General features: G+C 52.4%; 12 protein-coding genes and 2 pseudogenes across 66 annotated transcripts in view; 8 read left to right on the top strand and 6 right to left on the bottom strand.

Annotated features, from left to right (window-relative positions):
• The first annotated feature begins 19,746 nt into the window (after positions 1-19,746).
• Positions 19,747-86,653, top strand: Zbtb46 (zinc finger and BTB domain containing 46). 4 transcript variants are annotated; one of them, XM_087197636.1, is made up of 5 exons: positions 19,749-19,938; positions 43,340-44,309; positions 57,608-57,892; positions 74,186-74,361; positions 83,590-86,653. In XM_087197636.1, the coding sequence occupies exons 2-5, from the start codon at positions 43,373-43,375 to the stop codon at positions 83,986-83,988; spliced, it is 1,797 nt and encodes a 598-aa protein (XP_087053762.1). In that variant the 5' UTR covers positions 19,749-19,938; positions 43,340-43,372; the 3' UTR covers positions 83,989-86,653. The 4 variants fall into 4 exon arrangements, with proteins under 4 accessions (XP_087053763.1, XP_087053762.1, XP_012926286.1 ...); XM_013070832.3 differs by lacking the exon at positions 19,749-19,938 and adding an exon at positions 35,829-40,996; XM_004841096.4 differs by lacking the exon at positions 19,749-19,938 and adding an exon at positions 41,054-42,079.
• Positions 86,654-86,827: 174 nt separating this feature from the next.
• Slc2a4rg (SLC2A4 regulator) lies at positions 86,828-91,005 on the bottom strand. Of its 3 annotated transcripts, none has more exons than XM_087197641.1 (7): positions 90,813-91,005; positions 90,231-90,391; positions 89,775-89,923; positions 88,879-88,988; positions 88,023-88,386; positions 87,512-87,943; positions 86,828-87,425 (listed from the first exon to the last, which is right to left on the bottom strand). In XM_087197641.1, exons 2-7 carry the CDS (start codon positions 90,366-90,368, stop codon positions 87,314-87,316), a joined length of 1,305 nt encoding a protein of 434 aa, XP_087053767.1. In that variant the 5' UTR covers positions 90,369-90,391; positions 90,813-91,005; the 3' UTR covers positions 86,828-87,313. The 3 variants fall into 3 exon arrangements, with proteins under 3 accessions (XP_087053767.1, XP_087053768.1, XP_021110937.1); XM_087197642.1 differs by lacking the exon at positions 90,813-91,005 and having other exon boundaries at positions 88,023-88,123; positions 88,199-88,386; positions 90,231-90,503; XM_021255278.2 differs by lacking the exon at positions 90,813-91,005 and having other exon boundaries at positions 87,512-87,946; positions 88,023-88,123; positions 88,199-88,386; positions 90,231-90,498.
• An 81-nt stretch (positions 91,006-91,086) lies between these two features.
• Lime1 (Lck interacting transmembrane adaptor 1) lies at positions 91,087-93,811 on the bottom strand. 3 transcript variants are annotated; one of them, XM_087197644.1, is made up of 5 exons: positions 92,529-93,811; positions 92,293-92,350; positions 92,135-92,222; positions 91,656-92,032; positions 91,087-91,557 (listed from the first exon to the last, which is right to left on the bottom strand). In XM_087197644.1, the coding sequence occupies exons 1-5, from the start codon at positions 92,624-92,626 to the stop codon at positions 91,303-91,305; spliced, it is 876 nt and encodes a 291-aa protein (XP_087053770.1). In that variant the 5' UTR covers positions 92,627-93,811; the 3' UTR covers positions 91,087-91,302. The 3 variants fall into 3 exon arrangements, with proteins under 3 accessions (XP_087053770.1, XP_004841143.1, XP_087053771.1); XM_004841086.4 differs by having other exon boundaries at positions 91,656-92,222; XM_087197645.1 differs by having other exon boundaries at positions 91,656-92,222; positions 92,293-92,449.
• A 192-nt stretch (positions 93,812-94,003) lies between these two features.
• On the bottom strand, positions 94,004-128,630 carry Zgpat (zinc finger CCCH-type and G-patch domain containing). The gene is made up of 6 exons (XM_004841089.4): positions 127,729-128,630; positions 96,204-96,337; positions 95,800-95,955; positions 95,036-95,155; positions 94,542-94,950; positions 94,004-94,390 (listed from the first exon to the last, which is right to left on the bottom strand). Exons 1-6 carry the CDS (start codon positions 128,298-128,300, stop codon positions 94,252-94,254), a joined length of 1,530 nt encoding a protein of 509 aa, XP_004841146.2. The 5' UTR covers positions 128,301-128,630; the 3' UTR covers positions 94,004-94,251.
• On the top strand, positions 101,749-101,926 carry LOC147822147 (U2 spliceosomal RNA; annotated as a pseudogene).
• A 51-nt stretch (positions 128,631-128,681) lies between the features above and the next one.
• Positions 128,682-138,654, top strand: Arfrp1 (ARF related protein 1). 10 transcript variants are annotated; one of them, XM_004841093.4, is made up of 8 exons: positions 128,682-128,761; positions 129,362-129,455; positions 130,016-130,103; positions 130,318-130,400; positions 135,145-135,226; positions 135,519-135,589; positions 136,588-136,688; positions 136,762-138,654. In XM_004841093.4, the coding sequence occupies exons 2-8, from the start codon at positions 129,363-129,365 to the stop codon at positions 136,847-136,849; spliced, it is 606 nt and encodes a 201-aa protein (XP_004841150.1). In that variant the 5' UTR covers positions 128,682-128,761; position 129,362; the 3' UTR covers positions 136,850-138,654. The 10 variants fall into 10 exon arrangements, with proteins under 10 accessions (XP_004841150.1, XP_021110942.1, XP_021110946.1 ...); XM_021255283.2 differs by having other exon boundaries at positions 128,683-128,761; positions 129,357-129,455; XM_021255286.2 differs by having other exon boundaries at positions 128,707-128,804; positions 129,357-129,455; positions 136,568-136,688.
• Tnfrsf6b (TNF receptor superfamily member 6b) lies at positions 138,613-140,289 on the bottom strand. Of its 3 annotated transcripts, none has more exons than XM_013070835.3 (3): positions 139,666-140,289; positions 139,365-139,568; positions 138,613-139,025 (listed from the first exon to the last, which is right to left on the bottom strand). In XM_013070835.3, exons 1-3 carry the CDS (start codon positions 140,030-140,032, stop codon positions 138,739-138,741), a joined length of 858 nt encoding a protein of 285 aa, XP_012926289.1. In that variant the 5' UTR covers positions 140,033-140,289; the 3' UTR covers positions 138,613-138,738. The 3 variants fall into 3 exon arrangements, with proteins under 3 accessions (XP_012926289.1, XP_012926288.1, XP_087053769.1); XM_013070834.3 differs by having other exon boundaries at positions 139,653-140,289; XM_087197643.1 differs by having other exon boundaries at positions 139,365-140,289.
• A 147-nt stretch (positions 140,290-140,436) lies between these two features.
• On the bottom strand, positions 140,437-180,740 carry Rtel1 (regulator of telomere elongation helicase 1). 29 transcript variants are annotated; one of them, XM_087197622.1, is made up of 36 exons: positions 180,557-180,740; positions 179,846-180,148; positions 178,815-179,013; positions 178,386-178,479; positions 177,703-177,784; positions 177,435-177,495; positions 173,430-173,505; positions 172,256-172,340; positions 169,675-169,740; positions 168,398-168,551; positions 157,153-157,191; positions 157,006-157,084; positions 155,956-156,053; positions 155,007-155,062; positions 150,070-150,126; positions 149,897-149,978; positions 148,019-148,151; positions 147,797-147,910; positions 147,661-147,701; positions 147,421-147,506; positions 147,204-147,281; positions 146,732-146,809; positions 146,188-146,334; positions 145,990-146,105; positions 145,634-145,757; positions 145,376-145,526; positions 145,100-145,257; positions 144,306-144,401; positions 143,197-143,395; positions 142,846-142,986; positions 142,192-142,272; positions 141,569-141,790; positions 141,310-141,459; positions 141,150-141,224; positions 140,922-141,022; positions 140,437-140,798 (listed from the first exon to the last, which is right to left on the bottom strand). In XM_087197622.1, the coding sequence occupies exons 2-36, from the start codon at positions 179,945-179,947 to the stop codon at positions 140,718-140,720; spliced, it is 3,702 nt and encodes a 1,233-aa protein (XP_087053748.1). In that variant the 5' UTR covers positions 179,948-180,148; positions 180,557-180,740; the 3' UTR covers positions 140,437-140,717. The 29 variants fall into 29 exon arrangements, 24 of the variants coding, with proteins under 24 accessions (XP_087053748.1, XP_087053744.1, XP_087053743.1 ...); XM_087197618.1 differs by having other exon boundaries at positions 141,111-141,224; XM_087197617.1 differs by having other exon boundaries at positions 140,922-141,025; positions 141,111-141,224.
• A 4,181-nt stretch (positions 180,741-184,921) lies between these two features.
• On the top strand, positions 184,922-192,252 carry Stmn3 (stathmin 3). 2 transcript variants are annotated; one of them, XM_004841085.4, is made up of 5 exons: positions 184,922-185,076; positions 189,684-189,779; positions 190,022-190,197; positions 191,330-191,521; positions 191,898-192,252. In XM_004841085.4, exons 1-5 carry the CDS (start codon positions 185,058-185,060, stop codon positions 191,955-191,957), a joined length of 543 nt encoding a protein of 180 aa, XP_004841142.1. In that variant the 5' UTR covers positions 184,922-185,057; the 3' UTR covers positions 191,958-192,252. The 2 variants fall into 2 exon arrangements, with proteins under 2 accessions (XP_004841142.1, XP_021110914.1); XM_021255255.2 differs by having other exon boundaries at positions 184,928-185,076; positions 190,022-190,228.
• A 10,749-nt stretch (positions 192,253-203,001) lies between these two features.
• Gmeb2 (glucocorticoid modulatory element binding protein 2) lies at positions 203,002-237,114 on the top strand. Of its 4 annotated transcripts, none has more exons than XM_004841082.3 (10): positions 203,002-203,158; positions 214,639-214,827; positions 223,908-224,005; positions 224,637-224,764; positions 229,567-229,670; positions 231,184-231,341; positions 232,810-232,881; positions 233,128-233,265; positions 233,514-233,636; positions 234,245-237,114. In XM_004841082.3, exons 2-10 carry the CDS (start codon positions 214,697-214,699, stop codon positions 234,883-234,885), a joined length of 1,593 nt encoding a protein of 530 aa, XP_004841139.1. In that variant the 5' UTR covers positions 203,002-203,158; positions 214,639-214,696; the 3' UTR covers positions 234,886-237,114. The 4 variants fall into 4 exon arrangements, with proteins under 4 accessions (XP_004841139.1, XP_021110912.1, XP_004841141.1 ...); XM_021255253.2 differs by lacking the exon at positions 203,002-203,158 and adding an exon at positions 203,368-203,487; XM_004841084.3 differs by lacking the exon at positions 203,002-203,158 and having other exon boundaries at positions 214,752-214,827; positions 224,642-224,764.
• LOC147822148 (U2 spliceosomal RNA) lies at positions 226,392-226,546 on the top strand (annotated as a pseudogene).
• Positions 237,115-250,357: 13,243 nt separating the features above from the next.
• Helz2 (helicase with zinc finger 2) lies at positions 250,358-266,144 on the top strand. Of its 4 annotated transcripts, none has more exons than XM_004841081.3 (19): positions 250,358-250,656; positions 251,283-252,400; positions 252,765-252,948; positions 253,018-253,125; positions 253,807-254,324; positions 254,417-255,058; positions 256,147-256,930; positions 257,114-257,189; positions 257,309-261,059; positions 261,164-261,282; positions 261,368-261,499; positions 261,601-261,762; positions 261,837-261,984; positions 262,068-262,184; positions 262,254-262,446; positions 262,611-262,964; positions 263,100-263,256; positions 263,337-263,504; positions 263,588-266,144. In XM_004841081.3, exons 2-19 carry the CDS (start codon positions 251,370-251,372, stop codon positions 263,710-263,712), a joined length of 8,769 nt encoding a protein of 2,922 aa, XP_004841138.1. In that variant the 5' UTR covers positions 250,358-250,656; positions 251,283-251,369; the 3' UTR covers positions 263,713-266,144. The 4 variants fall into 4 exon arrangements, with proteins under 4 accessions (XP_004841138.1, XP_021110909.1, XP_012926273.1 ...); XM_021255250.2 differs by having other exon boundaries at positions 263,591-266,144; XM_013070819.3 differs by having other exon boundaries at positions 262,260-262,446.
• Positions 266,145-268,279: 2,135 nt separating this feature from the next.
• Fndc11 (fibronectin type III domain containing 11) lies at positions 268,280-270,587 on the bottom strand. 2 transcript variants are annotated; one of them, XM_087197646.1, is made up of 2 exons: positions 270,476-270,587; positions 268,280-269,347 (listed from the first exon to the last, which is right to left on the bottom strand). In XM_087197646.1, exon 2 carries the CDS (start codon positions 269,310-269,312, stop codon positions 268,356-268,358), a length of 957 nt encoding a protein of 318 aa, XP_087053772.1. In that variant the 5' UTR covers positions 269,313-269,347; positions 270,476-270,587; the 3' UTR covers positions 268,280-268,355. The 2 variants fall into 2 exon arrangements, with proteins under 2 accessions (XP_087053772.1, XP_021110541.2); XM_021254882.2 differs by having other exon boundaries at positions 270,453-270,579.
• Positions 270,588-275,222: 4,635 nt separating this feature from the next.
• Positions 275,223-275,935, top strand: part of Srms (src-related kinase lacking C-terminal regulatory tyrosine and N-terminal myristylation sites) — a 9,482-nt gene continuing 8,769 nt past the window's right edge. Inside the window, 1 exon segment of the mRNA XM_021255249.2 lies at positions 275,223-275,935. This exon segment is cut by the window's right edge and continues 673 nt beyond it. The gene's annotated coding sequence lies outside the window, so the exon portion shown is untranslated.

Genomic DNA, 275,935 nt, shown 5'->3' on the forward strand with positions numbered 1-275,935 from the left:
TCCTTTGTCTCTCTCTTGCCCAGGATGAAGGACCTGCTGGTCAACCCCTCCCCAGAGTACCCAGACATCCCTCCCAGGAATGAAGAAGCCATAAGTTGTTCTTTCTGAGTCTTCAACCCCACCAGAAGCCTGTGGCTGCACAGTTCACACCATGGATGACCATGCCCTGTGTGTAGGAAGGAGGAGGCGGAGGGCCAGGGTGGCTCCACCTTGCCCCCAGCCCCGCTGCTTCAGCCTCCGCCACACACCCGACCTGCTGCCCTCCTGTGGGAACAGGCCGGTGTCGCTCCAGAGTCTTGATGGCCCTGTGCACTACTGGGTGGGCAGGGCTGGCCGAAGTGTTCCCCGTACCAGGGTAGGGTCTGGGAGGGATTGAAAGTCCTACAGTCTATCTGATGGGAGCCAGATATGCTGGGCTCAGCCCTCTCCGGACAGGAAGGGCCCACAACTTTTCTGCGACTCCAGTGGGTGGACAGACCCCCACCAGGGCTCTGCAGGCCAATATCCACTCCAGGCATGGTCTCTAGGGCTCCAGACACACTGTGCAGGGTCACTGTGTGTTCAGGGGCCAATCTCAGCCCTGGTTTGGGAGTCTCTCAAGAGTGGGAAACTTATCTTTTCTGTCACTGCAACACCCAGGGTGCACGTGTGTGTGTGTGAGTGTGTGTGTGTGCGAGTTTGTTTTGTTTTAGTTTTTTTTTTCTGCTACTAGGGATTGAACCCAGGTAGTTCACAGTGAACTACATCGCCAGCCCCATTTTTAATTTTTTATTTTGAGATATGGTTTCCCTAAGCTTCCCAGGGTGGGCTTGAACATGTGATTCTTCTGCCTCAGCCTCCCACAAGTGCTGGGATTACAGGAGTATGGCACCATACACAGCTAACACCCGGGTTTTGATGTGATGTAAGTATTTGATATTATGATTTTTTTTTGAGATAAGATCTTGCTATGTAGTTCAGGGCAGACTTAAACTCACTATATAGCCCAGGCTGGCTTCGAACTCACAGTGATCCTGCTGCCTCAGCCTCCCAAGTGCTGAGATCACAGGCATTCACCACCACACCTGGCTGATAATATTTTTATTCTCACCCCAAGCAGAGAGATGGATGTCCTTTCCGTGCCCCTCCCAGTTATCCTGATTTACTCCCCTGGTCCATTCCTCTCACGCTCTCTGTAAGCATGTATACACAGATAGTCTCATCAAGGGGGTTATTTGGTCATTTGCTTTTAAGAATGATCTAGTTTTCTTTTTTCACAATGTATCTTGAGCTTTGCTACTGGTGGGGTAGGTGGCTGCACACTCTCCTGTGTTCATGCACTGATGCCCCAGGAATCCTCCCTAAGTGCTAGAACTTTCCCATCTCCGAAACCACTGCCCTGCACGTCACATCCTGTCCAAGACCCTTGCCTCTAGGTCCTTTTCCTATACACAGATTCCTGAAAGTGTGTTGCGTCATCAAAGGTGTATTATCACCACCAAGAGACTTGGCAGACTGCTTCTCCAGAAGTCTGCTGACCTGTGAGTCTGGCACCCTGGAAGGGAACTTGGCTGTGTGCCTCTGTAGCAACATGCAGCAACCTCAAGCTTTAACATTTATCCATCTCTGTGTATAAGTTTGTTAAGGGCTGGGGGTGGTGCAGCATGCCTGTAGTTCTAGTACTCAGGAGGCTGAGGCAAGAGGATTGCCATGAGTTCAAGGCCAGCCTGAACCACTGAACCACAGTGAGACCCTGACTCAAAAAATAAAACCAAAAAAACCAAAAAGCCCAAATTTGTTGAATACTGACTGATCTTGACTGCTGATCTAGCCAACACTGAAGCCATTTGGCCCCTTGGGAGCCCTGCCTCACCTGTGTGGGACCTACACGTTCTCCTGGTAACCAGATAGAAATTATGGCCTGGATTTCAGTCAACTCTGGCGTTGGGAGAAAGGGAGCCGCAAAGCTGGCCTGGTGGTTGGCTGAGCGGATAGGAAGAGGGTCCCTAGACTCGGCCTAAGGGCCACTTGGCCAGCATGGGACCCACAGAATCAGCGAAGAAAGCTGGAACAGGGCCCAAGCTCCCAGACAGGAGCCTTGCATTTGGACTTTTGCTACACAAGGAAGGCCAGGATCCCTGGAGTACACAAAAGTTGCCTGCCCACCTTTCCTGGTTCCTCCAACTCCTTGGGGCGGTGGGGTGTCACATAAGGCAGTACCCCCACAGCCACTAGAGAGATGAGCTGTGACCGGGCCCTTGCCCAACACCCTCTCATTCCCTCTTACCCTGCAGTCCTGCCCGGGCTCTGCTCCCCAGGGGCTGCAGACTGTAGGCTGCTGCCTCCCTCCTTGGCTCCATCACTGAAGAGCAGGAGAGCAGAGTGTCAGCAGTTCAGTTGAGCATGGAGCCTTTCAGGAGCTGACCCTCCCTGTACACAGGTGGTCACTGGCCTGCACCCACGCCCCTCACCTGCCTTCCTGGCCTGGCAGCTCCCACCTGCTAGGAGGTGTGGGCTGAGAGATATCCTCTACTGAGGACCAGACAGCGAGGGTTGTGAGCTCAGGGCTAGGCCTCCGGCTCCTTCACAACTCCAGACTGGGAGCCCCCAGCCCTGAAGCAACCCTATTATCCTTGAATATCTCAGTACCCAAAGTGGGTAGAGAAAGCCTGTCCAGAGAGGCACGGGCCTCTGCAAGTGGCTGCAGACCCAGGCCAGGCAGGGGGACCATGGACCCAAGTCTGTGGCCCACACGATAGGACAAAGACTGTGACGGAGGTCCCACCCTGCCCTGCACACGGCTGGGGGAGGGGGTGCACCTCCTGAGCTGGCTCTGAGTGGATCTAGGTTATGGCCCTGGCGACTCCTTCTAAGTCACTTGCACAGATTAAAAACGGCAACTGTCCCAGAGCTGACCCCAGGGGACACTGAAGCTTCCTCCCCCACCCCAGGCACTCTCTGCTCTCAGTGTCTGCCTGCTGGACTCTGGGGTGGCTGGGATGGCTGTTCCAGACTCCTGCTCCCTCAGCGCCCCCAACCACCTGGTCTGGGGGAGCTGGCTCCAAGTCAAGCCCACCACAGTGTGGGCATGTAGGGCAGGGTCCGGGCAGGCCTGGACTGGCAGGCCCTTCTCCTTCAGTGCTCTCCCCTCCTGCTGCAGGCTTCCAACAGGAGAGTGGGAAACGAAGGGAACAGAGAAGGTAGGATGCCCTAGGGGGTCCTGGAAGGTGTCCCTCACCTTGGTTCCTGTGACTTCCAGGGCCACCCAGATCTACATGCACCAGCACATGGACACATAGGAACCAGGGTGATCCTATCTCAAGGACAGCCTCTTGGGGCCAGGAAAATGCTTGAGTCTTTGCCTTCAGCCCACCCAGGAAGGCAGTGGGGTGGGGAGGAGGCAGGAGCAGTGGAGGGGCTCTGCTCTCCCCACCCCAGCCCTGGGGACAGGCATTCATGCAGGGCTGTCCATCCCCACCACTTTGAAGCTGCCCTGAGCTGGACCAGCTGCTGGGGTGCATGTGCCTTCCCAGCCCTGTTAGTTGTGTGGGAGCCCAGGGTGATCACAGGGCCGCCTGCAGCCTTTGAAGTGCTGGGGCAAGGCCACAGGAAGTGGGCAGCAGCCCACCCAGGTCCAGGACTCACCTCCTGGAGTGAACACCCCTTCCTGCTGGGCCACAAGCCCAGCCCTGGAGCTGGCCCTCTCTGCTGGACCACTCTGGCCACCCAGGTGTGTCTGCATGGGGCTGGGGATGTAGGGGCTGGCTCTCACTCCTGGCTGAACCCCACCCGTGATATCTTTCACCTGGGATCCTACAGAGCAGCAATGGGGCACACTGGTCCCTCTCCCTCAGCTAAAAATAGCAGGCCGTAGGCTTTGTGGAAAACCCCCAGGGCGGGGAAGGAAGAAGCAGGGCAGGGATCTGGGGCTGAAGGAAGGGAGGCTTCACAGGAAATGCCTGGGTGCCCTGGCCGCCCTAGCAAAGGCTCCTAGTCAGAGGCTCAGCCACTTGGAAAGTCCCAGGCAGTGCCTGCAGACTCGGGGGTGGGGGGACAGAGGACAGGAAGGTGGCTGGAGTCTTCCAGGTCCCTTAGGCTGGATGTCAGATTCCAGGGAGAGCTTCCTCTTCTGCCTGGGGTGCTCTCCTGCCATGGACCCCAGAAGGCAAGATGAAGGTAGTCCCTTCTGCCTTGGTCACTCCCTGCACCTGCTGGTGACCCAGCCACCCACTTTCCACCTCCTCCAGTTCCCCCTTCTCATCCACAACAAGAAGAGCTATTTGGGGCTGGGGACGTGGCTCAGTGGCACCGTGCCTGCCTTGAAAGTGCAAGGTCCTGAGTTCGATCCCTGGTACCAAAAAAAAAAAAAAAGAATAGTTATTCAACAGATGTTTACTGAAAGCCCAATAAGGGTTTGGCTCAAAGGAAGATTGTGCAGGGATCAGGAGCTAAGAGCAATGAAGTGGGCTAAGGAATGTAGCTGAAGGGAGTGGGGGTTCTGGAGGAATGACAACAAGGCTGATTGGGATGGGTGTCAGCAGAGGCAGGGCTTTGCTGATTGTGGTTAGGAGGTTCCAAGTAGGCCACATCTAGAAAGCCACTGAAGGAGGCTCAGCCAGAAAGTTCCAGACAATGTTGCACTTCCAAGAGGGGCAGTGGGCCTTCCCCCTTCATATGCACACTGTGATTCGACCAGCTTCAGATCCAAAATATTTGGGCAAAAATAGCATCTGTGCTGAACACATACAGACCTTTTTCTTTTTCCCTAAAAGACACAGCTTTGACATTGTGTTAGCTATTATAAGTCATCCAGAGATAATTTAAATATATGAAAGAGGTGGGTGTGGCTCAGTAGTAGAGCACTTGCCTAGCAAGGCCCTGAGACCACGATAGTAATAAAGTATATGAGAGGATGTGTGTAAGTTCTGTGCAAATCCTGCAACATTTTATAAGGGTCTCGGACACCCTCGGATTTGGGTGTCCAGGGTGTCCTGGAACCAGTGCCCTCCTGACTCCACAGGACACTGCTGTGGTGTGGAGGCCCGGAGGGGCCAGCTGCTGGGGCTGGGAGGACAGAGAAGGCAGGGAAAGGTTTCATGCACAGGCACCTGAGAGACAACTCTAAGTGCAAGAAAGGTGCAGAGTGCAGTGGAGGCCAAAGGGAAAGAAGCCTGCTGTTTCCTGGATGTGGAGGAGGCTGAGCACAGCAACTCTCAGGGGCCTGGGGCTACAGGGAGGGTTTTCAGGCATGGCTTCCTGGTGGCACAGGGTTCCTGGGGAGATTTTTCCACAGTGAGTAGCTTAGGTGCTGGTTGGGATTCTTAGGTGGATGCATGAAAGGACAGATAATTCAGGTAGTTCAGTTATTCCAAGAGAAGTGACTATAACAATGGCCCACAAAATGTACACCAGTAGAGGAAGAAGGCAAAGAAAGGGGAGCAAGAGGGGTGGGTCACACCTGTAATCCCGGGACTCTGAGAGGCTGAGGCAAGAGGATTGCAAATTCAAGCCCAGCCTGGGCAACTTAGTAATTTAGAGAAACTCTATCTCAAAATAAAAAGAATATAAAGACCTGGAGATGTAATTCAGTTGAAAGGCCCTGCGTTCAATCCCATGTGTGATAAATAATAATGATAGTAATAAAATGAAAATGGGTTGGGGATGTAGGTCAATATGAAGGCTGTGGGTTCAGTCCACAGTATCACAAAAAGGTGGAGGGGGAGGGAGTTGTCTGGAGGGAGAAGGGCTGTCCCTGGACCTGGATAAAGGGCAGCGTGACACATGATAGCTTGGGGGTGACTGCTGTGGCGGAGGGGAATCAGAAATGCTCACCTTGAAGGGTGTGTTTTGGTACCAGTAGCCACCAAGATGTAAGTCCAGAGTGGGCGGAAGAGGTGACAAGGTGGAGGACCCCAGGTGATGTCTCCCAGGCGAGTGTGGGATTTAGCACCTGGCATCTCCAGAGGGGCAAAGGTGGCATCGCCAGGCACTATCTTTTTTTTGAGACAGGGTTTCACTATGTAGTTCAGGCTGGCCTTGAACTTGCTATGTAGTACAAACTGGCTTAAACTCACAGTGATCCTCCTGCCTCAGCCTCCTGAGTGCTGGGATTGCAGGCATGCACCACCTCGCCCAGCAGCAGTCACTGTCTTCAGTCTACCTCCGTCATCCGTTTCAGCCACTGTCACTGGCACCCACCCCAACTCAGCAGCAGCACCATCACCTCCTGAGCCTCCATGTTCACTTTCCCATGAGCACCCCAGCACTGGTTCACTAACTCAGTCAAAACTGTCAAGAATACTCTCCTGTGGGCCAAGGATATAGCTCAGTGGCAAGGGGCCTGCCTGGCAAGGGTCAGTTCCTGAGTTCAATCCCTGATACCTCACGAGTGCCTGTGCGCATGTGCACACACACACACACACACCACACACAAAACTCTCTTGGGCAGGTGTGATGAGACACGCCTGTAATCCCAGCACTCAGGAGGCTGAGGCAGGAGGACCACTGGGGGAGTTCCAGGCCAGCCTGGGCTACATAGCAAGTTCAAGGTCAGCCTGAACTACAAAGGGAGACCCTGTCTCAAACAAAAACAAACAAACAAACAAAATGGCAGGAACTGCATGGACTCTGTGAGCAGCAGAGATGAGGTCTGTCACACTTAGGGTGCAGTCGGTGAGGTGGACACAAAACAAACACAAAAAGAAGATCATAAAAAGCAAGGTGTAGAACAATTCAGCAGTCATCCTTCCAGGCATTTGGGGATTTTGTTGTTATGTTTTGTCTTTTCAGGCCTGGGGATTGAACTCAGGGCTTCATGCATAGTAGGTCAGTATTCTACCACTGAGCCACACCACAGTCCCACTCCAGGCTTTGCTCAAATTAAATGAATCACATTCACACAGAGACTCGTCCTCAGCTGTTCATAATACACGGCTTGGACCTGGGAAAACCCAAGACAAGCAGGGCTGGGCTGGATATAGAGATATAGCTCCGTGGTAGAGCACTTGCTTAGCATGCACAAGGCCCCTAGCACTGTTGGAAAAGAGAAAGAGAGAAAGAGAGACAGAAAGAAAGAAGAGCGAGAGCGAGAGAGAGAATGCACGAGAGGTAGGTGACACAGGCCTATAACCCAACACTGTGGGAAGCTGAGGCAGGCTGATTGCAAGCTTGATCCTGGCCGGGGCAATTTAGGGCCTTGGCAAGATCTTGTCTCAAAAATAAAAAGGGTTGTGGATGCAGCCTAGTGTGAAAACCTGGGGCTTAACCCCCAACACACAACCCATAGATAAACAAGCCTCGGTATTTCCACCCCATGGAAACAACTTGAGTGCCCAGTGGTGCTTGTGTAAGGCCTCTCTAAAGCACTGTGTTAAAAGGAAGAAGCCTCCCCGAAGCCACATGCTACATGGCTTTGTCTGCACACAATCCCAGAAGACAAAACTGTAGTGACAGAAAGTGGAGCGAGGGCTGGCAGGGCCAAGAGGGCCTTCTGGGGTAGTGGGACGTGGCATGCCACAACAGCGGGCGGGTCTTGGTTTGTCAGAACTACAAAATGTTACACTTAAGGTGAAGGAGCATCATATTGCATGCATGTAAATCATATGTCAATAAATTTAATTTTTAGAAAGATGTAAAGACTGAGTAGAACCATGAAAAAGATAAAAAGGGGAGGCGATAGAAGGAGGTGCACACGAAGGTTGGGAACTGTTCCCTGCAGATGCCATTTCTCCTGGTTAGGTGCTGGGGAACAGAAATCTTAGGTCACATGGCGACTGCACTCCACATGCCCTCTGTAAGGGAAACAGGCAAACCCTGACGAGAGCTCTGTACAGAGGTAACTCATGTCTGTCTATCAGTGCTTTTAGGTGAGAACATTTCCCACTTAGCTTCTTCCGCCAGCAGGGCAGAGACGTCCATGGATGGCCAGGAGACGGTGGCCAGTACAAGGCTGCAGGTGGGAGGCTGGCATGGGAAAAGGAGAATCACAGTCCTGGCGGGCCCAGTGCAGTGAGCTGGGCAGGCCCCCTACCTCCAGGGACCCTCACCCTCCAGGCTCTGGAGTAGTTGTCAGCCTACTCCGCCCCCAGGGAAAGTGCCAGATTTCCTCTCCTCCGGTGTAGTAGATTTCCCTGGAAGAGAGGGGTTCTCAAGTACAAGCTGAAGGCAACCCCAGTGAAGCGGAAAGGACCACCCAGACCCTGGTCTCTCTGGCACACCATGGGGCTCCCTAAGAATGGTGCCATGCTGGGCAGTTTCACAATCCAACAAGCCATAGTAGGACCCAGGGGCAGGTCAGCATCTGCCATCCCCTTCACTCACTGCTGGAGGGGCCTGGACTAGCTGTTGGGGTACTACTGGTGAGCCCCAGGCCCCAGTGACCTTTTCCTGCTGTGGCCTTGACAAGGGCTAGGAACCTCTGGCCCGGCGTCCTGTGTCCTGCCCAGAGGACGTCCTGTCCACCCTGACTCCCGCCCTCCTCATCTCTCCCATAGCCTCCTGAGCCTCCCGAGGCGGAGGTAGGGGTGTGGGGTGGAGGGAATGGGAACTATGGCATCCTGAGCCCCATCTCTCCTAGCACCCTCCTCCTCCGGATGCAGTGGAGAAGGCCCAAAGCCCAGCACTTAGGCATCTCACATCAGCTTTCAATTCTCCCCTGGGCCAAGGGGCAGCTGCTCCGCAGAACACAGGCCCAGGGAGCCAGGCGAAATGGGGCACAGGGACCAGGAAGAGGCCAGGCTGGCTACACTGTCAGCTGATCCTCTCCAGCCAGCCTGACCTGTCTCTTGGGGTTTCCTGTCCTGGGTGTGTGGGAGTGGAGCCTGGGTGGAGAGGAATGCCAATCAGCTCAGCTCAGGTTTCTGCGGCAAACACTGCACCTCGTGGAGAGAACGAGGCAGAGGCTCTGGGGTGGGAAGGGTGCTCAGACCCCGAGTTTGGTCCCTCCAGGGGGCTGGAGGAAAGCTGGCAGGCTGAGCACCCTCACTGTCAGAGCCATCCAGCACATCAGCCCCTGGTCCTCCCCCCCGCGCCCCAACACCAAGTGGTCTCTGGACAATTGTGCTTGTGGATGTGCTGCGTGGAGGGGGGTGAGGACTCCGGAATCGGGTGTGGGGTCTGTGTCTGGGTAGGCTGAGGGTATCTGTGTGTCCAGGTGGCCTGGGCTCATCCATACTCATCTCTTGGGTCTCTTTGAGGCTCATGTGTTCCAGGCTGGTGTGTGGGGATGTGCCAGCAGTGCATGTGTTTGATGTGTCTGACTCTCAGACACGCATGGCCTCCCTGGATGACTGTGTTGGCAAGTGGAGAGCTGCTCCCCCTTTAAGGCCTAGAGAATGACCATTGCCCCCTAGAACACCTGGACCCCAGGACGGCATGGGTAGGACAGCAGCTGCTGGGCCTCTTTCCTCAACCCTCCTCCCAGAACTTGGTCCACCTTCAGCTCTGGCAGCTTAGCCAAGTTAAAAATAGCCTGGGGGCCTCTGGAAGCGGAAGGGGTAGAGGCTCTGAGGCCAGGCTGGGAGAGAGGGGAGGCGGAGGCAATCCCTAAGCAGGCAGCGGACGGGTCCCCAGTCCCACGCCAGTGCTCCCTGGCCAGCTGCCTGCTCTAGCTGAGCAGACTCCATATCCTTAGGCTCCACCTGTGCAGCTGTGGGACCCACCCAGGAGACTCATGTGGCCTCCCAGAGAGGGTCCGGCTGAGAAAGGCAGAGCCGGCGCTAGGCTGGTCAGGCTGGCCAGCTGCACCCTGCTCAGGGCTCTGATTCCCTTAGGGTGGCTCCTCCCCCTTCCCTGCCTTCTCTATGGTCTGCTCCCTTTATGTGGGGTGTTGAGTCTGGAACAGGACCTAGCCTTTTCCCTGGCTTCCAGCCCAGGGCTGCCCTGCAGCTTCCCTGGGGGGAGAGAGGTCGAGATGGGGGCTGGGCCTAGGCAGGATGCAGGATGAGCCAGCCTCAGGGAACATTTTTCCTTCTCAAAGGGACCAGTAGGGGGTTGGGGTTTTTTTTTTGGGGGGGGTAGATAACTTGTGTATCACGTACATACAGAACAGTACATATGTCACAAGTATATGACTTCATGAATTTTCATAAACTAAATGCATTTTGTTACCAGCACGTGGACAAGAAAATGTACTTATATGTTTAAGTCTTGCTTTTCTTAAATTTTTCTTCTTCTTTTTCAGTGAGTCCAAGCATGAATTTACAGAGGGCATGTCCCAGAGCAGAGCCGCGGGGCACTGGTCTCAGCGGCCTGAGCGTCTGGGCAGGGTGCTGTGGACTCCCTCATGCTGGCATTCGCCGTGATTTCAGGGAGCTTGTAACCCCCCCCCCCCAGCCTGCTGCATCTGTCATCTGTGGTGAAGCAGTGGCTGGGGCTGAGCTCTCCCAGGGAGAGGCTGTGTCCTCCAAGAGGATGGGTGGGAATGTGCACCCCTCCTCTGGGCTTGGCATGCCCAGAGGAGGCGCCCTGCTCTGGAGGCCCACACCCTCCCTTCCTTCCTCAGGAAAACCTGTGGTCTGATAAGGCCTCCAGCCTCTGGTTTTCAAAACCACCCCGGCACCAGGACCCCCGAGGGAGGAGGAAATCCAGCCCTGAAGGCCGGGAACTGAGGTCAGGAGCCCAGGTCTTGGTGCTCCGTACCTGCCTGCATGGCAAGAGAGAGCTCCGAGAAAGGCCCCAGGAGAAGAGAGTGCCATGCACCTAGGCCAGGGCAGGCTCTGGGCCGGAAGGCAGGGGTGGCCACATCAGGAGGAATGGTCACTGTTTATTAGCTCTGCCCTGGGCAGGGTGCACCCTCCCCCAGGGTAGCTTGGTGAAGGCCAGATCTTCTCCTGCCCTCCATTGGGGTTTCCCACTGACAGTGAGCATGCCCTGGGGGGAACCCAGAGGAGGGAACACTCCATTCCACGCGTCACCCAGTTCCCAGGACCAAGCAGGCCCTTTTCAGCAACACAGCCTTGTCTTGGCATCTCGAATCCCCTGCACTTCCACAAGCAGCCAAGGGTGACTGTGAGCCCAAATCCCAATGGGAAGATGCCATCTGCCCAAGACTCAGAATCACACCCCACGCCCAGCCAGCTCTCCCGCCCCACACTCACCTGCACCTGCCTTCAGCATCCTTATGCCAGCAATGCCAACAAGATGAAATCTGTGGCGGCTCTTCAGGTGCAGACTGACTGCTCAGCTCTGCACTGGGCTGACTCAGTTTCTGGCCAGGATAGCTCCAGAGCCTCAGGTCTCAGGGACACACATGAGCCCAGGAAGCAGGAGGGCACAGCATAGCAGGAAAGTTCAGGCATTAATCTACAAACCAGGCTTGGGGTGCCTGCTGGGATGGCTGAGAAATGCTATGGGGCAGGAGCAAGGGAGGTCCTGTTGGCAGAAGGGTGTGAAGTGGAGGAGCAGATGGCTGTCTGGGACTGGCAGAGGCTCGAGCGTGCTGCTAAGCTCATCGGCAGAGGCTGAGCTGGCCGTCTCTTCAAGGCAGGCCTTGTGGGCCCAGAATTCCTTGGTTTAACATCTGCATCAGTGGGGCTCAGAGGACTGGTGGGAAGGAGGTGGGCCAAGGGCATGTGAGCAGGCCGGTGGGCGAGGAGGAGGGACTCTGGGCCAGGAGTGGTGGGGTAGGAGGTGGCACGCTGCCATCTCAGAGCTTCCCTTCTGCCTTCGGACTGTGCTGACCTGGAGCCTGAGCTGCAGGATCCTCCAGGAAGGAGCACCCCGGCCTGGAGCTTCGTGGGGGAGGTGGGATGGGGTGCAGGACCTCTTGGTGTATTTTGATGGGGACTCACAGCCCTAGGGAGCAGACTGGCACCCCACTTTTCAGCCAAGTGGAGAGTGTCCTGGGTCACACTGCAATCTGGGCCAGGCACTGCAGCTCTGTCCTCTGGGAGCAGCTTGTGGAAGCTCACTCAGAGCTGTGAGGGCACAAATGCCCTCTGAACAAATGGCCACTGAAACCCCCAGTGGAGGAGAAAGGCCCTGATGTTACCCTTTCCCCGACCGCACCCCTCTACTCCCCAGGGATCACAGTGACTCATGGCTGTTCCACCCTCCCTAGTTTCCTCTCATGGTGTCCCCTGGCCTCCCCTCCCCCATGATGAACCTGCATCCCTGGCCTCTGTCCTTTAAACTGGGCCAGCAGCACCTGCCTGGGTCCCATATCCGCACCCCTGTGACTTCCGGTGCCCAAACAGACAGCCATCACCCAGCTGCCAAGTGGAGAGGCAGACACGTCCTGTGGCTTTCCCCTCATCTCCCACTTCCGCTTTGTTCTGGTGTTCCCAGGGTTGTAGGGCAAAAGCTTCAGCTCCAGGAGTCCCAAAATGCCAATCAGGAAGACGAGCTGTGGTGAAGGGCAGAAAAGAAATCAGCATGGCCACACCAGGAAGCCAGACAGGGGTTCAAGATCTGCCTTCCAGCCAAGTGTGGTGGGGCACACCTGCAATCTCAGGGCTCGAGAGGTAGAGGCAGGAGGATCACCACGAGTTTGAGGCCAGCCTGAAATGTGTAGCAAAACAAAACAAACAAACAAAAAAATCTGCCTTCCAGGGGCTGAGAGAAACTTTGGGTTGGGATTTGCCTGGCTAGCAGGGTAGGTGATCCTGGTCAGTCTCTGGCCTGGTTAATCAGTATCTCGGGATTGGTTCTGGGAGATCCTGGGAGACCTGCTATCACCTGAGGGAAATTCCCTTCCCATCATGAGATGACGGCTGCTGCTTGCGGGGGCAGCCTCAGTTCCATCATGGGGTGACTGCACCCACTTGAGGAGTGACCTCCTCATGGGATGGTCCTTGAGGCTCTGCTTTTCAGGAATCCAGGCCTGCAGGTCTAGGACAATGGAGTCTGGAACTGGATGTTGTAAAAGCTGGCAACTGAATGTCCCTGAAAATCACTTGACCTCAGTCCTGAGGGAGACGAGATAGGCTGGGTAAACTTAGGGCCAATAAGTCTTGTGATACAGACATTCTCTGAGTTAGCAGCATGCCTACGTGCACTGAACAGGTGATGGGGAGATACACAAAATGAAGGCAGATGCCAGGCTTCATCTTGTTTTTAGCGATCCATTTGGATTCTGCAGGGCCAGCCACTAAGTCTCTGTTATACTGAGACATCAACCACACATCTTAAAAATTTCTCCAACTGATCATTATTAGATCATTCCTATCTTTTGTTCAAAGTTTTCAGTGGCATTGCACAGCTCGGAGAGAAGCCCAAAAGCCCCACCCTGGCCTTCACTGGAACCTAACTCATCCCACATGGTCTGAGGGAAGCCTTTCAACTTCATTTCCACCCGCCATGCGCAAGCACAGGTCCCAGTGCACTGAAGAATCAGCCTGCCTGGCTCAGGCTGCGTGCGCCCAGTGCTGTCCATCTGGGTGGGTGTGTCCCCAGGAAGCCACTGGGAGCCCAGCCCCTCATGCTTCTTGCCTTTAATCCCGAGACTTGGGGCCTCGAGGGCAGGTCTACTTCCTGCCCAATGTTGAGACCTGGGCTTGGGCCTGGGCATGTGAGAGAGAGGAAAACACACCAGAATGTGCACATTACACTCCTTTCTTCCTTCCTTCCATCCTTCCGTCCTTCCTTTTTTTTGAGACAGGGTCTTGCTATATAGCCCAGGCTGGCCTTGAGCTCGCGGCAGTCCTCCTACCTCAACTTCCCAAGTGTGGTGGGATTACAGGCATGTGGTACCACAACTAGCAGCACATATATTCTTGAACAAACTTGAATGGTCACCTGCAAACAGGCAAATGTACACAAACACATGGGAGACGGATGTGTTGCAAAGACACAGGCAAAGGCTCATCGTGGGAACTGTTAAAGAAACTGCACCTGAGGTTTGCTGAGAGTGTGAAATAGATTTACTCAGACCACTGCACTAGGCAGACACCAGGATGGATTGATTCAATGTCACCCAGACATGGGGGCTAGAGTGGTGTTTTTGTTTTTGTTTTTTGACTTTTGATTAAAAATTTTAAGGTGCTGGGGATGAAATGCAGGGCTTGAAACGCAGGGCCTGGTACATGCTAAGCAAGCACTCTACCATTTCACGAGGTCCCCCAACCTTTTTAATATTATTTTGAGACAGTCTCACTAAGTTGCTCAGGCTGACTTCAAACTTTCTTGTTTTTTTGGTACTGGGGATCGAACTCGGGTCCTTGTGGTTGCACAGCAGGCGGTGAAACCACTGAGCTAAATCCCCGCCCCCCCAGTCCTATTCTTTAGAAGGCTCTCTAAGTGCAGGCCACACTTGAGCTGTGTGGGGTTCATCTCAGGAGGGACAGAGTCTGCACATGTCATTTGGAGTTCTGCTGGGAAGGGCTGTCCTTTCTTGCACTCAGCTCCTCACCGTGTTTCTACCTGCACGCACTCAGGCTTGGGTATGACCTAGTACTAGGCAACTCTGGCGTCAATCCTGTGGGGACTCGTAGGCCTGGCCTTAATGCCCCTTGTCCTTCCTGTGACCATAGGTCTCACATTGTCTTTTCCCATCCTGCCCCCAAGACTAGCCTTTCCCAGGGAGCCCCATTTGCAGTCCTTTTCAATCACTGCAAATGCTCTGGTTTACTTCTCTGCTAAACTGACTCCTGCCAGGGCACAAGGGTTTTGTCTGGCTCTCCAGCCTCAGCTCACACTGGCAGGCACATTGGGGATTGTGTGTCTTGCCCCGTGAGCAGGTGAGTGATGAATGGATAAGACTAAGGCATCAAGTTGGCCCTGCCCAGCACTGGGTGTCTCTGTACTCACAAAGGGGACCCCTGAACACCTCTTCTGGTACACAGGGAGGCCGATGTCCCATGGGGCAGGACAGAGCCCCCATTCAACTGTGGGGGATGTAGTAGGGGATAGGCTCTCTCTTTGTGCTCCTTCCCAGACACTAGCAGAGGAGGGAAGGCCAGGTGATCCTGGCCAAGTGCTTCTCCTCCCTGCTCCCCACATGAGGAGATGCTGGCACATAGTAGGTGCTTAGTAAACATACTCTGCCTCTCCCCTTCCTCCCAGGGCCAGCCTGACCTAACAGGCTGACATACACCCCATACCTCCTCTTCCCAGCATGTCCCAGCCTGGAGGGCTGGTTCTTTGGCCTGTCAGCTCCCAAATGGGACACCAGGGAAAGCCAGGTGTCCCCTTGGCCTGCAGTGCTATCTGCCTGTGACTGTGGCCCCCAGGGAGCAGTGGCCTCTCTCCAGCTAGGACTGAGCCCAGCCCCTGTCCTGGCCCGTGCTGAGATGGAGTTGCAGGCCTGTATCTGTGGGGGCACAGTGCCTCCCTGGGCCTGGCAAGGACCACTCAAAGGCACCGGCTGTATGCCCAGGGCTATGCTGGGGCTAGGGACAGAGTCTAGCAGGCTGGGGAGAGACTACAGGACTCCCATGTGGGGTGGGGTGGGGATAGGCAAGTGTCCATTTGTGGAAGTGATGCCACACAGCCCCACTGGGATGAATGGGGAAAGGAGGGGATAAGCAGGAAGAAGGGCAGCAAGACCAGGGCTGGGATCCTGGGGTAGCCCGAGGGCTATGGAGAATCCACTCAGAAGAGCGTCCCACCCAGACTAGCTAGGGACTCTTCCGACCCGGGGACTGGGCCTAGCTATAGGTGTGAAGGCCGTGGACACTGGTGAGGGACCGGTGGGGAGGGGACCAGGGGCCCTCCTGACCACCAAGGCCTTCCAGGGCCCCAGTCAGAGGAAAGGGGCCTCAGGCAGGCCCCAGCTCCAGCCCAGAGCATGGGAAGACCTGATGCAGTCCTGTTAGGCAGGGCCCTGGCTGCTTCCTGCTCCTGTACTGGGCCTGCTCTGGAAGCAGACGCTGAGGTCAGGCTCCTCTGCCCTCTGCTCCTGCCCCACTCTCTGCCCATTCCCCTCTGCCTGCTGGGCCCCAGCCCCTTCTGCTCTCGGCCTCCGCCTTCTGACACTGTCCTTCCCTGGTCTTAGGCCCTCGGCACCTCCCCCACTGCAGCCTACCCCGCCAGCCCCACAGCAGGTCTGGGCCCTCTGTCCTGGCCGGAGTGGGAGACTCTGGAATGCAGATCCCTGGTGCTGTGGTGGGAGGTGGGAGTGGGGCTCGGGAAGGAAGGGGCTAGCAGTGGGCAGTGGCACTTAGGAGGACGTTGGGGGTGAGAGAGTGCTTGGAATGGAGATGGGTGACAGTTGGCTGTGGCAGCTGGAGTGGCACAGGCCTGGAGGACAGTTGGGGTGGGGCAGCTGTGGGGTTGGCAGGTAGCCTCTGGCCCCAGAGCATCTCTGAAGGGTGGTCTTTGGGAAGCCTGGGCAGGAGGACAGGGGTAGCTGACACTGGACCTGGCTGAACTCTGCCTAGGAGGAGACTAACCTAGGTTCAGCCGGGACCAGGCACCTCCTCCAGCCCAGGGGTGGGGCTGTGCTGCAGCCGGAGGCCAGCCTAGGTCCACCGCAGGACCAGGATGACAGGCGGTGGGCGGCTCTCTGGGCAGCCCAGCATCCCCGGGGCTGCAGAGGGTGTCTCCCTCCCATCCTGCCCTCTGCTCCTGTCTGGTCTCCCAGCAGAGAGGCCTCGGAGAGGACAGGGACAGGTTTTGGGCAGTTCCCCTGGAGGGGGCAGGACTCCTGGGGCTGTTGCCATGGGGATGACTGAGCAACACCACTGGCTGGAGAATAAACAGGCAGGTTCCCTGACCAGTGAAGGAGACAAAGAGAGACAGAAAACCCAGCTGGGGGTGGCCGAGGAAATGCTGCCTTGGGAGAAGATGGAGGTGGTGGTGAAGGCCCTGGTGAAGGCGAGGTTCCCCCCTCCCCGCCCCCCGGACCCTAGAAAGGAAGATATGAAGGGTTATTTGCCGTTTCTCTGCAATTTTATTTCTCAAAGCTCTTCCCAGGCTGTTCCTCACAAAAGCAGACCCTGAGAATGAGAGGTGGTCCCTGCTCAGAGCCTGCCGTGGGGCTGGCCCCCTTGTTGCTCCTCTGCTGCCTTGAAGCCACACGGTGGGGCCTGAAGGCAGGTGGCCAGCTGCCAGAGCAGTGGGCATGATGTTTGTGAACACGGGTTTGCAGAGGCTGCATATGAGGCTCTGCCAGCCATGTGGCCTTTTCTCAGTGGCTCTTATCGTCTTTCGAGCTCCCTGGGGCCAGTGGGGAAGGGGAGGTCCTACTGAGTGGTTCAGCAAGCTCATTCAGCTTCCAGTGTGGCCCTGTGCCTCCAGCCCTGGTTCCTCAGAATGCCGGGCCTGCTGTTCACTCCCTCCCAGGCTTTGGGGTGTTCCTTGGCAGGCTCCAGACATGCTCACAGGTGGCTGGGACCGCACCACACAGCCTGGAGAAATGTGCCCGCAGGGCCCTGGCACCCATCATCTGCCTGTCTTGTTCACCGCTGGTTGAGGGCGAGGACCAGGTGCAAGCACCGTGTCCCCCCCACGCCCAAATGCCCCGAGGCCGACTGCACACACCTCCCTCTTGCCTGCCCCAGTGCTGTCTCCAGGAAGAAGCTGCTGTTTGTGAGGGGCTGGCAGGTTCCCAGGCAATCTCAGGGGGTGAGGTGCAGGCTTTGACAGCTGGAGCAAGTGGAACCCCAGCAAGACAGGCACATCACTGCCTATCTCGGCATCGACCCACCTCAAGTCTAACCCCAGAACAGCTTCATGGATGCAGGCCCGGAGTAAGCAGACCCATCCAGCAGACAGAGGCCTCGGGCCAGTGGAGCCTCAACACCCCCACCTCCTCCTGCTGCTGAGAGCCAAGGCAGTTAGGGTTTGTTTGTTTTTTTAATGATAAAGAGGTTTATTACTTCACAGGACAATGATGGTGTGGAGGAAAGGTGGCATTAGGCACGGCTTAATCAGGGCTCTCTCTGGGGACTTCTCCATTCTGTCTTTTCAATGTGTTGGCTGCTTGCCCTGCTCTTGGTTCTTAGAGCAGAACATAGGAGCCTTGGTCCCCTGTGGAGGGCAGAGAGCAGGAGTGGGGAACCCTCTGCCCTGGATCATTCTAGAATTCACCCAGAGCCTCTCCTAAGATGGGAAGCCCTAGCCTGGCAGGCATGGTGGGGCTTCTGCTTACTGGCAGCCCCTTGAGCAATGACTGAACACCAACCGTGCACTCTGGTGGGGCAGCCTCCACTGCACGGAGACAGGGCTCTGACCACCAGCACGTCTTCCTGCAAGGGTGTCTGGGGCCAGCCATCTTGGAGGCACTGGGTCCCTCTCCAAGGGAGAAGGCAACACAGAGATCTCTCCAGGCTGTGCTCCTTCCAGAGTTCCTGCCACGCTATTCCGGGTACCCTGGGGTGGGGAGTATGTTTGGCTATCTGCACACACAGGGCACTCTGTCCCCTCAAAGGGGTGACCGACCAGATCGTCCCAGAGGCCTAGAGCCAGCCACTTTAGGGCGATTGTGTTCAGACCCCCCAGCCCGCCAGGGCCGGGTAACTGGCTCTGTGCTTCAGGCCCGGGATGTGCCTCGGAGGGTCCTGCAGGGGAAAGGCCAGCAGTGCCAGCGCGGGCAGCTGGAGAGGGGGTGGGGCGGGGGCGTCTGCCCAACGATTTCCAGGCGCCAGTGAGCAGTGGGAGTGTCGCAGGCTTTCATCGCCGGCTGCCAGACCTCGGCTCGCCCTTGCTCACTCAAGGAGAATTCCCCCAGCCTGTCCTCCCACTGCTGCCCTGTGAATGCTTCCTTACACATCCTGAGAAAGCTCCATCGCGGCCAGCCGCCTCCCACCTCCCGAGGAATTCCGCGGCGCTGGCCCGTCGGGATGCAGGGCGCGGACGCCGGGGCGCCTCGCGATTGGCTGGCCTGGGGTGCTCGAGTCCTCTGCGCGGCTGGCCGGCCGCGGGCTCACCTCCCTTCCCGCCGCCGCCGCCGCCGCGCCCGGGGCGGGAGGCAGCGCTGCCCCCCCCCCCCCCGCAAGCCAGCCGTGAACGCGGTCCGCGCTCGCCACGCCGCCGCTAGCCGGCCCGGGGGCTGAGGCAACAGGGTCGCGGAGAGAGGCGCGGGCCTCACAGCGCCGCCGTGGGCGGGGCGGGAGGGAACTGGCCCGGGCAGCGCGGACCGAGACCGCCAGCTGTGGGTTCGCGGCGAGGCCCGGGTGCGGGCCTCCCGCTCCTTCCCAGAGCCCGCGCCACTCCAGGGCTGAACGCACCGCGAGAGGACGCGCGAGGGGCTGCGCTCCTAGCGGGCACCCGAGCCTGGCGGCAGTCGCCGCCACATGGCCCGCGTGCGTCTCGCCGCGTGCGCCCCAGCCCCCGAGGCTTCGGGCTCCCCGCGTCCGCGCGCCGCGCCGTGTGCGCCCGCTGGGGCCGAGGGGAGTCGCGAAGTTTGCAAGACGCGCGCTCCGCGACGGCGCGGCGGGGCTGAGACCACCGGAGCCCGGGGATCCCGCATCCCAGGAGCGGGCGAGGGGCGTCGTTCGGGCGCTGTCTCGAGTCCCGGGCCGCGCCTCGTCGCCGCTCTCACCCGGGGGTCGCCGACCGCCCGCCACCCCTGGGAAAGGGTGCCCGCGAGGGAACCGCGCCGCGTCGCCCCCGCAGGCGCCAGCCCAGGGGAGGGGGCTTCCCACAATGCCCAGCGAGCCGCAGACCGCACTTCCGCTGTCCGGCCGCCGCGGGGGGGCCGCGAAGCACCGGCCGCCGTGAGCCCCCGGAGCCCGCAGCGCCGAGCCGGCCGGGCGATGGGCGGGGCCGGCGGCCGATGGTGGGGGCGGGCCCGGGGCCGGGGTGCGGCACGGGCCAATCAGCGGCGGCCGGGCGCGCGCCGGGGGCGGGGTCAGGGTCCGCGGGCGGGGCGCGCGCAGGCGGCGGGGGCCGCGGGGCTGGAGCGGCGCGGGGGCGCGCGCCGGCCTGACGGACAGACGGACGGACGGACGGGCGGGAGGACCGAACAGCCCCGGCGAGCGCGCAGCTCGGACCCGCCCGGACGCAGCACTCGCCCGCCGCGGCGGCGATCACCGGTGCCGGTTGGGCGTCCGCCCGCGCCCGCGCCCCATGGGGTCACAGGTAAGCGGCGCTGGCTCATTGTCCGCGCGGCCGGGCTGGCGCACCGCGGCGGGAGGCACCGGGCCGGCCTGGCCGGGCGGATACCGCCGAGCCGCTCCGAGCTGGGCGCGCACCCGCCCGCCACGCCCCGCCCCGCGGGGGCGCCCTCCGGGGGCGATCGGTGAGGGCAGCGGCGGGGGGGCAGCGTGGAGACCCCGGCCCGCGGTCCCCGGCCGGGTGGCGTGGGCGCGGCGGCAGAGGCGGCGCGGTCCCCGCGGGGCTGAGCGGGCGGGCGGTGGCGGGGCCGCCCGGCCCCTGGGCCCCCGGCACCTCCTGCCGCGGCCGGCCCCGCTGTCCCTCCCCCGTCACCTCCGAAAGGGGAATTTTCCAGCTGGTAATTTCTGCTGCGTCAACGCCCGGCCCCCGGAGGCAGCCCGGGGGCGTCCCGCGCCCCCCGCCCGCGCGCCCCTGAGTCCCCCCCGCCCGCGCGCCAGCCGCACCCGGACCCGCCCGCGCCGAGTTTGCCAAGAGTCGGAACTGCGGGAGGTGGGCGCGCGGGCGGTCGCCGCACCCTGCCGGCCTCGGGGATCATTGTCCTCCCAGCAGCCGGACGCCCGCCTCATCTCCGTTTTAATTACCGGCGGAGCCGGGGCGCAGGGCCCTCGGCGCCGGCCGGCGAGGGGCAGAGGATGCGGCGCGCGGAGCGCTCGGGGCGCGCGGAGCGAGCGGGGTCGGCCCGGAGCCGCGTCTTTGTTTCCCTGTAAATAGACATGTCAGTTTCACAGGGTACCGCGAGCCAGCGCCTGACAGCTCAATCCCGGGGCAAATAGGGAATTTTCTGCTCCAGGGGGAGGGCTCCAGCTAGTTGGGGTTTCCTGTCCCGCCAACAATTATTTCCCTATTTGTAGGGTTAGAGAACCGCACACAGTAGGGCAGGACGGAGGAGCCTGCTTGGAAGCTAAACGGGGCGAAACCCGATAATTTCTTACACTGACGAAATACAAACAAAAGAAAAGTTTGACTGAGATTCTCGGCGATTTTCCTCCAGGGTAGTCTCAGCGGTGCCTTTGGCGAGGGGTGTGTGGAGATTGTTATCAGCATTGTTTAAAGAAACGCTCATTAGCAAATGTGTGCAGCCGGCGGCAGACACCTGTGCCCCGCGAGTACCTGCGAGGGAGCGGTCGTGGACCCTCGTTCTGGATGGATCACAGACACCAACTTCCGTTTGGTAGCAAACTGTGGATTCGACTCTAACGCTGACCCTCACGTTCCCTGTGCAAGGCAGTATTTCCACTCAGCAAGAGTGGAAAACAAGTTTGTTCTTCAAAAGGAAAATTGTGGAAGGGCTTATAGCAGAATTTGCCGGAAAATGAAGAAAACAATATGTCATCATAGTAGGGCTCATCCATTAGGTCTGCGTTGCGGTAGTACTGGCTGTTTTGAACTGCAGACTTTTGGGCACATCAGTCTTAATGCCAGGGAGAGTGAGCAAATGGTGGGCGTGTTTGGGCAGGAGTTATTGCAGGGATAGGTAAGAATTTAACATTGTGTCCCCTGAAAAGCTTGTAATTGTTTTCATATGCTTCACTGAAGGGGAGAGGGACCCAGAGTTGCTGTGAGAAGGCTCTCGCTCTGCGGTGTCTAGAAATCCAGAATTCAGTCTTTGCCTCAGGCCTGCCTGAGACAACATTTAACCAAGCCTCTCATTGACATTATGTGGATGTAAGACTCCCGCCTTGGTTAATTTCTGTTCTGCTTTATCTGCTTTCGTGTGAACTGAGTTATCCCTGTGCTCGGACTCGCTTCGCCTCTGCGCCTGAGTCCCGATGCGAGGCGCTGGGGCCAGGCTGACCACTGCCCCCGTGACTTCCTGTGCCCCGGTGAGTCCAGAGGCAGCTCCGGAGATGGAGAGAAAATGTCCCCGAAGTCTGGACACTCATTGTCAGATGTGTTGTTTACAAACACTGTAACCGGAGTTGTTGTTTTTTTTTTTTTGGTACCCGGAATCGAACTCTGGTCCTTGCGCTTGCGCAGCAGGCGGTGAAACCACTGAGCTAAATCCCCGGACCCCGGTGTTGGTGTTAAGTTTTTTTTTTTTTTTGTACCAGGGATCGAACTCTGGTCCTTGTGCTTGCGCAGCAGGTGGTGAAACCACTGAGCTAAATCTGAGGCCCCAGAGTTAAGTTTTAACAGTGAACTTTCCAGCGTTGCTCTTATGTGGGATTTTCCAGACTAAGGGAAATTGGGCCACTTTGTCCCTGTGGGCTGTGGGCGTTTCTGGGGCGCTGCGCAGCTGTGGTGCTCTGTCCTCCATCAGGCCTTGGTCCAGCCTCCAGGAACTGAGGAGACCCACTTAGTGCACAGGGTTTGCAGAGTCCCACGGCCTGTGAACTTGAGCTCCCACCTCACGTTGCTGCCACTTTCTTGTAACCAGCATTCTGGCACCTGCAGAAGGCAGTTCCATTTTGGGGGGCTGCATGTTCTTGCCCAACTCTTGTTCTTGTAAAAATGTAGGTTTTTTTCTTCAGCTTTGTTTGGATCTTTTGAGAAAGGTCTCGCTATGTAGTTCAGGCTGGCCTTGAACTCACTGTGTAGTCCAGGCTGGCCTCCAACTCATGATCCTCCTGCCTCAGCCTCCCAAACGCTGGGATCACAGGTGTGTACTAGCACACCTGGCTCTTCAGCTTTTACTTAATGTATTTTCCCTTAAAGTATTGATTAAGAATTGCCTTGTGAATCTGTCTCCTCCCTTGGGAGAAAAAGAAAAGATTTAGGTTGCTGGAGTTTGATGAATGGCCTGACCTCTAAGAGTAATGCATGATCTCTATTGAAGCCTCAGACTGAGTGCTGTCTTGTCCCGGGGAACTCTCTCCTGTCCTCGGGTTGCCTTTCTGGCTGTGAACTTGTGCAGAGTACTGTGCCCTAAGCCATGACATCAATGAGATTTTTCCTCTTTTTCTGCTTGAGCACCTTGTGAGCCTCATCCCTGGACACTCGAACGTGGTGTTCTAGTTTTCCAGTGATGACTGAATGTGCCCGACAGTGTTGTTCGCACAGTAGATGAAAAAGAGAAAGAACCTTTTCTAACAGTCTCACCAGTTGTTCTACTAAGGACTAAAGACAAGCAAGATTAGTCAGATCTGATCAAAGTGACTTATGCAAGTTCTTCTGTTCAATAGTCGAGTTTCAGTGGTGTCATTTAACTCTAATTTACATTTTAAAATTAATGAGCTTTTTGTTATTATTTTTTGTTTTGTGGTCTGGGATCAAGCCCAGAGCCTCGTGCATGCTAGGGAAGAACACTACCACTGAGCTATACCCTCATCCGTGAAAATTACAAAGTATTTTAAAATGTCGTTCTTTGGATTAACAAATTACGAACCTAGCTGGGTATGTGAGGCCTGCCTGTAATTCCAGCACTCGGGCGGCTGAGGCAGGATAACTGCAGTGATTGAGGACCTGTTGTGGAGCAGCCTTTGGAGCAGGCTGGGGACGGGGCCAGTGGCTTGTTGGGCTGGGTCGGGTGGCACACAGTGGGATGGCTCTGTGGTGGTGGAAGAGGTGAGGAACATTGCAGAGAGCTTGGAGGAGGACTGTGGAGACTGTTGGCTGGAGAGGGGGCTTCTGGGTCTCGACAGATGACAGGGGGAAAGACCCCAGCACTGGATTTGTCCTGGCCTCTGCCTGGTGGAGAGTGGGGTGCTGGTGAGGCCCAGCAGCTGTGGGGCCGATCAGCTGTGGTGGTGGTGTGAAGCCTGGCCAAGCTCCACACCACGCCTTCCAAAGCTGCTGCTCGAGTTCCCACTGGAGGAAGACCATGGGTCCTTTGGGAACATTTCCTGCCCGTCCCTGTTCCCTGCTCCGGTGTGCTGCCCTGTCCTCTGCTTCCTTCCTGCCACTGGCTCTCTGACTTGCCAGTGTGTCTGTCATTCCAGTTGCCCACAGAACGGAAAGGACCCACGAAGTGCACGGATGATGGATTTTTAAAGAATGTCTTAATTTATGCAAAAGTTGGACAGAATTGCTACTTGTGTGGCATAGATACTTTTTTTTTTGTAAGACATTTTTGTTTCCCTCATTGCTGCATCTGTCCCCTCCCAAGCACTCTGAAGAAAAGGAGGCCTCTTGTGTTTAACAGAAAACCCTCCCTCCACTGACCCCAAGAGCAGTGCACAGGAGGCCCAGCAGGCTCTCCTTGGTAGGGGTTTGTGGCAGGGCGCCTCTGCATCTTGTGCTGCCTGCGAAGGGCTTGAGACTTCTATGCATGGTGCTGGGGTTAAGCCCAGATCCTCACACATAGTAGGCAAGTGCTCTACCCAGAGCTTCGTCCCCAGGAAGACACCTGCATTTCAAGAGCTGCCTCTAGAAAGGTGGCCGTTCCTGGGCGGCGTGGCCCATGTGACTTGGGCAGATAACCTCCACAGTGTGGGTCACCAGGATAGTGGGGGGTTTGGCTGCAGTCTTCTAGCTCTTTCACTGTCCCCCACCCTGGGAATAAAACTGGAAGGTGGTTCACCACTGAGCTAGATCCCAGCCCTTTTTATTTTTTATTTATTTTATTTTATTATTATTTTTTTTGATACCAGGGATTGAACTTGGGTCCTTGGGCTTGCACAGAGGTTATTTTTTTTTTTTTGAGACAGGTTTTCATTAAGTTACCCAGGCTGGCCTCAAAGTTGAATTCTCCTGCTTTAGCCTTTCTAGAAGCTAGGATTATAGGCTCGAACCACTATGCATGGCTTGTGTTCTGTTTGTTTGGTTTTTTTTTTTGATACCGGTAATCGAACTCGGGACCTTGCACTTGTGAGGCAGGTGGTGGAACCACGGAGCTAAATCCCTGGACTGTGTTTTGTTTTTTTTAAGACAGGCTCTCACTGAGTCACTACTTTATAGGCTGGGTTTCAGCTCCTGATCCTCCAGCCTCAGCCTTCCTGAGTGCTGGGATTACAGGAGTGTGCCACCATGCTCAGTTCAGGTTCTCAGATTTTTAATTAGCATCATAAAGGTGCTGTTTCCTGTGATTTGAAATAATTACTGACCATGTGTCTTTATAATTTTTGATTTCTGAAGAGGAACTAAGGAGATAGATATTTATTTTCAATTTTTTATTAGTCCATGTTTGCAGTACATGATGATTAAGTCCTCATGGGGGCTTGGTACGTGTACACAACATACCTTAATATTTCATCCCCTCCTGCTCCTCTCCCTCCCCACTTCCTCCATCTCTTCGTCCTCCTTCCACTTGTGAAATATCTCTCTCCCTATTTCCTGCTATCTTTTATTTTGCTCTTTGTATTTTTGGTTTCTCATATAGGAGATATCACGTAATATTTAAGCTTGTGTGTCTGTTTTATTTCACTTAACCTTATGGTTTTAAGGTGCACCCATTTCCTACAGATGTCTCAAGTATATCCTTCTTCGTGACAGAGTAGTACTTCATTGTGTGCACATGTCACACTTTTCTTATCCCTTCATCTGTTGATGGACATATAGTACTGGCCACTTCCAAGATTTAGCTATTATGAACTGCACTGCTATAGACACAGGTAAGTATGTGTCACTGTCATATGATGTCCTTAACTCTTTAGGGAAGATACCTAGAAGGGGAATAGCTAGGTTAAATGAAATTTCTATTTTTAGTGTTTTGAGGAATTAAAATTGGACAGGCACTTATTAAACAATGCTAATGCTCTTGTCCAGAAACAAATGAAACATTTTAGGTTCATGTTACTCTTTGCACTTTAGTGTTTCTGTTTAGCTTTATGTTATTAAAAGTGTTTCTGGGGCCAGGGATTTAGCTCAGTGGTTCCACCGTGTGCCTCGCAAGCGCAAGGACCCGAGTTTGATCCCCGGTACCAAAAAAAAAAAAAAAAAAAGTGTTTCAGGGTATTAGATATTATCATTCTTACTTTGTTGGTTATTCTTAATCATCTAGGTAACAAATAGGAAATTTGCATGTTTTTCCAAGTGATTTTTATTTCTTGTTGTTTATGTTGATGTAAAAAAATATAGTAATTCTTTGCATTGTATAAAGACTTTTGCTCTTTAAGTTCAGGGTGTTTTGAAGAACTTCTGATAAATTATTAGCAGACACAGCTGTCTATGAGTGGTGAAACGCGTAAAACTTGTATCCCATGACTGGCCCACCGGGTAGCTGAAGGAAGAAGTTTTTAATGTTGAGTTCATTTTGACTTTTCCTGTTTGTTTTTATTTTTTATGTTGTTGGTGGTAGAAGGTGACGCTGCTTTTGCTGTTCTTCTCGGTCAGTCATTTTCACAGTTGCTCTGACTCTGGATGATGCGAACATTGCGAGAGACAGGAAAGTAGTCTTGTCAGTACCTTTACTTTTCCTCTTCTGGTCTGGCCTCTTGAGCACCATTGCTATTTTTCATTTATTTGGTGTGGTAGAAATTGCCAGCCAGGTTTAGTGGTGCACGCCTGTAATCCCAGCTCTCGGGAGACTGAGGCAGGAGGGTCTCCGTGAGTTCAAGCAACTGCATAACGAAACCCTGTCTCGCAGCAAAACAAAAAGGAAAGAAAAAGAAAAAACCAAGTGCCGGAGACCCTGGAGGCTCCAGCGGTATGGCTGTGAGCACCTGTGCCCAGTGAGAGAGGCGGCCCTGCCATGGAGCGGTGCCCAGAGTTTCCAGAGGGATGCTCCGCCTGCCTGTGCCGGAGTGGTAGGGCCGAGATGCATGGCTGCCCTGCGGGTAAGCACAGCCAGCCAGATGCCACAGGTGCCCAGCGTCCTGTCTCCTCTGAGGTCAGCGAACCACCGGTCCCTGGGGAAGCACAGCAGGGTACAGTGTCCTGTCAGCTCACCTGGGCACGTCGCGCTTCCCTAAAGGGTTCACGGCGGTCTCACAGGTATGGCCAGTGCCAGCCATGGTGCCTCCCCTGAGCACCACCGCCCTCACCTGCCTGCTGCTGTGTCCTGCATGGCGCTCTTTGCAGCAGAGGGGCAGGTAACCAACACGTGAACCAACACACAGAGGGGACACAGAGCCTCGCCCTGGAGGACAAGCACACTGCAGAGCCAGGGACTCCCTGGGTGATGAGGCCTGCTCTGGACAGAGATGCAGCAGGCATGAGGCAGGAGGGGCGGGGGGCAGGCACTCTGGGTAGGGTGAGCGGAGCTGGGGGGATGGCATTTGGGTGGGCACAGCTGACTTCTCAAGGCTGTCTGTGCTTCCCAATCTCAAGCAGAATGTGGGACCCCTCTTCAAGGTACCTGTTCACATCTATCCCCCAGGTCAGACCTGGGATCTTGACTGTTTCTCTTTTCTGGGCAGCAGGTGAGACCTGTGGCCCCTTTTAGAATAGCTTTTTTTGGGGGGGGGGCTTATGCTTCATGTGCTTTAATGCTGGGCTATGTTGCAGCCTCCCCCTTTTGAGACAGTCTTGCTACATTGCCCAGGCTGGGCACAAAGATGCGATTCTCATGGCCCAGCCTCCCAAGTAGCTAGGATTACAGGCTTGTGCTGCCACACCTGGTGATAGCATTATTTTTAAAAATTTATTTTGGAAGTTTTGAAATATACACAAAGTTAGAGAAAATGACCCCTTTACCAGCTGCAGTAATTCCCACACTCTGCTCTTTATCTCCTTCATTTTTTTGTTGGATATTTAATTCTTTTTGGTACCAGGAATTGAACTCAGGGCCTTGCACTTGCCAGGCAGATGCTGTACCACTGAGCTACATCCCTGGCCCTGTTGGATATTTTAAAACAAATTTCAGATATTTACTTCTACCTTCAAGTACTTAGCCATGTACAGTAATACGTAGTTATACGCGTAGCACATGCTTCCCATATGTGTGATACCTGGCATGGGTCCCAAGCACCCGGACTGTCATGCATGTTTCTATTCTTGCATTATTATCATCGCTGTTGTTCTTTTTTGGCGCTGAGAACCGAACCCAGGGTCTTTGCGCTGAACTACACTCTCAGCCCTTTAAAATTTTATTTATTTATTTGTGTGTATATTTTTGAGTACTGGGGATTGAATCCAGGGCTGTGGCACTGAGCTACATCACAGTCTTTTTCTTTTTTAATTTTTAATTTTGAGACAGGGTCTCACTCAGCTGCCCAGGCTGGGCTCGAACTATGATCCTCCTGCCTCAGCCTCCCAGAGCGCTGGGATTATAGGTGTGTGCCATCACAACCAGCTTTCTTTTTTTCCCCCAGATAAATCATCTTTATCTATAGCAAACACTCTGGAAAAAAAGAAAAGAAAAGAAAGTACTGGTCCCTTCAGAAAGGTAGAGTTGGTGAGCCAGGCATGCACTTCGGGGTGTGGAGCTGGACCTGCAGTGCTGGCCTCCTGCAGCAGGCGCTGGCATTTGGCAGAGCCAGGAGGAGAATGGCTTTGCTTACACTCATGGCTCTCCCACTGTCCTCTGATCCTCAGGTGTGCCCAGAAGGTAAAGGCATAGTCGCCTAGATCCTGGCCTGGGGCCACCCAGGTCCTTGTCCCTGACCAGCCGGTGGGTTCAGGTCTGCAGATGAGGAGGACAGGTGCCCTCCCTGGGCATCACTGGGGTGCAGCCTGCACAGCGGCCCCTTTCTGCATAGCCTAAGTTTCCTGGCTGGCTTATGTGTCTGCTGTGGCCTTGGGCACAGGGGCTCCGGAAATACTTCACTAGACATGAAGTGACCATTGTATCCTGCCAGAGCTGCCCACGGCCCTCTGAGGAATTTCCTCTCCCTCTCTGAAGTCAGAGCCCTGAGCTTGGCAGGTTCCCTGGGAGGGGCCAGGGGAGGAAGCTTTGTCTTTCTTCTGCGGCCCTTCCAAGGTTCCGGGGTCTCCGCAGGCCCCCACCTGCCTGCAGGGGTGTGGGCTGTGGCCTTTGCAGCTGGGAAGTTTGTGAAACATCCCTCTGAGCAGGTGGACACCACCAGGTGCTTCTGGGCCTGCTGCTGGCAGGAGAGGAGGGAGCCGGGCGTCACATCCCCACCTGGGTGGGTATACCTGAGGAGTGAGTATCCTGGGTATTGTTGCTAGGCCTGTCCCACTGTTTTTGTTTCTTTTCTCTTTTCTACTCATTCATTTCTTATAAACTGCTGAGCATTCATCCATGTAGAAATTTTTTTGATACTGGGAGTTGAACCCAGGGCCTTTGCACTGAGCTATATCCCCAGTTCTTTTAAAAAGATTTTTAAATTTTAAAACAGATTCCTCTGAGTTGCCCTGACTGGGCTCATACTTGATGATCCTCCTGCCTCAGCCTCATAGAGTGCTTAGATTACAAGCATACACCTTCATACTATGTGTATGACATTTTCAGTGTTTCTCTGGTTAGGTTTTTTTTTTTTTTTTGCCATTTAAAAATTGCTGGACACTAGGGGTTTTCTTACTTTTTGCTGTTATACCAAGTGCTGCCTGGAACAAATTAGCTCTGGGCTCTTTCCTTGGGGATGGAGCCCCAAAGTAGACCTCGTGGGTCAGAGCTGGGAACACATCTGTGAGTCTTGCTCTCATCACAGGTGCTGTTCCAGGACACAAGGGTGAGCTGTGACCTTGCTAGCCATAAGCTTTGGTTATTTATGGCTTTTTGATTGGTTGATTGATTGATTGATTGAGACTTATACCCAGGGCCTTGAGCATGCTAGGTGAGCACTCTACCACTGAGATCTGTATGCAGCCCTTTAAACAAATTTATTTTAATTTTTTTTGTTTGTTTGTTTGGTACCGGGGATCGAACTCGGGTCCTTGTGCAGGCGACGGAACCACTGGGCTAAATCCTTGGCCCTAAACAAATTTATTTTGAGACAAGGTCTTATAAGGACCCAGGCTGACCTTGAACTTGTGATGCTTCTGCCTCAGCCTTCTGAGTAGCTGGGATTACAGGTGTGGCCTACTGTGCCTGGTTTACATGATTTTTTGTCAGCTTCGTACATTCAGACTTTTTTTTCCGGTACCCAGGATGGAGCTCAGGACCTTGAGCTTGCCAGGCAGGCACGGCGCCACTGAGATACATCCCCAGCCCCTATTCATACTTTTTTTGAAATCTCTTCTCAGAATCTGGCACGTTGCCCTTTCTTTCTTCAGGCCCCATTCAGAGACCTTTAAAGTTTTAATATGAAGTTAAGCTAAGCTGTCCAAACAGGAATACTGCAGATTTCGTGGCTTGCTGATCACTCCCTGGCTAAGGCTACTAAAAGGCCCTCAGCCGCAGGCATCCCTGGGTGTCCTCGGTGTCCCAGTGTCACCAGGTGTCCTTCCTATCCTGTCTGGGCCGTTGGTTGGAGTTGCTGTGGAAGGCAGGAAGCTGGGGCTCCTGCTGCTCGTGCTGGGAGGCTCAGACCTGAGGATTCAGCGCCCTTTGCTTGTGTAAGGGGGTGCAGGGAGGTTTGTGCACTGAACCTCACCGCCCTGGTTCCTGAAGGGAGGCTGCTGAGTCCCTTGGGGCTGCCCTGGCAATGCCGAGACAGTTACACTCTGGACCTGGATGGCACTCTGAACCCTGGCACCCCCTGGAGTGTCCCACACCTCCCCTGTCTCGTGAGTCCTGTAGGCTGATCCAGGGCTTCCCTCCTCAATCTCAAAGCTTTATTTCTTTTCTTTCTTTCTTTCTTTTTTTTTTTTTTTCCGGTACTGGGGATCGAACTCGGTCCTTGCGCTTGCACAGAAGGCGGCAAAACCACTGAGCTAAATCCCCGGCCCCAGAGCTTTATTTCTCAAAGTGGGTGCAGAGCTGTCCTGCCAGCCCTTGGCAGGGAGGCCTCCCTGGGAGAGGGGCCTGCTTGCTGTGTGGGTGGCCCTGGAGCAGGAGCTGCTCTGGGTGTCTGAGTTGCCCTGGCTGACCGCGGGTGCACTGACCTGGTCAGGGGCTCCCTGGTACTGCTCCCAGCTCAAGCAGGGCCGAGGAAAGGTGGCTGGGCTGCTGCTATGGGGTGCAGGGGGCCCCCTGAGGCCTCCACGACCCCCATCAGCCTTCATCCTTTGGGACCTGTGTGGCTTGGGAAATCAGAAAGCTCCTAAACTGGAGGCAGCTGAGGGTGTGAAGAGGGTTTGTCCCTATCTGTCCTTGGCCAGGCTGTGCATGTGGCTCCTGCCCAGCAGCTGTTACAGCAGCGCCTGTCCCTGTGAGATGAGAGAAGCCTGCGCCCTGTGCTGCAGGACCGGTCGTGGGGACTCCTGCACATGGGTGTCAGCGCTGTGAGGCCCGGGAAGACCTGTCCCGAGCGGGCCAGGCACCCACTCCTGGACCAGAGCAGCTCCGGCTGTGGTGGCTTCTCGAATCTCCACGCTGTGAGTGTGGATTCGCGACCCCAGCACACCACTGCAACCAGGCAAAGGCAGCAGCATGTTAAAAATGTGTGTCCAGGTGAGAAGCATGCAGAAGTTCTCTGAGTTCTCCTTACAGCTATCTACAACTTGGAAAGCATTTCAAAATAAAAAGTTAGAAAAGAAAAAGACAGATTCCATGTGTTTGAGAGCACAATGTGACTTCTCAGTGAGGCTCCGTGTGTGTCTTGCTGGAGGGGCGCTCAGGTGTTCAAAGTTAGCATCTCAGGTCACAGTGTTTGTTTGTTTTTGAGATAGGGTCCCGGTATGTGGTTCAGGCTGGCCTTGAATTCACAGTGTAGTCCAGGCTGGCCTCAAACTCGTGGCGATCCTCCTGCCTCAGCCTCCCAAGTGCTGGGGTTACAGGTGTGCGCCTCCACACCTGGCTCTGAGTAGTTTTGTTAGCCCCAGTTGCACGCTGAGCCTGAGCAGTGCGAGATGTGGTCTGGGGGCAGAGAGGTTCCTGCTCAGAGAAAGGCAGAGTGCAGAGCCCGTGTGTGCTGTCAGTGTCAGACAGAGGGGCGGGGCACCCTGGAGGAGGGAGGGGCAGTGGCTGGCGGCTGAGAGGCTTCCCACGCCGCCTGCTGTTCTGAGGTGTTGCCATGCTTCAGCCACAGCTATGCAACCGGATGGGCTTGAGCTACCCTTTAAACCCAAGAGTGGTCTAAAGATGAAAGAAGAGTTAGAGCCAGATTTCAGGCTGAGCAGGGGACCCTGGGAGCCCACAGTGTGAGGAACTGGCCTCTTTCCTTCACTTTCCCCACCTGGCAAAGCAAAGAAATCCTCCAGGCCAACTTCCCAGCAGTCAAAGGACCGAAGCTGGAAGTTCTGGAGCTTGGGTCCCAGTGGACAGGCCAGGCACGGGGCTTGATTCTAGCCCGCTGACTGTCCTGGGGGGTTCTGGGTCTGGGTCTCGCCTCTTGCACCTGAGCCTGTTCCAGGGCCATTGGCCACCCTCCCATGTGTCAGAGCCCAAGTCAGGACAGCAGGAGCCTCGCCAGTGGCTGCCAGGTGGTGAGTGCTCCCTCCCGTGGTGTCTCCTTCCAGGTGCCCATCCTTGCTCTGGGGCCCAGCAGCACCTTCTGTGGCACAGCCCTGGTCACCGGGTCTGTGACGCCAGCCTGCTCCATGCATGTGCTGCTTTGCTGTGGCTCCTCCTTGGGATGTTTTTGCCAGCCCGGTTGTCACCATGTCCTGCCACCTCTCTTGCCGGACTTGCGGAGAGCTGTGGTCCTGGCCACCACCTGTTTCTAAACCACAGCAGGCCATGGGCCTGAAGCAGCCTCTTGAGTTCGGAGTGGCTGGGGCCTTCGGTTGTCTTTTCCAGGAGTGGAGAGAGCTGTTCTGGCAGCACGCAGGGAGGGCCAGTTCTGCCACTGTCCTTGGAAGTCCAGTCCATACCAGGCCAGTGGAGGCCCGTGGCAAGGCGGGGAGCTGCTTCTGTTTCATTCTCTTCGTCTGTGGGGAGTTTCAGGTTGCTGAACACCTCGAATGCTGGGCTGGTTCTTGGGGGTTTTTTGGGCCCGCCCTGCACCCCAGCACAGGCACCGACCCCTGCCTCACCCATGTGCTGTCCAGCCCCTCCCTGCTGCCTCTGCTGGAGCCTGTAGCAGGTAGGATGGCACCTTCAGACTCGATGCCGTACCCAGCACTGCTCTGGCCTCTGCCGCCCATGTGCAGGCTGTGGGCACCTGGTTGGAACTAGTGGGGTGCACGTGAGCCCCCAGAAGGTGTTCTGAGCTGAAGGGTCTTCTGTCTTTGGGGAACCTAAGCACAGGACTGAGACAGGGCCGGGAGAGTTAAGGTTGGGCCTGAGGATTTGGAAAGGGGAAGGAGCCGGTGCGGTTTGGGTGGGGTGCGCCAGAGGATGTGACAGGGGACAGGTTTGGGAGGAGGTGTGAGAAGCCTGGGGTGGAGGTGAAGGAACTCAGAGGCGGGTGGCCAAGGGGAAGCGGCAGCTGGAGACCCAGGGCTGGGCTGTGCGGGTTAGGTCTTGCTGGCTGCAGTGTGGAAGCCAAGAGCGCTGCAGCAGGCACCGCCCTGACTTGTGCTCACTGGATAGAGGGTGGGTGATGCCTCCCTGGCTCGTCCTGCACGGATGCGGTAGAGGCTCATCTTTCTGGAGTGGGTGTTCTTTCCAGGCGGGAGCATCTTTAATTTTTGTTTGTTTGGTTGGTTTTTTGAGACAGGGTCTTGCTGTATACTCCAGACTGGCCTGGAGCTCATGGACCTCCTCCTGCTTCAACCTCCTGAGGGTACATCTCCGCACCCAGCTTAGTTTAATCGAAAAAAATTTTTAGACATTTATAGCTAAATGGATGCACCTTGAGGCCATACTCTTAAGTGAAATAAATAGGAGACATGTATAAATACTGAGTTGTTTCTCTGGTGAGAGAAACTGAAAGTGTAAATGAGGACTAAAATGTATAATAGATAATTGTGAAATAGGAAGAAAAGGTTCAATGGGGAAGGGGAAGTGGGGAAGGGGGGTGGGGGAAAGGAAAGAAGGGAAAGGAAAAGATGAGAAAAGAAGGAAAAATGGAAACAAAGCTTTTGAATAGGAAGGGGTGGAGGAGTGGAAGGGAGGGAAGGGAAATGGGAAAAAAACCAAGAACTGAGATGCGTCATGCACAGGTACAAATTCCCAATGATGAATGTGATCACAATGTGTACCTAAAATGCACCAATAAACTTAATGAATAAAAATTCTTGGGCGGGGGATGTAGCTCAGTGGTTATGCTGCCTGCCTCGCAAGCGCGAGGTCCCGAGTTCGATCCCCAGTACCAAAAAAAAGAATAAAAATTCTTTATTAGTGCACATTTGCAGTACAGAATGATCACCTTCCTCGTGGGGAGTTGCTGCATGGATACAACACATTTTTTTTTTTTTTTGAGACAAGGTCTTGCTGGCTTTGAACTCACTGTGTAGCCCAGGCTGGCCTCAAATTCCTAGCAATCCTCCTGCTCAGCCTCCCGAGGGCTGGGATTATAGGTGTGTACCACCATGCCTGGCTTATAACACATTTTAAATCTTTTTTTTTCTAACTCTCTCCTTGTTTAATTTTTTGTTGTTGTTTGCAGTACTGGGGATTGAGTCCGGGGTTACTCTACCACTGAGATACATTTCTAGCCTTTTTTCTTTTTTGAGTCAGCACGTTGCTAAGTTGCCCAGGGTGGACCTGAACTTGATATCCTCCTGCATCAGCCTCCTGAGTAGGTAGGATTACAAGTGTGTGCCACTGCGTCTAATGGCACATTTAAAAAATTTAGGACCAGGGATTTAGCTCAGTGGTTATGCTGCCTGTCTTGAAAGCTCAAGGACCGGAGTTCGATCCCTGGTACCAAAAAAACAAAACAAACAAACAAACAAAATATAAAAAATTTTAAATAGTTCATGTCTGTAATATCAACACTCTGGGAGGTTGAGGAAACAGGTCACTTAGTGACTTAGTGGGACTCTGTTTCAAAATAAAAATTATGTTCCTCGGTCTGGGGATCTAGCTCAGTGGTTTCGCCACCTGCTGCGCAAGCACAAGGACCCAAGTTCAATCCCCGGTACCAACAACAACAACAAAAAATTATATTCCCCCATCTTCCCAAAAGAATTAAAAGCATCACACCACAACAATATATGCACACCTATGTTTATAGCACCACAGTTTTTAACAGCTAAATCTTGGAAACAGCCCAAATGCCCATTAACCGATGAATGGATAAAAAAGTGTGGGTTTTTTATACAATGGAGTAGTACTCAGTCGTAAAGAAGGATAAACTTGAGACATTTCTAGGTGTATGGAGGCACCTTGAGACTTTACTCTTTTTTTTTTTTTTTTTTTTTTTGGTACTGAGGATCAAACTTGGGTCCTTGCGCTTGCGCAGCAGGCGGCGAAACTGCTGAGCTAAATCCTCAGCCTTTGAAACTTTATTCTTAAGTGAAATAAATTGGATACATATGTAAATAGTGCATTATCTTTCTAGAGTGAGAAACTGAATGTGTAAGTAAGGAACAAAATGTATAATAGATAATGTGGAATAGGAAGAAAGAAATTATTCAAAAGGAAAGGGGCTAGGGAGGGAGGAGGGAGAACAGAAGGAAAGGAAAAAGGGCCAGGATGTAGCTCAGTGGCACCACACCTGCCTTGCAAGTGTGAAGTCCTGAGTTTGATACCTGCTGCTGAAAAAAAAAAAAAGAAGGAAAGGGAAAGAAAAATAATGAGAAAAGAAGGAAAAAATGGAAACAAGGGTTTTATAAATAAGGGGGAAGAGGGGTTGTAGGGAGAAAAGAGGAATCAAGATACATCATGCACAGGTACAAATTCCCTATGATGAAGGGGATCATTATGTATAGCCACATTGTACCATGAAATTTAATTTTTACAAACCAAAAGGTTTTTGGAGAAAAAATGCGGAGCAGTAAGTGCCAGCACTGTGGCTTCTCCAGGCTGTAGATGAGTTGAGAGATAGATCAGCAATTGAAATATATATATTTTTAAGATTATGATACACGGTGTATTTACCATTATTACTCTCTTTTATGAAATTTGATTTTTTTGCGTATTTTTTATATTTTATTTATCTATTTGTATTACTTTAAAGTAAAAAATAAAAATAATTTAAAATTTAAAAGGTCTAGGGATATAGGTCAATGTGAAGGCCCTGGGTTCAGTGGCCAGTAGTGCAAAAATCAGTGGATAAATAAAATTTAAAATGCAACTGTGGATAATAATATGATCTGTATACAGTTCGGTTTATTTAATAATGTCCCCTTGTTCATGTGTTCACTTTGAGCTTTTCAGGAGCTTTAAACATCTGAACGCCTCAGTATGTGGTGAGGACTGGGCCAGCCCGGGCTGCCCGGCTGCTGCTGTGGGACTCACCGGGCTAGGTGGAGGCCAGGCGGGCTGAGGCGTGTCCGGGCGTGGAGGAGCGGAGCAGCCCTGTGTGGTCCTTGTGCCCATGGGTGGCAGCTGCCGTGCCCTGCGCGTGTGCTGGACAGGAGTGGAGCGTCGGTGCCCTGGGGCTGCCACAGAAAGCGCCGCTCGTGGTCTGACAGGCGGGGTCCCTCCAGAGGGGCTCTGGGGCTCTGGTGGCCTCATGGCCCCCACCTGCCCTGTGTGTCCCCTTTTGTAAGGGGGCTGAGTATTGGGTCTGGGGCCCGGTCTAGCACCCTATCTTGACTAATTTATGGCCCCAGTGACCTATTTTCAAAGGTTCTGAGTTCTTGGAGGTCAGGACTTCAACATATGAGATTTGGAGGTACAATTCAACCCCTAACAGTGGCGATAGATTCCTGGGTAGATAAACAGAGGATTATAGGAAGGGTGAGTAAGGGTGTTTTTATAAAAACATAAACTTAGTGTCTTGGTTGAAGCTTGACTTACATGTAGCAAGCTGCACTGCATAGAGCATCATGAGCTGAGTTTGTCTCCTGTCATGCAGATGCTTCCTCTGGTGTCTGCACCCTCCTTCCCTCCTTCCACCCAGCCACCCCAGGGCACTGCCAGCCACCTGTCTCCATGCATGAGTCTGCTTTCTCGGTTTCTGTGAGGAGGGAGCCTGTCTCTCCTGAGGTCTGGCTGGCATGTTTGTGTGGCAGTCAGATTGGGCTCCGAGAAGGTGGTCCGAGTGCAGAGGCCAGGCTGGGTCCCCAGGACCCCCTTTCCTACTCTGGTAGGTGCGCAGTAGCCCCTCATTGTGGCTTCTGTTTGTTTTATTTTGAGACAGAGTTTCTCTATATAGTTTGGGCTGGCTTTGAACTCAGTGTAGCCCATGCTGGCCTTGAACTTGAAGCAATCCTCCTGCCTCAGCCTCCTGAGCACTAGAATTACAGGTGTGTGCCCGCACGCCTGGCTGGGCTTTCATTTGTGTCTTGCTGATGGCCAATGGCTGAGCTGTCTGTGTTGAGCCAGTGGTGATGTGTCTCCCACGTGCCGTGTCTGTTCGAAATGTTGTCCATTAGAAATTTCACCACAGTTATGAAGAGAGGTTTTAGACTCACAGAGTTAAAATCGGCCTCCTTCAAGTCCTGGTGGGCGCCTGGCCACTAACACTAGAATCAGAGCTGTTGGGTCTTAGAGCTGAGGGTGCCTTGCTTCCACTTTGAGTTAATTATTCACTTACTATATTACTTTTTTTTTTTGAGTCAGGGTCTCACTGTGTAGTTCAGACTGGCTCTGAACTCACTGTGTAGCCCAGATTGGCCTCGAACTCTCAGAGATCCCCTGCCTCAGCCTCCTGAGTGCTGGGATTACAGGTATGCACCACCATGCCCGGCTCACTTACTATATTACACTTTAAGCAAGATTTAAAATGTTTAACCCTAACCGAAATGCAGAAGTTAAGTTAGAGGTTAAAGTGCAATGAAGTGTGAACGTGGTGAAATAGTTTGAACTGATGTTTGAGAGGGACATGTGTGTCTCAGAGTCATTCAGAGTGAAAGCAGGGCTCTTCCTGAGTGTAACCTGCTGACTGGGACGAGGGCCAGGTGCAGGGACCCTGCAGCTGTCTGATTCCCAGCCCGTAGGGATTGTCATGCTCCACGTGCCCAGGTCCTGGTGCTGAACTGAAGACTGGATGGAACTGGTGTCTGTTGGGCATGACTGAGGCAGGAGGCCTAAATTATATCCATTATTTTACATTTTCATTAGAACACCAAGTCTTCCTGGTGGAACTCTTTAAGGGCTCAAAGGGGAAAACGAGCCCACCCTGCTCTCTACATTGATATTTTGAACTCACAGTACAGCAAATGAAATTTATGCTTAGCCTTTAGATTTCATGGTTCTTTTGCCTTTTTTTTTTGAGACAGGTCTTGCTATGCAATTCAGGCTGGCCTTGAACTCACTATGTAGCTCAGGCTGGCCTCAATTACTGGGCGATCCTCCTGCCTCAGCCTCCTGAATGCTGGGATTATAGGTGTGTGCCATCAGGCCCCAAGATTCTTTTGTATTTTAAGATGTGCTACCTGGTGTGATGGCACATGGCTGTGATCCCAGCACTTTGGGAGGCTAAGGCGGGAAGATCAAAAGTTCAAACCCAGGGCTGGGGATTCAGCTTAGTGGTTCTGCCCCCTGCCTTGCAAGCACAAGGACCTGAGTTTGATCCCTGGTACTAAAAAAAAAGTTCAAACCCAGCTTGGGCCTGTGATGCTGCCTCAAAATAATAAAAAAGGGCTGGGGGTGTAGCTTCATGGGAAGACTCTGTATTTGATCCCCAGCACTAAAGAAGAAAGAAGAGGAGGAGGAGGAGGGCAGAGAGAAAAAATTACACCAAGTTATTCAGCCTTTACTCGTGAAGCCTTAAGGGCTGTGTGAAAGAGTTGGAATTGATAAGTGCGCATCTTAAGTAGTACAGCTTCTGCGTATAATTCTAAAAATTGTAGATTTTTATTATTATTATTTTTTTGTACTGAGGATCGAACTCGGGACCTTGCGCTTGTGAGGCAGGCGGTGGAACCACTGAGCTGAATCCCCGGCCCCTTTATTGTGTATTTTTACATAATGTTTGCAGTGCGTAATGATCACATTGTCATGGGAGTTTGCACACGTATGTAATACATCTTAATTCTTTATTTTTTTGTCCCCTTCCTCTCTTGTCTCTCCCTGCTCCCTCCAACTCTTTTTTTTTTTTTTTGGTCCAGGGATCAAACTCGGGACCTTGCACTTGTGAGGCAGGCGGCGGAACCCCTGAGCTGAACCCCAGCCCCCCCTCCAACTCTTGATCCCTTCCCATTTGATGATCCCTGTTTCCATTTTCTTCTTTGATTCTTACTTTTCTTCTGGTATCAGAATCGAACTCAGAGCCTTGCGCTTGCCAGGCAGGTGGGGCACTGCTGAGCTTCATTCCCCGCCCTCTCTTTGATTCTTTTTTAACCCTTTTCCTGCCTTCCCAACCCCTCCATGTCTTGTTCCCCTTCCCCTTCCTTTGAAAAAGATCTCCCTACTCCCTAGTATTTATCCTTTATTTTGCTCTTTATTTATATTTTAGGTTTCTCAACCATGTGATATTTAAACTTGCGTGTCTGACGTATTTCACTTAACATTATGGTCTCGAGGTACATCCATTTGCCTACAAATGCCTCAAGTTTATCCTTGTTTATTTTGCCTGTAATTTTAAAAAGCAGCTTTGTGGTTGATTTCCCTTTACCTTTTGGGATTGTTTGGAGAAAGATTTGGAATGTCTTTGTCTCTTTGGTAAGTGACTGGTGTAGAAGGGATTCATCCTCTTCCTGTCAGTGTCACCTGATGGGAACAGGTTTTGGCAGTTAAGGTTTGCTCGCAGTTTCTTCTGTGGGAGATGTGGGTACTGTGACCTCACTGCTTCAGTCCTCAGGGCTGAGCGGAGCTGGCAGCCCTGGTGTGGTCCTGGTCACTAGGCCAGCACAGGGTGCCAGACGCAGGAGTGCAGGGGCACTGGTGCTAGGAGTACTCGCTGGGCGTAGGCCCCTGGGCTCCAGGGGCCCGATGTGAGCTGGCGCAGCTCCCTGTGTGTGCAGTGTGGAGCTGAACCCCTCCTTTCCCTCCTTCGTGGGATTGGAAGTGTCAGGAACCGCTGGCCCAGAAAGGCCAGGTCCCCAGCTGCCACCTTTCGTCACTGGGCCTCTGGATCATGTGCACCGTCCTTGTGCTTCCAGCATTGGTGGGGAGACTTGACTTTCAGAGTTTGGTCCTGGAACATGATTCAAGTTGTTTGGGTAGCCAGAGTGGTTTTCTGTTTGAAACTGAAGTGTCTTGAGACGAGTGAGCTATAAATGAAGCAGGTACTGGAGAGTCTACAGGGCAAGACACAGAAATGGTAGAAACAGTGGCAGGTTGCCAGGTGTGATGGCGCATGCCTGTGATCCCAGTGCTAAGGAGGCAGAGGCAGGAGGATTGCTGAGAGTTCAGATCCAGCCCCGGCTACAAAGTGAGTTCAAGGGGAGCCTGAATTACACAATGAGACCCTGTCTCAAAAAAAAAAAAAGAAAAAAAAAGTAAGTATAATTTTTCTATAGCAGTCAGTGCAGCTTTTGTGCAGTCTGACTGCCTGCAGCCCCACCCACTCTGCCCATCGTCCCACCCAGCCCTTAGGCCACACTGAGGAACAGCTGTGTCTTGTCACGGACTGCAACGAGCCCTCTGCACAGGCCTGTGAGCTGTCAGGTGCGCAGGTGTTTTGAGATGAAGAGGTTATCTGTCTGCAGGAGTGTGACCTGGGAGCGGGCATGTGTCTTGTGCGTGGGTGTGTGTGTCCCGGGAGTGAGTGTGTGTTCCACTTTGGACGGGATTCTCCCCAGGGCAGGTGCTCTACCACCCTGCACCACAGAGGAAACTTGCGGTGCGCATGCCTTAGTCTCGGTGTGCTTCTCCCTGTCCGGCTCCTGGGGGCCCTGACCTGGTGGCTGGCCAGAAGTGGGGCCTCCATCTTCAGGGCCGGAGCTGCTGGGAAGCAACTGGGAAGCAGCAGGGGCAGCCAGGCTTCTGTTGGAGGGAGGTTGCTCTCACACTGCATGTCCTTCATACACTGGAGGATGATTAACTTTGAGACCAAAGCTCATGTCTAAAATTTCCCTGGACTTGGAGGATTCATGTATATTCTTACCATTTCACACTAATCTCCTTAAATTTTGTCACCTTTTACCTTTTAGTGTATAACTGACTTTTTTCCCCAAATGAAAATTTTATGCTTTTTCTCTTTTTTTGAGACAGGGTGTTGCTCTGTAGTTCAAGCTGGTTTTGGATTCACTATGTGGCCCAGGCTGGGCTCGAACTCATAGCAATCCTCCTGCCTCAGCCTCCTGAGTGTTGGGACTACAGGTGTGTGCCAGCATGCCCAGCTTGTTGTGCCTATTTCTTAAAGGATATTTTCTAGTTGATTAAAGAGACTTCTTATTCAAACAGAAAATCACAGAAGGAAACGTGTGGCTTCTGGTTTGAATGCAAGCTACTGTCCTCATCTCGTGCGGTCTCCAGGGGTCTGTCACCTATGGCGGATTCCAGGCATTAGATTGGTGCTCTGAGCTTAGGTGACTGTTTTCCTCTTTATGAAGTGAGCTGTGTCCCCAGTATCAGCAGAGCCACGTGTGAAGAGTGCAGTAGCCCAGCATGCCGGCCTGTTCCTCCCCTCGCCCAGTGCGATGCTGGTGTTCAGGGCAGCAGCTGTGCCATGAGCTGCCCCAGGGTGCAGTCCGTGAACACCCCGCCCTCCCCAGGCCTTTCTTCTTGTTGGTGGCCGCTGTGGGGCAGGTCAGTGCTCACCTCGCACAGTGGGCTGATGAGTGCGCAATAGGAGCAGCATGTCCACCCCAGGCTCCATCTAGGGCTGCGTCTGCTCTCAGCTCCAGCCCCAGTGCCTAGACCAGTGGTGGTGAATCTGTGGCCATTTGTATCATTGAAAGCCCTAAAACATTCGCTGTCACCAGTCTAGACGGCGCTGGCTGTAGGAGCCGACTCGCTCGATGAGCTGAGCGACGATCTGGCAGGGTGTCTGCAGGTCCCGGGCCCAGCGTGCTACGGCTCTGCTGAGGAGAAGGAGTAGGAGGTGCAGGCTAGGTGGGGCTGGCGCACTCACACCCGGAGCCACTTTGAGGAAGGCCACAGAAGGAGGAGGATGGCCGAGGACCCTAGCAGTCCGAGGAGAGGGAGAAAACCCTCTTTGTTGCTTCATTTCCCCACCTTGTGATGTAGCAGCCAGTCATGAATTCTGCAGGTCATTTCTCTGGTGACAGAGGGAAAGGGTGTGTGCTGTTGGGCTTTGAGAAAGTCAGGAAGAGCAGGAAGTGAACTTCTACCCATTCTGGCCCAGAGGCTGTGGGGGGCAGGTGGGATGGACCCTGGAAGGCCTCCATCTGCGCCCGGGTGCAGCCCCTTGCTGTCCTGTTACACACAGGGATACTTCAGGTGAGTGTGACCAGTTGACCTATCAGCTAGGACAATGGAGTATTTAAGGGGCAAAGGTAGCTCTAATGGCTGTACCCTTCTCTGGTGGACCTCGGAGTTGGATATTTCCCCCAAGAATTCAAGCATTGGAGTTTGAACCCCCAGGACCTCAGTGTGTGGCCTTGTTTGGAAATAGGGTTGTTGCAGATGTAGTTAGTGAAAATGAGGCTGTTCAGGTGGGCCCTGAATGCCAGTGTGACTGGTGTCCTTGTAAAGGAGGACACAGATCCACAGGGAGAACATTGAGGAGGACAGAGGCAGAGACAGGGCGAGGCCTCCACAAGTCACAGAATCCAGAGGCTGCTGGCTGCCACTGAGGCCAGGAGAGGGCTGGAATGGACACCTCGATCGTGGACTTTGGCCTCTGAGCTTCGGAGGACAAATTTCTCTTGTAAGCCGTGTGCCTGGGACACTTGTCAGGACAGCCTCGGTCTCTGAAGTAGGACTATCTTTGGCAAGGGAGTAACCAGGAGAATCTCTCCTTCAGATGTGTTCCCTGCTCCTGAAAACTCTCAGGAACTGAGCTGTGCCCCAGGCTCCACCCTGGTGGTGGGCAGCACCACGAGCAGGCTCGAAGCTCCATCCTGTGTACTTGGTGAGAGCTCAGAGTTTTGGAAATCTTTAGGACTAAGACGAATGTCTGTTTTAAATTCTTTTTTTTTTTTTTCCGGTACTGGGGGTCGAACTCAGGACCTTGTGCTTGCAAGGCAGGCGCTATTTTAAATTCTTACTGTTCTCTATTTTGTGCGTGTGTGTGTGTGAGCATGTGTAGGAAGTTTTATTTATTTATATATTTTTAAGAATATTTCTTCAGGCTTGAGGGATGAAGGCCACATTTGGATTATTTAACCTAGATTTCCAGTTTGGGTGAGGAAGTTGCTTCAGTCTATGAGGGGCAGTTTTACTGTTTCTGGCATATGTCAGCTGCTGTTGTGTGATTCTGTTCAGAAGCCCATGTCCATTACAAGCTGGAAACGGGCTGGGCACAGGGCTGGTGTCTGCCCTGTGCAGAGAAGTCGCCTGCTCCCTCCACACCCTGCGCCCCGGTCTGTGTGGCTGGCCCCTGCCATCAGCACTGGCCCAGCCGCAACTGCTGGGCCCAGCTCCATGTGGTCCCTGTGAACCCAGCCTCACGGCGGTACATGCTGGGAGGCCCCTCCCCTTTCCCGGCACTGGTCTGTGCACCATGTGTGAGTGACTCTTTCCTTCTTGTCCCCACAGAGTCTGTAGAGGAGGCAGCGCCGAGACTTCCAGATGAACAACCGAAAGGAAGATATGGAAATCACGTCCCATTACCGACACCTGCTTCGTGAGCTCAACGAGCAGAGGCAGCACGGGGTGCTCTGTGATGTCTGTGTGGTCGTGGAGGGCAAAGTGTTCAAGGCGCACAAGAACGTCCTGCTCGGGAGCAGTCGCTACTTCAAGACGCTCTACTGCCAGGTGCAGAAGGCGTCCGGCCAGGCCACGGTCACCCACCTGGACATCGTCACAGCCCAGGGCTTCAAAGCCATCATCGACTTCATGTACTCTGCCCACCTGGCCCTCACCAGCAGGAACGTCATTGAGGTGATGTCCGCCGCCAGCTTTCTGCAGATGACAGACATCGTGCAGGCCTGCCACGACTTCATCAAGGCCGCGCTGGACATCAGCATCAAGTCAGACACCTCGGATGAGCTCTCAGAGTTTGAGATTGGCGCCCCATCCAGCAGCAGCACTGAGGCTCTGATCTCAGCCGTGATGGCAGGGAGGAGCATCTCCCCGTGGCTGGCTCGGCGGACTAGTCCGGCCAATTCCTCCGGAGACTCGGCCATCGCCAGCTGTCATGAAGGCGGGAGCAGTTATGGGAAGGAGGATCCCGAGCCCAAGGCTGATGGCCCCGATGACATTTCCTCACAGTCTCTGTGGCCTGGAGATGTGGGCTACGGGCCCCTGCACATCAAAGAGGAGCAGATCTCGCCTCCTCATTACGGAGCGGGCGAGCTTCCCTCTGCCAAAGATGGTGTGGCGCAGAACTCGTTCCCAGAGCAGGGTGCCGGGGATAGCTGGCAGCCCTCAGGCCGGAGGAAGAACCGAAAGAACAAAGAGACTGTGCGGCACATCACACAGCAGGTGGAGGGCGACAGCCGGGCTGGCTCTCCAGTGCCCTCGTTCCTTCCCACGCCAGGATGGCCGTTCAGCAGCCGAGACTCAAGTAAGCCTCCCTTCATGACGAGTGGGCTTCAGACCCGGGCTCCGAGGTGGCCTGCAGGCTGTGGCCCGAGCAGTGCCTTTCAGCTCACACTGTGGCTCCCCGTGGTCACTCCCTTTGCCTGCAGGGAAGGCGGGTGACACACCTCAAAGGCCAGGGCCACATGAGGCCTTGGGGTCCGAGCCCGTCAGTGCAGCGCGGGTGCCCCAGACCCAGAGGCTGCCTCTGGCGGGGCTCCTGTGAAGCCAGGAGTGGATGGAGCAGTGGTGAGACAGTGTAGGGTGTGGATCTGGTGCCCTCTCTCCTATGGGAACTGACTGGGCGGTCAGTGGTCAGCAGAGGTCAGCAGCTGGAGATGCCCCCCCGAGTGCTGTCCGTGGTCTTGGTGCATGGTCTTTGGCACCTCAGCGGCGTCTGCTGAGGTGTGGCTGTGAAGGGCCTTTCTCCTAGGATGCATGTGGCACATTTGCTGTAAGTGTGGTTCCCGCAGCCCAGCTGGTACCTGTTCCACAGTGCAGGGACCTCCCTGGGATCCTTCAGAGGGTTCACTGTGCTGATTTTGAGGCCCTGACACCCAGCCTGTTGGAGGTGGCCCCCACAGCGTGTGTGACGGTTGATGAAATGTTCACTGAATAGGAGGTGCTGACCCTGGTGTTGAGCGCCTAATCACATAATCACGGCTCGCACTGAGCCCTTTCAGAGGAGCAGGTGGGGGACCAGCTCCCCTGTCCTTGCTGGGGCCAGGACTACAGGCCAGGTCGGGGGAGGAGTGGGCCCCCCCTGGCCATGCCTGCCAGGGGAGCCCCTCCAGAAGGAGCATTAGGAATCTCCCTGTGAGCCGTGAGCAGGTAGAGGCAGCCAAAAGCAGCAAACCTGAAAGATGCCCCCCGTGCGCTGGCCTGGGAGGCTGCCCTCCCCTCCTGGAAGGCTTCCTGGGCAGGATGGGCAGCAGGTGGGGCCCGGGGCCCTGCGGCTTCTCCTTTCCGTGGCTGAGGTGTCTCAGGAGCTGGGGTGAGGTGGGAAGGTCCCTGGGAGCCCCGAGCCTGGGAACCAAGCCAGACCTGATTCACGGTGGCTTTTCTCATCATGGCGAAGTGTGCAGAACAGAAAGTGAACTGTTATAAACTTTCTTTCAGTTCTGCAGTTTGAACCCAGGGGTGCTCCACCATTGCACTATATCCCAAGTCTTTTCTATTTTGAGACAGGGTCTCAATAAATTGCCCAGGCTGACCTTGAAGTTTCAGTCCTCTTGTCTCAGCCTCCCACAGAGCCAAAATTTTAGACATGTGCCACCATGCCCAGCTCCTTCTGATCATTTTTAAGTGTACAGTTCATTCTGTTCACGGCACTAAATGCCTTCCTGTTGGTGGGAACTCCTGTTTCTCCCAGAGGGAAACTGTGTATCCCTTAAACAGCGCCTTTCTCCCCTCATAGAAACTCTGTCCATCAGACAGCTCCTCTGCTCCAGTGGTGTGCCTACTCTAGTCCTCCTCAGCCCTGAGCTGCCTGTGCTCCTGCACTGAGCCCAGGGCCGGCCCCAGGGCACGTGGTACCTTGAGGTTCTTGCCCTTAGCAGCGTTGTGCTCTGGGTGGGTGTCCTGGACACGCTGGGATGTTGGGCAGCAGCCCTGCCCTCTACCCACTAGGTACCCATCACAGATCTCTCCTGGGTGCATGGCTGCCTCCAGGGCAGGCCTCCCCCACAGCCTATGGCACAGAATGAACCAAATCAGAAGGGTGGATAGAAAAATTGATCATTTTCCTGCTGGGTGTCCCTGTGGAGAGGCACCCAGGGCAGTAGGCAGGGACCATGACGTTCATAATCTTTCACCAGCTCCAGTCAAAACCTGAGAAGCAGCAGCCTCCATTCGTGTGCACAGACCTTCAGGGGCTGGCCGTGGGCTCGCATCTCCCACCTCCCAGGGCCCTTGTGCGTGCCCACGAGTCACCCACAGGTGATGACCTTGGGCCATTATGATCAGCTGCTAGACAGCAGGGTGCTCCTCGAGCCCATGGGCTAGATGTTGTAAATGCAACTGGAAGCAGAAGGTGTTTTCAGAATCCAACAAGTGATTTCGCCTGTGTACTTTCCTCAGACTCTGAAATCCTTGGTTACCAAGGCAACCGAGAACCGCTTCTGCTAGAGGATTCTGAGTACGAAGACAGGGACATGAGGTGTGGGCTCAAGCGTGGGACGATCCTGTGGGGCGTACTGGGCAGTCATTCCCTGAGTCCCCCACCCTCGCCCTTGGGCTGGGATTTGAACCGTAAATGATGATTCTTGGAGGAGGTCAGTTTGTTTTCATTAAAGATTCATCACATCGTAGAGAAGAGTATTTTTTATCCTCATTCCATTTATAGGCGAAAAGGCCCTTTTCTGCTTTTTCTTTTATTTGAGACAGGGTCTTGCTACGTAGCTCAGGCTGGCCTCAAACTGGAGGTCCTCCTGCCTCAGCCTCCCGAGTGCTGGGATTGTAGGTGTGCACCACAACTGGGGAAAAGGCCACTTTCTAAAGGAATGTGTCAGGCAGTTACTGCACATCACTTGGGGCACGTGATGCGTGCCAGCCAGGGCTGCCCACCGTATTTGCTCTGTGTGTCCCTGCCTTGGCTCCTAGGGCCCTGGGATCTGTTAACTGTTCAGGGCGGTTTCCCAAGCAGAAGTTCAAATTCATTCTGACCTAGCAGCTGCAAAGAAACAGTGTCTCTTGTGGTTTCCTTTCGAACTGCAGCAGTTCATTCATGGGTGAGCTGGTTGGAATAGTGTTAGAATGGGTAGCTCTCTCGATGCCTGTCTGCAGGGTGAAGGCTGTAGGTCCCCAGGGAGACTGCTAAGGCTTTGCTGAGTTGGGTTGGGAGTGGTGGAGGGTTAGTCCGGGGCTCTGACCAAATGCCCCATGCTCATTCCTGAAAGTTCTGCAAGAAGAAAGCTTTATAGCTAGAATAAAGCCATAGGTTTTATAAAATAAATGTGCTAAATTTTGGTTCGGTTAGAACTTGATGTGTTGGGATTTTTGAGAACACATCGGGACCACAGAACAGCTCCAGTTGGCAGCCGGGTCCCTGAAGGCTTCTGTCCGCCCACAGCCTGGCAGCCTCTGTGCTTGGGGAAGGCTGAGTGGCCCTGTGCTGCTCCCTGGACCAGGCCAAGCCCCTCTTCTGGAGCTCAGTGCTGGAGGTCTGGTGGGGCTGCAGCGATGTCCCGGGGTGGGGAAGGAGGAGCCTCACACAGGTGGGGTGGGGGGTGGACTGGGCTGAGGAGCCACTGGCTGTGGAGCCTTGGGCTGCAAGTCCGCCCTGAGCTCCCTTGCGTGCCGGGACCTGTCTGCCCCTGGATGAGGACACACCTGAGCCCGCTGCCCTCCGGGTGCCAGGGGCCCTACCATCCCTCACCACTGATGTGTCACCTTTGGTGGCTGCCATGTGGAAAGTGTAGCACATCTGATTGTCTGGAAAGACAGTCATCTGTGCAACCGTGGCCTTGATATGGGGGTGGAAGGGCCGAGTGACAAGGTGACACCGTGTGTTCCGGTGCATTTCCAGGCGGGGCTGGACTGGTCTCCACACTCGCACCCCCAGCCCCGGAGCTGGGACCCTCCCTACTGCGAGGTTTCCTCCACTTCTGAGCACAAGTGGCCAAACTAGCTTCCGACTGGTCTGAGTTACCTGTGTGGGTGGCCGCAGGTGACCCAGGCCTCATTCTGTGAGGGCCGTTTCTGTTGCTGGGAATCGGGAGAGCTCAGCCTCCTCCTGTGGACCCAGAAGAGGAAGTGCTGGTAAAGCGGAGCAGGGGGACAGGAGAGGCTGAGCCCAGCAGTGCTGTGTCCTTCCGCGAGGGACTGCTGGCCGGAAGAGGCCTGTGCTCAGCGCTTCTGATGGCCAAGGCTGCCCTTGCGAATTGCTGCCCCGTGTCCCTGCATGCAGAGCACTCTTACCACTCACTGGGTTTGCTGAGAAGCTGAATTCACAGAGGGTGCAGACGCTGCCAGCCCAAGCATCTGGCAGGGTGAGGACCCGGGACCCAAGCTTGTCTGGTCGCACAGGGCTCCGTCCCCCATCCTGAAGGGCCTAGCCACCGCCTGCCCCGCTCTGCCCTGCCAGGTGTTGTGAGCGGGCCTGAGCTGGGAGGGCAGGTGGGCCACTCTGGGAGGCTGTGCTGGGTGTGGTAGAGGCCCTGAGGAGGAGGCAGGGGAGTGACTGTTGGATGCCGAGCCAGCTGCGCAGCTGCTGTCTCCCGCAGCACCTGTTTGGGGTGCAGTTTCTGCCACTCCAGTTTGTGGGACTTGGCCCTGCTCTGGGTGCAGCCCGGGTTGGGGCTCTGCAGCAGGGAGCTCTCCCACCCCGGGCTGCCCAGCTGTTCTCTCTTCAGTGTACCGGTCTCCACGCTTCCTTGCTTGCTTTGTAGATGTGCAGCCGGCTAGAAGGCTCCTGTCTTAGTGTGGGAACTGAACCCAGGGCTCTGCACTGAGCTGTGTCTCTGGCTTTACTTTTTTTTTTTTTCAATTTTGAGACAGAGGCTTGCTAAGTTGATAAATTGGCCAGGCTGTGATCTCCCTGCCTCAGCCTCCCACAGTACTGGGTTACAGGTGTGTGCCATGCGCCCTGTTTTTGTTCTCTTTCATTCTTTTCTGGCATTGGAGCCCTGCCCAGCCCCCACTCTGAGATGAGGGTCTCACTGATCTGCTCTGCTGGGCTTGAGCCCGTGACTCCCCTGCCTCAGCCTACCAAGTAGGTAGGATGGCAGGTGTGTGGTACTCTGCGGGTGCAGGAGCATAATTTTAAGTGTTCTTTTGGAAATTTTTATGTCACTGCTTCCTTCAGACCTTTTTAGGCCAGGGAACATAGCTCAGTGCTTAGCATGCACGAGGTCCTGGTTCCATCCCCAGCACTGCAAAATAGGAAAAAAGGGAGGGGAGGAAGTTTTAAAAACTCAGGTGTGACTCATGCACAGAACAGCACAGAAGCCCAGCGTCTGCCTCCCAGTTGCCCAGTGCCCCTCATACTCGTCTTTGGGGGCAGCTCGCACCTGGTACCTCGGCTGAGGCCCTGTCCTGGCTGCCCGAAGAGGCCAGGGGGCTGGCTGCGCCCACCCACCCCACTCTGTGCTCTCCTGGGGCACTGCTCTTTCCCTTGAGGGCAGAGTGGGCCCAGGGGACCCCAGGCCATCAGTGCAGTGGCACTGCTGGGCCATGTCGCCCTGAGTGGCTTAGAGCAGATACCTTGGTACTGTGGGGCCCGGGCTCCACGGGGTTGGCAGCCCTGGGGCCCTCATGCCAGAGGCCACTGTAGCCGCGGCTCATGGCCCACGATGCCCCACTGTGCCGACTCTCACTGAGCCTGGCCTGGTGCTCTGATCCTTTCTGGGACCTCTTGACTCCACTTGGCCTGCATGGGTGCCATGGTATTGTCAGCTCAACACACGGCTAGGCTTCTGAGAAGATCAGTATTCCTTTCCCTTTTCTTGCAGTGCTGGGGATGCAGCCCAGGGCCTTGGAGAAACAATCCATGGTGAGCAGAAGGCGGAAGGCAGTGGAGTAGCAAAGAAGCAGCAAGCAACAGCAGCAGCCCTCTTTCTGTCCCTCATGTTCTATCCAGGCTCCCCACCCTTAGCACTCAGGCCAGATGGGGCATCCTTTATCCCAGCACCACACACTCTAGATCCAACCACCTCTGAGAAGCCCCACCGGAGACCGAAGGAGGCTGTGTGAGGGGGACATCTAGACACGAGGTAACAAGGCTGGACAGCAGAATGCTTTATCTCAGGCCCTTGAGCACATTTCTCCTTGAAGTTCAGGGTATTTACATTTTTAGGTGAATTTCACAGCCTGTGCATGTGCAGATCTCAAATGCATGTGTTGGCAATTGTGGACACCCAGACCCTACAGAGATGTGAACGCTGTCTCAGGAGTCCCCTTGGGCCTCCTCAAGTCAGCCCCCTAACCCCAACCACTGCCTCGTCCCTTGTGGATGGCTGTTGCCTGGGTGGCACCTCATCTATCACATGCAGGTTCTTGTCTTTTTTTGTTTTGTTTTTATTTGGTACCAGGGATTGAACTCAGGACCTTGCACTTGTGAGGCAGGTGCGGTGCCACAGAGCTGAATCCCTGGCCCCACAGGTTCCTGTCTACAGTGGTGTGTTTGTGGCTGTCCCAGTGCCTGGATGCTTTATCTTTTTTTTTATTATTTTATTCTTTTGGTACCGGGGATCGAACTCTTGGGACCTTGCGCTTGCGAGGCAGGCGGTGGAACCACTGAGCTAAATCCCTAGCCCTGCTGTACCTTTTTAATCAGTGATGTTGGAGTCCGTTGTCCGAATATCTCACTCTTTGGTCAGTTTCTCCTCAAGTGACATCAGGGCTGTTCCGGTTTTGCAATTTTTGAGTAAACCTCTGAACGCTATTTTATGGATATGTATTTTTTAATTTCTCTTGAGAAAACACTTCACAGTAGAGTAGCTGATCATAGGGAAAGGTGTGTTTAGACTTTTAAGAAATTTTCAGATGTCTTTCCTAAGTAATTGCACCAACTGCCTCTCACCCGCGAAGAGTGAGAATTTGGTTGCTTCTCCTTATCCATAGCTTTGTGAGGTGGCACCTTTTAAATTTTACCACTCCAGAGGTGAATCGATGAGTTTTGGCAAACGCATGCATAGACCATAGTGTTCCCTCCGTCCCCAGGCCCCTGGGCTCTTTCCAGTGTGTTCTCACCTCTGGAGACAGCGCATGGTCACCTTGGAGCTGCAGAAAGGAGTCGTGAGGGGATCTGAGTCTGGCTCTCTGCTCTCCTTATTGTTCTTTTCTCTTCTTTTCTTTCTGAGTGTGTGGTACTGAGAGTAAACCCAGGGCATTTGCACTGAGATGCATCTCCAGTCCCTTGTTATTTTAAAGACAGGATCTTGCTGAGTTGCGCAGGCGGGGCTTAAACTTGGGATCCTCCCACCAGGGTGCAGGGAACGCGGTGTTAGCCGCCATGCCCCCGTTTGCGAGATGCAGATTCACATGTGTCTGTGAGAAAAGTACAGAGAAGCCCTGTGTGTCCGAAATGCAGTTGCCCTGGTCACATCTCAGAAGTTACAGTCGTGTCACAGCCAACGCATCTCCTGGGTGCAGTCCACTGACCTCACTCTGATTTCCATCTGCTGTTTTCATTCGTGTTTCTTCACCTTTATGGGTCCAGTGTGCAGCTGTGGTTTCAGTGCTGTACCCTGTGTGAGTCTCTCCCCAAACTAGGCCCTGGGAGCCACCAACCTGACCTCCCTGGCCGTTCCTTCACGTTCTGTGCACCAGTAAAGGAATCACCATATGGTCGAGTCCCAGTCTGTGGTCTGGGCTGCAACACGGTTTGTGTACTCACTCAACTGTTGCCGGACTTTGGGATCATCCAGTTTGTAGCTCTTATGAATAAAGCTGTTGTGAACTTTGTTGCACAAGCCTTTGTGTGAACATGGGGTTTGACGCCTTTGCAGTAAATACCGCCAGTGAAGTTGCTGGGCCCAGGCTCGTGTACGTTCAACTGTGTGAGAGGCAGCTGTGCAGTTTTGCTGTTTTTCATTCCACTCACACCGGCAGAATGTGAAGCGCCCTAGCACCACATCCGAGCCACAGTGGGAGTCGTTCCTTGTTCAGATTTGCCCACTTTGGGAGAGGTATAGTGAGTTTCGTTACAGTTTTCATTGACAGTGCTTTGATGTGCGTCGGTCAGCTTTCCATCGCTGTGACAAAACACCCGAGATAAACACCTTTAAAAGCAGAGATGTTTGTTTTGGCTCACAGTTCCGAAGATTGCAGTCCCCGTCACTCCACCCTGTTGCTCTGGACCTCTGGTGTACAGTGGATCACGCCGTAGCGAGTGGTGGACCTGCCCGCCATGTGGCAGTGGGACCCCGTCCCTGGCCCTGCACTGTGACCCAACCTCTTTCCTCTCTGCAGGGTGCACAGCTCCAGGTGCCGCAGTCTGGGTCCCAGACCTCTAACATTCCAGCTCTGGGAACCCTTCAGACCCCAGCGACGGCACTGAGGACGCGGGCTTCTCAGCCATTCACATAGCTGTTTATGCAGCATCTTCTCTGCTCTTCCTGCCTGCTTTCAATGGGGCCGTTTGTGTGTGGTGGTTTAGTTTGCAGCTAGGAACATTTTCCCTGCACTTCTCTCCTTTGTGGAAGTGCCTGTTCACATCTTTGACTTCCTCACTTTTTGGTGATACTGGGGGTTGAACCTAGGACCATCACACGAGCTACATCCCCAGCCCTGTGTGTGTGTGTGTGTGTGTGTGTGTTTGTGTGTGTGTGTGTGTGTGTTATTTTAAGACAAGGTCTTTCTGAGTTGCCCAGGCTGGCCTCAAACTTGCAATCCTCCTGCCTCAGCCTTTTGAGTAGCTGAGAGCACAAACATTTGCCATTGTGCCCAGCTGAGTTGTGATGATTTTTGTGCATTGCAGTCCGAGTGCTTCGTCAAGTGTGTTTGGAAGTTTTCTCTCTCGGTCTCTGGTTCTGTTTTTCATCCAACAGGTACCGAGGAGCACACAGTTCTTACTACATGAAGGTCTTGTGGCAGCTCTTGGCTTCTTTGACTCATTGTCTTTTGGTCCTTGCTATGAAATCTTGGGCCAAAGTCATGAAGACTCTGTCCCGTGTCCTTTTCCTGATGTTTTAGAGATTTGATTGCAACACACACCTGTGATCTAAGTTGGTTTTCATGTGAGGGAAAGGTGTAAGGTGTTGTGCAAGGTTGGTGTAAGGTGTACTTTCAGCATGTGGTTGTCCAGTTTTTCATTTGCCAACATAAGTCATGTCTTTTATGCATTGAATCACTGGCCACGCAGCAAACTGTGCACCTGTTTGTGTCTGTGTTCCACATCTGCACATTCAACCGTGGGTTGGAAATATTCAGAAAAGAAAAATCCATTTATACTGCGCACATACAGACTTTCTCTTGGAATCGTTCCCCAAACAGTTATGCATAATGTCTGTTTATACAGCGTTTCCATCGTGTTAGGTGTCGAAAGTCATCTGGAAATCAAGAACCCAAGCAGCTATGCCATTCACCTACCCTGCCAGTTGGGTAAAGGCCTGGGGTGTCAGTGAGTTTCCCATCTGCGGGTTGCTGAGAGCCAGTTCCCTGGATCTGAGGGACATCTGCATCCATAAAATCAAAGGGGATTTCTTAGATGGTGTAAAAAAATTTCCGTAACTGCAAATGAGGAAACTTGATTTTAAGTTGGACAACAAAGCATGGTACTTAAGTCTTAACCCTTTACAAAGTAAGAAGCTGCAATTTGAGATGAAGCACGCCTATGAGCACTGTTCTTGAGCTTTCCATCATCTGGGCTGACGGGTAGAGGCCTGGCTGGGCTGCACCCCAGAGGGTGAGCTCTGCCTGTGAAGGCCACGTCCAGAGCCCCCCCGCCCAGATGGAGGCCTCCTGGACGCTCACCCTTGCCCGGAGGTCTGGCTCCCCCTGGAGGTGCCTGTGCACAGTGGTCAGGGAGGCCAGGAGCCCACAGACCACAGATCGCCTGCCTCAGTCCTGCGTGGCCCCCAGGCTCCCACATGTGTCCTTGTCCCCTCCCTGCAAGACAGTCAAGGGGCTCCCCTCCCAGGCCCAGGAGTCTCCCCGTGACTTTGCATGTCCTTCCTGGGCCATGATCGCTTTCCACCCCATGTCACCACTCGCTTTGCGCCGTCTGGTTATCGTTGGAAAGGGTTACTTACTTCAGTGCTTCTTGCAAGTGCCACTGTGCCTCACTTGAGTGAAGAGACCTTCACTCCAGGCCACCGCTTGTAGTGCTTAGCCCGAGATGCTGGCCGTCCACACCTTCCGTCCATTGGCTTAGCGCATGAAGTGTCCTGTGCATGGCCGTGGACAGTGGAGTGTGGTCCTGTCTTGCTGGCCCACGCATGTTAGGAGGCGGCCCTGGGGGAGCTGCTCCCATGTCACCCCTTCCCCGTGGGGGTGGGGCCCTGCCGTCACCTCTGCTTCGGTCCAGAGGGTGCCGTCCTCGCCCGCCCTGGACATGGTGGGTATGGCACTTCCTTTCGGGACCCTGTGTTTGCACCGCACAGCTCTGCCAAGCCCTGCTGTGGGCACAGCCCTGGGAGTGTGGGGAAGCTGGGGCGTGCCCTCCCCAGGGGAAGATGAGCCTCCTGAGAGCAGGCAGGGCTGCAGGGACAGAGGAGGCCTCAGCAGGCCCGGCTGTGCAGGTCAGGGCTGGACAGGTGGGGTGCCATGGTGGGGTGCCAGGAGAGACCAGGGTGTCCTAGGGCTCACGGGCCCCACGGAGACCAGGGTGTCGAGGCCGGCCTCACCCGTGCTCATGATCCCCAGACTGCTCGGGTGGGCTGCGTGCTGCATACTCTCGGATGGAGGATGACACTGAGGCTCGGGGCTATCCTCGGTGTGGGGGAAGAGCCCCGGACCTTGACTTCAGCGTGGCCGTCCAAACTCAGAGCAGCTGGCTGTGGGTGCTGGCCCTGCCCTGGGAACAGTGTGCAGCCAGGGACGTGCTTTGCCTTTCCCTGACCCCTCCCTTCTGTTCTTTCATTTATTCATTAACCATGCACTGGGGCCACGGTGGTCTCCTAATGCCCTCCCGCCCTGTATCCCTGGGGTGTACTCATTCCTCTTTCCCTTGGCCCAATCTCACTCCACAGGGCCAGTTTCTCCCTCACTCTTCACTTTTACTTTTCAAATAAACTCTGTCACTGTTTTAAAAAATGAACCAAGGGCGTGATCCAGGCACTTGGAGTCACAGTGACCCCTGCCCTGCCCTGGAGAAACATGATGCAATACTGGCAGCTGCTCTGGGGAGAGACAGGCATCGGAGGGGAGCTGGTGTGGCGTGACCCACGGTGAGAGCAGGGTGGGTCAGGCAGTGCTGCGGGCTCCCTGCGCACGCGTGTGTGCACGTGTGTGTGCATGCGTGTGCAAGAGTTTGAACCCTGCATGGCCTTGTGTGAATGTGTACTTGTGCACGCTTGTGTGAACATAAACATGATTGTGTGTGTATGCCTGTGTGTGTATGCATGCGCAGTGTGTTATGCACTCAAGTGTATGTGTGTGATGGTTCCAGACAGAGGGAACCTGTTTTACAGGCATGCCAGTGCATTTTTGGAGCCCAGCCTGTTTCTCGGGAGGGACAAGCATCTGGTGTAGGAGCAGCTGTGAGGACGGTGAGTCAGGGCCGACCGAAGTCAGCTGACTGCCTCAGTGTGCTCTTTATTCCAGAGCCTTCTTTCCGGAGAGGGCTGAGCTGGGAACATGGTCGCTGAGGCTGCCCTGGTCCTTGCCCAGGACTCACCTGGGGCGGTCAGTGGGGACTCAGCACTCTCGACGCTGCAGAAGGTGTTTGTGTGCAGGAAGTGGCCCTGTGGTGTGCATGGTGGATGGGGCTGCTAGTAGAATCGATCCATTAGGGCTTAGAACAGGCCTCAGGGAATACAAAAAACTCCTTGTGCTCATCACTCAGTTTATTTGTGTTTTGGTTTTTTCTTTTTTGTACTGGGAATCGAACTCAGAACCTTGCCCTTGCGAGGCAGGCGGTGGAACCACTGAGCTATATCTCTGGCCCCATGTTTTGGTTTTTTGAGACAGGGTCTCCCTAATAGTTCAGGTTGGTCTTGAATTCCCTACATAGCCCAGGCTGGCCTCAAACTTGCAGCAATCCTTCCTCCTCCCTAGTGCTGGGATTACAGGCGTTCACTACCACACCCTGTGCTGTATTAGTTTTTGCATGACAATGATAAAAGTGCATCCCGTGGTGGTCCTACGTAATAATGAACTCTGTCTGTACATGGATTGATTGCCTTCAACTTCTGGTTCTTCTTTTGGAATTTTCTTCCTGAAATCACTGCTCGTAAACTCCTCCTTCTAAACGCCAGCTGTGCCTGGTAGGCCCTGAGCAGACAGAAGGATTGGCATTTATGCCTGCACCTGAGGGAAGTCCTCAGAGCCTGCCTGTGAGGGATGCTTCCCTCCAAGCCTGGGTGCGTCTGTCTCCTCCCCAAGAACCTTGGGAGCAAGCCTGAGCTCAAGCAGATGCCCATGGGGGACTTTCTCCTTGATCCTCATCTAAAGGACAAGGGATTCCCCAGAGCCCAGCTGTGCTAGTCCACTCAGTTGCTGAGTGCCCTACCAGATTACTCTAGGACCTGCCAGACACCACAGCAGCTGTGCAGTTCACAGCTACCACAGGGCACGAGGCTCTGGTCTCTCTGCAGCTTGCCAGCACTGTTGATTTGTTGGTTTCTTGGTGGTAGCCATCCTTATGGATGTGAAATCAGATCTCATTGTGGTTTTGATTTGCATTTCCCTGGTAACTAGTGATGTTGGGCATCTTTTCGTGTGCTTCTTGGCCGTTTGCATATCTTTGGATAAACGTCTGTAACCAGATCTATTGCCTATTTGTATCTTGTCTTTTTTGGGGGGTACCAGAGATCGAACTCAGGACCTTGCACTTTCGAGGCAGGCAGTCTAATCACTGAGCTAAATCCTCGGCCTCTTATCTTGTCTTTTTATTATTAAGCTGTATGAGGATAAGGTCTGGACAGGATCTCTTATCAGATATATGACTTGCAAATATTTTCTCGCATTCTATAGGTTGTCTTCTCACTTTCTCGAGAGTGTTTTTAACAGCACTGAAGGTTTTAATTATGGTTAAATCCAGTTTTTCTGTTTTGTTTTTTGTGCTCTGGTATTGTATCTAAGCATCTACTGCCAAATTTAAGGTCATATATATGTCTTCCTGAAGGTTTTATAGTTTTAGCTCTGATGTTCAGATAAGTCACTGATACACATTAGGTATTTCTTCCTTGAAAGGTAGAAGTCCAGCCAGATGTGGTGGTGCGTGCCTGCAATCCCAGCACTCTGAGGCAGGAGGATTTCAAGTTCAAGCCAAGCCTGAGAATTCAGTGATTTAGTGAGATCCTGTAAAAAAAACCAAAAACAAACAAACAAACAAAAAATCCCACAGAAACAAAAACAATACAGAAGGAAAAAGAAAAAGGTGGAAATCCTGCAGTCTCAGGAGCCTCAGCCTGGAGTGGCACCTGGGACTTTGTCATCAGCCCCTCCACCTTGTTCTGAGGCCTGGGACTGTTCTGCCTGTGGCGGGTTGGGGCAGGACAAGACGCTGTGCTGCTCTGGACAGTACCCTGGCCTGCCAGGCTAGACTGGTGCCAGGCTGCTGCTCTACAGACAGCTGCAGGGCTGCTAGGAAGCTGTTGCCTTCCCGCTGAATCGCTGCACTTCCCTTGTGGAGTCCTGAATGACCTTAGTGTTCTCTCCTGTGTGTCTCCCGCACCCCAGATGCAGACCTGAGCGTCATGGAGGCCAGCAGCTCGGACAGCCGAGGCGAGAGGGCCGAGCTCTATGCACACATCGATGAGGGTCTGCTGGGAGGAGAAGCCAGCTTCTTGGGCCCGCCGCTCACCCCAGAGAAGGATGAGGCCCTGCACCAGGCCACCGCGGTGGCCAGCCTGCGGGCAGCTCTCATGAGTAAGAACAGCCTGCTGTCTCTCAAGGCCGACATGCTCGGAGACGACGGCTCCCTGCTGTTCGAGTACCTGCCCAAAGGCACCCACTCGTTGTCCTGTAAGTGCAGTCCCTGTGTGGCCCTGTGCCCTGATTTCCATCATCGGGTCTCCAGCCTCAGACCCAGATAGGCATGAGGAGGAGGGTGTCGCCCATCTGCCAGGTGCAGGCTGTGGGGAGCAGCTGCCTTCCGGGCCCCTCAAGGGCCTCTGGGAAGTTAGCAGGGTGCACTCAGCCAGGGTTTCACCTGGCTCACCTTGAAGGTAGGGAGCCGGCGCAGGAGAGTGTAGTCAGGCGTGGGAGGGAGCAGTGGGTGGTTGTGGGACTGTTTCATACTCAAATTCAAGGCATCTGAACCTAAAACCCACTGAGCTGAGAAGTGCACACAAGTAATAAATAGACCTGAAACCTCGAGCCAGTCTGAGGCAGTGACTGGCTGTGCAGGAGACAGGATCTTTGTGTGGAGGGGTGGTCTCGGCTCCCCCTGCTGGCCACTCGGTCTGGGCTTTGTGCTGAGACACTGAGGGGGGAAGTGCTCATATACTCAACGTCGGAATGCCCAGGGTTGCTTTGTTCTGCTGGTCACACATGAGCTTTTAAAAGGCAGTTGGGTGCTGCCTTCAGAGCCTGCATGTCCCCAGCCCAGATCCAGATGACAGAGCCACTGGGTCTCTAAACAGGCATTGGCTCTTGGCTACCAGGGACAGTTGCTTCCCTGGCGACAGGGCCACTGGGACACCGGCCCGGGCCTGTGCAGTGCAGGGAGTGGCCTGACCTGAGGCCGGACCTGACCCTGGCGTTGGCATTCACCCTTCAGCTGGGGCTCAGTGTGGGCTTGTGGGTGAGCCCCATGTTTCCCTCTGGGGAGCCCCCACACTGGGCGCTGAGTTGAGGTGAGAGGTGCCCAGGGGGCTGGGACCCCTGATGTGGCCACTGGTGTCCACTCGTCCTTCACCGCCAGTCATCTGAAGTTGGGGCTTTGGGACATGTGTCTTTGTTTTAGTTTTCATTCTGTTTTAAAAGACAATACTTTTACAATTTTGTTTTTATGAGCTCTAAATATTCTTTTGAGATTTTCTAGTGGTGTGAGGAGTTATGCAAATTGCTTATGGGTAATAAAGACTAAAAGTGAAAACCAGTGTTTACATTCTCTTTATTTCCCTGTGTTTGGTTAAGGGCCACTGCCCGTGGACAGGACACAGCCGGCAGACCTGGGCGGGCAGAGTGTTTCACAGGCTGTGGGCACCGATGCTGGGCATGATTGAAGAACATCTTCAGGCCTCATTTCCCGCATCTGAGAAACGGGGAGAGTGCCACATGCACAGCTGTTACGAATTTAAAACAAAACAGCATTTGTGGAATGTTGTTCAGTTCAGGCAAAGTACATGTGACAGACGCTTCGGAATGTCGCCCCCATGCTGAGCTGTACTTGCAGGTAGTGATCCAAGCTCCCGGGGTCCTGGGCAGTTTGTGGAAGTGGTTCCAGGGTATTTGGGGTGCTTGGAATTCACAGAGCAGGGAGTTCTGGGAGTGGCTGAGCTCCATGGGTCCTGTGGAAGGTGGCAGGGGTTCCCCAGCACTCAGGCCTGTGCCCCCTGCCGCCAGCTGCAGGCCTGGGCTGTTTTCAGCCTCGACATGTGTGGCTCCTGACTCCTTCAGGGTGGGGACCATTAGCAACTCATTCTTGACTTAGTTCTTATCGGGAATGGTTTAGGAATGAGGGAAATTATTTCTTTGTGCTTTTCCTGTAGTTTCTGGACCTGGCAGCCCTCACCTTGGACACAGGTGCTGTCCACAGCCCTTTGATGCATCTGTGTTGGGCACAGCGTGGTAGATGGGTCAGAGCTACAGATGCTGGCTCCTCCCTGTGCGGCCAGGTGGGGACCTGCAGTGCAGTGTGGGCTGCACATCGCTGCCCTATGCGTCTGGGTGCTGGTCTCCCCGGTGCCAGACCCTGCCTCCTAGGGCTCCTTGCTGCAGGCAGTGCTCAGGCCGGGTTGTAATCTGGATCTGACTCCTCTGACGGGGCCTTGCTTGGCGCCTTCTTTTCAGCCTCTGCCTGTGCCAGTGTGCTGCTGTGTGTGATTTACCATGGCTTGAGGTCGTGCTGGGCAGCAAACCCAGCTGTCCTGGTGTGTGCAGGGCCTGGGCACACGTCACAGGCCTCTGCATTCCTGAGAGGGAGCCATGGGCTGGGAAATAAAGGCCATCTGTGAGTAATTCCAGGTGAAATCAGCTAGTGGGTTTTGGTAACTTGTTATTTCTATAATTTTTTTTTTTTTTTTTGTGGTGCCAGGGATTGAACTCAGGACCTTGCACTTGCAAGGCAGGCGAGGTGCCACTGAGCTAAATCCCTGGCCCCCATTTCTGTAGTGTTTTAACCTCTCGATTTTTTTTGGTACCAGGGATCAAACTCGGATCCTTGCACTTTCGAGGCAGGGGGTGGAACCACTGAGCTAAATCCCGGCCCAAGAATTTGCCCTTTTCATAAGTAGGGTTAGCACTTGGCAGAGTCCTCCCCTGGCCAGGCTTGGACAGGGTGACTTTGGCCATGTGTGGACAGCAAACCTGCCTGGTGGGCAGAGAGGCTGTGGAACTCCCCAGGGAGTGGGTTACTTTAAAACATGATTTTCTTTTCTTTTTTCTTTTTTCTTTTTTTTTTTTGAGACAGGGTCTAACTATGTAGGTCAGGCTGACCTTGAACTCATTGTGTAGCCCAGATTGGCCTTGAGCTGGTGGTGATCCTCCTGCCTCAGCTTCCCAAGTGCTGGGATTACAGGCCTGTGCCACCACGCCCAGCCAAAAACATGATTTTCTGACATCCTGAGTGACATCGGCCTGTTTCTGAAATGAAGACAGGAAAAATCCGGAAAGAAGCCCCTGCCTTCCAGGATTCTGTGGGCCACCTCCATGCTGCAAGTGTCCTCCCTACGGGTTGGTGGTGCCCATGCTGGATGGCAGCACTGGGTGGCAGAGGAGCTGCAGCCAGGGTGAGGGGTCATCCTGATGAGTGGGTGGTGGAGGTGCCCGGGCGTCACAGACCACAGCAGCAGGCGGCCCTGGAGCAGGAGTCTGTCGAGTCTGCATGAGAAGCAGCGTCAGGCCCGCCAGAGCATGGCCCGGTCCATCTCCTGCTCCTCCTCCTGGAAGCGCCCGTTGGCAGGAGGGTGTGTTTGCTCCTTAGCTGCCCAGAGGCTCGGACTGGGCTGTGGTGTGTGGGGGGCAGCTCAGCAGGGTGGCGCTCAGGGTTTGCAGACCCTCCTGTGCACCCCACACTGGCTCAGCCCCTCGCCACATGAGTTCTGGAAGTGCACTGCAGCCACAGGTGCCTGGGCAGGGCGTCGGGTGCTGCCTCCTCCTCCGGAGCAGCTGGGCTGTGCAGCTGGGGGCTAAGTGGGTTTGGAGAAAGGAAGACTCTGCGCGCCTGGTGGGCAGCATGGCCAGTTTCCTTGTGCCCTTCAGCTCGGGTGAAGATGAGATCCCTGCGTCCTGGCTGCTGGGCCCAGGCTTGGATTTTCGTTGGGACTTGTGACTCCTCGTGCGGGCTGCTCCTGAGGAGCTGGGTCTGAGGCAGAGACTTTGGTTGGCGCAGGAGAGCACACAGCCCAGCAGGTGACGTCACTGGAGAAGGGGCCCCTTGCCACAGGGCTCACAGCTGCTCTGTGGTGCAGGACCCTCAGCCCAGGGACCCAGCTGAGGCCTGATTCTCCTTGGCCACTCGTGTACCGTGTTGGTATGTGTGGTCTGGGGCTGGCAGGCAGTGTGCAAACAGTGTAGCGTAGCTGGTCCTGGTCCTCAGATGTCCTTTCCGGATGGCTCTGGAGCAGTCTAGAAAAGTGGAATTAATTTCTTTGTTTTCATAGGACTAATATTGGCTTGGCTATGAGTTCAGCAAATGGTGGTTTCATCACTGGCTCATCAGTCTTCTGATTGCTCCATCAGAAGGCTTTTTTCCTTCTTTTGACTCAGTTTAACTTGGTTCTCTTTTACTTTGGTTAATTTGTTTGTAGTCATTGTTCACTGAATAGAAACCATGAAGAGTCATTCACAACTTGGAACATGGCTCTGACACACGGGTGTGTCCGTCCTGGATGTGGACACCTGATGGCCCACCTGTGGGCCCAGAAACGGGAACAGAGCAGATGGAAGACAGCCCAACCGACGCAGGTACAGGAGGCCATGTTACCTTGAGACTGAGGCACATCACACCGTGTGCGGTGACCCGAAGTGCCCCATGTCACCCTAGCACGCGCTTTCTTGGCCGGAAACCCCCTCCCCCACCTGCTGCAGGGCAGCCCCACCCATCGGACGCACTGGAGCCTCCGGCTGCCTGCTTGGATGCTTCCTCCTCCTCACTGGCCATAAGTGAGGCCTGAACATCCTGGAGCATTTGGTGGAGAATGTCTGTAGCTTTTTTCTCTTTTGGCTTACAGAATATTTGCTTATTGTTTGGTTTTTTTGGTACTGGAGATGGAACTCAGGACCTTGCACTTTCGAGGCAGGTGGCAGAACCACTTGAGCTAAATCCCAGGCCTGCTTATTGTTTTCATACGAGGAATCGAGGGCCTTTACTTGCTCCTAGGTTGCTTCTGGAATTCCTACCAAGGGCATTTGGTGCAGTATTACTGGACTCAGGCTGATGGATCTTAAAGAACTTGTCAGAAGATTGGCTCTCAAGGACACAGGTCGCCAGCCTCTGCAGAAATCACTGTGCTCCCACAGAAAGAGCCCACCACAGACCAGGCTGGTGCGAAGGCCCCTGCTGGCTGGCATCAGCCAGCCAGAGTCCAGAGTGCAACTTCCAACAAGATCTTGCATTCTCCCCACCAACTGTCACCTTCTGGGACTCTCTGAAGCCCCGAGGCTTCATTCTTCTCTGTGGTGAGCCCCGCTTCCTGCATGCCCAGGGCCGGAGCCACTCAAGGGGGCCCTGGCCGCAGAGTGAAGGCCTTCCACCCTTCTCCCACTCAGCCACAGGATGGCTCTGGGGCCTCCAGACTGAGCCCGAGGAGACACTGCCTCCAGCCCAGGTAAGACGAGGTGGCCCAGAGCACACTGCAGGTGGCACTGCGTGTCCAGCGAGCTGGTCCTGTGGGCATAGTGCCTGTGACTCCTGTGCCCAGCTGTGTCCTGATGCCAGAAGCAGTCACAGCACTAGGTTCTTAGTCCTCTCCAGCTCACCTCAGTGCTCAGCCACAGGTATGAAGCTAACTTGTTTTATATGTAAGATACTTCTTGGAGTTATTGGGAGGCTGAGGCAGTAGGATCATTTAAGCTCTTGAGTTTAAACCCAGCCTGGGCAACATAGCAAGGTGGTCATATATATTTTTGTAAATTCTCTAACCTTGTTTTTGTCTTTTTTTTGGTACTGGGGATCAAACTCAGGACCTTGCACTTGCGGGGCAGGTGGCGGAACCACTGAGCTAAATCCCCAGCCCTCTAACCTTGTTTTGAGAGACTTTTTTTCTCCCCCTAACATAATGACATTTGATTTGTACAGGATGAGTTAAAAACCCCAGTTCCTAGACGGGCATGGTGTCACACGCCTGTAATCCCAACACTCGGAAGGCTGAGGCAGGAGGATTACCATGAGTTTGAGACCAGCCTGGACTATATAGTGAGTTCAAGACCAGCTTGAACTACACAGTGAAATCTTGTCTCAAAAAAACAAAGCCATAAGAAAACCACCAGTCCCTAAAATTTAGAATGGTAGGTGTACTGAGCAGATTTTGCCTGTGCAGGCCCTGCGTGTTCCTGATCTCCTTGCCCTAGGGAGTTCTGGTGGGGGTGAGCCCTCCTGCCTGGCCCGCTGCTGTGAAGGGTTAGCTGGCCTCCTTTAAAAAGCAGATCCTCAGGAAGAGCCTACCCACGTGTCGGGCTTTGAAGTTAAAGAGTGACTCTTGCTTCGAGGGCCTTTCTAACGAGGCAGCTTTGGGTGGTGGGCTTGTGTTCACGGCTTTTCTTCCGTGACATCTGATTTGATGGGGACATGGGAAGTGAGGCCCACCACAAGCAAGAATGCTGTTGGCTGGAGTTAATGACGCGTTCCTTTCCAGGTGGCTGGTGCCAGGTTGTCTTTGTAGCTGTCAGGTAGGGAGCGGGTAGGTGAGAGGGCTGTCCGCCGGCTGCAGGTCGTCCTGATTCTCGGGTCCAGTGTTCTGCACCTCACGTGCTGCTGGTTTCAGGTCCATGGCTCTCATGACCTGAGCGGCAGTCTTCTCTGGACTCGGCCCCGGCCAGCCCTGCCCTGGACACCAGGAGCCCTCTCCAGCACCTTGTGCCACTGCCCCTGCCACAGGCCTGGGCGGCCCTGGTGACACCTCCACCCATGCCACGCAGAGCCACGGAGCTCTGGCTGGGGCTCTTCTGGGGAGAACTGAGCCATGGCACTGTGAACACGTGTGTCCCTCCGCACGCGCACACACGCACTGGGGATTGAAACCAGGACCCTCAATCTGAGCTACATCCCCAGACCTTTTTTATGTTTCATTTCCAAACAGGGTCTTGCTAAGTCATTAAGTTGTCAGGGCTGATCCTCCTGCCTCAGCCTCCCAGAGTGTGGGGACTACAGGTGTGCCCACTATGCCTAGCTGGAAGGGGCGCTTGTGTGTGGTGTGGCCCATCATTGCGGGCAGGTTGAGGTGGCTGTGGGTTCAGTCTCCAGGTGTTCAGGGCGGAGGCTCAGCCTTCGCTGCGCACTGGTGAGCTCAGGAAGGTCACAGAGTGGCCCGTGTGCTCTGCCAGCGAGCAGGGAGGCGTCTGTGGGGAAAGGCTTCCAGCCAGCAAGACCCTGCTCCGTGGGGGAGGCCACACCCCTGTTCCCACTGTCCCCACCCATCCTCGCTCCCTGCACTTGCCTCTACTGCTCAGGCCTGGGAAACAAGCTTGAAGATGGAGGAGCCAGGGTTTCATTCTGGCATTCTGTGCAGCTGGGGAAAGGCCCAGGCCCTTTCATGTGCTTGCCAGGTGCTCTGCTGCTGAGTTACAGCCTCACCACCCTTTTTTACTTCGAGACAAGTCTTGCCCAGTTTCTCAGCTCACATCTAACTCGATGAGGCATCAAACGGGACTCTCCTGCCTCAGCCTCAGGTTTCTGTGGCAGAGGTGCTGTGCCTGCAGCCGGGTTGCGGCGTCTCGTCTGCGTGCCTTTCTGCTCTCCTCTTGTCAGCCACATGGGGTCTGTTGGCATCGCCTCTGCAGGACCACGTTGCTACCCTGGTGTGCTAGCTCGAGAGGCACAGTGGGGCCTCTGGAGCCGGGTGTCTCAGGGACCCATGCCCAGAGCTGCACTGTGGCAGCGCTCGGGCTCTTGGTTTGGCTGATTTTCGAAGACATCTTCAAGTTTTAGATGGGTTCCAGAGAAGCTGAGGGAAGTGGGTGCACAGTGGGTGGAGTATTCTGAGATTTCATTTTCACACCTGACGCTATCCCCACACCAGCCTGGGACCTCTGGGCTCCTCAGACACTGCACTTCTCAACTTTGTTACCAGCTTACTGAAATACTTCACTAAAATATTGTGGCTCAGGGATTGGCTTCAAGGAGTTTTAAAAATTATCAGTGAAGGGCTGGGGATTTGGCTCAGTGGTTCTGCTGCCTGCCTCGAAAGCACAAGGACCCAAGTTCGATACCTGGTACCAAAAAAAAAAATTATCGACGTGTAACATTAATCTCTCTTGAAAACAGAATTTCAGTAGTGAAGGGATTGTTCTCTCTTAGGTCTGTTAACTCCACAGAACTTGCTCCTTGTCTGCAAGTTCCTTCTGGGCTCTCAGCGTTTGTGCCTTCCTCATAAAGCATAGCCGTGGCCTCCCAGGCAGTGTGGATCGAGTGACAGCAGCAGAGTGCATTGATGGAGATAAAGATTACTCACTGGGGGATGTCAGTTTATTAATTTAGACTGCATTTTAAATGTATGGTGCAATTTTGATCATTGTCACTTTGCCAGGTGCTAATAAGGAAAAAGCATTTATTTATTGTAAAAAAATGTATCTGAAGAAAACTCTCTGAATTTCTAGTTTCAGTCATGGCTAGCTAGTATTGGACTGACCCTCTGCGGAAAAACTATTTGAAAAGCTGCCATCCCCCCTAAAAAAAAACCATAAAAAACTCAACCCACACAAACACATAAACAAGCACATAAACAAAACCAAGCCAGCTGTGTTGTGACACACTTGTAATCCTAGCACTCTGGGAGGCTGAGGCAGGAGGATCACCAAGTTCAAGCTCAGCCTGGGCAACTTAGCAAGACCCTGTCTGAAAAGAAAGAAGAAAAGGGCTAGGGATGTAGCTCAGTGTGAAGTCCCTCGGTTCAATCCCCAGTACTTCAGAAACAACACACACACACACACACACACACACACACTGAGGCAGGCGTGTCCTGCGTGGCTGGTGCAGGAGGCAGTGAGTGGGCTTGGCAGGTTTTCCAGTCAGCGGAGCAGGACACAGCTTAGTGGGGCTCGACTATGGTTTGTGCTGTTGACCCCGGGTCTTCAGGGTAATCACAGGGGGTCACAAACCCCCAATGCAGGACTCGCCGGGAAGAGCCCACGCGTGCGCGCCCTCAGCGCCTGGGCTATGCACAATGGAGGGAGCCACGTTCTCCAGGGGCAGCAGCAGGCACCGGGGGTTCCGGAGGGCAGAGCTGGGCAGACTGGCTGCCTGGGAGTGAGGCGAGGCGAAGGCTCCACGCTCCTGGGGACGCCCCAGGGTCAGTCTGCTCGCTGGGGAAGAACAGCACCGTGGAAGCCGCGCCGTGGCTGTCTTTGGAGAAAGACGACGCTGTCAGAGCGCCGTGTGCAGCGCCTCTGGGATGGGCCCTGGGCGGAATACCAGGGCGAGCCGTGGCAGACCGCGGACTGTCAGCAAGGTGAGCGGGGAGGGCAGCAAGGGCGAAGGAATCTCAAGACTTCACGAGAATTGTGACCTGAGAAAGAGAATCAAGTGGACATTTGAAACTGAAACCTCGGCCTCTGAGCTGAAGACTTCATAGGGCGGGCTGGGTGTGGCGGCGCACGCCTGTCCCTCCAGCACTTGGGAGGCTGGGGCAGGAGGATTTCAGTTCCAGCCCAGCCTGGGCAGCAAGATCAGTCTCAGCGTGGACAGCAGCCTGGAGCGCGGGAAGTATCGGTGCGACCGGGGCGCGGGAGCGGGAGGCGCGGAGCACGTGACCGCCCAGGCGCGGCAGCTCCCTGAAACCCCAAACCACGCGAAGCTGCGCCAGAACCGCCTGCGGAGAGGCCGCCGTGGGGCGCCGCCGCCTGGCCGATCCCGCGCACGCGCACACACGCACACGCGCGCGCTCGCAGGGGGGGCCCCGGGCCGCTGACTCGAGCGAGAGCCAGGGCCCAGGGCGGCCCGGTCCGCCTGCGCAGCGCCAGGGCTCCGTGAGGCCTCAGCACTACGTCAGGCGCAGGGAGCAGGACGGTGGCCCGTCCGTCCGGAGACTCCCTGAGGAGCGAGTGGAAAGACAGATAACTAAGGGGGAAAGGGTAAGGCGCGCAAAAGGACAGATGGAAGCTGGGGCGCTTGAACAGCTGTCGCAGCAACTACGTTACTGTAAGAGGATCTGTCATTGTAGATCACGGTATGGTGAGATGACCTCTCAGTCTGGTGACAATTATCATTGGTGGGGATTGAGCCCAAGGACGCGCTACCACTGAGCATCAGCCCTCTTCTTCTTCTCCTTCGCCTTTCCCCTCTTCTTTTTTTCCAGTACTGGGGATTGAACTCAGGACCTTGCACTTGCCAGGAAGGTGCAGGGCCAGAGTTACATCCCTGGCCCCCCTTACTAAGTTGCCCAGGCTGACTTCAAACTGGTGGTCTTCCTGCCTCAGCCTCCCAAGTAGCTGGGGTTCCGGGCCTGTGCAACCACACCCTGCCATTTTTGTTCATTTATTTATTTAATTTAAATGTTGCCCAGGCCAGCGTGGAACAGTTAGGCTCAGATGATCCACCTGCCTCAGCCTCCCAAGTAACTAGGACTGTAGGCACTCCTGCTACACCCACAGCTTTTTTTTTTGTATTATCTTGTTTTTGTTTTTTTTACTCTTTGCTATTTGTAGGTATGTATGTATGTATGTATGTATGTATTATTTTTATTTTTTCCAGTACTGGGGATTGAACTCAGGACCTTGCACTTGCCAGGCAGACGTGGCATCACTGAGCTACGACATCCCTGGCCTATTCTTTGCTGATTTTAGACCAAATACTTTATGGATGAAGACACAGAAAAGTTTAAGGGAAAAAGACAGATAAAGATAAACCAAGCAAACACTAACTTAAAGAAAGCTAGTTATAATTAATTATTAATACTATTATGATAACTAGTATCACAGTGAACTCTTTTGGGAGGTGCTTTGAGACAGGGTCTTGCTGTACAGTTCTGAATTTGCTGTATAGTTGAAACCACTCTGTAGACCAGCCTGGCTTCCAACTTGTGATCCTCCTGCCTCAACCTCTCAAATGCTGAGATTACAGGCAGGCTCCTGGGCAATCAAAGTAAGCTTTTTAAAGAAGTCTCACCCAGGAGGGACTTGCACTCTGATAAAAGGGTCAGCTCAGTAATGAGTGAAGAGTCCTGATGTGTGTGCTTCTAATAATAGCTCGCTGGTAACCATGTGAAACCAAAGCTGCTGGCCCTAACAGGAGAAATGGCGAAGTCTGTGATTAGCAGTACAGCAAGTGGCTCAGGGACAGAGGAAATTGAACACAGTTCTCAGCGTTAAGCTAATCTTGGATTTCTGGAATAAATATGTCGTGGTAAGGTGTTGCTCCTGTTCTGCATCTTTGAATTGAACTTGGTGATGTTTTGCATCTGTGTTCAGACCTAGTGGCCTGGACAACACAGCATGCAGCTTCACACCCAGCTTGGAACATCCCAGCACATCACCAAGCAGACCTCAAAGGCCGTCAGCAACACCTCAGAGGGCTGAAGCCGTCTGCTCTTCGACCTTAGCAAACCTCAGCGAGCTGAAGTTAGAATCAGCAACAGAAACTAGAATATCGCTGTGTGCTTCTACATGAAGTAGCACTCTCATCCATAATGATGTGTGTTCCAGAGTAAGTCACATGGAAATTCTAAAAAGTTTTGACCTGAATGATCATGAAAATATGCCATCTCAAAACTGGAGACCACTTCTAAAGCAGTGTTTATAGCTCTTATTGTCCATATTAGGAAAGAAGGCAGATTCTAAATTTCTGTGTGAAGAAGTAAGAGTATGTTATGTACATGCACCAACTCCCTAGAAGTGTAGTCTTGATGTACTAAAAGTTATGGAAAAACAAGGGAGAAAAAGAAGAGCAAACTAAATGCAGAGAATAAGAAGGAAGTGAAGAGCATGTGTCAATGGAGAAAAAAGATCCCCATCCTTTCCCCGTACGTGCCTATAATCCCAGCACTCTGGGAGGCCGAGGGAGGAAGGCTGAGGGTTCTATCCCAGTCTCGGTGATTTAGCAAGACCCTGTCTGTCTCAAAATTTAAAAAGGGTTGGGATGTAACACAGTGCAAAAGATTTGGGTTCAATCCCCAGTACTGATGGGAGAGAGAGCGAGCGAGCAGGCAGACTCCTTATCTAAAGTGGTCAGTAAAACGAAAACACTTACCAATAAAAGTTATAGAAAGCTCATTACTGCAGATCTCATAGGTATTGGAAAGATAATAAGAGAATACTTTAAACAACCTATCCAAGCCTCTTAAAGTGTTGCTGGGAACAGGAAAATTCCTTGAAAATGCAGTTTATCAAAACAGAAGCAGAAAGGGAGAGGAGTTGAGAGTTCTATAATTTGCTGAGGAAACTGAATTATGATTGTAAAACCTCTCCATAAGGAAGTGCCAGGACGCACCAGCTTCCCTAGTGAGCCTTGTGATGGCGATAAAAGGGGATGCGTCTCACCTGCCAGCTCCGCTCGGTCCCCAGACCCGACCACTGTGGGGATCAAGGGGGTTGGACAGGACGGAGCCTCGATCAGGAGGTGCTGCAGGTGTGTGCTGTCCGGGTTTTCGTGATGGGATGTGGCACAGTCATGAGGCTTTATGTTCGGATTCGTTTCTGAGATGCACTGGGAGTCTGGTCTCCAGAAAATTGTGATTTGACAGAATTAAAACGGCTGCCTGGTGGAAGACTGGAGACACACCACTGGCCCTCTGAGGAGGGCTCTTTGCCCTTGGCAGCAAACCTTTCGGCCCTGGGTGGTTCACTGGCAGCTTCTCCCAGTCTCAACACTGTCATGAAAGAGGTATTTTGTTTGTTTGTTTGTTTTGCTGTATTGAGGACTGAACCCACGGATACGGATGCTCTACCACTGAGCTACATCTCTAGCCCTCTTTTTAATTTTATCTATTTATTTTCATTTTTTGAGACAGGGTCTTGCTATGCAGTCCAGGCTGGCCTTCAACTCACTATGTAGTTTAGGCTGACCTTGAACTCCTGGCAATCTTCCTGCCTCAGCCTCTCGAGTACTGGGATTATAGGCATGCACCTCCCCCCACACACCAGCTTTTTAATTTTATTTTGAGACAGCGTTTCCCTAAGTTGCCCAGGCTGGCCTCAAATTTGTGATCCTCCTGCCCCAGCCTCCTGAATAGCTGGGATTATAGGCATGGTGTCCCATGCCCTGTGAAGAGGTTCCTGGATGTTCACTTGTGCACAGTGAGGCCTGATGAACTTGGTACTGCAGTCCCAGTGTGGCTGGGAGGGGACAGAGGAAGAGCCATGGTTATAGCCTGGGCTGCTGCCCCAGGTCTGGGGTTGGGAGGAGGCCGGAGCCTTCTCAGGTTTGGGACTGGCCCCCGCCGGTGTGAATCACAGCAAATGTCACCTAGCTTCATGTTTTGGTTTACTGCGAGCCAGCTTCTGCAGGCCTGCTCCTCGATGGGTGATCCACTTGGGAGGCCTTGTTCATCCTGAGGACACTAGGTCCCCAGTGAACAGCTTCCAGGTGTGGGCCTTGGGGCGGGGCCAGCACTCAATTTAATGATCATCGATTGCACTCTCCCCAGGTTTATTTTCAAGGCTATTAGTGTTCCCGGGATGAAACTGTTCGTCTGTAACAGCATCACAGCATCACTGGTAATTTATCAAAAAAAAAAAAAAAAAAGAAGAAGAGGGGCCGGGGATTTAGCTCAGTGGTTCTGGTGCCTGCCTCACAAGCACAAGAACCTGAGTTCAATCCCCGGTACCAAAAGAAAAAAAAGAAGAATTTCTTTCTTTGCACTGTGAGGGCCTCCCCCACTCCACCCTGTCTTGCTGTGTGGCTCAGGCTGGTCTTGAAGCCCCGGCCAGGGATCTTCCTGCGCGCCTGGCATGGCTCCCAGTCCCACCATGGAGGAGCAATGGCACGGCAGCCAGGGAGCTGGTGGGGCAGGAGCCGCATCTCTGCCCGGGCCCTGGGCCCCAGCAGTGGCACTCGCCCCACCCGAGGGTCCCGCTCCTGGACCTTGAACTTTGAGTTCATTGGTTTCCAGGTGCGTTGGTCAGACCCAGGGCCTCCTGCCTGGTCGTCAGGGGCTCTGGTTGGCCTGACACCCCTCCACTGTGTCACTGGGGCTGAGAACCAGGAAGCGACTGTGGGACACTCCGAACAAGGCACCAAAACACAGACTGGCACAGCTGAACTGTGGGGGCGTTAGTTGTTTCCGGTGAGAAACTGCTTCCATGCTAGCAGGCGGCCTGCGGTGCTGCCACACCCCTATCCCTTTTTACATTTTTTTTTTTTTGTACCAGGGATGGAACTCAGGAACTTGTGCTTGCAAGGCAGGCAGTAGAACCACTGAGCTAAATTCCCGCCCCTTCCCTTTTTAAATTTTAAGTCTGGGTCTCACTAACTTGCCCAGGTTGGCCTTGAACTTTCGATCCTCCTGCCTCAGCCTCCCAAGTAGCTGGGGTTACAGGCACCCACAACCACAGCTAGCTCCTGGGCCATCTCCAGCTGTGTCTCTACCTTGAGCAAGCCCTCCTTACACAGGTGGGCTACTACACATGTCTGTTCTAAATTATTTTTCTAGAACAAAATGTGTTTCTGGCAGATGCCACTGTGCCTCACTGCGGTCATTCCCTGCCAACCTCGGTCAGGCCCACCGTGTTCTTCCACCGTGCCCTTGGGCCACATCTCCTTCGAGCTGTTTTGAGACAAAGCTCCCAACGACAGCAGAAAACTTTTGTGCTCTGAGCACTGGAGAGAAAGGATTTGGTTATAAGGGTCCCGGCTTTCACAGAATTATTCCAGGATTTATGTGCCAGGGTGGTGACTTCACACGCCATGGCGATGAGAACTTCCTCCTGATGCATGCAGGTCCTGGTCTTCTGTCCATGGCAGATGCTGGACCAAACACAAACGGCTCCCAGTTTTTCATCTGCACAGCCAGACCGAGTGGTTGGATGGCAAGTATGCAGTCTTGGGGAAGGTGAAGAAGGGTGTGAACAATGTGCAGGCCATGGAGCGCTTCGGGTCCATGGCAAGACCAGAAAGGAGGTCACCATCATGACTGTGGGCAACCCTAATGTGCGTGGCTCATGTGTATCGAGATCGCCAGCCCATTCCTCTGCAGCTCAGGAAACCACCTCCGCCCCCTGAGAGAGGTGCTCTCCTGAGTTAAGTATTTATTTGACATGCAGGTCTGAATCATTAGAGGAGGCAAAAAATATGGTAATTCAAAATTTTAACTTTCATAGTTATAGAAGCAGTATATAAACCAAGGCTATATTCCCCAAAAGTTGTTTTTAAAAAATCATGTAGAAACCCATTCCCTTTGTAGAGCATGTGCCTTTGCCCGGGAGGGTGTGGCTGCAGGAGGAGTGGTCTGTGGCCTGGCTCCCTGGCAGTCAGCAAGGTCTCCCGGCTGGGAGCTCCCAGTGTGCTGCGGGTTGTGGCTGGATACCTGTGCCCTGCTGGTCAGGTGCATGTGCTGTGACCTGCCGGGCTGTTCCTTCTGAGTGTGCACCTGCACGCTTCCTCCCACCCTGAAGGCACATTCTCGGCGGCTGAACAGCATGAGGGGACCTGCAGAGCCCGTGCGCCAGGAGAGCCTCCCTGCACCAGGCCTGGAGAGGCCTGGCATAGCATGGGAACAGCGGTCTCGGGCAGGCAGCTGGTCTACGCTCAGGACCTGCTCAGGAAGTGGCCAAGTGTTACTCTCAAGGGGAGAAGTGGAAGGAGGTGTCCAACAGTAGGCTCTGTAATGAGTCTTTGAGACATTTAAATGACTGTTTGGTTAAAAACATGGGATTACAGCCAGGGCCACACCCGTAATCCCAGGACTCTGGGAAATTGAGCCAAGAGGATCCCAACTTTGAGCCCAGCCTGGGCAACTTAGTGACTTAACAAGAATCTGTCTCAAAAATTAAAAAATAAGAAAAGGACTGTGATGTAGTTCAGTGGGTAAGCTCTGGGTTCAATCCCGAGAGTCATATCACAAAAACAAACAGAAAGCAATGCAAACCAACCAACAAACAGAAAATGGTGTTACAAAGAGGCTGCACTGTGTTGGGTCTGATGTTCCACGCAGTGCACACATTTCATTCCAGTGCTGTAAGGACATAACGTGTGCGTTTGCACACACAATTTAAAGGAGACACGACTGTGAGTGATGGTTTCACCCTTCAGGCTGTGTGGAACACCCCTGCACACCTGCGGAGAGCCCCTAAGTGTGAGGAAGGGGTTCACATCTGACAAAAGGGCCTTGAGGACCAAGTTCTCAGCCCTGCGGAGGGAATGGGGCTCTGGCGAGGGCCCGGGCTGGGAGCTGTGGTGTCCGCATGCTTGGCATGGGGGAGCCTGGCGTCAGCTCAGAGCCCATCTAGAGCCTCTGGTCCTTCAGCCCAGAGTCCGTCCCTGTCTGGAGTCTCTGTCCGTGGAGTGCTGGCTCAGGAGTGTGAGTGGAGGCTCACGGCAGACCTTCCCGTGGTCTCCTGGTGCTGCCAGGACCTGCAGGAGTGCAGGCCCATCTCCAAGTCCCATGTTGGTGGGCACCTCAGGGTCCGCTGCGTTGCTGAGGCTGGGTGCAGGGCGCACTTACTGCTGGAGGTGGTGACGAGGGGCCCTGCTGCATTGCGTGTGGGGCAGGCAGGACAGCACCGGGTAACCTGTCAGGCAGCTGCCCTGGCAGACGGAGTCCGCTGCCCCCTCTGCAGCCTTCTGGTGTCGCTGCTGAGCACACATGGGGCCAGAGGGCCCAGGGAGGTCTGGGCAGGTCGCCAGCGCCAGGCTCTCCTCGGCTGGAATGTGGCCCCCACCCCGCGTAAGTGCCTCCCAGGGCTCGGGCTGCAGGCTCCCTGTGTCCGTGGGTGGACGGTTGTGTGGAAGCGGAGGTGGCCGAGCCCTGCCGTCACCCTGACACCCCAACCACTGTTTTTCAGTGAATGAATTCACGGTGATCAGGAAGAAGTTCAAGTGCCCCTACTGCAGCTTCTCAGCCATGCACCAGTGCATCCTCAAGCGGCATATGCGCTCGCACACGGGGGAGCGGCCCTACCCGTGCGAGATCTGCGGGAAGAAGTTCACGCGGCGCGAGCACATGAAGCGGCACACGCTGGTGAGTGTGGGCCGAGCAGTCCCTGGACTCCCCAGAAGCAAGGTCCGCTGTGTGTGCGGGGAGACGGAGCAGGCAGGAAGAGCTGCACCCTACTGGAATCCCTGTGATCAGGTTCCAGGCCCCCAGCCCCCTGCCCAGTGTGAGACGCAGGCCTGAGAAATAAATACACTGAGAGACAGAACCAGGAGAAAAAGCGGGGCCAGGACGACCAATGCCGCTGCAACCGACAAAGGCGAGGGACAGTCCCAGGCACTGAGTTTTAGTGGCAGTCAATTGGGGTAAAGGTGAGCTATGAGTGATTGCTATGGAAAGTAATGTAAACAAGGCTCACAAAGGACAAGACAAAGCATTCTCGAATTAGGAACAGAATAGATAAAATATATCATTGTAATTAGAACATCGTCCTTCTAGTCAGAAGGTTTTAGTTGTGGGAACGGAATTTGGGTGCGAGTTCCTCTGACCTCGGCTCGTAGGCTTCGGCCGGACTCACTTCTCAAAGCTGTGGGGTTAGCTCTTCACAGCCGGCTTTGGGCGTAATCAGCGTTATGGTCCCCTGCGTCTCCCCCTTCTCTGTTTGGAAATGGCAGCTGCATCAGTGTGGGCTGTGATTGTCCTTGGGGCTGTTTGCTCCTGGGTCTCATCGACAGGCGGTGCATCAGGTCTGGAGATCTTCCCAGGTCCAAGGGCTGCTGTAGATGAGAGGAGTCACTCAGATGTAGTATTTGCATGGCTCTCAGCAGGGTTGTCACATGGTGCTGCTTGCAGCGAATTCATCATCTTGGTCCATGGGGTGCATTCTGGGATGATGGCCACAGCATCTTTTTATTTTCTGTTGAAAGATAAGCATCCCCTGGCCCCTATGTTATTAAGTGTATTGAGCCATTTACCTTTTAGTTAGGACATCCTTGACAACACTAGTGTCTAGGACATGTCTGTAGATCTATCTTTGCACATATTTACTTTTCATAAGTGGATCTAAAAAATTTGAAAGATCTAATTGAACTTGTGGAGGTAGCTGTACCCTCTTCTTTTTGTTTATGTAATTGTGTTTGTTTTGTTTTTGTACTGGGGATGGAACTCAGGACTTTGTGCTTTCGAGGCAGGCTGCAGCACCACTGAGCTAAATCCCCAGCCTAATGTAATTGTGTTTTTAGGGAAAGGTGAGAACACCAACAATAGCTTGTCCCCATGAGTTATCCAATGGACCTGTGTCACAAGGACTTATAATATGTCTAACTGACTTAGCTGTCTATAATAAGTTCCTCTATAAAGAGCATCTCCAACTGCGGTTAGGGGAGAAAGGGCATAGTTTCAATCCAACTGATTTGAGCTGAGAAGGGTCGATGTAGGGAAGGCAGCAGTTAGGAGCTCTTTTCAGGGATATAATTTAATAGGCCTTAAATAAAAATCATGTGGTAATTTAGCAATTTATTTTTGGTACCAGAGATTGAACTCAGGACCTTGCCACTTTCGAGGCAGGTGGTACCACTGAGCTAAATCCCCAGCCCACACTGTAATTTAGCAATTATAAACTCTTTATAAAGTCAATCTGGTGGGTTTTGGTAAAAAATCTAGCACATTTTTTGTTGATTTTATCTATATGATCTCTTGGAGTTTGACAGCCTATAACAAAAGTAAACAAAATTTTTTAAAGACATTAGAGCATGTATAATCAAAGTATGAGTACTAAAATTAAAAAAAGCAGATTGGGGAAGAATCCATATTTAAAAACTGTTTCTAAAGTACTAAAATAGTGATTGTAATCTGCTGGCTCTTAGACCCTTTCACTAATGGAGGTTATCTATAAATCTGATATTTTGTCACAATTTTTCTTTCAATTTAAAAAGATTAAAATTTTAATAATTTTAACCCTGAATATATATTTGGTATTGGGGATCGAACTCAGGACCTTGCGCTTTCAAGGCAGGTGGCAGAATCCAGCTAAATCCCTGGCCCCTAAAATTTTAATAATTTTGAAAAACAATTTTAGCTAAAAAATTTAATAACTCTTGCTGAGGTCTATAAATTTTACCATAGTTCTTTCTTTTTTTTGGTACCAGGGATCGAACTCTGGACCTTGTGTTTGCGAGGTCACTAAGCTAAATCCCTGGCCCTTACCATAGTTTTTTCTAATGACCCATAACAGTGGTGAGCCATCAGTGTAGTTGGAAACTGCCACAAGGGGTCAGCAATTGAAGCCCCTTCTTATATCCAGCTTTATTACTATGGTCTTGACTTTATATATCTTTTGGTTATACTTTTCTACTGGGTGTTCAAGACCAAGTTAAGGTGTCGAGACCTCTTGCTAGCTATCAAGGCCAATTAAGTCTCCACAGGCATGACTTTGAACCATGTATAGAGCTGCTCAGCTCCTGTCAGTGTTAGCCATCAGCATGTGTCATGGCCTTGCTTGACCATGTTGCTTTCTGTGAAAGTGTCGGAGATTTTTCCCATCAAGTGACACTCCTTTCGTAAACTTTACATTTGTATATTCTTTTTTTTTGGTACTGGGGATCGAACTCAGGTCCTTGCGCTTGCGAGGCAGGCGGCAGAACCACTGAGCTAAATCCCCAGCCCTACATTTGTATATTCTTATCTTTTTTTGGTGTCCAACAGTCTCCCTGCTCAGGAGGTTGGGTGACTTACCAAAGTTGTAGGATCTTGTAGCAAAGGTTCTCTCATGTGCTGGGTAGTTTGTAGACCTTGAAGGGCCAGGGCCAAAATATTGGCTGTCTTAGCTCAGTTACCTTTGTAGTTCTGGTCCCTAAACTTTAGTTGTTGAACACCCAGAAGAGAAGATCAATAACATTAGCATTTCAATGGGAATAGTGAACTTAATTATTATAATTTTGCCTAGATATGAAGTACTTTGAAATATAAAATATAGTTAGAGGACTGTTATTATTATCAATCATGGTTGTTCTAATAGTTGAATTCCTGTAAAATGTTAACAGAATAAAAGCTTCAAATCAAGAGCCACACATATTTTAGCATGACAATCATGATGACATTATCTTTGTAACATACTTTCTTTCTTTCTTTCTTTTTTTTTTTTGGTACCGGGGATCAAACTCAGGACCTTGCACTTTCGAGGCAGGCAGCGGAACCACTGAGCTAAATCCCCAGCCCAAATTTCTTTCTTTCTTTCTTTCTTTCTTTCTTTCTTTCTTTCTTTCTTTCTTTCTTTCTTTCTTTCTTTCTTTCTTTTCTTTTCTTTCTTTCTTTCTTCCTTCCTTTCTTTCTCTTTCTTTCTTTTTTTGATCTTTGTAACTTTTAAATGTCTATCTTAGTATAAAATAGCTATTGTTAAATGTACTCAACCTTCCACTAAAAAACAAAAATTCTTACCCAGATTATCCTTTGATAGGGTGCCACCTAAAGAAAGTACATCAGCCTGTATATGTACCTGTTGTCAGAAGTAGCTGGAGTGTAACAGAACAGCAAACACCTGAATGAAAAGGGGGTTATTGCCATAAACACCATATTAGAAAACACGTGCAATTAGAAAGAAGCATGAGTACATTTAGTACACTAGAAAATTAATAATAATAATCACAGGGCCAGGGATTTAGCTCAGTGGTTCCGCCACCTGCCTTGCAAGCAGGAAGTCCCAAGTTCGATTCCCGGTACCAAAAAAATAATAATAATAATAATAATCACAATTATAGGAAACTTTATGTCTTTTAATCCTTTTTTTTGGTACCAGGGATCGAACTCGGGTCCTTGTGCTTGCGAGGCAGGTGGCAGAACCACTGAGCTAAATCCCTGGCCCGAAAATTTAATCTTTTGAAAATGATCGATGTAAGCATATCACAAAAATATATTTAGAGGGCCGGGGATTTAGCTCAGTGGTTTCGCTGCCTGCTGCGCAAGCTCAAGGACCTGAGTTCGATCCCCAGTTCCAAAAAAAAAAAAATATATATATATATATATATATATATATATATATATATATATATACACTTAACCCTTTGACGGCAACCAATGTAAACATATTACAATAACATATTTAATATTCACTGATGTAAGTCTCTTATAAGGCTATGAAAACTATTGGGGTCATTCTGTTGTAACATTTTAGAAACTGCTGAGGTCCCCCTAGTGAGCAAAGACTGGAAAATGTTTCCATGCAGCTGCTCCTCTGTCACCAAAGGGAGTCTCATTTAGCAGCTTTTCTTTTTTCTTTCTTTTCTTTTTTTTTTGCGGTACCAGGGATCGAACTCAGGACCTTGTGAGGCAGGCATGATGCCACTGAGCTAAATCCCCTGCCCAAGCAGCTTTTCTGAATGTAAGGGTCTCCATTTATTACCTTGACAAAGCTTATTTAATAACCTATAAAAACCAGATGGTAATAATTTTTTTGGAACTTTTTTTTTTGGTACTGGGGATCAAACTTGGGCCCTTGCGCTTGCACAGCAGGCGGTGAAACCACTGAGCTAAATCCCCAGCTCCAGATGGTAATAATTAATAGATTATTTGTAACCAGTTAAACTTTTGGAATTATTATATTTAGACAACAATATGTATTACATCATTCTGATCTGTTAGCAACTTGGGAAAAAAAAGAAATACATGCTTTTTACTTTAATAACCTTTATTTATAAACCAATTTTATTTATTTATTTATTATTTTTGGTATCGAACTCAGGACCTTGCACTTGCAAGGCCGGTGGTGGCAACACTGAGCTAAATCCCTGGCCCTATAAATGAATTTAAATTATAGGCAAATATCTTAAAAAAAAAATTTTAAGGGAAAAATATTGTTGAGCTCAAAACAGATATATGATTGGACAGACAAGTGGACAAACATGTAAAACAATTTATAAAACTAGAATCCACTCAAATATATTTAACCTAATTGAATTACAATATACTTCTGTAATTTTCAGGTTTATAATTGTAAATAAGACTAGTCAAAACTTTTTGTAAGTCAGTTAACAGAGATCTCTTGTAGAATTAGAATCAGAAGAAATGAGGGGCCTGGGGTTTAGCTCAGCAGCACTGTGCCTGCCTTGCAAGTGCAAGGTCCGGAGCTCAATCCCTGATACCAAAAAAAAAAAAAACCAGAAGGAATGAAACTTCTTTGTGCCTGTAAATTTTTTTTTTTTTTGGTACTGGGGATCAAACTCAGGACCTTGCACTTACAAGGCAGGCACGGTACTGCTGAGCTAAATTCTCGGCCCTATGCCTATAAATGTAAACCTTTTATAATAAACTTGAAACCAACAAGTAAACATACACATTTCCTTGATAAATCACTTCTGCACACCTTCTCGAAGTACATAGGCCTTTTAATCTTGCATCTACATATCTCTGTAAGACAAACATACAAAATCCTTTCATATCAAAAGTATATCTTGGGCCGGGGATTTAGCTCAGTGCTTTTACCGCCTGGTGCCCAAGCACAAGGACCTGAGTTCGATCCCCAGTACCAAAAAAAAATAAAAAAATAAAAAAGTATATCTCTTCTACTTTGTAGCCTTAATATTTTTCCTCCATCTCACTTACTATAAACCTTCTATAACTTGCTTCAGCTGTTTAAATTTTAAAGTGTTCCTTTTTTTCTGTTCTCAGCATTTTAAAATTTGACTAGCTGGCAACAGAACGGTAGTAACCTTGAGTTCTTCAAAAGTCTGTGAGAGAGTAGATCAAGATAACCCTATAATTACAATTTAAGAATTTGCAATGCACAAGAAATGTTTTAAGCACACCAATTAAACATCAACTCAAATTGAAACAATTACGTATTTATCAATTAGCTAAAATTTGTAATTTGATTTCTCTAGTAAAATCTCTTTGTCTGTGAGAGAGCTCTAAAACCGAAACTAAACAGTTCTCACCAGCAGCTGACTGCCGTGGAGCTCAGTTATTTCTGCCTCAAAACAGCGCACAAGGCTCCAAGTTTGCAAGGGCTCAGTTAAAGTCTCAAGGGAGATAACTTTTTTTTCTTTGTTGAGCTGTCTGGATGTTATTTTTGACATGCTTCCTAAGTTCCATATCTAAAGTTCTTGTTTGTGAAAAGTGACGATTATATTTAACTATCATTTGCAGCATTTATTTCAACACTGCAGGACAGCTTAGGCCAAAAGTGATTTTGTATATTTAATTATTTCTTGCAGCATTTATTTCAACTCTGTGGGCCAGTTTGGGCCGAGAGTGATTACTCCGTGTTTTAGTCCCAGCTAACTACCTTTACTACCTTCTTGCATCTGAAGCACCTACCTCTTTTTCTGGGTTTTGCTACCTGTTTGGACCTCCTTAGCTTTTTTTTGGTACTGGGGAGCAAACTCCGGACCTTGCACTTGCGAGGCGGGCGGCGGAACCACTGAGCTAAATCCCTGGCCCTGGACATCCTTATCTTGATACAAGGTGCACTGTGTAGTCGATTCTTTTTTTCTTTTTCTTTTTTCCTTTTTATTCTGAGGAGCCTCATTGAGCAGGTGATTGCTTGTGATTCAAGCCCCCACGATGGGTGCCAATTACTGGAGAGCCTTGCAGTTAGGTTCCAGTCCCCTGCCCAGTATATGACAGAGGCCTGAGAAATAAATACACTAAGAGACAGAACTAGGAGAAAATCAGGAGCCAGGACGACCAATGCTGGTGCAACTGACAAAGGACAGTCCTTGGTGCTACACAGTCCCAGGCACTGTCTTTTATTGGCAATCAATTGGGGTAAAGGCGAGCCACATGCAGTTTCTATGGAAAGTAATGTAAACAAGGCTCACAAAGGACAAGACAAACCGTTCTCGAATTAGGAACAGAATATGGTTGTAATTAGAACATCGTCCTTCTAGTCAGAAGGTTTTAGTTGTGGGAACGGAATTTGGGTGGGAGTTCCTCTGACCTCGGCTCGTAGGCTTTGGCCGGACTCACTTCTCAAAGCTGTGGGGTTAGCTCTTCACAGCCGGCTTTGGGCGTAATCAGCATTACGGTCCCTAGCAGGGCTCCCACAGCTGCACTCAGGCCTGTGTGCAGAAGCAGGTCACCTGTCCCCACTGCCCACCTGTCGGCCTCAGCCCTCTTGTGCCCTGCACTTCCGTACCCTGTGCAAGCTCAGCACCTGGCAGGCGGTTGTCAGGTGACAATGGGCTGAAGGGTAAATCTATGGAAATGGAGCCAGGTTTGCCCCCAGAGGCAGCAGGAGGGCACCCAGAGGGATAAACTAGCAAGGCCAGGTAGGCAAGGCACTGCCTGGAGCTGTATGCCTGGGTCCCCACATGTGTGTCTTCCTGTGAGGTGAAGACATGGAGAGCAGGAAGGGGCCTGGACAAAGGACAGGCCATGGTCACTCACAGCCACCAAGGGGTAGGGAGCAGGCTTTAGAACTTTTTCTCTAGTTGTATTTGCTTTTGTTTAATTCAATTAATAAGCTAGAGATGCTCTCACAGGTGAGCTTACAAAACCTTGGCAGGACACATGCACCTATCTCTACACTTTTCCTATCCGGGGAGAATCAAATCTTGCATTTTACACTGGTAGGGGCTGAACAGGCTTACCAATGGCAGTTGATAGGATTTTCTTAAGCAAAACTACCTTAATGTTGGAATACACTTTTTTTTTTTTGCTTTTTGAGACAGTGTCTCACTATAGTCCATGCTGGCCTCAAACTCATGGTGATCCTCCTGCCTCAGCCTCCTGAGTGCTGGGATCACAGGTGTGTGCCATCATGCCCAGCCTGCAGTAAACATCTTGACCCATGTGAGAGCCCTACTGCCTGTCCTCCGCCTTGAGCAGCACCTGGATGTTTACCTTGGAGTTCAGGGCTGGGCTTCCGAATCTTAACTCTGAAAAAAGACACTTAAACATTTGGGGTTTGCCTTTTTCTAAGAAGGGGATCTGTATGTAGCTTCCCCCTGAGAAGCGGGAGCCCTCTGACAGGGCAGCTCTGCAACCCTTGGTCCAGCCAAGCCTCCATGGTATGTGATCTCTTCCCTGACACGTGGAAACCCCTCAGTGTCACTAGGGCTAGGGACCTGGCGGTTGGGAGCTTGCCAGATCTCATAGGGTAGTCTGGCCCTGGGTCTATAACCACCTTCCACCAGTGCTTGGTGATGGTTGCCACAGCCCCTGGCATCCGTCCCTCTCGTTCCTTCCTAAGACGTATCTGCCAGGACAAGTGGTGCCTGACCATCTGGTCCCGTGGGAGGCTCCCGAGGCACCGGTCACTTCCTGAGCATCCTCCACAGTGCCCAGGCCACAACCCTGAGACTGCCCTAGAAGTTTTATTTTTTGGGGGGAGGGAAATAGAGGGAAGACAGGTTTAAAACAGAGCAAAACAAGGCAATGAAAGAATTCAAAAGACCCTGCCGAGAATCCTCCTGTGGGTGGCACCCAGCTCTGAGGCCTCTACTGTCCCAAGGGTCTCAGGTGATTGCCTGCTCTGTGTCATACTCTGGGCCACCCAGGTTGTTCTGAAGTGAGCTGGGCAGCAGTCATTTGAGTTTTAATGGCTTGGGGTCTTGTGGGTGTTTGTGGTAGCCCTGCCTTGAAGAAGGGCAGGTTCCAGAGGAGAGGCTGTCCTGGGCAGGCCAAGGACAGTGAGAGGTTGCACCCTCCACCCCCAGGGAAGCAGGGTCAGTAGGCTGAGGGAGGGTGGGGTCACCGCTCTGGCTGTCCGGCCCACACGCCCCCCATCATGTCTTCTGCTGTCCTTCACTCTCCTGTCCCCCAGCACCCAGACACAGGCCTGGACCCAGCTTCTGATTGCAGCTGGGGTCTCCCCACCTTTGCCCTGAGCATCTGGGCCTAAGCCAGCCAGATCTTTCTGTTTCGCCCTGACCTGGCAGCCAGGCCAGCTCCCTCTGCCCCAGACAGTAGGGCAAGACTGGTGCAGAAGCTGGTCTGCAAGCTCCTGCCTGGAGAGCCTGCCCTGGCAGGGGTATGGAGGGAGTGAAGCTTAGGCAGAGGGAGCAGTGCGGCTGGGGTCCTTGCAGGGGTGTGGGACGGCCTGGACACAACATGTGGGCCCCACTTGGAGCCGGCTCAGCTAGAAGGGGGCTCCGCGCTCTGGGGAGAGGACGCTGCTCCCCTTGGTGCACAGCATTTCCTTCGATCGCCTTTGTTTGGTGCCACCTGTAATTCTGCCGCTTGAGTTCTGGGCAGAGGCCCGGGGCCAGGGCTGTGGGGTCTGAGCGGCTGTCACCCCTTGGCCCTTACACGGACTCCTTCCCCTCTGTCCCTCGGCCCCATGCTGCCCTGCTCCGCCCACTGACTGCCCTGTCCCCCCAGGTGCACAGCAAGGACAAGAAGTACGTGTGCAAGGTGTGCAGCCGCGTGTTCGTGTCGGCCGCCAGCGTGGGCATCAAGCATGGCTCGCGGCGCCACGGCGTGTGTGCTGACTGCGCGGGCCGCGGCGCGGCCGCAGCCCTGGACCAGGGCGGTGGCGATGGCTCCCCTGAGGCGCTGTTTGCGGGCGACGCGCCCTACCTGGAGGACCCCGACGACCCGCGCGCAGAGGGCGAGGAGGAGCTGGGGGAGGACGAGGACGACGACGTGGCCAGGTGGAAGGACGACGTGGGGCTGACGCATGAGGACGCGCTGCTGGCGGACAAGGACGACGAGGACTCGCCGCGGGCGCCCCGCAGCCCCGCAGCGGAGCGCGACCAGGACTTCGCCTGGGTCTCCTAGGTCCCGCCCGAGCCGCCCCGAGCCGCGCACGCGCACGCCGGCCTGAGGGCCTGGAGCAGCCCTCGGCGGGGCGAGCTCAGGCTTGAGCGGCCGAGGCCCCCCTCCCGGGTCTCCACCGCTCTGGTCGGCCACAGAATCCAGGTCCGCACGGAAGAGCCCTGCGACCCTCTCACCTCCGCCTTTGGTGCTTAACACAAACGGCTGGGGCCGGGTGCCAGGTGCTACCCCCGGGGCCCCGCCCGGCGAGCCTCGGAGCCCTGTCCACCCGGCTCTGCCCGGCTGCCGCTGACCTCCCCGGACGGGCCGGGCCGGGCTCCCGCCTTGGTTGCTGCTAACGCCGCAGTGGGTGTCCAGCCGCTCGCACCTCCCCACCTGGGCAACCAAATTTTAAAGCAGTCAGAGAGACACACTGAGGTAGTTACAGACAATTATTTTGATTGGCATTATTTTTCTCACTTGACAAAACTATATAGGGTTTTCTTTTAGCTTGTTGTTAAGTCCTCTTGCTTTTTTTTTTTTTTTTTTGGTACCGGGGTCGAACTCGGGAACTTGGGCAGCAGGCGCCAGAACCACTGAGCTACATCCCCGGCCCCTCGCCTCTTGCTTTTTTGATGGACCTCACCCCACGTTCTGTTTCCAGAATGAAAAGTGAAGGCTCCCATTTTGGCATCCTGTGTGCCACCAGCTTCGAGGGTCCTGGAGGTCAGCCCGACTCGGCCCGCAGGCCACACGGGAGACTTCTCCCCGCCCTGGGCCGGGCTCGCAGGTGCCGAGGCTGGCCCAGTTGGAGAGTTCTAGTTTCTTTTTCCAGTCCACAAGCCGAATGGCTTTGACCAACTTCCTTACCGTGTCACATCTATTCTTTCTAGGTGGAAAAGGAAAGCCCACAAAGCCGTAACTTGGGTCCCGGTGGTCCCCTGCTCACATTCCCTGAGTGCCAGCTGCCTTACCTGCTGCTGCTGCTGCTGAGGGGACAGGGCTGGCCCATGTGGCCCAGGTGCTATCCTAGAGGGCCTGTGCCACGCGAGAGGAGTCAATGCTTTTGTTTTTTAGATGGAGTTAGCCGCTGTTTCTCCCAGTTACAGGAGGCCTGGTGTGGAGTTTGCTGTCCCTGGGGAGGCTGTGACCTCCTCAGAACTCCCCAAAGTCCTCAGGGGGAAGAGGGCCAGGAGCCCCACTCCCCTACTGCGGTGGGCAGCACCGGGCGCAGTCCCAGTGGGGCAGCCTAGCTCGACCCCTACCAAGGGAGCTCCAGGCTGAGGCCCTCCAGCCTTGCCAGTACCCCTCCAGGGCTCTGAACTTTGTACCTTTCCTCCTGCTTTTTAAACACCTTTTCTAAACAGACTTAGTTTCTTATAAGATGCATTTGGGGACAGCCCTCCGCTACCAGTGTCTCTGGACTTTGTACCAGTCCCAGCGTCTCAGGTGCCGGGCCCCGGCCCACCTGCTCAAGGCACCTTGCCCCGACTCAGGACGTCTCGATCCCCACTGCTCCCTGTGCACCGCCTCTGTTGGCCTTTCCGGGCTTCCCACGGAGGCACTTCCTCCAAGCCCGTCCTGTACTGGAAACCGAGGGCCCAGTCCTGACCCCACCTCACCTAAGTATCTGCTGTGTGGCAGGTTTGTCGTTCCCATCAGTTTGCTAATTGGAAAGTGTGGAATTTCAAAGACCCAGATGAACACATCCATCTCTCAGGAGGCATGGAGGAAAGACATGATGAAGGATTTTTTGTTTTGTTTTTTTTTACGTGACTGATTTTTTTTAAATCAATGTTCAAACTAATAAATATTTTTTTATGAAGAGGAAAAATGTGTAGATTACATTTCACATTTTGTATTTTTTTGTTTGTGTCTGTATTTTGGTGTTTGCAACACCAAAGTGGAAAACAGTGATGGGGGTGTTACTGAGGGGCAGGGAAGCTGTCTGGTTTTTGTACTGTGCTCTGGATCCTGACCAGGCTGTATATTTGGACTCTATGGGTTTTGGGAAACAGGACATTGCCAGGACTCAACAGGGACCTGACTCAAAAAAGACACAGCTATGCTTCCAACTTTGCACATCTTCTTTTTTAAAAAAGAAAACAGAAAATGCAAAAACTGGGAACTTTTTGCATTAGGAAAGATAATCTTACTTTGGCTCATTCTGTGACATGTGCAGCTCTTAAGAAAGCCATACTTAATGGTGGTTGTCTTTTATTTTTTAGACCCTATGTTGTGTTTTGTATGCAGCCCTTTTAGAACCACTTGTCGTGAGGGTGCCTGTGTGTGGGCTTTTCTTAAATATTTATTTTTTCAACATGCTTTCAACCTGTCAACAAGAACAGAATTGACAAAGGGCAGTGTTTGAAGACTGTTGATCTTTTCTGAGGATAATCTATATTACACTGACTTTATATTATTATAAACCTGTGTGTGTATTGAAGATGTGTCCACATTTGGGGAGGAGGTTTTTTGTAATCAGTCAGTGGAAATCACAGCTGTTGCCCTGCTCTGCTGTAGCCCAGGACAGGCCAAGATTACCTTCTCTTCTCTCGTGGGTTTCGCAGTTTCTTGTCTGCCTAGGTGTGCTCGCGGCCTGCCTGTGGGTTTCCTTTCTGTGACGGGATTAGCATAGACATTCTTGCAAAGCAATCACTTTCAATAAACTGGGAAGTTGCTGCTCCAAGCAGGTGCCTCCTGTGTGTTTCAGACAGCACTCTCCCCTGGCCTCACCGTGGGTAAGAGGGTAAGTGGCCAGAGGGTTACCCTAAGGCGCTGTCCCTTGTTCCTGGCCTCCCACCACCCCTGCCCAAATGTAGGGATCAAAACCCATTCCTTCCCCCTAAGAGGCAGACTCAGCTTCTGGAAAAACCCCAAATGTTTAATTCTTCTCACCTGGTAGGGCCCAGACGTGAGACACCTGAGCTTCACAAACATGGTAAAATGTCAGCCCCAGGGCTCTTGAATCATCACATTAAATGTGTGGGTGGAAGTTTCCCTCCCTGACACCCTTCAAAGTGCATCTCCAACTGGCCCTTGGAGCTGGGCCCATGGGCTTCCTTGACAAATCTGTGGGCTATCAGGGAGGGCGGGCGGTGCCCTGGGGGCTGAGGGGGCAGCGGTGTGGTTTGGCTTTAGTGCAAAAAGCTGGTTTCTTCAGAGGCACTTTGAGTGTCAGGACCCCTCCCACGTCTCTGGGAGTCCAGGATCAACAACTCCCTAGTCCCTGCCACATTAGAAAGTAGACCCTACAGCCAGAAAGGGCCTGGACCTGGGGCACTCCCAGAGTTGGCCAGCCTCGGGCTGGGGTTGTCTGGGAGCTGGGCAGCAGCACCAGAGGGTGGGCTCAGTCCAGGAACCGCTGGCAGGCTTTCTTCCAGCGGCAAGCTGTGCACCACAGGTCCCGGTGGTCCATGCCATACACCTTCCGGCACTTCTTGGCATCACCACGGGGCTTCCTGGGGGGACACACAAGGGGCATCGTGCTGTTGGCAGGACCTTTCCTGCTGGGACCTACCCACCTGGCCCCTCCACTCGCACGCACCTTAGACTGGTGCCGAGCTTGGAGGGCAAGGCTGGAGCACAGGCCTGGACCTCAGTGGCCCGCAGCTCCAGGTGGACGGAGCTGCAGCCTGAACCTCGCTCATCTCTGCAGTGCCCTGAGACCTGCTCCCAGACACCTGTGGCCTCACCCACCTGGTAGGCATGGTCACGGTGGCACACCTGTGGGGGAGCTACAGAGCTGAGCACAGGGGGCGGGGCCAGGGCCAGGGCCAGGGGCTGTAGCAGACGGGGCAGGGCTGGGGGGTTGAGCAGCTCTGGCAGCTCCAGATGGGGGAAGGCTGGTGGCACCGAGGCTGTGGGGGACACAGGAGTCAGGTTGGACAGCCCGTCAGTCAGCACGTCCACGCCAACATCCAGCTCTGTGTAGTAGAAGTCCTCCTCGCCATCACTCTGCTCCGGCTCCGCCTGTCTCCTGCTAGGGACACAGTGACTGGGGCCGTGGCAGGAGCCTGGCCTGACCCCACCCAGGCCCAGCCCCCAGCCCCTCGCACCCCAGGTGCACCAGGCGGATGTGTCTCTGCATCCCGGATGCTGTGCTCAGCACCTTTCCGCAGCTCTTCCACAGGCACTGGAACATGACCCGGACGGAGCTCTGGGGTGACAGGGGCCTGCGGTCAGCAGCGGCTGCCCGCCTCCTTCCCACCCTGGGGGCTTCCCCCAGGCTCACCTTCCTCTTCCTCAGGGTGGGGTCCCCGAACAGAAAGTGGGCTGTCTCGAGGGGCAGTGGAGGTGATGGGGTGGATGGGGAGGACTGGTCACTGGCCAGGTCCCAGCCCCAGTCTCCACTGTTAGTGCTGCTGCTGTAGCTGCCTGGTGGCCGCGCCAGACCCTCCTTCCAGGGCTCCAGGCCAGGCTCTGCAGGAACATGCCACCCTCAGGACCTTGGGTGCACTCTCCCTGCTCTGTGGAAACTGCTGCCTGCTGGCCACTGCCATGCCCTAACTCTGAGCTGCTGCCTGTTCTGTGAGCTTGGTGGGCAGGAAGCTTCTGGGAGGAGGACCTGGCTAAGGAGGAACTGGCCATGGGGTCTCCAGGAGAAGCCTGCCAACACAGGACAGGGGAGGGAGGTGCCTGGCACAGCCAGGAAGCAGCATGGCTGGGACAGTGTGTCCAGCAAAGTGGAGGTGGACAGCTCAAGAAGGCCTGGGGGCACTGCAGGTTTGGCCTCAGTGAGAGGCCCTGAGAGGGTGGACACTCACTCCATAAGGTCTCAAGAGGCATGTCTGGAAGGTGGCCTGTTGGTCTAGGGGCTCTACTTGCCCAGCAGAGCTGCTGGGTGACTGCAGGGCCTGGGGAACAGCAGTCCTGGGCCTGCCCCCTACCTGAGCACAGACTTCTGAGTCTCACCTGGGCTGAAGGCTGCAGCTGGGGCCCCCAGACAGAGGGGACTGGTGGACAGGCTTGTAAGGGCTGCGGCAGCCATGACCTCGTCCAACCGGGCTTTTCCTGGGGGGGCTCTGGAGGAGATGGGGGCAGGGTGGGGTGGGGCCCAGCGGTTGCTCCAAGCCCCTCCCTTGGCCCAGTGTACTTGTGCAGGCCTGGGCACCAGGCAAGCACTAAGCTGCCTCACTCCTGGCTGGGCAGGAGGCCTGGCTCCACCCCCAGCTCGGGTTGCAGGGCCGAAAATCGCCAGGAACAGGGCCTAGTCTGCCGGAGCTCTGAGCCCTCAAAAGCTTGGGCTTTGCTCCACCGTGGTTCCTTCGGACCCTTGTGCTGGGAAGGGGTCTGAGGCCTCACTGGTGGGCCCAGACTAGCCCTCCCCACAAAATACACGGTACTAACCAAGGTTGTGCAACAGCAACTGTGGCCTAACGCCAGGCCTAGGAGGATGGGAGCGGCCAGCCTTCCGCAGCAGCCAGGGGAAGCCCGCTCCAAGCATGGGCGGGTCCTCAGGCCCCAGCGGGCCAGGACTGAGCCCGCCCCTGCTGCGCCGCTAGCCAGAGGTGGGAGAGGGGCGGCAGGAGCCCCAGGGGTTCCTGGACAGTCAGCCCCAGGCGGACCGTAAAGCCTTCTGCAGAGAAACTTGACAGCCGCCCGCTTCCAGTTCTGCTCTGCCCCAGGTCGCACTGATCACTTCCGCTCAGCTCCATCAGGGCTGGAGCAACGGCGCAGAAACCTCGTCCCGGACCCTGCCCTGCCCTTGGAAGGCTTGGGGAGGCAGAAATCTGCGCCCCACCCACCGCCCTTGCACACACCGGCGCACGTGCGCACGCTCTAGTCCCGGCACCAGCAACCTGGCTCACCTCTGCGCTGGCACGGGGATCTGTGCCGAAGGCGGCCGCCGCCCCGCCGCCGCCCCCGCGCATGTCCCGGGAGTCACTAGGTTCGCGGCCTGCGGCTCCTGCGGCACCGCGAACTCCAAACCCGCGAAGCCGCTGCCCGCCAGCTGGCCCTGCGGAGGCGGAGACTCAGTGGCGACGGCGGCCCCAGCCCCCGGCTCCCACCCCGGTTCCGCCCGAGCCCGCCCCCCACACCCTCGGCAGCTCCGCCGGACGCAAGGCCCCGCCCCCGGCCCCGCCCCCGGCCCTGCGGCGGGAAGAGTCCCCCGGCCGCCGGGGCCGGGCAGGCCAGACCCACGGACACGCACGGGTAGACGCGGCCGCCCCCCACCGCCACGCCCTCGGGGCCCAAAGTTTGCGCAGCCCCGACGCCATCTTTGCTGCGAGAGAAACTTTGTCGGCACTCCCGCCCACCCATACCTGCGGCGGCGCGGGGACCCGGCCCTCCGCGTGCTGCCACCGCGCCTCGGCCCTCGGCGCAATGGGGTCCCGGGCGGCGGCGCGGGGCGGGGGGTGCTCGCAGGCCCGACCCTGTGCCGGGGGGCGCTCGGTCTCCATGGCTGGCCGGCCGGGCGCCGAGGCTGCAGCGGCGAGGGAGTGCGCTCGGGTCGTGGCCCCGGCAGGGCCGGGCTGGCCGGGCCGCCGACCCCCACCCTAGCTCCCGCCGCCGCCCGCGCCGTGCTGCCCGCAGGCTGCCCGCCGGCCACGCCTCCTGCCCCGGCCCGCCCGGCGCGCGCGCCCATTGGCCGGCGCGTGGCATCAACACTCGGAGCGGCCCGCTGCGCTCCGCAGGCCGGCGCCCCGGCCCCGCCCCCGGCCGTCCCGCTCGGCGCTCCGGCGCTGGCGGGCCGCTCGCCCGCACGCCCTGCGCCGGGGAGGGCCGGCTTCCGGACGGCCGTGCTAGCGGAGCTGCCAGCGCCAGGAAGGGGTCGAGGCTGCCTGGCGGGGCTCCCAGGAGCAGGTTATCCTTTAACGCACGACCGCCCACCTCTTCCCACTTACGTAACGGTAGGGGCTGGTGGCAGAGCCGTCCCGTGGAGCTCAGGGTCCAAGTCCCACTCCAGGCGGCCCTCCTGTCAGCCCGCTGCTCTGGCTCAGGACCCCCAGGCCTGGAAACCACCACCGCGAAGGGCTGGTCGTTCTTCCCCACCACTGACCTCAGACGGACAGCGCAATGGCATACGGTGCCAGGGGTATCAGAGGGAGAGCCTCATCTAGAAAATCCCTACCCAGGACCCCCCCCCCCCCGGTTTTCAAGGGCAGGCAGGCTTCGAGGTGTGCATGTCCGTCCTCCAGTGGTTGGATTTATTAGGACTCAAGTTGGGAGAGGAGAGACCACGTGGACACAGCAACGCAGTGGAAGTACACAGGCCTCAATCACCGGGGGGCTCAAGCTGGAGGAAGGAGCACAGGTACTGGGTGCTCAGGACACAGGGGGGCCACACTCCAAACCTTCCCTAGGCAGAGGAAGGCAGAGGCAGGGTCTTCTGCTCTACATATGTCCGCTTATGCTAATAGGCAGAATGGAGGGCTCTGGACTTTCAGGGGTCCCCACATCCTGGATGCTTTCATACACATTTTCCAGGGGATTGCTGTCCATGTCCAGGCCCCTAGGAGGGAGCGGTTCATAGGTTAAGCCAGTCTCCAGGGTCAGAACTGCTCCTGTGCCCTCACGGCCCGGTGGGTCTGTGGCGGGCCCTGCGTCCCTGTTTCTAGGCTTGCAGACCCTGGAGTACAGGATGTCCACCTGGAGAGAGGGAACAGACCCAGTGTGGGGTCCTCAACGTCCACTCTGCCCAGGACCTGCCCATTCCCGCCTGACACACCCACCTAGCCCCACTTTACCTGAGCAGCTGGGGTCACCTCAGTCTTCCCTTGCTGCAGTTCTTGGGGGCCCGGATCTGACCCTCTGAGCTTCTGGATGGAGGCATACTCAGCCAGTACAGGTCTGGCCCAGTGCCCTGGCCTGTCACAGCCAGTGGTCAGCCGTGTCCCTGCCCATACCACAGGGCTGGCAGCCAGGCTAGCTCTAGGGATGGCAGCCAGCCCCACATTAGAATAGGTGGCCTCAGGACCAGTGGACAGTGTGAAGGCAGTCGCAGATGGGGGCCCCGGCAGCTGCTGACGTGGGAAGGCAGAGGGGGCTGCCAGTGGTCTGGCGCTACCCCTGGAAACTTCTAGCCAGTGTGGGTGCAGGAGATCCATGCTGGCAGGCCTCAGGGCTATGGGTAAGGTCAGGCCAGAGGCCATTAGGGGTGGACAGCAGGTGTGGTCCCAAGCTGCAGCCAGCCACTCCCCATGTGTCCTTCTGGTAGTCACCTCACCTTTGCTGCCATGGGTACCGCGGTGCAGCTCATGCAGCCTGGTGTCAGACTTGCTGAGGGGGCAGAGATGAGTCTGTCTCAGCAGGGACTAGGGGCAAGGAAGGCTGGTCAGTTCCCTGTTGGGCCCACCTTTGCCCCGGGGACAACCTGGCACTCACCGTTTCTGCCAGCATCACAGTGTCCTGCAGTCTTGCCTGCTGGCTCTGCACCTGCTTCCTAGGGGCAAGGGCATCATCAGGCCAGGTGGGAAGAGGTAGAGGTAGGGCAGCCAGCTGCTAATCCGAGCCCAGCACGAAGGTGCATGTGGAGATGATTCTGAAACGGACCTGCCTCTTGACTTCCAGCTTGGCCAGAGGGTGAGGGCCCACACAGAATGCAGGCAAGATGGACATACCTGTGGCAGGCTGTGCACAACGCCCACAGCCAGAGGAGCAGAGAGAAACACCCTAGCACCCAGATGGCTGGCAGGGCCACAGGCACTGGCGGCCCCATCCTGTGAAGCAGGGCCCTGGGGACAGAAGAGAGGGGTACTAGGGGATGGCTGAGGGGTCTGGCACACCCCTCTTGCTCCACTTGTGCAGCTCACTCCCTTGGTGGGCTTCTCTCCTTGGCTCTGACTCAGCACACACAAAGCCCCAGGCCTTGCAGCTCTGCCATTGTGGAGGGGCGCCTACCTTCCTGCCTCTGGCTGAGCCCCTTCACAGTGAGAGGCAGCAGCTATGGTGATAGGGGAGTATGGCCAGGGCAGCTGTGACCTGACCAAGGCTGTGGTCACTGTAGCCTAAACCCAAGATCTGGGGAAGCCCCAGAGTCATACCCCCGGACTGTCACAGCCCACAGACCTCATCTGTAGCCACTCTACCCAGGTGTGGCCCCTTGTCCGAGGTGGTGCCCCTAAGCCACTCACTATGGAGCCTGGCTCCCTGAGAAGCTGGAATGGGCGGCGGGGGCGGGTGGGAGGATCAGCAGGCAGGACTCGGCTGCTTTCAGGCACTGAGTGCCCCCTCAAGACCTACACCCTTCCTAGGATCGGTCTTAGCAAGGCTGGGGGCTGGGCACCCACCTGAAATCTGCAGGAGTCAGAAAGTGAGGGGGTGGTCTCTGGGGGTCAGGGTGAGTCTATCCAGCCTATAGGAGTTGGTTTCTTGCATGAGGGTGGGGGAAGACCACTAACCTGGACACAGCCTAGTGCCCTCCCTGATCCCAGGAGTGCCAAGAGGCTTGGGGATCTGCCCGTGCTGGAGGATGGAGCAGCTTACCAAGGCTACGTACGGCACAGCTCCTCCTTAGCCCTGTCTGGGGCAGCCAGGAAGGTCTTTGTGGGTCCTCAGTGAGCCCCTCACCTCACTTCCTGCCCGACTCAGTGCCTCCCAGCAGCCACTCAACCCTCAGATGCAGCTGCTCCTGCTGCAGCCACCACTCAGCCTCATCCACTTGTAGCCCCACCCAAGATCTCATTGTGACTCACTGTGCCGCAAGCCACTGTTCTGAAAGCCTGACTCACGTCCTCTCCAGACTGGAGGGGACAGGGCTGACGAGGCGGGCAGGAGGTCCACTTGGTCATCAGCAGCCACCGAGCGCTGCTCTGAACCCCCAAACCTGCCTCACCACCTCTGCTGCCCAGGGCCATCGCCACGCCTCCAGCAGCACCCGAGTGTTGGGCACCACGGGGTACTGAGCTCTTCCCCGCCTGGGTCAGAGATCGGAAGGAAGGGGATGCTGCTTTCCTGGACCCTGTGACCCTGGGCAGGAGCAGTTGCCTCCCTTGGGGCCCTCCAGCCCAGCCTGTCTGTGGCAACAACCCTGTGTGGACCCCTCTCTCCCCAGAGACCCCACAGCCAGCTGAGTCTCCACTGAGCAACACTATGATAAAATCACTGTAAGAAAATCAATTGTTATTAATTGACAGGAAGATGCCCCAAGACACTGGCAGGTGGGCGTGTCCAGAAGTGATCCTGCAGCCCATCTCCACACGTCAGTGTCCACATGCTCCAGGGAGGCCACACTGAATGGAGGACAGTCCGAGAGTGGGCTGGTCCTTCTTCAGGGGTGTCAGGGTGATGGCTGGTCTTCCTGCTGAGGCAGCCAGGGCTCTGTCCGTGGGGTCTGCAAGGCCTCTAGAATTCTGTCATCTTCCTGTGGGTGTCTGCCTTCCGCTGCTCCCGCTGCAAGCCTGCCTCCTGGGCCCGGAGCTGCCCCAGCTGCCGCTGGGCTCCCGCCAGCTTCTCCTCCAGCTGGGCTGCTGCCACACTGTGCCTAGGGAGGGGCTGCCAGTCAGCGTGGCCTCCTGGTCCACTGCCCATCCTCCAGATCCAGACCTCCTGACTTAGCTACCACTCTCGGGTCAGGTAACCTCCCACAAGTGTCCTGTGGAAAGGCTACCCTGGGCCTTGGGCCCCACACGTACCGGCCAGCATTCCGAGTGAGGGCCTCCTGGATGCCCCGGATGTCTCGCTGGGTCCGCTCAATCTTTTCCTCAGTCTGGAAGAGCTGCAGGTTCAGGGCCTGCTTGGCACTCTTGCTGGCGTGGTACATGTCCTTGGTTTTCTTTCCTCTGGGGAGATCCACCCCAGCCTCCAGGTCCCTAGGAGCCTGGCTTTGCAGCTTTTCATTCAGGAAGTCAAATACATTCCTCGGGGGCAGGTGGCCCGCAGGCCTACCCTTCCTCCTCCGGCACCTTGGGGGCCTATTGGCACCATCCTGCCCTTCCTTGGTCCTCTTTTGCAGAGTCTCTGCGCATTGGTCTAGAGACTTTCCTCGAGGCAACACCACAGCATGGATGGGCTCCACCCGGCCTTCTGCATGTCGGCCCAGACCTGAGGAAGATGCAGGACAGATGCTGCTGCTGCAGGACCCCGGACTGCCCTGTAGCACCGCCCCCTCAAAGCAGCACATACACACCTTTGCCAAACTCATAGCCCATTCTGGCGAGGAGCCTAGATCCAATGCCACGTGTGTGCACCTCCCAGCCAGCGAAGGCGGAACTACTGGTCCCAGTATCCACAGGGCCTGATTCCACTACTGCAAGAGACAAAGGGCAGTGGCTCTACTAAGCCAGAGGACTCAGAGTGGCTCCCTGGGCTCTGGCCAGCTCTAAGAACTCAGCTCTGGGGAAGGGGCCCAATCCTCTACACCGCTGCCAGATCTCCCAGGTCAGCTATGGGTGCTCCCAGCAGCTCCAGGTGGCGAGCTGGCTGCACATGGCTTAGCAGCTGTCACCATGGGTACAAGGTTCAGAACCCACCAATTCACATCCAGACCTAGGGCCACCTCCCTGCCTGTATCCCAACCAACCCCTCACAGGAGCTGGACACTGCCCACCAGTTTCCCTCCTGATATCTCCAGCCCAGCTATCTGAACACTTTCGATTTGCCAGGATCCTTTCTGTCCCCACTCACCTGGCACTGAGGCTCTAAGTCTGGGAAGCCATTTGAAGGAGCCACCCTAACCTACACAACCCCCTCGTCTGGCTCCTTCCTGTGGCACCTTGGCAGCTTTGTCACCAGCCAGCCCCATCCCCACAGTGTGCAGCTGACCCACTCCAGGGAGCTTGTGATTGCTGCAGGTACTCCTCCAGAGCAAAGCCTGGATCTCTTGCCCTGGCCTGTCACGCACTCCCTGGTTCCCCATCCTTCTGCTTTCTGGGCACTGAGCTGCTGCTGTACCTCTGGCATAGCTGGAGTCACCCAGATCGCCACTGTCTGAGTCAGAGGACTCTTCAGCCTCTGTCCGAAGTGGGGGCAGGATGCTGTCCCCCTCCACCACGGCCTCTTTCAGCAGCAGGGAGTCAAATTTGACTGTGTAGTAGCCATTGTCCACATCTGCAGAGGACAGAAAAGGACTGCAGGTCAGCAGTCTCGACGAGTGGGCTTGGCAGTCAGGAGCCATGTGGGAAGTGAGGAGTGAGAAGAAGCCTGGAGTGAGGTTAGATTCACTCCTCTTGGGCCCAGACAGGGTCCCGAAGCCCACCCCAGAGGAGCCGGGAGTAACCATGTAAAGCAGAGGGGGCTTTCCAGGAAAAACCTGCTTCAGTAGAGCCCCTCAGGGAAGTCCCCGTGGACAGCCTCACCAGTGATTCGCGCCGGGTGCCAGAGGCCATCGTGGTGCTTGGCCAGACATGGAGAGCCGGCCTGCAGCAAGCTCAGGTCTGGGTCCTGGAAAGGGCGCAGCTCATCGACAGAGACCACCTGCCCATGGGAGAATCTGCAGAGGGGCCACAGGAGGCAAGGGCTCAGACACGGGCACAAGGGTAAGCAAAGCCGGGAGTGGGGCCTCTGCCAGGCTCCTTCACACAGGGGAGTGACACACAGGAAGGCAGATGTGCAAATAGACATCCATTTTCTGCCTCACACAGGTACACACGTACATGTGCTTTCAAAAACAGAACACATCCACTTTCAATACCTATGCATGTGCATTTCTCTCACATGTACATGGATATATGCACTTTCACACAGGCAAATACACATATAAATCCACACACATTTGCATATACCTATACACATATGTATATATTCTGGCATCTACGTACACATGAATGTACAAATATATGAACACATGCATACACACATGTATTCTTACACTCAAATTCTCTCCAGATGTTCCTCACATTGCCACTCAGCTACAGGTGGCTGGGGTGACAATGTGGCAGAGCCTTGTGATTATGGCTCCCCCTTGCCTCAACCGAAATGAAGCTTCAGACCAACAGGTATTTAAGGTGGATGTATTCAGGGATGGATATGTGTGCATGTGTGCACTGAGTCTTCCCCAAAGCAACTAGAAGAACACAGCAGCAGTGTCCTGACTAGATATAAGTGCACCAGTAAAATTAAAACCAAAACTGAGAGAGAGAATGAAGAGGAAATGTGGGGCCAGACACAGGACTGCAACCATGAACTCTACCAAATAAAGACATGAGAAAACTAACCACTAACTACTATTATATGCCACCATTTCAGACAGGAAACTATTTAAGCACAGAAGGCGTTACGCAGTGGCACTCACTTCATGACAGAGCCAGGGACATCTTCTAGGCAGGAATCAGTGGGTGGAAAGGAGAAAGGGCAGAGAGACAGCTTCAGTAAAAGCTTCCACAGTGAGGCCTCACACCTCCCTCCATTCTCATCTCTGACTGTCCTCAGGACACTGCCAGTGTCCTGGTGAAACCAGGAGCCTTAAGACTGCTCCAAAAGAACTCATTTTAGACTATGTCTGAAAAGTCCCACACAACTGAGGACCAAAAGAACATGTTCAAAATGGAGGCCTAAAACAGGCTTGATGGTGCACACCTAAAACCCCAAACTTTGTAAGGCTGAGGCAGGAGCACTGCAAATGTGAGCCCAGCCTGGGCAATTTAGTGACTCAATGAGACCTTGTCTCAAATAATATAGGTGGATTGATAGACAGACAGACAATAAATAAAAGGAGGCCTGGGCCAGGGATTTAGCTCAGTGGTTTTGCTGCCTGCTGCAAGCGCAAGGACCCGAGTTTGATCCCTGGTACCAAAAAAAAAAAAAAAGGGAGGCCTGATGCAGAGCTGAATTTGATTAGATTTCCCCTACACACACACACACACACACACACACACACACACACACACACACACTTTTGTCAATTAATCAAATCTTTCTGGGTGAACCTGCAGCAACATTAGAAGCCTTAACATCTGACACAGGTCCACTGTCCCTTATGTGAAATTTCTCTTATCTGATTAGAGTTTTTTTTAATGTGTGTTCTGCTAGTGATTAAACTTGGGGTGGGGGGCTGGGGATTTTGCTCAGTGGTGCTGCCTGCCTCACAAGAGCAAGGTCCCAAGTTTGATCCCTGGTACATTAAAAAAAAAAACAACCCACAAAACTTAGGGAGCACTGAGCCATAGCCTCAGCCCTTTTTATTTATTTTGAGATAGGGTCACATTAAGTTGCCCAGGCTGGCCTGGAAGTACTTTTATACAATATTTTTAGTGTGGTTGTGTTCTGACTGCACCCTCTCACACGGGGTTGTGTATAGAAATTGCCATATGTGGTGCCATGTTGGCGCTTACAATTTTTGGATTTTGGAGCAGCACAAAGCAGATATGGGGAGGGTTGGGGGGGCTGAACCTAGGGCCTGGTAGCTAAAAGTGGCAAACTTGGTAAAAAATACTGGGGAAAACTGACAGCTCTGATCACTGGGTTTGTGATTCCAGTTGGGGCGAGCACTGAACCAGGTGTTTAGCAGGGAGATCCTCAGATGCCAGAGCCATAGCAGGACTCTTCTCTCAGCACCCCGGGTCTCCAGGGAACAGCCACAGGAGCTGAGAACCTGGAGATGCCACCCTGGGGAAAGTGAAAGCAGAGTGGGAGGAGGGAGGTGGCCAGTGTGCTCCCTAACCTACAAGGCTGGCTGGCTGAGGACAGGAGCCTTTTGGGCTAGAAGTGTTTGAGCATAACTTCTGCCTAAATCACTGTCCATTAAACTTCAAGACAGTTAACTCCTGACTATTAAACTGTAAGGCAGAAGCAACCTTCTGGAAGGCAGGATAAAATATAAAACAAAATCTGAAATATGAGGAGAGGTAGCAGAGGCTGCACACTATGGAGGAGGCAAGTTTTGTAGTTTAAGTCCAGAAAACTTCCCCAAACAAATACCTCAAGAAAACAATTCAGAATCCAGATCAACAATACATCATCTGCCTTCTGTGCTCCACTGTTCTAATGAGAAGTTACCTAGATTTTCAGCACAAAAATTCTGAGGAAAACAGGAAGATATGATCTGTATTTGCAGAAAAAAAACAGTGACAGAATCTGAGAAGGCCCAGATGCTGAGTTTAGCACAGACTTCAAGGCAAATACTCTGAGTCCAAAAAACTAAGTGAAAACATGAGAATGATCCAAGAAATGGAGACTTTAAAAAAAGAAATGGAAACTGTATAAGAGGAATCAAATAGAACTTCTAGAGTCGAAAAATACAATCACCAAGAGGACAAATTTACGAGATGTAGGGAGAGGGGATGAACGAGCGAAAGAGCTCAACCCTCCTGTGTGACACGGTAACGGTGGGTCCCGCCACTGTTCTCTTGTCTGACACAGCCAGCACTAGGAGGGAGCCTCATCCCTCTGACCTCTAGGGAAGAACAACTTCAGAAATGGTAAAAATGTGGGTGATGCAAAAGGCATGCACAAACCAGTCACAGAGGGGTGCCCCGTTAATCCCAGGACTCGGGAGGCTGGGGCAGGACACTGCAAATTCAAGGCTACCCTGGATTACACACTGAGCTCAAGGCCAGGTTCAACTGCAAACTCAGACCCTGCCTCAGACACCAAACCAAACTGAACCAAATCAAACCATAAAAAATATTTTTTTTCTCTTTTCTTCTTTTAATTATTTTTTCTTTTGGTGGTGCTGGAGACAGAACCCAGGTTCTTCACACTGAAATACATTACTGGCCCTTTAAAAATTTCTTATTTTAACACAGTCACTAAGTTGCCCAGGCTAGCCTCAAACTTGCAATCCTCTTCCTCAGCCTCCCAGAGTGCTGGGATTATGGTCATGCACCATCATACCTGGCTTGTTCTGAGTTCTTAAAAAAAAGTGTCTTAAGTACAGAAAGCTGGGTCATGCGTGTAGTCCCAGTTACTAGGGAAGCTGAGGCAGCATGATCATTGGAGCCCAGGATTTTCGGGCCAGCCTGGGAAACACAGCAAGTCTGTCTCTTTTTTTAACTCTGTGCTGGGATTAAAACCCAGATCCTCACACATGCTAGGTAACCACTCCATTGCTGAGCTATATCTTCAGCCTTCTTTTTATTTTGTGAGATAGGATCTTTCCAAATCAGCTTCTAATCTGTGTTCCTCCTGCCTCAGCCTCCCAAGTAGCTGAGATTACAGACACATGCCACCAGATCGGGTGAGACCTTGGTCTCTTACAAAAAAAAGATTTAAAGCAATAATTACAATACTCAATAGTCTAATTTATAGTATCTATAGATCTAATACACATGACAAAAGCACAAAGAGGGAGAATAGAAAATTTGCTGTGCATTGCACGATCACATCAAAACTAACTTGAAGTACACTGTGAGATGTTAAAGATGCTTATTCCAATCCCTAGAGTGCTCACTAAGAAACAAATATAAAAATGTATACCTAAAAAATCAACAGCAGAGATGGATGTTATTATAATGGCAGACAGGCAGCTCCTAGGATCCTTTCTCCAATGTAGCAACAATCAAGCTATCAAAAACTGTCAGAAGCTACCTTTTCAGAACAGCTCTGAGCACAGGAGGCTTTGGGGGAGGCATCTAGATATAAATCATAACAAACAGTACTTTAAAAAAACCCTGCTGGCTGAGGAGGATTGCTGTGAGTTTGAGGCCAGCCTGAGCTACACACTGAGTTCAAAGCCAGCCTGTACTACATATTGAGACCTTGTCTCAAACAAAACAAAGCAAAAATAAATCAGTGTTCATCAGTGATGAACTGAAGGAAAACAGAACAATGTATCTTGTTTCAAATGTAACTGAACAGAGCATATCAATACGGAGATGTACACTGCCGCCCCTGTGGTGACACACATCTGTAACTCTAGCTACTTGGGAGTCTGAAGCAGTTGTCAAGTTCAGGGCCAGTCTAATCACTCAGCAAGACACTGTCTCAAAATAAAATAAATAAACGAATAAAAAGGGCTGAGAATGTAGCTCAGTGGTAGAGTGCTTGCCTTAGCATGTGTAAGGACTCACATTTAATCTCCAGTAGTGCAAAAAAATTTTTAATACCTAATTTTTCAAGAGAAATTACTGCGACCAGGATGCAGTGAGAATAGAGACAAACAAAACAAAGCCATGCTAACCAAGAATTCCATCTCTGAAAACTTTTTAAAAAATGACAGAGAAGGCCACTGTTTTCTTGCACAGTGGCCCACCCTCATGCTGTACTTCTTTTTCTACTTTTACTTGGCCCAACCTCACTCATCAGAGCCTGTTTCTTTTCTTACCTTTAACAAAGCTCCGCTATTGGTTTTGCACCAATTCTTTGCTCAGGACAGAAATGACCTAGAAACCACCTCGAGAAGGAGACTCCAGCACCTCAAAACCCAGGGCCAGCTAGGTGGGGCAGGTCAGCAGAGGACAGCCAAAGACCTGTTGTTACTAACCCATCTGAGAACAGATGTTCAGGGGCCACATGTGAACTAGAGTTTAGTGCCTTTCTGACCGTGCATTTCTGTTCTCTGTGACACTTCTGGGGAAATCTCCATGGCACCTTGGTTTCCTGCTGAGCAGTCGCCTACTTGAGCTTACTCCTTTTGTGTTCTGTGCTTTTCCTCTAGATGGACCTTTCTTTTTGAGGGTTTCACTGCACCCTCGGTCACATGAATCGGGCCCCATGTCTGATTTCAGGTGACTTCATGGTCACCAGAAAACCTCACCCTGCAGAGTACAAGGAGCATGTGGGTGGCCTCCCTCTTCTTTTTTGGTACCGGGGATTGAACTCGGGTCCTTGTGCTTGCGAGGCAGAGGGCGGAACCACTGAGCTACATCTCCGGGCCCCCTCCAGCCCTCTTTTCTTTTGAATTAGGCTAGATCCCTTCCTTGATTCTTCTAACAAAATGCAGGCAATTTAGAAACACACCTGATGATCGCTTCTCGGCCTTTTGGCTAAGATCAAGTGTAGAAACACACCTGATGGCCTGAGCAGAACAAAAGAACAGCCAGTAAAGCTTAACTCAAGTGATTATGAGTCATTCTTGGGATTTTTAAAGGTTTTTTTCTTTCTTAAAAGAGGTTTCTGTCTCTACTGTCTTAAGGTACCATTAGGGTAAATGCAAGAGATACTATTTCTCAAGTGGTTCCACTTTACTTAAGCAGAGACATGAAGTGGCTCAGCAGTGGCTAAAGGAATCCTGGTGGTGGTGGTGGTGGTGGTGGTGGTGGTGGTGCTGGTGGGGTTTTCCACCCTGATCTTACGGAGTTTCAAAGGACTAGGTGGAGCCATCAAGTGGCCCAACCCCCTCTCCCTAAGGAGTCAGTGGGACCCAATATGGACACAAAAACTCCTCAGAATGGCTTTCTTCTATGCTTCTATGAAAGACACCGGCATCATCCTAGCTTTGGACAGAGACGTTTGTCTGTCCAGGGAATACTTGGGGACAGTTTGTGGGCTCACCAGGTCTCTTCCTTCAGCATGGGACACCATCTGAAGGACCCAAGACCTAGCTGTCTCTATAGGCCCCAAGACGAGCCATGGGAAACCGCATGAACCATGCCCTGCAGACCTGCAGATCCTCCTAGGCTGAACCCTCCTTGACCAGTGGGAAAGGTTTGATGCTGCCAGTTTAAAAAACGAGCAGCTTGGGCCGGAGATGTAGCTCAGTGGTGCCGCCGCCTGCCTTGCAAGCACAAGGTCCTGAGTTTGATCCCAGTACCAAAAAAAAAAAAAAAAAAAAAAAAAGAGCAGCTTATCTACTATGGCAACATGGTTTGGGTTCAGTATTAAGTAGGAAGTGTGAAGAGCTGGGAAAAGGATGGTAACTTAAATTATGAGACTATTTTTCAGCTAAACTGTTTCTCCTTAAAACATAGAAGGTGGAGTGAAATCCCTTATTTTCAGGCTTTTGTGATCTTTTATCTCAGGAAAAGTCCAGAAACTATGATATGTAGAGTGGCTCCTGAGGAAGGAAGAGACACCTTTGATGATCCTGTCCTCAGATCCCCATCTGTCTCTCAGGGGTATGTGGGTCTCTCCCATCTGTTTAATGGAGAAATTACAACGGGACCCCAGACACCTATGGCCCAGCTGCTGGACATGGCCTTTTTTGTGTGCAACAATTGGGATCTGGAGGAGGGTCAAAAGAGAAAAGCTAGAAGTACAGCTGTTGCATTTGGCAATGCTTTAAGCTCACCCAAATCATCTGAGGGAAACCCCAAGGATGACTGAGCGCAAGAAGACTGGACACTGGGTCCACAACTACACCAGCCACTGCCTGGACCCTGCTCTGAGAGGCAGCCAATGTTCCTGATTCATGGCATGCAAGGGTTGACTGTCCCTGCTCCTAGAGAGGGGGTAGGCCAGCCACAACTCTTGTTTCTTGCTCTGAAGAGGTCCAAGGGAACCTACGATGACCTGTCCATGGACATCACCATCTCCTGTGAGGAACACTGGGTAATGCTAGACATCATAGGTGAACCAGTTCAATTCATTCTGTTTTGACTTCTCTAGGAAACTCTACATCTAAAGCCACAGTTGGGGTCTAGGGGAAACCCTAGTTGTAGATTCTTTACTCCTGCTCTGATGTGTCACTTTAAAGGCCAAATATTTAACCACAAGTTTCTAACTGTCCCATAGTGTTCTACTCCATAGCTAGGAAGAAATTTACTAGCAAAATTGGCAATTCTCAAATTCCAACAAAAGTCAAAATGGATTTTACCTGTTGGGACTATATCAGTTCTTCCTGACTTAATTAGCCAACAGGTGGTTCCTGCTGCATTGTATAAGAAAATACCTGACTCAAGAAAACCCTTCTTCCTCTACATATCAGAAAAGAGAAGAATTGTTTTGGGTGACTTGACCCAAAGGCTAGGACAAGAACTCTACCCAGTGGCATACTTCTCAAAAAGTTAGATGGAGTGACTGCTGGATGGTCACCCTGCCTGAGAGCTACAGCAGGTACAACTGTGCTAACAGATGAAGACTTTAGGACAGAACCTAGCAGCCCTGACTCCCCATCAGGTCAGAGAGATTCTTGAGACCAAAGATTACTTGTAGTTAACAGGGGAATGGCTTGCAAAGTATTGGGCCACACTGTTAGACACCCCTGAGGTTATAAAAAGTTGCACTACTCTTAATCCTGCCTCTCTGATGCCTACAGGGCCAGAAGTTAGCCACTCATGTGAACAAGTGATCTTCCAGACCTATGCAAGCAGGCAGGATATCCGTGACCTCCTCCTCCAAGACCATGAAGAGGTGTGGTTCACTAATGAAAGTAGCTTTGTCCAAGAAGGGCATAAAAGGCAGGTTATGCAGTAGTCAGTTCACAACAGGTCATCCAAGCCAACTTCCCCCAGGGACGTTGGCCCCAAAAGCAGAACTCATAGCTCTTACTTGGGCATTAATATTAGGAAAAAAGGAAGAAGTTATTTATCTATACAGACTCCAAATATGCCTTTCTGGTGCTACATGCTCATGCAGCAATCTGGAAAGAAGAAACTTGCTGACCAATAAGCAATCATCTATAAAGCAAAAGCAGGAAATTCTACAACTCTCAGGGTAATCTATCTTCCCAGGCAGGTCACTGTCATTCATTGCAAGGGACCCCAAAGAGACATGTCTAAAGTCTCCTTGGGAAATCAAAAGGCTGATAGGCAAGACGGGAAGCCCTGCAGCACCTCAAGATTCTAGCCTTATTCCCAGTTTCTGAGGAACCATTCTGGTCCTTCCTTGAGGGATGCAGTGACAAGCTATAAAAATCCTACATGGGAAATGGGAAATGGTTGCTAGAATTTTCATAGGATTAAGAAAAAAGCTATTTCTCAAAACCTCTGGACGACCTGAGGTGCCTCTTCAGAAAGCAAAACTCCAACACTGCTCTGGGTGCAGATAAGCAGTCACTAATGACCCTAATTCACCACAGCTTAAATAGGCACCTGTATTGAGACTCTCACTTTTAATTAGATCAATTATGTGAGTAATCTGGCTAAGGGTATGGCTCTCAGGCTCTCAATAACTTATCTTCCACAAGAAGTGTGGAGAACTAACCTGCTCCTCACATGTGGGTTCTACATCCCCAACATAAAAGTAAAGTTACTTTTTTTCTCCCATTGAATAGACAGCTCAACAGTCACTAACACTTCTCTTATTGTCTTCTGACAGGATTTTTTTTTCTTCTGCCCAACCAGTGAGCCACAGCACCCCAAGGTAGTAGGAGAGCACATAATCCCCATCAGTTAGGATCTACAGCCCCTCCAGCCAGAAGAAGCCATAGAAGACAGACACCTCCAGTCCCTCAGCACCCCATAAAGAATTATGGGGATGTGTCTCTCCTGGGAAAATGAGACAGATTAGGGCAAAGCTGGCTGAGGAAGTACAGTGGACCCTTGACTTATGAACTCAGTTCATTTGTGAGGGCTGGTTGTAACTCAAGTTGGTCAACTGAAGGCTCAGGCTCCGCTACACAGCTTTCAAAGTCTCTCTCCTGTATAATTTTAGGCCACACTTACTTCCAGGCAGACCTCAGCCCATTTCACAACCACATAGAGGAAAGGATGTTATTATGTTCCTTCCAGAACTCTTCAAGGGTTAAATCTGTATCTGAGGGCATCTGGAAGCATAAGTGGCCAGCAGTTGGATTGTAACTCGACTTTGGTCATAACCCAAAACTAAAATTCCAGTCGTAACCCAAATTGTTCATACGTTAGGCTGGTCATAACTCAAGGGTCCACTGTAGGTGTGAGCTATTAATTACAAAATCCCAGGATACATGTGTAGAACAGTTTCCAAATCGCTGGACATGGACTTCTCATGAGAACTCAAGCAAGTTTTCCACAGGATGGCCTATGTCAGCTTGAGGAGTGGATGATACAAAAACGACAGTTCACATTGAGTTTTTGCCAATGTGTTTGCTCTTGCATAGTGGCCCACTCATGCTGTAGGGTGTACTTCTTTTACTACTTTTACTTGGTGTAAACTTGCTCTGCAGAGCCTGTTTCTTTTCCTACCTTTAATAAAACTTTGCTACTGTTTCTTTAAAAAAGTGTCAGGGAAGCTAGGTGTGGTGGCATATACCTAAGATCCCAGCATGTGGGAATCTAAACAAGTGACTTCAAGCTCAAGGCCAGCTGGGTTACAAAGAGTTCAAGGCTGGCCTAAGGTACAGAAGCTCTGGGCTTTCAGGGCCAGTGGCTCTCAGGCCTTAGTGCTACAGCTCTTAAGTGTTACAGCCCTTAGTGGTTTTCAGCTGTCTTTATCAGCTCTTTGGCAGCTGGGGCTCATAACCTCCTTGCCAGCTATCTGGAGCTCCTGCAACAGTTTCTATTGTTTTTGTGGGATTCTCCACAGGTCTCTACGAAATCCACTGGTCTCTGCTGTCACTGGCAACTGGTTGCCTCTGCTGGTCTCTACTGGTTGTCATTCACCTCTGTTGTAGGTCTCTTGCCACTCTTCAGGGCCAGCAGCCTCTAGTGTCTACAGCTCTATTTAAAGTGACCTGCTCTACCCACACTGCCCAGAACAAGAATCCCAAATGGATTTACAGGACTTCCAAGCCCACACTCCATGAGAAATAAATCACAAGCAGATTTACAGGACCACCAGAGTGAGGCTTTATTGGACCCATGCTGACATACAGAAGATCAGTATACCAAAGGGAGCCCTTTTCCACTAACCAGCAGACTCTGAGGAAGTGATGCTGGTATAGAGCAGTGGAGGGACAGAATCATCTTGGACTGCTCTGGGTTTCAAGCCCTGACAGGGTAGCATCATCTGGGATTGATCACAGGACAAAGCCAGTTATTATTTGCCAAAACCTCAAGCCTGGTGCAGCAGAAGTTGGGGTGGCACCATCTGGCAGTAGTCCAAATTTCAGGTGGTCCAAGTTCAAGGCTTGGGATTCGTCTAAATTCAAGCCTGCTGCAGTCAGGGCAGACACCTGGGCCTGCAGTACACCCAGAGCTATACAGCACCCCCTGGCTGTCAGTGGGAAAGGGGAAGGGCTGGGCTGCTTCTGATCTATCTCATAAGGGGAGTGGAGCTATACAGAAGCAGAGTTTTGTTTTGAGACAGGATCTGGCTATAAATTCCTGGCTGGCCTTGAACTTACTATGTAGCTTTGGCTGGCCTCAAACTTGAAGAGATCCTCTGGCCTCAGCCAGCAGGGTTTTCCAGTACTATTTATTATGGTTTATATTTAGATATCCCCCCAAAGCCCCATGCACTCACAAGTGAGGGATCCACTGGTGAGTTTATAACTAAATGTGATGCAGGGAGGTGAAGCCTGGTCGAAGGAGGTGGGTCACTGGGGTGATGCCGGGAAGGGTCCATCTCCCTCCCTCTTCCCTTGATCTCTCTGCTTGTCACCACCATGTCATGAGGTGCTTCTCTTCTGCCATGTCCTTTGGTCATGCTGCCCTGCCTTGGGGCCAGCCAACTATGGTTTGAAACCTCTGCAAACTGAGCCAATACAAGCCTCTCCTTTAAGCTGTGGATGCCAGGTACAGTATTGTGTGCCAGCAACAAGAAAGTAACTAAGATACTATTGAAGCTAAGTTGGTAGTGATTCAAGCTACACTTTTGCAATTTAAGATGTTAATCATATTCCTAAGCTAACTATTAAGAAAATAAGTAAAATATGCAGAAGAGGAAAATAGAAGGGACTCAAAATGATATGCAAAAATGGTAATCATTTAAAAAGGCAGAATACCAGCCGGTCAGAAGACTGAGGGAAGAGGATCACAAGTTTGAGGTCAACCTAAGCACCTTAACCAGACTCTGCCAAAAAAAAAAAAAAAAAGTCTGGGGATATGGCTCAGTAGCAGAGCACATAAGCCTCAGGTTCAATCCTCAGTACTGTGAAAAAAATTAAGACATATTGAAAACAAACGGTGAAATGGCAGAAATCCTTAATCAGTGATTACATTAACTATAAGTGGCTTAATTTCTCTATTTAAAAGGCAGAGATTATGGCATAGTCTTTTAAAATGGCAAAGATGTGCCAGGGATTTAGATCAGTGGTTCCGCCGCCTGCCTCACAAGTGCAAGGACCCAAGTTCAATACCCGGTTCCAAAAAAAAAAAAAAGAGAGAAAAAGAAAAAGATCACTCTATCAAGAAAATATAACAATTATAAACATATATACACTAACAACAGAACTCACAAAACATATGAAACAAAAATGGAAAGAAATGAAGAACAAAACAGGGCCGGGGATTTAGCTCAGTGGTTCCAGCAGCTGCCTCGCAAGTGCAGGGTCCAGAGTTTGATCCCCGGTACCAAAAAAAAGAATAAAACAGACATTTCTACAACACAGAGACTTCATCTCTCACTTTCAATAATGGATAAAATGACCAGACAGGGCTGGGGACTTGGCTCAGTGGTGCCTCGCAAGCGCAGGGTCCCGAGTTTGATTCCCAGTACCAAAAAAAAGAATAAAACAGACATTTCTACAACACAGAGACTTCATCTCTCACTTTCAATAATGGATAAAATGACCAGACAGGGCTTGGGACTTGGCTCAGTAGCGCCACGCCTGCCTTGCAAGCACAGCAAGGTCCTGAGTCCGATCCTGAGAAACACTATGAACCAAGTAAAAACATATAGAACAGTTCACCCAACAGCATCAGAACACACATTCTTTACAAGTGCGGATGGAACATTCTCTAAGATATTCCTTATGTTGGGCCACAAGGCAAACTCAATAAATTCTAAAGCACTGAAATCATATGAAGTACCTTCTCCTACAACTATGGAATGAAATTAGAAATTAATAATTGAAGCAAATCGGGAAGTTTTTACAAGTATGTAGATATTTAGCATCTCACTTTAAAACAACAAATGACTCAAAAAAGAAATGAGAAAGAATGGAGAATGGCTAGGGATGTGGCTTGGTGTTACAGTGCTTGCCTGCTAAAACGTGTAAGATACTAGGTTTGATCCCCAGCATCGCAAGGAGCAAACAAACACACACACACAAACAACTACAAAAAGTCTGTCAGAAGAAAGATTAGAAAATATTTTGAGATGAACAAATAAAAATAAAAACACAATAATATCAAAACTTATTAGATACAGTGAAAGCAGTACCTGGACAGAAATTTATAGCCATTAATGCCTACACTAAAAAAGAAAAAAGATGTTAAATTCATATTTTAACTCCACACCTTGAAGAATTAAGGAAAGATCTTTCAATCCATATGTAGCAGAAGATCCAGGAAGTTGGAGTGAGGCGCTTGCTTGGTGGCAGATGGAGGCTTCATCTCTTTTTTTTTTTTTGGTACTGGGGATCAATGGGGTCCTTGTGCTCACGCGGCAGGCGGCAAAACCACTGAGCTAAATCCCCGGCCCCGAGACCATTTTTAAATGGAGGAATTTTGAAAATAAAAGTTGATTTTTCTTTGTATTTCTCTAAATACAAGTTAAAGAGTACAAAGGCACAGTCTCAAACCTGGCTTTGTAAGAAGGAGGGAAAATGAGCAGAGATCCTAGTAGTGGTGTGCATATCTCCTCTCCTCTTTCTGAGTCAGTGGTTTAACTCTGGTGTTAAATAACAATAACAAAAGTACTGAGAGCAGCCTGGAGACAGGGGAAATATTGTTAGGATTTACAGAATAAAAAAAGGAACACTAAATAATATTCCCTAATGAAAATTCTAACTGGCTATTTACAGTTATAAACTTAAAACCAAAAAAAGTTACTATTACTCAACACAAGCAATGTATCTAAAGTACACTCTAATTTAATTGTTCTGTGTGTGCCAAATGCCACCAAGTTCTGTCTGACTTCTGCAAGTTTTTGGAGCAACTATTCACCAATATTCTACTGTTAATTCTTGGCCCCTGCTTGTTAACATGGTTATAAAATGAAGTCTGAGCATCAAGGGCTTGCCAATGTCCCTGTCCTGTTTTCCAGACTATCACAAGATAATGGTTCACCAAACAATAAAGCCCATCTTCCTCTGTACCCTTTAGACCAGTGAAAGCTAGACTCCTGACACCTGGAGAGGAAGGGCCAGCGTCCCTGGCAGCCACAAGAAGACAGACCTTTGGCCCCTCTGCACCCCTTGAGAATAAGGGATCCAAGTCTGGGGGGGTGGTGAAGTAGGATAGAAGAAATAAAGAAGGCAGAAAAAACACAGGGAATACCATACTTTATAAAGTGTACTTTTAAGAAGTGCACTTGTAAAATGAACCGTTCTCTTTCTACCGTGGTTGTTTTCCTGTAAATCAAGCCCAAACCTTCTGCACAAATTTCAGATTTCCACCGTCAAATACATACAAATATTCCTAGCTACAGACTATAATATGTATCTCTTTCAAGGGCCTGCACTGTATTTCTTTGAGTGTGTACTTTTAAAAGTCTGCCCAGGGGCTGGGAATTTAGTTCAGTGGCACCATGCCTTCCTGGCAAGTGCAAGGTCCTAAGTTCGATTCCTGGTGCCAAAGGAAAAAAACAAAAAGAGTCTGCCTGATAAATCCCTTTATACCTCTCTCTCTCTTTTTTAAAGGGTAGCAGAAGGAAGGGAATAATAAAGATTAGATAGAAATAGACGAAACTGAGAATAGAGAATGATAAAAAACTCAACAATAACAACAAAGATGCACAAAATTGACAAATCTCTAAGTAGACTGACAAAGAAGAAAAGACACTCAAATTACTAAAATCAGCGTAGTATACCAGTAACTCCAGCTACTCAGGAGGCTGAAGCAGGAGGACTGCACATTCAAGGCAAGTCTGGCAATAGTGAGACCTGGCCTCATAAACATAATTAATTCACCATGGAAGTGAACCCAGGGTCTTTCTACTAAGCTATATCCCCAACCCTTTGTATATTTTAATTTTAAAGATAGGGTCTTATGAAGTTGCCCAGGTGGGATTCAAACCTGCAAGCCTCCCACCTCAGCCTCCCAAATGCTGGAATTATAGATGAGTGCCACTATGCCCAGCTTCAAAAATAAAACTTAAAAAATAGGCTCGGGATATAGCCCAGTGTTAGCGTGTCCACTTAGTGTGCTGGGAGCCCTGGGGTTCAATCTCCAGCTCCAGCACCAGCACAACCAAAACCAAAATTTACTAAAATCAGGAAAGGAGAAACACTGCCACTGACCTTACAGAAATAAATACGATTATAAGTGAATACTGTAAGAAAACACACTGCCGACAAATGAGATAACATAGACAAATTTCTAGAAACTTAAACTACCAAAACTGACACAAGAAGAAACAGAAAATCTGAACAGACTTTTAACAAGTAAGGAAACTGGGACCGAGATTTAGCTCAGTGGTTCCACCACCTGGCTCACAAGTGCAAGGTCCCAAGTTCAATCCTCGGTGCCAAAACAAAACAAATAAGGAAACTGAATCAGTAATGAAAAAAACTTCCAACCTTAAGAAAAAGTCCTGGACCAGATTACTTTACCAGTGAGTTGCTTTTTTTTTTTTTTGGTGATGAGGTTCAAGTCTAGGGCCTCCAGAATACTATGCATGCACTCTTATCACTGAGCTATAACCCCAGCCCAGCTATCAAATGCTTAAAGAACTAACACCAATACGTCTCAAACTTCTCCCAAATCACTGAGAAGCCAGGTGTGATGGCATTCGGGAGACTGGGGCAGAAGGAGCATCATGAGTTTGAGGTTTGAGGACCTTATCTACATAGCAAGATCCTGATTCAAAAGAGGAGAGAGAGAGAGGGAAAGAGAGAGAGAGAGAGAGAGAGAGAGAGAGAGAGAGAGAGAGAGAGAGAATATGTCCTAAGTCATCCTAAGGAAAGAAACTACAGAACAAGGCTGGGGGTGTGTACCTTAGTAGCAGAACATTTGCTTAGCATGCAAGAGGCCCTGGAATCAATCCCTGTGCTTTAAAAAGAAAAACAAACAACAAAAAATTCTATACAATACTCTTATGACTATAGATGTGAATATCTTCAATAAATACTAGTGAACCAAATCCAGCAGCATATTAAAAAGATTACAAGGGGCTGGGGATTTAGCTCAGTGGTTCTGCCACCTGCCTCGAAAGTGCAAGGTCCTGAGTTCAATTTCCAGTACCAAAAAAATAAAAAGATTATACATCATGACTAAGTGTGGTTTATCCCAGAATGCAAGGATGGCTCAACACATGAAAATCATTCGACATAATACTCCACATTAGTGAATGAAGGCAGTAAGAAACGTGATCATCTCCATTAACCCAGAAAAACATTTGGAAAACAAGCCCAATACTCTTGCATGGCAAACACACATGAACAGAAACTAGAACAGAAGGGGACCTCCTTGACTGACAAAGGCATCTACGGAGGACCCACAAGGACATCAACTCAGCGGTGAGGACTGCAAACTCTCCCCTAAGATCAGGAAGAAAGCAGGGATGTCTGCTTTTGCCATTTTATTCTAGTTAGGGCAATTAAGCAAGGAAAAGACATAATAACCATCCAAATCAGAAATGAACTCAAATTATCTCTATTTAGAGATGACATGATCATATATATAGAAATTCATAAATAAAATGCAAACAATCCTAGTAGAACTAATAAACAAATTGTGCAAAGGACACAAAACCAGCACACAAAAATCAGTTGTATTTCTACACACTGGCAATGGATAATAATATGAAATATAATTAAGAAAAACTATTCACTTAAATAACTCCAAGAAGAATAAAATACTTAGAAATTTAACCAAGAACATGCACAAATCAGGCAGGAGCTGGACATGGTAGCACACCTCTGTAATCCCAGCACTTGGGAGGCTGAGGCAGGAGGATTAGGAGTACAAGGCCACTCTGGGCTACGCAGCAAGTTCAAGGCCAGCCTAGACACAAAACATTGCTGGAAGAAATTAAAGAACTAAGTAAAGGGAAAGTCATCTTATGCTCATGAATTACAGAACTTAATGTTGTTAAGATGGAAATGGACCCCAAAGTGCTCTATACATTCCACTCAATCCCTATCCAAATTCTAACTGCCAGGCTGGGGTGGCAGCTCAGTCTTATAAAGACATACCTAGCATGCGTGAGGCCCTAGGTTTGATCCCCAGCACAAAACAGAAACGAAAAATATAAAGGAATGAAAGAATGAAAAAGAAAAAGATCTCAATATTCTTTTAGTTTTTTATACAGAAATGGACAAGCAGATCCCAAAATTCACACAGACTTGAAAGGGACCTTAAAACACAAAATAATCTTGACAAAGAAAAGCAAATGTTGGAAAACCACCACTTCCTGATTTCAAAACTTACCACAAAGCTACAGTAACCAAAAGAGTATGATACTGGCACAGGGACAGACATATGGATACAGGGAGAGAACAACAAGCTCCGAAATAAATCCTCCCAGATAAATGATTTTGACAAGAGTGCTAAGACCATTCAGCACATGAAAGAACCATCTTTTCAACAAATTAAGGTACTAGAAAACCAGAAATTCATATACAAAAGACTAAGGCTGGATCCTTACCTAATACAATGTATAAAACTTAACTTGAGGGCTGGGCATTTAGCTCAGTGGTTCTGCCACCTGCCTCAAGTGAAAGATCCTGAGTTTGATTCCCGGTACCAAAAAAAAAAAACAAAACTTGAAATGGATCACTTATTTTTTTTTTTTCCAGCATTGGGGACTCATCCAAGGCCTTCACACTGAGCTATACTCCCAGGCTTTTTAAAATTTTGAATCAGAGTTTTACTGAGTTGCTAAGTTGCCCATAAGCAATACTCCTGTCTCAACCTCCCAGAGAACTGGAATTGCAGGCATGTGTCAACACATTCTGCTCAAAGACCTAAATTTCAGAGTGAAAACTACAGAACTTCTAGAAAAAAAATATAGGTGAAAATACTCATAACTTTGAATGAAGCAATGGTTTCTTAAGTTTGACAAAAAAAGCACAAGCAATAAAAGAAACGGGTAAACTGGACTAAAAATATCAAAGGATACTAAATAGAGAGAGGAAAAAAAAGACTACTTGAAGAATGGAGGAAAATATTTGCAAATTGGTGATTAAAAATGTCAGAGTAAGGATGACACTAAAATACACACCTAAGAAAACAACTTAGCCAAGAGAAAAAGAAGTACAGCTCTAAGAATCAAAAAAGAGCCAACACGACACCTAGAAACCAGACAGACGCAGGCTGGACCGCTGACTCCGGCTCCCAGCAAGGGGGGGTCCCGCTTCCACAAACACAAGTGGTGGTGGGGGGTCAAGCTCCCACAAGACTGGACATTAAGACCTTCAACTTTTTTTTTTTTGGTACTAGGGATCAAACTCAGAACGTTGTGTTTGCGAGGCAGGCACCACTGATCTAAATCCCTGGGGCCAAGACCTTCAACTATTATGCTGAATATGTTGAAGGGGTATAAACAGCAAGACACAACCAAACCCACACACATATCACAGGGAGATCAAACCTAACTAAAGAGATCTCCACAGTAGTGACAATTTCTCTACCCTAACTTGTCTTCAACCTACCTCACAAAAACAACAGAAATATCAAAAACAAACAAATGAACAAAAGCAAAAAACAACAGAAATATGAGAGGGGTCAGGGATTTAGCTCAGTGTTTCTGGTGCCTGCCTTGTAAGTGCAAGGACCCAAGTTTGATCCCAGATACCAAAAAAAGAAAAAGAGAAAACAAGCCAAGATGGTCCCACTCCCCAAAAGCTGATCTCACAGACACTGAAGTAGAAGAAGCCATAGGCAAAGAACTCAAAAACCAAATGGAAAAAAACCTTTAGAGTTTTTATAAAAGAAACATATAAGCAAATACATAAAGTGTTTTAACAAGCTCAAAGAAGATTTAGCTAAATAGATAAAGGATTTTCACCAATAAAATGTTCAACAAGCTTAAAGAAGAAATAAACAGTAAACTGAATTAAGCAAGACAAAAATTAGGCACTTTAGAAAAGAATTAGCATAAAAAGGAAGCAAGCAGAGATCCATGACATGAAAACTGCAGCAGAACGCAAGGAATTGAAATGAAAGCAATGTAAGGACAAAGTGCCAGAAACAGAAGACAAAGTGGACATAAGGTCAAAAACTCAGTGCTGCCCTTAAAAATGACAAGATACCTTGCAAGCTGGATGAAAGAGATGCTAGATGCCTCAAAAAACAAACAAACAAACAAATTTAAAAAACCAACAAAACAATAACAAAAAAACCCAACCTCAAAAAACAAACAAAAAAAATCACTGAAAACCCCCAACCTCAGAATTAAGGAAATTTTAGAAGATGACTCAAAGAGTATTAAAAATTTATTCACTGGAAAAAAATTTATTCACTGAAATCATAGAAAATTTTCCAAATCTAGGGAAAGAATTCAATGGTCAAGGGCCAAGGATGTAGCTCAGTGGTGCAGCGCCTACCTGGCAAGTGCAAGGCCCTGAGTTTGATTCCTGGTACCAAAAAAAAAAGAATTCAGCCCCCTTGGCCTCCAAGGAGCTGAGCCACGCTTTTTGGGCCACCAGCAGCACTGCTGACCCCCCACCCCCTACCCTGGGCCTCTGGCTGACAGGCCACACCAGTACCTGGATCCACACCACAGAGGTGCAGGGGGTCATAAAGTCCATTGTTCTGAGCTCCAGAAGATAGAGTAGAAGTGAACAACAGAGACAGGGCCTCTCTGAGGCTTCTTGATGAAAACTGAAGCCCACTGGGAAAGTGAAGAAAATCTCTGCAATAAAGGTGCACCAGACCACTGTAGTTGGTAAGCTGGAGAGATCATTACCTCCCATCAGAACCTGGTCTATCTTCAGGGGAAGGGCAGTTGTGTACTCTGGCCTCACTTCTATCCTTTCCCTATCCTTCTACCTATCTATCCCTCCCTCCCCAACTCCTTTTAGTCCCTATCCGAAGGGTAAAGTTGCCATATTGAAGAGTTTATTCACTATAAACATATTTGGGGCTGGTCCTCAATTTTGATTTAATTCACAAGATTAAAGGTGATAGATTAATAGCTACCACAAGTTGTCATTTTCTAAGCTGTGCTTCATGCTGTTGTTGCTGCTGATTGTATCTCTTGGGCTAAGGTGTTGTGACTGATCTAATCAGTTGTCCTTCCTGGTCTACTGAAAACGAGATTGCCTAAGAGTCATTAGAGACTCAAAACCTAGGGACCAGCTATATCTGGAAGACACCTCTGAGAAGCGATCATTCCATAAGGGTTCTAAATACAAGTAACAGAGATACTTACATTAAGCAATACTGAAGTATCAACCCAGGAATTAAACCAAAAACAGCACCAACAACAAAAGTAGAAATGAGAAGACACCTCAGCAAGGCGCAAACCCTGACTTCCAGCTTACCAAAGGCAAATTCTTGGGGAAAGAGGTAGAAAAATCTGATAATCAACCACCTGGATACCCTGAACTGATACCACAGGAAGTAACAAAACAGATGAATGAGGCTCTAGAAAAATTCAAAACAGAAATAATTTCCCAGATAACCACAGAGATGGTGAGCAGAATGAAAGACGTGATTAGAGATTCTAGAACAGAAATAGATAAACAAAAATAGATGATCTCAGGACCATGATGGAAGCTGTGAATGGCCAGCATAGGAAAGAAATGGAATCCATGAAACAGATATCCAGGAGATTAAAAACTCCACTGAAAGTTTTCCCAGCAGAATGAGCCAATGTGAGGACAGAATATCAGATATAAAAGACAGGATTGTGGTTAGTGACCATGAAAAGAGAGACCTCTTAAAAATAGTAAAGGACCATGAGAAATCGATCCAGCAGCTCCTAGATGATGCAAAGAAGAATAATATAAGACTGATGGGAGTCCACAAAAAGGCAGGAGAAAGTACAAATGACATTTAAAAAAAACTGTTCACAGAAGTAATGGCAGAAAATTTCCCAAACAGAGGAAAAGAATTAGACATATAGATAAGTGAGGCATATAGGACTCCAACTAGTGATGATCAAAAAAATCTATACCTAGACCTATAATAGTCAAGATTCCAGAAACCCAACAGAAGAACAAAATCCTATAAGCAGTTAGAGAAAAGAAACAAATCACATGCAAAGGAAACCCTATCAGAATCCCAGCAGACTTCTCAACACAAACCCTCAAGTCAAGGAGAGCCTGGAGTGAGGTATTTCACGCCCTGAAAGAAAATAACTTCCAATCTAGACTGATGTATCCTGCAAAACTATCTTTCAAAATTGATGGGGAAATAAGATACTTCCATGACAAAGAACACCTGAGAAACTTCATTAATACCAAACCAGCACTCCAAACAATTCTAAACAATATCCTAGAAAAAGACAATGAAGGTCTCAACTCCATGAGGCCCAACAGAGCAAAGCCATTGGGCAAGGCAAGAAATTAAAGGGAGAGGGGGGAAAATAAAAAAATAAGAGCCAACAACAGGAAAATAACATGACAAGGATAACTCAATACATACCAGTTATAACTATCAATGTTAATAGCCTCAATTCACCAATCAAAAATAAACTGTCAGAATGCATTAAGGAGCAAAATGCAACAATATGCTGTATACAAGAAACACGCTTAATTCAAAAAGAAATTCGTAAGTGTAATTAAGGATACACACAGATGAAATTGCCTAATAACATATTTCTCAGATTGTGTTTCCATCGTGTGTCATATGATAAATTGAAATTTAAATTAGGCAGAAGTTTGGCTTATGTAGAGTACGTCAGCTAACTGCAATTTTTTTTTCCAGACCACTATTTGTTCAGTGTTGGTTTGGGGGATCTTTCTGAAACAAATCACATCCTCTGGTGTCTTGTTGGTGCTTGAGATGTTTTTTTAAATATATGGAAAAATGTTTAAGTGCTTTTCAGTTTTGTTTTGGTTGAGTTCTACTGTATTTGAATATTACTGTAGTTTTTTCCCCCTTGCATTGCTTTTCTTTGAATGGTTTTAATTTCTGTATGTGTGTGTGTTTGATAATAAAGTTATTTAAAAAAAAAAAAAGAAATTCGTAGACTGAAAGTTAAAGAATGGAAAACAGTTCTCCAGGCAACAGGAACCCAAAAAACGCAGGGGTAGCTATCTTATTTGCAGACAAAATAGATTTCAAACCGAAACTAATTAAGAAAGACAAAGAAGGGGCCAGGGATTTAGCTCAGTGGTGCTGCTGCCTGCCTTGCAACCACAAGATCCCAAGTTTGATCCCTGGTACCAAAAAAAAAGAAAGACAAAGAAGGTCACTATATCCTTGAAAAGGGGAACAATCCAAGAGGAAGAGATGACAATCATAAATATATATGCACCAACTACTAATGCCCCCAATGATAATTAACAAATATTAATTGACATGAAAAAACCAAATAAGCACTAATACAATTGTAGTGGGGGACCTCAATACCCCACTGTCACAAACAGACAGATCATCCAGACAAAAAATCAACAACGAAATACTAGAACTGAACCAAGCTTTTGAACAAATGGACTTAATAGATGTTTACAGAGTGTTCCACCCCACAAAATCAGAACATATATTATTTTCAGGTGCATACAGGTCATTGTCCAAAATAAATCACATGCTAGTTCATAGAACATGTTTAAGTAAATGCAAAGGTACTGAAGTTATCCCCTGTATATTATCAGACCATAGTGCAATTAATTAGCATAAGAAACCACAAGAACTCCACAGACACATGGAAATTGAATAATCCTGAATAACCAAGGGGTCATAGAGGAAATTAAAGAAGAAATTAGTCTCTACAATTAAATGATAATGCCAACACAACATACAGGAATCTATGGGACACAATGAAAGCATTTCTGTGAGGGAAATTCATAGCAGTAAATGCCCATACATAAAGAACCTCTACGACTCAACAACAAAATAACCAAAATGAAAACAGGAAACAACATGTGCAAAGGACTAGGTTTGATCACCAGAACTGCATTAAAAAAAAAAAAAGGCATTTGAATAAACATTTCTCCAAACATATACCAAAGGGCAATAAGCCCATGAAAAATGGGGGTGCACACCTGGAACCCAAACATTCTGGGAGGCTGAGGCAGAAGGATCACAAATTCAAGCTAGTCTGATCAACTTAGCATCTTAATAAAATTTTTTTAATTTAATAAAAATTTGTAAATAAAATATCTGAAAAAAGGCTGGAAATGTACTCAGTGTGAAGGCCCTGCATTTAGTCTGCAGTACCATTAAAAAAAAAAAAAAAGCCAGAAAAAGATGCTTACCACATCATTAGACATTAGGGAAACATGAAGAAAACCACAAGAAGAAAACATTTCACACTTATTAACTATTAATAATAAGTGTCAGTGAGGATGCAGAGAAACTAGAACCCTGGTAACTGGGGGTGGTAAGGCAAAGTGGTGCAATCATTTATAGAAACACTTTGGCAACAGTGACCTCGCAATTCTCCTATTATCATAGATCTACATTTTTAAGGGTAAAATACCTTTTAGGGTAATATAATCAAAAGAATCGAGAATAAGGACTAGGATCCCTGCCCACCAATGTTCATGGCAGCCTTATTCACAAGAGCCAAAAGGTGGAAATAATCCAAGTGTTTGAGAGATAAATAAACAAAATGTGGCATAGCCATTGAAAAATGGAACTTTAGCTATAAAAAGAAATGAAAGGGGCTGGGGTTTAGCTCAGTGGTGCTGTCGCCTGCCTCGCAAGCACAAGATCCCAAGTTCGATCCCCAGTACCAAAAAAAAAAAAAAGAAAAAAGAAATGAAAAGCCTTGTTCATGCTCTACCATTGAGCTACACCCCAGCCCATGTATCAGTATTTCATTTCATTTTACCACAACACTTAAAAATTAATAACATAATAGAAAGGTAACTCAGTAATTGGTTCTAAGAGGTACGACAAGTACCAAACCAATGGTTTTGGCTGAAAAGGATAATGAGTCACAAACTAATTGACAGTGACAAGTTCTAGCTTGCATGTTGAGTGCCAAGACAGAATTTTCACATCAAAATGGTGTGGGGCATCCCTGTAGTCACAGCACTCAGGAGGTTGTGAGTTCAAGGCCACCCCGAACTACATAGTGAGCTTGTCTCAAAAAAAAAGAAAAGAAAACAAAGTTGAGCACCACATTTGATGAGTTTCAAAGCAGCTGTGTACCAAGGCATGACTGTACGTGAAGAAGCAATGATGTATGCTTTGTGTGAATGCAAGCTGTTTTTGTTGTTTCCCAGTGAAGATCATACCATGGTCATCATGCTAGACAAGACTTCACCACTGAGCTATCTGACCAGCCTGACAGCTGCTTAAATAACAGAGAAACAAAAAAGCGAAGAACAAGATAAAATTTAGAGACAAAGTGACATATATTAAAGGTAGGTGAAGAATTAATACCATAATTTAAAAAATTTTCCTGAAATGAAAAATAGTTGAAACTACCTATTAAAAGAATGTACCATGCTGCTGAGATTATCATTTTAGGATGATTCAGAGCAAAACGTATTGTGGAAAAACCACTGCACCTTAAAGAAAAAGAGAAATGTGAGCCGTGAATTTTATAAAACTGACCTTCAAATATAAAGGACACAGAGAAAAGCTTTTCAGCAAGCCAGCTCTGCAGGAGATTACTCCTGGGAGTCCGTCCCAAGAGGCCTTCTAGACAACAGGCCTCAGACAACCAAAACTACTGAAGACCCCAACCCACACTGACATGTGTGCTACAGACTCCCCACACAGCGGAGATGAGAGCACATCAGGACCACTTGCTCCACAGTGTAGACCCTGAGCCATCATAAAGCACTGTGGGGAGAATGCAGGCAGTATACACAAAAACACTCCTACCAGTTTTCAGTCATCACAATCAGTGATGGTTGTGCGAATGCTGTTATTTTGGGAGTATGTGTATGTACAATGGGGTAAGTCAGAAAAGCAGTCTTTCAAATCCTGTGCCCCTGGGGATCAGAACACTGGGATGGAGAAGGAAATGCACATGTGATCTAGAAGAAGGTGCACACTGGAATCATTAATTTGAATTGTATTTGTATGAATTCACCAGATATTGTTCCTCAAAAATACAGGTTCATGTTTGGAACATACACACATATACACATATACATATCCTGAGTTTGATCCCCCCACCAAAAAAAAAAAGACAAGACTTTGAAACAATAACCAGCCAGCAGTAAACAGCAACCCATTGCCTGCACTGACAGTCTTTTTCCCTCTTGTGGAGGGAAAGCAGGGCTTCCTGGAGACTTGGCAGTACAAGGTCTAGGGCAGGAAATACGCTGATGAGTATGGAATATCCCCACCCCAGGTTGCAAGGAGGCTGGGGTCAGGTTAGAAGAAAAGAGAAGCCAACTCAAAGAGGCTTCCAATTGGCCAAATGTGGGACAATTTGAGGCTTCATATGGATCAGAATTGCAACAGATTAAAATCCATCAATACATTTAAATCCATGAGTTCACAAGTATGTTAGATTTTTTTTTTTTTTTTTTAGTACCTGGGATTGAACTTGGGACCTTGAGCTTGCGAGGCAGGCGGCGGCACCACTGAGCTACATCCCCGGCCCAATAAATTAACTTTTTAAAAAATCTAACATTTGCCCAGGGATTTAGCTCAGTGGTGCTGCCACCTGCTGAGCAAGTGCAAGGACTGGAGTTCGATCCCAGGTACCAAAAAAAAAGTTAACTTATCACTTTCTCAGGATGAAAAAGAATCAATTCATTATCTTAGAAACTAAGTAAACCAGACAGAAACATTCAGTACTTATCTTCCCTTTTCTATATGGACTACACCACTAAGTACCCAGATTATAAATGAGAAAACTACAAGCATCCCTTTCACTTTAGCTGCCAAATGATGCCTCCAGATAAAAGAATAGCACCTGGTCTTGTCAAAGAGGTTAAAGGTGTGATCATGCCTGGATCCAGCCACCAACACATAGGAACCGTAGTACGGAAAAGCAGCATGGATGCTGACAGTGGGCCAAAGGATCTGGTCCTTCAACAGCAAAACAGTGAGGACAGAAAAGGCCTGGAGAACCACGATGCTGACTAGATTCAGCTACAGTCATGTTTAGAAAATAAGCTAGACTAAACTATGGTGTTTACGATTACACTTGGGTTATAAGCCAGGTAAACACAGGAGGAGATCGTTTTGGGGGAGGGCGATGGATGTTTTGGGTTGAGCTATCAGGAGGCTTCTGGGGTTGCTGGCAAGTGGCAGTCTGGATCTGAGTAGTGACAGCCGGAGTTTACTTCACAGTGGTCCCCACACCAGAGATCTCAACCCTTGGGCCTCTGACCAGCACTGCTCACCATCAACTGCTTCTAGAATAGATAGAGAACTCGAAAAATCAGACCTCCCCTCAAATGTAAAGACTCAATCCAAAAATGGGCATGTGAAATGAACAGGCACTTCTCAGATGAAGAAGTGCAAACAGTAAATAAACATATGAAAAAATGCTCTACGTAACTGGTCATTTGAGAAATGTAAATTAAAACAACATGGAGATTCCATCTTATCCCAGAAAAAAATGACCATCATCAAGAAATCAAAAAATAAATGCTGGAGGGCCGGGGATTTAGCTCAGTGGTTCCAAGCACCTGTCGCACAAGCGCAAGGTCCTGAGTTCAATCCCTGGTACCAATAAATAAATAAATAAATAAATAAATAAATAAATAAATAGAAATAGATAAAAAATAAATGCTGGAGAGGCTGCAGGGGAAAAGGAACACTTCTGCACTGCTGATGGGAATATAAATTAGTACAACCACTTTGGAAATCAGTGTAGCAATTCAAAAAAACTGAAACCAGAAATTCCATTTGACCTAGCTATTCCCATTCTGTTTATTTATTTATTTATTTATTTATTTATTGGTACCAGGGATCAAACTCAGGACCTTGCGCTCGCTATTCCCATTCTAGCTAAAAGGATTAAAGACATCATATTACAGTGATACATGCATACTCATGTTCACAGCAGAACAATTCATAATAGCTGAATCTTGGAAGTGGCCCATATGTCCATCAACAATGAATATATAAAGAAAACGTAAAAAAAAAAAGTGGTTTTCACATACAATGAAATACTACTCTGCCACAAAGAAACTTGAGTCATCTGTAGGAAAATGGATGCACCTTGAGACCATAATGTTAAATGAAATAAACTAGACACACAAGCTTAAGTATCACATAGTTTTTCTTGTATAAGAAACCCAAAGTATAAAGAGCAAAATAAAAGATAGGTAATAGGACATAGGAAGGTAGATCTTTCTACAAGGGAAAGGGAAAGGCGTCAAAAGATGGAGGAGGGAAGAAAGGAAAGGGGTGAAAAAGGAACTGAGATGTGTTAGGTACATATACCAATTCCCCACAAGGAACGTAAACACTGTGCACTACAAACACATACTAATAAAAACAAACAAATAAGCAAGGTAATTACCAAGTTAAAACAACTATGTTTGAGACAACTTCAAATCTCCCAATGTTCTGGATTTAAGTCAAGGTCGAATACCCTGAGATTGTCACAAAAGCACTGAAAAGCCTACTTCAATTTCTAAAATTCTATCTTTGTTTGTAGTGACAGCAATCAAAATGAAACTCAGGAGTAGACTGGACATAAACAACACACTTCAGGTGCCACTGTGTTCCATCACCCCTAGATGGAACCATCTAGTTGCAGGAAAACAAGCTCAGGGCTCTCACTGATCCTGCATTATGATGAGTTGTATTATGATTTCATTATATAGTATAATGTAATAATAGAAATAAAGTGAACAATAAATCTAATGTGCTTGAATTATCCTGAAACCATCCATCCTACTTCTGTTCGTGGAAAATTATCTTCCCTGAGAAACCAGTCCCTGGTGCCCAACAGGTTGGACCACTGCCCTAAACTCTATGTTTATTTTCCATATCTGAGCTTATTTTATAATAACAAGGTAAAGAAGGCCATCGGGGCCTGCTCTTTGTTACATCTACCCTTCTAAACCCTTTGCACAAATTAATGCAGTCTACCCTCCCAACAACTGTGAGGGATGTTTCGTCTCCATTTTTAAATAAAGGGGAGTGAGAAAGAGATTAAGTTACAATAAACGTGTGAAAAGATGTTCAATCTCACTAGCAATTAGAGAAATAAATTCTATCCAGATGTCATTGCCACCCCTCCCCACCCCCCCACCCCCGCTTGGTTTTTTCTTGAGACAGTCTCCTTAAGCAGTTTGGGCTGGCCTTGAACTCACTAGGTAGCCCAGGCTTGCCTCAAACTCGCAGTGATCCTCCATCCAGCCTCAGCGTCCTGAATGCTGGAATTACAGGCATGCACCACCACACCCAGTCTGTCCCACCTTTCAATGGGCACAAATCTCAAAGTCAGACAATATTCCTGTGAGCAGCTAGAAGAGGACTAGTGGGCTGGGGGTATAGCTCAGGGGTACAGCACTTGCCTAGCATACATGCAGCCCTGGGTTTAATATCCAGCATTAAAAAAGGCACCTTTATACAGAAACCAAAAACATGCATATCCTCTGCACTAAAATGTGCACACGCTGGTCACACACTGCAGAAATAGACACTATTTCAAACAGAACATGTGCTAGGATATTCAGTGCAGGTTGTCTGCAATAAATGAACACTGAACAATCGGACTGGGAAAGAATAAATAAAATGTGGCATATTCATGAGGGAAAATAACAGCAGTTAAAATAAATGAAAGTTTTATAAGTATGAATGTGGAGCCAGGTTTATAATCCCAGCACTCTGAGAATCTGAGGTAAGAGGATAACAAGTTTGAGTTACACATGTAAAATTTAGTGAGACCCTGTCTCAAAAAAAAAAAAAAAATGCTGGGGATGTAGTTCAGTGTGAAGACCCTAGGCTCAACTCCTCGAACTGAAAACAAACAAACAAAAAGCGAACCCGGATGTCTCTCAAAAATATACTTATTATGTGAGCATATGTGAGGTCCTGGGTTCAATCTCAGTACCACACACACCACATACACATAAAAGATTAAAAAAAAAAAAGATTAAAAAACATATTGAAAAATGCAAGTTATAAGCAAATTTAAAAATAAGGGGGCCACGGGGGTAGGAATCTAGCTCAGTGGTTCCCCTGCGTGCCTTGCAAGCGCAAGGACCAGAGTTCGATCCCCGGTACAGCAAAAAAATAAAATAATAAAATAAATTAAAAAAATAAAAATAAACTGGGCACGGGGGTGTACACCAATAATCCCAGCATTTTGGTAGGGGAGGCAGGAGAATTGAAAGTTCGAGCCCAGTTTGGCAACTTAGACCCTGTCTCAAAACTAAAAATAAAAAGGGTTTGGGGTGTAGCTCAGTGCAAAGGCCCTGAGTTCAATCCCTGATAACTAACACACACACACACACACACACACACACACACACACACACACACTAAAGCATAAATACCATTTATAGAGAACACGTCTAGAGAATTACTACAAAGTATGATCAAAATAAATAATGAAAGTTTAAATTTAAAAAAATTTATTACAGTAAAAAATACATCACCATTAAACCCCCTCAAAATAACCCCCTCAATTCAAACACACCTTTTCTACTCTTGGTACAGCTCTAGAGTCCACGGCTGCCTTAATGTCCTGAACTGAGTCAAAACATTTACCTTTCTTGGTCATTTGACTTTGGGGAAGCTGCAGTCTCAGATCCAGTGAATAAAGACACACTGTAATGTCTTTGCAAGCCTGCTTTCCCTTTGGATGGTACTCCCCAGCAGCATTTGCCATATTGTTGATCACATCTCATAAGATATGAGAGAGGACTTGCAGAATTGTTTCAGAAAGTGACAAGATAGGATAAGTGTGTTCAAAGTAAGAAGGAGTACTTTGTTGGAAATTAACGCCAACGTGTCTTTTAGTATAATAAGTTTATTTAATAAATTTGTATTTAAACATGCGCTGTATTTGTGATCACCCCTCATGCACGTCTAAGTTGTGGTGAGAGCTTCAACATTATCTATGTTACTTCATTTCTTTTACCTTAAAAAATCTAAGAAAATAATTTCTCAGTGCTGGGTGTGATAAGTGAGTATCTTATAAGCTGCTTCATACTCCTCAAATCAAATCTTACTCTGACACAGCAAGCTCCACCAGATGAACAACATCTGATGAGTGTCAATGTAGGATCGATGACTTAGTGCTTGCTGCCTGTGTTCCTAACTATAAAATGGGCAGAGTCCAGGGTCTATCCACAAGGTCACTGGACAGATGAGTGAGCATGTGTCAATGTCCTGAAACAGTGCTTGGGCCAGAGGCAGCAAGCCTGGGACATGAGATCTCTCAGGATCACCACCAAGGAACCTGTGACCCTCAGAGAGACCAACAGCAGAAAGATGATGTGGCTGCTGGTTATGTGGGCATGTCCACTGGGCCCGCTGATGATCTAGGTGCTTTTCTGCATCGGGTAGGGAGGAAGGGAGCGAGGGAAGGAAAGAGGGACGAAGGAAGGTAGGTGCCTGCCAAGAGTCTATTAACAATTATCATGTCCAGGCCGGGGATTCAGCTCAGGGGTTTCACCGTCTGCTGCACAAGTGCAAGGACCCAAGTTTGATCCCCGGCACCATAAAAAAAAAAAAAAAGAATTATGATGTTCAGCCAGTGATGGTGCATGTCTATAATCCCAGCACTTGGGAGACTGAGGCAAGAGGATTGCTGGGAGTTCAAAGCCAGCCAAGGCTACATAGTGAGTTCAAGGGCAGCCTGAACTATGTAGCAAGAGTGTCTCAAAAAAAAAAAAGATTTATGATATCCAAAGAACTAGAGATAGTTACCCTAGACCAGTGATGGTGAACCTTTTAGACCTTTCAATGATTCAAGCAGCCTACTGTGGCACACATGCCATAGCTTTGCCACCACTGTCCTAGACTACTGGCTAACAAAGAAAAATCACTTATGCAAAGTTTCAGTAAAAATTCCTAAAGATGGGCTGGGGATTTAGCTCAGTGGTTCCACCGCCTGCTTCGCAAGCATAAGGTCCTGAGTTTGATCCCCAGTACCAAAAAATGAGAAACAACAACAACAAAAAATTCCTAAAGATAAAGTAAAAGGTAGTACAAATAAAGCTATACACTTAAGAAAAAAGACATCATGGCAATAAATGTGAGTATCTGCATGAGACATCCCTGTCACATTTGTCAGGTATGAACACAGAGGTTACTTCTTCAGTAACATCCTTATCAGTTAGATTAGTGAAGCATTTATGGTTGAAAACAAAAGTAATTTTTGGAATTTGCTTTAAAGTAGCATAGGAGAGCTGGGCATGGTGGTGCAGGCCTGTGATCCCAGCTCCTGGGAAGCTGAGGCAGGAGGATCACCATGAGTTCCGAGGCCAGCCGGGGCTACATAAGAGTTCAAGGCCAGCCTGAACTACATGGTGACACCTTGCCCCCCCCCAAAAGCAGGGAAAGCAGATAAAACAAGACTGTAAAGTTTAATACATAATGAAGCTAGATGGTAGAACATGGCCAGTTGTTATACTACTCCAACTTAGTCTGAAAATTTCCATAGGTAAACTCTGGTTGCTGGGGGTGTAGGTCAGTGGTACAGTGCTTGCCTGGCATTGGGGAAGGGTTGGGTTTGATCCCCAGCAATGAAAAAAGGAAAAAAAATACACATTTAAAAAGTTTCACTCAGGAGAATAAAATGAGTGGTGGGGCAGCGTTTAATTCAAGATAAGCCCTTCCCGAATTCTTTTTTTTTCTTTTCTTTTTTCTTCGTTTGGTACCGGGGATCGAACTCGGGACCTTGCTCTTTCGTGGCAGGCGAAGAACCACTAAGCTAAATCCCCGGCCCCCAGACTTCTTGATCTACCCCCCAAAAATCAAACTAAACGCCTCATCGAGGCACTGCTGTAAAAAAGCCTGCCCCTTGTCAGCAACTCTGCTGGGCGAGAAAGACAAAAGACCAAGGAGGAGAGAAGGCCTGCCTGCTCTGAACTGCAGGCAGCAAAGAACCTACCGGCAGTTCTCCTTGAAGCGGCACTTTCCCTCTAGGAAGAATGGGCACGGCTTCAGAGACTTGTGAGTGGGGTACAGGTAGAGCACGCGGACGCAGGCCGTTCCATCCTCTGTCTCCTCGGTGCCCACCACCATGGCATTGTGATACTCCAAGGTGCCCCATGCACTGTAGTAGGGGGCGTTCACCTTCGCTCCGTTCAGTTCTTCCTCCTCTCCCTCCTCTTCCCGCCCAGGTTCAGTAGGTTCTGGTCCTGCCTCTCTCTCATGGCCGGTCTCTAGGTCTGCCCTGGGAGTGGTGGGCACCTCCGGGACCTCAGCAATGGCCTTCTGGAACTCCAGGTATTCGGCGTCCTCCTGGGGTGGGCACTCTTGGTCCAGCGTGGCCAGCAGCTTGCTCTTCCTGACAGACACCAGGCTGGCCTCGGTGAGCTCGATCAGCTCCTTCAAGTCGCCCTGCAGCTGGCGCAAGTCCGCCTGCTCGGAGGCATCCAGGCCCGCACCCAGGGCCAGTTCCACCTGCCGCAGCTGGCCACGGTAGGTCTGGAGGGCCGTCTCTAGGCTGTCTTCGTCCATCCCCACAGATAGGCTGGTTTCCCGGACAGCGGGGACCGGTCCCCGGAGGAGAGGCGCGGCCAGGTGAAAGAAGAGCAGCCAGGTGAGTCCAGGACCTGTGCCCTGCTCGGAAGCCCCAGCCAGCGTTCAGGCGGGTGGGGCGGCCTCCCTTTAACGGTGAGGGCTCGTTCACAAAGGGCAACAGCTCAGGGGTAACGGGAGCCGGCCCTGCCCACCGCCCCTCTGCCTCCTCTTCCCGGGAGGGCGGCCAGGCCTTGCAATTCGCGGCCCCGCCGGCTGGCCGCCCCACCCCCCGCGGTCCCCAGGGCTCGCCGGCTTAGCCCGGAGCGGGAACTTCCGCTCCAGCGCTGCAGCTGCCGGAAGCGCCCTCGCGCAGGGGTCACGGCGCGCGGGGACCGCCGGGACACGGCTCCGCCCCTGTCCCGTCAGGCGCCGAGTGAGGCCAGCGCCGGGTCGGCAGGGTGAGGAGTGGGGCGGTCGCGGCTCCGAGCCAGGCGGGAGCAGGTTTGCCGTGGCACGGGGCAGGGGCGGTGAGGACGGACCCGGGGTCCCGAGCGGGGCTGATGCTGGGGACGGGAAGGCTACCACGGCGGCAGAGCCGGGCCTGGGATCCCAGGGCTTGGCCGGGCTCAGGCGGCGGGGCGCGACAGGAGCCTGGCCTGGCCTCGCTGCCCCTGGGCCGACTGGAAGGTGCACGCGAGGCTCCCAGTGCCGAGCGAAGGCCCCTGGGAGAGGAGCCTGGACAGGCCAGAGCAGAGGAGGCCGAGACGTGTTTTCAGAGGAGAGGGACAAACAGGGATCTGTAGTTTGAAAGGTGAATCAATGCGGCGAGCGGAATGACCTGCAGGGGGAGTGATCCAGGAAGAGTTGTGGCCAGGAAGAGTTGTGGCGGCTCAGGGAGGCAGGGTCCGAGTCTTGCGGAATGGGGGACGAGGACTTGGGAGCCACCTTGGGCTCCGGATCTAAACAGCCAGCAGGACAGACTGAGCCCTAAGGGGAAGCCAGCGGGAGGCGGGTGCAGGTGGCGCACACCATGACTTCTCTTGGGGTGCCTAGGGCAGGATGTACACACTGCTGTCGGGGCTGTACAAGTATATGTTCCAGAAGGATGAGTACTGCATCCTGATCCTGGGCCTGGACAATGCTGGGAAGACGGTAGGTACCTGTTCCCTTGCCAGCGCCCCTCCCTTGCTTGGTGGTCTAGTTTTGGTTTCATTCTGGCACCTGCAAGTTCACTGACTCCAGATCCCTCCTGAGACCACAGGATGGTCTCTATTAGCTGTGTGTGTGGTGCTGGTGGTGGGGCTGTGCTAGAGACTGAATCCAGGGCCTTTGCACTGAGCTACATCTCCAGTATTTTTATTTTGAGACAAGGTCTCAGTGAGCTGCCCAGGCTGGGCTCGAACCTGCAGTCCTCTTGCCTTGACCTCTCAGAGTGCTGGGATTACTGGTGTATGCCACCACTCTTCCCTCTACTAGCTTCTTGAAGACCCACAACTCACTCTGTTTGGTTCATCTTTTCATGTTTTCTTTTCTTTTTTTTGGTACAGGGGATCAAACTCAGGACCTTGCACTTTTGAGTCAGGTGCAGTACCACTGAGCTAAACCCCTGGCCCCTCATCTTTTAATTTTTTAAGGAATAGACCAAGAAGGAATATTTGGGAACCTGACCTGGTACTCTAGCCGCTTCTAATGCTCTCTCCCTCTCTCCCCAGACCTTCCTGGAGCAGTCAAAAACCCGGTTTAACAAGAACTACAAGGGGATGAATCTGTCTAAAATCACCACCACCGTGGGTCTAAACAGTAAGGGGCACTTAGGGCTTTGGGTTTAAGGGGACCCCTAAGGGTACTGTGGTGTCCACAACCCAGTCGGCCAGTGACCAGAACACTGTCTGTTGGGCCTTTGCTCAACCTCCTTGGAAGTGGCAGTGATGTGGTTTACTGCATGAGTGGCAGAGCTGGGACTTGTGTGTCAAGGACTAAGGTCATGAGTTTGCCTGTTCTCTCCTCTCCCCAGTTGGCACTGTGGACATAGGAAAGGCTCGCCTCATGTTCTGGGACTTAGGGGGACAGGAGGAGCTGCAGTCTTTGTGGGATAAGGTAAGACATCTACCCCTTGCTTGGCACTGCCTGCCCCTGTGCATTTTCTCTCCAGATGGCAACCCTCAGTTTCTTCCTCTGTGAGAGATCTCATTACCTACTTTGTTCCTGAGGATTTCCCCAGTTACTTCCTGTTTCATCCTAGCCAAAATCCCAGCTGGAGTCACCACAAAAGTGGCAGTAGGGGCAGTAGAGAAGTTCCCACAAAGGAGTGGCTGGCCTTCTTGAGGTAGGGATAGTTGAGATTCCAAAGAAAGAAGCATTGTTCACCAGAGTCAGTTCAGAGAACTTATTGGGGTAACTCATAGAGGGCTGCAGTCTGTCCTTTGGGAGACAGCAAAGAAGGATGTTCTGCAAGTACCCGGTATTTCTCCCAACAAAGGAGGCAGGAATAGGGTTTATATGAAAGTTTAAGGAACCTGCTTCAGTTTTTGGGTTTTTTTGGTACCGGGGATGGAACTCGGGTCCTTCTGCTTGTGAGGCAGGCGGTGGAACCACTGAGCTAAATCCCTGGCCCTGCTTCAGTTATTTTGAGTGTTTTGAGGAACAACCTAAACATCTTATCAGTGCCTAGAATCTTTAAGGCAACTTAGGCTCAAGCCTACAGGGAAAGTCATGCATCTGGCTGTGTCTCAGAGCCATCAAGATATCTGTGTTTCTTGGTCCGGAGAAAAGAAAAAATAGAAAAACTTAAGAGGACTCTATATCCTCTAAATGTGAAGACACAGTTGCTTCCTTTCACCTTAGAGATTTTGTTGCTGATCACTATAAGATGCAGACAAAACTAACAAAGACCAAATGTGGGAAGGGCCCAAGGGCTGTGTTTACTGGTAGGTCCACTTGCCTCATTTCTAGCTTATTACCCAGTTCTTTGTGGCGGCCTCTTCCCCACCTAGGGGAGCATATCCTCAGCGGCAGACAGCAATTGCCTCCTCTTTTAACATAGGTTTTGGGGATTACTGAGACCCCAGTGTGTTAGCCTTCACCCCACATGCCCCTAGACTATAGTCTCTGTCTAGCTCAGTCTGTCCCAGACACTAAATCCAGCACTAAGCAGGACAGACCCAGCTCTTCCCTCAGGGAGTACCTGGCTCATGAGTTGGCATGGTGCATATTGGGTAGTTCACTGCTGCATTGCAGATGCCTTGGCCACTCTGATGCTTGCCAGCTGTCCTGTGTTAGAACCAAGGCTCACGTCCTGATTTTGACCTGGATTCCCTTTCCTGGGCCACACCAAATTATTCCCACCTATGATGACTTCTAGCTTCTGTCCTATGACCAGGTTTCTGACATACTCGCTGTGGCCACTTAGGACAGGCAAAGGATGAACCAAATTAAGGCCTGCTTGTCCAAAAGCCAGGTATATGTGGGTAGTCACATAGATGATGACATTCTTGTCACAGGGTGGGACCTAGGGAGTAGCTGCCAAGATGGATTGGGTACACCATGCATATTAAGGATCAGGACAGGAAGAAGCAGGGAGGGAGGGCACCGTATGGAGCAGGGGGAAAGGTCAACTTGGGCGACTGGGTCAGTGGGGCAATGGCTGGCCCAGTGGGAAGCACTGGAGGAGAGTTGTGGTCGTGAGTAGATTGTGTCAGCCAGGGCTGCCCAGGACTCTATATTGCTGCCTGGTGGGCCACTACTATGGCAGATCTGACCTGGAAAGGTGGTTCTTAGCAGCCAAAGTGTCCTGCAGGGGCCAAACTGAGGCCATGTACTATGCACAGCCTGCTTCTTGAAAACCAGGCTGCAGTGGGGCTCACATGCCTGTGTTGGCCATAACCCACCTGTGTACTGCTTGGGTCTGTACCTCTGTGTTGGGGAATGGCTCCTCCTAAGTGAAACTGGCAGAGGGAAATGAAGGGATGGACTAGAGTCTTTGCATCTGGTGTAGAATTGTGCTTATCTTTGTTGCCACTTCTTTTGCTAGGGTGTGACTTCATCCTGGTTGTCTTAGCCTTCAGAGTTGCCAGCCTTCCTGCCACTCCAGGCACTTATCTGTGCCCTGATGGGGTCTACCTGGACACAAGGAGCCCAGCATGCCCCACACAACCGTGGTTTGTGACTGAGGGGCTCAGTTCAGTGTGCTGCTGTGGTGGGCAAGAACCCTAACCCTGTAGAGCCCACAGTTGGGATAGGCAGCACAGCTTCCCACGGGTTCTGGGAGTGACAGGAACTTCTTTTCTCACCCTGGTTCCTGGATGCTGTGTCCTTGTTCAAGCCCAGTGCCCTAGAACTGTCTCCAGTTGGGACAGTTGTCACATCTTGGGGCTTGGGCCTCCATGTTGCTGCCTCTCCATGGGGACTGCAGCTGGCCATACCCCATATGAGAGTATCTGGATGTGCAGTCTGTACTATGACTGTGGTCTGCAAGGTCCTTTGTTAAAGCATATGACTCTTGGGCTGAAGTGACGTGACATAGGATCCTGTGCTGGGGGCTTGTAGCTGAGGGACCCCATTGCTGCTGGGGAGACAGACAGCCATGCTGCCTCTGATTCCCTTAAAGGATGGCATGCAGCACCTGTTGGGCTCGTCTGAGCTGCTGCTGTCAGGCTGAGCACCTGTCCTTGCTGGTGGTTCCATCTGCCTTGCTCAGTGGTGCATGGCGCCTGTCCTGTTAGGCTCGTAGTCTCCCACCAGGGCCGCGCATCTTCGCTGTCCACTAAGCACTGTGCTGCGCTTCCAAGTCACTTCATCCCCAGTGGTGCTCTAGTAGACCTTGGGATGGGTCACTCCCTGTGTCTGCTGCTTACACCCATCCCAGGCCCTCTGCTGACTGCTGCGATCCAGAGCTCTGACACATGCCAGTCTCTGGTCGTAACTTCTCGCACAAGGAAGACCAAAAAGCCTGCCTGATCTCTGTCCTCAGGGATGATATCCTTGGCCTCTGTCTGAGTCATTCTTTCACCGCTGGCACAAAATACTTGACACCTACAAGTTAAAGGAGAGGTTTATTTTGGCCCCCAGTTTGTAGAGGTTTCAGTCCATAGTCATCTGGCTCCAAGAAAGGGTGCCTGGCAGAGGAGAGAGTCCAAGACCTGGCAGGCAAGGAGCAGGGGCGGACCAGGGAGGAGGAGATCCATGTGACCATTCCAGGCCACGCGCACAATGGCCCAGCTCTTCCCACCAGGCTCTGCCTCCCAGCATCACACCCAGCTGTAAACCCATCAGTGGGCTGATGGTCACCTCCCAGAAGCCCCACCTGTGAGCACATGAGGCTTTGGGGGACATCTAGTTATGACCCCCAACAGTCTGTCTCCCCAGGCCTGGCACGAGAAGGACTAGTGCAGCTGCCATATACCTCTGGCCTGTCGCAGCGAGTTCATCTGGGCCAGCCATGACCCATGAGCTGTGCTTGGGCATTCCCTCTTCTGCTTACACAGGATCCCCATGTCGCCACAGATGTGACCCCTCCACATCTTGCTGGTGACTGAACTGTCCACTTTGCCTGGAAGGTATCATGGGCAGCTCTGGCTGCTTGGTCCACGGGTCTGGCCTCTGGCCACCCATGACACTTGTGCTTGCTTGGGGCTACAGGTACCATGTCCCACACAGCATTCCTTCCCGCCATGGAGGGCTCCACAATGAGACCCACCAGCTCCATGGCTCTGTTGCAAGAGGGCAGCCCACTCCCCAGTAGCCAAAGCAGCTGCTGTGTGTGGGTCTTACTGCAGAACCCAGGAGGACACCTGGCCACAGGCATCCAGGTCCACTGTGGAAATTGCCCCTGAAGATCATGCAAAACCAGCAGGCTGCTGTGGCCCCTGCATCTCTCTTCATCCCTCCTTGTACTGAGCAACAAACCCAAGCTTTCACACTGAGCTATATCCTGGCGCTAGTCCCCCTTTTGCTTATTTTGAGAGGGTTTTGCTAAGCTGCCCAGGCTGAGCTTGAACTTGCAATCCTCCTGCCTCAGCCTCCCAGAGTTCTAGGGTTACAGGTACAGACCACCACTCCTGGCTTCCTGCCCTAATTGTCAACCCTCAAGTGCATGTGACCATTGGGTCAGTGTTGAGTTCTGCTGTGCCAGGGAAGGGGGACTGGCATGACCCTGAGGTCAAATGGCCAGTGTGTGCTGTTGGCTGTTCCCCGAGGACATGCTTGTTCCATAATCTCTTCTGCACTTGCCAGGCTGGGTCCCTGCTGCCGTGTGGGTTTGCAGCTCCTCGCCTGCCCATGTGTCTTGCCAGTGGTGCTGGTCCAGCCTGCAGAGATCTGAGCTCAGCAGTTGGCGCTGTCCTGGAAGGGGCAGGCAGGCAGCTTAGTAGGCAACTCCGGCCTTGCCCAGGGCCCTCTGGGAGGCTCATTGGTGGCACGCCTGGCATCCACATCACTGGGTTTCCCTCTGCACCACATAAGCCTCCACGTGTACCCTTATGGGAACTGCACGGCTATCTCGGCTCACCCCACCCACCTCACTTCTGCTTCTTTCTCACCACTGTCAGGCTAAAGGCTGCACGTGGTTCTTAGGGCTGCATCTGGGCAGTGGGAGGCCAAGCCTCACCAGGGCTCTCCTGAAGGGGCCTGGGAATCTTCCCCACTGAATCTCCAACCCCAGGGGGCATCCCAGCAGGTCTTACAGTTGGAGCTGTGCCGATTCCCAGACCGTGGCTCCTGTGGTGGCTGCCAGTCTCTGCCTGTCCCTTCCTCTCAGGGGTCTCTCCTGGTGGCCACAATGCAGGGCCTGGCAGCGCCTTGGGAGGTGGCAGCTCCAGCCCCACCTTCCATTGTTTCCCTCCAGTACTATGCGGAGTGCCATGGCGTCATCTATGTCATTGACTCTACTGATGAAGAGAGACTGTCAGAGTCCAAGCAGGCATTTGGTGAGTGTAGCCTGGCCACTCCCAGAAGAGACCATGAAGTCCCAGGCTTTTAGGGAGGGCCTTGGGGAAACGGTCAGGTCCAGTCTGGACATCCCAGCTAGCTAGAGCTAGCCCTGAGAGAGGCTGGCCCCGTACGTGGTCTCCCCTGAGAGGCCCCGCACATTTCCCTGTGGGAAATGCAAATGTGGGAGGGAGAGGGAGCCCGGTCTCTACTGACCGTCCTGCGGGTCCCTGGGCCAGGCCTGCAGTCCAGGCAGGACATGGTGTGAGGTGCCCCTCTCTCCCTCCCCAGAGAAGGTGGTTTCCAGTGAGGCTCTTGATGGTGTCCCCATCCTGGTGCTGGCCAACAAGCAGGATGTGGAGGTGAGCCCCACCCTGCCTCCCCTCACAGCTTCTCCAGTGGCCCTGTGCCCCAGTGCGTGGGCACCCTCAGACACCATGGTCCCAGAGCCCCCTTCGTGTGCAGAGCCCCTCTTGTAGGCCCTTCTGCCCCATGGCCTCAGGCCCTTCAGCTTGCCGAGCTCCGTTCCTGCTCTGGGCATCACTGGGCAGCACTAGTGCTCAGGCAGGCCTTTCGCTCCCACCCTGAGTACTGGGCTCCTCGTCCCCAGGGAAGTGGGGAGCACCTTCCTTCCACTAGAGGGAGGGTGAGCTCCATCCAGGGTGTGTGGGCTGCTGGTGGGGAGACCCAGGCAAAAGCTCTGAGCCGAGAAGGGCTGAGCTGGGGAGCACGGCTAGGAAAGGATCAGCGTCTCTGCCAACCACCTCCCAAGCCAGGGCCCTCTAAGGTGATGCTGCCCTGGGACTGCTGGCCACACACAGTCCCTGCCATCCTGTGGAAGGCTCAGCACAGAAGAGGCTGTAGGCTGAAGAGGGCCAGGGGAAGGTTACCTTCCCTGAGTTGGCGCTGTGCCCCACTGTGCCCCAACTGCCCTGTGAACCTGGAGAACCTTACTGGCTCCTCTGAGTCCCAGAATCACTGCAGAGGGCAGATGTCTGGTAAGGGCAGGGTCTTCTCTCAGAGGCAAGACAAGCGGAGGAGCCCCCAGGGCCCTGGCCCCCCTTCCCTCACTTTTGCCTTTGGGGCTCAGAGCCCCACCTCAGAGCTCTGAGTCCTTGCCTGGGGCTCGCTGTGGGGACAGGGACACTTCTGGGCTCCTGGTGCCTCTCGCTGGAGCCCCATGGCCAATCTTGGGCAGACTCATGGGCTGGCTGGCGTCCTGACCACTGTGGCTTCAGCGTGAGGACGATGCAGCCCGGCAGAGCCTTGCGCCAAGTGGTCTCCTGGGGTGAAGGTGTGATGAAGAAGGCTGAACGGGCCGGCCATGGGCTGCTGCTCAGGGCCTTGCCTCCTCCACCAGACGTGCCTCTCCATCCCTGACATCAAGACTGCGTTCAGCGACTGCAGCTATAAGATCGGCAGGCGAGACTGTCTGACCCAGGCCTGCTCTGCCCTCACAGGGTGAGTCCAGGCTCCACCCTGCAGGGGTCCGGGGGCCAGAGACAGCCCTCCCTTACCCCCACTGTTTCTGCAGCAAAGGAGTACGTGAGGGCATTGAATGGATGGTGAAGTGCGTCGTGCGGAACATCCACCGGCCACCCCGGCAGAGGGACATCACGTAGGCGCAGCCAGCTCTGCCGTCTCAGACGGTTCGTCCCCTAGTGCTGGAGGAGCTCCCTGCTGGCTCCTGTACCACTCATCCTGGGGGTTGGGTTTGCTTTGCCTTTTGGTTTCTTTTATTTGCTTTATGTTTTCTGTAAGACAAACTTTCCTGTGTCTGGAAAAGTACAGGCATCCAGAGGCTTCTGCCAGGGGACCTGGGCAGCTGGGCCTGCCTGGCTGCACATTGGCCACCACAGGCCTTGGGTCCTGCCTGACACTCGCAAGGGCCCCGGGGCTCTCAGCTCAGGCATCAAGGAAGGTGGGGGAACCAGGTCTTGGCTGGATAGGCCTCCCTGGACCTGCCTGCCATCCCAGAGGGAGTCTGAGGAGAGCTGTGTTGGAAGTGGGCGTTTGGCTGTGGCAGCTGCTTCGTCTCATTTGTCTGTGGAGGAGGTAGATGTGGCCATGGCTTATCCTGGAGCAGGTGTGGGGACAGGTATCCCCTTGAGGAAGATCTAGCCACATCAGTAGAGGCCACCAAGGTCCTGAGTTTTGCGGCAACCTCAGGGCAGACAGGGCTGGGATGACATGGAAGCCATGCCTCCCCACTGGCCCATTCTCCCCACATTTTAATGTCCAAGGGAGGGGTAACATGGCAGTGCTGGGAGGGTGAGCTGGATATCTGGGTCTTTATGCTCCCCACCCATCCAGCAGATTGGGCAATGTTCCTGGAGGCACAGACTTCCCCAGCCCAGCTCAGGTGGTACCTGGGGCGTTGGTTGGTTTGGGTTCACGCAGAGCCCAGCTGAGTGGGGTGCTGGGCCCAGCTGGCCATCAGGGGAGGGGTCCCCGATGTGCCCTGAGAACAGGTGTTAGGCTGTCCTCCGCGGGGCAGTGGCCCTGCAGGTGAAGCTGTTCTCCAGCCTTCCCACAGCACTATTTGGGCTTGCATTCCCAGGGAGCCTGGCTGACTGCTCTGCCCTTCCCAGTGTGGATGGGGCAAGAATGCAAAATAAAGACAGCCCAACCGGCTGCTATCCACCCATTCCTCCAGACAGCCCAAAGGCTGAGTTCCCTACTGTCTAGGCACATGACCCCAGCAGAAGGTTGCCACCCTTGGGTGGGTGGGGGAGGCTGGTGGGCGTGGCCTGTCGACACTTGCCCAGCCATTGGGGGAATTGGCCTGGCCGTCGCCCCTACACCCTGGTACTCTGTCCAGGGTCAGTCACACCAGATGCCCCCCCGCCCCGGGCCACAGAACGGGGATGGGAAGGGTTAGGAATTGAGCGGTGAGCAGGTGTGTCCGCTTGCAGGGGCTGTGACTCCCAGGGAGGTCCCTCTCCACTCGCTGCGGCCCTGGTGTCCTGTAGGTTGGTCCACAGGACCCGCAGGAAGGGCTGAGCCTCTAGCCTCAGGAAGGATCTGGCCGCCTGGGAGGACGAGAGGGCGGTAGGAGCGGTCCCCGGGTCAGTCTGGACAAGCTCGAAGGCGTGGAGACTGGGGACACGTGGCTGAACCCCTTCTGGGAGATCTGAGAGAGAACGAACAGTGCCATTGCTTGCCATCCATCGACGCTGTCTGCCACTGAGCAAGAGTGGGGGCTCACGGAGGGCGTTTTGGGCACGCCCTGGCAGACGGCACAGGCCCCAGTGAGCACAGAAGTCGACGATGGTCTGTCCAGAGCACAGGCAGGGAGCGTGGGGGCGGGAGGCACCTGGGAATGGCGCGACGACCCCGGCGCGCCTGCACTCCAGGAGCAGAGGCACAACTTGAGGGCAACGGGTTTAAGGAATGGTTTTATAGAATAAACCGAGAAGTCTTCTTTGGTGCGGTTGAGGGCCATGCTGGCGCGGGACTGGGTGTGAAGGGCACAGTGTAGAATAAGCCGCGACTAGGGCGGGGCTGTCGCTCAGCCCGCTGGGAGGAAGCGCGCGCGGACGCCGCGCTCCAGCCCTGGCAGCCCCGCGGCACGCAGAGCTGCCAGCAGCTGTGCGAGCAGTGGCGTCCTCGGCGCCTCGCCAAGCTCCGAGAGCCGCCGCCGCAGCTGCGTCTGCAACGCCGCGCGGCCCTCCCTGGATGGGGACAGACTGGGGGCCCCTGGGCCCCCTAGGGCCCGCTGCAACCGCTGTAGCCTTTTGAAGGAGATGTCCTGGAAAACTACGAAGTCGATGACGGCGCGCTCGCACTCCTCGGTCCCTGCAGGGCAGTGCAGTGGAGGGGCGCGTGTCACTGAGTTCACAAAGGAACTGCGCTGAATGTGATGTCAGGGTGCCGGGGAATACCGGGCGAAGGTGGAGGGGAAGCCAAGCCCCGAGCGAGCTCCCTCCTGGCCGGAGTGCGGGATGCCCGATGGGGTTGGGGCGGGCCCAAGGATCGGCCCTCCCCTCCGAGGCTCTCAACCTGGAGCTCCCGGGAGTGTTTGCCAGTGCCACCGCGAGAGAGTGGCGGGGCCCCTCACGGGAGGCTCAGCGCAACCCGATCTTCTTCCTCAGCCCCCCAGAAGACGCTGCGGCCCCTCCCCACCCGCCTGCTCACCTGGCTCTCCGGGACTGCCGGAGCCGAGCGCGAAGCCCGCGCAGCTGGTGCACAGGGTGTCCCGGGAAGAGGAGCCCGGCACGTTGAGGGCAAGGCCCAGGGCCGTGCAGTTGCGGTGAGGGCGGCACTCCTCAGAGCTCGAGCTGCTGGCTGAGAAGGTACCAGCGGGGCAGGGCTGGCACTGCGTGTTCCGGCTGGGGGTGCCTGGCGGGAAGGAGAGGAGGGCAGGGTCAGCGGGTGCCTTTGCCCGGAAGAAACGCTCCGGCCCTCTCCGCGCCCACCACCCACCCGGGGCAGTTACTCCGGCGCCGGGCGGACAGCGCTGGTGCTCCAGGCAGAAGCCAGCGTGTGTGAAGAAGCCCGGGCGGCAGCGGCAGGCGCGGTTGTGGGTGGCGCCGCACGCCCGCGCCTCTTCCTCGTGCTCCCCGCAGATGACATTGCAGTAGCGGCAGCGCTCCAGGTAGTTCCAGAACTGCGTGTAGTGGCGCGGCGGGCACGCATCGCAGGTCGTGGGTTGGCCACGGCGGCACGGCCGCTTCACGAAAGTGCCCGGGGGACACTGGGCACAAGTCAGCCACTCCTGCGTCGCCGTGTCCCGCCACGGGTACGTGGGTGTATCCGCTGTCCCGCGCACGGCCAGCGCTAGCAGCAGGGTTGGCAGCGCCCATGGCGGGTGCAACAGCCACTGACCCCGCCTCTCTGGTGCCCTCATAGTCCTCACCGGAGCGGGCACAGCACAGCGTGTCTGCCGTCGATGAGCCCTTGCTCGCCTCCCCGAGTGCAGGCCCAGGCCTGGCTCTCCGCCCCACGAGCTGCAGCTTTGCTGCCAGGCAGCCACTATATGGGCCACAAAGGGCGGGCGGGCCAGCCTCGCCTCGTCACGCCCTGCGGGAACCCCCTACTTCCACCCACCCCCACCCCGCCAGCTGACCCCAGTGCTGCGCAGGGCGGCTCCCAGCTGAGCCCTGGGGCGTGCGTGGTTGGCGCCAGGGCATGAGCGGCCACGCAGGGAAGGGGCCATGTTTCCCACAGACCAGTTCCCATGGGGCTCGCCCAGTGATCAACGCTTACGTAGCCACTGTCCGCACTTTTTATTAAACCCTGTCCCTGAATAAGAGCAGGCTCACAGCTCAGGCAGCAGCACTCACAAGCCAGCGGCACGGAAATCTCTGGGAAAGGGACATCTTCCAGGTCCCACGAGCCACAGCTCCCACCTGAGGCCCGCAGTGGGCCTGGCAGCGAGCAGGAAGCCAGCCTCCATGTCGCAATGTGGGAGGTGGCCCGTGGCCCACAGCAGGGCTGGACAGGCCAGTGTGGAGCCACATCAGGGCCCTGCAGTGTCTCCATGGATGCTTACTGGTGCTTCGGCCAGAAGACCTGTGTGAGGCTCTGCTTCCTCGTGGCAGCAAAGCAGGCTGGACACGTCCTAGAGCCCTGTGGAGACACAGGCCACTGGACATGCCTGCTGGACACTGCAAGCGCTTGAGAGTGTGCCCCCACCCACCTTGGCTGAACACCTGCAGTGATGCCTGGTAGGGATGAGAGCCAGGCACCAACCTGGAGGTGCTGTAGCCAGCAGGCCTGGCAGCGGTGCAAGTCACAGGAGAGGCACTGGAAGGTCACTGTGTCCTCTGCCCCGCAGCCTGGGCACGAGAAGCCTGCTGCAAGAGGCCCGCCTGAGTTTGCTGGGCCTGCTCCAGTGCACCCCCAAGCCTGGTAGTCCCTGCAGCCCCTCCTATGATTTACCATGGTCAGGAAGCCCAGGGGGCAGGCTGGGCTCCTCACCATCATCTGGAGTCTGTTTAAGGAAGGAAAAGATCTTGCTCTGGACCCTTCTGGGTCTTTGCAACAGTGAAGGACCTGCAGATGGGAGTGAGTCAGAGGGCTGTCAGGAACTTCCTCCGGATCCCCTGGGGGCCGACAGGGCAGGGTGGCAGACCCCCACCTGACTGGGGAGCCCCATGGGAAAGTTCAGGTGTGGTGGGGCTCTCTTCCAGGGGGCCCAGTTCTCTGCCCGAGGCGGGCAGCCCCATCAGGTCTGCGCAGGTCTGCAGGAAGTGCTGCTTGTGGTGGGGACGCACGAACATGCTGAACCCTGCAGGGAGCTTCATTCAGGCTGAGCCCTTCCCTGAACATCACCTGGCCCAGTCTACCCCTTCTCCACATCCCCCTAGTCCCACCTCACCCCCAGCAGGGCCACTTGCTTTGCAACAGGGGGAGGTCCTCGGGCCGTGCTGTGGTCAGTGCAGCCAGCACAGCAAGCACCTTGTCGAAGTTGTCATCCTGTTTGTACACCTTCAGTGCTGCCAGGAGCTGTCTGTGGGCTGCGCACCCCAGGGCCTCTCGGATGTCTGCCAGATAGGCACTCGCAGCAGACTGGCCCTGTTCTACTGTGGACCACACTTCTGGACAGCTGTGGGTGTCTCCTAGGTGTATATAGCATGGATGGGGACAGTGTTGGGGGTCCAGAGTCCCTCTCACCTCTGCCTGCCTTTCCCCCCAGGAACTGCTGGAGAGCCCTTCATGTTGGTTGGGACAACTGTAGGCTGCAGAATCGAGTAGCACAAGAACACACACACTGCTGTTCAGCCCCATGGGTGACTGGTTCAAAGCTGCTCTTGTTTTTGTTTTTTTGGTACCAGGGATCGAACTCGAGTCCTTGAGCTTGCAAGGCAGGTGGCAGAGCCACTAAGCTAAATCCCTGGCCCTCAAAGCTGCTCTTAAGCCAGACTGTGACACCTGATCCTCTTACAACTACAGACCTGACCTGGCATCTGCAGGAGCCAGGTGCCTTCGGGGGGTAGCCTGGTGGACAGGTGAGGCTCACCCTGGTTCAGGTGCACTCCAGGATCTAGCTGCTTGGCCACCTCCTTGGATTGGGTCAGCGTGGGCTCAGGACCCCTCTTCCCTGAAGAAACATGTTCCTGAGGACCTGAAGAGTCCCAGGGCAGAAGGCAGGCCTGGCCGGGGGTGGTCAGGATTCACAACCCTTCTCGACCTGACACACAGAGGCTTTGGGCACTGGAGAAGCTGCTAGTCCCACTGGGAGGGCAGGGCTTTGTCCCTCAGCTGGGCGCTGGGGCCGCAGGGGACAGCTGAAGCACTTATCACCCCAGTGGGCACCAAGCCCAGAGGGGTGTGGTCTTCCTGATCATTGGAGGCCTCTCTGGGTAACCCTAGGGTGGGCTGATCTTCAGCAAGCATGGGAGCAGGTGCTGTCACTCTAGACGGACTCTCAGCTCTGCTTAGACAGAGGCAGGTAGGAGGGCAGACAGATGCTAGTGTAGGACCATGGCATATGCACCTGACCTCCCAAATGCAGGTCTCTTCTGGAGGTCTGGACTCAGCACTGTGCTTGCCCTACAGGGACCCTTATCACCCCCACAAAGAAGCAGGGCAGCTGGGCCAAGCCCAACCACCTCAGCGCTCTAGGTGCCCCCACTCCGGGGTCTGAGGCTGATGTCCCCGTTGGGCCACTTACCACTGGGCCCCAGGGCTGGCAGTGCCTGCTGCCTGTGGGAAAGGCCAGGCTCTGGCCAGCTACTGCAGCCTTGACCAGTGAGCTGAATGCAGATGTCCTTAAACTGCTGTTTGTGGTGGGGCCGCACAAACTGGTAGAAGCCTGTTGGGGAGGGTTAAGTCCAGACCTATAGATTCCATGCCCTTCAGCCACAGGGCTGGGGACCCTGGGGACCATGAGCTGCCCACTCGGCTCCTTCCAGAAAGCAAGAACAACTTGGGGCCGTAGTAGCCTCCTGCCCATTCTGGCAGCCCCCACCCACTGCACAGCTGTGGCCCTGTCCATGGCAGAGCCTTCTGCAGGCTAGGGCACCTTGGAGCAGGGTGTGCTTCTTGGGGTCTTCAGCAAAGAGGCAACTGAGGCAGTCCATCAGTGCTTTGAGGTCATCGGAACCCTTGTAGACCTTCAGGGCCTGGGTAAAGGTGTCAAAGCTAGCTTGGCTCAGTGTCTGCTTCACAGCCACCATGAACAGCTTGGCTCGCTCTTCCTGTGTACCAGCTTCTGGCTTCTCCTGATGGACACATGCCCAAGGCCACTGTCAGGACCAGCCCTGTCCCTCCTGCCCCCAGGGCAGTGCAGACCCCAAGACTCCCAGGGCCTGTAGGTGCTGCTGCCTGGTGGGGACAGAGGGTGGAGGGCCCCTGGAGGAGAAGCTCCAGTCCTGGAGCATGGGTGGCCTCGGCCTGGCTGGGGTCACACCAGAGGCAGCCAGGAGGCCTGTAGAACCCACAAGTTCTCCTCCCCAAGGCAGGTACAGCTAGAGCTGAGCTCTAAGAACCAGCAGCTCACAGCAAGGGGCGTGCTCCACAGACTCCAGCCCACTTCTGCGTGCCTCAGACCCAGAGAAACCAAAGCAAAGATGGCACAGCCAGCCCCCACCTTGCCCTGCCCAGCCCACAGAGGGCCTAGCCTTTTAGCAGCCAGTCCACTTCCTGCAGGCACCAGCCCTAGCTGGGCACTGCCTGGTTCTTCCCAGAAGCTGAGGGACATGGACAAAAGCAACCACACTTGGGGCTTTCCAGCAGGCAAAGGGGCTTCCTGCCTCAGCCTGTTAATCAGTTGCTTTCATCTGAGACTGGGGACATTCTGTACTGCCTCACACAGGCCAGAGCTACAACTCAGGAAAAGCCAGGGCCAAGAGGACAGTGGTCCACCATCGCTGGGAGAATCATGGATGGCTGCAGGCCCTGAACAGAATGTACCCAGGGGCTGGGCCAGATTCTGGCTGGGAAAGATGGGCTCTCACGGAAGGAACTGCAAACAAACTCCCTGGGCTTTCAACATCTCAGCTACCCAGGAAGTCCATTTCCATGGGTCTGCTCTGGCTCACACCCCTGCTTGGTTGGGGGCCACCTGTGCAGGAGCCAGATTTCCAGACTGTACGTGAGCGGCCAGGGAGACTGCAGAGAGGGCTCACATACCTGGTGGCTGACCAGCCTGACCTTCTTCCTTCCTCCTCTCTGCTCATCAGCCAGCCTCTTCTCACACTGAAGGGACAGGGTAGACCGACCAACTGCCTAAAGGGGACACAGCTGTGGTCTCAACCCAACCCTGAGAGTACCTGTGACATCCCTCGGCTCCCCACGATCCCTGGTAAGAGCCTGAACAGAAGCCCGGTGTGGGAGGAGGTCTTGCCAGACCTCCACACCATCTTCTGAGTTAAGCCACCAGCCCTCATGGCTTGTAGGTAGCGTGTGACAGCAGCCACAAGGACAGTTTTGTGCTAAGTGTGGGCTGTGAGCACAGGCTCAGCTCAGGGGCCTCCCAAGCAGGCATGGAGGGGAAGGAATGGCTCCCAGGAATAAGCAGGAAGCAGGGAGGAGCTCCAAGTGAAGCTCAGAAAACTATGGGCTATTAGGCAAAGGCCATAGGTAAAGGGGAGAAGGAACTTGGGGCCCATCCCACAGACCAGGCCCTAAGAAAGACCAGCTCTGGGTGAGCAGGTGGCAGGAGGCACCACACTTGTGGGCTGTGCAGGCTGACCTGCCGGGAGCCAGTATAGTGGGAGCTGAGGGTCAGGGTGCACCTCTCTGGGTAGCAAGTGGCCTGGGGCCACGGGCACAGCATGACCGGGGGTCTATCTGTCCACCTGCCCACTGGGAAGGGAACCAAGGAGTAAGAAAGGTGCCAAGGCCAAATGGGTAGGGCCTGGGCTGGCCTCAGGAGTGGAGGGGCCATGTCATCCTCAGGCATCTCCCTCCCTGCCCTAAACCACCTCCTTCCCAGGGTAGGCCTCATCCTCAGGTGCCCCAGCCTTCTGCTCGCTGTGCTCCAGGGCAGCCAGCAGCCCCATGGGCCTCCACGGGGCTGTGACTGGCTCCTGCTCATACTCCACACACAGGTTGCTCTCTGGGTCCTCCACAGCCGGCGATCCTGTAGGAGCATTGGTATGGCAGCAAAGCTTACCGGAGGCCAGCCTGCAGGAAGCAACTAGTCCTGCCAGGTGGGCTCCTGCCTCTGCCCTGCATGGCCCTCATCCAGCCCCACACACCTGCTGGCTTCTGCCTCAGGCTGGGCACATGCACGTCTAGACTTGTGGCTTTTCTGGTTGCGAGGAGAGGTCCAGGCAATGTGGTCACCTTGGCAGCAGCTTTTCCCTCACCCACACCTGGGGCCAAAGCCCTGGGGACTGGGGCGGGCATCTGCAGAACGAAGGGTGTGTGAGGGCTGCCTCTGTGGCTCCTCGGGTGGGGGGACACCCATCCCCCCTTGGGCAGAGTGTGAGGCAGCCGGGCATTCGGGTGCTCACAGTTCTCTGAGCAACACGGAAGAACTGGGCTACATCCCGGATGACATGGCCAAAGTTGTTGTACACCTTGAGGTAGGGGCGCACCCAGGAGGGCAGCTGGGCTTTGGCATCTGCATAGGTGAACCTGGAGGGATATGCAGCCATCAGCCCAGCGTGCTCTGCTCAAGGGCCCAAGGCCAGCCCTCCCTGTAGCTCATACCACTACTGCACAGAGGTCTCCAAGTGGAGCCATGAAGCTCAGACCCCACAGAGCCAGAGGCTACCATGGCCTTCACGGAGGGGAAGAAGGTCCAGGGCAGAGAAAGCCCTTGAGCAGTGGGAGCATGTGGGGTGGCTAGGTGGAGCCCTGTCAGTACCTGTGGTCACACAAGAAGATGGCCCCATAGTCATGGCGGTGCCTGATGACCCGCCCAATGGCCTGGTTCACAGCCCTGGACGCCTGCTGCCGGTACCATTCTTGCCCTGAGAGGAACTACAGGGCAAGAGTCTCAAGCACAGAGACCCCTGGTCACTGGGTCCTTGCTTTTTCCCTGCCCCTGGCCCTGTGGTCTCACCTGGCCTCCAGCTTGGCTCTGGCCCCGCATCTCATCCAGGAACTGCATCTTGAGGACAACCCGAGGATCCATGCGTGGGGGATACGGGAGGCCCGTGATGATCACACCACGACCATTTATGTCTGAGAAGTCCAGCCCCTCGCTGGCCTAGGACACAGACCCAGGAATTGCCTAGGGGTGGCGGGCATTCCCCTTCCCTACTTGCTTTTCCGAAGCTTGGCACTTTCCTCAAGGGTCCATCTATATCCTAACCTCAGCCACCTCTCCCTACTACGGGGAGAGGTAGAAGGAAGCTCCTCTCTTGGGCCAGGCCCTCCACAGCTCCCAGAACCCCATGACCAACACCCCCATGCTCAGAACCTCCTGTGTCTTGCCTCTCCCTGGCCTATGCCAGCCAGGGCCCAGCAGGCCCCATAGCTCCACTCCCTCATCTGTTTGCGCGATGTGGGGCCCAAGGCAGGGATGGACCTGTGCCCTGAGGGCCTGATGAGCCCTGAGCCCCTACCAGAGGCCAGGCAGGGACTCAGACTCACAAAGGCCTCACCTTGCCCCGGCACACCGCCAGGAAGGTAGCCCCACTGGACCCAGGGGAGGCGACACGCTGGTAATAAGCATCGATGACCTAGAAGGCGAGGACAGTCACCCCAAGCTCTGAGCCCCAGCCCCTTCCTCCTCAAGTCATGATGACCCCACAGCTCACCCTGGGAAGAAGGCCTCATCCCGGCCACACCCAACCCACACGCAGCGCCCAAAGCCGGTTCAGTTTCCCCGTGAACACAGGGAACCCCAGGGTGAGGGCAGCACGTAGGGCATGAGGGTCAGCTGTCACTGTCACCATGTCCAAATGCTTTTAGCAACTTTCTAAACAGCTACACACCCAGGGACAGGGAGGCAGCCCAGGCCCCTGAAGAGGCAGCCTGGAGCCAGCCAGAGCCCCGGGTCAGAGATGGAGGCCATCCCAGGAGCCTCCAGGGGCTGCGGGGTCAGCAGGCCCAGAGTCCAGGTTGGGCACAGACCTCTGAGAAGCTGCCTTTGCTTCTGGGCTCCACAAACAGAGGTTTCAGCACCTCCACCTTCCTGGCCAAGTCTCGGGCCTGTGGAAGGAAGTCAGGACGTGCACAGGCCAGGCACTCACCCACTGGACCTGCGCAAGCTCAGGGCTCCCACAGCTGCCTCTGTACCCTGGCACTGCCCACCCACCTGGCCTCTTGGAGGGGAGGGGAGGGGTCGTACCCGCCAGAAGGCCAGGCTGTTCTCCATGACAGGGTAGGAAGGGAAGAAGACCAGAAGCCCATGGGGCACTACACGGGCGATGTTGCCTGGAAGCAGAGGACTGGTCAGGATAGGTGCTGGGCGTCTGCAGACTTCCACCGCCCTTGGGAAGAGGGACTGCGTACGCTGGCCTCAGTGGGACAGCTGGGGACACGGGCTTCCCAAAGGAGACAGGCTCCCATGTGGAGCACACTTACTCACCCAGAGTCTTCCCCAGAGAGGACAAGCACTCCTCAGAAAAACTGCACAAAGCCAGAGTGGTGTCTGCTGTGAGTCCCAGGGCTCAGCCATGGGCCCCACCCCGCTCCAGTGCGGCCCCGAGACCAGGACCCCTTACCGCTTGTCAAATGCAGAGCTCAGTTCTGCTCCATCGGGGCCTCTGGGGATGACCCCCACCCAGAGCTGGTGCTTGTCGATGACGTGTGGGTTCTCCAGGCAGACTGGGAAGGGGCTGGGACAGACCATGGGCAGCCCCTCAGGTCCGGGACAGCAAGAACCCCGGCCTACAACCCAGGCCAGCACTCCCCACACCCAGCACATTCCCAGAACTCAGCCCTACATCTGCATCTCCAGGACGAAAGAGGACAGCGGGGCCAGTGTGCCGCTGGTGAGGATGACAGTGCGGACACCCTGGCGGAGCAGCTCCTGCATGCTGTGGCCCGGGCTGAAGCACCAGTAGCTCAGTACCTTCCCTGCAGGGGAATGGGGCTTGAGGACTGGATCAGGATGACATCATCATCTTCCCCACCCACCAGCAGCCACAGGGGCCCAGAGTGCAGCAGTCAGAACAAAAGGTCTGGCCTGAGACCCAGCTCAGCCTGCAAGCTGGGCCCCTCCGCCAGGAGTCAGGAGTCTGGAGAGCAGGAGACGGGCCTAGGAGAATGCTAGGTGACACCTAGAGTGGGGTAAGCCAATCCTAACTCTACAGGAACTGTGACGTGCGGCACAGGGCTAAGAGCCACTCTGTCAAAAGCACACGGGGGGCCAGGGATTCAGCTCAGTGGTTCCAGCCCCTGCCGTGCAAGCGCAGGGTCCCAAGTTTGATTCCCAGTACGAAAGAAAAATACATGGGAAGGAAACTGTTTGACCTTCTGACATTCCAAGCACAATCGCAAAAGAGAAAGAGAGAACAAGTTCCCAGACTGGTCACGGCAGCATCCAGCAAGGTCACTGGTTCAGAGGAAGCTCAGAGCTCCTCACAGTGCCTGTCTGGCTGGAGCACAGCTACGGCCTCCAACTTGCTCTGGCAGTCTCCGGAAGTTCCAGAGCTTAAAACAGCACCAGTAGAATGACTTTAAATGAGACTCTAAAGCCAGGACCAGGCGCCAGCAGGGACAAGGGCAAATTTCCTGAAAAAGGCAAAGCCACATTTTCAGGCCTGAGGGGTTTTGTCAATCCTGGGATAGAATCTGCCTGGCCTGGGGACTGTCTGGGGCTGTCCTTCAAGAAGCAGTCCACCTCGATGAGCTAATTTCCGGGAAACACCCTACCCAGCTAGGGCTACTTCTGAGAAGTCATATGATTTCAGAGGTAGAAAAGAGCTACACCCTACTTTTCCTCTCGTACCTGGGCAACCCTCAGGGCTCCTATGGCCTCACAAGTGCTGTCCCCAGCCTCAGGAAAGACTTCCTGCGGGGAGAGGCCATGCTGCAAGGTGTGGATGAGTCAGAGAGCCTGGCCACCCACAGCTCAGGCTGATCTTGCCCAGCCCTCCCCTCCTCTTCCCACTAGGTGAGGCACACTCAAGCCTCAGCGTCCATACTCTGTCCAGGCAGCCCGGAGCCTGAGTCAGCTAGCAGCCAGAGAAAGAGTGGTCCAGAGGCAAAGGCAGTGCTGTGAGACCCTTTGAGGGCTGCAGCAGACCTGCAGGTGCCTGACCTAACAGCTCCCAGGAGCCCCAGCTGTGGGGCCACACTCACTGCTGGCCACCAGGGCTAAATACCATGTGGTGTGGGTAGGACCAGCTCCACCCAAGAGCCCCAGTGCTCCAAGATCACAGGCTCCCAGGCCCCCTCTGTGCAGCCCCTCACCAAGCCCACTCTAAGACACCAAGATGCAGGGGAAGCCCTGGAGGTACAAGAGAGGCTTGAGCTCACTGCAGGAACTTGGACATGACCTTGGTGCCTAAGGAGTGGTCTCCTGGAAGTGTGGCACAGGACCTGCAGGGCCTCATCACAGTGCTGGCTGGCCAAGGGACAAAAGCAGTTCTGCACTGATCAGCCTTGCCTGAGTGTCCAGGGAGGGGGAGAAGGGCCTTGGCTCTGCCACTGCCCACAGGGTGACCCTGTGCAGTCACAGGGTGGTCAGACCTCCTTCAAGCTCTAACTTTCAGAGGGCAAGTGAAGAGGCCATAGGCGTGCCTGGCCCAAGGAGAGGTGGTGCTGGGTATGCACTGAGGCCAGGCAGGGGAGCAGGTTCCAGACCCGAGGTGCTGTACCTTGCTTTCTAGATGCAGCAGCACTCCAAGCATCTGACCGCTGAGCCGCCCTCCGGGGCCCAATGTCAGGGTGTATGTGCACCTGGAGGAGGAGCATGTACAGGTGTGCTGAGGCCCTAACTGGGTCCTAGAGATAGCCCCAGCCCTGCCCTCATCCTGGAGGTATCTCCCACCTTATAGGACTGTGAGATCCCAGGACTGCCCTCAGTGGGGTCCACACTGAACACGATCTGAAAGGCAAGGAAGCAGAGCACATGGGTCAGAACCTGAGGCAAGAGCACAAAGCCTTTTGTGGTAGGACAGGGAAACTGAGGCCTCGTGGCCCAACACATAGGAGCCCTGAGGCTATCTTGTCCTTCTCTGAGTCACCCCACACTCACCCACATGCTCAGGGGCTCCCCTGGCCCTGCTATCCAGCCTGACTGCATCCTCAGGCCAAGTAGCAGCAGCTCACACCTGCCTGTCTTTTCCCCCTTCCAGGGGCAATCTCTACACACCTGTGAGCTTCCCCTCCAGCCAATGTACCACCCTCCCTTTGTGCCCCTTAGGATTGCAAAATAATCTGGAAATGCAATACATCCCGGTCAGGACGACACAAGATTCCTACAGGATGTGAACAAGCCAACACCAGAGTCTCAGAGGAATGAAAGGAATTTGTTCTGGCCAGTATCAGAACCTACAGGAACTGCAGAAAGTAAGAATGAGTAGAGGCCCAGGGATTTAGCTCAGTGGTTCCGCCGCCTGTCTCACAAGCGCAAGGTCCTGAGTTTGATCCCCAGTACCAAAAAAGAAAAAGAATGAGTACAACAATGACACTAATGACAGAAGCAAGGTGGAGCCTGGGGGCAGCAAACACCTGACTTATGACAGGAAAAGGTAGATTTGTGCCCCTCATATCCCTCACAGAGACCTGTAAACGGATCAAAGCCTACGAGCTAAGCTAGACAACCCCACAGAACACGAAACCAGACAAGACCAGCCAGCCAGATAGGTCAGGAGACACAAGCCATGGGACAGAAGTCTTTACCACAAGAGACCTCTATTCACTGAACCCTCCCAAAGATGGAAAAAGACGTGCAGAGAGCATACATATTGCCTGTGACTCAACACTCAAGATTTATGAAGAGCCCTGCAAACCTGTAAAAAAAACCCAACTAACACACAGGAAAGTCTCACAGAAAAGGAAGGGTAACTGGCCAAAATGTACATGATGGTCACTACACGGAAGACAAGAAGCCATGACAGGGTTTGCTTAGCAAACTGGCCACCCTGGCTTCAGAGCACAGGGACAGGCACAGCAGCTTCCATAGGACTCCCACTGGCTCCACGAGGCACCGCCCCAACAGTGAGAAATGGGAATCGTCCACAGGCAAATGGAGGAAACCGCTAACTCTTTGCAAAGCACACTGCAGGGACCGAGACAGCACAAACACAACTCATGGACCAACAAGCCTGTTCTCAGCAAACCAGAAAAACCCGAGGCCGCCCAAAGTGAGGACATGCCACAGCATGCCGTGCACACACTGCTGGAGCAGAAGCGTCTGTCTCTGGTGTGCTGCATGGGTATGGGCACATGCACGGGTCTGTGTTCGCGTACACCTGTGCACAGCAGGTACAGGGTTATGCACAGAGGGCACAGTCTGGCATGAGCACAGCCTATAGCTATCTTCACTGTCACGACAGCTGCCCCGACCACACAGCATAGGGTCCAAAGCCAGGACAGCGGTGGGAGATGACAAAAAATTGGAAAATAATAAGAAAGAAGGCGGGCCGGGGATTTAGTTCAGTGGTGCTACTGCCTGCCTCACAAGCACAAGGTCCAGAGTTCGGTCCCCGGTACCAAAAAAAAAAACAACCAATAAACAAACAAACAAACAAACAAAGAAGGCAAAATTATGTTTTATAGCTGGGACCAGGTGGGACCATATCCTGACGAGCTGATGGCCTCCTGGTCCAGTGCGCTCTTTATGTATAGTGTAGGAAGGCAGGGTAGCTAGTGCCAAGGCCCAGAAAAGGAACAAGGACATGTAATGTGAATGTCTCCTGGGGCTGTGCCACCCAGGGTCTGCAATCTACGGAGGAGAAAGGGAGTAGGGAAGAGAAGAGGGGCCATCTTCAGGCTTGGCCCGCGGCAGACAGCCACACAGCAAGCTCCACATTTTACCAAAGCCTTGGTCTGCAGAGACAGACAACAGAAGCTCATTTCAGGGTGGAGGCTGCCAGGAGCGGCCCACACACATCAAGGGACAGGCAGGAGTTTTACACATGGCCAAGCTTCCTCATTCCTGGGCATATCACGGCGACCCTGTTCCCTATACAGGATGCCTGTCACCATTGCCCACCTTCCCTGAAACCCCGTCACTGTACTTTCAGGTTTCATCACCACTTAAACTGCACATCTCCAAATGCACGTCCCAGGGCACTGCCCCTAGTGGGCACCCCTCGAGGACATTGTCTATCTGATGCCCATTAGGCCTATGGTGGCCACGCAGGGTAGTCCCTCTGCCTGGCTCCAGAAGCGCCAGGAGGACCAGCTTCCCATCTAGGCTGCGTGAGTGTGGCCTCAGTGTTCTCTCAGGGGCATTTCTGCTTCTGCGCCTGCACCTGCTCCTGCAGGGCTTCATCAGCAGCCTGTTCCCCCCACACCTTGGTCACAGGCTTAGACCCTCCCTCTGATGCAAACTGGGAGGGGGACTGGAGTTGAGGAAGTCTGGCCCACTCCTCCCTGTGCTCCATGTGGGCAGTCTAGAGATACCCTCACTCCCCCTGGACCCAACCAGCCTCTCAGAGAAGGACAGAGCTCCCTGACCCTGCTGGGGGCCTCATAATAACCATGAGCTTCCCGAGGAATCCACAACAGTCAACTCATTTGTAAACTTAAAGGATAGGAGCTATAGTCTGAACTTGGCTCCATCTCTGGCTGACACATCACTTGGCCCTAAAACACCTGAAAAGGTTTGCCAGATATGGAGAAGAGCAGTGATAACCCTAGGTGACTAGGAAAACAGCACTGCCACCTGGGCAGGACAAGGCATGAAGGGAAAACCTCACCCCACTGGTGCGTGTGCTGAATGCCCAGTGCGTATCCGATGTAAGCAAGGAGCAGGGGCTCCATTCCAAGGAACTCAGACCCACTGTCTGCACGTCCTGCCTCAGACTGGCCTTCTGTGGCCCAAAAAGGTCCTGTGGCACCTAAGCTCCAAGGACAGGTCAGCCACAGCCCTGTGAGCACTGCCCAAGCTGCACACTCATGGCCTGGTGAAAGCACCTGGCAACTGCACGGGGCCCAGGAAGCAGGTGTGAGGTGAGCAACTCATTAGTCAGTCCCTCAATCGGGGGCATGCTAGTGAGGATGTGGCTGGCCCAGCACCTCCAGGGCCAGGCAGGGGAGCTGTCATCTGCCAAGAGTGGCAGGCAGCCAAAGGAAATTCCAAACCAACAGGGTAACCTGCTTTGGATTCCAGGGATTTTTGAGGAGAAACATCCATTAATGGGAAGGCGGAGAACCCGCATTCCCAGGAGGAGAGGAGGCTGCACCCAGCCCATACCTGCTCTCTAGGCCCAGGATCTGCAGCTGACCTTGGGGCCTACACAGGTAAGGGAAGAGCATGTTCCTGGGAGCTGCTCCTGACACATGGACCTGTTCATCTGCAGTGATTGATCAGAATACTGAAAGCAGTTTGCCTGGCCAGAACAGGGCCTCCCACCATAGGAGCCAAGGATGTTCCAGGGCAGACAGCCTAACAGTCACTGTGGACGGTACAGGGGCTTGGGCAGCCTGGGAGTCTGGACTCCACAGAGAACCAGTGGTCATACCCAGGCCATCACCCTGGGCAGCAGACACTCTGGGAGCACTCACCGAATGGTCACTCCACTCAGACTCCTCCTGCCCATCCTACCATGACCTCAGGTGCCTGGAGGCACAGCATGGCCAGAAGTACTCAAGAGGAAACCTCACACGGTTCCACACAGTATAGTGCCTCCTGGGCCTGTGTCCTCCAGGGCTCCTGAGGTCTCAGTCAGGGCTCCTAATGGCCTGCTTCCGAAAACCTAGCAAGGTTCAACAAAAGGAAGATGGTGCCCAGGGCCTCCAAACAGCACCTTACCCAACCTCAAGCACTTGGAGAGATACTGGCTTATCCACTGGGCCTGAGGAAATGGCTCAGCTGGGCCAAAGGAGACAGCTGGACCTCACAGACAGGAAGAAGGGTGCTACTGAAATGCACACTATGGAGCAGGAAGAGACCTGAGGCAGGGGTCTGACTTGTCTGTCTTGCTGTCTCTTTCCCTCTTCCAGTGACTCCAGTTACATTTCTCTCAGTCAGAGGCTTCCATATTCAAGCTTCTCTTCATCAGGAGTTCCCATAGTCACCCTTTTCTCTATCAGGGGCTTCTACAGTCGTGTTTCTCTCTTTCTCTCTCTCTCTCAGGGTCCTCACGCAGTCATGTTTATCTCTGAGTTCTCACACAGCCAAGTTATCTCTGTAAGGAACGCCAACACTGGCCTTTCCTTGTGTTTGTCAGATGCTCCCACGGTCATACTGTCTCTGTTAGATGCTCCCACCGTCACAGTGTCTCTGTCAGATGCTCCCACGGTCACACTGTCTCTGTCAGGTGCTCCCACGGTCACACTGTCTCTCTGTCAGAGCCTCCCACAGGCACTCTGTTAGGAGCTCTTTTACGTGTGTCTCTCTCTTCATCAGAGGCTCAAAGAACAGGACAGTCACATGCCCCTCATTTGTCTTTCCCTGAGAAGTTGCTCAGTAAGTCACTTGTCTCCAGATATTTCCTGGTTTGAGCCCATTTGGAGCTGCTGGGCCTATCTATAAACCAAGGGGTTCTGCCCAATCCTAAGGGACGTTGGCAGGGATAAGATGCTCCTGGCTCTAGCCCTGTAGTGCTACCTTGGGTGTGTCTGGCCACTGAATAGCCAAGTATGGCGAGACCTGTCCTTCTCTGGCCTCCCTTAGAGGCCTACAGTGGGTTCAAGGCAGGAGGAAATAAACTTATGAGTTTGCTAATCGGAAACATGTGGTGTGGGGCCTTTGTCCAGTCCCTGAAGCTCTTGCCTTGACTTCTATCTGGAAAAGAGATGCCTGCAAGTTCCTACCTGGATGATGTCCATGAGCTTCTGCAGCCCAGCCGTATTGGTGAACACTCCGGCACCTGTAGGGGCAGTGAGAAGCTGATATTCAAACCACAGGTAGGTCGTATCCACCCAGACCCCACATGAGCCAGCATGATCACATGGCCAACCTCCACCTCATAGCTGCTGGGTAATCAGCTTCCCCTAACAGAGTGTGTGGTATGGGATATGCTAAGGGAGGGCGGCTAGCCTGCTCTTCCTAGAGTGTCAAAGAGGAGCTGAGGGGAACAGGCTCTCCAGAAGAGTCTTGGAGATAGTCTGTTGGACTCAAAAAGGCTCTGTTGGGCTGGGGATTTGGCTCAGTGGTTCTGCTGCCTGCCCTGCAAGCACAAGGACCCGAGTTCGATCCCCAGTACCAAAAAAAAGGCTCTGTTGTCAAATGAGTCCAGGAGCCCACGGCCCCCAGTGCCCAGGAGCTCAGCAGACTCCAGAGTCCTGTGTCTCAAACCGCCCCAAGACCCCGCCCAGCAGAAAGGGTTTTCACAGGTTTCAGCCTGGGATGATGCCAGCCCCAGGAAGCCCTCTGGGCCTCACCACTGAGCAGATACAGGATTCAGGGTGGTATGGGGAGAAAGCTGGTGGGAGCCACAGCTCAATGAACTCAACTAGGCCTCTCGCTTTTCCTCCTTTAAGGGGAACTAACTGGGACACACAACAGAAAGAAACCCAACAGCAAAGCTGCAATGTGCTCCACTAAAGAGCACAAGGGCCAGGCAAATGGTACAAATGCCTCAGTGTCCCAGTCAAAAAGGGAAAGCCCCGCAGGCCAGACTCCTGCTTGCAGGGGAGGGCAGACAAGACAGTAGGCTGCCACATGACTGTGCCAGCTGCCTGCTGAGGGTAGCCCTGCTGGCACCTGCCTGCATCAAAGGAGCTAGCATGACATGCCCCACATAGCGAGCCAGAGACTCACGTCCTGCCAAGTGTTGGATAATCTGGTCCAGTGACTCCAGGATGCAGACCTTGGACTGAAATGTTATCTGGGCTTCCGCAAACAGGTTGAAGATATAGCTGACAGAGAGAAGAAAAGAAGCTTGAGCCTGAGTAGGGACCAGGCTTGCAGCTTTGGGAATCTATAGGTGAGCAGCTTTTAAGTTTCCTCCACTTAAAAACAAATGCTGAGCCCTTTAGGATTGTCAAAATCCAGGTGAGAGGCCTCGGGACCCTTCAGGTGTGGAGATGAAAGTAGGCTCTGGCATGACAGCCGCGTCACGTACCAGAGAAGACCAGGCACTGGGGCCAGGGCTACCATGGGGTGGAGGGAGGATCCTTGGAGCCTTCCTGGGGCAGTTTCTGAGTGGGGTCTCCAAATGCTTCGGAAAGAGACAGGGATGGGGGCCTAGAGGGGAATCCTTGGGGTTCAGCACAGGGCAGGGCAGGCTGGAGCCCTGAATGTCAAGCTGAGGAATGAGGCTTCACCTGGAAGAACTGGAAGCCCTGCAAGGATCAGAGCTCAGAACAGACCAGCTCAGGAGGAAGGCAGACATCTCAGGGCCCTTGGAACATGCTCTGTCCTCTGCCCTCAACAAAAGCAGGCCTGGTCACAGTACAGCAATTAGCTGTGTGCCCAAGAGAGCTGTCACACTGATAGCTCACCTGCCTTCAAGGCAGCAGCCTTTACTGGCCCAGGTTGCTGAAAAACTGGGCGACTATGGAGCATTCAGAGCACTCTGGGCCTCCTGGAGCCCTAACAGGCGGTGACAGCACTGGTTGTGCTACAGAGAAGGTCTTCCTCTAACTGCACTACCAAGAGTGGGAGCAGAGAGCCACAGGACACGGTGAGAGAGTGCTGTGACTCCCAAGCCTCTCACTGACCACGGAGAGCTGGCAACCCCTCCCGGGTCTGGAAATCAACAGCAGACCCCACTGGCATGTGAAGCCCAGGCCTGCGTGGTCAGACCCAGCAGGACACTGTGAGGACAAAGCCGCCCACTCTGGGCAGGAGTCAGCCTTTGTTCCTTACCTTCCTGGCTTAGTGACACCACTACCATCTCCGGGTAGCTGGACAGCATCGATGGCCCCCTCCAGGCGAAGAAGGATCACTGTGGGTCAAGGAAGTGTCAGGGGCAGGCTCCACTGGCTGGGAGGGGTGGTGGGGAGTGGCACTTACTCTTGAGCTTGGCGATGTCTTCCAGCTGCATGTTCAGTCCTAGGTGAGAGAGCAGCACATGCACAACTGTGCTTCATCCTAACTCTGCCAACCAGGTTCCCAAGAACCAGGGATTTATTTGTATGTATGTATGTATGTATGTATGTATGTATGTATGTATGTATGTGGGTGTGTGTATGCATGTACGTATGTATGTATGTTTTGAGACAGGTCTTGATTTTGGTTTTTTTGGTGCCAGGGATCGAACTCAGGACCTTGTGCTTGCAAGGCAGGCGGCAGGACCACTGAGCTACATCCCAGGCCTATGAGACAGGTCTTGCTAAGTCACTAAGTTGCCCAGACTGGCCTCAAACTTGCAATTGATCTTCCCTCCTCAGCCTCCAGAGTGCTGGGATTATAGGTGTGTGCATCACCACACCTCAGCCACCTAGCAAGGGATCCTTTAAATTTCTTCGTGAGTCCTGAGTCCTTCCTCCCCTCCGGAGCTGCCCATGTGTGTAAACTTTGAGGACTGCACTCCCAGGTGGGCACTGTCTATCGGATGTCAGACTGCCTCTGGGTGGCATATAGGTGTGTCAACGAGAACAGCTCCAAAAGGTTTCAGAGGTTAAACTGACAGACCAGGTGGCCAGGATGAGCATTTTGCATCTATACAGGCACCCTGCCTGCTAAAATAGATAGGAACCAGAGGCTTCTAACAAAGTAATCAAAATGCTCAGAAACCAAAAGCATTTGTCATGAAACAAACTACCAACCTATGGGAAAATCTCAACTCAAAAGACAAATGGTAGGGCCGGGGATTTAGCTCAGTGGTGCCGCTGCCTGCCTCGCAAGCACAAGGTCCCGAGTTCGATCTCTGGTACCAAAAAAAAACAAACCCCACTGCAAAAGAGAAATGGCAACAGATGTCAAGACCAGGACATTAGAATCTGACAAGGATTTTAAAGCACCCATCATACAAGTGCCCCAACAAGCAATCACAAACTCTCTTGAAAGAAATTAAAGGTAGGGGCCGGGGATTCAGCTCAGTGGTTTGGCCGCCTGCTGTGCAAGCACAAGGACCCGAGTTCCCCGGGTACCAAAAAAAAAAAAAAAAAAGAAATTAAAGGTAGAAGCCCTCAGCAAAGAAATATACAGGGAAGAACCAAGTGGATATGTAGAACTAGAAACACAAGAGCCAAAATTTGAAACTTAGTGGGTACACTCAACAGCAGAATGGCAACAGCAGGAAACAACCGCAAATTTAAGAGACAGAGTTATGGAACCCCATAAGCACACTTGTAATCCCAGCACTCTGAGGGGCCAAGGCAGAAGGATCACAAACTCAAGTCCACCCTAGGCAACTCAGTGACTCAGCAAGACCCTATTTACAAAAAATAAAAAGAGCTGGAGACGTAGCTCAGGACAAAGGTCCTGGGTTCAATCCCCAGTACCACAAAAACAAAACAAAACAAAAGCCATGGATTTATGAGCTGGGCGCAGTGATGCATATCTATAATCTCAGTTGTTGGGAGGCTATGTTACAGGCCAGCTTGGGTAATTTCAGGAACTCTTGTCTCAAAATACATTTTATTTATTTCTTTATTTTTGGTATCAGGGATCAAACTCAGGACCTTGCGCTTGCAAGGCAGGTGGCAGCACCACTGAGCTAAATCCCTGGCCCATCAAAATAAAGTTTTAAAAGGGATGGGAATGTAGCTCAGTGGTAGAGTATTTGGCTAGCATGAAAGCCCTGAGCTTATTTCTCAGTACATTAAAAAAATTTGATTTACATATGAAATAGTCCAACCTGAGGAGAAAGTAGACTGAAAAGCAGTGAGTAGAGTATACATGTTGGAGTCCTTTAGGAAGACAAGAAAGACAGTGTCATGAGAAACAATGGCTAACAACTCTACAGACCTGACAAAAGAACTGCAAATTCCAGAGGCTAAGTGAATCCACAAAGGGGAAACCCAGAGGGCCCACACCAAGACAGCCCAACAGCTGAACAGCAATGGCGACGACAATCTTGAGCTCTGTTGGGGAGAAGCAGAGCGCACCAAGAGCAAAGGGCCATTCGGAGGGTGGCCTTCTCATCGCACAGGGCCAGAGCTGGGGAAGACTCTTCAAATGCTGGCGGGCGAGCCCCATGGCCCCAGGTCCACACCCAGCAAAAATGGGGCTTAGAGCAAAGGGGAGACAGTCTCACAATAAGAAAATGAAGAGTCTGTCTCCAGAAGAACCGCTGACCACACCATAAATATACACAAGTCCCCCTTGCCCACTAAAAGAAAAAAATTAAAATAATAGAATTGTTGAAGTCTTGCAGACAGAAGGGAAATAATACCTAGAAAACCTAGAACACTAGGAAGGAAGAAAGAGCAAAGGAGTAGGGGCAATTTTTCTTTTTTTTTTTGGCCTGGGGATCGGACTCAGGACCTTGCACTTGTGAGGCAGGCAGCAGAACCACTGAGCTAAATCCCCAGCCGCAGCAATTTTTAATGATAATTCTTTTTTTGTCTTTTACAGTACTAGGGATTAAACTCAGGGCCTTATGTATGCTAGGCAAGCAGTACACCACTGAGCTACATCCCACCTCTTTTTAAATTTTTTTTTTTTTGGTGCAGGGGATCGAACTTGGGACTTCGCGCTTCCAAGGCAGGCGGCAGAACCACTGAGCTAAATCCCCAGCCCCGCTCTTTTTAAATTTTGAGATGCAGTCTCACTAAGTTGCCCAGGCTGGCCTTAAATTTGTGATCCTTCTGCGTCAGCCTCCATGGTAGCTGGGATTACAGGGATATACACCACACCTATTTTGTTTTGGATTTTTGTTTTTGTTTCTGAAACAGGATCTTACTATGTTGTCCAGGCTGGCCTATAACCCTTGAGCTCAAGTGATCCTCCTGTCTCAGCCTCCTACTACAGGTGAGTAGCTGGACTACAGGCACATAGTACCATGTCCAGCTGAACAATTCTCTTTATAATTGCTTGATGATTGTAAGCAAAAATCATAGTATCATCTGGTTAGTTCTCTGTATGTAGAGGTATACAAATAGATGACTATCCTAAGGAGGAATCAAAAGACAAATGTGGAAAAGAAACAAACTTCATCACATCCTGAAGAGGACAACGGACCGTAGTGTCTGAAGACCTGCACTGATGTGCAGAGCTAAGATCTCGGGGATGGCAGCCTAGGGCAGAGACCACTTTTGGAGGAGGCAGCTGTGGCTGTGACCAAGGAGCTCCTATATGGCAATATCCCCTTTCCTGCTCTGCTGGTATTCCCCAAGGTCTTCCTAATTAATTAGTCAATGTGCTCATTTTGTGAGGTTTTCTGTACCTGCGCTTTGCTTTAGAAATAAAAGGCAAGGGGCCGGGGATTTAGCTCAGTGGTTTCGCTGCCTGCTGCACAAGCACAAGGACCCGAGTTCGATCCCCGGTACCAAACAAAAAAGGTGAAAATAACAATGGCCAAGATAATGGTGCTTCTCTAAGTCTCAGTCTTTCCAAACACCCTGCAGATCTTCCCATACATCTGGATTGGTGCCATCTCCTATCCCAAATCATAGATCATGGACGGAACTGTGCCCTCCCCGAGCCCTCACACTGGAGCCCTACCCCAGTGTGGCTGTATTTGGAGACAGGGCCTTTAAGGAGATAATTACTCTTCATAAGGTCACAGGTAGACCTTTAATTCAATAGGGTAGGTGCTCTTGTGTGAAGAGACACCAGGGGCCTGGGACAGGCCATGTGAGGACACGTGAGAAAGCAGCCTTCTGCGAGCCAGTGGCCTCAGGGGGAAGCAGCTCTGCTGACGCCGCCGTGGTCTTGGCCCTCCCAGGCTCCAGAACTATGCGAATAAATTGGAGTCATTTAAGCCATGGTATTTTGTTACAGCTCCTTCCCTCCCGCCCTTCCTCTCCTTCTCCCTCCCTCTCTCTCTCTCTCTGGGAGTACAGTTTAACCTAGGGCCTCATGCATGCTAGGCAAGCATACTCCTACTGAGCTGCATCCCCAGCCTTTTTTCTATTTAAGACAGGGTCTCACTGATTTGCCCAGGCTGGCCATGAATTCATGATCCTCCTGCCTCAGCCTGCTAAATATCTGGGGTTATAGGCGAGCACCACCACACTCAGCTTGTTCTTTCCTTTTTTTTTTTTTTTTTTTTTGGTACCAGTGATTGAACTCGGGACTTTGTGCTTTCAAGGCAGGCAGCAGAACCACTGAGCTGAACCCCAGCCCTCCTTTCCTTGATGGTGCCCTCTGAAGCATACACTTCTAATTTTAGTGATGTCCAACTTACTCACTTTTCTTTCGGTGCTTTTGTTTTCGGTACCGGGGATGGCACTCAGGACCTTGCACTTTCAACGCAGGTGCAGTGCCACTGAGCCACATCCCTGGCCCCGATGGGTTTCCAAATCACTACCAGGCTGGGGATTTAGCTCAGCAGCACCATTCCTGCCTCAAAAGTGCAAGGTCCTGAGTTCAATTCCCAGTACCAAAAAAAAAAGAGATTCACATCTCGGTGAATAACTCTCCATTCCTTAGGTGTGGGCTTTACCTCCTTCCAAAGAGAATAGCATGCAAAGGAGGAAAAGGAGCAACCTTAGTAACACTGCTGTGGAGAACCTTGACAAGGGCGGCCTCCTGTGTCCATGCTGGACATCACACTGGCCAACACACTCGGGTGATGTGATGGGAAGGGGCCTGCACTCTGCTCTTCCTCCCAAATCCCATCACCTCAGCATATCCATCAGGATATGATCCCAGCCAAGGGACATTCTACAGAACAACTGACCATTCTGCCTTCAAGTCACCTGGGTTATCAAAAGCAAGGAAAGTCCAAAAGATTGTCACAGCCAAAAGGAAGCTAAGGAGATGTGAGACTAAGTATACATAATGACTAAAAAACTAGAAAAATCAACTACTTCATACCCATTAGGATGGCTGTTCTCCAGAAAAAGAAAAAGGTCCTAGCTGTTTGAAAGTATGTTTAATTTCATTCATAATAAGAGAAAAGCAAACCAAGATAAATTTTTTCATCTATTAAACTGGCAAAAATTTAAAACCCTAAAGTCACATGGTGCCCATAGGGCAGGGCAGGTGCTCACTGAAGTGGGACGCCCACTAGCGTCACTTTTCCCTGTGGAAGGGGAGTCTGGTGCCTCATCCCAACTCTGCAGAGACATCTCCCATTTAATCCAGCCAGCCACTGCTCAGAACTGACTCTGAAGAAACCCCTCAATGAGGGGTTAATACATATGCATGAGGTTACTTGCTGTTGTTTATGACTGCAGACTACTGGATACAATCTCCACACCACAAAGAGCTGGACAGAATGTCATGGGCCTGTGATGGGGCAAGCTCTTTACAGGACACTCTTAGGACAAACTGCAAAGTGCAAGCCAGTGTGGTCACCCCTCAGGATCGGGGGGGCTGGGTCTTAAGGCCTGCTCAGATGCCATAATCTGCGAGTGCTCAGATCGCTTGCATCAAATGATGTAGTGTTTACATAAAACCTACAAATCCTCCCCCTACTGGAAATCATTGCTACATGACTTATAATATATACACAATGTAAATGTTATGTAACTAAATATTATACTATATTATTTAGGGAATAATGACACGAAAAAATATTCTGTACAGGTTCAGCAGAGACAAATTTTGTTTTTCTAAATTTTTCCATCAGCGTTGGTAGACTTCAGCTATGTAAAGAAGGCAGACACATTACACAGCACTTCTGTGATAATGCATCAGCACCGGTGGGCTGAGGGCCCCAGGAAGCCTGGTGCTAAGGCTTCCTGTCGAGGGTCTGGGAATGTGCCTTGAAGAGTTGCCTTATGAGTCAGTAGACTCGTAAGATCTGCCCTCTACAGTGTGGCGGAGCTCTTCTGAGCCATTGAGGACCCCAAGAGAACAGAAAGGTACAGAAGGTAAACTCTCTCGCTGCGTAACTGGGACACCTGTCTTCTCCTGTCCTGGGTGCTGGACTGCCTGGTTCTCAGGGTGCCACCAGAGTCCTCCGGTTCTCAGGGCCCTAGCTTCATGCTGAGAACTGTGGCATCAGCTCCCCTGGTGCCCAGGCCTTTGGACGCAAACTGAACTACACCACCAGATCGCCTGGGCCTCCAACCTGTAACCAGCAGACTGGAACTTTCTGGCTTTAATAACGTGTGAGCCAATTCTGATAACAGATTGTTTCATATATCACGTTATATATTTTATATATCTTATTGGATCTGTTTCCTGGAGAACTCTAATACAATCCATTATTTGAGGGAATGAAGGGAGAACAGACAAAAAACTAACAAAAACTTCTCTTGCATATTCCTTCTTAGAGTTCTGAAATAATATTAATGTTTTAAATATCAAAAAAGTAATAGTAAAATTAACATGACTACAGAAAAATGGGATAAAATTAAAGACATACAGAAACAGCAAAACTGCAATGAATAAAATAACTACAATGAAGTGGGAGGAGGAAATAAACACAGTATTCTGACTATGCACTCTCAGACCAGTGACAAAAAACATGTGAACAAAAATGGACCTCTAGTGAGCAAATTTTTCACTTATCATGGGTAGGTTAACAATTCTAACAAATGTCCAGGTATCCTAGGATTGAACAGGTAAATATGTTGGAGAAAGTGGAAGTGAGTTTTCTTACTGTCAAAAAGGGAATTTTAGGGCCGGGGATTCAGCTCAGTGGTGCCACCTGCCTCACAAGTGCAAGGTCCCTAGTCCAATCCCCAGTACCAAAAAAAGGGAGGCGGATTTTAAAAGCGGGGAGATTAGAAATACGGGTATGGAGGCTCGGGGATTTAGCTCAGTGGTTCCACTGCCTGCCTTCCAAGAGCAAGGTCCCAAGTTTGATCTCTGGTACCAAAAAAACAAAACAAAACAAGAAATTCGGGTGTGGAGAAAATTGGACTAACCCTACGGTGTGGCCCAGGACTGGAGAAGCAAACATGAGTCATGATTACGCACACACGCACCACAGCGAGATGAGTGTGTGTGCATCTATAACACCCCTGGAGCAACAAGTACGGACACAGCCTAGGCCCTGCTGTCGAACGCCCCCCTCCGACAGGAGATGGGGCTCCTGAGGCACCTGCCAGTCCTGGGCTCCTTGAGGAAGGTGAGGTGAGCCAGGAAAACCTCACCCCGGAAAGGCAGGTCATGCTTAGAGCGGTTGACTCATGTCAGCAGGCACAGCGTGGCCTGGAGGGCCCATTTGCCAAACTGAGAACAATTCGAATACTAAATGAATAAGGATATTAAGAGATTATAGTCCAATGAATTAAACAAGAATCCATGAGTCAGAGCCAGGCGTGGTGGCGCACACCTGCAATCCCAGCACTCAAGAGGCTGAGGAGGAGGATCATCATGAGTCTACACCAATCTGCGCTACACAGTGAGTTCAAAGCCAGCCTGAACTACATACCCTGTATCTCACAACACAAAACAGTAAGAGGCTAAGACAAGTTTATAAGTTCAAAGCCAGCCTGTGCTACACAGCAAGACCCTATCAAACAAAACAACAAACCTCATTTGTACAGGAGCCCAACTAAGAAATTAAAGAAGTTAAGGGGCTAGAAGATGATACAAACATCATATTAATGCATTAATTCAGGGACAAATCACTAAGGAATGCCACACATGACTCCAGAATTCCAAATAGAAAAAAAGACTCCACAGTGGAGAAGCCTGGCAGATCCATGTGAATCAAGTGACTGAGCTGCTGCCCCAAGTGCGTAACATGGACATGCTGCCCCTCCTGACGTGACACATGCAGAGAGCACCTCACTTCTGGGTAAAAACACAGAACTCAAGTCCAGCTGCAAGGAAACATCAGACAAAGACAAACTGCAAGACCACTGACAAAATAACCAGCCCTTCCAAACGCCACACCCATGGAAGACAGATGTGAGGCCCTGTCCCTAGGAAGCCCTACGAGCCGACAGCAAGTCAGTTTACAGAGCGTACTGTGTTCCTTCACATCGGGGGCTATGAAAACAGGCAGGAAACTTTTTTCTTTTGGATTTGTGAGACAGGGTCTCTCTTTGTAGCCCAGGCTGGACTCAAACTCCTGGTAATCTTCCTGCTTCAACCTCCCAAGTGCTGGGATTACAGCCACGTGCCGCCTCACCAGGCTCAGCTGTGATAGGGTTACATTCCCGTAAACACAGCTCAAGATGAAAATATCATTGGTGAAATGTCCTTAAGGGATGGGGATGTGGCTCAATGGCAGAGCCACTCTGCCTAGCATGCATGAGGCCCTGGGCTCTGTTCCTAGTACCACGACCACCACCAAAAACAGAGAAGCCAGGCACCGTTGCACAAACCTATAATCCCAGCACTCTAGGAGACTAAACCAGGAGTACTCCAAGTTTGAGCTCAGCCCAGAAAAATTAGCAACTTAGCAAGAGCCTGTTTCAAAATTTTAAAAAACAGAAAGGGTGGTAAACACCCTGGGTTCAACGCCCTGTACCATACTCAAGGCCTCAATATGCCTCACCTCTCGAGCATCATAGCTTAGCAACACAGTACGCTGCAACCATGCTGCCCAGCATTGGGCAGACCAGACCGCATCTTGCTAGCCTGGAAACAGACAAAACTTCAGAATTCAAAGTATAATTTTTAGTGAATTGCATATAATTTTGCACCATGGTTATATTTTTAGCTTTAGGTAAAGCTAAAAAATCCTGAGTCAGACTATTATAAACAGAAGATCATCTGTAATATTGATGTTAATGTCCCAGTTTGTTCAGAGAGAGAGAGAGAGAGGGAGAGAAGGGGAGAGAGAGAGAGAAAAGGAAAGGAAAAGAAGGAAGGAAGGATAGAAAAAGAGAAAGAGAAAGAGAGGGAGAGAGGGAGAGAGGGAGGGAAGTTTCAGAAACTACAGCAGTCCCTGCTTATCTGTAGACTCACTTTCCATAGTTTCAGTTACCCAAGGTCAAGACAGTCCAAAGTTACTGAATGGAAAATTCCAGAAAAAATCTATTTGTAAGGTTTACATTTTGTGCCATCCTCCATCCGTCCTGGGGCATAAATGGCCCCTTATTCTGCATGTCCATATGCATAGGCTAGGTGCCCATGGTTACTCAGCCTTCAGCAGCCTTCTCAGTTATCACACCAACTGCTGCAGCACCACAGTGCTTACATTCCAATAGCCTTTCTGAACTTAATAATGGCCCCCAAGAGCAAGAGTAGTGATACTGGTAATTCAGATATGTCAGGAGAAACCGTAATGTGCCTCCTTTAAGTGACATTTTGAAAGCTCTCAACATAGTAAGGAAAGGAGAACAATTACATGCAAAGGTTTCTAAGATCTAAGGTACAAGATGAGGGGCACATTTGCATAATTTTATTATGGCATATTGTAATCTTCCAGAGCTGTGGCAGGCAGAATCCTAGCCTCCAAAGCCACCAGGTTCTAATCCCCAGAGTTTATGACTACATCTCCTTATATGGCAAAGAACTCTGCAGGTATGATTAAAGTAGGGATCTTGAGGCAGGCAGATTGTCCTGGATTATCCAGGTGGGCCCTCGCTGAGCAGAAGGGCAGCAGGAGAGTCAGAGAAGTGAAAATGAGGATGAAAGCAGAGGTAAAAATGATGTTGGCCATGAGCGGAGGGATGTGGCAGCTGCCAGAACCTGGGAAAGGTGAGGATCTTCACAGAAGGGATCCAATGATGATGAGGTCAGTGCACTGGGACATGACTGAGGTCCTTATGAGAAAGGGACACAGGGACTCAGACACACGGGGAGAAGATGATATTTAGAGGGCAGTGGAGATGGGGCTGATGCAGCCACAAGCCCAGGATTGCTGGCAGCTGCCAGAAGCTGAGAGAGGTAGGCACGGATTCTCCTTTAGGATCCCCAGAGGAGCCAAATCTTCTGAGCTCTTCGTCTGGGTCTTCTGTTTTATAGCTCCCAGTTTGTGATACTTTGTAACAGCAGCACTGGGAAGCTAAGCTAATGTGTAATAGTTTGTTAAAGAAATTAACAAAAAATTTTCAATTTCTAAGTCTTCACTTCCAATACAGTAATTGTGTCAATACATATAACTCACAAAAACAAAGTTCAGTCATTTTTAAGAATGTGGAGAGACAAAATTTTAAGAATGTGGAGAGAGAATGTGAAGTCAAAATTTCTGTGCCAAGCAAACCCTCTATCAGTGCAGGCATGTGAACATACCACAAGAGCCCTGGGGTCTCCAGCAGAAAGGGCAGAGGCAGATGCTGGTGAGTAGGGCCAAGATAGGGCTGCCCATGACAGACTCCATATGGGACTTCAGAGGACAGCGCAGGAAGCTGAGGCTGTGCACACCCATGGCCACGGTTTATAGCTAGATGCCCCCAAGACCTCATGGCCTCACAGGTGGGCTTTGGGGAGGTGCTGGACCATGGGGCGTGATCCTCATCAGTGTGGATGAGTCCACTGATAATGTGGTGTCCAGGGTGAAGCCTGCTCAGAAGAGGTGGTGTCTGGGGCGTGGCCTGGCAGGGTCTATCTCCCTCTTCCTCCCTTGATTTCTCTCTGCTTCCTGCCCACATACCATAGAGCAGTTTCTCTGCTTCCACCCTGCCCTAGAGCCAGCTGACTATGGACTGAAACCTCTACAAACTGGGAACCAAAATAAACCTCTCCTTCTTTAAGTTGTGGGGGTGGGGTAGTGTGTCTCAGCAAGGAGGAAGTGACTAAGACACCCACCCCACATTCAGTAAGCAATGCAGCAGCATACCCAAAGACATTCGTGTAGCAGTGTCCTGTCTGTTGAAGTGTTCTGGGAAAACTCGGGCTCTTAGTCCCCTGCTGACAGAGGCCATGTCCAAATATGGACAAACTACCACATGCATGGATGATCACTGTGTCCTAGGATCACTACTGTGGAAACACAACCTCTCAAGACTGAAAAGGAAGCTGGAAAAGGCAAGTTATATGTGGCAGTATATTCAGAGGTCACTAAAATACTCTTCGCTAGTAAAAATGCTTGGTTTTTCAGTTTTACACAGTCAAGGGCAAATGAGTACCAACTGAGAAAGGACATAAAGAAAATGCTGGAACTGTGGGACAATGCAGCCTTCCCTGGTCAAGATGATTCTCAGCAAGCTGGTATCCTAAAATGCCACCTGGACAGAAGGCGCCAGAAGACCTGACACAGCCACCATGCAGGGCTACAATCTCTAGCAACTCTGGCCTTGGGGAGGGTCAGACTCCACCCCTGAGCTCATCCTTTGGTTCTTGGCTGTAAACTCACCTGAGCTGGTGGGATCCAAGCTGAGCCCCAGCTGGAGCTCACTCTGCTGTACCACTCTGGTCTGTTCCTCCAACACTTGCCCAATGGCATCCAGTCCTGAAGCCACATCGTGGGGCGTCAAGTCAAAGGAGGCCGACTCCTCACACATCTTCTCCTGAGAGCCCAAGTACACCGTTGTCATGCAGAGCAGAGCAAGGCAAGGTCAGGCATCCAGGAAGAAGTGGGCATACAGAAGGTGCTGGAAGCTGACAGGAAATTCCCAGAGCCCAGGCCCCTGGTGCTAAGGCCAGCTCACAGGCTGTCCAAACAACTTTGGCCCACATCAATGTCTTTAAACCATTATTTCACTTGTACTGCCAACAGTTTACAACTGGGAAATTTCCCATTAAAATCTGTATTTCCAAAGCTAGGGCCTGGGATTTAACTCAGTGGTTTTGCCACCTGCTGCGTAAGTGCAAAGACCTGAGTTCGATCCCTGGTACCAAAAAAAAAAAAAAGAAAAGCCAAAGCCAGAAGATCTGGGCCAAGGATTCAGCTCAGTGGTTCCGACGCCTGCCTCGCAAGCGCAAGGTCCCGAGTTCAATCCCCAGTACCAAAAAAAAAAACCACACCAAAGCCAGAAGATCTGGCACCCTGCCCACCACCTCGCACTCAAGTAGAGGCTGCAGGTGGTCCCGCCGTCCCAGGGCACCAGGCCCTGCCCCAGAGAGCCCAGATCTCATGAAGCCTCATTCCAGACTTCAGAAGTCAGGCCTTGCATCCCATGTGGCCTTCCTACAAGGCCATTCCTGGAAACACACACACCCCTGAGCAGTAGCTCAGAGGCAGGGATAAGTTCTATGTGGAAGTGTGCTGGGAACAAAGGATGATGGGAACCAGGAGGGTCTGCAGGGGCCATATCTGCTGCTATAGCCACCAGTGGTAAGCAGCTCTCGACACAACAGTCTTCCAAGTATCAGGCCAAAAAGGCCAAAGATCAGACAGTGCAGGAAGGATGACAGAGCAGAGTGCAGGCCCAGGCTGTCACCACTAGCCAGCCAGGACAGGGATCTGATAGGAGCCTATGTGTGGATCCTGTGCCTGAAGGTACATCCAAGGCCCAGCTAGCCAGCCTCCAGCTCTGGCGGAGACATCTGACTGTAGGAGGCAAGGCAGAAAGAGTGCCTGGGTCTGCTGACGCCTAACAGCTGGCCCCCTAGGGTCTAGAGTTCCTCTAAATAGGTTTAGAAATCCAGGAGAAACACCAGGCCCTTAGCCCAGGGGCAACAGAGACTCACCACATTGTGAGCTTCATCAAAGATCACGACAGTGCCCTTCAGGTCAATGTTGTGTGCCTTGCGACTCTACAGGAAGAAGGGAAAAGAGAACACGCTGAAGCCAAGCAGGGCAGGGAAAGAGGGAAGCTGAGGCCTATGGTAGGCCACAAACGTCACGAGCACAGACCATACAAACTGCTGGAGCACAAAGAAAAGGCCCTCATACCTGACTCTCAGAAGTGGCAACTGCTCAAACTTGGTTTTGAATAGCAACCTAGCAACACCTACCCAAGGCTGACTGGCAGCTACATACTTGCTAGGCATCTGTCCAAGGGAAGGGTTCACAAAGAGCACGAAGAGCATGTGCTGTGACAAAAGCGTAGCCAAGGAACCACAAGAGCCTGGCCACAGCAGCAAGGCAGCCGTAGAGGTGCACACCCCTCCTTATGCACTTGGTGCACACTTGGGGAGATAAAAATTCCACCACCCAGACCTTCCCCAGAGCCTGACACAAAGTATCTGGGGAGGGCTCCAGCATTGTATTTTTCTTAACTAACTTAATCTGGAGCTTAATTTTCTTACAATAAAATGCCCACATAAGCATACAGCTGGGTCTGACAGATGTGTGTACAGTGTAGCCACCACCTCTCCACTACCTTCTCCAGTGTCACGTTAACAGCTGACTTGGCTTGTGCCATCCTTCCTGGGTCTGCCCGTGTGAAACTCATCCACTCCTCGTGGCTGCAACCAGCCACGCAATCCTCACGACTGACAGGTCCCGGGGAGACCCACCAGGACCTGCTTCCTGCTTTTGGCAACTGTAGGTCTAGAAGTCTCTGGGCCTTCATTTCCTGCAGTGGGGCTGCCGGGCACACCGTGTTCACAGAGCTGCTGTACCAGCTACACATCCACAAGCCACATATGAGACTTCTTGATCTCAACATTCTCAACACTTGTTCTTTTTGTACTGGGATACTGGGCATTGAACCCAGGGCCTGACACATGCTGGGCAAGCATTGTACGCTCAGATATATCCTCAGCCCTTTCTATTATGAGACAAGGTCTTGTTGAATTGCTCAGGTTGGCCTCAAACTTGTGATACTCCTGCCTCAGCCTCTTGAGAAGTTGGGACTACGGGTGTGTAACAACACACTTGCCCCAATTTTTAAAACTTTTTGTTATGATCCTTGGGTGTCTGACCTATCCCAAACCTGCAAAGACTGCCTCCCCCATTGCTTCTGGAACTTTTGAGGGGGGGTGGGGCAGGGGATAACTGGGTATCGAACTCAGAACCTTGTGCTTGCAAGGCAGGTGCATGCTTCTGGAACTTTTTTTTTTTTTTTTGGTACTGGGGATCGAACTCGGGACCTTGCGCTTTTGAGGCAGGCGCCAGAACCACTGAGCTAAATCCCTGGCCCTGGAACTTTTGCATTTAGGTTTGCACAGTACAAAAGGCTAAGATTCATTCTTTCCAAATGGATATTCCAGCACAATTAAAAAATATATATATAATTCTTTTCCTGCTGAATTTACTTGGCGTGTACTGCCTGCAGAGGGGTCTCTTGGACTTGCTTAACTGCTCCACTAATCTGTGTGTCTCCAAACCCACACTGGTCATTCCAAGCAAACTCCAACTTTTGCATTCCAATGTAAACATTAAAGCCTCTTTTGCATTCCAATGTAAACATTAAAGCTGGCGTATTGGCTGTGATGTAATAACCCCAGGTAGGACCCAAGTCCCATGTGTTTAGCAGCTCTCTAGGTGGTTCCCATGGGCAGCGAGGGTTGAAAGCACCAAGTAATGAATGTCACCTGCAAGTGGAGCAAACCTCGATGGTCCTCCACACCTAGTCTGACCCCTGTTCTCCACAGACACGGTTACCTCCCACAAGGCTCTGCATCCCCACCCAACCTGCTGCGCTCCACTCACGTCTCCCCTTCGCCTCCACACTGGCTCTGCAGCATCCATGGGAGGCTCTTTCCTGTTCAAGCTCACTCAGCCCCTCAATAAGAAACAACTGGCTTGTGCTGACTCCTCTGCTATCTCCCCCACTACAATCTAAACTCTGTAGGAGCAATGATAGTTTCATTCTTACCTCCACTTAGGATAGCACCCAGCACCATGGGAATGAACAAATAAACAAAGGGATCCAGACCAGAGGACACCCACAGTGTTGTTATAAGTGAAAGTCCAAGTCACTGAACTCATGGAGCATGATCCTATCTATGTTAAAAGAAGATGAACACATACTAAAAAGACATGAATGAGGAAATGCTCAGGAATACACAGGAAAATACTCAGGTTTCCTTTGTCGTCTATACCTCCAATCAGCTGATTTGAAAGGGAAGCTGGGCTGAGTTGTCAGAACCCAGGGGTGGCACTGGCTTGGAGACCCCAGTCTAGGTTCTCCTCACTCCTGCCAGCCTGCCCACTGCTAAGATGCTTAGAATGACCAGTGCGTAGCCATGGGCTGTTCACCACTGCTTCTGGCCAAGGGAACCATGGTCCTCCCACCCACACCTGCTGCTGAGAGCCTGAACTGCAAAGTTCTGGCTGCACCTCAACATCAGGAGTCATCAGCTACACAGGCTCAGTCCTCACCTTGGCATCCAACAAGTAATTGTATGGCATAAAGATGATGTCAGCTTGCTGCTTCAGGTTCCGAGAAAGGTAGTAAGGGCACACTCTGGGAGCAAGGAGAGAGAGTACCCTGTAAATGCCCACCCAGAGATACACAGGAGGCACAGCTGGGACATGAGCCACAACACCCTGACCGAGGAGGAGCCCTGTCCCTATACACAGGGCCTCAGAGGGGCACTGGTGTCTGGGGCGAGTGGGGAACCATGTGAGTTTTTGACGTGAATATATTATCTATTTTAAAACTCTACAAAAAGAGAACAAAACCCTAACCCTACTCCTAGTCAGAGGTCATCAGAAACACAAAGAACATAGAAGTACTTTAAAAAATAGAACTTCTCCCCATTGATGTAAGCTGATGTAGCCTGGCGGATTTCTTCCCTTCCTTCCCTCCCTCCCTTCCTTTCTTTTGCAATGCTGAGGATGGAATCTAGGGCCTTATGCACACTAGGCAAGTGCTTTACCACTGAGCTACACCCCCAGCCCTAAAAGTCTTTACTATGACTTGAATCCACAAAGCTACAGACAGGCAGATTTCATGTCCTCAGAAGGAATGGGGCCAAGCTTCAAGCACCCACATGGAAAGCCACCCACGGTATACAACTGAGAAAGGAAACTGGAACTGGGTGTGATGGGTCACACCAGTAATGCCAGCACTTGGAAGGCTGAAGCAGGAGGGCTTTCGCAAGTTCCAGGCCAGTGTGGGCTACATAGTGAGTTCAAGACCAGCCTGGACAGGCAACCTACTTTCCAGTCCTCCTTCTGTCTCTCTTACTTAGACAGAGCCTACTTTCTCTCATAAATTTTTGCTACTCTAAAAAAACCAAAAAAACCAACCAGCCAGGACTATACAGCAAGATCCTGTTTAAAAAAAGAAGAAGAAAAAAAAAAAACCCAGGAAAAAATATGTGTAAATAAGACTGTGTTTCTACACAGACACTGCTCACAGTTGTCACTGGAATTAGGCTGAGAGCCGGGGGAGGAAGCAGTGTCATTTTTTCACTTTATGTTCCTCAAAACTACTTAAATTCTCATGCTAATTGTTAGTTTTGTGGAAAGAAAAAATATCCACGCCTCCCTTATCACTACGGTCCACTGTGGAAAGACACAGTAGCTGGGGCCACAGGAGTGATCTCACTTGTGCTTGCTCCCATTCTTGACCAGGTCCTCGATGTCCAGGATGGGGGTGACCAGCTCCTGCTCCAGGCTTTTCTCTGCAGATGAGACATAGGGTAACCACACCCACCTAGGGTCCAACTCAGTGTCCCCTGATGCCCAGGACAGAAGGGCTCCTATGCAGCTGGCAGAGGGGGCATTTACTACTTGCAAACATGCCAGAAAACCCCTGCCTGGTAGGTCACATCCCCAAGGGAGGCCCCACCCAAAGCGACCCTGAGGGAGCTTTGCTCCGCACTGCAGGAGATAGCACCAGTCTGAAGCAAGACGTCAGTACCAGAGACGGGCATCAACACCATCCCAAAGACTCCATTTCTGGACACCCCAAGATAGGACAGTGTGGCTACAACCCCCAGCCTCCTGGAGAAAAGGGGAGGAGCAGCCTGGCCTTGTCACCCCTTGTCACTGAAGCCAGTGAGACTATGTCCTACAAACAGCACCACTCCCCTACCTTCCCACCAATCAAATCAGACTGAGAGGGCCAGAGATGTAGCTCAGTGGTTTAGCCGCCTGCCTCGCAAGCACAAGGTCCCGAGTTCAATCCCCAGTACCAAAAAAAAAAAAAAAAAACCCAAAAAACAAAACAGACTCAAGAGCTCCACCCTGGAGGAAAGTCGTACTTGCCATGGGAGCTGGCACAGCAAGGGCCAAGGCAGGACACAGGCAGTCAAAGGGAAGAGCAGGGCCACTCCAGGCAGAGCCCACCATGCCCCCACCCCAGGATCGGGGCTGCTCTTCTGCACACCACCTAAGCTGTGGACCATCCCCTTCCTCAAGACAGTAGCCTGCGAATGTGCTCCACCCATCCTGGCTGCAAGAAACTTTGGGGCTGTGCTGCCATAGCGCAGAGTCATGGAACGCTTTGGGGAGCCAAATGTAGCAATTCCTGGGTCTCATACTCTTGTGGGCAGAACCAGGGACCTCCTCAAACAAGCACTGTCTTAGGGCAACCACATATGGAAGCCACGCCTACCCTCCAGCTCCTGGTGCCACTGCAGCTGTTTTATGCTCATTCTACAAGCCAGGTCCCCTCAGGGGCAGATCCGAGGCCCACCCCTTAGCTACAGAGACCAAAATAAACACACACACACACACACACACACACACACACACACACACACACACACACACACACACACCCCTCACCCCAGCAGTGACCCTCTTGAAATGCCCCAGGGATAGCAAAGCAGGCAGGGGAGTAGGAGCATATCCCTTAGTAGCACCAGAGCAACAGATCAGCCAATCAGCACACACTGCAGCAGCAACAGCTTGCCATACTTCCTGGGCAGAGAACTGAGCAAGGGGGGCAACACAGAGAAGGGGTTAGGAAGAAAGGTGGCACACAAAGAGAGGGGTGAACAGGGCTGCCCTCTGCCCCTGGCCCAGGGTAACTCCAGTGGAGACAGCAGCCAGTGCTTCTGTTCCCCCCTCGAGTTTTCATGGGAGGGCAGGCAGCTAGATACCATTCCAGCTCTCTACCTCCTTCCCCTCTCACCTGCGGGACAGGCCACTTTCCACTCAGACCCTTCCTAAGGCTGCAGCCCACTCAAAGACATCCAGGACTTGGCAGCTGCTGGAGACACAGCCTCACAGCCCAGCAGAGCAGACATAACAAAGATGTGCAGGTTCACTGCTAGGCAGCTGAGCAGTGAGGAGCCAAAGCCAAGTCAGGGTTGATCTGTAGCTCTTAGTCTCAGGCTAGACCGAGGCCAGAGCTTCAGACCAATGGGATAGCTCTTCCTCTTTGCCATGAGAAACCTAGCACCATGAAGATGGGATCTACTGCCTAGAGGCTGGCACCTACACCTGCACCTTCACTGTGAGCCAAAACTCCCCTTAGCCCTAAGGACCCTCAAATGAAGGACAGTGCAGATAAGCACTGGCACAGCACCAGGCTCACAGGCCCCAAAGTGCTAAGCCATGATAACCATGGAAGCTGGCTGGGGCCGTTCCCACTGGGTCTATACCAGGGCCCTCTAGCACAATGCAAGTGGGCACCTGACCCACCTCCTTTGCCAGAGCTGAGGGTTAGAGACAGCCAGGGTGGGCAGAGGGGATAACTATATCAAACAAGCACAGGTGTGGTGTCAGGGCCCAGGCAGGAGAGGATCCAGATAGAAGGGTTGTAAACAGGGATGGACAAGGTTAAGGGGCAACATCTTCTAGGCCACATGATGCCCATGAGGCAGACACACATGGATGGAGCCATGTGGGGCAGTTAGCAGTCTCCCATCAGGGGGCAGGACCAGTGGCCACAGGACTATCTCCACTTAGGCCACAGGGTCATGCTTGATATTGCCTGTGCACACCCTCCTACAGCCCTAATACCCCTACTTTTTGGGCCTGGGGAGGGGTCTTCCCGCCTTTCAGGGAAGCCAACAAGAACAAGAAATGACAACTATAGGGGGTTTCCTAACAGCACATCTGCCAAGCCAGCCCAGACTGGCAGGGTCCAGATCACTGAGACCAGAAAGGGTGGCTTCTGGGCCCCTAGGGGCATAGTGCAGGTATCCAGCTTCTTAGGACCACCCAGCAGGCCTGGACAATCATACATTGAGGTGACTGAGAGTCCCTGGTGCCATCAGACCAAAATACAGCAATGAAGGCAACAAAAAATGTGCTCCCAGGGAGCTGGGGTCCATGCTACAAGGCCATGCTCCACCCTGTCTCTCCAAGGGGCAGAACACTGGCACACCTGGTACTGGGTGAAGGACCACCTCAGCTCAGGCCTCTGTCCTGACCACCAGTGGCAGATCCAGAAGGCTCAGCTCTGGTGCACCAGGCATTCAGCAAACATCAGAGCTGAGGGCTGGGGATTTAGCTCAGTGGTTTTGCCACCTGCTGCACAAGCACAAGGACCAGAGTTTGATCCCCGGTAGCAAAAAAAAAAAAATCAGAGCTCACAGCGGACCACCAATACCTCATATGTGACCAAGCATATGAATCACCTGAGCCCTTGCACACCATGTTAGGATCTCAGTCCCAATCCCGATCTGAGCCGGGAAATAGAGGGAACCCTAACTCCCCAGCAGCTCGAGTCCCTCAGCCACACAGCCAGCACTGCAGATGTGAAACCCCTCAGGTTATAGGAGACTATGAGGCTGCACAAGAGGCTCAGCTCACCCTGCCACTGTCTCGGGGGCCTGTGACAAGTCCTGGAAGACCTTTGTGGAAATGGGGGACAGTCAGATGAGGAGGAAGGCAGTAATCTGGAAAAAGGGCACTGGTATCAGCCTTCTACCCTGGGCTTTTCACAGGCCGTAGGCACCTGTAGTTACTAATGCTACCTGCTGTCATTGACACTGAACTTACTCCATCTCTGGACAAGGTCATCTGTGAGGCCATGGCCACCAGACTGGACTCAAAGACTGAGCAGAGCCACACTGAGGGCTGTGACTTATCACAGCAAAGTCACCAAAGGGACAAGACGCATGGGGCAAAGTTAGGGGGAAGTAGATGTGCTTAACTAGCCAGCTATGAACTATGACAACACACATGGAATGTTTGTCAACTGGAAAACTCAGACTCTGCACCCAGTACTTAAGGGACTATCACAAAGGCAATACAGAGGCACCTGCTGCCTCACATGTACCAAGGTTCCAAGGTCCCAGCCAGGGTCCCAGGTTCCCAGAGGGGAAAGCAGGTGACTTTTGGACAAACAGGTTAGGTACAGAGAGTCTTCTTATCAAAAGATGTTGTGAACCCTCCCCAAATCCAAGTTCTCAGATGTCAGCCAAGGACCAGATAGCCAACAGGCTATTGTGTGAGCTTATGCACATAATACCAATTCAGGTGACCCTTCAAGTCAGAAGACAGTGGCCAGGCTATCCCAAGACAATACTGGCTATCCCAAGAGGGCAAAGCAAGCAGGATGTGATGCCAATGAACTAGCCGCAGGGGCTGTACATGCCTCATCTGACTCTACTGTGTGTCAACCACAGGGAGTGGCTTCGGGGGCTGCTCTTACCTTCAACATTGTTGTAGAAATGACAGGAACGACTTGCTACCTTCTTTCGGCACAAATGGATCTGCACGAGGAAGGGCAGAGCGCATAGCTGGAGCAGTGGCCAAGGACCCACCCATCCCTCAGCCCTCACCAGCTCCTCCACATCCCTCCTCTATCCACTTTAAGAGTCAGAGGTCAGCACCTGCTGGAGCACAGCTGGAGACTCTAAAGCCCCAGCAGGACCTGCCAGGCAGAACCGTAGGGGTGGGGTGGGTCCCTGGGAACCCACCTGCATGTGGTTACTCTCCTGCTTCTTCACCTCTGGGTGAATGCACAGCTGCTCCCGGGAGCCTAGCACACACACCCTTGGCCTGGCAAAAGAGAAAACCACGGGTCAAGGAGGATCTGCCTCCACGTAAAACAGATGGGCCACAGTGTGGTCCAGCGGCATAAGCCAGGTGGAAACACATGGGAGCACATGGGAAACTTGACAGGCAGAGGGATCAGAGTGGCTGGACTGTGACCCAGGCTTGGGACAGGAGCAGGAGACAAGGCAGAAAAAACTGGGGACAGCAACCTACTTTCCAAGGCCCCTCACACAGAAGCCAGGGCAAGATATCAAGACTCAGCAGAATTCTAGCAAGGAGCAGACCCTCCCCCTTTCATAAGCAAAGCTGCCCCAAAGGATGAGTCCTGATGGCCAACACAACAGCCTTGCAAGGAGCCTGGGGTGCCAGCTCACAGACAACTGTAAGTCCAAAGCTGCTTTCTCACAAGTAATAGCCACCAGAGCCAGCCCAGCTATCACCCTCCCATTGCAAACAAAACACTACACATCCCGGGGTGGGTCGAGAAAGAACATCATTTAACACCATGCAGCAAAACTGCACACATGCAGCTGGGCTGAGGACCCCGCTACATGCAAAGCACATTTTCTGAGTAACTGAAGCAGGTGTGAACCTGCTGACCCACCGGTAGGCAGTGTTCCGAAGCTCATTGATGACCTGTGTGAGCTGCGAGTGGGTCCTGGAGGCATAGATGATCTTTGGGATATCTGTGTAGCAAGCTGCCCAGACACAGGAAGCACAAAATGGATGGCTCTAAGGCAACGTCTTTGTGTGTAACACAGGCAGCATTGTGTTAACCCACCCCTCAGACAGCACAAAGTGACACACAGATAGTCACTTGTGGAAATCGGTTAAGGGCCTGCCCATGGTGTCCTAGTTCCAAGAAAAAGCTCTGATCTTGTGTTTATATTCATGACAGTGAGAAGCGATATAGAGGCTACAAAATTCTCCTTATTCTACTCTGCTCTAGAGATGGGAAAAGCCAAGGTCCCCAGCTCCACCCATCCCCTACCATCGCCATGCAAGGCCAGGAGAGGCCGAGAAGCAGGGTTACCTATGGGTTCTCCATCAGCAGCAGTGGCACTCCCCCAGGCTGACAACGCCTGATCAAGGAAAAGCTCTCCTTGTGCTCTCTCAGCAATCTTACGGGCAGAGACAGTGTCCCAGAGATGTTCCCGCCAGGCTAGTGTGGTGCAGAGGAGGCAGAGTGTCTTCCCGGTGCCTGTGGGGCTCTCCAGGATGCCATTCACTTTCTGAATAAGGTCCAGAAAAGGAGTCACAGGGAACCAGGAGAGACGTGAGACCACACACCTTGGGACAAGCCCAGCAACCAGTGGAATAGATCTTCCCAGGTGCATAACTGACCATCAGGTGCAAAAGCCCCACAGGAGGTGGGTTAATCCCTGTGACATTTCCCCCTGTAGCCCTAAAAGCCACGGGTTAATTCAGCCCTCATCAGCAAACAATCTGCAAAGGAGTACCCAAAATGAGACTATTTTTCAGCCAAATATAAATAGTAAGATGACTAATTAGGTGCCAAGTCTCAAAATAGGAAACTGTTCTGCAATTCTGGATCCAGGCATTTATCGTGTCCTATCTAAACAGAATCTGATGTCCTATATATGAGCTCTCAGACAGAAGCCTGAGCAGGAAACTTGCTGGAGGAGTGAACAGGGTACAAGAAGGCACCCCAAGCAACCCAATAGAAAGCCATCTGCCCCCTTCCATTGCCCGACACACCCTGAAGTTTAGAGACATTCCCAAAGTGAGAGATGCATTTCTACGATGCCCCTCGACACAGAAACACTTCCTCCAGACTCCCAAATAAGGTCACTCCACATTCATCAACCTTGGCTCAAATGCCATCTCCTCAGAGAGGCGCCCAAGGCACTCCCAACCCCTCACCATCTAGAATGATTTTTTTGGGTCACTCAATGTCGGCTCTCCCACCTAGAAGACCAATTTGTGACAGAATTCGGGGCCTGGCTGGAACGGACGTGGAATAGAAGTACATTAGGTTTTTCCTAAAGCTCTACTTCAGCCAACCCATGACTAGAACAAATTCCTTAGGGTCTCCAGCTTTACCTTCTGCAAACATTCCAGGACCTTACTCATGTACTCCTGTTGGCATTGATAAGGCTGGAAAGGGAAATCCACCGTCACACCATTCAGGACTATCTTGGGCATATCAACCTGTTCTCAGGGGCCACAGTGGTTGGCTGAAGTGCAGGCTGTTTGTGTAGGTGAGACAAACCCCTTCTGGTGTTCTCTCTGACCATCTCAGGGTCTCAGCCACTCAGCACGTGGCACTGAGACACAGTGCTGTTCTCTGCAAGAATCTCTACCGCACACACAGACCACTTCACCAGTCGTTTTAGGAAGTCTCCCCTGTGGAGAAAGTCAGAAGGCAAGCATGTTATATCCTATTACAAGGATCCAAAGGGCGTGAAGATGACAAGTGAACCAACCTGCCTAGTTCTGCCCCACAAAACTCCATCATCCTACTCTGATAAGGCGGCCCGGGCTCACAGAAACAACAGGAGCCCAAGGGGGCACAGTCTATGTGTTCTAATCAAAATAATTCAAGTGACGCAAAGCCGTGCAGTCCGGAGCAATCAATCTCCACGCCTCCGTCAAGTCTGGAAGGTGGGACCGACAGACGCACTGTCTATGTGCGGAAAGACTGCCGCCCCAAGGGCAGCGCCGGAACCGCACGCGGGGCCTTCAGCGAACCGGAGCTCCGGGCTGCGCCACCCTGCCCGCGAGCTGCTCGACTGTAGGACTTCAGCAACTCACAGCTCACTCGTCTCCGCGGGGAGCTTTTGCAGAATCTGGGCTGGGAATCTGGATTTCTGCAGAACCCGGGTTTTGTAGAACCCAACGGACCCTGGGAGCGCCGCGTCCTCCACTGTCTGCGGGTTCAAACTTCGCGGAATGATCGCTCTGCACTTCCGCCCTCACTTCCGGTCCGCGACTCAGCGCTCCGGGAGGAAACCGTTCCCCGGCCGCTGGGCCCGTCTGTTCTCTGGAGCCCCACGCTCCTGCGGGCCCGCTGTGCCTGGCCCTGTCGCTGACTCTTCCGTGAACAGCAGCTGCGTCTCCGCGTCTCGCCCATCTCCCCCTCGACATGGTCCCTGCCATGGTCTCCATTCCTCTACCACCTTCCTCGTCCAAGCATCGCCATTGCCACACAACTGCGCAGGCTCCTCGCTTTCCAGCGGCTCCCGCCCGCTCCTCTCAGAGGCATCTTTTTACTCAGAGTCTGAGGCGCTTGCTTTCCATTAAATCCACAAATTGCCACCGCTTGACCAGGGCCCGCTCCTGAGGGCCCTCACCACCTCCTCTCCTTACTGTCCCCATCGATCCAGCCTCTTTTCCGGTCAGTGTACCTCAGTGGTCAGGGAAGGCCTCTCTGAATCCTTGGCACCTAGGACTAGCCGGCAGTCAACAGGGCGACCCAGGAGTGCGAGGCTGCACACTCCTTAGGGTTAGCCTAATGGTCAGAGATATTTGTGCCAGGCGACTCCAGCATGTCCCAAAAGGCACCAGGGAGAAATTAACATCACAGTCCACAGCCAGCAAATGATGCTTTTTTCAGAGCCTCTCCTAGACTCTGTGTAATGCCCAGATGTTTTCCGGCTGATAGCACATGTGTATGCCTATGCCTACCCATGCTCATGTGTGTGTAGTCACTCTTGGGCAGTCCCTGACACACTGTATCACCCACCCATGCACCTGCTGCAGTCTATCTCAGGCACTCTCACGTCTTGCTCAGGAGTTGGAGAAGATGAGGTAGGCCTCACATACTTGGATGGGCCCCAAGCCCAGGTTTCAATAGCATCCACATGTGCATTGACACATCTATATTGCCTGATCTCTGAGATCAATTCTTTCATTATCCACCACCCTTTGTATGTTACAGAGTAGTTAGTAGATTGCTCAAAGCCTGAAAAGGAGCCAGAATCCCTCTTCACCAACCATATCCTGAGAGCCAGAGTGTTCATCACCCAGAAGACTAAGGAAGGAGAGTGCAAGATCCAGAGACTTGGGAACTTGCTGGGGCAGGACAGAAGCTGAGCATTCTGAGCCCCTGAACTGACTGGAGGTGCCTCTGTCACAGAAAGGCAGTGCTGGCCCCCATCTGGCCCCATCACAGAGGGCCTCTAAGACAGCCTGCACGGTCTCTTGTGAACCATAACAGGTAAAGCCATTCTGCCGAGCCTGACCTGAGAGATGAGGGGATGGGAGCAAACTGGACCCCAGAAAGCCACACTCTCCAGACAAACCGATCCCGACCAAGTCAACAAACTCGAATTAAGCATCTGTTCTGGTAGGCTTTGAGGGACTCCTACTTTGGACAAAATGCCACCTAGACCATAGGACAGATGTGACCAGTCACACAACATTGCATTACAAATTGATGAATACAAGGAAGGGAAATATAAGGAAATTCAAGGGAATTTGTGGGTTCTGCCTTGACCAGAAGCCAGAGAAGGCTTCCCTGAAGATTGGTGTGGGAAAAGTCACATTGCAGATCCTAGGAAAGTCTGAGAGTTAACTGGAAAGTGACAGGCCCTTCAGAGTGTGAGGCGTTCAAAGGGGTTGATGAAGCTGGAGCGAGGAATCAAGGTAAGTCTAAGGCCCCTGCTCCAACCAAGAATGAAGTAATCTCTGCTGTGCAGGTATCTGGGAGGTTGGGAAGGATGTAAAGGAAGGGGTTTGTGCAGAGCTGGGTGAAAGAAAGTGTGCATCTGCCTCTCGGAGCCTCCTCATTGTCCACTGATCCTGGGGTGTTCATCATGGCATGGGACTTCCAGGGCTCCTGTACCCCTGTCCTGTCCTCTTACTGCTAATTGACTGCCAGCTGTATCTGGTATACATTTGACAGGCATTTGCTGCATGACTGAGTGTCCTGCTGAGGGTGCTAGTGATATGTAGGGGTCCTGCTATAAAAGGTTAGGGTTAGTTTTGGGAGATTTCTGTGGGAGTCTTATGTGTAAACTCACAGTTTACAAATAAGCATCTTTGAAATGGTTCCTTATGAATTTCCTGCAGTTGACCTTGGTAACAGGTCAAAATCTGCTCAAGGCCTGGCACCATTTTGGGGCAAACATTACAGCTACTATGGGCGCTATCTGTGTGCACCCACTGTGTGCTGGTAATATGCCAAGGGCTTCCTGCACAGCTTGTATCCATGGCCCAGACAAGGACATGGAATGAGGAGGGCGGATATGATTTAAATATACACATTGAAATTCAACATTCTGTCAAATTAATAGGTCCTAATAATAAGTGGGAGGGTGCTTCTCAAGGTGAATCTGAGCCCTACAGTCCCTTGAGCCTGCCTGGGCAAGATAAGACTGGAAGGTCTGGAGGGATTGGAAGGGCTACTCCTCTTGATCCTAGCACCTGAGTTCTAGTATCTAGAGCAGAGTCCTTCTGAGGAACACTGACATTAACCAGCCACAGCTGCAGTGGCCAATTCAGGAGATATGGTTGCTTCTTCCAGGATCAACACCAGTGTTAGGAACAGCTCTGTCTGCATCTCTCCATTTCCAACTCCCTCCCAGGGCCAAGTTCCAATGAATGTTGCACACAAGTGTAGCTGTGTGTGTGTGTGTGTGTGTGTGTGCGCGCGCATAGTAGGTTGATATGCCTGCATAACATATTACAAGCTCAGCTGCTCAATACAACCCTCATGTATTAGTGTATAGTTCTTAATATCCCAAGGGTGAAATAAGGTTGCCCACTGGGCTGAGTTCTCTCTGGAGGTTCTGAAGGCAAATCTGCTTCCAGGCTCATTCATATTGGAAATATTCATGCGTGCATGCTCACGTGTGGGGGTGGGGGTGGGGGGGTGCTGGGAAGTGAACCCAGGCCTTTGCATCAAACTGCATCCTCAGCTTTTTTATTTTTTATTTTGACTCAGGATCTCATTTAAGTCACTAAGTTGCCCAAGCTGGATTCAAACTTGCAATCCTCCTGCCTCATCCTCCCAGAGTGCTGGAATTACAGGATTCATCTCTTTTGTGGTTGCAGCACTGAAGGCTGTCAGCTGGGAGCAGCTCTTATACCCTTGCCAATTGGCCCCTCATTTCAGTGACAGAGAGCCTTCCTTGCTTTTAAACTCTCAAACTTCTTCAACTAGTCAGACAGAAGTCTGCTTTTAAAAGGTCAACCAGATGAGATGACAGTACTCAGGACTTCTGTACCACATAGTGCACCTAACCCTGACAGTTGAAGGCCTGATGCCAGTATGTACAGTGGTGGCAGGACTCTTAGGGCACTTGGGTTATGTGTGACCGTGAGCTGCTCCTGCCATCCTGCAGGGCTTGCCCCAAGCTAACCTGAGTCCTTAGGTTGCCGCTGGCTTTTGCCTTTCAAAGCTGGCCTCATCTCCCTGCAAGTCTTCCAAGGATTCCAAGAATTCTATTCCTGGACCTATGGCTTAATTGCCTGTGGAGTAAGCCCTTCTGCTCTTGGTCTCATGGCTGCAGCCCTAAAACAGGCACCATTTGCCTGCCAGCCTCTCTAGGGAGGTACGATGGCGCCCGCCAACAAGTACATGGGCAGCTCTGGCACATTCTTCTTCCACCCTCGAAGCCTGGCCTCATCTGGTGGTCTCATCTCACACTTTGAGAACCAGGGCCCAGAGAAGTCAGAAACTCACTCTCAGTCAAACGCAGAATGCCACTGCCTGCAGGAACCTCACTTCAACGCCTGCCCTTGTTCTAGGCCGTACCACTCCCACTGCCCTCTCCTCTCTCCACAACCTGTCCATCCGATGGCCCAGAGGCAAAGGCCTCCCATGCCAGTGCCTGCCCCTCTTCTCCACACAGACCTGTGCTCAGAGCTCCTCCAGCTGCTGCACCACCCCCATCTCTGCCCTGCTGGCCCCGTCCGAAGGCTGCCCCCTTCCCACTCCGCTGGAGCCTGGAGCCATCATCCATCCTCTAGCAACCTCTGCCAAGAGCCGTGCCCCCACCCTGTCCTCCAGCCTTGGCCCTGCCATGCCCATTCTGGGGAGGGGGCCCCTCTCCACATGCCCCGAGCCCACGCGAAGCCAAGAAGGGGGAGCAGCGGTCCTCGGTGGCTGGAGGATGGAGGATGCAGGATGCAGGATGAGCGCCTGTGGCAACCCAGCTCCCCTCTCCCTCCCTCCGCCCCGCGAGGGCTGCAGCCCCTCCCTCCCGCCCGCCCGCCGCACTGACTCCTTCCCCTCCCCAGCACTGCAGCATTCACACTGCAGCTCCAGCCGCCACCCGCGCCTCTCCGCAGCCCGGCCGCCACCAGCACCATGGCCAGCACCGTGTCCGGTAGGCGTCCGGGCCGCGGGCTTCCAGCGCGGCGGGGCTGAGTCGAGGCCATCGCCGGCCTCCTCTGACGCAGCGCCGGTTACAATTCGCGTCTCCTGTGTCGGACCTTGAGGGGGTCCTGGCGCCCAGGCGCCAGGGGCGGGGACCTGACCGGTTGCGGGGCGAGGCATCGGGCGCGGGCACCACCCTTCCAGGCGCTGGCGTCAGGGGCCTCCGGCCTGGGACAGCGCCCGAGAAGCCTCGCTGGTCGGGGGTCTCCCGAGCGCCGCGGCTCCATCGTGGGGTCTGACCGGCCCCGCGGGGGAAAGGGAGGGGGAGGGGGAGAGCGGCCCGCACAGGAGCCGCGCCATCGCCATCAGAGCGCCCGGGGAGGGGCTGGAGGACGCCGAGGACTGGCCCGGCGAGTGGGGCCGCACCCGGCCGTGCGTGGCCATCCCCCACTCCAGAGCGCCGCAGCCTCGGGGTCACCCTCCGACTCCGGGCCACCTGCCCAGGCCACCCCAGGCGCTCCGGGCTTGGTGGGGGAGGGGACTCTGCCCTTTCCAAACCCTCCCTGGGCGGAAGGCCCGCCTCTCCCTCCTCACTGCCTGCTGCGCTGCAGACCCGTTGAGGCGGGCACGGGGCAAGTACTGGACCGGAGGAAGCTGCAGGGCGACCCCGCCCTGCCCCCACACACTGGATGCGCAGCCCTGCCCTCCTCGGAGCTGGCAATGGCTGAATGGGCGGCCCCTACCCCTCGCCATTCCCCTCTGGCCCAGGAACTGTGCTCCTGGGTACCATTCCCTCTGCCCTGAGGGCGGTCACCGCTTTCTACCGACTACCTTGCTTCAAGCCAGCGCTTACCTCGGGCCCCCAAGCACAAACTCTGCCCACCCATGTGTGTCCCGCCCTGGCCCCTGCGCCCAGACCCTGTGGTCTTCTGCACCTCCCCTGGATGGACTTCCTTTGTCCCTGTCTACAGGTCTCCCCACCCTATCTGGGAGTCTTGCCATTTGGGCTTCGCCAACCCTGCCCACCCAGGGATACTGCAGAATGGGGCTCTGCCTTGGCCCCTGAGGGCAGCTCTGTCCCTCCAGAGCCAGCATCTGCTCCAGATCTGCACAAAGGGCTGCCCACAGGTCTGAGGACACTGCAGGTGGCTGAGCCTTCCCCTTCCAGTGCTGTAGTGAGGCCCCCTCTTGGACTGACTTTGGAAGGCTTGGCATCATTTGGCATCGTCCACCACTCTGCTCCTCAAACTTGTACACGCCATCTCCTATTCAGCTCCTTATGCAACTTGGAGTCTGACTTCCTTGTGCTGGGGGCTTTGCCCATGCTAGTTAACCTGTCAGGGCCTCCAAATCCTCATCTGAGGAGACATGCTTTTAAAGCCTCTCCAGCTCCAAAAATTCAGGTCTAACTTCCTGCCTTGTACTCTAGCCAGCCCTGGCCCAGATCTGCACCAATCCCACATGTGGGCTTCCCCTTGCTCAGTTTCTCCAAAGCTTGCCTATTCCTCCACTGCCACCCTGTCCCCTCCAGCCTACTCTCCCTCTTGCATCCAGGCCGCAAAGCAGGTTTTGCTCTCAGCCCTTCCCTGTCCCACCAGTTCCTTGAGGTCCAATCTTCTGGGAAGGCAGCTCCTTGTGGACCATGAACGTAGGAGAAGCCAAACAACGGAATCTCTCTGACCATCAGATGCTGAGCTGTGCCATGTCTGTAGCCACAGGACACAGGACCCGAGAGAGCTCTGGTCCATGTCACCAGCCCCTCCTCTGTCCTTGCCTGGTGATGCAGATGCTTCCACCTGCCCATGCTAGCACCTGTTCCCTGAGTCCCTGCCCTCCTTCCCCTCCTCACCCTGAGGTGACAGGATGGGAACTTGCTGGTGCTTTTACTGAAACTTGTTCTTCCTCTATAGCTGTTTTTCCTGTGAAATTTTCAGGCCCAGGCAGAAAGGGCCTGCAGGAAACTTATCAGGGTTTTGAGTGCATGGTAAGGAAAGATGTCTGAAAGGCCGAGGTGAGGGCAGGGATCTGTTGGCAGAGAGCTGGGTGCTGGTGGTCGGTGCTGGCGGAGCCAGACCCCCTTCTTCCTGGCTTTTCCTGGCATCCACATCTGTCCTGGCCCAGCCCAGATCCTCTCCTGCTTCCTGAGCCAGGGGTGGCTTCCCCACATGCCCCAGAGGTGTCCTGACCTACTGGTGCTAAACAGCTGTCTCGTACACCTTCTAGCTCATCACATGACCTAGGATATGCATCCTCTGCCTCCTTGGTTGAATTAACCTTTAGCAACACGAGAAATACATGAATAGATTTTGCTTGTGAAAAAATGAAACTTGCTAAGTTGAACCAAAGTCCTCTCTGAGGCCTGGCCCTCCCTGACTCCCTCTACCTCCCTCCACAGCCTCCGAAGACAATGCCCGAGACATGCATCTTCTTCCCTCAAAGGCTGTCCTCCATATGTGTTCACCCTGGGGTCCTTTCTGCTCCCTTTACAGTCCCTTAGGATCTGTCTTACTTCCAGATGAGTCTGTATCACCAGGAAGTTTAGATCAAATAAGATCATGCTCTACACTAGTCACAGAAGGATCCAGCTCACCATGAAAGGTTTGGTCATTTTGGCTCTGTATCCTGTCTCTGTACTAACAGTTTTCCCAATTTCATATCAACTCAATTGAAAACCATTATTTTCAGCACTCTGGGAGGGTGAGGCAGGAGGATCTCATATTCAAGCCCAGCCTGGGCAACAGCAATTCAGTGAGACCCTATTTCAAATTTAAAAATAGAAAGAACTGGGATGACACTCAGTGTGAAGGCTCTGGGTTCAATCCTCAGTATTGGGGAAAAAAATCTCACATGAAAAGTCTCTTGTCTATCTAAGTGCTTGTCCAAGTCCTTGTGTGCCCCCTTGAACAATGTTGGTAGGTAGCCATGCCTGGGAACCAACTTCCTCTTCTGAGAGCGTTTCTCTGCAGATGTATACTTGTCTTTCCACCTGGGACTAGAAGCCCTACTCTTTGGGACCTTCGAGAGTGGTGGGAAGAACACAGAACCTGGGACTGGACTGTGAGGAACACTGTTCATGTCATCCTAGGAGGGGAGGCCCCAGTGTGATTCCTGTAGACCAGGGTAACTGTACTGGGCTCCAGACTGCTGAGCATTACTGAGGTGATGGGCCCACATGTCTTTGTTGGAGTTGGCTCACAGTGAATGGACCACAAATAGCTAAATGTTTCCATTCTAAGAGTAAATATCTTTCCCTTCTGCTTGCAGGAGCCGGGGCCACAGTTGCCAGGCACACCTTCTTTTCTGGTTGGGCAGCAGGAACACTACTGGTGGGCACTTGATCTGGAAGGGCAAGAGGGTGGACTGTGATGCTGAATATTCAGCTTCATTGTCTTTGATGGCAGCTGGGGCCCACATCTACCTGGATGGGGGCAGTAAGTGTGTATCTGTCAAGAACTAAGCTTCAACTCACTGGCTATGCTACCCTCAGGGTAAATGGGGAGAAAACAGGGGCATTGAAGTATTCACCCAAGTTTACAGTGCAGAAAGTGCTGCCCAGCCAGGCCCGAAGGTGTGCACCCAGCTAGTAGTGAGCCTGAGGCAGAGCGACCCCTTGAGCCCAGGAGTTTGGGCCAGCCTGGATAGCACAGCAAGAACCTGTGCAGGCAGAGGCAAGGAGGGAAGAGGGAAAGGAAGAGGGAGGGTCAGTGCTGGCCCCCATCTTGACAGTGGTGGTTAATTCTGAGCCAGCAAAGGACAGGGCAGGGAGGGAGGAGAGGGTGAGAAGATACTCAGTGAGAAAGAGTCACACTCAGAAAAGAAACAGAGTGCAAGGCATGTGTCCAGAGGTGTAGAAGATGCAAAGAGTGACAAGAGTCAGAAGGAGAAACAGAGACCCAGACAGAGGGAGTGGCTCAGCCTGCTTAGACTCTAGCAAAATACCTCAGACTGGGTGTCTTCTAAGCACTAGAAATTTGTTCCTCACAGACCTGAATGCTGGCAGTTCAAGGTTGTCAGTGTCTGGTGAGGGCTGCTTCCTGGCTCATAGACGTGTTGGAAGGGCTGCTGTGCCATGAGGGCACTAATCCCATTCAGGAGGGTTCCACCCTCCTGACCCACTCACCTCCCGGCAGCAACATGAGGTTAGGGTTTCAACATGTGAATTCTGGGAGGACACAAACATTTAAACTCCAGGAGGCAGGGAGAAACATATGCAGAGAACAAAAGACAGAGACAGCCTGGGATTCAGCTCAGTGGCACCACGCCTGGCTCGAAAGCACAGGTCCTGAGTTCGATCCCTGGTACCAGAAAAAAAAAGAGGTAAAAAGCAGTGTGAAAGAGACACACACACACACACACACACGATTGAGACAAACAGAAAGGCCAAGAGAGAAAAAGGTCGGGGAAGGAGAGAGAGACAGTGAGACAGAAACAGAGAGGAAATGGTGCAAGGAACACCCCCAGAGCCAAAGTCAGAGATGTAGCTACTTAGCACAACATTGTGTCTCCCAGAGAGACCCACCAGATTCCGAGATGCGAAAGGGAAGGTGGGACCCTGGTGGGAAGACCTGGGGGCGTGGGGTGTCAGTGTGCCTGCTTACCCTGGTCTCGTGTCCACAGCGTACAAAGAGAAGATGAAGGAGCTGTCTGTTCTATCGCTCATCTGCTCCTGCTTCTACGCACAGCCTCATCCCAGCACCATCTACCAGTATGGGGGTGAGTGCGCCTGCGCTGTTGCTCCCCTGCCCTGCTTGGCTGGCTGCCCATCTTCCCTCTTGCCTCCTGGGACACCTTCTGTTGGGGGGTGACCTGGGAGGAGGAAGCCAGGCCTGGGAGCCCCCAGGAACAGTTCCACTCCTCCCTTAGTCCTTGACTGGGCTACGTGCTAGAGCCAGGGCTGCCACCGGTCACCATCTCTGGCCAGCCCTCCTGAAGCCCCACCTGGTCTTATCTTGCAGACATGGAGGTGAAAGAATTGGACAAGCGAGCCTCTGGCCAGAGCTTTGAGGTCATCCTCAAGTCCCCTTCTGACCTATCCCCAGAGAGCCCTGTGCTGTCTTCTCCCCCGAAGAGGAAGGACATCTCCCTGGAGGAGCTGCGGAAGCGGTTGGAGGCAGCTGAGGAACGGAGGAAGGCAAGGATACCGCTCCCCATGAGTGACAAAGGTGGCCAGGGCCTCAGTGAGCACTACCAATGGGGCTCCCCAGACGGGCTGGTCCGGGCCCCCTTCCTGGTCAAGGCATTGCTCTGGGACCTGGACGCCTCATTCCTTGGTTCTTCTCTTGAGAGACTGGAATGAGGTGGGGAGGAAGCATGCCAAGATGGCGCCCACTGGAGGAAGACAGGAACCAAACATTTGTGGGCACCCTTGGTCAGGGCCAGGGGAGGGTCAGGTGGTCCCCAGGGCATGAGGCTGGGGCTGGCAACCTTTTCCAGGGCAGGGAGTATCTTACTCCCCTGAGGAAGGGCATCCCATCTAAAGATCTTGAGCTGGGGCTATGGTCCTTATTCCACCCCATTCCCTATGAAACCAAAACAAGAAGGATGCCCTCTTAGGAGTGGGATCATGGATCCCCAACCTACTGGTGGGAACGTGGCTCAGTCCCACACACAGGCAGGACGAAGGGTTAACCAGCAGCCCTGGAGCTGAGTGGGGTCCCAACAGCATTCAGGAGACCTAGTCAGATAATTTCCCCTGGGAGCATGGCGTCTCTGTTCTCCAGGGGTCACCAGGCAGCCTTTCCCCTAGCAGGGACCACAGTGTGGCATAAATGGTCCCACATTCCTCATCTCTTCCCAGACCCTGGAAACGACCCTCCTGCTGTCCTCAAGCAGCTACTGGGGCGTTAGGGCCCGCTGTGCATCAAGCATCCACTCAGTGTTCAGCGTGCTGATGTCTGGGAACGAGGGCCTCCGAAGCCCAAGAGTTCAGAACTTGTGCTTTGTCAACATTTCCAGGCTCGGGAGGGACAGAGGCCAGGACGGGGCCTGCCCTGCACAGGTGTCCCAGCCAACAGGAGAGAAGCAGCTCTGGGGCCAAGGACAGGGCCAGGGGGCTGAGTGTCAGGGTCTCTCGGCCAGGCGAGTGGGATTTTCAGTGCCGGAGTCTGGGAGGTCCAGGCAAGGTCGCCGAGAGCAGTAGGACAGTGTGGGCCCGAGCTCCTAGGACACACGCGTGTCCACGCGCAGCGGGAGGGCCAGCCCTGCGCCTGCCCCGCCCGGGGTCAGGAGCGCCCCACAGGGCCCTCACACCCCGCCCCGCGCAGACGCAGGAGGCGCAAGTCCTGAAGCAGCTGGCGGAGCGGCGCGAGCACGAGCGCGAGGTGCTGCACAAGGCGCTGGAGGAGAACAACAACTTCAGCCGCCAGGCGGAGGAGAAGCTCAACTACAAGATGGAGCTCAGCAAGGAGATCCGCGAGGCGCACCTGGCGGCGCTGCGCGAGCGGCTGCGCGAGAAGGTGGGCGGGGCGCGGGGGCGCTGGGGGCGGGGTTCTGGCTCGGGCGGACCGGTTGGGAAACAGCCCGGACCTGTGCGGGGAGCCCACACGTCTTGACCGCTCTGAAGGAGCACAAACCAGAAACCACCTCGAAGCGGGTGGAGCTGCCTTTACGTTGAGGGTCAGGGAAGCCCCCGAGACTGGCCCTTGAGCCCTGTCCCTGCCCCGCCCACCAGCGCTCCGCTGACCCCTCCGAGTCCCCTGTCAGCCTCCACCCCTTGCCCCACAGTCCTACCGAGACCGGGCAGGGAGGGCGCCCCCGACAGCTGAGTCGCAAAGCGGCCACAGGCAGCCCCTCCCTCAGACCGCATGTTCAGCTCCCGCTCCGTCCTCGCAGGAGCTGCACGCGGCAGAGGTGCGCAGGAACAAGGAGCAGCGGGAGGAGATGTCCGGCTAGGGCCCCGGACACCGCAGCCACGGAGCACGTTCGGGTTTGGGATTTTGTTCAACTCTGTCTAGATGCAAGTCTTGTTTCTGCTTTGTCCCCCACCCCGCACCCCCAGCTTCATGCTTCTCTTTCCGCACTCTGGGCGTCCAGTCCTTGTCAGACCATGGGCCCTCCCGGGAGGAGCCGCCAGGATGTGAGACATGGCCTCCCATTGAGACACCAGGCCAGGCATGGCTGGGCCCGTCTTGGTGGCCCTCTAGTGGATGTGGTGGCAACCTTAATAAACCTAGTGGCTGTGGCACAATTTGCAGGTCCTCATGCTGGGTTGCTTGGTCGGCTCATGGTCACATGAGGTCACATCCTTCAAGCCAGCTCCAGTCCAGCCAACAAGCAACAGCAAAGCATCTGCCTGTCTTTCTGTGGGGAGTGGCTTCACAGAGCAGGTGGGCAAGGGTGGAGGGCAGAGGATGAAAACATTGAGTTGAACCAACAAGGAGGTCCTGTACTCCCAGCACTGGGAGGCTGAAGCAGGACGATCAAAAGTTCGAATCCCATCTGGGCAATTTAGTGATGTAATGAGACCCTGTCTCAAAATAAAAAAGGGCTAGGGCCAGGGATTTAGCTCAGTGGTTCTGCCACCTGCTTTGCAAGCCCAAGGTTCCGAGTTCAATCCCCGGTACCAAAAACACAAAACAAAACAAAAAATAAAAAAGGGCTGGGGTTGAAGCTCTGTGGAAAGATCCTGGGTTCAATCCTCAGCCCTGGAAAAAAGAAAAGAAGGAAGTTGGACTGAGGACTGCTGGACAGGGGCCACTCACTCCATCACTGTGCCAGCGCTGTGTGCCTGTGTGCAGCAGAGCTGTCTGGCATGGTGAGTAGGGGCTTCCGCACTCCAGTGTGATGGCATGGCTTCCTCTGAGAACTCCTGGCCCAAAGGAGGCACCCTGGGCCAGCATTAGAACCCGGAGTCATCGCACAGGGGCTGGGTGGGGGCGAGGGGGGTGCTGCGGCCAGGCCTGAGTCTGCTGTGGGTCCATTCTCTGCCAAGGACCCCAGCAGGTCACTGTGAGCAGTCTGACCTCCAGACTGACAGCTTTGTGAGCAGTTGTGGGCAGTGTGGAGCCCCTACTCAGAAGTGCTTGTTCTCCAGAGAGCCCCATCCCTGGCACTGTGTTGCAACGGCCCCACTGCCCCTGAACCCTGAGGACTTTGCAGCTTCCCTGAAGAACCTTGTCCTGAGAGCCTTCTGGAGTCCTGGCACTTCCCCGGCCCTCTGCTCTGATTCCTCCTGACTATTGGACTTTGAGGGTTGTCTCCAGCTAGGTGCGGCCAGGCATCAGTGAATGGCAGTTACAAGTCCTCAGGGAGCCCTCAGGGGGTTCCTCAGGACCAGCTACCTACAGATTCAGGCTTTGGAAGGACAGGGTCACGTTTCCCAAGCCAGCCCAGACATGCCACACATCCTTGCAATTCCTCCCCAGAGGATGGAAGCCTGGCTCCAGGCCTCTCCTGTCAACAGCCTACTGGGCTGGGCGCCTTCTCCTCCTTTGGCCCAGGAGTCTTCAGATGTCCTGGGGCTGCTATGTGAGGGTGGCCACTTGTCAGCACATGGAGCTCCTCTGTGCCACTGCAGCATCCCCACTCTTCTCCACAGCTGCTCCAAACCACAGCCAGTGCCGGGGCAGGGTCCCTGCTGGCCTGCTTGGTGTGAGGACAGACAGGACATTCTCCTATAACCCAGAGCCAGGGCCCCAGTGGCTGCAGCTTCCATCAGACCAAAATCTTAGGACATTACATGTGGTCTTCCAGGCCCCAGCCAGAGAGCAAGGGTGGATAATGACCCCTGCAGGGCCTTAGGGCAAATAGGCACCTACCACCTCTGTCTTTTCTCCCCAGCACAGCCTGTAGAGGAAGCAAGGACAAGACTAGAACCCAGAAGTACCCACAAGTGGCTTTTGAGGGACTCAAAGAAGTAGAATCAGGAACTGAGGTTAGATTTCTTTTCACAAGTAGCTTTCTTGTCACCAAAGCCTAATGTAGGGTGCCCATGTCATCCTCATGTGAACTTAAACATTAACCCTAATGAACCAGAGGGAAATGCCTGCATGCTTAGAAATGGCTGAACTGGGCTGGGCGTGGCACACACCTGTGATCCAGCACTGAGGAGGCTGAGGCAGGAGGAAGGCAGGTTCGAGGCCAGCCCAGGCTACATAGGGAGTTCAAGGCCAGCCCGAGCTGCACAGGAAGGCCCTGCCTCAAAAAACAAAAAAACAAACAAAACGGCTGAACTGTCAGCATGTGTCTTCCATTTGCCAGGGTAGGAGTCACTCAATCTTGGTCTGAGCTCCAGACTGACACTAGTTAAACATCTTGTTTATGATTTGTTTTGATGACAACAGTGATTTTAAGAAATGAGCATGTAGGGCGGGGATTTAGCTCAGTGGTTTCCCTATCTGCTGTGCAAGCGCAAGGATCCCTTTGATCCCAGGCACAAAAAAAAAAAGGAAAAAAAAAGAAAGAAATGAGGATGTAAACAGCTCAGGAATCCACTTCCTTTTCTGAGCCCAAAGGGTCAGTGGGGTGGTTGGGAGACATGCCTCAGGGAGAGGCGGGCCTCCATCCTGGCTGCTGCCCAGGACCATCCCTGATCTCCCAAGCAGAACATCCCCACGGGGCTTCCTGTTGGCCCTGGAGTCTTCAGCAGGCACCTGTGGAGAAGGAGAGACTGGGGCCCAGGTCAGAGTCAGACTGAGTCTCCACTTCACGGCATCAGGCAACTGGCCAGTGAGCGCCACGTCTGGACCCAGGATGGGGCCAGAGTCACAGAGAGTGAGGAGACACCACAGCTCACCTCGGGGATGTGCTGTCCCCCAGGACCCAAGCGGCCACTGGGGGTGCCCAGCAGGGCCCCTGCCCATGTGTGGACTCTGGTCCAGGCCCCAGAGAGGTGGCTGCTCCCCAGGACCGGTCATGACACCACCCCTAGTGACACCACTCCTCCTGTCCTGGGAGAGGGGATCAGTGAGAAGCCAGGACCCTTGGTGGGGAAGAAAGGAGGCGAATTGGGCCTGGGGGGAGTTAGTTCAGTGGTTCCTTCGCCTGCCTCCTGGTAAACGCAAGGTGCCCCCCCCCCCCCCGCCAAAAAAGGAAGCACATGGAACTGTTTTTATGACGTGGGAGTTCTGCTTACCAGTATTTCATGTGCACACTGCAGACAAGTGCACCAGGACCTGGCACCTGCAGGAGACCAGGCTGACTGCAGACCAGGGCACCTACTGCTGCTGCAGTTCTTTTATTCCCAGCACCAGGGATTCAAGCCAGGGCCTCTTGCATGATAGGCAAGTGCTCTATGTTCCCACCCCTCCTTTGGGGGGATAAATTTTATTTTGAGACATGGTCCAGTAAGTTGCCCAGGCTGGCCTTGAACTTGAGATCCTCCTGCCTCAGCCTCCCAAGTAGGTGGTATTACAAGCATGCACCATGGTGCCTGGCTTAGGGTTTAATTCTTAGTATATGTGCTGCCGAAACAAGCACAGCTTAGGGTTTAATTCTTGCAGGAGGGAGCCTGGTGAGCATTGAAGGGAAGATAGTGTTTTTGACAGTCACCATGTGGAGTCTCCAACATCAGTAAGAGAGGGGAATCCTTCACAGAATGACTACACTTTTACTTAATAAAAGCAAGAGTAGGGGTCGGGCTTTTCCCTGGAAGCTGGTGAGAGGTGCATTAATCATCTGTCACTGGTGACAGAGCATCCCAAGCAGTGCCTCAAAACACAAGCTTCGTCTCACAGCTCTGGTGATGCCAGAGCGGGCTGGCTCTGACACGCTCCTGAGACTACAGTTAGGGTGTCAGCAAGGCTCTGGTCATCCGAGGCTGGCCGGGTAGGCCAGATGGGCAGGATGTGGGCAGTCCACAGAGCTGCCTGAGTGTGCTTACAGCCTGGTGGCTGGTTCCTCCTGCCTGAGCAATTGGAGGAGAGCAAAGAGACACATGAATTGCTGCTTAGAAGTCACACACAGTTTTTGGAAGTGAGTCACTAATAAGCCTGCACTTGAGGGGGGACTTCAAAGGCTTTGTGGACATATTTAACTTTTTAATTTTTTTTTTAAGACAGGGACTGTGCAGTTCAGGCTGGCCTTGAACTCATTAGGTAGCCTGGGCTGGCATCCTACTCAGTGGTGATCCTCCTGCCTCAACCTCCCAAGTGCTGGGATGACAAGCATGAACCACTGTGCCCAGACAGAGCAAGCCAGATGCTCTGCTTGGATTGACTGCTGTGGTCTGAATGTGTCCCCCAGGGCAACAGTGTTGGGAGGTGTTTGGTTCACGAGGGCTCTGTGCAGTGGCTGAGAGGTGCAGCAGAACACCTGCCTGGCATGTGCAGGGCCTGGGTTAATCCCCAGCACAGAACGGGGGTGTTTTGGGTGGGGTCTCTGTCCTGCTCTTCCACCACATGAGAGCACAATGTTACTCTCTGGAGGACTCATGTTGAAGGCAGCATCTGAACAGCAGAAAGAACACCTACAGACTTCTCAGTCTCCAGAACTGTGAGAAATGAATTTGTTGGGTTTTTTTTCTTTTTTTTTGAGACAGGGTTTCACTATGTAGTTTAGGCTGGCCTTGAACTCACTATATAACCCAGGCTGGCCCTGAACTTGTGTTGATCCTCCTGCTTCAGCCTCCCAAGTACTGGGATTATAGACATGTGACACTAAGCCCAGCAATTTGTTTTTACATAAATTTAGCAGCTGAACTTGAGACGGTAACTTTGTGTGCTCTGAGTGCGGAGCTGCAGTGGGTTCCTCCCGAGCTGGGGTGTCTAGCAGAGCAGGCAGGGAGGCTGCAGTCTGACCCCCAGCCTCCCTCAGCCCTTCCCTGTGTAGTACCTGGTCCGGCAGTGGAGGTACTGCCATGCAAACAGCAGGTGGGGAAAGGTTGTGGAACCACAAGTGTTGCTTTCTGCTGAAGAAAATGATTTTGTTGTGTAGCAATTGCATTCGTGTCCTGTGGCCTCTGTGACAAGCACCACACATGGGGTGGCTTAAAATGAAGCTGACCAATCTCTCACGGCTCTGCTGAGTGCTGTCGTGCTGATGTGCTGACAGCTGCAGGGAAGGTCCCTCGAGCCTCCCTGGCTCCTGGGAAGACCAGCAGCCGAGCCGAGCCTTCCTTGGCCTGTCACACAGCCCTGTACCCCTGCACGTGGGATCTCTGGTGTGTCTGTGGGACACTAAGACTAGGTCAGGAGCCCACGCTAATGAGTTGTTTATTTTTCAGTACAGTCCTGGGCATTGAACACAAGTCCTTCTCACTGAGCTACTTCTCCAGCTTTTTTGTTGTTGTTCTTGTTTTTACATAGAGGCTTGCTAAATTGCCCAGGCTGGCCTTGATCTTGGGATCATCCTACCTCAGGTTCTCAGAGTGCTGGGATTACAGGCCTGGGCCACTAGGCCTGGCTTTTGTTTTTGTTTTTTTGGTACCGGGAATCGAACTCAGGACCTTGTGCTTGTGAGGCAGACACCAGAACCACTGAGATAAATCCCCGACCCTGTTTTGTTCTGTTTTGAAACAAGCTCTTGCTTTGTACCCAGGCTGGCCTTGAACTCATGATCATACTGCCTCAGCCTCCCTAGTGCTGAGATTATAGGCATGTGCTATCATGCCCAGCCCCTTATAATCTTCGGGGTTTTGTTTTGTTTTGTTTTTTTGGTACTGGGGATCAAACTCAGGACTTTGCACTTTCAAGGCAGGCGCCAGAACCACTGAGCTAAATCCCCAGCCCTAGCCCCTTATAATCTTAACATTTTGTGAAAGGCAGCTGGAAGTACAGCTGAGTGGTAGAGTGTGTACTTAGCATATGTGAAGCTCTGGGTTCAATCCTTGATCCTAGAAAACAAACAACCTAGACTTTTCCCCCGCTCAGTGCTGGCAACTGAAACTGCGCCACCAGGCCTGGGACAGCTTCCTAAAAGTTGGTCATGCTATATGCACCTGAAGCCATTATCAATGAACTTTCCATTTTGTTAAACATCAAAATCTGTTTTGTCTTCTTTGAATGCATCTTTAACTCACTCATGGTTTTGTAACAAGTGGTCATCTGGAAAATGGTTCCCTTAGTTATGTGGAGCTTCCACAAGAGCCCACATTCTATTAAAATATATATATACATACACATTTGGCCAACACCCCAACTTCATTGGAAAGTACTAGGAAGTCTGAGAGCTCACAATGACAAAATTGTAATTTTTACTTGAAAGCTCACATTTTATCACTGAGGATGTCACTAGATGGGGTCCTCAGCTCAGCCTGCTGTTCTTTTTGTTTTTGCAGTACTAAGGTTGAACCCTGAGCTTTTACACTGCTACATCCCTGGCACTTTTTTTTTTAGAGACAGGGTCTTGCCAAGTTGCCCAGATGGGACACAAACTTGGACTGTTCCTGTCTCGGCCTCCCAAGTGCTGGGATTCCAGGGGTACACCCAGTTCCAAGTAGGTTCCTGACTCATGTCATGCAAAAAGACTTTCAGGATGTGTTAGTGTTAGTTATAGGCAGGTTTATTACAGGGTTAGTAAAAGCGAACAGGAAAGACTGCCCCTTGAGTAATTAGAGGGGCCCCCCGATGGATGCAGGGGCTTAAACTGGCCCACTCACAAAGCACAGGCTAGCTTGTATGGATTAGCTGAGCTGGGCCAGAGGCCTAAAGATGGTTATCTCAGTTCTGGTTTTGTTCTGGAGGAATCATTTTGGCTTGAGGGATAATTTGATCCCCATGAGATGACAGTTTTGGCCTGTGCTGGGTGAGCTCTTAGATCCAATATTGAGTACAATAACTGCTTCTGCTTGGAGGATCATCTCATTGCGGGGGAGAGTAAGGGGGAGCATGAGGCTCTACTTTTCCTGGAACCTGAGGTGACTGTAGGTTTGGAGACTTCTAGGTATTGCTCCAGGGGGTCTGGAACTGGACATTGTGAAAGATGGCAACTGGGTGTCCCTGCAGACGCTGGGGATCATTCTTGGTGTTCTCAGTCTCGAAGAGGGTGAGAGTAGACTGGGTAAATGTAGGGCTAATCCCCCTGCAATGCAGACTCTCCATAAGTTATTATTATGCCAGGGATCAGACCAGGGATCTGGCCAGTTTCAAGGTAATAAAATGATTAAAGCCAGGCGTGGTGGCGCACGCCTGTGATCTCAGCACTCAGGAGGCAGAGGCAGGGGATCACTTTTGAGTTTGAAGCCAGCCTGAGCTATACAGTGAGTTCAAGGCCATCCTGAACTACATAGTGAGACACTGTCTCAAAAAAAAATATTGAGTTTCCTTGTCTCCTTTATACTTATCTTCATTTCTCTTCTATCCTACTTCAGTAACAAATAGTCATTATTTTCTTTGAAGTGTGTGGGTTGGCTTTTCTTTTTTTCACTTTCCTGACATCAAGTACATAGTATTTTTCCATACCAGCAACCAATTCTCTCAACACCAACTGGATGTTCAGCTGAATTCTGAGACCAGCTAGCAGGAGTTGATGCCAAATCTCATAGATTAAAAAGGCTTAGTCCTACAAGTGTGTCTATACTTCAGATGCCAGCGGGAATCCAGAGCAATGGCCGTCACCTACCTCTGAATGCATCGCCTGAGGAGAAACATTTGCTGTGTTTAGGACTGTCTGGGGCAACATTTTCAGCCAAAAGCTCTGAGGTGGTGGCCCAGCGGAGGCGTGGTCATCTGGGGAGTCCACAAACTGCAGCCAGCTCTCCCAGGGCATCCACCTGCTGGACTGCAGAAAGCAATGGGGAAACATGGGTTGTCACTGGGCTTTCTGTCTTCAGCTCCCATTCTTCACTCTCTCTGGAGTCACCTTCACTTCTGCTCTTCACAGCCCTCCCCAGATCTGCACTTCTCTGCAGCTGACACACTTTGCTGGCACTTCCCATGGATTTTTGTCACTGTTTGCCTGGAACCCCAATGCCTGACTCAGGGGCCCATACACATTTTCTGGAGGCTGCAGATGTAGTGCTGAGGGTGCACCCAGGCCCTGGGTTCAATCTTCAGTCATCGGCACTAGAAAACCTATAAAAACCCCATTTTTTAACTTTTTTTTTTTTTTTTTTGGAGACAGGGTCTCGCTATGTAGTTCAGGCTGGCCTTGAACTCAAAATAAGCCTCCTGCCTCAGCCTCTCAAATGCTGGGATTACAGGCATGTGCCACCATGCCTGGCTTGTTTTTAAACTTTTTATTGTGAACTAATTTTAGACTTAAAGAACAATTACAAAAACAGTACAGAAAAAAACAAAACAAAACAGTACAGAGTCTCCATGTATCCTTAACCTGGCTTTCCCTAATGCTGGCATTATATAACCACAATCCAGTTGCTGACACCAGATAATTACCATTGTACACTATTAACTGAACCCTGGGCAAGTTTCAAGTTTTTCTCCTAATGTCATCAGAATCTCACATTGCATTTGTCTGTGACATTTCCTTAGTCTCCTCTAATCTGTAACCGTTCCTCATTCTTTCTGTTATAATTTTGTACTTCTGAGGAGTACTGATCAGTTACTTTGCCACCTGTTCTGCCTGGGTTGGTCTGATGTTTTGGCCGTACTGGACCAGGGTTGAGTGGCTGGCCAGCACACCAGAGAAGTGAGGCCCTTCAGTGGTGACATCACAGGTCCCTGGGTTGGCCTATCTCACTGCTGGTGACCCGACCCGATTTCTTCACTTTAAAATTATTCTTTTCCTTTGTAGTTAGTAAATGTTGTAGAAGGCAGAATAACTGCCTCCAAGACATCCACATCCTCATCCATGGAATCTATGTGTTGGTTAATGGCAAAAGGGAGTTAAAGCAGCAGATCTGATGAGGGTTCCCAGTATACCAACGTTAAAACAAGGGGTTTCCTCTCTTATCCAGACGAGCCCGATACGATCACGTCTTTAAATGTGGAAGAGGGAGAGAAAAGGCTGGCTTTGAGGATGGAGGGCCATGTGGCAAGGCATGCAGTGCCTCTGGAAGGAGGGAAAGGCTGCCTGCTCGGGCAGCTAAAACAAAGATAACCATAAACTGGGTGACTTATAAACAAGTATTGCTCATGGTTCTGGAAGCTGGAAGTTTAAAACCAAAGTGCTGGCCCATATGGTGTCTGAAAAGGCCCACTTCCTGGATCATAGAAGGTGCATTGCTGTGTCCTCACATGTAGGACAGAGCAAAGGGTCTTTTGGGGGTCCTTTTATAAGGGCACTAATCATCTTCCAAAACCCCATTCCTACCTCCATCACTTTGGGGGTTAGGATTCAACATATAAAGTCCACGGATACAGGAACATTGAGGTGGCAGCACCAACTGATGAAATAAATGAATTTACTTGAGGAGCCTTTTCATACCCTCTGTGGACAGGGCTCAGGCAGTGAACAGGAGCCACAGCTCTTGAGTAAGGTGGAACACCTAGACTGTTTCACAACCCACTGGGTTCTGCAGGAAGGGCTTAGGCACACCTTCACACCATGGTGATCTAGTCTCCTACTTCTCTCTGGGGTCTGCCTGGAAGCTCGTTTAGTTAGGCGTGAGGAACAAGGACAGCAAGCACCCAGCTCTCCCCCCCTGCCTACATGTTACCAGCTGTCCCCATTCCCAGAGTCCTCTCCAGCAGTCCTCTTTGCCTTTATTATAGGCATTTGTTTCACAACTACAAACACATGCATATTTATCAGCTAATAATCAAAACAGCAGCACTGACAAAGGCTAGTATAGTTTAGTTTTCTAAGACTTCCCTGTCACTGGCTTGAGTACATTCAATGGTACTGAAAACAGAATGAAAGTGCACTCTCTCTAATTGTGGTATCAGTTAAGTGTGCTTGGAGACATCCATCCTGACAGCTTTCCTCCTGAAAGTGAGCACTGTCGCCCGGTCCTAGACTGGGTTGTTTCCTACTCCCCGCCCACTTCAGCCGCTGAGTGGGGGCACCTGGGGACCCTGCAGCCTTTTACCCCACTCCTGCGACCACATTCTGAGAGCTCAAGCTGCATCAGTCGCTACAAGGAGCAGAAGGCAAATGCAGCACATAGCAATGGGACCTGCTGTCCCAGGCCAACTCTGCCTTTCCCAGCACTGGGGTCAGCAGAGATGACAAGGTGGCTGTCTCCAGGATTCCAGCTAAGGACTTGACGCGTTATAGCCCGCCCAGGCTCTGGCAAGGCAAAAATAAATACCACTAACCGCGCTGGGGCCTCGTCGTTTATCTTTTAACCACACAGCTAGGACTGAGCTCTCAAAGGGAACTAAGTACATGCTTGATGAGTGATGTTTCTTATATTCTGGAAAATCCGAGGAGCTTAAGTTCCAGTCCGTTCCCTATAACTCAAAAGAGGGTGGAGGTGGGCCGTGGCGGGGGGGGGGGGGCAATTACAACATCCCTCACCCTGTATCTATGGTTTTTAACGGCTCAATGACAGCTGAAGAACTTTAATTTATTTGTCATTAAGTTTAAATTACCACGCACTGGCGGCTGCCACGCTGGACAGCGCAGCTCACGCGGAGCTCTGAGAACTCAGTTCGGCCCTGAGCCGTTCACAAGCACGTAATGTTCAAAGCCCTCTTTATTTCAAAAAGCAAGACACGTTCATGGCCCTGGCCTGCGGGCCAGTGAGGACGCCAGCAGGCCCGCGCTCGGTGGTCTCCCAGCGCTGTCCCCGTCACTCGGTCCTCAAGCCGGCCTGGCCCCAGGCCCGCGGCGGACGCTGTGAAGACAACTGGAAGGATGGGTCGCAGGTACGAACACCTGAGGCTTTCCCTCGCCCTGCGTGAGCACTGCTCCCACATGCCGGCCAGGCACCGACCACAATCCGTTCGGCGCTTCTGTCCGTGTAGAGCACACAGCGCTCACCACCGCCGCAGGCACCACCAGCCCTTGTGCCGGATAGGATGGCCTGGGGCCGATCGCGCTTGCGTGCTGGGATTAGCCAGGCTTTATCTTCCGACAAAGCCCGCCTCCGCGCTAAGCGCCAAATAAGTCGCAGAGTCCGCCTGGCTCCTACGTGCACGGCCCCGCTGCCTGCGTCACTAGGAAGCGCGCGCCCGCGCCGCTGCCGCCGCCGCCGCCGCCGCCGCCGAATCCCCAACAAGGAGCGAAGCCCTTGGCAGCCGCCGCCGCCCGCCACTGCCACCACACTCGCCCCCGCTGCCGCCGGGCGCCCGAGCAGGCCCACGCGGCCCCAGGTAAGCGGCGCCGGCGCGCCCGCGCCCCCCCGCGGCGAGGCCTCTCGCGCCGCTCACGCGCCGCCGTCCAGTCAGGGGTCCCTGCGGAGCGTCAGGACGTTACGGCGGGGGGGAGGGGAGGCCGGGGGAGGGGCGGCGGGCGCGCGAGGGCGGCGGCGGCGTCAGGCGCGGCGGCGTCAGGCGAGCGCCAGGCGGGCGCCAGGCGGGCGGGCGAGCGGGCGAGCAAGCGAAGGCGGTGGCGCTTCCGGCCTCCATCTTGGCGTGCCCGTGGCTGGCGGGTCAGCGTGTAAAGGCGAACACCAGGGCCCGGGCGGCGGGGTGGCAGGACGGTGCGTTGGCGGGGCGGGGGGCGCACCAGTGAGGACCCCCCCGGCGAGGACCACGTTAGCGTGGGCCCATGGGTGGGAGTCGAATCTGTATAGACCCACTGGTGGGAGCTCAACAGCAGGAAACTAACGGAGGGTACCACCGGTGGCTAGCCACAGCAATGTGGATTGATCGGTGAAAACGTTATGGATAGGGATCCACTGCTAAGAACCAGATCCATCAGTGGAAACCATGTTAAAAGGTTGGCCACTTTGTGGAAGCGGGGTCAGCGGGCCATGGGTGTGAATCGTATCAATCTAGATCCATTGTTGGGAGCTGTATGAATGTAGATCCACAGGTAGGAGGAACTATGTAAGTCAAGATCCAAGGGTTGGAACTGTATTGATAGAAATTGATTGAAAGGAACCGGATGCAAGATGGGAACCATAGTTCAGGTCCATCAGTGGGAACTGTATTGATAAAGAGTTCATTTATAGGGAACTCTGGATAGAGACCCATGGGTGGGAACCACATAGATAGGGACCGACTGGTAGGAACTAAATAGATATGGGCCAGCTGCAGTCACCACTGATCACAACTTGGTTAACTTTATCACTCACTTAGTTGATGACGTTCTGTTGAACCAGAATTCTCTTTCTTTGCTAACACTTCAAGTATGAGTTTTAATCATGTTTCTTATTAAATCAAAATAAAGTGGGTTAAATAAAGGCCAGATATAACACGAACAATTAAGCAGACTGCCCGTTCAGCCTGTGTCTTCATAGTCTTCAAAATTTTGGGGAAGACGTATCGGAGAGCAGAGGAATTTGTGTATGTCCAAACATGTCATTGTGTCCATGAATTGAGGGCATGTGAAACCAAATTTAAACCTAGACCTTAACCCATTTTAGGCCTAAATTGGGAAGGGAGATTTGTTCCAGTGCTTAAAACAAGGCTGCCATTGGGTGTGAGGAGCTGGCACATTTGTGTCCCCTGGATGTCAGCTGCCCTGGGGCTCACTGCTTCTGATACTTTTTCAAGAGAAACTGGAAACTTGGCTTTGTTTTGTACTGGGGGATTGAACCCAGGGCCTTCATACTAGTATACATCTCTAGCCCTTTTTAAATTTTGAGATAGGGTCTCATTATTCTCTAAATTGTCTAGGATGGGCTGGAATTTGGGATCTTTATGTCTTATCCTCCCAGTGTGCTGGGCTTACAGGTATTACCTGTAATTTAGGTCTTTTGAACTCTGGGGCAGTGATGGTACTAGGGATAGAACCCAGGGCCTTTTCATCACCTTACATCCCTATCCCTTTTTTACTTTTTATTTTATTTTATTTTATTTATTTTTGGTACTGGGGATCGAACTCGGGTCCTTGTGCTTGTGAAGCAGGTGGCAAAACCACTGAGCTAAATCCCAGGCCCCCCTTTTTTATTTTTTGAGATAAAGTCTCAGTCACTAATTTGCCCAGGCTTGGATCAAACTTGCAATCCTCCTGCCACAACTTCCCAACCTCAGAGCCACCACACCGAGCTTTAAAATGTTTTGAAATACTGTGGAGCAAAGAAATGTGTCTTTGACTGGTGGTCTGGCCCTTTGTTGTTTTGAATGGTACCAGAGGAAAATACTTTTGTCTACAAGACTCAGCCAGGTTTTGGAGTGTGATATCCTAACTGCATACTAGCATTTTAATCTAATTTTTTTGTGTACTTATGAATTAGTTGAAATATTTTCCTCTGTCTTGTTTTGTTTTTTTGAGACAGGGTCTCACTCTGTAGTTCAGGGTGGCCTTGAACTCACTGTAGCCCAGGCTGGCCTCAAATTTGTGGCGATCCTGCTGCCACAGCCTCCCCAGTGCTGGGATTTCAGGCGTGTACTGCCACCCCTGGCATCCTCTGTTTTATGTTACCAGAGTTTTAGAGTGAAAGCTCTGGCTCTGGGAGTCCCAACAGACCAAGCTTGGCCACTCCTTTCAAAATGCCAGTCAAGTATAGAAGCTTAAATCAGCATGTTATGCTGAGAGGACAGATGAAGAAGTTTATGATGAATCTCTAAGAGAACAGGACTTAAGGATTTTATAGAAAAGAAAAACAGGCAAGGGCTGGGAATTTGCACAGTAGGCAGGTAGGTAATCCTGGTCAAGCCTTGGTCTGGTCAGTCTATCTCAGGACTGGTTCTGTGAGGTTCTGGGAGAGCCTTTGTGGCTTGAGGGGGCAGTTTGGTTCCCCTGTGGCCAGGCTCAGTTCTGTCATGGTGTAATTGCACCTGCTTGGGGGAGTGGCCTCATCCTGGGATGATGTGCAGTGTTCTGGGAGTCCAAGATGACTGAAGGTCTGGGACAATTTCTGGAGACTCGTAGGCCTTGCTGTAGGCCTAGGGGATCTGGTCTGGAACTGGACATTGTAAAAGCTACCAATTGGATGTCCCTGAAAATCCTGAACTAGTTACTCTTTGAGTTCTGTGTCTTGAAAGGGGATGATAGGGTAGGTAAATTCAGGGCTAAAAAGTCTGTATTATAAATACTTCTTAGGTGCCTGTGTGCAGTGCAGGGATCTGAGCCAAAGATTTCAGGTGATGAGATGGATACAAAAAAGAAGGCAGCTGCCAAGCTTCATCCCACTTTGTTACCCATTGGGCATCTGCAAGCCCAGCCACTGAGCCCTTGTTACATTACTTACCTCAATTAATTTGGAGCTTCATCCACAAGTAGGGATTACAGCTGAGTTGTTATGTGGCTCCAACACAAGTCTGTTCAACCTAGAAAGGGCTGCCTCAAATGTGTAGCAGAGACCACACTCAGGAGTCATGCTCTGTCTACAGAGCATCAGGTCAAAAACTTGAACTGTTTTCTGTTAAGCAACTTCTAGGTGTTATTTATTTTTTTGCTCTCCTGGGAATTAAACTTAGGGCCTTGACCATGCTAACCAAGAGCTCTAAACTGAGCCACATCCCCAGCCTTTTAGCATGTATATATTTATTTATGATACTGAGGATCAAACCCATGGGCACTCTAGCACTGAGCCGTATCCCCAGCCCTTTTTCTATTTTGAGATGAATTCTCACTAAATTGCCCTCGTGGGAACTCCACCCACCATTGTAGTATACAGAATAGCTTTGCTGCCCTCAACTTTTTGTGCTTCACCTCTTTATTCCTCCCTCCCCTCAGTCCCTATATTTAATGGAACTCTTTTTTTTGTCTCCATAGTTTGCCTCTTCCAGAAAGTCATAGAGTGAAATCGCACAGTGTAGGGATTTTAAACTGGCTTCTATGACTTACGTTTCTTCTGTATCTTCTGGTGCCTTGATCATTCGTTTTTACTCCAAATACTGTTTCTGTTGTTTGAAATGTAAACAATTTGTCTATTCACCTGTCAAGGGGCTGATTTTTCACAGCCTCTTCGAAAGTGCTACCACATCACAGGGAGGGAGAAACAAGGCACCAACACTCTGCACCGCTCTTTTGGGTCATGATTATTCTCCACATGTGTAGAAAATCTCACCCATGCTGTTTGTGCAGGTGCATGTTTGTAATCCCAGTACTCAGGAGGCTGAGGAGGAGGATCACAAGTTCAAGGATGGCCTGCGCAATTTGGCTAGACCCTGTTTCGAAATTTAAAAAAATAAAAATAAAAAACAGCAAGGGATATAGGTCAGTGGTAGAGTGCCCTGGGTTCAACCCCTAGTACTGCAAAGAAAAAAAGAAAGAAAAGAAAATCTTACTAGAAAGCATAATAATTGCTTTCAACTGTCACACTTATTTAAAGAACTTAAGAAAATAAGCCAGGCCTGGTAGTAAACATCTGGTAAGCCTAGCTTCTCCAGAGCCTCAGGCAGGGGATTGTAAATTTGAGGCCAGCTTGGGCAGTTCGTGAGATCCTGTCTCAATAAACAAGTAGCTAGCTAGCTAGAATGCTTGCCTAGCTGCCTAGCATAAGAGAGGCCCTGGATTCCACTTAAAAAATGATGAAAATAGTTCATTGACGTGTTCCTTCTTTATTTCTGAAGTTCCAGGTTCCCCCTTTCCATCAGATGTAATTTTTCTTTCTTTTTTTTTTTTTTTTTGTACCGGGGATTGAACTCAGGTCCTTGTGCTTGTGAGGCAGGCGACGGAACCACTGAGCTAAATCCCTGGCCCCAGATGTAATTTTTCTTTTTTTTTTTTTTGATACTGGGGATCGAACTAGGGACCTTGAGCTTGCGAGGCAGGTGCCAGAACCACTGAGCTACATCCCTAGCCCTGTAATTTTTCTTTTGAAGAACTTCCCTTCCCCTTTCTTTTATAGTAGGTCTGTTTGTGACCAATCCCCCCCACCTGAAAATGTCCATTTTCCACCTGAAAATGTCCTTGCCTTCATTTCTTTTTTTTTTTGGTACCGGGGATCGAACTTGGGGCCTTGTGCTTGTGAGGCAGGCGCCGAAACCACTGAGCTAAATCCCTGGCCCCTTGCCTTCATTTCTGAAGGATCTTCTTTTGGGGTAATATCCTTTGTCTCTACAATCCTATGTCTCTTTCTCTGTCTCTCTCTTTCTTCCCCCCTCTCCCCAGTACTGGGGATTGAATCCAGGCACACACTACCACTGATCTACATCCCCAACTGTTTTGTTTTGTTTTGTTTAATTTTGAGACAGGGTCTGGCTAAGTTGCCCAGGCCGACATTGAACTTGTGATCCTCCTCCTTCAGCCTCCTGAGTAGCTGGGATTACAGGTGTATGCCATTGTGCCTCTTTTTTTTCCTTTGTAGTGCTTGGGATTGAACGGTCATTTTCTTCAGCACATTAAAAATATTGTTTCCCTGCCTTCTGGCTCCTGTGGTTTCTAATGAGAAACCTACAGTATTTGAGTTGTTCCCCTGTGGTAATGTCTTCTCCCCTCCCCTCCCCTCCCGTCTTTCCTTCCTTGCTTTCTTTCTTTCTTTTTTCCCTACACTACTGGGAATTGAACCCAGGGCTTTCCACATGCTAGGCAAGCACTCTACTACTGTGCTACATCCCCATGTCTTTTAAAATTTTATTTTGAGGGTATGAAGAATCAATATAGTGAAAATGGCCATTCTTCCAAAACTACTATATAGATTCAATGCAATACCGATCGAAATTCCAACAATATACATCACGGAACTAGAGAAAACAATCCAAAAATTCATTTGGAAGCAGAAGAAACCTAGAATAGCAAAAGCAATTCTAGGCAACAGAGACATGGCTGGGGGTATCACAATCCCCAATGTGAAACTATACTACAAAGTTACTGTGATAAAAACAGCATGGTACTGGCAAAGAAACAGACCCGAAGATCAATGGAATAGATTAGAAGATGCAGAAACAACTCCAGACATACTCAGCCGCCTCATCTTTGACAAAGGAGCCAGTTGCCCTCATTAGAGGAAAGATAGCCTGTTCAATAAAGGGTGTTGGAAAAACTGGATTTCAACCTGCCAAAGATTAAAACTAGACCCATACCTATCACCGTGCACTAAACTAAGATCAAAGTAGATTAAAGAGCTAAATGTCAAGACAGAAACAGTAAACTTGCTGGAAGATAAGTTACGTAGAACTCTCAATGACATTGGCATGGGAAAAGACTTTATGAACAAAACTTCAGTACCACGGGAGCTAACACAAAGAATCAACAACTGGGATCTCATTAAAAAGCTTCTGCACTGCAAGAAAAACTACCAACAGAGCTAAGAGACAACCTACAATAATGGGAAGAAATTTTTAGCAGCTGTACCTCAGACAAAGGTCTACTATCTAGAATATATAAAGAATTGAAAAAAATCAGACCCGCCAAATTCAAAGAGCCAATTCAAAAATGGGCATCTGAAATGAACAGACATTTCTCAAAGAAGTAAAAACAGCAAATAAATACATGAAAAAATGTTCAACATCACTGGTCATTCGAGAGATGCAGATGAAAACAACACTGAGAGTCCACCTCACCTCACAAAGAATGGCTGCTATCAAGAAATCAACCAATAACAAATGCTGGTGAGGGTGTGGAGAAAAAGGAACCCTTCTCCTTTGTTGGTGGGAGTGCAGACTGGTGCAACCACTGTGGAAATCAGTATGGAGATACCTCAAAGAACTAGGACTAGAGGTCCCATTTGACCCAGCTATTACCCTACTGGGAATCTTCCCCAAAGAATTAAAATAATCATACCACAGCAATATATGTGTATCTATGTTTATAGCGGCACAGTTTGTAATAGGTAATGCTTGGAAACAACCCAAGTGCCCATCAACTGGAAACTGGATAAAGAAGATGTGGTTTTTTAATAAAATGGAGTACTATTCAGCCATAAAGAACGAGAAACTAGAGACATTTATAGCTAAATGGATGCATATTGAGGCCATACTCTTAAGTGAAATAAACAGGACACACATGTAAATACCGAATAGTATCTCTAGTGTTGGAAACTGAAAGTGTAAATAAGGATTAAAATGATTAAAATGAGTAATTGATAATTTGAAATAGGAAAAGGTCCAAAGGGGTAGGGATGGTGGAGGGGGAAGGGGAAAGGGAAGAAAGAAAAGGAAAAATTATGAGAAAGAAAAAAAAAAATGGAAACAAAGTCTATGTAAATAGGGAAGGGTGGTGGGGGTGAAGGGCGCATAGGTAATGGAGGGAAAAATAAGAACTAAGATACATCATGTTCAGGTACAAGCACCCAATGATAAATGTAAATGCATTGTATACCTAAAATGTACCAATTAATATATAAATTTTAAAAAAATTTTATTTTGAGGAAGGCTCTTCCTGAGTTGCTCAGGCTAACCTTGAATTTGTGATCCTCCTGCCTCAGTCACCTGAATAGATGGGATTACAGGCCTGCTTTCCCAGGCTAATGCTTACAGTTTGTTTTTTTTAAACCTGTTTTGAGATTTTTCAGTTTGTCTTTGGTTTTCAGCTGGCTTATGCTGTGGGCATGCCTGTTGTAGGTTTGATAAGCTTTTTCCTGTGGTTTGTTGACACAGGGTCTTGCTATGCAGTTCAGGCTGTCCTCAAACTCACAGCAGTCCTCCTACCCCAGGTGCTGGATTACAGGCATGTGCCACCATGCCCGGGCCTTGATAGGCTTCTTAAATGTAAAATGTTTCTGTCTTTAAATTTGAGAAATATTCAGGAATTATTTCTTCAAATACTTTTTCAGCTTAGCACTTTTTCCATCTGTCCTCTGGGTCTCTAGTGACATACACGTTCAACCATGCAGTCTTGCTACTCCCATGTTGAAGCTCTGGGTAGTTCGCTTTCCAGTCTCCGCTGCTCAGATTGAATAATTCCTTTTCTCTGTCTCTGTTTGTCTCTCTCTCTTTTTGCCTATCTCTTTCTTTTTGATAATATATTGCTATGTTGCTGGGGCTTCCCTCTAGCTCAAACTTCTCCTGCCATGGCATCTTGAGTAGCTAGAATTACAGGCATGTGCCACCATGCCCAGATCATCACTGTTTTGTGTTTCCTGGCTCCTTTCTGTCATCTCCTCATCTCCATGCTGCTGTGAAGCCAATCAGTAATCTTTAATTTGAATATGATGCACGTCTGTATAATTTTTATTAGTATTTTTTGTAGTGCTGATGTTTGTGCTTCAGGCCTTTTACTTGCTAGGCAAGCATTGTACATGAGCTACAGTCCCCAGCCTTTGTTGTTGTAATTTTTGATTTTCAGATTTCCATTTGATGATAACTTCTGTTTTTGTGCCAAGGCTTTTCTGTTTGCTTGGGCATGCTTGGGTTACCTTTGGGGAGTGGTGTAGTAGTTGTCTGCCTACAAGTCTCTATTGACTCCCGCAGTCACCTTGTAGTGAACTTTTCTCAACTATTTTTTCCCCTTGACAGTTAATCGGATTTTTCCTACTCTTGGTATGTCAAGCAGTTCTGGATTATATTCTGGATACTTTGGTTATACTGTGTGTGAGGTCTGGGTCATGTTTCAGTCTCACAAAAAGTGCAGACATTGCAGCTGCTGCAGGAACGTGATGTGGTACTTTAGGCTGTGTGTTTTGAATCCCCTCTGTGGCTGTGATCAGGTCAGTTTTCAAGCTGCTTCAGTGCTTCTGATTCTGCCATCTGGGCACCATCTGAGGGCTGGTCTGAGGCTGAGCAGTGGCCTACCCATAAATGAGTTCTCAAAGCTTTGGTTTGGCATATAGGGTTAGGTTCACATGTGGACTGTCTCGGGTTGCAGGCATTCCCATGCAGCTGTGTGGACTCCGTTTGCACACCCACCACGTCCACAGGGACCCATACTGACTCCAGGGCCCTTTCCTTGTTCTCTAGTTAGAAGCTTGGGGCCATTGTGTATCCTGTGACATTTGTTTACTGAATTTGGCCCCAGGCCTGGTGAAGAAGATGGAGAATGAGACAGCATGGCCCCCACAATGTTGGGACAGCATCCTCTAGTCAGGAGGGAGGTTCCCCTTTGGATTTTGGCCAAGCCACTACAACCATTACAGTGTTCAAGCAGGGGATTCACTAATTTACTGATGAATATAGTGTTCCTTTGATCTAATCACCTTATAAGAGGCCCCCCCAAGATTTTTAGGGAATGTTTTAGATCTAAGCCATAGCATTCTGCCCCTACCCCCCAAAAGGCTTATGTCTGTCTTATTGTGTAAAATGCATTTAGTCCCTCTCTTAAGAATTGCCAAAGTAAAAAAAAAACCAAAAAATTGCCAAAGTCTTAATGGTTCCAGCATTGCTGAAAAATCCAAGTCCAAAGTCTCCTCTGAGACTCAAGGCAAATTCTCAGCTATGAGCCCCTGTAAAATTTTTTAAAAAGTAAAAACTTTAAATATACAGTGGCATAGAGTAAACATTCCCATTTTGGAAAGGGGGAAGAGAGGAATAGAAAGAAATCAGACCAAAGCAAGACCAAAACTCAGCAAGGCAAACATTAAATCCTGTAGCTCCATGTCCAGCATTTGGGAAAGTTGTGGTAAGATGGGAATTCCAAAGTGCTTGGGTAGACTTAACGCTTATGACATTGCTGGTTGCAGCTCATACAGCTTCTCTTTTGGACTGGCTTTGCTTACTACCTGTAGCTTTTCTCAGCAGATGGTTCATCTTCCTGGCATCTCCAACTTCCTGCTGCACCTTGGCTTCAAATATTACCCTCTCAAGGACACCTGCCAGGGACTGTGATCCTGTCACACATTTTTGCCTGCCTCCTGGGCTTCTTGTAAAATCTGGGTGGAAGCCTCTGTGATCAAACAACTCTTGCATTCTGTATACCTAAAAAATCAGTACCACATGGAGGATGCCAAGGTCTGCCACCAAGTTGAGCAGTAGCCAGACCCCCTTGAATCACAGCTGCAGCAGCCTCTGAGTACCTGGCTAGCTGAGCAAGGTGAAGTGAATCTCCAGAAAACCAATTCCCTAGGTGGGCCTTCTTGAAGAGGACACCTTGGGACTATCTATTAAAGCAAAATCTTTCAAATGAGTTTACTTTATACCCTTGAACCTGGGAATTGTGAGGTCTAGGCAATTCCTGAGATGCCCTCAGGCCATCTTTCCTATTGTCCAGATGCAAAGTACTTGGCTTCTTTCTAATGCTAATCTTTTCAGTAATCATACTCTCCAGGATCCCAGTTTTGCAGGAACTTCCTTTCTGGCGAACTGCAAACTCTTCAATTATTTAGCTCTATTTGTTGGTCCTGATTCTCACTGTAAATCTGGTTGAAAGTAGCTAGCAATACCTATGGCACAGCCTGAATGTTGGGCTGCCTTGAAATTTCCTCTACCAGATCAATTAGTGCATGCTATGGTTTATATCTAGATGTCCTCCCAAAGCCTCATGTACTCAGGAGGGGAGTTTCAAAGGTGGCCGAATTAAGGTGTGTGAATGTGGATTAAGGGTGTGATATTGGGATTAAGGATGTGGATAATAGAAGCCCCACCCTGGATATGTGTGGTACCAATCCATAGGCAAATATAGACAAGTTTTTTTGCTAGAATGAAGTACACATGGTCCAGTTTCCAATACATTCTTCATTCTCATCTGAAATCTCATGGGCCTGACCTTAACTGTCCACATTTCTAGCAGTATTCTGGTCTTCTTCACTTCAACTAGAACCACTGACCAAGCACTGCTTACTCTACTTACAGCATTCTAAGGCTTCCTCAAGCAGCATTGCCAAACCTTCCTAGACTTCTACAAATGAGTTCCAAAGGCTTTTGAACCACATCGTTAGACAGAGTCACAGCAACAACCCCACTCCCTGGTACTGATTTTTCTTTTGGTGACTTTCCCATCACTGGAACAAAATACCGAACACCCATAATTTATAGGAGGGCAGGTTTACTTTGGGTCACAATTTCAGTGGCCTCAGTCCATGGTAAGCTGACTCTGAGGCAGAAAAGGCATGGCAAAACAGCTTGGTAGAAGAAAGCTGTTCACTGCATGGGGGCCAGAAAGCAGAGAGAACAAGAAGAGGATCTGGAACACGAATATACCCTTCCAGGTTATAGCCCCAGAGTTTAGCCTTCTCTGACTAGGCTGCACCTCCAAAGTCAAATATCTGTGAACTCATCGATGGACTAAATCACTAATGAATACACTGAATATATCTCATCACTTTCCAAAAGCCCCACCTCTGAACAAAGACTTTCGGGGGATAGTCTGTCTAAACCATAACAACCCACATCACCACCCAGAGCCCACTACAAGTGAGGAAATTGTGAACCTTTCTTCTTGTCTTCTGTAGTTTTCTCTTCTTTTTTCTTAGACCAGAGAGCCTTCTTGGGTGCTTTCTTTGTTTGTTTGGTTGGTTATTTTTTTCAGTGTTTAATCTTGAGCTTTCGTTCAGCCTTTGAGTTCAGCTAGGGTATCTGAGGGAAAAGTAGTCACCAGAAAACACATCTTCAAAGAAGTCAGACCTGCCCTTCTGTCTCCTGCCCTGTCCTTCGTGCTGCCTCAGAATGGTCAAGCTCCCATGGAGTGATCTGTGCTGTACCTTCTTGGGCAGTAGTGTGGCTCATTTAGTGGGAAAGATGGTGGTCATGCTACCTAAAGCTGCTCTGAGACCCAGAGCCTCAGGGTACAGCTTCTTGTCAAAGAGTAGCAGATGGGAACTTGGAGGAGGGTTTTTGGCGATATTGAGAGAAGCCATTTGCTAGGGGTTCTGTTGAGCAGACTTGGAGACTACCTTATAACCTATATGTTGCCTTGTTTCTTCCAGAACTTGGGACCCTGGAGGAGTGATACTCCTAGCCACTGGTGCTCTCTTCTGTGGAGCCATGGCAACTCCGGATGTGAGTGTCCATATGGAGGAAGTGGTGGTTGTGACAACTCCAGACACCGCAGTTGATGGCAGTGGTGTGGAGGAGGTGAAGACAGTGCTGGTGACGACAAATCTGGCCCCTCATGGGTAAGGACTGAGCCTTGGTCCTGCCAAGGACCATGGTGGGAGTAAGTTGAATTATCCGTGCCACAGCTGGTTGCCAGGTTTAGGTGCAAGTATCAGATTTTCCTTATGTGTGATGATTCTCAGGCTTGACTTGGCATCTCTTAAGTGCAGGGTGAAGAGCAGACTGCATCGAATGAGAAGATCAGCTACAAACTCTGGGTGATGCCCCTGCTCTGCTACAGCATGGCTATATGATTTCCAAAACTGTGGTTATTTCTGTGTTTTTTTGGTACCAGCGATCGAACTCAGGACCTTGTGCTTTCGAGGCAGGTGGTACCACTGAGCTAAATCCTGGGCCCCAACTGTGGTTATTTCTTTTGATAAATAGAACAGTGGAGGGATTGGGGACTGCTTTTAAGGAATGAAGTTGAAAAGCCAGTGACTTTCTTAACATTTCTCATGAAACTGAATTTTTCTTCATTTTCCCCCCTTTTAATTTTTAATTTTGAGACAGTCTTGTTAAGTTGCCTAGTTTAGGCTCCAACTTGGGATCTTCTTGTCCCCAGCCTCCTGCAGTGCTGGGATCACAGGCATGTGCCGCCACACTGGTTTTGTCCTCTCTTCTGCTAGACATCTGAATTGAGTGTCAGTTGGCTAAAACCTTAAATCTGACCAAACTACTGGCTAATTTTTACCATCTCTGTAGGCAGAGTTGTCAGGAGGTGGCAGAGTAGCTCCTCCCCTTGGCAAGAGGTGGGATGAGGGGAAGCAGTGATCCTGGACAGAGGGGCTACATGAGTCCTTGCTCTTCCTCCCAAGAAGGACTTGAGTCACTGGACTTGAGGCTTTGCCATGTCTTATATGTGGCAAATTCACACTACCTCAGCTTATTATGGAATAGTTATCAGTTGTGACTCTTCACTGTATGACAGAGAACTTTTAATTTTTTTCCAGTATTGGGAATTGAACCCAGGGCCTCAAGCATTCTTGACAAGCATTGTAGTATCCTCACCACTTTAAAATTTTGAGACAGGCCGGGGATTTAGCTCAGTGGTTTCGCCACCTGCCCTGCAAGTGCAAGGACCCGAGTTCGATCTCTGCTGCCAAAAACAAAACAAAACAATAAATAAATAAATAAAAATAAATAAAGTTTTGAGACAGGGTCTCTCTAGGTTTTCTAGGCTGACTTCAAACTTGAAATCCTCCTACCTTAGCCTCCTGAGTAGCTGGGATTATAGGTATGTACCACTGCGTCTGGCTGACAGGACTTTTTAGAGGAAACCAATAGACCGGAAGATTGTATGATCATCTTTGTTTCATAGACACAGCACAAGATGATTAATGGAAACAGGCTTCCGAGTCAGAGCTTCCGATGGGATTTGATCTTTGTCAATCTCCTGGCATGTAGCTTAGATGTTTTCTGTGCATGCTGTGAGCACACCATTTTCTAACATCTCCTATCCATGTGCTCTGCTGTAACCTCCCTGTACCCCACCAAGAAGCAGTGTCCACATCTTGCTCAGATTTGGGATGGCCTATGAACAGTGTGACAAAATGACACCGGTTAGGAAAAGCTGCGTGGCTTCTCCTCAGTACCCAGAGGTCACTGCTATGCCTTCCAGCTTTAGTTTCACCCCTGAGGAGAGGGCCAGATCCATGTAGGAGTCTTCCTAGCTGAGGCCCCAACACTGTGGGCTGCTTCTGCGCGGTGATGCGATTCAGCCCCACACTGAGGACCTTCAGTATCATTATCTATAGGTATCTCTTCTTTTTTTTTTTTTTTTTTTTTTGGTGGTGGCAGGGATCGAACTCAGGACCTTGCACTTGCCAGGCAGGTGCAATGCCACTAAGCCACATCCCCAGCCTTCTAGGTATCTCTTCCTGAACTCATATCTTCTCACACAGCTGTAGACTTAGATGTGCACTGTGGGTAGGTGTCTGTCCAGCTGATAACTGTGTCACATGGCCACTGTCAGGCTTAGGGTGGACAACACTGCCTCCAGATGTGGAGAGTTGCAAGATACTGTAGCCTTTCTGCACTCTAGCACAATCTCTTCTCTTCTCTTTCCTTTTTTTTTCTTTCAGTATTGGGGATTGAATCTTTACACTGAGCTACCTCCCCAGTACTATTTATTTATTTACTTATTTATTTTTGGTACCGGGGATTGAACTCGGGACCTTGCTCTTGCGAGGCAGGAGGTGGAACCACTGAACTAAATCCCTGGCCCTATTTTTCAATTTTTTATTTCGAGGCAAGGTCTCTCTGAGTGGCCTAGAGAGGATTCACACTTGTGATACTCCTGCCTCAGTCTCCCTAGTGCTGGGATTTTAGGCATCCACTGCTGCACCCAGCTTGGCACTGTCCCTTCTGTCTCCAGACCTCACAGTATCTCGTCCTGCTCTGGCTCCCAGTCTTGGCCTTGCAGGCCATCTTGGGTCTGGGTGCAGGTGAAGCACCTCTTGGTCCAGAGACCTGTGCGGTAAAAGCCATGTTCCTTCTCCCTTCTCACAGCAGGTGGCTGGTCCTGCACAAAGCCATGTGGCAGAGTCTGTGAAAATGGGCCTCTCTGTCTTCATGGCAGGCCTTTGATCAGATGTAGCCCCAAAATTCACTGAGGTCTGAACGAAGACTTTCACAGCTGTGCCTGAGTTTGATTTGTTCTAATGCCAGTTTTTACTCTGACCATTGTTGGCAACAGAGAAGCTGGAGATGTGAGATAGTATGGCCCTTCCACTCCCTGTAAGTTCCGTGAGGGTGATCATCTGACTGCACAGAAGCGCACTGGCACTTGCTGCGTTCTGGCTGACATGCTCCTTGGGAGATGCATACATTCTTCATTGTGCTCTCCACCTTTAGCTTGCTGAGGCATAGGATTGTTCCTCTGCCATGCATGACACGGCAGCAACACCTGTCTCCTGCCCTTTCCCTGCTCTGCTGCTTGTCAGATCATAGCGCCCTCCACTGTCACAATCCCTGTGTTAGTCTTTTTTGTTTGTTTGTCTTTGGTTTTTTGAGACAGGGTCTTGCTAAGTGGTTCAGACTGGCCTGGAACTCACTATGTAGCCTCGGCTGACCTCAAACTCTTGCCGATCCTCCTGCCTCAGCCTCCTGAGTGTACCACCACTCCTGGCCTGTTAGTCATCTTTTGCTGGATAATAAACCACTGCAAAACTTAGTGGCTTAAAGCTGCTAAGTACTCATCATTTCTGTTGTTGGTGGATTGGCTCCAGCCTGGCTGAGTGTCTGTGTGGCCCCACTCCATACATGGCTCTGCATATGGCTCTCACTCACCACAGTAGCAGACAGCAGCGGGAGTGGGCCTTGCAAGGCCTCATCTTTCCAGTTGGTCAGAGCTGGTCATAAGCTGGGCACAGTGGCTCGTGCCTGTGATCCCAGTGCTCTGGGAGGCTGAGGCAGGAGGGTCACAAGTCCTAGCCAGGCTGGGTAACTTAGTGGCTTAGAGAGACCCTGTCTCAAAATAATTTTTTTTTTGGTATTGGGGATTGAACTCAGGACCTTGCTCTTGCCAGGCAGGCGTGGTGCCACTGAGCTACATCCCTCGCTCTCAAAATAAAACTTTTAAAAAGGGCTGTGCATATAGCTCAGAAGGCCCTGGATTCATTTCCCAGTACAGGGTTGTGGTGGAGAAAAACTGGACAAAGATCAGCCTGAGTCAGGTGGGGTCAGGAGTAGGGAGCACCCCTCTTGGTGGAGGGCCTGAGGAGGATGGGGCATTTTTCAGGCAGCAGTATGGGTGGCCGTGTGGGGAGCCAGCATGCCTTCCCCACTGGCCAGACCCCTCCACAGGAGAGAGTGGGTTGATGTGCCTCCTTGGGAAGGAATCCACTCTGGCCCTGAGGCAGGTTTGTTTTTGTCTTTCTCTGTGGGGAGTTATTTCTGTGTCTGACTAGTTGGTGGTCTAGATTTATTCTTGCTACACATTGTTTTAGAGAAGTGGAGGAGTGGAGCTAGTTAATTGCTTGGTGGGTGTCGGCTCCTTCCCTGGTGGGTATTGGCTCCTTCCCTGGTGGGTATTGCAGGGAGAACACAGGTGCACTCCTCATTTATGGAGTCTGGTAGGGTTGTCTTCCCACCGCTGTGCTGTGCCTCCGCAAGTGCTGCCTGCTGCAAAGAAAAAAGCAGTTCTCCATAGAGAGCCAGGAGTTTGTGAATTTGCCTTCAGTAAAATGCATATTTTTCAAGTGAAGTATGAACCAAAATGCCAAGTAATTAGTGTCTCACTGTCAAGCTGTGGGGGAAGTTTTGAGGGTTGTCCTGACGGTTCCTCTCCCATGGATGCACCTCTGTCTTTGGTCTGCATAGTGCCACTGTTTCCTAGGCTGTCTCCACCTAAAGTTGGCCCTTTATTTTCTTGGGGTCTGAGGTAGATCTGCCTAGTGACCCTTGGTGGCCTGCTAGAGGCTTCCTGCCTTCCCTGTTGTGTTAGTCAGCTTTTTGTTGCTGTGACAGTGTACCTGACAGACACTTTAAAGGAACAAAGGCTTATTTATTTTGAGGTATGGGGGTTGAACCCAAGGCCCTGTGTGTAGTGGGCAACCTGCCATCACTGAACTACATCTCTTGGTTGAAAGGTTTATTTTGGCTTATGGTTTCAGTCTGTGGTTTGCTGGCTTCCTCACTTTCAGGCCTGTAGTGAGGCAGAAACATCATGGAAAAGGGGCATGGCTGAGAAGATTGCTCACCGCCTGGAAGCCAGGAAGCAGGGAGGTTGAGAGAGAAGGGTCGGGACAAGATACACCTGCTCCCTCCACCTGGGCCTGCCTGCCTCCTACGGTGAGAGCCCATTGAGCTGGTGAGGTCCGTGCCTTGCCCTTGTGGTGCAGTCACCTCGGCCCCCTCTGCTGCACTGGGGACGGAGCCCTTAGTATGTACATCTCTGGGGGACACTTCCTGTTTAAACCATGACTCCTCCCACTCCTGACTTCCTTCATATTGGGAATTTGTCCAGGTTGGCTGCCGTGCAAGGCACATGTTCCTTTCTGTTCTGTTACTGTCTTCTGCCCTGTGCATGGTTCTAGCTTACGAGAGCTTTTTCCAAGCTTCTGCATCCTCCTTAGATTTAGGTGTTCCCACTTAATCACTTAATATTATTCAAAATGTTGGAGTCTTTTTTTTAAAGACAGAATCTTACTATGTAGCCCAGGCTGGCCTCAAACGCACGATCCTCCTACTTTAATATCCCAAGTGCTGGGATTACAGGCCTGTGCCACTATACCTGGCTGGGTTTATTCTTTTCTGGAACCCACAGTCTTTGTGCCAAGCTACATTTCCAGCCTTTTTTATTTTTTGAGACAGGGTCTCTCTACATAGTCCAGGCTGGCCTCGAACTCAGTGATCCTCCTGCCTCAGCCTCACGAGTGCTGGGATTAGAGTCATGTGCCACTACACCCACCCAGGATAGGACTTTGGGGCAGTTGTGCCCACTGCTCAGAGCTCACCCTCTGAGCAGCCCTTTCCAGCCTGTCCCAGCTGATGCTGTGTGGAGCTCCAGTGTGCAGCTTGTTGGGAGAAGGACCTGCCAGAGGCTGTGGGGTGTGGCTCTGATGGTGAGGACCCCTGGGGACACTGCAGTGTGTCCTGGGTGGTCTGCAGAGCCCCCAAGGCCTCCTTCTCCCTCCGCCTCCCCCTCTGCCTCATCCCCATGCCCATTGTCCTCCCAGGAGTCTGGCAGGCTGAGGGTGCTTCCAGCCCTGAGTCGGTGTCCATGCAGGTTCAGGACTGTGCACAGCCTCCGCTGGGATATGCTTTCTTTGTTTTTATGGGTGTCAGTGCCCCAGACTTGACCATCTCTGCTCTCCTCATACCTCCAGGATCTTTCTGGGGATCCTCTACTTCTCCAGGGCTTTAGCTTAGGGTTCCTAAGTCTTGTCTGAGCCCTGATCGCTCTGCTGGGCTGCAGATCCACTTGGACGTGTCTGCTGAATAGATGGTAAAGTGTAGCATAGTCACAGAATAGAGCACTAGCCAGCTGCAAGAGCAACAGTGGCTGTCACAGCCTGTGGTGGAGGAAGGCAGACCCAAGGGAGAACACAGCCTGTGTTCTTGATGCTCAGAGCAGTGACCCAGCCAGGACGAGGGCCACCAGTGGGGACAGTGGCCACGGGGCTATGAGTGGGATACATCTGGGTGCCATGTGCGGGCAGGTGATCCTGTACTTGGGCCCAAGTACTTCTGTGTGTTTATTACCCTTGTCTAGAGACTCCCAGTCAGATGCCAGCCTGGTACCCCGTGGTTGCCCTACACACTCTGCTCACCTCTCCCCAGGCCTGCGGGCTTGGCCTTGATGCCCGAAGCATGGGGCTGGCCTGTCCCCCGCTCTCCACCCCCTCAGTCGTTGTCCCTTGACCATTGTCCCCTCTGCTGCTGAGACTTACACTTGTATCCTCACCTTCGTCCTCAGCCCTGGTTTCCTATTCCTAAAACCCATCCTCAGGCCGGGGATTTAGCTCAGTGGTTCCGCCACCTGCTTGCAAGCGCAAGGACCTGAGTTCAATCCCCGGTACCAAATAAATAAATAAATAAATAAAAGCCATCCTCCACCCCATTGCCAAAATATTCTCTGTTTTTTGTTTTGTTTTGAGACAGGGTCATACAATATTGTCCAGGCTGATTTTGAACTTGTGATCCTCCTGCTCAGCCTCCTGAATAGCTTGGATTACAAGCATGTGCCACCACACCTGGCAGAATGTTCTTTATAAAATACAAATCTGACCTCGTCACTCTCCTGTTTAAAGATCCAAAGAGCTTCGCCTTGCCTTGGGGCTGCAGCCGTAGTGGGGTCCTATCAGGCATAATCTGTCCTACAGACGGAAACTCTTGAGCCTATATCCTGTTCCAAGCCCTGAGCAAGCTGCCCCTCTGCACATTGGGGGCTGGCCTCCTCCAGAGCATCTGCCTGAACCACCCTGTTGGCCAGTATCTGTTCCTCTGGGTCATGGGCGAACTGGCAAGTTGTGCACCCCATTCCCCAATCTTAAGACTTCAGCCCCAGCTGGTCTGTGCTCACCAAGGTTGCAGGCCAAAGGAAGGCAAGGAGGTGTGGAGGGTGCCCGTGGACATTCCCGATAGTGGGTGTGCTGAGCACACCCACACAGAAAAGTACACACGTCACACACAATTGTCAAGAGCTAAGCATGCCTGGGGAGTCCCCACCAGGACTTCTCCCAGCCTGTCCACATCGCGCCCCCCAGCTCCGGAAACCAGACACTGCTTTCCTATTTCAGGCACTTGTGCAGTGCATTGTTATGCAAGAGGGAACAGTCTGTAGGATGGATTTCTAGAGTGAGGAGGAGAGCTTGGTCAAAGGGCACATGCTTTCCAAGCTGTGGACAAATTATCCCCTTGTGGGCTTCGTTTTTGTTTTTTTGCAGTGCTAGTCATGAAACCTGGCACCTTGTGCATGATGGGCAAGTGTGCCCAGGCCCTCTAGGCTCTGCCAGCTGCATGGGGGGCATTTCCCCGTAGTCGGGCCATCTTCCCAACCTTCTCCTGTACCCACATTGGCCATGTTTCCACCTCTGGCCTGAGTGGAAGTGATATCTTATTGTAGGTTTTATTTTCATTTCTTAGGCTAATGAGAGGTCTGTCTACTGTCTTTGAGGCCTCTGGTATGGTCCTCAACTTTTGGGCTGTTAGGTTGACCTGTGGACCCTCTGTGTAACAGGACGAGATAAGCTGTTTGTCTTCCTTATGTTGTAAACATTTCCCTCAGTGTTCTCTTTTGGTACCAGGGATTGAATTTGGGTCCTTGTGCTTGCGCAGCAGGCGGCGAAACCACTGAGCTAAATCCCTGGCCCTCCCTCAGTGTTCTTAAGAAAATGGTTTTAGTGTTTTCCCCTATGCTGAAAGTTTTATTTTTAAGTCAAATGTCTCAGTTACTTTCTCGTTTCTGGGACAAATACCCAACACCCACAAGTTAAAGGAGAAAAGGTTTATTTTGGCTCACAATTTGTAGAGGTTTCAGTCCATAGTCAGCTGGCTCCAAGGCGGGCCGGCCTGGCAGAGGAGAAAGTTCATGGTGTGGCAGGCAGGAGGCAGTGAGCCTTCCTCCTCCTCCTCCTGTTTATTCTGTCCATGCCACAAGCCTACTGGTTGGTGCCACCCACACCTAGGGTGGTCTTCCTTCTTCAGTAAGTCTGTTATCTACACCCAGAACCATGCTAAGTCAATCAGTGAACTAATCCAGTATCACACACCCATGATCCAGTCGCTTCCAGAAGCCCTGCTTACGAGCACATGAGCCTTTGGGGGGACATCGAAATATAAGCCATAACAACCCTTTTTTTTTTTTCACCACTAGGTCTTCCTATGTAGCCCAGGCTAGTCTTAAATCCACAATCCTTTTGCCCTCACCTCCTGAGTACCGGGATTACTGGTGTATGGCACCATACCAAGTCCTGTAACCTTTGATTTTACCTAATTTATTTCAGTATAAGATGAGGGTAGCCATGGTGACTGTTGTCTTCTTTCCACAGTTTTAAGCCAGGCACAGTGGCACATACCTGTGAGCTCAGCTACTCAGGAGGCTGAGGTGGGAGTATCACCAGCCTTCAGTTTAATAGAACCCATCTAAAGAAAGTATGGGCTAGGGATGTGACTCAGTGGTAGAATGCTTGTCTAGCATGTGTGAAACCCTGGGTTTGATCCACAGCATTGTAAAAAAAAAAGTATGTGGATTTTGATAATTTGTATAATTGTCTGAAGTCATTGTAAGAGAAATTTTAAAACATTATTAAAGAAAGAAATGGAGGTTTAGAATTCCCACTTAAACATTAGCTGCTTCCAAAATCCATCATGTTGGCTTTGCTCACTGGTGCCACTCTGGGTACTAGAGACAGTTGTGAACAGAATAGAAAATTTGAGGCTCATGTTCTCATGAGAGGCAGCACATGGTACCCATCTGCACCATCTCCTGCCTGTGCACCACTGCCATTGCTCAGAAAAGTTGGGAAAGTGTGATGGGTGTATCAGCAACAAGATGTATCAGTAATACAAACTGCTTGACGTATGCTGTGGGCTGCAGATTGTGCAATCAGGGATTCTGATGTTTTCTTTCTCTTTTTCTTTCATCTTTTACCAGTGGTGATCTGACGGAAGATAACATGGAGACAGAAAATGCAGCAGCAGCAGCTGCTGCAGCCTTCACAGCCTCCTCACAGCTCAAGGAAGCAGTGTTAGGTAAGAAGCCATGTTAGGTGGGAGTCACGGTCAGTGCATAGCTACATCAAGTGGGGGCACTCATCATGCAGGGGCACTGTGGTCCTGTGGTTGAGATGGGTAACAAGGCTGCACCAGGGCTCTCTCAAGGAGGCCTGTCATGTCTGTCCTGACAGCTCACCTCTGCCTGTGGCTGGGGGAAGAGCAAAGAAGGACCACCCTAAGTCTTGCAGCTCTCTCCTCTTTGGAACTTTGTTGTCTTGTTGCCATCTCTGTACCTGTTTGCTGTAATTGCCAGTGTTCTTTTAACATCTGTTGGACCTTGTATTGGCCAAATTAAAGGGCCTTGAATCCCTAAGACGTCCCTTTGCAGGGTTTCAACCACAGCTTGATTTTATTTTCTGTGGCTCTCCAGTTGAACCATAGTTTAATGGGATTATATTAACAATACTATAGATAAGTCTATTTTGTAGATTCATCTGAAGCGGACCAGACTGAACCTCCTGCCCACCGTGGCTCTACTTTGGGCTTTCCTAGATTTCACTTTTGGTTTCCAGGTTGGCAGCTGCTGGAAGGCATTTGCGGTAAGTGTTTTGGAAAAGTTATAACTGATTTCTTTTTTCTCCTTTCTTGTCAATGTGCCTGTGAGAAGTGAAGATGGCTGAAGAGGGGGAGAACTTGGAGGCTGAAATTGTGTACCCCATCACCTGTGGAGACAGCAGAGCCAACTTGATTTGGAGGAAGTTTGTGTGCCCTGGCATCAATGTGAAGTGTGTTCAGGTGAGGGTCACAAGGTGCACCTGTTCCTGCTCCAGGGGAGTGTGGCCTGGGCTGTGGGCCCAAGGGAGACAGGGGTTCCACAAGCCTGGGAGGACAGAGGAAGTACAGTAGCCTACGCGTGGGACCAGGCCAGATTGCAACTCTGGGCACAGTGAGGAAGAGCCTCCAGCAGAAATGATTCCTGCTACCAGAGTGAAGCCACAGGAGGCAGGTGGTAAGGTGGTGCTGCCTATGTGGTGGAGGCTACAGCCCCTAAGTTGGGCGTGGCTCTCTTTGGCAGAAGGAGGTAAGCTTTGAAGAGACTGATTTAGCGGTAAGGGGGAAGATGAATGGGAGCAACATTCTCTTTCTTGGCAACATAGTAGATTAGGTGCCCAGATTCACCTTGTGTTGAAAAACAGCTAAAAATACCTGCTAAGATATTTTCATAAAGTATCTTCCAGTTGCCTCTTTAAGGCTGAAGTTGTCAGGCCCCAGGAAGGGTGGAGTGATAGAGGCAGGTAGAACATTGAGTTCAGCCTTTGCCTGAGAGCCTTGCCTGTCATGACTTATCTCAGCTTTGCAGCTAGGGAATGAGAAGACTAAGCCAGGCCTCCCCTGAGGGTGTATATTGGGGGAGTGGCTTGTTCCCTCTAAAGCTGGTACTGCCAGAGGGGACCACTGATGACAACCTTCCAAGCTCACCCAACCCAGAGCAAGGGTGCTGCCACCTCCATTGTGAACACTGAGAGCAGAGGGTTGTCGTGTGGAGCACTCACATGTGGCCTGTGTGGTTGGAGCCTCGAGTGGAGAGTTTAGTTATAAGTGGTTCCTGACTGGCAATTCCTCCTAGAAACTGAGAGAAGCAGATAAAAAATCCTCTTTGGAGGAATTAATCTTTATCTCAGATTTCCAGTAATTTCCACAAAGTTCCAAGAGAGGGAGCAGCTCACAACAAGACAAAACGATCCCATCTGAGGAAACAAGGCACCCTGGGGGCTGTGTGAGAGCAATGGCAGCAGGGTCAGACCCACTGGGACGCAGGCATCGGATCTTTCTTCCGGCGCTGAGGATTGGACCTAGGGCATGCTCTTTACCACTGAGCTCTACACAGACCCAGGCATTGGAACTTCTATGACACAGGATACAAAATAATTATGTTTCATTTATATCAAGAAATAAAAGAGAGACTGAAAATGTAACAAAAAAAGTGGATTTGACAAAAACAATGAAAAATGAAGAACAGAATTAGAATTAAACACTTGGTGGCTAGGTTTCAGGGCAGAAGAGATGATTGGTGAACTGGAAGATAAAACCAAAGAAATCCTCTAGAATACAGTTCATAGAACAGAAGGTGGGTGGGCAAAGCAGGAAGAAGTCTGACATGTACATGTGCAAAGAGGGAGGTGAGGGTTCACGCTGAGGGACGAGAGTCTACAGGTCAGGGACCTGACAGTCCAGGCTGGGTAAAAAGACTCCCACTTCTTCCACCTAAGATGCTCTGTCATCAAAATGAGTAACGGTGGACTGGAGGATAGCTCAGTGGTGGAGCACTTACCTAGCATGCATTTGATCCCCAGCACCACACACAAACACACACAAGACATAAAAGCAAATAGTAGCAGTCATGGATTAGAACTCGAGTGGAATCGCTTCTCGGCCTTTTGGCTAAGATCAAGTGTAGAACTCGAGTGGAATAAAAATCTGAGCCTGTCTTTATTGCAGTTTATTTTGTGTCATTTATTACTAAGTGTGTGCATAGGAAGAAGTGAAGTGCTGTGTCAGAATGTCAGCTTACAAAGTGAAGGAGTGATGTGCCAGAAGTCCTCAGTGGAGGCTCAGACTAGTCACCAAGTGATGTGAGGCGCAGTCTGAAATGATCCCTCAGATTACACATTAATGCAGACATAAGTGACTGCAGTGGGGAATGCTGCCAGGTGCCTCCAAAACTAGGAGATGAATGTCTGCATCGTCAGTGTCAGACCACCATCCATGCCTCTTGCTAGAATGAATGAGCAGGAATTCTGTGATAGTTCTGCCAAATATTCACAGCCTGACTATGTCTGAGAAAACACAAATTGAAAGACATTCTACAAATATCTGAACTGTGTGCTTCAAAAATGCCAGGGTTAAGAAAAACCAAGACAGGCCCATGAATTTAGCCCAGTGGCACCACGCCTGCCTGGGAAGCACAAGGTCTTGAGTTTGATCCCTGGTGCTAAAAGAAAAAAAAGACCAAGACAGGCTGAGAAGCTGTTCTGTGGCAAAGGAGCCTGCTGAGATATGGCAGCCACACGCATCATTCTTGGGTTGGGACCTGCATCAGGACAAATAGTGATGAAGGCTATCATTACGATGGTTTATGACTGAACATGGCCTACAGGTTAGATGATAGTGCACTTGTGTAAATTTTTTGATTTTGAGAACTGTTCTGCACTTGTGTCAGAGCATCTTGTTCTTGGGAAATGCATGCAAGTCCTTTGGAGCCAAGGGTCTCAGCAATCCAGAAGGGGGCCATGTCTCCATACATTCAGGCAGATGGCGAGTGCACAGAAGGGCAAAGCAAGGAGGCACTGTGGAGATCCTCGGAAGATCCTTGCAGTTATTCTGTAAGTTTGAGATTACATCAGAATAAAAAGCTAGAAACGAGAAATAAATGTGCCGAAAATAACACCACAATGAAACACCAGAACAGAGATGAAGATCTTAAAAATGGCCAGAAGCTGGGAGTGATGGCGCATGCCTGTAATCCCAGCACTTGGGAGGCTGAAGCAGGAGGATTGCCGTGAGTTCAAGGCCACCCTGGGCTACAGAGAGAGACCCTGTTTCAAAAACAAAAAAGTTAAAAAAATGGCCAGAGCACAAAGGAAGATTCTCAGGAGGAAGAATCCTAAAAGCAGTGCAATAGAAACCAGGGGTGGTAGGGCTGGATTCTCCCCCTGTACCAACAGAGAACAATTGCATAACATAAAATTGGCTCTTAAAATTAGGGTGAAATAGACATTTTCAGACAAAACTGAGTTGCCACCTGCAAATCATCAATAAAGGATATTGTCGATGTGTTTCAGGCCAAGGGAAAGAGACCCCAGATAAAAGCATGGGGTATAGGAAAGCATGAAGGGTGAGAGACACGAGGGCAGATCCCACGTGATCAACTGGCAGTGACATCCCTAGAAGAACCTGAAGATAAAACTCCGGCCGCACAGTGGAGCCAAGGAGGACATGAGCTCTTGGCAGCCGAGGCACAATGTGCTCAGTGCTCAGGCTACCAGAGAAAGCAGCAGAGAAGATCCTGGAACCCCCAGGGAGTCTTCACCCCATCTAGGGCAAGAAAGGAAAGGGACAGTCTGTGAGACAGGTGAGGCCAGCAGAGCCAAAGCCCCAGACTCAAGCAGGGACTGTCCGGGCAGGCACGACCAGGCGGGTTCTGCTAGGGAGGAGAGCAGCATGCCGTGGCCAGAGGCGTGGCTGCACAGGCACATTTTCATGTGCGCATGTGGTGATGAGAGTACAGACTCAGGACTGGGAGCCAGCCCTTACCCTGGCTGCCTGCTGAGGCACTCTGGTTGAGTGACGGCATGCTTGGAAGGAGGCATTCCCAGGACACAGCGATTCATCCTACGCAGCCTGCTTGTTTTCCAGGGAAGTGTTTTGTGGCACTGAGGTTGGAACCCAGGCACCTTTTACTTGCCAGGCAAGCTCTCTACCACTGAGCTATATACCTAGCCCAAGAGATGCAGTTTTATTTTCATTCTTTGTGTCTTAAATACTTTTCTCGTTGCTGAGACAACACTTTAACACCCAAAGTTAAGGGAAGAAAGGTTTATTTTGGCTCACAGTTTATAGAAGTTTCAGTCCCTAGTTGGCTGGCTCCAAGACAGGGTGGCCTGGCAGAGGGGAAACAGTTCATAGCAGGCAGAAGGCAGCAAGGCAGCAAGCTATAGCAGCAGCCCTCTTTCTGCCTCTCATAGTCTATCCAGGCTACAGGCTCTTAGGGCAAGTAGAGCCCACACCCAAGGAGGGCCTTCCCATTATCCACACCTGGAACTGTGCCAAACCAGTCGCTGGACTAATTTAGTAGTCACACACCCTTTAAGCCAGCACCACACACTCGAGATCCAGCCACCTCTAAAAAGCCCTGCCTATGACCACATGAGGCTTTGGAGGGACTTCTAGACACAAGCCCTGACACTGATTTCAAAAATTACTTGTTCAGCAAGACTGAATAGGATATTTTATCTTCTCGGGGTTTCTGAGCTCTAGCATAGGGTGAATCTCAAGCCCCAGAATATCAGGTACGGAGAACAATTCCCCTGACTTGAAATGGATGTGGCAGCCATCACTCAAGGCAGGTTATTGTGCTTCCTGTGCTGCCTGTGGAAAGCTGCTGCTCACAGCCTGTCTTCATGCTTGTACTTCTGGTTAATATTGTATGTCATGATGTAATGAGTGTGTGTGTTACGGATGGAATAAATCGCATATATTGGAGGCTTGCTGCATCTAATCTGGAGAAATTGAGCCAGGATTCCTGCAGTGGGTTAGCCCAGCCCTGCCTGCTCCAGGCATACTGTGTACTTTTGTGGAGCAGCAGTGTACCAAGTGTCAAATGGAGACCTGGTCTCCAGTCCAGCCACTGTGGACTGAGGTGTGCCCTTGCTTCACCCCAGTGTTTTGTCGTGCGGCTATGGCTGTTGGAGCCACACTGTGGCCCTCTTTCCTACCATGGACTCCAGGCATAGGCTCAGGACAGGAGAGCACCCAGTAGCCCCTCCAGACCTCTGAGAGGGGCCAGGCTGACCCTGCACTGCTGTGCTTCTCTGCAGTATGACGAGCATGTGATCAGCCCAAAGGAGTTCGTCCACCTGGCAGGGAAGTCCACCCTGAAGGACTGGAAGAGGGCCATCCGAATGAACGGCATCATGCTCAGGTGGGCCTGTGCAAGTGTGCTCATGGTGGAGGGGCTGTGGCTGTTGCTTTTGCCTTTGGGTTAGGGTTTTGGAGTCAAGGTGTATGTTCGATGTGGTGGGTGCTGAAGCCCCCCTGCATGGCTCCACCTGCTTGCCCCACAGGGAGTAGAGCCTCCATGCTCTAGCAGGGACACTGTCAGACTTAGGGATTTTGTGTGTATGTGCGTGCGTGTGTGTGTGCGTGTGTGCGCAATTTCATTTTAATTTCCATAAATTCTAGACTCAGGGCTACTCATTATTAAAAAAGCAAGGGTGTGGGCTGGGGATTTAGCTCAGTGGTTCTGCCGCCTGTCTCGAAAGCGCAAGGTCCCCAGTTCAATCCCCGGTACCGAAAAAAAAAGCAAGGGTATAATCTGGTATTTGCTGTTCGGGTGGGGATTCAGGGTTAATCTCAACATAACCTTTCACATCATCCTTTATTTTTGTCCCCATCATTGCTTTTTTCTAAAGTTTCATGTGGAGTACCCAGGTGGTGCACCACGCTTGGCTTGTGTTTTTGTGAACTATTAGGCACACCCATATCTGTGTACCCGGAAGATGTCAGTGCTGCAGAGAAGGTGCTGGTGCCCATGTCCACCTCCTTTCTTCCCCAGCTGGTGCCCTGCTTTGTGCCAGAGTCGGTTTGGCCTCAGGAGTGACCAGGCTGGGTCTTTCTCACAGCCCTCAGTCCCATCCCAGTGAGTGAGCCTCTGGTTTTCTAGAATGGCTGACTGCATAGCTGTGGAGACACGGGGCGAGGAGAGGTGTGTGGAGAGCTGTGTATATACCTGAGGCCTGCAAGGCCTGAACGCTAAGCTACAATAGAACTTCTGGCCTTGTTCATGGGACACAGCAGGCTGAGACTTTGAACTTGGTTGCAGGCAGGATAGAGGGCCTGGACAGACAGATCCCAGCTGATCAGGATGTATAGTTGTCTTTCTGGGAGCTGAGAATGAGAAATGACCACAGCTTCAGATACTCTCAAAGTCATGTGGGCCTTCTTTTTTGTCTGTATCTTCCAGAGGGCAGGACTTTCCTTGGAAGCAATTCCTGCATCTTTGCTTCAGAATTGGGCCACTCTTTTTTTTTTTGGTACTGGGGATCGAACTTGGGACCTTGCGCTTGCGATGCAGGTGGTGGCACCACTGAGCTAAATCTCCAGCCTCTCAGAATTGGGCCACTCTTAATCCAGGTGGGCTGTGCTGCCTCCCCTGGTGCCAGTCACAGCATGAAGCTAGTACCTCTGAGATGCCTGCCAGCCAGGGTCCTTGCTCCTTATGCCGGGCAGAGTACTGCATGGGTGGCCTGGGACAGCTGAACCAGCTACAGTGTGTTCCCATGGGAGTTTTATGCCCAGGGCATGTGTAGCCCATCTCCTACCTTGTGGGAGCCCTGCCCTGGTTAGTGCCTCTGCTGAAATCCAATCCTACAGGCAGACGGTCCAGTCACTTGGGTATCTTCAGTCTCACTTGGGCTGCTGTGTCCTCTCTGCAGAAAGATCATGGACTCCGGGGAGCTGGACTTCTATCAGCACGACAAAGTCTGCTCCAATACCTGCCGCAGCACCAAAATTGACCTGTCAGGCGCCCGAGTGTCCCTGAGCAGCCCCACGTCTGCAGAGTACATCCCACTCACACCTGCTGCAGCTGATGGTAGGTGCGAGGGCCTCTTGCCCTTCAGTCTGTGTAGCTGTCCTAGCCAGACACAGTGGCACATGCCTGTAAATCCCAGACACTTGGGAGGCTGAGGAAGGAGAACTTCAGGTTCAAAGCCAGCTAGGGTAACTTCATGAAACTGTCTTAAAATTTTAATTTTTGTTGGGCCAGGCATTTAACTTAGTGGTGCTACACCTGCCTTGCAAGCGCAAGGTCCTGAGTTCGATCCCCAGTACAAAAAAAATTTTTTTTTTGTTTTGCTTTGTTTTGTTTTTTTGAGACAGAGTCTTACCGTGTAGTTCAGGCTGGCCTTTAACTCACTATGGAGCCCAGGATGGCATCGAACTCAATACAGTCCTCCTGCTTCAGCCTCCTAAGTGCAGTTATTACAAGCGTGTGCCACCATACCTGGCTCTGTCTCAAAAATTTTGTTTTATTTTATTTTTTTTAAAGATATACACATTGTTTAATCTAGCCACTTCAGTAATCAATTAGCAAGCTTCTTGGGGGAAGGGGAGGCTGAGTTGGAAAACTGATGTCTGCATGTGCATTTATTCTACTATAATTTATCAGAAAACACCAACAGCACAGGCGAGGAACAGTGGCTCTAGTTCTTTCTCTCTCTCTCTCTTTTTTTTTTTTTTTTGGTACCAGGGATTGAACTCACGACCTTGCGCTTGCGAAGCGGGCGCGGTGCCACTGAGCTAAATCCCCGGCTCTCTAGTTCTTTCTCTAGAAAGGTCTCTTCTGTAAGATGCCCACAGACTTGAGGGATGCTGACGACGTCAAGGGTGAGAAGCAAGGGTGAGAAGCCGGGACTGCCCCTCGCCCACCCGGTGGACCCCTCCACCTGCTCCAGGGAGGGTCCTCCCTCTGGGCACCTTCTCATTGTCCCATCCCTTTCACCAACGCATATCCCCATTTTGCATCCCTCAAGTCATAATACAGAGCATAATGCTGAGTCCTGAGAAGCCCGGGGACACTCAGGCAGCTGTAATTAGAGTGGCTGGCCATTGTTGGCTTGCCTCGGTTGAGTGGCTGTGGTTTATGGCAATCTGAAGGTGTCAGTGGTTAGCTCCTTTCTGGGTCAAAGCCCCAGGTTGGATGCTGGGGGAGTCAGGCAGAGCCCTTCCTGGGGTACTTTGGAGGCAGTGTAGAGAGGGGGCATTCAGGGTCCTGGTGGCCCGGCATAGATCCCCAGGCCACTACTTTACGACCCCCCAGCACACCCAGGGAAGGGTGCCCTATCAACCTCCAGGCAGATCCCACGGCCAGTCAAGTTAGCACTTACCCTAGACAGCATGGCTGCAAAGTCCCTTGGTTGGACTAGTGGATGTGTGTTTGCAATTCTGTGAAAACAGATGGCAAGGAGAGATTCAGATGTAGCCTTGGGAGGATCAGCAGGGCTTGCGGGGGTGTGGGAGCTACTCTGCAGAGTGACACCTGCGCTCCATCTTGCTTGTAGTGAATGGTTCGCCTGCCACCATCACCATAGAGACCTGCGAAGACCCCAGTGACTGGACGACAGCAATTGGAGGTACAACCTTGTGGATTTCTCACGAGCGCAGTTGGCCCATGGGGCAAGCCACTCATCCATTCCTGGCCCTGGTGGGGGTTAGGCTCTGGCCGCTGTGGTCCTGCGGACTTGAAGTAGAGGCTCAGTAACGTGTGTCTAGTGCTGTAACCTCCCTGGCCAGTACCCTTGCAGGTGTCCTTCTCCTCACTAGGGGCACCCTGAGCAGCAGTACTCTTCCTGCCCACCGAGTCCTCTCCTTTCTCACAGATGACACATTTGCTTTCTGGCGGGGACTGAAGGATGCTGGCCTGCTGGATGAGGTCATACAGGAGTTCCAGCAGGAACTGGAGGAGACTATGAAAGGTCTACAGCAGCGGGTGCAGGATCCTCCCCTGCAGCTCCGAGGTGAGGGGCCCCAAGTCTCCCTCTTGCCAGCTCCTGCCAGGCCCTGCTATGCAGCTGGGATGGAGGCCCAGCCTAGAGGCAAGACCTGGCTGTCCGGCAGTGGGAGGGTCACTTGGCGTGCATCCTAGGCTTTGTGGAGCGGGCTCCTCCTGCTGGCCCTATTCCCGAGGACCACATCCATCCCTGGGGTCTGGGCCCTCTGGGAGGGAGCCTGGGTTCTCATCAAGTGTTCATGTTGCTCCTTTAAGATGCTGTCCTCCTCAACAACATTGTACAGAATTTCGGCATGCTGGACCTGGTGAAAAAGGTGCTGGCCAGCCACAAGTGCCAGATGGACCGCTCAAGGGAGCAGTATGCCCGGGACCTGGCAGGTATGCCTGGCAATGTGCTGGGGGTTCAAGGAGCCTGTGGGCTCATCTCTCTGGCTGTGTCCACCGAGGTGGGAATAAGAGGAACCCAGGTGTCACATGCTGAAAGTCAGTAAAACTCAAATGACTGTGGCTGGACATTACCAGGCAGAATGTACAGGTTGTTATGTTCAGTGATCTTTCTGTGATGCCAAGAAGTTATTAAGAGAAATGACAGAAAAGTGAATAGGGCCACCTCTCACCCACCTACCCGGAGCTGGCCTTGCTTCTGTGGTGTTGTTTATTCCAGGCTTTGTGGTGTTGATACTCACGTGTTCACCATGTGTACACCACATATGCACCTTGTGGGCATGTAAACAGGCTCATTTCCCAGGCTGCTTTGGTGCCACAGCAACTCCCTGTGCAAAGGTTGTGACTGGCACATGCTAGAGTAGATAGGGAAGGTCTAGCACACGCACTTCCATCCGTGGAGTGGCAGCCCTGGGTCACCCAAGGCCCATCTGAGGCCCCAGCCTGCTGACCTCGCCCTCAGCCCCTGGCCTGGCCACTGTTAGGTCTTGGGCTGCCGGTGACAGGAAGACACCACCTGCCTGACTGTGTGTCTCCTGCAGCTCTGGAGCAGCAGTGTGATGAACACCGCCGCCGCGCCAAGGAGCTGAAGCACAAGTCCCAGCACCTCAGCAACGTGCTCATGACGCTGACCCCTGTCTCCCTGCCACCCCCCATGAAGCGGCCGCGGCTCGCACGCGCCACGTCTGGACCAGCCTCCATGGGCTCGCAGGTGCTCACCCAATCTGCACAGATCGCCCTCAGCCCAGGCGTGCCAGTGTCCCAGCTGACCAGCCTCCCACTTGGCAAAGTGGTGTCCACGCTGCCCTCAGCCATCCTGGGCAAGAGCTCCCCTCAGGTGCCCCCAGCCAGCTCACCGGCCTCTCCTCTGCTTGGGGGCTATACAGTCCTGGCCTCCTCAGGCTCCGCTTTCCCTAGCACAGTGGAGATCCACCCGGACGCGTCCAGTCTCACAGTCCTGAGCACGGCAGCCATGCAGGATGGCAGCACGGTGCTGAAAGTGGTCAGCCCACTGCAGCTGCTCACCCTGCCCAGCCTGGGCCCCGCCCTGCAGAATGTGGCCCAGGCGTCACCGGCAGGCAGCACAATTGTGACAGTGCCCACAGCGGCTGCCCCAGGGGCTGACGAGCACACAGCCACCATTGAGGTGTCTGCCATGGCAGAGGACCACGAGCAGAAATAGCCGGGAGAGAGGGAGCGGCCCCTCAGGGTGGACAGGGCTGGGTGCCTCTCCTCAGGCCGCTGCAGGCGGAGGCCACGGAGCTGGCTCAGCACCGGCAGGTCTCGTGGGCTGAACCAAAGAGAGGACTTGCCAGAAGACTCAAGAAAAAGAGGGACAGAAAGGTGCCAGCAACCTGAAAAATCGGTCTTCACCTTCTAAACTCCCTCCACTTTTTTCTTGGGAAATATATTTTCCATCTGTTGGTTATTGATACTGTTTACACATTGGCCTTGCACAGGAGCCAGGGGGATGATGACCAGAAGGCCTGGGTATAGCTAGGTGCATGCAGCAGAGGCAGGGGTGGCAGGCACTTGACACCCTGCAGGTGCTGGTGGCACCAGAGTCCAGCCAAGTCACTGAGGTCCTGGTGCCTGTGCCCTGCTGGGCCTGGCTTGGGGTCTGTGCCTGCTGGGGGGGACATAACTAACACATGTCTTGGGAAATGTACCCAAGTGTGGAAACCCATGGATCCTATGGATTTGGTTTCTTCCCACAGTTTTCTGTAGGTTGTGTGGCCAGCACCCCGCTCTTCTGCCTGTGGAAACATGGTCCCAGGGCTGGCCTGCTAGACCCAGCAGGTGCTCAGGTGGCCAAGAGGCCCTGCAGACCAAGTGAGGTCTGGGCACCACTGCACATGTGCTACAGGTGTTTTTACGTGAATTTCTTAGTAGGCTTCTAGAAAGAGTCAAATTTATAGCATTTTCAACCAAAACAATGCTGAGTGCCTAGGATTCCCAAGTGGACTATAGGGTGGCACTGGGCACCTGTGCATATGCACCTGGCTGGGTGTGGAGGTCCCGGGCTGCCACCTGCCTGAGGTGCCCTGGAGAGTCTGGCCATGTTCCTTCAGACTCAGGCTGGCTCAGATGGCTCCCTTGTGCAGCCTGCCGTTGGGACCCCCATGTTAGCTCTCAGCCCCCTGAGCCTCCCCTGGAGGTGGAGTTGAGTGCCTGGCCAGAGGGAGAGCCCCAGGGCACCAGAAGAGGCTGCCCAGGGCAGGGCAGGGCAGGGCCAACTGGGACAGGTGTGCTCTGTGAAGGCTATCTGCTGGTGGTTTGCAGATCTAGGTTTGGGCTTTTAAGGAACACTGGCAAGGGCCGTTCTCTGGGCCTCAGCTCCTAGGGCCACCCACTTCAGGGAACAGGAAGCCCAGGTTGCTCGCAGAGTGTGACTTAGGACAGTCCAAGGGCCAGCTCTCTGTGGACCCTCCTGCTGGCTTTATGTCAGCCAAGGGCCTTTCTCCGGAGGCCCTCTCAGCAGGGGGCACCGTTCCTCTGCACTGTGCTAGAGGGCACTAGGTGTTCCTTTGTCCATCCATCTGTCCCTTGGGTGTCCAGGCTCCACCTCCGCATCTGTGCTCTGACCAGGGCCCTGTCTGCCTCCCCACCCCACATCAAACTACTGAAGTTCTGTTTCTTGTTTTCCTTCTGTTACATCATTGTTTGCTGTTGTTGTGAATCAACTGGTTTCAGCATGATGTTTACCTGTTTGTGACCTACTCCTTTTATAAAACTCATTTTTATTCAAATTGTGAGTCTTGTTACATGCAGCAGTGTGACCCTGCCAGGAGGGGCCGGCAGGCGTGGGCACTGTGCAGACCCAGTTAGAGACAGCGTCACCGATGAAACACCTGTTGCCCTGGGCACCAGGGACCTTCCGGGGAGTACCCAAGGTGCTCTCTACATTTTGGGCTGTGGTCAGTTTCCTTTCGTGTAAGGGCCCTACTTCTTAGTCCATGGAGGTGCTGGACCATAAAGGTAATTGTAGAGCCATATAAAAATAAACCCCAAACCAGCTCCAGAATTAATTTCACCCCCTTCTCAGTGCCCCCAAGGCTGCCCAGACATCTGCTGCCAGCCGGTCTTCCTTGGCTGCTCCTGAAAGGGGGGCAGGGGCTGGGCAGTGTGCCCACCTGACTCAGCTGCCTCCTGCTGGCTGCTCAGGGCTGCTGGCCTTCTGTACCCCAGTTCTGCCTGGGGGCCTCAGCCACGTGCAGTCACAGGTGTTCGTGCTGCCTTGGTTTGGTTCCTGAGAATGTAGGACTGATTTGGTTTTACAGAAGGGCGGGAGCTTTTCTCAGTGCCTGCCTGGAGGCACCCTTGGGAAGGGCAGTGTTTCCCACTTTGTATGTTGTTTTGCAAGTATCTGCTTGGTACTTTGACTTAAAATAAAAGCATTTTTTGTAATCTCTGCATCTGTCTCATAATGAAAGACTGTGGAGAGAACCAAATTAAATGTAAAAACAAGTTGAGTGGGGTGGTACACGTCTGTAATTCCAGCTACTTGGATGCCGAGACAGGAGGATCACAAGGTTGAGGTCAGCCTGGGCAGCTTAGTAAGAACCTGCCACAAGATGAAGAAAGGGCCAGGGAGTGGTACTCGGTGGTAGGGTGCTTGTCTAACGTGTGAGACACCAGTTCAATCCCCTGCATCGCAAAAAAGTTTTTAAAGACTTGTAAAAACACACCTTCTTGGACAGTGCCATCCTGGTCCAGTTTCTTCACACACATGCATGCTTTGTCCTTTCCAGGTGTGGTCTGGGGCCCCCGGACACTTTGTAAGTGTCCCGAGGTCACGGAGTTTTCAAAACAGCAGGTGCCATTTGTTTTGTGTTTTCTTTTTGGTACCGGGGATGGAACTTGGGACCTTGTGCTTTTGAGGCAGGCACCGGAACCACTGAGCTAAATACCTGGCCCAGCAGGGGCCATTTGGTTTCTTTCTGCCAAGGAGAGGCCCCAGCTGCCTCCTTGGGTCTGTGCTGCACCACGCCGGAGGCCGGGCAGCTCCTGGACAACAGCAGCGCATTGCTCCAGTCCTGGAGTCTGGAGCCCAGGGCCAAGGCAGACACTGTGGGTGAGGGTCTCGTGGCTCTTCTGAACTTCACAGAGGGTGAGTCCAGCCCAAGCCACCAGCCCTGTCCCACCCAAAAGCTGGAGTCCCAGCCGCCTCCAGCAGAGGGCAGGGAAAGGCCATGAAGCCAGGCGTCCGCACGGCCCAGGGCTTCCCCGCCCGGAGCTCCAACCAGTCTTGCCCAGCGCTGTGCCCTGCTCTGGTGCCCTGTCCCCGAGACTCCATGGCAGGCCTCACACGGCCTGGGAGCACAGGTGGCAGCTGCCGTGTCGTGCCACTCCCCAGAGTGGCCCTGTCTCAAGACAGTGCCATCCCCTTGAGGTGGGCATTGCTGGGGTCCATGCTGAGGACCTGCCCTTCTGATGCGGTTCTTTGTCACACGCACGCTGCTTGGCAGTAAGGAGCTCCCTGCACCAAGGCCCTCGAGCACGTTCACCCTCGGTCACGCCCTCCGTCGCTCACCTCCTCTCACCCTGCAGGGCACAGCAGGGCAGAGCTTGGCAGGTCTTAGGGCTGGGTCAGTGGTTAGACAGACATGGTTGACGTGGCCTTTTGCTCTGCTTTTCAAACAAGTGTGAATGTAGTGTGTTTCCATGCCAACTAGGAGGTGATACCTCACGTTTTCTTTAGATATGGAGGAATGGAACTGAATGAGTTTTTATTTTTTAGGATAGTTTAATCCTTTTGTATTTATTGCAATTATTGATCTATAGTATATTTGGATGTATGTCTCATGAAGTTGTCCTATAGGCTGGAGTATTTGTGAGGAATTTTCTTTTCTTTTTTTCCCCACTACTGGGGATTGAACCTAGGAGCATTCTATCACTGAACCATTTTTATTTTTAATTTGAGATAGGGTCTGGCTGAATTGCCTAGGCTGGGCTCAAACTTGTAATCCTCCTGCTTCAGCCTCCCTCAGTGAGGGGATTACAGGCATGTGCCACTATAATGAGCGTGTGTGTGTGTGTGTGCATGTGCACGTGGAGTGCTGGGGATCACCAGAGCCACATACATACTAGGCCAGGGCTCTGCTACAGAGCTTCACAGCAGCTCAGAAATTTTCTTGGCTTGCATTTTCTTCTGGATTAGACTCTTTGCCTTTGTTGTTTTATTTTTTGTTTTTTTTCTGTTGTTGTTGTACTGGAGAGTGAACCCAGGGAGCACAAGCTACATCTCCAGTCTCTTTTCATACAGAGTTCTGCCAAATTGTGCATCTGGTGTTAAACTTGCAGTACTTCTGCCTCAGCCTCCTAAGTAAGTAGCTGGATTGCAGGTGTGCACTGTGGTGTCCAGCACTTTTTACCTTTCCTTTCCTTCTTCTCTCCCTACACTGAGGACAACTCTTGACTTTCTTCTTTTGTGTGCTGGCTTTAAGCATCCACAAATCCTCTCACCTTCCTCCCACAGAAGTTGAGGTTGAATTTCCCTCCTCTTGGGCTGGCCTGACTCACTGGATTTTTTTTTTTTTTTGGTACTGGGGATTGAACACCGGAACCTTGTGCTTTCGAGGCAGGTGGTGGAACCACTGAGCTAAATCCCTGGCCCAGAAAATGTAAGTTTTTAAGTAGAAAACACAAGTACTGGTGTCTATGTTATGTTTAGATAGTTTTAATTCACATAAAATCTAAAATGTCAGGCTATCAATGCCTGACACTTAAGTAAAAGCAACATCAAAAACATCATCGTGTTCTTACCAAAATTAATAAAAGTTTAGACATAAAAACTTCTAGTTAAGCTAGGCATGGAAGCGCATGCCTGTAATTCCAGCACTCTGGAGGCTGGGGCAGGAGGATTACCACCAAGTTTGAGGCCAGCCTGAGCTACATAGTGAGACCCTGTCTCAACAAAACAAAACAAAACAAACTTCTAGTTAAAATTTTTAAGTCAAGGCCAGGGATTTAGCTCAGTGGTTTCATCACCAGCCTCGCAAGCACAAGGTCTGAGTTTGATCCCTGGTACCCCCCCAAAAAAACAAAACAAAAACAAGAAAAATGTTTTTAAGTCATAAAATACCATGCCAAAGGATTTTATCAACTTCTTTCCAGAACACAACTATCTTTCTTTAGTGGGGATAGTTTGGTAAATAGGCCAGAATTTTATAAGACCATGGGTCTTGGCTTTTCCCTCTTCATCAGGAGTCATTTTGTTAGGACTAAATGATGGCCATATGGTGTTTCAAACATGAACAGGAAACAAATGAGTCAGCTTCTAAATATGAAAAGCAAACTATAACATAAATAAGGAACTAAGGAATGGAAGGAAATATTTCAGTAAGCGCAGAAACGACATGATGATCCTGTCATAGGCCTTTGCATCTTTTTAATCTCCTAATAAATTTAGCCACTAACTGGAAAAAGGTCACCCCTCAGAGAGTGCTGTGAGGTTTTCAGGTTGCTGGACGCTTTCCATCTTCTCCTCATCTCTTGATTCTATGCAGTTTATTCTCTACATTCAACACAGTTCAGTATCCATCTTCACACAACACCTCAGTGTGCCTGAATTCATCCAAGATATTAGGAGAAATCATCTGCTAAGATTAGCTGTAGCTGTCCGTAGTTGCAGTTGCAAGCTATGGAAGGTACAAATCATGGAAAGCAGAGCCTGAGCAGTAACTGCTGGGGCAAGGTGGCTCCTGAGGAAGCAACATGGGTCGATCTTCCTGCCTCTTTGGTGGTCCCCTCTTACTATTCAGTCTGTACTGTGGCAGAACTCACAGTGGTAACCTCCAAAGCTTTGTTGAAAAATGTGGCAGAGCTCACACCAGCTTTTCTCTTCTCCCAGCTGAGGACCCGCCCGTGTTGGACCTGAGCTGCCCTGTTGGGGTGACCACAGAGAAATGCAGATGGGTGCTCAGGTGCCCCACGGCTGTGGTGCCGGTGCCAGGTGGAGTGAGGAGCCTTCAGGGGAGTCCAGCTGCAGAATTCCCATCTTCTGGCCCAGTAGACCAGCATCCTGGGGCCAGCTGTCCCCTGAATTTGTTGTGCCCTGTGGCCCCTGTGAGCATCATGAGGTTGTGCTGTGCACTGGGTTTGGGTCACTTTTCACATAGCCAAACTGACACACAGCCACACACTGCATCTGTCAGCAACTTCCCCTCCAAGCCAGTGTTAATACTGCCGGCCTGAGGGATCCGACCTGGGCAGGGGAGATGCCACCGGAAAGGTGACTGCTCTGTTGGCACGAGGGATGGCGTGGAGCTCTTCTCCCTGCTGTGGCGTTTACAAAAGGCAGTCTGGACTTGGCCGTGGCCAGGGCTCATGGCTTTCTCCAGGTTGGATTCTGTGAGTCTGATTGAGGTCCCTGCACCAAAAGATAAGATGAGTGTGAGGGTTCTGACTTTCAGCCCCTGCCCTGAACGGTCGTGCTGCTGAGCGGGTAAAGTAGACTGCATTGCAGGTCCTGTCAGATCCTGTCCTGACTCCATGAAAGATCGGGTGGGCTGCACCGTGGGCTCGTAACCCAGCCAGAGGACAGGCCAAGCAGAGCACCCATGGCACGCCGAGGTCTGCCCCTGGGCTACCGCCAGCTGCCATGTTTATTCTCTGTTTTTTGGTACCAGGGATTGAACTTGGGACCTTGCGCCTGCAAGGCAGGCAGTGGCCATGTTTATTCTTGATATGCAGTGATAGTGATTGTACAGTGAGGTATCTGAGCTGGCAGCCACATGCATATCCACATGCATGCACACATACATGTACTGCTCCAAAACAAGCACCCAGGGGAATGCAGAGCATTTCATTGTACTGTTGGGGAGTCTTGATGACGTATGGGAAGCTGTAGCTCCGATCAAGGAGAGGACATTGCCTTGTTCCTCTGTCCAGTCACTCCTACCTGGGATTCATCACCTTTCTGTTGTTGGGACAAAATATCTTACATACACAAGGTTGCCTGACTCCAAGGCAGAAACATCATGGTATGCTGGGCCCAGTGGCATAGGCCTATAATCTCAGCACTCGGGGCTGAGGCAGGAGGATCAGCACAAGTTCGAGGCCAGCCTAGCCTACATAGCAAGACCCTGTCTCAAACAACAACAACAAGAAACATTGTGGCGGAGGGAAGATACCCCACCTCATAGTAACCAGGAAGTTGAGTGAGAGAGAAAGAGCCCAAGCAAAGGTATATCCTTCAGAGACAGCCTCCAGTCCAACTTCCTCCAACTAGGCCCTGCCACCTAATGGCCCATTCAGCAATGAACTCAGTGAGTTGTCCATTGATAAAGTTAGCATCCTTGCAATCCAGTCACCTCTCGGGAGTCTTTTAGTCTAATCCACCAGACAATCAGGATTACCCATCACACACCTCAGCAACCATGACCTGGTTCCTGAGCTTCATGTAATGGAACAGTACATTAAAAACTCTTGTGTATTTGGCTTCTCTCAGGATAATGATTTTGAAATTCCTCCATTCTTTCACGTTTATCAGTCATGGTTTTTTTCCTGAGTAGTATTTCATTGAACAAATGCACCATAACTGGTCTGGTTGCCTGGGGATGGGCATTTAAGTTGTGTCCAGATTGTGGCTGCTGTGAATGAAGCTGCAAGAAGCACTGGTATGGACCGTCAGCATCCGACCACAGAAGGAGGGTCTCCACTCAGGCACATTTCTCCTCCCGAGGGTGCATGTGTAGGAGACTTCCTGGTCATACTCATTTAGTTTTGTCAGAAACTTCTAAGCTTGTCACACCAGCTCACGTTTACCCAGTGCCACAGCAGAGCTCAGGTGATCTTGCTCCCCCAACCCCTCATTCTAGGTGCGAAGTGGGATCTCACAGGGCTCTGACTGACAGCTCCCACAAGGCTTCATGTTGTTGAGCCCTTTGCTGCTTTCACTCATTTGTGTGTATCCTTTTTCTCACGTGAAGTGTCTGCTCAGATATTTTTATCTATCTGTCATCTATTTATTATTTATTTTGAGACAGGGTCAGGCCGGCCTCAAACTCACTAGGTAACCCAGTCTGGCCATGAACTCACAGGGATCCTTCTGCCTGCAGCCTTCCGAGTGCTGAGATTATAGGTGTGCACCACCAAGCCCAGCTATATTTTATTTATTTTTAAAACTGGACTTAATTTTGAATTTTAAGATTTAAAAAAAACTCAGGCTAGCAGTGTGGCTTAGTGATAGACTTGATACCAGCCACAAAAATAAATAATTCTGCTTACCATGGGCCAGATATGTGTATTTCTACTATATTTTCTCCCAGCCAGTGGCTTGCCTTTTCATTTATTTTTCTCATGGATGTCTTGGAGAGCAAAAACATTTTGATACTGACTGTTTCTGTCTTTCATTCCTTGCTTACCCATGATGTGAAGACTGCAGTTGTCTTAGTTACTTTTCTCTCATTGCTGAGACAAAATAGCTGACACCTAAAGTTAAAGGGGGGAAGGTTTATTTAGCTCACAGTTTGTGGAGCTTTCAGTCCATAATTGGCTGGTTCCAAGGCAGAGTGGCACGGCAGAGGGCATTGCAGAGGAGAAGCAGCTCATGGCGTGTAGAAGGCAGCAGAGCAACAAGGGAGGACCACAGCTTCTTCATCCCTTTATCTTATCCAGGCTGCTTAGGGCGGGCAGCGCTCACATCCTTAATCCTAGGGCCCTCAGTCCTACATTGCACCATGAATCAATCCCAGAGTCAAACGTGCTACATCCAGCCACCTCTGACTGGGGACATTGAGACACGAGCGGTGACAGGTGTTCTCTCCCCTCTCACTTTGATGTCCAGATGAGCCCTCCCTAGTTGATTTGTGTGCAAGGTGAGGTAGGGGTGGAGGATCATTCTCCTCAAACTTTTATTTGGTCATTCCAGCCCCATTCGTTGAGGACACCCATCTCTGCTTGGGCCCTGGAAGAGCCCCTGACCTCGTATGTGGGTTTGGTATTTTTGGAATTTTTTTTTGAAGGGGGGTTTGGTACCGGGGATCCAACTCGGGCCCTTGCACCTGCGAGGCAGGTGGCAGAACCACTGAGCTAAATCCCCTGCCCCTGTATGTGGGTTTGTGATGACCACCAAACCCTGTGGCTGTGTGTGGGCTCTGGCAGCTTTCTGGAAGCTTTAGATCACAGGGAGGAACCTTCACCAGTCCGGCAGCTGGAGGGACTTACCAGGAACGACCACGCAATCATTAATTTCCTTTTCGGGCTGATCCTAGAGGTGCCAGGTAGGAGCTGGGTGCTGCTGGTGGGAGGACTTGCCTCGGAGGTAACAGGGCTGGTAGCACAGTCCAGGGTGCGGCCAGAGGCCAGGAGAGTACGCGCGAAGCTCTCAAGGCACCTCTCTGGGTTCCAGGGAGGGCAGGCAGACAAGGGCTGCAGCGGGAAGGGAGGACGTGCCTGTCCTCCAGCCTTGGCTTCCTCCTCTGGGTGCAGCTGCCCCTGGAGGGTGAGAGGACCCAGTGCCCGGAGCGCCATGCCTTGGCAGTCCCAGCCCCAGCAGAGGAAGCTCCTCCGCCCTTGCTTGGAATGCGGCCACAGTCCTGCTCAAGCTGGGAAGCGCCTGCCCACCCTGCCCTTCCTCATCCTGAGAGTGGCCCCTCTTCTGGGCTTTCTGCAGAGCGGGCTGTGGGGGCCACTGAGAGGCAGCGAGCCCTTGAGGACACCTCCAGGGTGACCTTGGGTAGGGTCTGGTCAAGCCACAAGTTTGGTGGAGGGTGGGGCAGTGGGGTGCAGGGGGCAGGAAAGGCCGAGCCCCTGTGGCTTCTTATGCCCCACCAAGGCCCTTTGCAGTGCACGATGAGCTTCATCAGGGTCTTCAGTTCCCCCCACCCCAGGGCTCCTGATCTGAGGGCAACAGGTGGGCTTCAGAGTCGGGTGGTGTGAGGTGGCAGAGATGCTCCAGGGACAGGGCTGGGTGAGACTATCTGGGAGGACCAGGGGCCTAGACACTTCCTGGACAAGCCGTGCTCATCTGATCCACCTGGTGGAGATGGAGCCCTCACTAGCCCAGAGCAGGGGCTGAGTGAGCTGGGGTTTCTGAAGCATTGCAAGATCTGGAATCCCACTTCACCCCACCGTGCTCACTATCTACATCAGGGGCACTCCAGCTGGCGCCAGGCCTCCTGGGAGGGCTGGTTACAGTCCAGGGGCCAAGATGGTGCAGGCTCTTCTGTATGGCGAGGAAGGAATTGTCCATTGCACACTCGGTAGTAAGTGATAAGCAGCTACATTTATTGAAGAGGGCCCGGAAGGTGGCATCAGGACCTGGAGAGCAAAAGGGGAAGAGGACCGTGATAACCCAGGCTTTCAGAATGCGAAGCCCAGAAGCCTCTGACTTTGGCTGCCTCTTCCTGAGCCTCTCACTGGTGTCGGGGCCCTGCTGCCTAGGGCGTGGCAATCTCTTAGGCTGCTGCCGTTTTATTTTGTACCTCCTTTAAGAAAATGGAAGCTCCTTTGTTCTAACTGGACTAGGAGGGCACAGGTGTGGGGCTGCTGCTAGGACAACTGGGACCAGCTGCCTCACAGGTAAGCTGCCGCCCGGCCCCCGGCCCCAGGGACCTCCCACCCTGCTCTGATACTGGTGAGCAGTCTGGGCTTCCCAGCAGGCTCCCAGGGCGCAGAGGGCGGGCAAGGCTGAGGCCCTGTGGCCTGAGGAGCACCCCCAGGAGATGAAGCTGAGGTCCTGGGCAGATAATTTGCTTCTTTTTAATTTGATAAAATGTAAACAAATACACAGAATTTGCAAACATAGGATAAAAAATTGCACATTTAAAAAATTAGATTCTGGCCAGGGCTTTAGTTCAGTGGTGCCTCGCCTGCCTGGCAAGCACAAGGTCCTGAGTTTGATTCCCAGTACTGGAAAAAAAATAAATAAAAAATAAAGATTCATAATTGCTTATATTTGCTCTATTTGCATTATGTGTGTGTTTCTTTTCTTTTCTTTTTTTTTTTTTGGTACAGGGATTGAACTCAGGACCTTGTGTTCTGCCACTGAGCTGCATCCACCCTTCCTTTATTTCTCGCGACAGGCTCTCCATGTGCAGTCGAGGACAACCTTGAACTCGCTGTAGTATGCACCACTGTGCTGGGTTTGTTTTCTACTTTCCTCTTAGTAAGGGCCTGCAGGCTCTGTTGCTCCTGTCTGACCTGCCACCTGAGGACCTTTCTGAAGAGCGCAGAGCAGCCAAGGAGCCTCCCTGTTTGGGTCTGCGTGGCCCTGTGATGTGCTGGGCTCCCAAGTCCGGCAGGAGGGCCGCGTCCTCTCAGGTGGTTGCTGCAGGTCTCGAGGGCCACCTGTCTGCCTCCGGTGCTGCAGACCCTATGGCTTGGCGCGGCAGTGTCTGGAAGGCGCCTGGGTGGTGCCGCCTCCCAGCGGTGTTAGTCCTTCTGTGTTCCTGAGCCAAGCTCATCATGGCTCAGAGGCAGGGAGGTTGCAGCGCTTCTGGGTTGTCGGGGGACTGGAGTCTGCATCACCTCAATTCCCAGCCCGTAGCATCTGCTGGGGTGGGAAGTGCAGGGTGCTTTCTCCAGGCCTGGGTTCCCAGAAGACAGGGTGAGCTTTACTGGGCCAGGAAGCTCCTCCAAAGCAGAGGAGAACAGCTTGGGCCAGTTGTGTGAGCCACCTACATGACACAGTGGAAGACACTGCTGAGGCCAAGGGGCTGGGAGTGGCTGGGTCCAGGGAAGAGTCTGGGTTCAGGAAGGACGCCAGCTGGATCAGCAAGATCTGGGGGCCAGAGAGATGAGGACAGTCTGGCTGAGTCAGCTGAGAGGCCAGAGAGCCGCCCACAGCAACCTCCTGGCCCTGTGCACAGGCTGCGGGCTCTACCCGAGATGGTGAGTTTACCTGTCATTTCCACTTGGGTAAGGACGCACATTCTGTAAAAAAACTGGGTGCAAAGCTAAGAAAGGAGTAAGTCTCCCACCTGCTCCAGACACGCAGTTCACTGCTGATTTCTGTGCTTTATATATTTTAAATTACTTTTGTACTCAAGGTGTATTGTGCACCTTGATTTTCTTCTTTTTCTTTTGGTACTGGGGATCGAACTTGGGTCCTTGTGCTTGCGGCAGCAGGCGGCGAAACCACTGAGCTAAATCCCCAGCCCTTGATTCTCTTCTTATGCAAAGTATCTTGGAAAAAAATCTCCGGAACAGCTGAAGGGCTCCCCCACTTTTTTGTGGTACTGGGGATCAAACCCGGGGGTACTCTACCCTGGGAGCTACCTCCCAGTCCTTTTTATTTTTTATTTTGAGACAGAGTCTGTCAAAGCCACTCAGTTGCCCAGGCTGGCCTTGAACTTGTGATCCTCCTGCCTCAGCCTCCTGAGTGCCGGGATCACAGGTGTGTGCGCCACCAGGCCTGGCTGAAACGCCCCCTTTTTAATGGCTTCAGAGTACGCCCGCCTGGGCGGTGAGGCCTGCCAGTGGGATATGCAGGTAAGCCCGGTGCTGAGAAAGGAGGTCTGGGCCTGGCAGTGAGAACAGAGCTGCTGTGGACAAGGGCAGACGTCCCGCCCTCACTGTGCATCCTGGCGCCAGTGTGCAGAGTTGGCCCTAGCTGAGCCTGGGCCTGGCTGGCAGAGTGTCTTCCTGTTGTTCTCGCTTGTTCTCCTCATGGTGAGGTTGAGCCTTTCCGTACATTGGGAGCAATTTCTCTGACTTTTTTGGGCGATGTGCAATATATTGATTCATGTGTTTTTCCTATTTTTCTCTTAGATTATGGATCTTTTTCTGACTTGATAGGAGATTTAAAATATATCCTTATATAGGGATTCTGTTTGGAAAAAAAGATGATTGACAGAGAATCAAATGCCTCTTGGAATAAAAATAGGTATGCTTACAAAAAATAAAATAAAATAGAATGCATGCTATATTAAAGATTAAGAGGTTTAACCTATAACATGAGCCACATGCTGGGTGTGGTGGTGCACACCTATAATCCCAGCACTCAGGAGGCTGAGGCAGGAGGATTGTCGTGAGCTCAAGGCCAGCCTGGGCTACATAGGGAAACCCTGTCTCAAAAAAACAAAAACACAACAACAACAACAACAACAAAGCCAAACCGTAAGGTACAATTTTTTCTAGTTTGTGTTTATCTTTTGGCTTTGTTTTTTTTTTTTTTGGTACGGGGGATCCTTGCGCTTGCACAGCAGGCGGCGAAACCACTGAGCTAAATCCCGGCCCTTGGCTTTGTTGATGATAAGGCTTAGTCCCTGTTTAAAGTTGTTTTATTTTTATCTAGTTCAGTTTATTGATGGGGCTAGTACATGCGTAATAACTCTGAGAAGGAAAAACATCCATGGTGCCTTCATGGCCTGTTTCAAACCACCGCCTGAGTGCCCAACCCCTCCACTGGACAGACACATTCTACCTTGGGCTCTTCTAGGACCCACATGGTAGCTGTGGTTTTTTCCTATTTAAATTTTTGACCCATCTGCTATTAATTTTGTTGTAAGATATTGGCAGGGAACTTCTCTGCTCCATCATTTCTGCTTGGGGCACCAACCAGTTGTTTGTTTTTTGGTACCGGAATTGAACTCCTGTGCTTGTGAGGCAGGTGTGGTGCCACTGGGCTAAATGCCTGGGCCAATTAACCAGTTGTTAGCAGAGTGCACGGAACAAGCCACCCTCCCCAGTGGACTGCAAGGCTGCCTCTGTCCCACACTGGACTCAGGCAGTTGGTTCCTGGGCTCTCCACTTGCCCCAGGACCCATTCATTCTATGTGTGCCCTCTCTTCACTTAGTGGCTTTACAGTGAGCGTTAGTATTTCACAAGATTAGCACCCTTTTACTCTTCTTCCTAATGGTTTTCCTATGGCATTAGCCATCTTTTCTGTTGCTGGAACGAAATATCTGACATATACAACTTACAAGAGGAAGGCTTTATTTTGCTCATGGTTTCAGAGAGTTCAGGCGCTGCTGGCTGGCTCGTGGCAGAAATGGCACGGGAAGGGTGTGGTGGAAAAAACCTGCTCACCTCATGGCAGCAAGCAGAGACAGAGAGGAAAATGTCTCATCCGATCAAGGTCGTGCCCCGACCCACTTCCTCCCACAAGGCTCAGCTCCCCAGCAGCCCACGCAGCTGACTCACCGGTGGACCGATCCATTGATAAGGTCTGCACCTTCATGAGTCCAGCTCCTCCACCGCCCCACCTCTGGAGAGGAGGTGTTGGGAGGGCATTTAGATGTAAACCCTAGCATCTGCCCATTCTTGCGTGTGTGATGCTTTTCCAAATGAACTTTACGCCAGCATGCCTACCCTGCCCCCACTCCTCTTGGGGCTTCATTAGAATTTCATTAGACTCATAGACAAATTTGGGAAGAACTGACATCTCTACTAGTGTTAAGTCTCCCTATCGGAGAGAACAGTATTCCATGCTGTTTTAAATGGCGTTCTGTTGTGTCTCTGGGGAATGTCCCAGCTTTCTTGCATGTTTCTTATAAGCTTGGCCCTATCTCTTGTTGCTGCTTCTATTCACAGAATCTCTCCCTCCTCCTCTTACCTAATGTGTGCATGTTCCGAAGCTCCCAGCCAGCTTCCTGACTTATGTGGGACACTTCCACTGTTGTTTGTTCCAGCAGGTGGCTGGCTTTGGTGACGGATGTTTGTCATTCTTTGAGGGACCATGATGGTACATTGGTTATGTATTGCTATGTAACAAATCACCCAAAAATTAGTGCTTAAAACAATGATGAAAATTCAGGATCTCACAGTTAACAGGGGCATAGGGGGCAGTTCTGCTTGGCCTCTCTCTCTTGAGGTTGGGATCAGGGTGTTGGCTGGGGGTTCAACTGGGGATGGGGGCTGGCAGAGCCTCAGTTCCTTCTGACAGGACCTCCCCATGGGGTGAGGGAAGTGACCCTCGAGTGTCCCCCCAGTGCTAATGGTCAAAGACAGCAAGGAGGAAACCAACTATCTCTCGCCATACCTGATCATTTCTTCACATGTCCCTTGGTTACAAGGGGGATCTTTTGCAGTGGGTGAGGCCAGGACCAGTGAGGCTGAGGTGTCCTGGGTCAGCCTGCTTTGGGATACTTTTCTGTCAGCTTAGCCTTTGGTGACCACCATGCCTGAGGCTAGTGGTGGCACTTCTCCAGAGAGGTCAGGAGGTCCGCCGGGCACCGGTCAAGTGAGATTGCAAAACACTTCCGGCTCTTCCTGGCCTTTGGGGTGGGGAAGTTTTCTCTTTCTCATTCTGCACTGGCACAGCCTGAATGTGTCTGTCATTTTAAGGGGTTGGATATAATTATTATCTGTCTAATATAATAACTGGGCTGGTGCCTTTTAGGAAAGGTCCCTCCCTGGCACAAGTTCCTGGCCCTTCACCTGCCTGTAGTCCCTGGATTTCATAGAATGCCATCTTCCCCTGCTAGAGCATGTTTGGCCCCAAATGGGCACGGCACTGTTGGCCATCAGTGCTGGGTCTCACCTTCTCCCCTGTGCCTGAAGCTACAGTGGTGGGGGCAGAGGGGAGCGTTGGCGTGTGAGGCTAGGAGTGAGGAAGTGCTGGTTCAAACCTGCGTTGGCTGACCCAGGGGAACTTGGGGTCTGCTAGCTGGCAGTTAGTCGGCAGGCTCTCTCTGGAAGGGAGCTGTCACTTGGGGGCGGGGCAGGGGGCGGGGCAGGGCAGTGAGGTAATTTCCGTGATCAGGCGTCAGAGGTTTGAGTTGCCCCAGGGGCAGAAACGAAAGTGATCTCTGCTCCGGCCATTGCCTGTGCGGCAGGCTGAGCCCCTGCGGCGGGAGGGCCTGGCAGGGCAGGGGAGGACAGCTGTGCCCTGCAGGTCTGGGGCTGGGGACCCACATGTGCCCATGCACAGCTGGCTGCTGAGTGCCCTGCAGGGACCCCCGGCATCCCTGTGGCCTCAGCCCCACAGCAGTGCAGCCCAAGCTCCTCTTGAAACTCCTGCTGGCTCCAGGGGCCTGGACTCTGAAGTTTCCACTTGGGGTGCAGGTGAGTTTCAGACTCTGGCTGCTCCTAGTCATTTCCTTTTAGAAGATCATCTCTGATCCCCCACAGTGTCCCTTGAAATTTCCCCTTAGATCTGACTTGCAGTGTTTTCAGAGGCTCTTCTCTCCCCCATTGGGCTGGAAATTAAACCCTGGGCCCTGGGTGTCCCCTCTCCTGCATATCTGCAGGAGCTCTCGTATCCACTGTCCCACCTGGGAAGGCCTGGGCAGTGATTTCCCCTCCCTGGGCCAAGGCCAGGTAGGACACAGTCATCCGGAAAGCCTCTGTCCTTACAAGAGCTGGGAGAACGGAGCCTGAGGGCCTTGGGTGCCCAGAGCTCCAGATCTCATTGGGCCCAGAGACACCGCCCAGGGGCCGCTTCTGTGGCCTCCAGGGCTCTCCTCTTCTCCAACCACAGCTGCCACTTCTGCTCCTCTGAGACAGGGTCTGGAGACCCGTAAGAAAGGAACGGCCTTGGTGGGTCCAGCTCAGAAGGCCTGACTCTTGACAGGTCAAGACTGCTGCCCAACATCCACTCCTTGGGCATTTGGGCAGAATTTCCCCTCTGCCTAGGAGAGGGCTGTGGGTGTCTAGCTCGACCTCTGCCCACCCTACATTTCCTGTTCCAGATGTTTCCCCAAGGCCTGTGGTCCCAGTGGACCAGCTGAGCCCAGGAGTCTTGGACGCCACACTGAAGAACCTGGCCAGTATCAGAAATGGCCTCCTCGGGGTGTGGCCCATCGTCCACCAGCCCCTTGGCCCCCAGGGAGCCTCTGGCCAGGCTCTGCGCCCAAGTGGATCTCTGTCTGGGCTGCTCCCGCTGTGCCCAGCGCCTCAATGACAGCACCTACGTCCTGTGCCAGGTGGAGCACAGCTGCTCCCACGAGGTCCTTCTGGCTCGCCTTAAGGGAGCTGCCAAGAAGAAGACCTGGCGCGAGGTGGGCCACCGGCCCTGCTTCCCGCGGCCTTGGCGGTACAGAGTGTGTCGCTACTATCGCCCGGGGCTGGGCTGCCAGCACCACAGGAACAGGTGCACCTTTGCCCGCAGCCCTGAGGAGGCGCTGGTCTGGACCTTCGAGCTGAAGCACAGCCTCTCCCGCCTGTGGCTGAAGGCTGCGGTGCAGGGCGATGGGGTCCAGGGCGGGCCGTGCAGGGCTGCTGACGCCATCCTGGCAGAGTTTGGTGGCCACTTCCAGCTGCTCTGTGCCCACTGCTTCAGGGCCCGGCCCCAGCATCTCTGCCCTGTGGACCCCCAGGGGCAGTGCCCCAAGCACAGAACCTGCCCTGCACTCCTGGTGCACGTCAGTACCAAGGGCCGTAAGCGCCAGTTCACCGAGGTGCGGCCCAAGCCCCAGAATGGCCAGCCGCTGCACTACTGCATGTTTGTGGAGCAGGGACAGCCGTGCCGCCACGGGGCAGCCCGCTGCCAGTTTGCACACAGTGCTGTAGAGATGGCCGTGTGGGAGGCCGAGCAGCTGGGTGGGCTTGAGCGGGAGGCCCTGCGCACATTCCCTGCCCTCGGCAGAGACAAGTGCATGGGCCCCCATGGCCAGTGCCCCAGGGGCAGCCAGCCCCCCGAGGTAGAGCTGTACTGCTACACCTGCCTGGTAACCTACCGCTCTCAAGAGGCCTTCGAGAACCACTGCGCCTCCCTGGAGCACTCGCAGATGGTGGCCTTCGACCAGGCTGTACCCTGGGAGCACCGCGTCCCCCCCATGGGGCTCTCCAAGTTTGAGCTCTGCGCAAGGTAAGTACAGTCAGGTGGGGCCTGGAGGCTGGGGCGAACCCCTCGCTGACCAGCACCAGGGCTCAGGGGGTTCACTGTTTCTGAGGCTTCCTTGCCACCTGCTGCATCTTCTGTGTGCCAGGCTGGCACCCCAGTGGCCTCTGACGACCCCCTGGGTGGGGAAGGTCCTTTGTTGGGTACGGTCTGTGCCAGGCCTGGTCCTGGGGACATAGGAGTGGACAGCAGATGGAGTCCATGCCCCCCAGCCTGGATACCATTCCCACTTCCCATGCAGGGAAAGACTGGGGCTGGGCTGAGGGGTCCTGGCCTTTGCTCCCACCCCGAGGCTGCACCCAAGTGGCCTGCTAACCTCCCCGCCCTCCAGGCCTGACCTCTGTGAGTATGGGGCCACCTGCACCAAGGCTCACTCAGAACAGGAGCTGCAGGAGTGGATCCGGCGGGCGCAGGCCACAGAGCTGCGGGAGCAGGCAGCCTGGCAGGACGGGCTGGTGTCATACCAGGCACGGCTGCTGGTGGAGTACCGGTGCAGCAGCAGTGAGGTCCCAGTGGTAAGCAGCAACCATGGCAGTGGGTGGGGAGGGCCCAGGGCACCTGCTGAAGGCCGCTTCTTTGTGCAGATGGCGGAGACCATCTGTGGCGTGTCTGTCACCTGCCGCCAGCCCCTAGTCCATCGGGCCCAGGAGAAGAAGACCCAGCACAGCTGGGTGTTCTCTGTCTACTCTGAGGTAGGGTTCACACAGCCCTGAGGTGTGGGGGACCAGCCCCAGTCCAGGTGGAGGGGCACCCACAGGAGCGGGAGCACAGTGGGGCAGGCATGGAGAGCCCCTGGTATGCAGCTGACCCGAGGCTCCCCCCTGAGTCTGTGTGACACAGGACGAGTCCGTGGCCTTTCTGCTTCAGTCTCCTCATCTGCAGACAGTGACTGTGTCAGCCCCAGCCAGTGGGGTTGCTCTGCAGAGTGAGCAAGTTCCTGTGAGGGTCTGGTGGCCTCAGAGCGGGTGAGGCTGGTGACCAAACAGCACGCAATGGCCCCAGGCCGTCCACCTCACCTGCTGACATCCACAGGGCTTCAGGCAGCTTCCCTGGCCCCACATTGCATAAGAGGAAACCAGGGTTCAGAGAGGCAAAACAACCCGTGGGTCCTCTACCCAAAAAGTGGCTCAAACCACCTCTCGGGAGGGTGGGAGGCCCCTGGTGTGGTGGTGCACACCCATTATCCCCGCACTTGGAAGGCCGAGGCAGGAGGCCGGCCTGAGCTACAGAGTGAGTTCAAGACCAGCCTGAACTACATGGAGAGAGCCTCTGTCTCAAAAACCTGGGGGAAAATGTAGGGCAGGCAGGGTCTGGGTACCACACTGATGGCTGAGAGGGTTTGGGGCCACCTCACGTCCAGTCTCCCTCCCCAGGACCCTCTGCTGCATGTGGCCTTGCTTAAGCAGGAGCCTGGAGCAGACTTCTTCCTGGTGGCACCCTGCCTCCCCAAGGGCCGGCTCTATGCAAGTGGGGAGCACTTTCGGGTGCCCAGCTCCCGAGCGGAGTTTCAGGTGGGAGTGCGGGTCCAGACTGCCTCCTTTGGCACCTTCGAGCAATGGGTGGTCTTTGACTTTGGCCGTCGGCCAGTGCTGCTTCGGAAGCTGTGGCTGCAGCTGGGCCAGGCTCTCTGCTCGGAGCTCACCAGGAGGCCAGCACCTGGCTGGCCTGAGGAGGTGGACCTGTGGCACACTGGCAACCGCCACATGGTGCCTTGTGTGGAGCGGACAGCCGAGCAGGCAGCCCTGATGACCAAGTACAAGGTGCCCAGCCTGGCCCTGAAGGTCGGTCACGGCAGCCTGGCCTCGGAACCCATCTCTCGAGCCAACTACCGGCAGAGCATGCACCACTTCCTCTATGAGGAGGAGGCTGCTCGGCGGCAGCTGGTGGCCAAGTGAGTTGGGCTGGAAGGTGGCAGGGATGGCTGGGGGTCCTCGGTCTGAGGCTCAGGCCCAGGGAGCTGATGAAGGTTCTCTGGCATACCAGGCTGACCCTGCGGGGCCGGGTGTCCCTGAAGACTTCACTGCAGACAGCGGCACTCGGCATGCTCTTTGCGCCCCCAGGAGCCCTCTATGCTGAGGTCCTGGTCCCTTCTTCTCTGACACCAGACACGGACCAGGGCTTCCTGCTGAGCCGGGAGGTCAGCACAGCCCTCGTGGCCCCTGTGCCTGCGCCTGACAGCACTGTGTTCGAGGTGCGACTTGAGAAGCGAGCCAGCTCGGAGCAGACATTGTGGCTGCTGCTGCCCACACACTGCTGTGTGGCCCTGGGGCTGCGGGCTGAGGGGAGCCCCATCTTGGAAGTGCAGTTCCAGATTGACCCGCTCAACTTCTGGTTCTGGCATCAGGCAGTAGATGCATTGCCTGAGGAGCACCTGGTGGTGCCCAACCTGCCCACCTGTGCCCTGCCCTGTCCTCGCCCGATCCCACCCTTGCTTCGTGGCAACCGCAAGCAGAAACTGGCTGTGGGGCTCATTGCAGGCAGCAGTGCCGGGAGCGCAAAGCCTGTGCCTCCATTGCTCATCTATGGCCCCTTTGGCACCGGCAAGACCTACACCCTGGCCATGGCCACCCTGGAGGTTGTTCAGCAGCCCCACACCAAGGTGCTCATCTGCACGCACACCAACAGGTGAGCCCGCAGCCCTGGCCCTGGCCTGCCGCCATGGCGCTGCTTCAGGGTTCCATCCCAACTGGGGCTTCTTCCAATGGCAGCTGCCCGGTGGCTCAGTTGTTTGGGTGAGGACTGAAGGGTCCCTCCCCAGAGGTTCTGGACCCCGGCGAGTTGGAGGTAGGGATGTGGCTTGGTCTACCCAGCATTTCTGGGCAATGCTCTTTGTTTTGTGTTTTCAGAGACTCAGGTTTCGCAACAGAGAAGTTCCTTGATGGCCAATATGGTTTTCTTAGTGCCCTAACATCAGATACGGTGTTCCTAATGACAAAGTTATGGTCCTGTGACTAGGATGTTAAATTAAATTGGTCACTAAATGAGGAATTGTATATAGTATGTATGTAACAATATTCAGAACAAGGAGATGAAAGAAAGGAAACTCCAACTTGATGGCTTTGGTTTTATTTACATAACTCTTACACGCAGCGCTGTAACGTACAACAACATAAAACTACAGTACTGCCCTGTACAGTACAATTAGCAAAAATGACGGTGCTGTACTGGAGAAGAAGCCACCACCAGGCTGCACTGCCGCTGGCACTCCTGGGTCCTGAGTCTGAATCCAAGTCTAAGTCTGAACAGTGGGTAAACAGGTGGGGCCTTAAGCGAGGAGCATTGTGGTGCACAGTGCAGAGCTCGGGTGGAAGGCAAGCCTGTCTGCAGTGTCTGGGAGCCAGCAGGGCAGGTGATGTCCTGCTGGGAAGGTGCCCACAGCCCTCCCTGGCCTCCTGACCCTTGGACTCTACTCCTAGAGTAGGGTGCCAACTTCGCTGCCCCCACTGACAGTGCTGGGAGCCACCTCAAGGTCAGCACTACCCTGGGCCGCCTGGGTCATGGCGACTCCTTCGCCTATGGCCACCCAGGCACTCCTGCTCCTGCTCAGTCCTCTTCACTGTCTCTGACCCTTCTGTGCCGTGTGTCTGGCCCCCCTGTGGACACGCACGCTCCTGGCAGCACCTGTCTGCACCTCCCTGACATCCTGGCCTGTCTGAGCACACAGCAGGCATTTCGACAGAGTGAGCAGCCCACTCGCCTCGTCCCTTCCACAGTGCCGCCGACATCTACATCAGGGAGTATTTCCATGGCCATGTTGCCAGGGGCCACGTTGAGGCAGCTCCTCTCCGGGTGATGTACACTGACAGGCCGCCAAACCAGACCGACCCAACCACACTGCAGTACTGCTGCCTGACAGAGGACGCCCGGGCCTTCCGCCTGCCCACGAAGGCAGAGCTGGCGGAGCACCGCGTGGTCGTCACCACTACCTCACAGGCCCGTGAGCTCCGCGTGCCTGCTGGCTTCTTCTCCCACATCCTCATCGACGAGGCCGCCCAGATGCTGGAGTGTGAGGCCCTCACTCCGCTGGCCTACGCCTCACCACGCACCCACGTGGTGCTGGCCGGGGACCACCTGCAGGTCACACCCAGGCTCTTCAGTGTGCCCAGGGCCAAGGCTGCTGGGCACACCCTGCTGTACCGCCTTTTCCTGCACTATCAGCAGGAGGCCCACGAGATCGCTCGGCAGAGCCGCATTATCTTTCATGAGAACTACCGCTCCACCACCGCCATCATTGGCTTCATCTCGCGCCACTTCTATGTGGCCAAGGGCAACCCCATCCAGGCCAGTGGCAAGGTCCCAGCCCACCCCCGACAGTACCCACTCATGTTCTGCCATGTGGCAGGCACCCCGGAGCAGGACATGTCCATGATGTCCTGGCTGAACCCGGCGGAGGTCACACAGGTGGTGGAGAAGGTGCAGGAGGTCTACAACACCTGGCCCCACTGCTGGGGGGTCCGGGAGCAGAGAAGCATCTGTGCCATTTCCCACGGTGCTCAGGTGAGCCTGGCCAACTGACCCCTCAGGCCGTTTCTCCAGCTGTGCGGGAAGCTTCTGCATGCACCTTCCCGGCTGAACCTCGAGACTGGAGCCAGGGCTGCAGACTGAGGGTGGCCAGGGCTCAGTGGGAGGCCCTCCTTCTGGGCATCAGACTCCTCATGCATGGGCCTGTGTCGTCTCCAGGTCAGCGCACTGAGGCAGGAGCTGAGGAGGAGGAACCTGGGAGAGGTGTCTGTGGGCAGCTTTGAGACCCTGCCAGGTGGGTGAGCAGCAGGGCCTGATCTGCCCCACCCTTCAGCCTTGCAGCAGCAGGGGCTGGGCTGGGGGCAGAAGCCTGCCCACTGGCAGCCTGGCAGCCTGACACTTGTCCCCCTGCAGGGCGGGAGTTCCGGGTGGTGGTGCTGAGCACTGTCCACAACTGCCACAGCCTGCTCAGCCGGGGGGCGCCCACCTTGGAGTTCTTCACCGATGCTCGTGTGCTGAACACAGTCATGACCCGTGCCCAGTCCCAGGTGGTGGCTGTAGGCGACGCCATGGCCCTCTGCTCCTTCGGGGCCTGCAGCAAGCTCTGGAAGAGCTTCATCCAAGAATGCACGGAGCACCGTAGCATCTTCCCGGAGGGGCTGTCGCTGGGGCAGATTGAGCAGGGTGTGGCCCAGAGGCAGCACTGGGCCCCTGTGGCCCTCAGAGCAGAGAGAACATGGGCATCAGTAGTGAGGGACACTGGCTGGACGGGGCAGCCAGGGGCCCTGGACAGGGCAGCCAGGGGCCCTGCCACAGAGCACACAGCTATAGCAAAGGTCCCACCAGGGCCTGTGACGATGAAGAGTGAGGCCACAGGGACAGGAGACACAGCTGTTGGGGATCCAGCATCAAGAGGACCAGCCACGACACAGATAAAGGCTGAATCAGGAGGGGACACAGCAAAGGGAGACCCGGCAGGAAGACCAGCCACCCTGGAGGGCAGAGGGTCTGAGGGCCCTGAGGACTCAGAGTCAGACTTCTGGGCCTCTGACTGTGAGCTCAACGCTGACGACACCATCCTGCAGGAGCTCCTGGATGAGACCCGGCAGGTGACGGTGACTGTTGGGGAGGACGGACTCCTGGACACCCTGGCCAGGCCTGCCTCCTCACGGCTGCCCTGGCAGTACAAAAACCTGCCCTTGGGCACACTGCGGAACCTCATGCGCTCAGAGCCTGGGCTCTATCGCCGCTGCACCTTCCTGAAAGAGACCTTCGAGCGGGCATCAGCCATCCCCCTGGATGAGGCGGTCTCCAGCCCCATCCAGGTCAGGGGTCGCCTGAACTGCGGGATGGCCTTCACGGGGGACAAGGTGCTGGTGCAGGTCCTGGGCCAGTCGGCTGGTGACGAGGCTGCCCCAGAGAGGCTACAGGGCCGCGTGGTGGGTGTGCTGAAGAGGAAGAAATGTGAGCTGGCATTTGTGTGCCGGATGGACAAATGGGATCCCCGAATCATGATCCCCATCAACAGCTCTGTGACCAAGATCTTCGTAGCTGATCTGAAGGACCCGCTTCGGGTTCCCATCCACCGCCTCCTTCAGGGCCGAGTGCAGTGTGTGGGACACAAGAGTCTCACTGCCGAGGGCAGGCACACACAGCTCTTCTGGGTCCGCATCATCCTGTGGCGGGAGCGTTTCTATTACCCCCTGGGCATCATCCTGGAGGTGCTTCCTGAGGCCACCAGCTGGGAACAGGGCCTCCACATCCTTGGCCTGGAGCACGGCTTGCAAACCTCCGTGCCGGACTCAGCCTCTGTCTCCAAGGCACTGCAGAAATACCGTGTGGATCTTGGCACAGCTGCTGGCCACAGAGAGGACTGCCGCAGCTTCCTGACATTCACTGTGGACCCACAGGGCGCTTGCAACCTGGACGATGCCCTCAGTGTCCGGGACCTGGGTCCCAGGTACGAGGTGGCTGTGCACATTGCTGACGTGGCCAGTGTTGTGCCCAGGGACGGGGTGCTGGACGTGGAGGCCCGCCGGCAGGGTGCTGTGTTCTATGCCCCCGACAGGGAGCCAGTGTCCATGCTGCCGGCCAGCCTGTGCCGAGATGTGCTCAGCCTCCTGCCGGGCAAGGACCGCCTCGCCATCTCCCTCTTCCTAACCCTGGACAAGGACAGCAGCCAGCTCAGGGGCCTGCGCTTTGCACCCTCAGTTGTCTGCTCTGACAGGCAGCTGTCCTACGAGGAGGCCGAGGTGCTGATCAGGGAGCACCAGGGTGCTGGCATGGAGCTGCCGGCGTGCCTGGACTCAGTGGAGGCCTGTGTGGTGGCTGCCTGCTACTTCTCCCGGGTGCTGCGCCGGCGTCGGCTGCAAGCTGCCTGCCACTATGAGGCCCCAGATGAGGAGAGCACCCTGGGCTTCCGTGCAGCCCACATCATGGTCCAAGAGTACATGATTCAGTTTAACAGCCTGGTGGCTGAATTCCTGGTGGGCAACAAGCACACACAGGCGGTCACGCCCCTGAGATGCCAGCCCACACCCCTGATGGCCCAGCTTCAAGCCGTGTGTGAGAAGCACAGAGAACTGGTGCCCCTGTCACTGCACCTCCGCCACCACTTGCAAGGCCATAGCAGCCCCAAAACACAGCTGCACCTCCTGTCTTCCCTCTGGAAGCAGGTCCAGCTTGCTGCCCACAGCCAGGATTATGGCCAGATGGTGGATCTCATTACCACTGACGACATGCACCCCTCCCTGGCTCCCGTGGGCCTGGACCTCCGCAAGGCCCTGGGCCGCTCTGGTTTTGGCCGCTCCAGCCAGGGTGGACAGCAGCTCATTGGCCACTACTCGTTGCAGGTGGGCTGCTACACATGGGCCACATCGCCCATCCGCAGATACCTCGATGTGGTGTTGCAGCGGCTGATCCTACTAGCTCTGGGCCGAGGGGGCTGCGTGTACTCCTCCAGAGACATCGATGGGCTCTGCCAAGACTTCGCCCGCCAGCATGCATCCGCCCAGAGCTACCAGCGACAGGCCTACAGCCTGCGCCTGGCCACTCAGCTCAAGGCTCAGCCTCGAGACAAGCTGGGCGTGGTAGTAGATGTGGAGCCAGGCACCCACTGCTTCAAGTTACTCTTCCCGGCCAACCGAGAGAGCCTGCCCGACCTGTGCCCTGTCCATTATCACTCCCTGCAGCTGGCTGAGCACCCCCACGACCTCAAGGACCGGCGGGGCCTACGCCTTGTGTGGCGGCGCCGCACCTACTCTGTGCAGGAGTCCAAGCTGCCCTCTCCACTGCCTGGCACCCTGTTTGACCCACACGTCTGGACCATCAACACAACCCTGTGGAAGCAGCTGCTGGTGCTGGTGGAGCAGGACCGCTGGCTGGAGGCAGCCACCCTCATCCAGGAGCAAAGAGGGAGGGAATGTCAAAAGCGGAAGGTGGTGCAGGTGAACCGGAGCCCCTGTGGCCACTTCCTGGAGGTGACCCGGGAGCTGGGCAGCGGCGACACTCTGCAGGTCCAGTTCAGTACCAGCATGCAGCGAGGCTTCCTGGTGCCTGCCCTGCAGCTGTGGACTGTGGCACCTGGCCTCAGTCTCTGCCTGGAGCATGCAGAGCATCCAGTCAGCTGCTTCTCAGGCCATGCACACCAAGCCCCACAGCACCAGTACTGTGACGAGGATCAGTACTCGCTCATATGGGGGCCGCTCTGTGCCCAGGAGTCGGTCACTGGTGCTGTTGCTGAGAACAATTCCATTGTGCTGCAGCACGTGTGCATTTCCTGGGATGCAGAGCGGACACAGCAGAGGCAGCTGCAGGGCACCTTCCACCTGGACCCTGCCTTCCTTCAGGAGAACTGCACTGATGTTGACTTCAGCTGCTGCTACCTCTGCATCCGGCTTGAGGGCCTCCCAGTGCCCCCAGCCAGCCCACCCCCTGGGCCCAGCAGCCTTGGCCCCTTCCTGAGCATCGATCCTGACACGTATGCCTGGGTGGCCCACGGGCTGACGGACAGCTGTGACCAGGAAGACCCGGCCGACCGGCAAGAGGCCCCCAGGAGGGTGCACTTCTTCATCCACCACATGGCCATGGAGAAAGTTCCGGAAAGTGCGCTGAGGCCCGGCACCCTATTCACGGTGGAGGTGTTGCTCAAGAAGCTTCCTGACCTGTGAGTGGCGCCACAGTCTGAGGCCAGGGAGAGGCCCAGATGGGTGGGTGGGTGCAGGCAGCCTTCCCCGAGACTTCCTGGTGACTTTCCAGTATCACCTGCAGCTGCAAGGAGCAAGCCGTGCGCAGGCTGAAGCAGGCATCTCCACTGGTCCTCAGCATTGCCCTTGGCCGACCCCTGCTGCAGCCTGACGGCCCCATTCACCAGCGGCCCTTCCACAGGGGTAGGTCCGCCCCAATCCCTCACTCCTCAGCCCTCCCTTCCCTGCCCTGCGTGGGTGCTCAGGGTGGGCTTCTCCATGCCTTCAGGGACTGCTGCCAGGCTCCTGAAGCAACAGGCCTACGACATCCCTGGGGGCTGCCCCAAGCTGAACGCCAGCCAGAACAGGGCCATCAGGCAGGCTCTGGAGAAGCCATTTACTGTCATTCAGGGCCCACCAGGTGGGGGCCCCCTAGGGGAGCAGGGGCGTCCCAGGGAAGGCACGGGTCATGGGGCCTGCAGAGCCTGGCTGTGCGCTGCTCACTCTGCTCTCCGGCCACAGGCACAGGGAAGACATTTGTGGGCCTCCACATCGTCTTCTGGTTCCACAAATCAAATCAGGAGCAAGTACCAAGGAGGAGAAGCTCTGACGGAGAGGAGCCACTGCAGGGCCCGTGCATCCTGTACTGTGGCCCCTCCAACAAGTCCGTGGATGTCCTGGCAGGTGTGCTGGGGCAGCTGGGGGCTTCGGGCCGCTGGGCGCTGGGGGACAGCTCCTCACGTCTCCCACTGCCCCAGGAATGCTCCTGGGCTGGCGGGCGGAGCTGAGGCCCTTGCGGGTGTACAGCGAGCAGTTCGAGGCCACTGAGTTTCCAGCACCGGCTGTGGGCAGCAGGGGGCTATACAACAAGGCTCCCCGGGAGGAGAGGCCGAGCCAGACCCTCAGGTGTGTCCCGCCTGTCTGCCTTTGTGCTCTGGGGGAGTCCAGACACCAGACAGGGCTCCCTGAGACTCTGCCTCCCACCCCAGGAGCATCTCCCTGCACCACCGTGTCCGGCGGGACCCCAACCCACATGCACCAAAGGTCAGGGAGTTTGACGCCCGGGTGAGCAGAGGGGAAGTCTTCTCCAAGGAGGACCTCATTTCGTAAGTGGCGGGGCTGGGAGGTGGACCTGCCTGCTGGCCGGCCGCGGGGTGACGGCAGTGTCCGGGCAGGTACAGGAGGGTCATGCGAGCGGCGCAGAAGTTCGAACTGGCCCGGCACTCTGTCATCCTGTGCACATGCTGCTGTGCGGCTTCACACTGCCTCCGAACCCTTAACGTCCGGCAGATCCTCATTGATGAGGCGGCCATGGCCACGGAGCCCGAGACCCTCATTCCTCTAGTGCACTTCTCGGAGGCCGAGAAGGTGAGGGGCCATTGGGGTTGCCAGTGGCCCAGGTGGGCATCACTAGGTGTGGCTGATCCTGGGTGCCCGGGTGTGCAGCAGTGAACACTGGGGAACCGAGAGGGTGGGGACCTGGGGAGCCCCTGGGTCAGGGATGTGGGGGCCACGCCTGCCTGTGCCTCCAGGTGGTCCTTCTTGGGGACCACAAGCAGCTGCGCCCTGTGGTCAAGAATGAGCAGCTGCAAAACCTGGGGATGGATAAGTCCCTCTTCGAGCGCTATCACAGGGATGCCTACATGCTGGACACCCAGTACCGGATGCACGAGGTCATCTGCGCCTTCCCCTCTGCGGAATTCTACGGTGGGAAGCTGAGGACCTGTCAGGGCCTGAGGCGGCCGCCCAGCATCCTGGGCCATGCGCACAAGGAGAGCTGCCCTGTCATCTTTGGCCATGTGCAGGGCCATGAACAGAGGCTGCTGGTGACCACAGAGGAAGGGAATGAGAATTCCAGGGCCAACCTGGAGGAGGTGGCAGAGGTGGTGAGTGTCAGAGGCCCTCCCCGGAAACTTGTGTGTCCGGGAAGGCTTCCTGGAGGAGGAACAGGAGTTGGGGCTGAGGGAACAAGTAAAGCTCCTGTGTCCGGTCCAGCTCCACCTGCCCCTTCATTCCCTCAGATCCGCATCACCAAGCAACTGACACTGGACCGGACAGTGGAGCCCAAAGACATTGCCATCCTCACCCCCTATAATGCACAGGCTGCGGCCATCAACAAGGGCCTCATGCGGGAGGGTGTCACCGGAGTGACCGTGTCCTCCATCACCAAGAGCCAGGGTGAGGTGGCTTTGAGGGAGGCTGCAGATGGGGGCTGTGACAGGCGCGAGGAGCAATGTCAAACCCATCCCTGCCCCCAGGAAGCGAGTGGCGCTATGTGCTGGTGAGCACTGTCCGCACGTGCCCCCGGAGCGATGTGGACTGCCGGCCAACGAAGGGCTGGCTCAGGAAGTTCCTGGGCTTTGTTGTGGACCCCAACCAAGTGAACGTGGCCATCACCCGGGCCCAGGAGGGGCTCTGCCTGATTGGTGAGGGCTCGGGGCCGGGTGGACTGGGGAAGGTGACTCCCAGGAGGCAAGGGCGGGCCTGTGAGCTGCCCCACTCTCCCCAGGAGACCACATCCTGCTGAGCTGCTGCCCCCTGTGGCGCCGCCTGCTGGATTTCTGCAGAGCCCAGCAAAGCTTCGTGCCTGCCAGCAAGGTGCGGGTCCGGAGGAGGCCAGCTGTGTCACTGTGAAGGTCCCCACCGCCCAGCTCTGCAGCGCCAGGGGTGTGGGCCTGTGGCAGCAGCAGACAGGACAACGGGAAGCAAGCCCTGTGTGATCTTCCTGTTTGTGCCTGAACTTGGGAGGAGGGAGAAAGGGGCCGGGCCTGTTTACTCTCTGCTTTGCTGATTTTCCCAGGACAGCCCCCAAAACCTGGACTTCAGGCAGATCCTTTCTCTGCCCTCACTGCCTTGTCCTTCAGAGGCTGCCAGGCCAGGGAGGGCAGAGCTGAGCCAGATGCCTGCCCCAGTCTGGCCCAGCCTCCTCCTGGGAGGTGAAGAGCTGTCAGTCCACTTGCATGCCGGGCGTGAGGTGCCCCAGCCCCACCAGGCTGTGTGCCTGCCCCGAGCTATGTGTGCCTTCCACCCAGGGTCCTTGGACCAACACAGTCACTGACCACCATGGGGACAAAGGACAGGCAGAAATGGGCCCTTAGCTGCTGCTCCTTATAAACATGATTAGTGTTTTCTTTGGAGATAGTCAGGGACTTAAAAGCAGTTGTCATCTACTAGCATGGGTCCTGGCTTTAGTGATAATGGACATGAAAACTAAAGCAGAAATTGTAGGAAAGGCTATAATTAAGAGAAAATAAGGAGGAGTGCAGTTCTGATAAAGATCAAGCCAATGCCTTAGAAAGCAAAGAGCAAGTAGGGAAAGGACCCCAGCTCCAGGCTGAGGGTCTCAGACTGGCCACTCCAGCCAGCTCTGCAGCACTCACTGGGCTGGGTTGGGGTCCAGGAGGTCACTCTCAACTCTGGTGTCTGGCTCTGGAGGAATCCTCCTGGCTTGAGGGACTTGAGGGCTGATTACATCCCCAGGAAATGATTATCTCTGTGGTGGTTTTGGTCATTTGAGGCTCTGTTCTTCCTGGTACCAAGGTCACCTTGTTCAAGATGACGGCTGGAGATTGTAGTCATCGCTCCAAGGGGAAAGGGTCTGGAACTGGATAGGATACAGGCTGGTAACTGGATGTCCTTCTGGATCTTGAAAATTACTTTAGTTACTTGGTGCCCTTCCTTGGAGGGGACTAAGATAGGCTAGGCAAATTTAAGGCTAATCAACTTTGTCAACTTAAAAAAAAAATGGTTGCTGGTTGCGGTGGTGCTGTAATCCCAGCACTTGGGAGGCTGAGGAAGGAGGGTTGCCATGAGTTCGAAGACAGCCTGGACTCCATAGTGAGTTCACCGCCAGCCTGAACTGCATACAGAGACCTTGTCTTCAAACAAACAAACAAAAAAAGGTTAACATACCTGTAGCCAATCTTTTTTTTTTTTTTAGTACCAGGGATCGAACTTGGGTCCTTGCGCTTGCGCAGCAGGCGGCAAAACCACTGAGCTAAATCCCTGGCCCTATAGCCAATCTTTTAAAGTAAAGAACACAAAATGAGGGTCTGGGATTTAGCTCAGTGGGACCATGCCTACCTTGAAAGTGCAAGGTCCTGAGTTTGATCCTTGGTACCAAAAAAAAAAAAAAAAGAACACAAAATGAAAGTCAAGCTTTATTCTACTTTAGTTAACCTACTGGGCTTTGTAGGTTCAAGAGAAGAGTCATGGTTTTTAGCAAAAAACTCATTTACATCCCTGACTATCTCAGAAGAAAACACAAATCATGCTTCTGATGAGTAGCCAGGTAAGGGCCCAGAAGTTAGTCCTTTGTCCCTACAGTGGCCTCTGACTATGTCTTGGTGACTACAGATGCCCAAGAGATAGCTAAAAGCAGAGACCACTTGATCTTCATTTCATAGAACTCTGGGTCAAGCCCCATCTCAGCTCAGCATGCAGGCAACTTAGAGAATGTCTGCCTCAAACTTGGCAAAACCAGCTCAAGTTTACATAAGCCATCTTCCCCCTTCAACACCGAGGATCCCAGGATAAGAGGTTTACAGGAATGGTCAGCTACACCCAGAGGTTGCCACTGCACTAAACCTGTGATGACCTTGGATTCCAGCAAAGCCTCAAAAGACTAAGGCTGCCCCAAGCAGAAACTGCGATCTTGTGGAAACTGAACTGGCCCCCCAGCAGAAAGGACTGCTCTCAGAGCCATCTTGCAAAAGCAGAGCTGAGGTGATCATCAGCCAGACTCAGCTCTCCAGCAAGTCTTCAAAGCCTGGCCGCATTATTTTGTGAAGGGGCCAGTCTGTGTGCCCTTCCAGGCATTCAAGCTGGAGTCCTTTTTCTGTTTCCACTTACTTTCCAACTCTGCCCAGCACATCGGCCGGTGCCTTATGCTGATGAGAGCTGTCCACACTACAAGGTGTGGGCCTCGCTGTGGGCTCCGCAGAGCACTCTGGGAGGCTTCCTATCCAAAGCAAATGTTCTTTACAAATCAAGTTTCTACATTCCAGTTTTTGTATCTTTTCACAAACTCTGTGTCATGATTGAATATTAATTTTATTACAAAGATCCATCGGAAGCTCTTCTTACTTCTGGGTCTTGAGGTCTGGCTGGGGCAAAGGGCCAGGCTCCATTCTTCTTGGGAGGGCCCTAGAGGCCATCGAGGGCTCGAAGAGGACACAATTCTGGGCCTGGGGCCTGAGCAGAGGGTGACGGCACCATCTGTGGCTGAGGGCACAGGAAGCTGGGTGGGTTGGGCGTGCCAAGGACAGGCCACAGCCGAGAGCCATGGTCAGGGCTGGGGGTACAGCCCGTGTGCTCAGTCCCCAGGCTATGCTGACCCCAAAGCAGCTTGTGGGGTGAAGGTGACTCTTGGAAGGTCTGAAATTGCTCCCTTGGGTGCCACAGCCCCCCTCCATGGTGACTTGGGACTCAGGATCTTTCAGCATTCAGCTTGTTTGCAGCCAGGTCTTCCCAGCACTAGCTGCACCCAGGAAAAGCACAGCAGGCCCCTGTCTTCTTGTGCCAGCCAGGGGTGGATTGGGTGGGTGGGAGGTCACAGAGAGACACTGGAGGGAAAGGAGGTTTCCCAGGGCCCACGTGCTGCCAGAGGGAAGGACAGCAGGAGTAGCTCCTCCGAGGTCGTTTCTGGGATGGTCATAAAAGTGAGTAGAGTTTTGGGGTATCTCCTGAGGTGAGTGGGCGTCCTTAGGCAAGCGCAGTGGGACTTCACAAGCCAGGAGCCAGGGAGGGCTTCCTAGAGGAAGGGGCCTTGAAACTGCAAAGGTATGTGTGGTGGGGGCAGGGACTGACAGGGGCCAGGCAATGAGGGTCGTGCGAAGAGCAAAGGCCTGGCTCCCAAGGGGCCAAGGGTGTGAAGGGCAGTGCAGGGTGAGCCTTTGCCCTAGCACCAACTGCCTCACCCAGGGGTGGCTCCATGCATGCCTACCTCTGTGCTGCTGTCTTCCTGTGCTCTGCCAGTGGACGCTCAAGGCCAGGAAGGGGTGAGGGACAGGAAGTGCCGAGACCTGGTAGCTGCCAGGTCGGTGTGCCAGGGCCTGGGACCCATCTGCACATCCCTTGGCCTCCAGCCCTGGCGAGGCCTCCCCTCTTCCAGTCCCACCCCTCCCTTGACTCAGGTCATTTCCAAGGAGCACGCCCATCTGCCCTGAGCCCTGGGATGGCCCTGACCAGTGGGGGACCCAGGCAGGAGCCCCTGAGTGTGACAGCCCGGGACAGCTCACAGGAACTGTGCAGAGGTCAGGAAAGGGAGCCCCACTCGCTCAAGCTCAGCCTGGCACAGTGCACCCCACATAGCTGGGGGAAGGTGGGCGATGGGACCCTTCTGACACAGCCAAGACCCCCACTCCCCCGCCCTCTGCAAGGCTCCTGCCCCTCCTGGAACTGATGACCTCAGGGGCCTGGTGTTCGTGACCAGTATGTGAACGGTGGGCAGAGGGGCTGGGCTCCGTCTGTCTGCCAGTTCCCTGGGCTCACCCCGGGTACATGGTGCTGGCCTTTTGGACCAGGACATGCATCTCCTGCAGCAACTGGGATAGATATGTCTGCTGGCTACGCCAGGGTTGAGAGACCAGGCTGGGGAACCCAGGCACAGCAAGGGCTCTGGCCAGCTGGGTGGGGCTGGATCAGCAGCAGCTGTCGAGGAGGGGCTCTGGCGGTCAAGTGACCACCCCGCAGTAGCTACCACACTAGCTGGTGTCTGGGGAGACTCTGGGCAGGCTCCCTTGCCCGAACCCAAACCCACTCAGGATGGGGGTGCCCATGAGCTTCAGCTCCTGTGGGATAAGGACTTTGGTTTTGAAAGTCAAATGTCCTCTTTGCCTCAGGCAACCTGACCCCAAGGAAGCCGGAACACCAGCATCAGGGCTGTGACTTCTCCCAGTGGTGTCCAGACAGGACCCCAAGTGTCATCCCCCTCAGTGAGCCCCAGCCGAGGAGACAAGAAAGTGGAGGCTGATTGCCAAGATAGGGGTTGGGGGTACTAGGGCGGAGGTGGCTGAGCCCCTTGCAGTAGCTCCCATCATGGAGGTGGCAGCCAGTGTCAGGGGGTCGTGCTTCTTGCTCCAGGGGCCAGCTGTCCTGAAAGGTCCAGCCTCGGGGTTCCCCTGGAAATGACTGTAGAGCTGAGGGGGTCCTGGGGCTATGGGGTGCTGGGCCATCAAGAAAACACTCACACGCCTGCTGCTGCCTTAAACCCTAAGCAGGTTTGTTTAATTCTGTGTAGGTATACTCCTCTTTATTAGTGGATAAATATTAGAAAATCATCTCTCAGAAGGTGCAGTCAAAGGCAGGCTGGGTTTTCCCAGCCGGGTGGGGGTGAGCCCCTCAGGGGGCCCCGGAGTGGTCTGCAGAGTAAGGCTGTCCTGCCAGGGCTCATACACCAGTGTGTAGCTCTCTGCCCTCTTGACAGTGAACTTGTAGGTGCGATTGGGCAGCAGGTTGTGGACTTCAAAGGTGCAGGCTGCCACGGAGATGACCCCACACTGCATGCATTCCTGCTGCGTTCGTGGCTCCAGCAGCTTGAAGCGCAGCTCAAACTGCTCCAGTGCTGCCTGCTGGACGGTGGCAAACCAGCGCAGGCTGACCCAGTCCCAGTGGGCCACTGACTCCTTCCGGTTAAACATGACCGGCATCTTGGTGCTCAGCATGAGCCGGATGTGTGGGATCTTGGTGGCTCCGATGTCAGACACCAGGTGGTGCTTGATATGCAGGCGGCTTGGTACCATCATGGCCAGGAAGTTGTCCATGACAGCGGACAAGTATGCTAGACGCTGTTCCACAAGTCCCCAGCCAGCCAGGAAAGGCCGCAGGTCTGGCGACTCAAGCAGGGAGTCCAGCTCCAGGCGGCCCTGGTCCAGCTGCTCCAGCAGGTCCCCAAGCAGCAGAAGCTGGATCTTTGTCTGTGCCGTGCCCACCTTCTTCATGCGCTGGAACCTGCAGGGGTCAATGAGCTGATACATAGTGCTGGGCAGCACCGGTGAGTTCTGGTTGCCCAGGGCCAGATGCTTGGGGAAGATCTCGATGTGGTAGGAGCACTTCCTGAGCAGCTGGATGCGGGCATGGTGGCACTTGAGCAGGTAGGGGCTCAGGTCCGAGGTCAGGAACTCCCGCAGGGTGTTGCGGCGCTCTGTGTAGGTCCTCCAGGCCTCCGGTTCCAGCAGCTGCTGATCCTCCACCTCCTCCGCGTGCAGAAAGCACTGTGAACTGTCCAGCTTCATCTTGTCCAGGCCCAGGCCTGCTACCTGGAAGGTCACTGGGAGCAGGCAGGGAGGGCTGTGCATGAGCTGCAATAGTCAGGCTGGCCTCTGCTGCCCACCCGGGCCCTCTGCCCTCCCCTGGGGCACTCGAGAGGAGGCTGGGGCAGGACAGGCAGAGGGCTGTGTAGCTGGACAAAAGTGGATGCTGGGGTCAGAAAACCTCTTCTGAGGGGCCAGTGTCCTTTGCAGTGATGAGACAGGGCAGGGCTAAGAGTGGGCTCTGGGGCAGAATAGTCTGGACAGAAACCCAGCCGCAGGCCAGCTGTGTGCTGGCGTGAGCCTCGCTTCCTCCTCTGACATGGGTGGAGCCCTTACTGCTATGGAGAGGACTCAGGGTAATCCTGAGAGGCTTGGCACACCCCCCTCACCCACCAGTTCCCCCTGGACCCCTCTGCATCCACGATGTTGCAGAGCAGAGGGATGGGGGTAGCTGAAGGCAGGGCCTGAGGAATCACCGTCATCCTAGCTCCTAGTGCTGAGCCCTCACGGCCCATGCTGGGCTTTGCATGCCCGTAAAGACTCACTGACTCCACAGGAAAGGGGCAGAGCCCACCCTGTCTCACAGATGGGGAGTTGAGGCTAAAAGCTCAGAGCTTGCCCTCCTTGGGTGCTTGGTAGGCAAACACTCCCACTGAGCTACACCTCCAGCCCTTTTTACTTTTTCATTTTGAGGCAGGATCTTGCTAAGTTTCGGGGACTGGCTTCAAACTTGTGATCTCCTGCCTCAGTCTCCTGAATAGCTGGGATTACAGGTATGTGCACTGCCCCCAGACAAGGCATCTCTATGTCGCTCGGGCTGGCCTCCAACTCCTGGGCTCAGAAGATCCTCCTGCCTCAGCTTCCCCAGTCGCTGGGACCACGGTGCACCCCGCTGTTCGGGCTGGTTCCGAGGCTTGAGCCCAGGACCCCAGGGTCCACAGTTCACCCTTGTCCCCGGACCCAGGTGTCCGGCTCTTTGTCAGTGGAGGAGCTGATGCACCGGCTGCAAGGCTGGCCACACTCGCTTCACCTCTGACCCCCAGCACGCTCCCCCCAGACTCCCTAGTCCCAGCCGATCCCCACCCCTCGCTTCCGTGCCTAGTCCTGAACCCCTCGACCTACCCCTCGTCCGCCTGAGCACCCACCCTTCTCTCCGAGTCAGGCCCCCTACCCGGCCTGGGCCAGGCCTCTAGGCGCGCGGAGACCTGTGGCAAACTGTCCAGGGCCTTCCGCTCCGGCCCCGCGCAGCCAGCCCCGGGTTGCCATGGAGACCGGAAGCCATTGTGACGCCCTATCCGGCCAGCCCGGGTGAGGGACTGGAGGGAAACAAGTTGTCCACCACACCGCAGGGCGAGCCGCAGCCGGGCGGGTCGTGGGTTGTGGGGGTGAAGCTCCCTCAGAAGAGGCCTGGTCTCCGCCCCCCAGGGCACCACGTTGGCCTGGGCCCCTATACTTGGGGGTCTCTGAGTGCGGGAAGGGCCGTCCAGCTGGCGCCTGAACGCCATCCCGGCATCTCGGGGAGAGGAGAGGAGAGGAGGTGACCGGGAACCCGTGGATGGGGTCCCCTTGTGAAGCAGGCGGCAGGGGAGTCAGCGGCAGCTTCTCTCACAGGCTCCCTGTGCTGAGGCCTTTCCAAGCTCAAGCTTTGGTCTGGGCCTGGATAAACGGGGTCTCCATGTCTCCAGGGAGCCCCCAAGGGAGTTTTCAGGCTCTCCATTCCACCTGTACCCCAAAACTGGACAAAGGACCTGTGGGGTCACCACCCAGCACCCCCACCAGGAAGCCAACCTGGGATCTCCCCGGCAACATCCTAGATACCCCAAGGTGCCCGCCTTACCTTGGGGAGGATGGAGACTGGAGGAACCCCTTCCCGAGGAGGTCGGGCCACCCTTCCCAAGAGGACACTGTCCCCAAGTCCTCCCCTGGGTGATCCCCCCTCTCGGGAGGCGGCTTCCTGCCCCTACCCATCCAGCTGCCCACAGGCCTGAGGCTGGAGACCAGGTCGCTGGGTGGGCAGTGCTGATTCTGCCCCTCTGGGCTCCTGCTCAATAAATGCTAATGGTGGTCCCTCGTGTTGGTTTGGGGTTTTGTTTTCTTTTTCTTTTTAATATTCATTCTATAATTTAATCTTTTTATGTCTTAACTTCTGAAATATATTACTATCGAATTCAATTCATACCAGCTGGTATTTCTGTCACCCGGTGTCAGAACCCCTTTGACGAGATGGAGGAGACACATTTCTGCATCCCAGAGAAGCGAAGTGGGGAAGCAGAACGTGCTACCATGTGTGTGCGGCCTGATTGCTGGTCAGCTTCGTCTTGTATGACTCAGCTTTCAACTGGATCAAACCTTCGGATCAGATCTTCAGCTGGTCTTCTGAAGAACAGGTCTATATTGTTTGGTAGTTTTGAACAGTGCTTTGTCCATAGTAGACACTCGACAAACTACTATAGATTTTAACTAACTCAGGGACGTAGATCTCATCTCTGATTTAATCAGTGGTAGCATTTAAGTTTTCTATTTTCATGTCTATTCAACTATTACCATTAAACTCTTTAGAATCTCTCTCTCATCTTTCTCTAAATTGCCCAGGCTAGCCTCAAACTCTTGGGATCAAGTTGTCCTATTGCTTCAGCCTCTCAGGTACTGGAAACTGCAGGCACACACCACTGAACTCAGCTCCAAAATGTTTATTATGGCTAAACCTTGGAGGCGAGGGTTGTAGCTCAGTGGCAGAGCATACCCGTATGTGTGTGTGTGTGACCCTGGGTTTGATCTGCTGCAAAAAAGAATGTATATCTACAATTTCATCTCCATGGGTATTCCAGGAGTTCTTATTATTTCATTTAAGAAGCCTTTGGAATAAAATGTTAATAATTGAAGATGTTTGTTTGAATCTATCAATATGGCATATTTATAATTAAGTTTATTGGTACATTTTAGGTATACATAATGATCACATTCATCATAGGGAATTTGTACCTGTAAATGATATATCTTGATTCTTATTTTTTCCCATTCCTCTACCTTCCCTTCAACCCCTCTTCCCCTCATTTACAAAAACTTTGTTTCCATTTTTTCCTTCTTTTCTCATTTTTCCTTTCCCTGCCCCTCTCCCTAGTTCCCCCCGCCCATTTGAACAATTTCTTCCTATTTCACAATATCTATTATACATTTTGGTCCTCATTTACACTCTCAGTTTCTCATGCCAGAGAAACAATGCAGTATTTACACATGTGTGTCTGATTTGTTTCAGTTAAGAGTATAATCTCAAGGTGTATCCATTTAGCTTTATATGTCTCATTTTCTTTCTTTATGGCTGGGTAGTACTCTACTGTATAAAAAAAACCCCACATCTTTATCCATTCATCAGTTGATGGAGATTTGGGCTGTTTCCAAGATTTAGCCATTAAAAACTGTGCTGCTATGAACATGGGTGTGCATATGTCGCTGTGGTGTGATGTTTTTAATTCTTTTGGGAAGATACTGAGAAGGGGAATAGCTGGTTCAAATGGGACCTCTAGTTTTAGGTTTTTGAAGACTCTCCACACTGATTTCCACAGTGGCTGCACCGGTCCGCACTCCCACCAACAGTGGAGAAGGGTTCCTTTCCCGCACAGCCCCGCCAGCATTTGTTATTGATTTCTTGATAGCAGCCATTCTTTCTGCAGATGGAATATCAGAGTTGTTTTCATCTGCATCTCTCGAATGACCAGTGATGTTGAACATTTTTTCATATGCTTATTTGCTGGTTCTACTTTGTCTGAGAAATGTCTGTTCATTTCAGATCCCCCTTTTTGGATTGGGTCTTTAAATTTGGGGGGGTCTGATTTTTTTTTTAAGTTCTTTATATATTCTAGATAGTAGTCCTTTGACTGGGGAACAGCTGCTAAAATTTTTTTGCCAGCACTCTGTTGGTGGTCTCACTTGCCTTGCAAAATCTTCTTTTGTTTGTTTCTTTGAGCTAGGGTCTCCATATGTGGTTCAGGCTGGCCTTGAACTCGGTGATTGTCCTGCCTCAGCCTTCCAAGTGCTGGGATTACAGGCGAGTGCTGGTTGTTGTTGGCTTAAGGGTCTGAGAGACAAAAGCTAGAGCATTTGGACAAAGGGGTGCTGTCTGAAGGCCTGGGGGGCTGGCACCTGGGAGCAGAGAGGGCAGGAAAGCAGCAGCAGGAGGCCCCTCTCCCAGGAGGCTGTGGTGGCCGAGCATGCCCCTCCTCTCTGGGGCCAGCCAGGCCCTGGGCTTCTGCCTGCTCCTCGGCTCCACCCTGCCCCACTTTTTTTTTCTATTCCTAATTTCCCATCTAATTTTCAATTAAACTTTTCATTTTGAGATAGGTCAATTCCCAGACAGTTGTGAGGAGGAACCGATTCCTTTCCTACTGTCCTCCCATCACCCTGCAGAGCTGCAGCACAAGTCACACCAGGACACTGGCACTGACAGACGCAGGGGAGTCCACACCCACAGGAGCCCACCTGCCCCCGGCCACCCTCCTTGGCCTCTGCAGTCACCGCCAGCTCCGTGGTGTCCCTCCAGCAAGTCCGCAGCCCTGTCCCTGCTGCTCTGGACAGTGTGTTGCGGCCTTGCCTTGCACTGCTGAGCCACACGTGGCCAGGGATGCATGCTTGTTGTCAGTGTGTGAGCCAGGGTGTCTGAGAGAGGACAGTGAGCACGGAGAGGCTCAGCACCGTGTCTATGGGCGGCAAGTCCACGGCAGGGTTCGGAGCTGGGCCACCTGCCCCTGCCCCCAGCAAGCCTCCCACATCCTCTCTCCCTCTGCACCCCCACCTGGCCAGTGGGGCACTGAGTGGCAGAGCCAAGGGAGGGTGGGCAGCACAGCTGCCTGCCGGGCCGAGTTGTGTAGGTGTGTGAGGTGAAGAGGGAAGAATGTGGCCAGAAGCTCCAGGGGGGGACAGGGCACTGCAGACCTTGGGAGCTCAGGCTGACGCTGAGGCTGTGGCACCATCACCTGGCTTGTGAGGTCTGGAAAGGGAAGACTGGAGGGTGCAGGGAGAGGGAGGACATGGGCCTGGGGGCTAGAGGAGGGGGCCACGTTGGCACAGAGGGGCTCCCTAGGCAGAGGACACAGGTTGGATGGCACCCGTGCAGCTGGCACCAGGGCTGGGGCCTGGCACCTGGTCAGCTGACTGCAGGGTGCGGAAGGGGTATGGTGTGGGCCCTGCTGGGTCAGGACCGGCTGTTATGGCACAGTGTGGGAGGTGTAGGGTGTAGGTGTGGAGGAGCAGGTCAGGGCACAGGGTCGGTGGGTGCAGCATGAGGGTTGCAGGCTAGGGTAGGCTGAAAGGTCAGGCTGCAGAGCCCGCTGGGTTGGACAGTCCAGGGACGGATGGCCCATTTCCCCGGGGCACTCTGTGGCCTGGTCACTGAAGACCCTCTGGGCCTCTCCCTCTCTGGGGGGTCCTGGGGGTTTAGACCTTCCGTTCGGGTCACCAGGAGATCAGTGGGCCTTCTTTGGGAGCTGAGTCCCCATTGGCCCACGGATTCCCCTCTCAGTCTTGCCCAGGGAGGGAGGAAGGAGGAAGAAGACTGCTCCGCCTTGGAGCCCTTTTCAACAGCAGTAGCATGGGTGGGCAGGCTTCTGTGCTGTCACTGCCCCTCTTCCCCTCTGACTCTGCCACTGACCCGCCACCTGCCCCTGGGCTCCAGCTGCACACGGAATGTGCCGAGTCTAGAGGCCAGGACTGTGTGGCTTTGCAAGACAGGCAATATCTGAGGAATCGGCCTTCAGTTTCCCAGTGCGTGACCCCCGCAAGGTCTCCTGGGGTGGGGGTGGGGCTCTCACAGCCAAAGGAGGCCTCCCTATGGCTTCTCAGTTGGAGACGGGAAGCTGGGTTTCCTGCCAGGTTTCCTGCAAAACTAGATATGGAGGACTTAAGGGAACTGCTGTACAAAAACCCTGGCAGGCAAATGGAAGGCAGACGATGGGGAAAATCTGAGCAGGGCTGTGCAGCGAGAGCCTCGGAGGCACGCCCAAGGCCTCCTCGATTGTGCATTTGCCACGGTATTCTTCTGGAGCCCCTCACCCCCAGCGAGCTGAGTCTCCACTTGTACCGCCCGGGGCCCGTGGCCCTCAAGCTGCGCTCGCTGTGGGCAGGGGCTTGGCCATCTGGCCTCTTGCCAGAGGAGTGGTGCACTCGAGGATTACAGCTGCGTCCCATCCCCACGAGGGCCAGCTATCCAGGAAGCTCTCCGTCTGCACTGGGCACAGCGTGGGAAGCCCCTTCACCGCATGTTCAACCAGAAGAGCTGTGGGGGAGTCTGTGGCAATCCTGTGTGGGCGCGAGGATTGGGAAAGACGCTTAGGTGCTGCAGGGGAGCCGTGAGCAAGCGGAAGAGCTGCCAGGGGGGACCCCAGACCCTGCCCCGTGACTGTGCTGGAGCACTGGGCTGGCTGGGTCTTGCTGCCCTCTCCTGCCCCTCTGAGGGCCGCCAGGGGCGGACAGTTCGCTTCAGCTGCAGCCTGGGCCGTCTGGGACTTGCCGGCCACCCCTTGCCACGTGCTGCTCACCGGGCAGGCCCATGACCCCACGCAGGGGCCCAGATGTCCCGAGCCGCCTCCCTGCCAGGCGGCGGAGTAGCCCTG

The sequence above is a fragment of the Heterocephalus glaber genome, unplaced genomic scaffold, assembly GCF_053883595.1.
Source record: "Heterocephalus glaber isolate CG9 unplaced genomic scaffold, H.glaber_assembly_v1.0 deba00001673, whole genome shotgun sequence".
NCBI classification, from domain to species: Eukaryota; Metazoa; Chordata; class Mammalia; order Rodentia; family Bathyergidae; genus Heterocephalus; species Heterocephalus glaber.

Bases quoted from the DNA above. Each gene is read 5' to 3' on its own strand.
- Lime1 (XM_004841086.4), bottom strand. From the start codon at position 92,626: ATGGGGCCGCCAGTGCCTGTGGCCCTGCCAGCCATCTGGGTGCTAGGG. The intron at 92,351-92,528 runs GTATGTCCATCT...CCTTGCCCCTAG, and splicing joins TTGTGCACAGCCTGCCACAG to GAAGCAGGTGCAGAGCCAGC. The intron at 91,558-91,655 runs GTAAAGTGGGGC...CCCTCTCTCCAG, and splicing joins AGGTGACCCCAGCTGCTCAG to GTGGACATCCTGTACTCCAG.
- Zbtb46 (XM_087197636.1), top strand. From the start codon at position 43,373: ATGAACAACCGAAAGGAAGATATGGAAATCACGTCCCATTACCGACAC. The intron at 57,893-74,185 runs GTAAGTGCAGTC...ACTGTTTTTCAG, and splicing joins AGGCACCCACTCGTTGTCCT to TGAATGAATTCACGGTGATC. The intron at 74,362-83,589 runs GTGAGTGTGGGC...CTGTCCCCCCAG, and splicing joins ACATGAAGCGGCACACGCTG to GTGCACAGCAAGGACAAGAA.
- Arfrp1 (XM_004841093.4), top strand. From the start codon at position 129,363: ATGTACACACTGCTGTCGGGGCTGTACAAGTATATGTTCCAGAAGGAT. The intron at 129,456-130,015 runs GTAGGTACCTGT...CTCTCTCCCCAG, and splicing joins TGGACAATGCTGGGAAGACG to ACCTTCCTGGAGCAGTCAAA. The intron at 135,227-135,518 runs GTGAGTGTAGCC...CTCCCTCCCCAG, and splicing joins AGAGTCCAAGCAGGCATTTG to AGAAGGTGGTTTCCAGTGAG.
- Gmeb2 (XM_004841082.3), top strand. From the start codon at position 214,697: ATGGCAACTCCGGATGTGAGTGTCCATATGGAGGAAGTGGTGGTTGTG. The intron at 224,765-229,566 runs GTGAGGGTCACA...GCTTCTCTGCAG, and splicing joins TCAATGTGAAGTGTGTTCAG to TATGACGAGCATGTGATCAG. The intron at 233,637-234,244 runs GTATGCCTGGCA...TGTCTCCTGCAG, and splicing joins GTATGCCCGGGACCTGGCAG to CTCTGGAGCAGCAGTGTGAT.
- Zgpat (XM_004841089.4), bottom strand. From the start codon at position 128,300: ATGGACGAAGACAGCCTAGAGACGGCCCTCCAGACCTACCGTGGCCAG. The intron at 96,338-127,728 runs GTAGGTTCTTTG...GCCCCTCTGCAG, and splicing joins CGCTTCAAGGAGAACTGCCG to ATTCTCCCATGGGCAGGTGG. The intron at 94,391-94,541 runs GTACGTGTGGGG...GCCCCTCCCTAG, and splicing joins CTCACTCGGAATGCTGGCCG to GCACAGTGTGGCAGCAGCCC.
- Slc2a4rg (XM_087197641.1), bottom strand. From the start codon at position 90,368: ATGGAGACCGAGCGCCCCCCGGCACAGGGTCGGGCCTGCGAGCACCCC. The intron at 88,989-89,774 runs GTGAGCCAGGTT...CATCTCCTCCAG, and splicing joins ATCCCCGTGCCAGCGCAGAG to AGCCCCCCCAGGAAAAGCCC. The intron at 87,944-88,022 runs GTGCGAGGGGCT...TGTCCCTAGCAG, and splicing joins ATCCGCCTGGTGCACCTGGG to GAGACAGGCGGAGCCGGAGC.
- Helz2 (XM_004841081.3), top strand. From the start codon at position 251,370: ATGGCCTCCTCGGGGTGTGGCCCATCGTCCACCAGCCCCTTGGCCCCC. The intron at 255,059-256,146 runs GTGAGCCCGCAG...TCCCTTCCACAG, and splicing joins ATCTGCACGCACACCAACAG to TGCCGCCGACATCTACATCA. The intron at 257,190-257,308 runs GTGGGTGAGCAG...GTCCCCCTGCAG, and splicing joins CAGCTTTGAGACCCTGCCAG to GGCGGGAGTTCCGGGTGGTG.
- Stmn3 (XM_021255255.2), top strand. The intron at 190,229-191,329 runs GTGGCCAGGGCC...CGCCCCGCGCAG, and splicing joins GCTCCCCATGAGTGACAAAG to ACGCAGGAGGCGCAAGTCCT. The intron at 191,522-191,897 runs GTGGGCGGGGCG...CCGTCCTCGCAG, and splicing joins GCGAGCGGCTGCGCGAGAAG to GAGCTGCACGCGGCAGAGGT.
- Fndc11 (XM_087197646.1), bottom strand. From the start codon at position 269,312: ATGAAGCTGGACAGTTCACAGTGCTTTCTGCACGCGGAGGAGGTGGAG.
- Tnfrsf6b (XM_087197643.1), bottom strand. From the start codon at position 140,076: ATGAGGGCACCAGAGAGGCGGGGTCAGTGGCTGTTGCACCCGCCATGG. The intron at 139,026-139,364 runs GTGAGCAGGCGG...ACTGCCCTGCAG, and splicing joins CGGCAGTCCCGGAGAGCCAG to GGACCGAGGAGTGCGAGCGC.
- Rtel1 (XM_013070822.3), bottom strand. From the start codon at position 179,947: ATGCCCAAGATAGTCCTGAATGGTGTGACGGTGGATTTCCCTTTCCAG. The intron at 147,911-148,018 runs GTAGGGCTGAGT...GGTCTGTCCCAG, and splicing joins TTCGTCCTGGAGATGCAGAT to CCCCTTCCCAGTCTGCCTGG. The intron at 141,026-141,110 runs GTAAATCATAGG...GGCCTCTTGCAG, and splicing joins CCCTGGGCTTCCTGACCATG to CAGGCTTCTCGTGCCCAGGC.